This window comes from Lissotriton vulgaris, chromosome 1_1 (assembly GCF_964263255.1).
Source record: "Lissotriton vulgaris chromosome 1_1, aLisVul1.2, whole genome shotgun sequence".
NCBI classification, from domain to species: domain Eukaryota; kingdom Metazoa; phylum Chordata; class Amphibia; order Caudata; family Salamandridae; genus Lissotriton; species Lissotriton vulgaris.
In genome coordinates, this window is record NC_141685.1 from 984518022 (window position 1) to 984774020 (window position 255999).

General features: G+C 43.8%; 1 protein-coding gene and 1 pseudogene across 4 annotated transcripts; both read right to left on the reverse strand.

The window, feature by feature from the left end:
* Positions 1 to 13455: 13455 nt before the first annotated feature.
* LOC147748348 (uncharacterized) lies at positions 13456 to 218384 on the reverse strand. 4 transcript variants are annotated; one of them, XM_086960524.1, is made up of 7 exons: positions 218206 to 218384; positions 167102 to 167182; positions 114358 to 114474; positions 113355 to 113432; positions 62688 to 62768; positions 24966 to 25009; positions 13456 to 14390 (listed from the first exon to the last, which is right to left on the reverse strand). In XM_086960524.1, exons 1-7 carry the CDS (start codon positions 218288 to 218290, stop codon positions 14373 to 14375), a joined length of 504 nt encoding a protein of 167 aa, XP_086816650.1. In that variant the 5' UTR covers positions 218291 to 218384; the 3' UTR covers positions 13456 to 14372. The 4 variants fall into 4 exon arrangements, with proteins under 4 accessions (XP_086816650.1, XP_086816666.1, XP_086816675.1 ...); XM_086960540.1 differs by lacking the exon at positions 167102 to 167182 and having other exon boundaries at positions 218206 to 218343; XM_086960549.1 differs by lacking the exon at positions 62688 to 62768 and having other exon boundaries at positions 13503 to 14390; positions 218206 to 218343.
* LOC147748349 (mini-chromosome maintenance complex-binding protein pseudogene) lies at positions 132936 to 134416 on the reverse strand (annotated as a pseudogene).
* Positions 218385 to 255999: the final 37615 nt, after the last annotated feature.

The window sequence follows — 255999 nt, forward strand, 5'->3', positions numbered from 1 at the left end:
ACCTGAGCCTGTTTTGTTAGTTACTTACAAAATTCTTATCCTTCCGAAATGTGCTGCAGCAGAGCCCATAGTGCTCGACTTTTTTTACGTACATATGACGTTGTAATATGTAACTGCTGTATTTTACTATGCAATCTTCAATAAACACATTAAAAAAAAAAAGTTTGCTAGGTAGTCTGGACAAGAGCTCTCAACTATTTTGTATGATTCTCCACAATTTGTAAAGACACCTATTATTAGCTCTGAGCCATCTATTTTCGTGATGAAAGGGGATGGAGGATATCTTGTATAAAGTTGGAGAAGGAGTACAAAGGGTGGCCCACGAGCAAGCAGATGTAGTAATTTAGTTTACTAAGCATTTGGGGGCTTATTTATGAGCCCTTGCGCCACTTTTGCGCTGCCGGTGCGTCACTTTTTGAGATGCACTAGCGGCGTAAAAAAATCACCATGCTGCGTCACATTTACAAAGTGACGCATCAAGGTAGATGTGTCACTTTGTAAACCCCTGCGGCACATTATACCTGCGCCGGGTATAATGTATGCAGGGTGGGCGTTCCGATGTAAGTAAGCCTTGTAGAAGTGACACAGTGAAATCTGTGAGATTTCACTGCGCCACTTCTAGGATGCAAATGCGTCAATATCTTACACCTGCCTCACAGCAGGTGTAAGTCTGACGCAGGCACATTTGAAATGGGACTTGCCCACGTGAAATGACCCATTTCTGAAGTTTTGTCACTTTTGTCACACACTCCAGCAATACGTCATTTTCGCACCTACTGATAGGTAAGAAATACTGACTTATCGGTAACTCCTTGCGACATGATGCGTCATACTCTAAATATGACGCATCCAGCATGTCGCAAGGAGGGTGCAATGAAAAGTGACGCATCGCTGTTTTCCCTCAGCGATGGGTCACTTTTCATAAATGAGGCCCTTGATACATTAATTAGCACCTTTGTGGTGTGGAATCGTAGAGAAAGGCCTATTTTTCACCGAAGTTATTTCCTTTAACTGTTTACACAGCCCAATTCTTGAAAATCACATAAATCTACACCAAAAGGTTCACTTGGAGTAAATTTGCACATTTGTTAAAATGGTTAGTGTCATAAAAATATTAGTTATTGCCATTAAATGAAAACAAACCCTGAAAAGTGTTATCCATTTGTTGATACTTTTATTTCTTGAACATTTTACGAATATGGTACAAAGAGTGGACATTTATGATATTATGTAGTGCGAAATTTGTAAATTTCCTATGAACAGCCTCTTAAAAATTTTTTGGGGTATTTCCAAAATAAGAAATCAGACTTGAATCAGAAATGATTCCTTTTTAATCAACCTAACACATTAGAAATTGAGAGCTTGAGCTCTGATTGGTTGGATCATATAAACAGTGTAGCATTTGCATTTTCTGAATGTATCAGAAGTATTGTTTGAATCACACAAACAGTTTTGTTTTAGCATTATTTAAATTTTTTCAGTAGCATTGGTGGGAGCACGTACATGGTTTTGTGTGAGTGGGTTTTGAAACTATTGTTGATAAAAGCTCTCAGAGGTATTTAAATATGTTGGGCAAACTGATATATAGTGAAATATTATTGAGAACAGCAAAACACAATATGATTCTTTAACTAAGCACTGCACAATTTGCTATTGACATGCAAAGGCTGTGTACTGATTCTCCCACCAACAAATTCAAATACTGAAGAAACACATCTGCTTACATTATCCAACACGATGCTTTTCGAAAGCATTTTGTGTGCAAAATAATATCAATCGCACCAACCATCAGATTCCATAGCTATACTGTACAACCCATTTTTTGACAAAACCTTGCAATTGTTTTAATATCTGGTTATCTACTCATCTATTCTTTGTATAATAAAAAAAGGTGTCATCCTAGTGAGTGACAAAAGAGGTGCCTTACCAATCACGTTTCATACCAACATAACAATTAGGACCCATGAAGCCTAATTCCCAAAGTTTTTCTTGTGAGCAGTGGTGTAACAAAACTTGAGGGGGCCCCCCTGCAAACTACATGGAGGGGGCCCCCCTCCCATCCTCCGTGCCAGTCTAGAGCTCTCAGGCCAGCGACCCGCCATACTGCCGGGGATGCGGGGCTATTGTTACACCAATGTAACTAATCCAGCCGTTATAAGTAAGACTGGATGGTGGAGTCAAAGGTTGGGCTTAGTCTGCCAGCAGGCTATCATAGGTGGTGGTTGATTCATTACAGGGTTCCTGCCATCAGTACGCCAGGGAAGTTTGCCCAATTCCAGGTGGGTTTCCTGATGCAGACTCCTGTCATGATATACAACATCGGGCACACATCGTTCAGTTTAGAAAAAAGTGCATCCACTACTCCTTTTTATTTCCGTTTTAAAACATTAGACAATGCGACAATGCAGTATTTCAAAAGCAGATGTAACTACAAAGACCAAATTTTGATAATACATTTTTATTAGTAGACAATAGCAATCTTAAGAGGCATTGCATAGCTTCATACACACTGTGACCCCAATTCCATCACAGTCTCTCTCTCAGTGAGTCAGTCTCTCTCTCTCTCTCAGTCAGTCAGTCTCTCTCTCTCTCTCTCTCTCTCTCTCTCTCTGTCATTCAGTCTCTCAGTCAGTCAGTCTGTCAGTCAGTCAGTCTGCCAGTCTCTCTCTCTTTCTGTCAGTCTGTCAGTCAGTCAGTCTCTCTCTCTCTTTCTGTCAGTCAGTCTCTCTCTCTCTCTGTCAATTTCTCAGCCAGTCAGTCTCTCAGTCAGTCAGTCTTCAGTCTCTGAGTCAGTCAGTCTCCACTCTCTCTCCACTCTCTCTCTCCATTCTCTCTCTCAACTCTGTCAACTCTATCTCTACTCTCTCTCTCCACTGTCTCTCCACTGTCTCTCTACTGTCTCTCTCTCAACTTTCTCTCTCTCTATTCTCTCTCCACTCTCTCACTCTCCCTCTCTCTCTATCCACTCTCTCTCCACTGTCTCCCTCCACTCTCTCTCCACTCTGTATTCTCTCTCTCTACTGTCTCCCTCCACTCTATCTCTCCACTCTCTCTCCACTCTCTATTCACTCTCTCTCCCTCCACTCTCTCTCTCCACTGTCTCTCTCTACTCTCTCCACACTCTCTCCCTCCACTCTCTCCCTCCACTCTCTCACCACTCTCTCTCTCTCCCCACTGTCTCTTTCAATACTTTCTCTCTACCCTCTCTTTCCACTCTCTCCCTCACCACTCTCTCCACTCTCTCTCCACTGTCTCCCTACACTCTCTCTCTCCACTCTCTCTCCACTGTCTCTATCTCCACTGTCTCTCTCCACCCTCTTTCTCTACTCTCTCTCTCTCTCCACTGTCTCTCTCCACTCTCTCTACACGCTATCTCTCTCCACTCTCTCTCTCTCCACTCTCTCTCAACTCTCTCTCTCACTCCACTCTCTCTCCCACTCAGTAGTGTGTTTTGCCATGGGCGTACGCAGAGATAGTTCCGAGGGGGGGGGGGGGGCACATTTTTAACTTCATCACCATCCCCCTTGCACCCTTCTCCCCTCTGCCTTGCACCCTTCTCCCCTTCCCCTTGCACCCTTCTCCCCCTCCGCCTTAAACCCTTTTCTACCTTGCACGATTCGCCCCTCTGCCTTGCACCATTCTCCCCTCTGCCATGCACCCTTCTCCCCTCTGCCTTGTACCCTTCTCCCCTCCCCTTGCATTCTTCTCCCCTCCCCTTGCACTCTTCTCCACTCTGCCTTGCACCCTTCTCCTCTCTACCTTGCACCCTTCTCCCATCTGCCTTGCACCCTTCTCCCATCTGCCTTGCACCCTTCTCCCATCTGCCTTGCACCCTTCTCCCCTCTACCTTGCACCCTTCTCTCCTTTGCCTTGCACCCTTCTCCCCTCCACCTTGTGCCCTTCTCCCCTCTGCCTTGCACCCTTCACCCCTCTGCCTTGCACCCTGCTCCCCTCTGCCTTGCATCCTGCTCCCCTCTGCCTTGCAGCCTGCTCCCCTTCTCCCCTCCGCTTTGCACTCTTCTCCTCTCTGCCTTACACCCTTCTCCCCTCTACCTTGCACCCATCTTCTCTCTACCTTGCACCCATCTCCCCTCTGCCTTGCACCGTTCTCCCCTCTGCCTTGCACCCTTCTCCCCTCTACCTTGCACCCTTCTCCTCTCTGCCTTGCACCCTTCTCCCCCCTGTCTTGCACCCTTCTCCCCTCCCCCTTGCACCCTTCTCCCCTCCGCTTTGCACCCTTCTCTCTGCCTTGCACCCTTCTCCCCTCTCTGCCTTGCACCCATCTCCCCTCTACCTTGCACCCATCTCCCCTCTGCCTTGCACCCTTCTACCCTCTGCCTTGCACCCTTCTCCCCTCCACATTGTACCCTTTTCCTCTCTGCCTTGCACCCTTCTCCCCTCTGCCTTGCACCCTTCTCCCCTCCGCCTTGCACCCTTCTCCCCTCTGCCTTGAACTCTTCTCCCCTCCCCCTTGCACTCTTCACCCCTCTGCCTTGCACCCTTCTCCTCTCTACCTTGCACCCTTCTCCCCTCTGCCTTGCACCATCTCCTCTCCACCTTGCACCCATCTCCTCTCTGCCTTGCACTCTTCTACCCTCTGCCTTGCACCCTTCTCCTCTCTACCTTGCACCCTTTTCCCCTTTGCCTTGCACCCATCTCCTGTTCGCAGTGCACCCTTCTCTCCTCCGCCTTGCACCCTTCTCCCCTCCACCTTACACCCTTCTCCCCTCCACCTTGCAACCTTCTCCCCTCCGCCTTGCACCCTTCTCCCCTCCGCTTTGCACCCTTCTCCCCTCCGCCTTGCACCCTTCTCCCCTCCCCCTTGCACCCTTCTCACAAGACCTGGAACCCATCTCCTCTCTGCCTTGCACTCATCTCCTCTCTACCGTGCACCCTTCTCTGCCCCCCCCCCCCCCTTATAAACCCCCCTGCGGACGCCCACATGGCGCGTTCTAACAAGAGTGCTTACCTGAGGGCACCATTTTTCTGCCTCATCCCTTCTCATATGAGCTTTGCCCTTGAGAATGCTGACAGTCTGACTCTGAGGGCCCCCACTCCCAAAGGGGATACCGACTCAAGACATACTCCACCTTTCTCACAGTTTAAATTCAGAGAAACAATATACTGATGTTATAGAGGCAAATTCACTAAAGAATACAAACTTTCCACACCACCCTCACCAGAAAGCTCGAAAATATCCAACCCAAAGATTTCCTATAGGAATCAAGCTATTGTTTAAAATACTTCACAGCGGGGGGCTACAGCTAAAGGTGCGGTGTTACATGACAACCAAAGTTGTGAAATAGTACTACAATATTTGACAACATTGAGAAGATAGGATCTTGAAAACATTAATTCAAAACATAGTCTTGCAAGTGTTTGGGACAGTGTGTTACCCGTCTGCCCATTCTTCCTTAGGAAATGGCAACCAGTTCATGAATAACATTCATATTTGCATCCATACTCTTGTCATGAGTGTTTTATGTCAACTAGGTAGACCTGACCTCATGACTTGTTCTCCATCCTAATTGCTCTGTGCTGCCTCCTGCTCGGGCCCCCACCCACCCCATCCTCCTTCCGGGCCTTGCTAGCTCTGACTGAAGAGAAACATTGCAACTTGTTACTTTGTTTCTCTTCAGTCAGAGGGAGGGGGCGAGGGGCTCGGAGCAGGCTGCAGACAGCCTGCACCTGCTTTAGAGGGAGAGAGGCTTGCTTCAGCACAAGCCTCTCTCACAGCTCTCTGAAGTGCTGAGGGTTCGGGCCCCCTTCATTTACTGAAGAGAGTGGGGCCCCCCCCGCACTGCGGGGGCTGCGGGGGTGTTTGTTACGCCCCTGCTTGTGAGTACTATTAATTTTGTACTACTCATTTTCATTATAACTTTATTTAGCAAGAGTAACAGAGAATTTTGATCAGAAATGTTGTACTTAGTAATGTGGAGACCAGTTCATTAGCAGCTGGGGCTCAGTTGTAGGAGAGAAATCTTCCAGTCGAAGCAGAGAAAGAGAAGTAATACGGTTAATGAAATGGTTGTTTCTCTGCTCATTCAGGCAGTATGAAGGATGAAACAAGGTGCCTCTCCACTGCTTAGTTGTATAGTTCCCGTTCGCTCCGGTGATTTACCGATTGGAATTTCCCTGCACTGTTTTTTGTGCCTCCCTTTTCCTCATGCTTTCCTTCCTTGAGATTCGTAATTCAATAGATATATTCCCACCTTCATCTGCTTTCCCACACAATTAGAAGCACCTACACCTCTTCAGGATTTCCTGGTGCTCCCGAGGCCCGGGAAGGTCTGGAGGTAATTACCCCCAGGTCCCTTATGTCCTCGTCCCATTCAGTAACAAAGTGAAGATAATCATCTCCAGTCAGGAAAAAAGACAAGAGGAATGCTGGGACCCTAATACTGCTCCTCCCACCGGGAGTACATAAGCAGTACTTACCCGGCATCCCGCCTGTTCTTTTTTAGGTCTCGTAGCGAAAACAGCGCGTAAGCGCTGTGTCTCGCCAGAGATCGTTTGTCACTGACTGTGCTTCCCAGGAGACAGCACCTGGCCGCGCGTATCTCGTAAAATGAGATTGGAGAAGGCCACACGCGCGCGAACGCGCTCGCCGTGTCTGTCTCCTGGGAAGCGCATACATACACAGGCACACTTCCCCCTGCACGCATGCGCACATACAGACACACACACGAGCGCACATACACGCACGCACACATACAGACACCCCCACCCTATGGTGTCGCACACATGCACACTCTCGCACACACACACACAAACGCACCGAGAGCCCCCCGCCCACTTACCGCCACTACGGACTTCTTCAGCCTCAGCGGGGCTCCCAGTCACCACCGCTCCTCTGGCCAGGCACTCCGTGGGCTCGGGCTTCAAAAGACGGAAGTCCCGCCCCACAATAGGTTTCGTTTTCTCTGATGTTGAAGTTCCGCCCCACGATAGGTTTCGAATGCTGAAAGGCTGTTAATATGCAGATGGTGCAGAGGTGAAGGGGCTGATTGTTTCTGGTAAGGCTCTCCCATATCTGGAGTTAAAATTCATCTTAAATTCACTGGCAATTGTGGAACTTAAAATGAAGTATGGCATGCGGGAACACGTGTGTAGGCTGTGAAAGTACACAAAAAGCAAAGAACTTCACAGCGTACGGTAGGTGTGTTGTGTTAAAGAGAATTATATTTCATTTGAGTTTATGGGCAACCCATTGCAGCTGGAGGACTTCTCCCGGCATACACTTTGTGTTATACCGTAGAGTGCAGGTGCCGTAGGTGCAATGTGGAACCGCAGAAATACAATCAAAACAAGGTTTTTTATTTATTATGTGGGATCTCCCCCTCTTCAATCTCACTGTTACTTTTGGAGTCGAAGCTGCTTTCAAACGTTTCATCACTCACTTTTGTCAAACTTTTTATGGTTCGATTTCCTTCAGCAAGTTTACCAAGCACCTGCTGCACTTGAATATGCAGAGTAGTGAGTGCAGAGTAGTGAGTGCAGAGTAGTGAGTGCTGAGTAGTGAGTAGTGAGTGCAGAGTAGTGAGTGCAGAGTAGTGAGTGCAGGGTAGTGAGTGCAGAGTGCAGAGTAGTGAGTACAGAGTGCAGAGTAGTGAGTGCAGAGTAGTGAGTGCAGAGTAATGAGTGCAGAGTAGTGAGTGCAGAGTAGTGAGTGTGCAGAGTAGTGAGTGCAGAGTAGTGAGTAGTGAGTGCAGAGTAGTGAGTGTGCAGAGAAGTGAGTGCAGAGTAGTGAGTGCAGAGTAGTGAGTGTGCAGAGTAGTGAGTGCAGAGTAGTGAGTAGTGAGTGCAGAGTAGTGAGTGCAGAGTAGTGAGTGCAGAGTAGTGAGTGCAGAGTAGTGAGTGTGCAGAGTAGTGAGTGCAGAGTAGTGAGTAGTGAGTGCAGAGTAGTGAGTGTGCAGAGTAGTGAGTGCAGAGTAGTGAGCGCAGAGTAGTGAGTGCAGAGTAGTGAGTGTGCAGAGTAGTGAGTGCAGAGTAGTGAGTAGTGAGTGCAGAGTAGTGAGTGCAGAGTAGTGCGTGCAGAGTAGTGAGTAGTGAGTGCAGTAGTGAGTGCAGAGTAGTGAGTGCAGAGTAGTGAGTGCAGAGTAGTGAGTGTGCAGAGTAGTGAGTGCAGAGTAGTGAGTGTGCAGAGTAGTGAGTGCAGAGTAGTGAGTGCAGAGTAGTGAGTAGTGAGTGCAGTAATGAGTGCAGAGTAGTGAGTGCAGAGTAGTGAGTAGTGAGTGCAGTAGTGAGTGCAGAGTAGTGAGTAGTGAGTGCAGAGTAGTGAGTGCAGAGTAGTAAGTGCAGAGTAGTGAGTGCAGAGTAGTGAGTGTGCAGAGTAGTGAGTGTGCAGAGTAGTGAGTGTGCAGAGTAGTGAGTGTGCAGAGTAGTGAGTGTGCAGAGTGAGAGTGCAGAGTAGTGAGTGCAGAGTAGTGAGTGCAGAGTAGTGAGTGCAGAGTGAGAGTGCAGAGTAGTGAGTGCAGAGTAGTGAGTGCAGAGTAGTGAGTGTGCAGAGTAGTGAGTGCAGAGTAGTGAGTGCAGAGTAGTGAGTAGTGAGTGCAGTAATGAGTGCAGAGTAGTGAGTGCAGAGTAGTGAGTAGTGAGTGCAGTAGTGAGTGCAGAGTAGTGAGTAGTGAGTGCAGAGTAGTGAGTGCAGAGTAGTGAGTGCAGAGTAGTGAGTAGTGAGTGCTGAGTAGTGAGTAGTGAGTGCAGAGTAGTGAGTAGTGAGTGCAGAGTGCAGAGTAGTGAGTGCAGAGTAGTGAGTAGTGAGTGCAGAGTAGTGAGTGCAGAGTAGTGAGTAGTGAGTGCAGAGTACTGAGTGCAGAAGGCCAGTGTTGCACCTAATTTTCTCCCGGGCAGGATTTGGGCTCACTTCCCTTGCTGTTCCAGTGTTTGTGCTGGAGACTCTGTGATCGCACGCACCCTCGAAGTCACGTGCTGGACAGGGATGGGCCGTGCTTGTGTCGGGTTGTACAAAACTTGCTGCGTGGCCCCGGTACATCCGCCCCTGTCCCGCTGCGGGGCAGTCGTTCTTTCTATTTTTCCTGCCCTTGGGGTGTTCCGGGGAGTAGCGCTGCCTGGTGCGTTCCTTTGGGGGCGTGGTCCTGGTAGTTTGGGTTCGCTGGCCTCCCTGCTGCAGGGATTCGCGTGCCACCTCATTGTATGCGCCTAACGTCCTTTGGGTACTGTCTTTGTGCCTCTGTTTTTGGCGGTGGGGCCACAGCGCTGGTGGGCTACCTATGTGTCCCTGTGTGCTGCTTCTTGCCTCCCTCCCCATCCTCCTGGGTTCGGTTCCTGCGCTCTGCGCTGGGTTTTCCGGGGTGTGGTCCCCCTGGGTGGTATGGCTGGGTCCTTGGTCCTCTTGGCCCTGGCCAGTGCTCCTCACGCTTTGTCTTGTGTAGGAGTTGTTCTTCTGAAAAAATGGCTGTGCTTCTCCGCTGTGCAGGTGCTTGCCCTCTCCGGGGCTTCTATTGCTGCTTGGGTCTGCCCCGCTCTTTTAGGCTGGTCCGGCGCAGTCGTGCTCCTGGGGTTGTAAATGGTGCTGTTGCTGTGGTCTGGTCTTGGGTGGGCTGGGTCCAGGGTGAGGTGCGGTTCCTCTCCTGGTTCCTGTGTGCCGCGCCTGGTTCCTCTTGGAGCTTCCGGGCATCGGACCTGGGGCTCTGTGCTGCGATCTGGGCCCACTGCCTTCGGTCCAGTTTGGGACTCAGGACTGCAGTCGTCCCATTCTCGGGGCTGGCCTCCCTGTGTTTCTGGGGTTGGTGCTTCATCTTTCCCTGGTGCTGCCTCCTTTGTGGCTGTCCTGTTCTCCTTCCGCCGGTCTGGGGCTGCCGGTGTTGTCCTGGATCCTCCTGTGTGGTTGGTGGGTTTGCCATGCTTGTTGCTGTTGTCTCTGGTTGCTCCTGGCTCTGGGGCTCTCTTTCAGCTGTTCCTGGCTACTGGGGTTTCCTTGGGGTCCTCCTTGGGTTCCTCTGCTTCTGCTGCGTCCCTGCTGTTTTTTCCGGTGCTAGCCTGTAGGCTTGCTTCGGTGGGTCCTGGCTGCTCCTTCTCATTCTGCTCGGTCTGGTTGGGTTGTGTGGGATTCTGTGACTTGCTTTGTTTTTCTGACCTGGGGCATTCCCCTCACTGAGGTTGGGCTGGTGTGGCTGGGCTCCTGCTCTTCCTTTCCTTGCTTTCCCTCCCAGGGTTGTGCTCCGTGGGGCGGTTCGCATTTTTGGCCTTGGGGTTCTTGCTGCTGTTGCCGAGGTCTTGGCTCCTGTTTTCCCCTCTCTTTTGGAGGTCCATATGGGCTCTGGGTGTTGCTCCCTGTGGGGTCCTGGCCTTGTTTGTTCCCCATGGTGGGTGCCTGGCTGTGGGACGACTGGGGCTTTCCGGCTCCTGTGGTTTCTGCCCCTGTGGGTTACCTTCTTTCAGGCCTGTGGGCTTGCCTGCGCTCTTTTTGGGTGTTCTGGCTTGGGGCTCGGTTAGTCTTGGGCTGTGTCCTGCTGTGTCCTTCTGGACCTGCTCCTGCCGGCGTGTCTTCCTGGACCTGGTTGTTTGTCCATGTTCTGCATGGTCCTGGGGTTTCCATTGGGTCCTGGGTGCCTTCCTGGCGGTTCCGGGCTGGTCCTCCTTGTCCGGTGGTTTCCCTTGGCCATGTCCTTTGTGTTTTGACTCGGGTGCTCTGTCTCCAGTTTTTCTGGTTTGCGGCCTCCTTGTTGTGCCTCTGGCCTTTTGTTTTCTTGTTGGTTTCTGGTCCTTGTTTGTGTCCCTGCGGTCCTGATCTGGGGTGCTGGCCGGTTGCTTCCCGTGGTTCCCCCCCTTTCTGTGCTCCCTTGGGTTGCTGCGTTTGATGTGGTTCCTGGGTGCGCTTGTGAGTTTGTAAGGCCGGGTTTCTGCTTTGGTATTTTCCACTTCGCTACGGAATGGGATGAGGAAAAAAGGGAACTGGGGGTAATGCTCTATTATCTACCGGTAATCTTCATTACTCCGGGTCCCGTTGTCCTCGTCCCATTCATAAGCCCCTCCCTCTCTCCCGGTCGGCCGGCCTTCCTATGGGGGCTTGGTTGTACATGAGGGATGCTGGGTAAGTATTGCTTATGTATTCCCGGTGGGACGGGCAGTATTAGGGTCCCAGCATTTCTCTTGTCTTTTTTCTGTCGGAAGATGGTTATCTCCACTTTGTTACTGAATGGGACGAGGACATCAGGACCCGGAGTAATGAAGATTGCCGGTAAGTAATAGAGCATTTCCTGAGCTTGTTACCCATCTTGTCTAATAAGCATCAGGAAAGGATGAATTCGGATTGGATTTGTATTCTGTTAATTAGTACACAATTTTGAGAGTTCTCTTATTTATTCAGTCAGACTAGAAGAAAAAGCGGTGTGTGTGGGTTCCATTTTATGCTCCCTTAGGAAAGAATCTTAAGACAGAGATGTACTATTGACCTGCTGAGAGACATACCATCTGCTGCAGGGTATTTCTCTCTTCTCTCCCCTCTCCCCCATCAGGTGCCAATAGGGGCAAACTTGGTAGATTAGCATCCTAGGCACCTGTTCCCCCACAAAGCTCTCTGCAGTCATGAGAGTTTGTGAAGCTCAAAGATCCGGACTCTGATGCTATCCCCCTCCACGTAATGTCACAGGCTGTAACCCAGATTCAGAAGGATTTAAAGGTCGCTTGGCGATTGGGTAATTTCTTGTTCAATATTTCAGGAAGTATTAAGTAAGGCACGTCCTATCACTTCTGCTATATCTGAAGACTGTATTGGGTACAAAATGAATGCTGATTTCGTTAAATCATGTCCCAACGTAAATTGTACTTCTAAAATGGGCCATAGGCATTCCCAACAAATATGACTTAAGGTGGCGTTTTTACTATCCTACCTGACAAAAAACACTTACATTTAATCAATAGGAATATCCCCACAACCCAAAAATCAAACAGCAAGAGGAATACATTACTATGAACTGTGAGTATTGTAATAAGAAATGTTGTCTCAGACCGCCTACACAGTTGTAGGAGCCTTTAACCTATTTTTCAGTGCTAAGGGTCGGTGATGAAATGCCAATCCCATTAGCTTATCAGAATTTTAAGGATGTGTTTTGCAAAAAAACAGCCAATACTTTACACCACCTTATTGAGAAAATGATTGAACTATAGATATCCTCACAGGAACCAAGATACCACATGGAAGAATATATCCATAAATCACTAAATAAGATTCGCAGGTGAAATAGTAACTGGAAGAAAACTTGACTAGGTGTGGATCAGACACTCATTATCTTGTAATGTATCAAGGACCCCCTAATAAGGATAAAGTACCTGGGTCAGGGAAAAAGTTCAAATGCGAAGGTATCAACCCAGGCCAACTTTGACAGAAAAGAACACACTGGCTATGTTTAACAAGAACTATAACACAAACATTAGGATTTTTAATTATTTTGATAAAAAAAGATTTAAACACATATATCTTGTATACACGATAATTTATACAGTTAAAATTTTTTGCTGATAAACAAAAGTAAAACATTTGTTCTTAAAACAATCAAGGGACAGTATTGTTGTCCTGTATATTGTTGGTACGGCTGTAGTCAACGCGTTTCGACACGTTATAGTGTCTTCCTCAGGACCATTTATTTTTCAGCCAAATATTTCTAAAAAGAACAAGACATTTTTTAGTATTTGTCTATATTCGATAAAAAGTGTTATAGTACACATTTATATTCTATTAACTCGTCAAAGGAAGACTTTTACTTCGATTTTAAATCATTTTTCTCTTAAGAAACAACATTTCTTATAAGTTTTAGCCAGGTGTTTCATTTATACATTAAATACTCCACTGTCAATGTTAAAAAAAAAAGCGAGCAAGATCATGGTAGATTCTAGGAACATATTTCTTGGTGAATTTGTAGCATAGTAAAGGGGTATATTAGTTCTTCATCTGAATATTTTATCACATTTGATAAGGGTTATTGCACACATGTTTAAATAAATCATACATGATTACATTTTTATTGTACACCGTATCTTGGACTGTGTGATTGTGTTTTCAAAGTTTCTCATTTTGCTTAATTAGAAATAGATAAATACAGAAGGGAGAAAAGGAAAGCTTGAAAATATTCAAGGTGCAAAACCTTACTTGTTCTCCCTATTGTCTAGTGTAACTCGTAAAGGCTAAATATCTTTTTAAAATTGTCTTTTTCCTAGTATTTTATGTCCATTCAGTATTGTTCTACATTGAAGAGTTAAAAAGACAGCCTGTTTTATTTCCTCTAGCGACTCTTTATTTTTCAACAGGAACCAGGGTTGAAGGGGACTTACCAAACAAAGATGAACCCTCACTTTCCAGAATTCCTGTAGCTTCTAAGCTTGTAGGTGAAACCAGTCAGTATGAATTTTATCAAGCCTAGGAAAATCATAGAGAAAAAACCATGCTGTTGATTGATTTATATTTATTCTACATCATTCTTACTATCTTTTTTTCGACTTGTTAGATCCCTGATTATAAATTTTTCAAGCTTTCCTTTTTTCTGGAGTAAAAATCTTTGTGAATCTGAACCAGGATTTTTGCATTATGGTGACATGCACACTCAGGCTACATTTTCAACAACTACATGTACAAATGCATGCTCCAGATTCCTGACATCCTTCTAATCAATAATTGAGTTATAAAAGATGTGTAAGAGCCATCACTTTGTTTATTAGTGCAATTCCCCACCACACAAGGTTGCTTATTTTCTTGAATTAAGTTTCTGAAAATATTCAGTTAATGTCTCCCATTAATATGACAAGGCCAAGAAAAGCCAGGCATCTGTGGATCCTTCTGTAATATCAAAGTGCCCCCGGGGTGCACAATGTGGGCGCTAACACCTGTTGCGCTTCCAGTACACTGTTGATTAAGTTCTATTAAATTGCATATGTGCATATAACAAAAAGGTTACTTAAGCATGTATTATCATTTGCTTTGCTGAACCTATAATATATTCTTCCCTGGTTGCACATCTTGGGGGCTTTCCATAATTATGCATTAGGTTTTGGCAGTAAAGCAACATTGGTGAGGTATGAAGACCTGGTTGACGTAGAGAGGACTTACACAACATTGCATAAGGAATCATGCTAGTGGATACCCAAAACAATAACACAACAATAGTAAAGTAAGGGTTTTCCATCATAAATTCTGGAGATATAGAGACAAACTAATGCCAGTGAGAAACCACTTTGGAGAGGGAAGTGTCAATCACAAAACTGATACATTTGCAATATCAGGAGTACGCCAAGTTCCCAAAGGGTGGGGTTGCTCCCATGTAGGTCATGCGGAATGGCACAGCATACTTCAGTGGATGTGAGCCAGTCGTGCATCACGCGCCACAGTTACAGAGTGGGTAGAGGATATGTTGAATTCAGGGCTTTTGTAATATCTGTAAAAGAAAACATATTCTGTTAGCAGGATAACAATTGGAACCAGGGAAGCCAATCAATGAAGCACATGCATCAGATGGCCTCTCTTCAGACAGTCTGACTCTAAAGGGCAAGATCAGTTCTAGTGCACATTCAATCCTTTGATCCTTTTCCTAATATAATACTGATGGGAGCCTGCATCTTTTGTACGTGCCCCCAAATTAGCCAAGGAATTCCACAAGAAATGACCAATTAAAACGGGCGGAACATAAGGTGGAGACATTTTAGAGAGTGGAGCACTGTCATGACTTATGAAAAGATTCAGCGAGGAACTGGCAAGAAGAACGTTTAGAGACGTGAAAACTGTGGAAACAGGTTCATAAGCGGCTGGGGTTGAGATGCAGGATGCAGGTCTCTCTGGTCAAATAGCGGAAGACAACCAATCATATCAACAGAAGGACTGCTTCTCAGGTAATTTAGCAGCAAGAATGCCTAAACAGGTTTGCTTCGCAATGGCTTAGTTGTACGTTTCTGTTTACTAAATTCGTTCAAACCCTTGGCATCTTCCTGCACTGTTATTTTGATCCTCCCCTTTCCTCATGTTTCCCTGCCTTGAGTGTCACATATATATTGCTCACTGTTCCATGAAGCCGCCCTGAAGGGTCGGGGGCTCCTTGTGCTTGGAGATTGTGTTTGTGGATATATATATATAGCTATTCACTGAAAAAACTAAAGGTTGCAGGGACGATACAGTGAGGGTCAGATTTCACTCTTACAAAACCAGTGTAATTCAGGAGTTATAGTTTCCTGACCTAACTATAACTTACACCCCTGCAATGCACTGTTTATGACCTCACATATTACATCACTCATGACATGGTCAGTGACATCGCTGAATGACATCACTGATGACATCTCAATTGACTGGATTGCTGAGAGGTTGTCAGAGGCCACGCCACCTTTCTCCACCACTCTGCAAACGCACCTCTTGGCGCCCTGCTGCTTGGGGGATGAAGTCCACTTATGTCCTGAGGTGCTCAGGAGGCAAGGGGACCTAATTCCCCCACCAGCAAAGCACAGAGAGCAGCATTTGCAGAGTGGTGCAGAAAGGGGGTGTGGCCTTGGACCACCTCTCTGCTATCCCACAGTGTGCGGCTTACTGGAGGTAACAGGAGGTCTTGTTGGCCCCTAGGAACCCTCAGCATTCAAGGGCACTTCATTCGCCACCAGCAGTGTGCCAGAAGGCGCATATGCAGAGTGGTTTAAAAAGGGGGCGGGCCTCTGCAATTCATCTTTTTCTTTCTTTTTAATATTTTTTAGTAAGAGAGGCTGTGAGTGGAGGCCCATTGGTGTGCTTGAAACAGCTCAGACAGCGGCACATAACTGAAGCACACACTACAAGACCCACAAACCAAAGCAGACTCATTTGAGTTGCCCATTGGAGGGCTCATATTTTTAAGTGGGAGGTGTGGCCTCTATGCCAAAATGACTGTCGCGCCACTGAAGATTGCAATGAGCACGAAACACGTCCGGCGTGAATCGACAGGCATGCTGTAAACTGGATCCGCTCGCCGATCCGGCTTTTACCTCATGAAGGTTTCTGCAGTGGATGTCAGAGTGCGTCTCCAACTGGTGGGAACCTTGGAGCTTTGATTTATATGCGGACTCCCAGCCGCAGGAGATGCACTACCCGGAAATTTGGGGCCACGGAGCTCCGATTCACGGAGTCTCAATGTGGAGGCATCCATGGTGGATTGACAAGCTGGATGTGCGAGTGGAGGCCCATTGGTGGGCTTAAAACTGCTCAGACAGCGGCACATAACTGAAGCACACACTACAAGACCCACAAACCAACGCAGATTCATTTGAGTCGCGCCATTGGAGGGCTCAAATTTTTAAGTGGGAGGTGTGGCCTCTATGCCAAAATGACTGTTGCGCCGCTGAAGAGTACAATGAGCACAAAATGCGTCCGGCGTGAATCGACAGGCATGCTGTAAACTGGATCCGCTCACCGATCCGGCTTTTACCTCATGAAGTTTGCTGCAGTGGATGTCAGAGTGAGTCTCCAATTGGTGGGAACCTTGGAGCTTTTTAATTTATACGCGGCCTCCCAGCCACGGGAGATGCACCACCCGGAAATTTGGGGCCACGGAGCTCCGATTCACGGAGTCTCAATGTGGAGGCATCCATGGAGGATTGACAAGCCGGATGTCCGAGTGGAGGCCCATTGGTGGGTTTGAAACAGCTCAGACAGCGGCACATAACTGAAGCACACACTACAAGAGCCACAAACCAACGCAGACTCAATTGAGTCGCCCATTGGAGGGCTCATATTTTTAAGTGGGAGGTATGGCCTCTATGCCAAAATGACTGTCGCACCGCTGAAGAGTGCAATGAGCACAAAACGCGTCCGGCGTGAATCGACAGGCATGCTGTAAACTGGATCCGCTCGCCAATCCGGCTTTTACCTCATTAAGGTTGCTGCAGTGGATGTTAGAGTGCGTCTCCAACTGGTGGGAACCTTGGAGCTTTGGTTTATAAGCAGCCTCCTAACCGAGGGAGATGCACCAACCGGAAATTTGGGGCCACGGAGCTGCGATTCACGGAGCCTCAATGTGGAGGCATCCATGGAGGATTGACAAGCTGGATGTGCGAGTAGAGGCCCATTGGTGGGCTAGAAACAGCTCAGACAGTGGCACAAAACTGAAGCACACAATACAAGACCCACAACCAACGCAGACTCATTTGAGTCGCCCATTGGAGGGCTCATATTTTTAAGTGGGAGGTGTCGCCTCTATGCCAAAATGACTGTCGCGCCGCTAAAGAGTGCAATGAGCACGAAACGCATCTGGCGTGAATCGACAGGCATGCTGTAAACTGCATCCGCTCGCCGATCTGGCTTTTACCTCATGAAGGTTGCTGCAGTGGATGTCAGAGTGCGTCTCCAACTGATGGGAACCTTGGAGCTTTGATTTGTCCGCGGCCTCCCAACCGCGGGAGATGCACCACCCGGAAATTTGGGGCCACGGAGCTCCGATTCACGAAGTCTCAATGTGGAGGCATCCATGGAGGATTGGCAAGCCGGATGTGCAAGTGGAGGCCCATTGGTGGGCTTGAAACAGCTCAGACAGCGGCACATAACTGAAGCACACACTACAAGACCCACAAACCAACGCAGACTCATTTGAGTCACCCATTGGAGGGCTCATATTTTTAATTGGGAGGTGTGGCCTCTATGCCAAAATGACTGTCACGCCGCTGAAGAGTGCAATGAGTACGAAACGCTTATGGCGTGAATCGACAGGCATGCTGTAAACTGGATCCGCTCGCCGATCCGGCTTTTACTTCATAAAGGTTGCTGCAGTGGATGTCAGAGTGCGTCTCCAACTGGTGGGAACCTTGGAGCTTTGATTTATACGCGGTCTTCCAGCCACGGGAGATGCACCACCTGGAAATTTGGGGCCACGGAGCTCCGATTCACGGAGTCTCAATGTGGAGGCATCCATGGAGGATTGACAAGCCGGATGTGCGAGTGGAGGCCCATTGGTGGGATTGAAACAGCTCAGACAGCGGCACATAACTGAAGCACACACTACAAGACCCACAAACCAATGCAGACTCATTTGGGTCGCCCATTGGAGGGCTCATATTTTTAAGTGGGAGGTGTGGCCTCTATGCCAAAAGGACTGTCGCGCCGCTGAAGAGTGCAATGAGTGCGAAACGCGTCCGGCGTGAATCGACAGCCATGCTATAAACTGGATCCGCTTGCCGATCTGCTTTTACCTCATGAAGGTTGCTGCAGTGGATGTCAGAGTGCGTCTCCAACCAGTGGGAACCTTGGAGCTTTGATGTCTATACTACTATTATAAAGAGAGAACTTGCACCTTTTGGCCAGGTAAACTCGGGAACCACAGCGCCAATCTACACACCCAATACATCTATGAAAATGTCAGGGTGTGTAAATGGACATAGGCTATATAAATTAAAAAAAAAAGTAAGTAAAAAAAATTAAGTTTCTAAACAAAGTAGTCCCCTGAAAGTAGCGCCGGCCGGGACCTAGCGCTGGCCGTGACGCGACGTGCGTGTTGACGACGTGTTGGGGCGGTAGACATGGACCTGCGGTGAAGTGAGGAGCGCGGGTGCATCATGGCGAAGAGGAGCGGAGCGGCAGCTGAGGTAAGTAAACCTTAAAATCAGGGCGGGAGGGAGTCGGGCAGGAGGGGAGCGGGTGTGTACAGAGGGGCAGGCAGGAGGAGTGGGGGCGGGAGGGAGTGCGTACGTTTTATTCACATGGTGTGCACAGGCTTCAAAAAGGTAGCCGTCATCCAGAAGGCTGGGGTATGTAGTTGTCGGAGCGCTAGCAAATGGTTGCCTTGCATGTGTAGAGGAGCGGAGCGGCAGCTGGCGTAAGTAAACCTTCAAATCAGGGCGGGAGGGAGTCGGGGCGGGAGGGGAGCGGGTGTGTACAGAGGGGCAGGCGGGAGGAGTGGGGGCGGGAGGGGGGCGGGACGGGGTGGGAGCGGGTGTACTGCCCCCAGCCCCTTTCTGCCCCAGGCAATATATATATATATTCTCACATGGATCTGCATTCTCGCATATTTAGATGACCCTACCATTCTTGAGCTTCTCTACGTGCTCCTAAACTTAGGAAAGGTCTGTGGATACTTTCAGAGCTTGCTAACTGCGTTGTCTATAGAACTTCCGGTAATGAAGAAGGGGATTGTGATTGTTGTGTGGATAGTCACTATAATACACCCGCAGGAGGGAACCTTAAAATGGAAATATATCATTGACCCACTGAGAGACATACCATATGCTGCAGGTTTCCTACTGCTATACCAATTTTACAAGTCTGTAAGGGTGAGATCCTCTATTCCCCTCTATAGTTCTTCCAGGGTGTAGTTTAGTGGCTTAGCGTCTACAGCCTGTTCCTCCATACGGCTCCGTGCAGAGTTGTTTACAGTAAGTCAATAAAGTTTTGATTTTTTTCACACACCATTGCCACCAACAGAGAATATCTAAGGGTAGAGTTCAATCGTTTTGCCCATTCAATCACTGACTTCTCCAAAGAAGGAAGAGGAGAGGGGTTCAGTCTCTGTACCTGTTACATCCTTGGCCTGTGCCATAAGGATTGATTCTCTAGTGGTGGGAGAGGAGCGGAAGAGCTTACCATTTTGGTGTTAATATCATCCTTGGGTTTACTTTGAAGGACATTCTAAGGTCCAAAAAGTATATATTTAGAAGCTGTGCATTAAATGGGAAGGGAATTGGGCCCCCTCCCTCATCTCACAGGTAGGCTATTCTCTAACTTTGGTCAGATGAGACAAACTAGGCTGCTGGATAAGACATATACTAGTAGACTGCCTTAGTTCATGGCGATTCAGTACTTTCTGAGGGGGATTGGTTCTCCTTGGGGGTGCTATCCATAATTCTGAATTAACCTGTTTACAATGGGCCCAAAGACCAGAATCCAACAGTCTGGAAAGCTGGGGAAGAGGCAAAAACCCTGTATTTCCCGGCTCCAGTCCATTGAAATGTCTCATGGGTTAAAAAAGGGCTGGACTGGGAACAGAAACCAGCCATGGCAGATTGCTGCTCAACCGACCCTGGGAGCGGGGGGGATGCTAGCAAAAAGCACTGCTCCCACTTTTGGGACAGGGGGCCAGTGACAAAACCGACCCTACCCCATGGCACACCTGAGAATGGACGGTCCCGATACGGCCAATTTGGCCCTGGTTAAAGAGGCAATGTGAGGAGCGGAACCCCAGGCAGGCTTTTCTCTTTAGTCAGGGAATATCCCAGCAGTAGCAAAGGTAAAAAAGCTCTAAAGGCAAAGTGAAAAATGTTCCCGTAGGCTAATGCATCTGCATGACTGATAGTCAATCACATCAGGCGATCCTCACATGTGATTATCTCTCTTCCAACCCACACAACCTATCAGAAGCACTAACCAATTTGGAAAGATCACATCACTCATAGATGCCAGCCTGCCTTTAAAAGCTTTATATACTAATCTTTCTGATGTGTACATTGGTGCTTTTTTAATTTTATTTCTACCATGTAAGGAGAATTTGCATTTTAATTCACATTTAGTTTTAATTTTTGTCCTTAACTATCAGAAGTTTCTCGAACATTGTGATTTTTGCGGCAGGCATGCAGCTGAAGTTTCTTTCAAAGTCCAACTGTTCAGTGAGGTACACACCCCAGCATATTGCAAAACGTGAACCTACACACAAGGTCGAAGGTACCCCTTAGGAGATGCTTTATGTGGTCTGGGAGAAAGGTGAATCGAACAACAATAATATGGAAAAATACTCCCACTCATCCGTGTGGCTAAGAATAGCTCACACAGACTATCCCTTTGTATTGACGTTACTAAATACACATACAATGCATGACTTCAAAAGTGGTATGACTCATTTTATTTTAACTTTTTATCATTTAATTTTGCTGCTTGTAAACCATTTGTATTTTCTTTAAAATACAAGTCATGAACTTGTTGTATTACAATATAAAGTGCAAATCATACTAAATTCGACAAAAGACCAGTATAAATACAATATACACAAAAAAACATAATGACAACAATATTCAACATGCAGTTAATTGAAAAGTGTGTAAATTGTCTTACAAAAACACAGTTGTACAGCCTCACATACAGTCACCACATCACAATCATACTCATACACACATCCCATACATAGTGTTCCAGCTAGCAAGGCTTGCACTAAGTAACTCTTGGCGAGAATCCTTCATTTATGTTCCAAGGTTATGCAGCCAGCTGGAAAGTAGATCAGGCCAACGTGAACCTACTCCACACACCCACAAAAAGTTCATACGCTATTGACCAATAAAATGAATGTAAGAACATGCTGAACTGGTGAGCGCCCAGAACAGGTCCTTTGCATTTTTGAGTCACATCCTTTCTCTCAGTTGAACTGAGTACACACTTTTTGAGTACTGATTTTCACCATCTAAGCAAGTAAAGGGAACTACATGAAAACTAAACCCACAGAGAATGCTCAACAGAATCCTTTTTGTTCTTCCAATGTCATGTGTTCACAAACGTTTACATTGTCATTACATTTCACCCATTACATTTTAGTGCATAAAATGTATTAGATCAACCCAGAAATGGCAGTTCACTAGTATTTGAAATCCATCAAGTCTTGACCACCTATATCCTACGTTATTTTCCCTCTCTAACATTATAACCTAAATACAAAGGTATCATTAGTGAGGTCATCTAATAGTTAAATAGTCAAATGAAATTAATAAATTATTAACAATTCGTTCGCCTGTCACCTCTTTTTTCACTAATAACATTTTTAAAATGTTACAGATTTTTTTTTCTATGACTCACATCTGGATTGGCATTCATGAAGTAATTTAAGTGACATAATCCAACACTTTATACTAGCTAATATTGCTCTCAGATATCTCCTCATGTGATCTATATCCTAATTATTAAATATCTAGCAACTATCATCATGACAAAACAAAATCAGATCCCCTTATTAGTTATTTGAGTCAGTTGATCAAATAGCAAATATTTTACTTTGGATCTGTGACCAATGTCCACCTTATTTCAAGAGAAACGTTTCAGGAACAGATTGACTGCATTAAAACAACAATTTTGAGACAAAAAATATACATGTTTACATAATTAATGTAACTAATCAATGATAACTAAAAGAAACAACTTGACTGTATGCTTTTTGTGACAACATGAATTTGTATTCAGAACTTAGCTTGTGAATCTTTTGAAAGTTAATTGTAACATGTGCCCTTAGGTAGTTCATCTTTCTTTAGCTAATAGCTGTACTTTGTTAGCTCTGTAATCAACTATCATCATCTCACTTTTTCTTTTATAGTTGAGTAGCTGGAATAATGACTGTCCATTGGTTTAATATCTTGTAGAATCTTAAAAACAGTATTTGGGGACACGCATTAAACAGTAATTCATATGCAGAGTGTGTGATATCGCATTTACAGCTTTTAAAATGAGACTGTATTATCTGCTGTCTTTTCTTGTCAGGTCTATCACTGGCTCTAAATATGGCCAAAGTGAAGCAGAATCAAAGAGTAGCCTTCTTGCTTTCCTGGGATCTCGAAACAATATGTAGCAGGGGTTTAGATCACCAATGTTGCTATTGCCCACAGATACCGTTATTTAATATGTGTGAATGAATTAATGGTATTTAGCATACTACCTGTTAAAAGCGTGTTGGATTTTACACCAATGCCAATTGCTTTTGTCAATTTCTCTACAAGTTAACGGACACCGCAATTCAGTGTGTGCAAGTGTCAGCTTTCTCCTACCAACTTATTAATCAGTATTGAAATGTGGTTAATCAGTATGTGGAGAACTGTCGATGTTTGAATGTTTTTAAGGTGGTTAATACAAGCCTTATGGCAACTGTGGGAGCGAACAGATTTTTTTTTTGCATCTTTGTATACTATTTTGATAAACTGGGAGTGAGATCTTTCTCAATTTCTCTGTGTTTAATACTATGTTCAACATGGCCAATTGATACAATCAGTAATATTATTTTTTATGTTTTCAGCTGAAATATATCTATTTTGGAAATAAAGTAGCTCGGAAAAAATCTCTTCAGGCCTTTTTGTCCATCATTCAATATATTATAAAAGGCTCTTTGATTTCTTTCATTTAGTCTTACTCTCACCCATCTTCTTTATTAATATTTGATTTCCTTGTGGCCTTTAGCCCATCTGGTTTTCCAGGCTCTAACTAATGTGGTTGATTTTTATATTTTTTATTTGTATCTTTCTACCAGTATTTCTTTCCCACAAACTCACAGTATGTCTACTTCTAAGGGCCTTCTTTAGATATTGGCAGTACTACCGTCATCCCGCCATGGCAGCGGTTCCTAGTACTTTGTCGAACTGACGCTGGTCGGCCTGCCGTCTTTAGATGTTGCGGCAAAAGACAGGGCCCCCATGGCGGTGGTCTTCTCAGCTAGCTAGCATTACTCTGTCGACATCGGGCCGGCGGGTTTGTGCTCAGCCGATTTAGATGATCCAGTTGTGCTGGCGGTGTCCTGGCAGCAGATTCCTGATGGACTGAGGCCATGGTGGTGAGGAGATAGGTAAGTACTACTCATTATTATCTTGCTACACATATATGTTGTGAATCTGTCAATATGTATATGCAGGTAACGTGTAATGCCATTTTTGATACATATTGTATTGCACACCAACAACATACACACACTAATTTATGTACACCCGCAGACACCACAAGCACAACACCCACATCCCCACCACTAAAAAATTATTTTTAATGTGTCAAGACATGTGTGTTCATTTTACCATGAAAAGATGCAAGATGAACACTTATGCATGACACATAAGAAAATCGCATGTGAGAACAATGTTAAAATACATGCGACTAAAGCAAATGTTAACACATTATTGATAGTGAGACAAGTGATACAGAAGCCTTCCTTAGATTCTGGCGACAACAGGGTTGTTGAGTGTTGTAGTGAGGTAGTAGCAGCACAGAAATGACCTGGACAATGAGGTTTAATACGGAATCCAAAGTGCGAACACGAAAAAAAGGTACGTTTTCACCTCCTTTTCTTAGATTCCGCTGTATTCTCGCCACAGCTGCCTCAATGGAAAGGCACATCGTAATCAGATCAGTAGTATTCTTGGTGGAACTCCCTCTGACTTTTGTCTATAATGCCGTCAACACGGGCAAACATTCCTGGCGGAGTCGGTGGGACTTGGCGGTCCGTCATCCATAGACCGAACAAAATCTAAATACGGTGAGCGGACCACAGTTTCAGCTGGCAGGAAGACCATTGAAAAACGATGGCAAGACCCAATCTTATATCTTACTCATTCATTTTTCATTTGAGTAAGGTGAATCTGCCTTATAAAACAACTTTAACCCTGTTACAAAGAGCTAGTTCGGATGGGCGTTCTTCTTTTCATTTAAAAAAAAAAATCATAAATTTTCATTGCAATATGAGTTTTAAATTCTTAACCCTTTAAGATCTCCTGTTTAACCTTTCTATTTTCTGAAGTCAAAAGGATATTTAAAATGTAGTCAGGCACGCATACATATGTAGTTTGATGGTAGTAACCACCCTGCCTACAACTGATTAAAATTTGCTGACTTCATGGATTCTTATCATATAATAGGCAGACAAAATAAAGAAAATACCCTATTGGGTATAGTTGGGTCCTTAAAGCACAGTAGTTAGTCTCCTGTCTGACATCCTAAGCACCCTTGGTGGAAAGTGCAATCTAGTTGTCGCCAAGGTCATTTTTGAAGAAAGTATGTTATAAAAGACTAGGAACAATATGTCTGCCATTCCTTGGCTCACCATTGCAAGTGGTTCTCATTATGCTTCCCTTTGTCATCGGTTTTCGAGTTTCACTCTGAATTTTGCATGTCATCTGCAGAGCATTCTGCATCAAGCCCCAGTGTGTTGTGTTTATGTTGTATGTGTTGTGTTAAGGAGCTCTTCTAAAATGCTCAAGCACTATAATTGTTTTAGTAACTATGGGTCTGTTAATTTCTATAATGTAAGGCAACATAATTAATGATACTTATTCTCACTCACCTCCATGCTACAGGCGTTATCCATACACCGTGGCCTCAGTTTTCCTAAAAGCATAAAAGATACTCATAAATTATCTTAGGAGTGTGCTTCTTCCCACCAGCTGCACAGAACAGCCCATTTCCCATTCTTTAGTATTCCCTTCAAACGATATGTGGTAGGAACAAGTTATGCAGCAGTGAGATTCGAAGCGGCAAGAGCACAGAATAGAGTTAAAGAGGAGGCACTCCAGACGATGCAAACCAACAAGGTCAATGAGGGCCACCCTTGAAAGTGACTGGCAACTTCCATTTATGTTTAGACTTTCAATCTATGAAATTCCCTAAGTTCAGTGTGTGCTTGCCCTCTGTACATTAGAATTACCCTTGGGGACTTACATCACTGCATTACCTACTTTGTGCACATGATGCACATGGATCCCTGGATGTTACTCAGCATGTCTGTTTAGGTGGCTGCCTTCTGTTTACACCTCCAATATGCCTTCTTAACCCCTTAACTGCCGGGCCTTTTCCCCCTAGTGCTGAGCCCTTTTTGGGTATTTGAGGTCATTAGCACTTAGGACCCGATAACTTTTGTTCCACGGAAGGTATCCACTCCAAGTTTGCATCCTTTTTTCCAACATCCTGGGGATTCTAAAAGTACCCAGGGTTTGTGGATTGTCCTGGAGAATGCAGAGAAAATAGGCAAAATATAGTTGCATTTTGAGTGTTGGGGTAAAAATAGGTAAAAGTGCTCTGGATAAATGTGTCGGTTTTTTTCCTCCTAAGAATGGCATTAGTAAATTGTTTTCATTGCCTAAGTCACCATCTTCCCAACTTCCAGGAACATGCAGAGCTGAATAAAAAAACTAATTTTGTACCAGCTTTGGCATTTTGCAAAGAGGCAGCTAATTGTTCCCATTTGTTTGTGCTTTCAACCTACTTCCAGTTTGTGGTGGAAACTAGTATAAAAACAATAGGTGATCCACGAGAGTTATTCATTTCTGAAATATAGACAAAATTCCAAATTCAGCAAGTGGTCATATGCGTAGAACCTTCAAGGTTTTCCCAAAGAAACTAGCTGTTAAAATAAAAAATGAGTTGGAAAAAACAGCCATTTGTGACGTTTTCTAGAGTAACTTTTTGTCATGAAGTTTACAAAAGCAATATACCATTATGTCCGCTAGAGACCCCATTGATTACGGGGATATATAGGGTGTGTAGGTTCTCCAATAACCCAAGGCGCCCAGAGCCAACAGCTGAGCTGCTCCAAATTATGGTTTTTCATTGTATATGGAGTATAGACTAATTCATATGGTAAAATATGTAGAGTGAAAAATGGGTGGCAACACAAGGTGAATGGGAGCCCTTGCGAGGTGACTTGGTTTAATCGGTTCTTGTCACGGGCACTATGCTTAACCACACAAGTGGCACAGCACTTTGTAGCAAGATCACGGATTACAACAACCAATATGCCAGTCTAGTTTCCAAACTACAAGAACATGGCTACCCTCAGAAAATCATCCAGAAAACGAGCCGAAACCAAAACCGCGAAGCACTGTTAGAAAATACAACATGAGAAGCATCCTGTCCACCAATGACCTGCGTCACGACCTACAATGCAGCCTCCAACAAAGTGTCCAATATCATCGGGAAAAACTGGCGCATTATAAACTCAGGAACCAGAAATTGGGAACTACCCCTTTTTGCCTACAAAACTAGGCAGTAGCCTGAAGGACCGAATGCCCACAAATCCACTACCAAAACACTTTTGACCACATGGGTTTTCCCTAAAATAACTGGACATTACCCATGCAATGACTGCAGTGTGTGCCCCCTCACACGTCCATCTAAAACTCTTGAACTGGAACCAGGAAAAACCTGGAAACAGTTACAGCACACTAACTGCAACTCATCCAACGCTGTATACTTAATCCAGTGCCCTTGTGGCCTGCGCTACATAGGCATGACAATTCAAAAAGTCAGGACACGAATCGTCAAACACAGAAGCACAATACAGTGCAAACAAAACATCAGTCGCCTCGCAGACCACTACCTGCAACATGGACATACTCCAAACAACATGTCATAGACAGTAATTGAGCAATTTGACTACACCAACCAGAACAATGAAAGGTTCTTGCTTGCCAAGAAACAATGATGGATCTACCGCTTGTCCACCCAGCAGCAGGGGTTAAACAATTCCACCCCATGGCACAGCATCAACACATACAAAGATTACCATAATCTGACCTACAATAATCTTGCCTGTTCGCCAGGCCTGACCACTATCCTAGGGTATGACTGTCACCAGCACGACCTTTAGAGGCATGCTACTTTCACTCTTTGCGATGACCCACCCTATGGGGACTGAATCGTCATCATAGCATTGTAACTACACATGCCCTATATTGGACTGAATCATCTTCAGAGCATTATAATTGCTCTATTAGTCTTTATTTGATTATAAACAATCATAAAAGACACATTTACAAAAAAGCATTAAAACAATTTCCTCTTAATAAAACGTATAAAAATATCGAATAAAACTCATTATTAAAATCCATTTACATATCAAGGTACAATTACATATAAAAGAACTTGTGTATTCAAAAATAGATAAGATCGTGCTATACAATGAAACCTCAGTTAATTATAACAAAATTAGACACAAGAATGTAGGCATTTAAATAACATATTTGAGTTGGAGGAACACTAGAGCTCGTAACCACCTATAATAAGATGGCGAAAAAGGTATCAAAATACATAAAAGGTTACATAATGCCCTGCATCCTGATCCTTCTTATGGCCCAAGTCCAATTCCAGAATTTTGCCTTAGCTACAACTATGACTTCACTGGTGTCAGACGTTAAGATGCGCAAAGCCAGTTGAAAGGATCTTATTCCCATTTCTGCACAAACAGGTTTAAGCCATTTCCTGCGAGGTGCCTTATAAGCAGGACAGACAAAAAGGATGTTCAGCAAGGTCTCTTCCACCCAGGGGCAAGTATGGCAATATAGATCTAAGACAGTCCCCCAGTTTTTGGTGAACGATTTTATGGGGAGGCTTCCCACTCTAAATTCGTGGTAGAGTTTCCTATCCTCAAAACTGGTGATGGTGTCCCAATACGCCTCCAATCTATATTCCACTTTATGATTCATAAAGTGGCCTGTTAAGGAGTCTCCATTCACCTGGAAAAATTACTTATGCCAAACCAACTCTCTGTATAGGGCCTTAATCTCCAGTTTTGAGGGGAAAGGATTCCCTTCAGGGTCCAGCCATAGGTTGTTAAGGCCCATGTCCGCTAGAGTGACCTGAATCTTATGTAATTATAATTATAATTACACTCTCCTTTTCTGGCGCACAGTCATACCCATTGTCAATAGAGGCCGCCACATCTCTGGGCCTTAATGTAAACAGACCTTGACTTTTTATGAGGGCACATAGTTGGTTTCCAGAACGACTGACGTAACCCAGCCCAACGTCATCCTCACGGGCACACCCAGATCGGTGCCCATACAGACACACGCGCCCCTATCAGAATCAACTGCCCAGCATAACATTCGCACACAGTGTTAGCTTTCTTTCTTATTTTTTCTTTTTACTGCAATAACAACTCATGTGCCAATACATAAGGCATCTCTGCCCATAGTCTCCATGACGACCGATTACCTAAACGTCATCAGTACAGGCCCCTCCTGTAGCCCGTAGTCTTTTGTCTATGTTTTTTCTCCAGACAGACGCTACTCGCAGAAACCTGATCATGGGAGACAGCTGAGCAACCACGAAGGTATTTAAACTGCCACACCTCCCGGGTCCATTATCCACGGAGATCCCATTTGGCAACATAGACGTTCACGAAGGTCCTGAGCATTCACGTAGTAAGTAGACCCGAGGCCCAGCTCTCCCACTACGAACATGGTAAGACCTTTCTTTTTCAGGCTTTACATAGGGTGACCACGCCCCCTTTCTTCTTTTTTCTCCCCGCCATAGTGCCAGAACCACTGCTGGAATCTCATGGGCATTTGTAGCTAATCGCTAGTGTGAGAATATCCTCCCTCCTTCTGATTATTCTCACTCATTATGTGCTTTACCACCCACAATGGCGCATATTCCGGTAATCATCACTCAATATTCCCACGACGTTTCCACTGTGCCGCTATTTTCTCGTTTCTACCACAGACACTACGGCTATTACTTATTGATGTGATTTTGCCAATCATGCCTTAAACAACCAATCTGTGTGTTTGTTTGTCAATCTATGTTTGTGTGTACAGGAATGCTTTGAGCCTTCTCACACATAGGGGACCTTAGCGTGTGCCATACATTTTTTGATCTACACACAATAGAGAGTATAGATCGCACTTGTCACATTTTTAGGTCCTGAGGAAAGCCAGTTAATACTAAAGGCCTGGCTGAAACATGTGGACCACCCACTGGATGCAGGAGTCTCCTAAATACCACTCCACCTGTCGTGTTTATATCTAGGACCCTAATTCGATATTCCCAATTTATGCCCTTGTGAGGTTATAATCAATAATACCCTGATAAAGGCATAAGAATCAGATCCATATTCAGTAATAGCCCATGCAGTCCAAAGCACAGAAAGGCTACTCTCATCGACTCCTAGAAAGCACAACGCGTTCTTTAAACAAACCAAGCCTCCAGCATCCTGGGAAAATCCCCCCTTTGAACAAGAACTCCTGAAATCCAGAAAGAACTGTTAGTTCTTAGTGACGTCTTATGTCCAACCTTACGTCAAACCCGGCACCTTCCAGGTATAAAATACCAACAGTTGCCTTAAGCAAACACACGGTGGTTTGGAGCAGAGCAGCCATCTACTTGCCCGAGAGCCCAGATGATGCGAGAGCCCACGGAAGCCTCCCCTCCCGTTTGACGCACTGAGAGAGACGCTGTCTTTTTCTCCAGCCGAGAAAATCCAGCTCCGGTGTTTCCAGCCTATCCTTGCGGGTTTCTGGCATATTGAGTCCTGAGGAAAGAGATACCAGACCTCCCACATTCTATTACCAAGGTACGGAGCTGACTAAACCCTTAAGAGAATTCTTGATGCAAATTCTTGGCAAAATAATCTTAATCAATTTAACTTAAACTGCTACTTACTCATCCCTTCCCAAGTATTAGGCTTAGGTCAGGTACACCGGGGTAGGCTTAGTTAGAAGCACCAGCTGAGTACATTAGTCAATGTATTTATGTATGTATATATTTTATCCATTTTAAAGTGTCATATGGCTAAGAAACCATATCAATGCTTTTACAGTATTATTTCCTAAAACTGCTTTTACTGTACGCACTTTACTTTACTTTAAGTATTGCAATTGTGGCAATTCATTTCTCTTACATGAGAAAGAAGACTGCTCAATAAATAACACCTTTTATTGAAAACGCCCGTCTCTCTATTTCTCTGCATTCTGGTGAAACTAAGTATGCACTGCTGACTGAGTGAAATAGCTGTCTATTGTTTTCACACGACTCTGGAGATACACTCTTATTCTGAGGGAGCAAAGTTGTCTTGTTTATGTGGTTGAATCCCTTCTTGTCTGAGCCAGGGAAGCTTATCCTTCCCTATTCATTCGAGAAAGTTTCCAGTGACCTCTGAGCTAGCTGGCCAAACCTAAATTAAGTTTAACATAGTCAGTAGAGACCTAGAAGACCTCAGTCCTACGACTACACTGCTGTTCATGTTATTCCAATGCGCAGAGCCTATTGGAAAAATAGGAACTACACTACATGGCGCCCAACGTTTGGTAAGGCGATAATCTAACGCAAGACACTAGAGTAACACAGTCGTGCTTTTTCACCCAGACCCTTTTTCCCGTAAAAACTCCAATAGACGTCTGGAGTGGGTGAAAGGTTAATATCCGCCGGAACTTAGTAGGATGAGAATCCTATGTATTCGTTTTTGGTTTGATCAACGTTGAAGGATACAGTGTTCCAAAATATTGTGCACCTAATCTTTGTTTCCCTGGAAACCTACTCTGCAAACTTTCATTAAACAAAATGTCGACTAACGGCGACAGCAACGAAACCGGTGGAGCTGCAGTAGATGCGAATCAACCGGGTTTCAATGTTACAGGGCCTAATGAAAACGAACCGGTGAAATTATCATCCCGGACAATATAAGAACTATAACTCTTAAACATATAGAAAACGGACTGACAGCACAAGGTGGTACAGTCATATTCGTGGTAGAGGCACATGAATATCGGCAGACAGAGGTATTCTATTCATGGATACATTTTCCAGCGGCACACGCTGTGACAAAAGATTTCCACTATAACAAAATAGAGGAACCTCCGGATGAATACACTCCTTTCGAGGACGTTGAAATCCCACTAAATTACCAAGAGCACCTGCTCTGGTTTAATGGCGCCCTAAAACATAATAATCACATCACCAGGCTCGGTCCACTAGGTAGACCAGGAGCAACGTGGCCGGTTCTAGCCAGCTACACACCACATCCAGACATTGATAAAATGTCCGTTCCTGAACTTTTAGCTCAGCTAAAACTCTTAATTAAAATACATAGACAATTGGTCCAATATGTCATGCGGACTTCAATAGTCCAACCGACAATTAATATTCCACAGCAGACCCCTCACCAGGGGAACACAAACAAAATCACACCACAGAACATACAATCATGTCTTGGTAAAGTACCCATAAAACGGGAACAAATTCCATTCTGGTTAGCACACAAAATTACTCAAATAGAGGCAGTCTTTTCCAGATACTACTCCTAGTGAGAAACACAGAATTCTGACTATCTGCCTCCCAATGGGGATCGCACCACATGTGGAGGACTGTCACACTTGGGGCACAGTCTTTGCTTCCATCTACACAAAAACACATGGTGTCCCGTCTATGTCGGTCATACCAGATGTACTAAGACAGATTCGAAATGAATACGGTCCAGAACCTGCTTTAACTCTGGGTATGAAATTACTGAAAGACTTCAAGCTGGTCTCGGCTATATTATTAGCCAACATAAAAGGTGAAGCAGCATCTGGGTGATCCGCCAGAAATTGAAGGAGACAGATATAGCAGAAAAACCATTTGAACTTGCCAGAATCATAGAAAAATCCTATGAAGAACTAGGGAGAGATAGTGTGGGTGGGAAACCGATAAAACCTCAACTAACTGAAAATCCTGAAAGAACATTTATTAAAAATAAGTTAAAAACTCCGAAAAAGAGTTGGGATGGTGATAGACAATCCATTCCCAGGGAAAAACATTTCCAGTCCAGAAAAAGGTCTCCTCAGCGTAGAGAGAGATCTCCAGGCCGAGAAGACAAGTCTCCCTAAAGGGAGCCCTTTGAAAAAAGATACAACCTTAGAGATAGGGATAAAATAAGAAAAACAGACAGATATCAAGATGTTGATACACGTCCCTCTTGATCCTTCTCACACAATCTTTCTCGATCTTCCTCACATAAATCGGAAAGAAGAGGACGGTCAGAACACAGAGAAGAGCACGTCAAGTCCAAAGACAAGGAACCTGCTCATCAAAGTAAAACATTACAATTTCCCAGACAGAAGGTAGCAAGTATTAAGATTAAACATGCCGAGAATTCTGAGGACACAACTGAAAAACGGAGAGTGGGCCCAGACAATGCTAGACAGCCGAGCAGAAGTGACCATAGCTCACAAGATCCTGATGAATAATCTGGAGACAGTGGACACGAATGAGTACATTCAGGTGGTAACTGCAGACACACGAGTTAGTGTGCCCCATAAACTATATGAAATAAAGTTACGTATAGAGGGAGATAAAACTAGGAAAATAAAAGGTCTCTTTTGGGAAAAACTTTCAAAAGGCTATGACATTCTGTAGGCTGAGAAAGACTGGCAACCAGAGTTTGTCAGGGAGAGCCCTCATGGCAAAGAAATGATTATGTCTGCCTTCTCGAATCATATAACTAAAACAAAATTACAAACTTGCGAAAATATATGCAATCTTGTAATCGGAGTCATCCCAGGAAGATGCAAATTCACATACCTGACCTCTAATGAGGGAGAAACGGTACCTATAGCTTACAAATCTCATTTGTACACTGAAGCTGAAATGAAATTCAGCACTAGAGAAAAAATTCTAACTGCGGTTCAAACTGGTGTAGCAAAAGAAAGAGCCCTGGCCCAAGGCAGAAGGATAACTGTTTTTACACTTTCTTAAAATGTATTTTTAAGCATAGGCTAAACCTTGAAAATAACAACCTCTAAAATCATTTGATAAGTCAATGATGATCCCTTACCAAACTGAATTTTTAACGTGTATTTGCAAAAAATGTTTTAAATGTTTGTACATTTTTATGGTTCTCTTTGTAAAAATGAAACCGAATAAAGATTTTACTACTACTACATCAGAACCAGCCCTTGAGGCATTAACAAGTCCACGTAATCTGATGAAAGTGGCCTTAGATCCAAAATGGATAGAATGGGAAAATTCCTTTGCTACAGAAGACGTGAAATACTATTTTGACCCAAAACTGAAAAAACTAGATGGTCTAGTATATGAACGAGAATATCCTCTGCCAGCTGAAATTCTGCCTCTAGAACAATATACCTGCGTAATCTGTATGGACAGATTCGCACAACACTACGATGTAGAAAATAAATCCTACGATGCAGTGTGCGCGATTGTTAAAGGTCGCTGGCGCTCTGGTAAATTCAAACCAATGATTACAAAAACTGAATCACTCAGGAAATGTTCAGCTCAGCGAGCTGAAATAAGAACTTTAAAGATGGCGCTTGAAAATGCCGATCGCGAATTCCCCACACTAATAGTGTGCGATTCGTATTTCTGCGTCATATCATACAACAGTGACATGCAGACATGGATCAAAAACGGTTACAAAGATGACACAGGTGCTACAATAAAGCATAAATTGCTTTGGAACAAGTAGTTCTTTTAAAGAAAGAACTACAGAGGACTCACGTGATACACGCACTGAGTCATCAACGTGATGGCGTTCACGATGCAGGGAATTCATTGGCCAACACAGCCACAGCGGAAGCGGTTCAACTGGCCTCCGTAGCCACTGAAAAGCATTCAGAAAAATACATAGATGGGGAAACCATGCTGGCAGTAAAAGCCTCATCAAAAGGCGATTATGCAGCATTACCTCTCAACTACCCACTCAGTAATACATACATAATTGATGCAAACTCCGTTCCGTTTGCTCGAATCCCTGGAGTGGGGGATAGAGTAATTCCAAACACGAACTGGAGAGTTTTCTTGATTGAAGACGCACACATGGGATGGGGTCTGAGGCACCAAGAAAGCCTGAAATCTCTGATGGAACTACAATCAGAGTACTGGTGGCCGGGAATGAGCGTAGATATCTACAAATTTGCAAACAATTGTGAAAGCTGCAACAGAGATCGCAGTTGTGAACCGGACCAGCCTGTAGCCCAGATACCACTACCACTATCCAGTCGAGAGAAATGCGTCCCATAATTAATAAAGACTTAATTCACTTAAAGATGTGGCCCCAGCATTTGGCTGACGCCAGAACTGTTATAAAAGATTTGCGAGTCTATATCGGCACATACACAATTGGATTGCTACATTCTGATCAGGGTCCTGCGTTTAGCTCTTGAGCTTACAAAGAGGCCATGAACAGCATGGGCATCGCATTGCGGTACTCTTCTCCCTTCTATCCTGAGGGAAATGCGGTTGTGGAAAGAAAAAACCGGGACATAAAACAATCTATAACGGCAAGGGTATAAGATTCGGGTGATGGGTGGGTCAAACATTTAATAAGTGTCCAACGTAGTCTTAATAATCTGCCAAGAAATTCTCTAAAAGGTCTCACTCCATACGAACTATTGTTCGGAACTAAAATGCTTATTCAGGATCTTGATAGTCACACTTCAGTGGTAGAAAAAAAATCCTTTGATATCAAAGATCGTTTGGCTGTTTTACAGGACTTAAATGAAACAAGAAAAAACCTGAGTAACATAAAGTTGAAACAACAGCCGACAGCCACTGAAAAAAAAAACACCTGTCCCAGCAAGACCTATCTGGATTCCAAAGATTGGGAATCTAGTCAGAGAAAAGATCGCGGTAAAGAAGGAATTTGGGCCTTCTTACAGAAAAGCAGTACCTGTCTTAGCTATCAGCGGAACAAGATCAGTTGTACTACCGCCCCTTGCTGGTAAAAGGGAGAACAGAGTTGTATCCATCGACCTGGTAAAACCAAAATCATGTGGCCAATAATAAGTAGTAGGCCCAGTGGACTCCCAAGAAATAGCAGAATACCGAAGTTTGCTACAATCCAAGAGGCTCATGCTGAGAGACTAATCAAATTTGATAAATCTGCAGCGAATAAAAAAGGACTATGCAATAATGCCATGGAACTTGTGCCTCTTGGAACCCAAATAGTAACAGTTCGTCAAGAAACACCAATCTACAATGATGTAGCCTCTGACTATTCTAATGAAACAAAGAAAAATGCAAAAGCAAATGAAAATCCGGAGAAAAATCCCAACAATTGACAGAACTGCATCTGGCTACTTCATCAACTTCGACGACTTCTCGGAAGATCCAAGTGAGCATGAAGAAACGCCTGTAACAAAAACTTTCAAAGACAAAGTAATTGAACTTTTCCACCAACTAAAAGAAACATATCTGATTTTGTCATGGATTGAATTTTGGATTGTGTTAGGTGTACTTACTCTCCTGCTTTGGCTCATCATGGTTCTCTGTTTGGGAAAATTCATTAATGGAAAATATAGTACAATGGACACAGCAAGTCAGAACATCAATGTGGTCCTAAAGCCTCACACATCCTCCCAAGTCGAGAAAAGAGAATCTTTTATCTGTGAACATCTCAGCCAATCCAATACCCGGTGGGGTAGCATGGGACAAAACTGATTATAACATATTTGGCCCGGTTGAGCTCTTGAAATATCCACATCAGTTCAAGGTTTCATTAAGTGACTTTGTTACACCAAGTACATTCTCAGATGATTGGGACTTTGAAAACATTAATAATATAATGTCAGATTTAGTAATGTCAGCAAAATTTACAGAACATGATTACCTACAGGGTTCATCGAATTATGAAGAGTTATACTGTTACAACCATTATGGTGATCACTATTTGCATAAAACTGCTCAGCCTAGAAATGTTTTATCTTATAACCAGTGGGAACACTGTCCAACTCCACCAAAAGGCAGTTTGAAAACATTTTATGAGAAATTCCAATACTTCTCAGGGTTTAATACAGTGATCCAGAAATGTTTTATTTTAAAATGTTAAGTAGGACAGGAATGAAAACAATGTTGACAAATACTAAACTGATTTATTCTGAAAAATTTTATGACAAAATGTCTACATTTGGTTTCGAATTTTGGAAAAATACCATTGAAACAAAAACGATCTGGGGTTCCAAAGAATGGCAAGTACAAGGCCTAGAAGCATTATTTAGGACCTGCATGATCCCAGAACAAATTATATTCTTGAATGACACAATTCAATAAACTACTTGTCTTGGCCTAGCTAAGATAAAAGATCTAAATACGCCGTCTATTCCGAAACCCATAACTAATAGTGACAGCACTACAGATGTGGAGATAGATGTATCCCATATTTTACACCAAAACAGAACACATCCTGATTGGAAAAAGTGGTTGATCTGGCCAACAGACACGAATAACTGTCAAGATAGATTCCTGAATAAAACACAGGGGTTCAAAATGAACAGACCAGACCCTAGATACTCCCAGAGACAACATCCAGGGATAGTTACAACATACGGTGTAGGGAAACTATGCCTTGAGTAGCTAGAGAAATCCACACTGACTGAAATTAAGCAACACTTGACTTTACTTAAAGAAGGTGTTGACTTGCGTGAATTCATAATGGGACCACGCAAACAGCGTCAAAAACGTTTCATAGCGGCCGGTATATACGCTGCGTACAACGACGCATGGAAAGTAATGCAAATTGAGACAGCAGAAAAAATACGAGAAATTGATCGTATACATTTGGAAAAATCACTTTCTGTTGTGGACAATGGGTTAACGACTCTGTCCTCCAGAATATATTCACTGGGCAGCATTGTATCATCTGCTTTTGATATAATAGAGCAGGACTTACTAATGTTACAACATGGTCAGTCTCAATTACGTTCTATTGTACAGCTTGGTTGGACGTTGCAAAATCTGCGTTCAGGGTACGTACCATGGCGTTTAATCAACACAACGTCATTATTCGGTATCTTTAACCTTACTGATAAACAAATCAGTTTGGCACAAAAAGGAGCAGACTATACGAATCTGAGCATTGAAAAACTCGAGAGATTACCATTGACAATGTCAGAGAGACCTGTCATTGAATGGATAATACATGGAACGCTTACAATTCCGATAACAACTTTCCAGTTTAAATACTGTCAAGAGTATATACCTGTAGGCCAGTATGGAAGGTTGGGTAAAGAATACATCAAACCAACCTGGGATTTACCTGATACACACAGATGTTATAGTAAAGGGAACAAGGAGGTATTTCTTAGTGGTAAAAATTGAAAAAAATCACTAAGCGGTACACTTCTGTGTCAAGGTATTAATTTGCATGGAGCCTGCGAAGGGTCTTCGAATAACCTTTCATGTCACCTGCATGGCACGCCTGCAAAAGGGATAGAGCCAATTTGTAGACCACTTTCTAACGACAGTTACATTTTAATAAGTGACCACAGCTGTTGTGGCATGCTGCCAGGAAAAGCCTATCTGACAACTGTAACTTCCAGGGTTGTTTGCTGTATGCAAGTATTGTATCCACACAGCAATCGAGATATGGGGGCTGCTTTATGGTCTCGGTTGAATATCTCTTCTATTCGAATTGATACTTTAAGAAGAATGAAGTCTATTCTTTTACAGACAACTGTGCCTTTAACGTCATCAAAAGAAATGTATGATCTGCAAGTGGCAAGGACATCAGCAGAGATACATTCCCTTTTATCGACAAATTGCCCTGTGCATTTCGTAGAAATACTAAGCCAAATCTTAAACAAGTCTGATACCAGTGGCATCGCACATGTATTTAAGACAATTTTTTCGTGACTTTTAGCACCCTTTGAAACAGTTCTGGGCATCTTCCCGAATTTTGTCCATTCTGTCTTTGGCGGCCTACCCTTAATCTTGGGACTCGTGGCAGGAATTTTATTTTTGCTCCTTCTGCACCGATATGGCAAGTCAATCCACAGACAAGACTCTAGCAATGATGGAAGAAACGATCCTAGCAATACGATACCGAGACCGTATCACTAAGGTCCTCGGATTGGCCCGGCTAAGAGATCTGAGTACAACCTGGTTTCTTTCATTCAGACCGATCTGGCAAGATTGCATCATACTTGTGCTTCGATGTCTGCTATGCAGAGAAGAATGCGTGTTGGACATCTGTCTTACACTACAATCAGCAGTACCAATGGATATCGATACTTTGCTAGGTCCTGTAACGACTCATGCATCGTGTTGTCCCCAGCGGCTACCGATTCTGATGACGGCATTCGTTGAGACTTCACCACTACGAATAGGTGGCGGTGAAGTACGAGAGGAAAGCAGCACCAAACAGGTACAGCCTTCTGTGAGCATTGCTGATCCAACCATCAATGATAGCAATCACGCAGAGAACTGCACAGTTGCAGTATTTTCGAACTTGGTCGAACTTTCATCTGATGTGGTAGACCAATTTTTTGCGGGTCTGTCTGAAATAATGTTCTCTCCAATCAACGAGAATAACTCTTAATAAAAACAATGAGCACACAGCGTTCTCTGAACTCTGAATTTGGCCTTCAGTTTTTTATAAACAAAGCTACAAAAAATATTTGGAACTCATTTTCCCCTGAAAGCGAAATTATTTTTGCCCATTTTTCAAAATATTTACCTTTTTTTTTGGCACATGGTACTCTGCTTAAAGTAGAACTATTCTTAGAGAACAGAGCTTCTATTTTAGGATACTAGAGACAATATTTTACCTCAGCCTCTAGCACATATACAGCAATTTGTATAAATATGTGATGAAATGGTCTCGACCTTCTTTTCTGTATTTAGAGCCATTTCATGTGTAATTTTCGCAATTCATTCAGCTGATATATATATATGCATTTATCTGAATGACGAAACTGCTTGAAAAGCGTACAGTATCGACACTAATTTTCGTGTATTTACCTTATACCATTTCAAACGCGAAATATGTATTTTGGGGTGGGTCGGAAAACACACATGCATCGTTGAATGTTTACTATTGCTTAGTTTTTTAGTAATGATGGACATCAATCCGTGGAGTAGGTGTCGTGCTTATATCTAGGACCCTAATTCGATATTCCAGATTTATGCCCTTGTGAGGTTATAATCAATAATCTATACTACTATTATAAAGGAAGAACTTTGAACCTTTGAGGCGGGTAAACTCAGGAACCACAGGGCCAATCCACACACCCGATACATCGTTGAAATTGTCAGGGTGTGCAGATGGACATAGGCTATATAAATTAGTTATTTTAAAAAATTCTGAGAAAAAAAAAGTAGTCCCATGGAAGTAGCGCCGGCCGCGACGTGCGTGCTGACATCAGGAGCGCGGGGAGGAGCGGCGTCAAGGAGCGCGAGGAGGAGCGGCGGACATGAGCGCGGGGATGAGCGGCGGACAGGCGGAGAGGAGCGGAAAGAAGAGGAGCGGCGGACAGGCGGGGAGGAGCGGTGAGGAGTGGCAGGCCGGTGAACTCAGGAGCACAGGGAGGTGCGGCGGATGAGGTAAGGCACCGGGGGACCCATGGACAATGTCTGGGCGGGCGGGGGCCCGGAAGACAAGGTCGGGACGGGCGGCTACTCCGGGGGACCCACGCACAATGTCGGGGCGGGCGGGGGCCCTGAAGCCAAGGTCGGGACGGGCTTGCTACTCCGGGGGACCCACGGAAAATGTCAGGGCAGGCGGGGGCCGGGGCAGGTGGGGGCCCTGAAACCTGATTGCTCCCGGACAAGGTCGGGACGGGCTGCTAGTACCCTGATAAAGGCATAAGAATCAGATCCATATTCAGTAATAGCCCATGCAGTCCAAAGCACAGCACGGCTACTCCCATCGACTCCTAGAAAGTACAACGCGTTCTTTAAACAAACCAAGCCTCCAGCAGCCTGGGAAAATCCCCCCTGCTTTTGTTTTGATTTGAACAAGAACTCCTGAAGTCCAGAAAGAACTGTTAGTTCTTAGTGACGTCTTATGTCCAACCTTACGTCAAACCCGGCACCTTCCAGGTATAAAATACCAACAGTTGCCTTAAGCAAACACACAGTGGTTTGGAGCAGAGCAGCCATCTACTTGCCTGAGAGCCCAGCTGATGCGAGAGCCCACGGAAGCTGCCCCTCCCAATTGACGCACTGAGAGAGACGCTGTCTTTTTCTCCAGCCGAGAAAATCCAGCTCCGGTGTTTCCAGCCTACCCTTGCGGGTTGCTGGGATATTGAGTCCTGAGGAAAGAGATGCCAGACCTCCCACATTCTATTACCAAGGTACGGAGATGACTAAACCTGTAAGAGAATTCTTGATGCAGATTCTTGGCAAAATAATCTTAACCAACTTAACTTAAACTGCTACTTACTCATCCCTTCCCAAGTATTAGGCTTAGGTCAGGTACATCGGGGTAGGCTTAGTTAGAAGCACCAGTTGAGTAGGTTAGTCAATGTATTTATGTATGTATATATTTTATCCATTTTATTTTATTTATTTATTTATTTTCGGTTCTTGTATAGCGCAGGAATTCGATCTCCAAGGAGATATCTCCGCGCTTAATTGTTCCGAAAGTAGGCAAAGACAGAAAATCTGTGTGACATAGCTAGGATTACTGGGTGGGAAATAAATACGTCTTCAGACATTTCCTAAAGGTAGAGAGGTTGGAGTTTAATCTCAGAATGGAGGGTAGTGAGTTCCAGAGAGTGGGGCCTCTGAATGAAAGGGCTCGACCTCCCTGTCTTTCTCTTTTGATCCTAGGGATCTGTAGTAGAGCTTGGTTTTCAGATCTTAGAGTTCTTCCAGGTTGGTAGGGTTGAAAGATTTCGGTCAGATACCTAGGGCCAATTCCATACAAGCATTTGTGAATGGTACAACATATCTTAAATTGTACTCTCTGGCGTATGGGAAGCCAGTGTAGCTTGTTAAGTAGGAGATGGGAGGAAGATCTAGCAGGGGCATTGAGGATCAGCCTAGCGGCTGTGTTTTGGACAACCTGTAGCCTCCTCAACTGTTCTTCATTGGCAGATATAAGCAGACCATTGCAGTAATCAATCCTGCTGATTACTAGAGTCTGCACAATTGTTCTCCGGTGATGATCTACTAAATAGGGGAAAACCCTTCTAAGTAGGCCAATCACTCTCATGCAGGTTCCCGTAACCTGAATGGCATGGTCTTTGAGCACCAGTGATTGGTCCAACTTGACACCCAGATTTTTCACACTTTCCTTTGGGCATAGAGTTGTGCCTAGTTCTGGAGGCCACCACTCAGGTGACCAGAGGAGTGGGGCGTTTCCAAAGAGCATGACCTCCGTCTTACCCACATTGCATTGTAGGCAGTTGGAGGTCATCCATCCAGCTATTGCTCTCATTCCAGCAGCAAAGGAATTCTTTACCGCAGAAGTCATATTTTGGAATGGGAACAGCAGTTGGGTGTCGTCTGCATAGGATATTGGTGTGAACCCATATTTCATTACCACATTCGCCAAGGGGGCCACATACACATTAAATAATGTGGGGCTTAAGCATGAGCCCTGTGGAACCCCCTTAGTGAGCTCCCTAGAGGTGGAATAGTGGGAGCCCAGGCGCACATTTTGGGAATGGTTGGAGATGAAGCTTTTTAACCATGATAGAGCAGTTCCCTCCACTCCTATTCCCTCCAGACGACTGATCGGGGTGTGATGAGATACAGTGTCGAAGGCAGCGGATAAATCTAATAGCACCAGAATCATAGAGCCTCCTCTATCCTGTGCCATTCGGATGGTATTGGTCACGGAGAGGAGAGCTGATTCTGTGCTATGATTTGGTCTGAACCCAGATTGAGAAGGGTCCAGACCGTCCGCTGCCTCGATAAATTTAGAGAGGTGAGAATTGACGTGTCTCTCCGTCATCTTACTAAGGTGGGGTAGGAGGGATATAGGACGTAGGTTATTATTATTATTATTATTATTATTATTATTTAAAACACTTGTAAAGCGCGACTGTCACCTGACAGGTATCCTGGTTCTGAAGCTCACTCCTTAGGATGGACCATTGTAACGCGGTGTTTTTGCGAATTGGGTTCACTACTGCCTTTTTCCAATCTTTGGAAATCATTCCTTCTTTGAGGGAAAGGTTGATCAATGCTTTCAGGCTTGGTGCCAAAATGCTACCCAGAGGAGCAATCATCTTGGCAGGTAATAGATCGGTCGATGAACCTGATTTAATTAGGTTAAGTAGCTTATGTACTTCAGTGAGGCTAATCTCAGGGATCGTAGTCCGAGTAGGTCTACTTGTTCCACTATTGGAAGACTCAAAATAGGAATATTGATGGTATCTCTATTATTTGGTGTTTTAGTAATTTTTCATAGATTAAGTCTATTTTTTTCTCGAAGAACATAGAGACCTCATCACATAAGTTTTGATTAAAATCGTCTGGGCTTTCACAGGCTGTGGGTTTAACGAAGGATTGTAAGACTTTAAAAAGTTCCCTAGTGGAATTTCCTGCCTCTGTGATTTGTGAGTCAAGTTTATGCCTCCGAGCTTTTTTTATGTTTTTGAAATAGTTGGATTAAAGTGTCATATGGCTAAGAAACCATATCAATGCTTTTACAGCATTATTTCCTAATACTATTTTTACTGTACGCACTTTACTTTACTTTAAGTATTGTAATTGTGGCAATTCATTTCTCTTGCATGAGAAAGAAGACTGCTCAATAAATAACACCTTTTATTGAAAACGCCCGTCTCTCTATTTCTCTGCATTCGGGTGAAACTAAGTATGCACTGCTGACTGAGTGAAGTAGCTTATATCAAAAATAGGAGGGAAGAGGATTAGAAGTCCATTCATTTCCCCTAGGTAAACGTTCAATAATCAAAAATAGAATGGACACTTGTTTCTACAAAACCATTGGTTTGTATTCGAAAAACCTCATAGACATCCTGGTATTATCGTTTGCGGTGTATCTTTTCTCCGCCCCATCAGGAGTCATGGCGTATTCATCGGGTGATCGATTGACGTGCTGGGTGCCTGCCTCACCTGAGGCTACCTCTGGTATAAGTAAAAGTGTCCAGAGATCAAAAGAATATATGTGAAGGAATAGACTAAAAATAGTGTCTAATCAAAAAAAGTTATTTATTCTGGATAGTTTAGGCACTATGGTTAAAAAGGAATTGTGATATGTCGGTGGTCAAGTTACTGGACTACCATATCTCTTGAAAGACGTGTCGACATGCTTCAGCTCACTTGGCCCGGTCGGGTCTATGGAGCTTTCGTCAGGACAAAAAACGTATATACAGACAAAACATACGAGAAAAGTTAAGAAATGAGCTTCACACAATTAGTGCGGGATTTAAGTAATGGGAAATTCCCATGCTGTGGAGACAAAAACCAACACAGACTATTATGTAGGTTGGTACTCTTTTCAGGTGAGTAGGCAGTCATGCAGGATTCTATGGGGAGTGCTATTGTTTTACTCCAAATATAGAATGCGCGCCAACATTGTGGCATTTACACAGTGAGTAGGGAGGAAAGGAAAACAAACTAGGTCTGAGAGAAGGGAAGTGTGGTAGTTACGATTCATAGATTCTGGTAGCCAAGGCGGCATGTATTTACAAAACACACAGGTATATCACATGCACAGTAGACCAAATGTTATTAAGTCTGAATGCTGTTCTATTTTGCTCGGGGGGTTGGTAATCTAAGGGCCCCGCAATCATCTGTTAAGTGAAAAGTAGTGCATGGTCGGTGGTGGTAGTTATTTGATGAGTCATTTTTTTTTTTTTTAAAGGAGACGTGAATAGTGACTTGTGTAACTCTTTTTGATGAAGCACTTCAACAGGGGAACCAGAGTTGCATACGGTTATTTACTGTCAAGGTAAAGATGGGCCCATTGATTAGTACAGTTATTAGTCTTACCCGTTTTGCTGGAAAGCGGTGTGCTACCATTCTTACCCATGAGGTACAGCTTGGTGTCCCTTGTGCTGACTCTTCCCCTGGCTATGGGCGGGGCTAAAGATCACAGTCTTTTATATGGGTCCTGAACACAAAAGAGGGACAACTCTATGTGTGAGTAGGTACTAGTAAGATGGAAGACACTCAAGACGTTGTAGTTTTTCAGTAGAACTGATGCCAAGGAATATGATTGTTCATCCCCAGTGTGTCTGTTTTGAGGCGGTCTACCCATCTTTGCTCTTTTTCGAAAAGAGTTTGCTCTGCATTTTGGTTTTTGAATTGAAGCATTTCAATAACTGTCCATCTGAGTTCATTGCAGGCGTGACCTGCCTCTACAAAGTGAGTACATAGTTTAGTGTTGTTTTTCTTGAGTCTGATGTTGCTCCGATGTTTTCCTATGCGGAGTTTGACTTTGCGACAAGTCATGCCTACGTATTGGCGTTGGCAGGGACAGGTGATTAGGTAGATTACATGAGTTGAGTTGCAATTAGTGTGGCTTCTTTGAGTCCACAGTATGTTGTCAGTTAACTGTAGTGTCTTGGTGGTATTCGTGAACTTGCAAACTCCACATGTGCCACAGGGGTAGTGGCCAGTGATTGGGGTCATGTTTGTATATCTGATGGTGGACTTGAGTGGTTTATTCCTTGGCCTAGTGTGCACAAGGACGTCTTTGATGTTTTTCGTCATTCTGTTCGCAAATCTGGGTTTGGGCCAGTTGAATTTGCCTGAAGTTAGTATTTGCCAGTTTTTTCTTATGAGTTTCTGAACATCATAGGTTGCCGGGCAGAAGGTGGTGACACAGGTGACAAGATCTTTTATAGGTTCTTTGTTGGTGTTCTGTAAAAGGCATTCTCGGGGCTGATGTTTAGCACGTTTCTTGCATTTGGAGATTACTGCTGGAGTATAATCTCTGTTTCGTAGCTTACGGCTCAGTTCCTGTGCTTGTTGTGTATAGTCTTCCTTTTTACTGCAGTTGCGTTTGTGCCTCAAAAATTGACTGTAGGGAAGGTTATCTCGCAGGGGGCGGGGTGGTAGCTGTGATATGAAAGAAGGCTATTTTTAGCTGTAGGTTTAGTGAAAGTTTTTGTCTCCAATCTTCCATTCTCAGCAAAAATAGTTAGGTCCAGGAAATCAATTTTTTGATTGTTCGCAGTGAAGGTAAATTTTAGCCACTGGTCTCTTTCATTGAGCCATCCCATGAAGGTAGTGAGATCTAGTTTGGTGTCCCAAATGAGTAAAACATCATTGATGTAACGTTTCCAGTATATTATACTGGAAACATATGGGTTGGTGTTATGGAGGACACATTCTTGTTCGAGGCGGCTCACATAGAGTCCCGCTACTGAAGGCGCAAAAGCGCTGTCCATGGATGTTCCATGGCATTGCAAGAAAAATTGGCCATTATATTCAAAGTAATTTTCTTGTAGGGCCAGTCTACAGCATTCAAGAATGAAATGTCGGGGAGTTTTGTGTGTCCAGTCTTGCAAAAAGAGAAGATCTTCTAGCATTTTTAAGGTATCCTCCTGGGGTAAGCTAGTGTAGAGAGACTCCACATCCAATCCCACCAGTAACATTGTATCTGGGTTGAATTCCCGATCTGCAATCTGAGTCAGGAGGTCTCTGGTATCTTTTAAGTAGGTAGGGGTGCTCTGGACTAAAGGTTTTAAATATTCATCCGCAAACTTAGACAAGGGTTCTAACAGAGAACCTATACCCGATACTATCGGGCGTCCCGGTGGTGGGGACTTGTTTTTGTGCGTTTTAGGCAGGGAATAGAAAAATGGTACCTTTGGTCCTTTTGGTGTTAGAAAGTCAGCCTCTTTTTTGGAGATCCATCCATTTGTCTCTGCCTCATGTACCATGATAGCAATGGTGTTAGTTAGTCTTTAAGTAGGATCAGTGTCCAGTTTTTTTATAGAAGTTCTCATCTGACAGTAAAGACTGGCACTGTTGGTTGTATCCATCTTTTGTCAAGATCACCACCCCACCACCCTTGTCTGCGGGTTTTATTATGATGTTCTCATTGTCTCTCAGTTCAGTTAAGGCTTGTTTTTCTTTATTGCTCATACTCAACTCATATAATCTACCTAATCACCTGTCCCTGCCAACGCCAATACGTAGGCATGACTTGTAGCAAAGTCAAACTCCGCATAGGAGAACATCGGAGCAACATCAGACTCAAGAAAAACAACACTAAACGATGTACTCACTTTGTAGAGGCAGGTCACACCTGCGATGAACTCAGATGGACAGTTATTGAAATGCTTAAATTCAAAAACTAAAATGCAGAGCAAACTCTTTTCGAAAAAGAGCAAAGATGGGTAGACCGCCTCAAAACAGACACACTGGGGATGAACGATCATATTCCTTGGCATCAGTTCTACTGAAAAAACTACAACGTCTTGAGTGTCTTCCATCTTACTAGTACCTACTCACACATAGAGTTGTCCCTCTTTTGTGTTTAGGACCCATATAAAAGACTGTGATCTTTAGTCCCGCCATAGCCAGGGGAAGAGTCAGCACAAGGGACACCAAGCTGTACCTCATGGGTAAGAATGGTAGCACACCGCTTTCCAGCAAAACGGGTAAGACTAATAACTGTACTAATCAATGGGCCCATCTTTACCTTGACAGTAAATAACCGTATGCGACTCTGGTTCCCCTGTTGAAGTGCTCACTTTGCGCAAAACAGGTATTTACAATTTTATTCATCAAAAAGAGTTACACAAGTCACTATTCACGTCTCCTTTAAAAAAAAAAAAATGACTCATCAAATAACTACCACCACCGACCATGCACTACTTTTCACTTAACAGATGATTGCGGGGCCCTTAGATTACCAACCCCCCCGAGCAAAATAGAACAGCGTTCAGACCTAATAACATTTGGTCTACTGTGCATGTGATATACCTGTGTGTTTTGTAAATACATGCCGCCTTGGCTACCACAATCTATGAATCGTAACTACCACACTTCCCTTCTCTCAGACCTAGTTTGTTTTCCTTTCCTCCCTACTCACTGTGTAAATGCCACAATGTTGGCGCGCATTCTATATTTGGAGTAAAACAATAGCACTCCCCATAGAATCCTGCATGACTGCCTACTCACCTGAAAAGAGTACCAACCTCCATAATAGTCTGTGTTGGTTTTTGTCTCCACAGCATGGGAATTTCCCATTACTTAAATCCTGCACTAATTGTGTGAAGCTCATTTCTTAACTTTTCTCGTATGTTTTGTCTGTATATACGTTTTTTGTCCTGACGAAAGCTCCATAGACCCGACCGGGCCAAGTGAGCTGAAACATGTCGACACGTCTTTCAAGAGATATGGTAGTCCAGTATCTTGACCACCGACATATCACAATTCCTTTTTAACCATAGTGCCTAAACTACCCAGAATAAATAACTTTTTTTGATTAGACACTATTTTTAGTCTATTCCTTCACATATATTCTTTTGATCTCTGGACACTTCTACTTATACCAGAGGTAGCCTCAGGTGAGGCAGGCACCCAGCACGTCAATCGATCACCCTATGAATACGCCATGACTCCTGATGGGGCGGAGAAAAGATACACCGCAAACGATAATACCAGGATGATTATGAGGGTTTTCGAATACAAACCAATGGTTTTGTAGAAACAAGTGTCCATTCTATGAGTGAAATAGCTGTCTATTGTTTTCACACGACTCTAGAGATACACTCTTATTCTGAGGGAGCAAAGTTGTCATGTTTATGCAGTTGTCGGAAACTGAATCCCTTCTTGTGTGAGCCAGGGAAGCTTATCCTTCCCTATTCATTCGAGAAAGTTTCCAGTGACCTCTGAGCTTGCTGGCGCAAACCTAAATTAAGTTTAACATAGTCAGTAGAGACCTAGAAGACCTCAGTCCTACGTCTACACTGCTGTTTATGTTATTCCAATGCGCAGAGCCTATTGGGAAAATAGGAACTACACTACACACCTACATCCGCTGCCTTGTTTTTACTACTGCCAGAGGCCAAAATATTAAAGTTAATCCCTTTGGATAATGGGACCAATGGACAGTTTATAAATTTCACTTTCACGTCACCTTCACTGCACACTCAGCCAACATACACTCTCCGCTGTAATTCAGCCACTGTAGCTCACTAGGGACACACTCTGTGTCACCAGGTGGGCCCGATGATGATGCATGCCACCAACTAGGTTGGTGGGTGAGGGCTTCATTAAAAAGAAAGAAGACTTTACTTTCTTTTTTTCACTAACAACACATGGTTTTGAGTCTTATATCACATCTTGACAGACTAGTTCTCATTGGTTTACAAAATTACCTAGGGGATATCAACACAAGTGGGACTATGCTTAGTGGTAGTTTTTAGTGGATCCTGCAGATTCTGGAAGTTTCCATCACAGAAATGTAAGGAAAATATGTGACTTCAGGCAAAGTTTAAGGTTTGTATGGCATTGTGGGTAAGAAAACCCTATGGGATCCATGCAAGGCACACCACCATGGGACTCTCAGGTTGTATAGCTTTCAAAAATATCTGTGGTTGGTAAGTTTCCATGGATGGTGGCTGAGCACGACCCAAACCCCGCAGCTATCCCTATTGCTGATCTCTCCACGTAGAGCTTTAAGGCCTTTTGTGTCATGGTCTCTTGGCCCAACCACACAATTGGAGAACCGTTCTTTTTAGGAGACGTGTGGGAACTCAGAGTGGCAGGAAATGTGTGGCTTACCACATATTCCAGATGTTTTCCACATAGAAATGTGAGGAAAATGTCTGTTTTTAGACAAAGTTTGAGGTTTGTAGGGCATTGTAGGTAAGAATATTTTGTGGGATCCACTCTAAGCACACCACCCTGGACTCCCTCTGGTGTCTAGTTTTCAGAACTGTTGGGGTTTGGTAGGTTTTTCCAGGTGGCAGCCTATGCAGGCCCAAAAAGTGAAGCCATTCACCTTTGCAAGTGGGACGATACTGGGATTTCACCACACTCTCTTGTACAATATGTAAACACAACACCCAAAATAATCAAATGTCCTCTCACTTTCCATTGAGATGAGATTCTTTAGTCCACAGAGGAGCAGAAAGACTGATGCTTTAGGGGTTATTTTAGGATGGGCCTGACCCACCCCAATATTTTATTTTTAAAAATGTATTCCTGCCATACAGTAGGCTTTTTGCCCCCCTCCCCAGGGCACATAAGAGGCAAACCATCTTTCTGCCCTGGGTGGTGGGCAGCAGGAAGACTGGTTTTTACTTTTTGAGATGGGGGTGTGGCTAATGCAGACACCTGCACCACTTTATTCTGCCAAAAATCGAAGGTGTCCGATGTATTTACTACCTCCCGGGGGAAGATTTGGGGCAACCTCCCCAGTTGGGACAAACTTATCTGCCCTCTCCTACAGTTTGTTTTGATGCTGTTTTGACATCCCTGGTGTTCAGTGAGCGTTTTGCCCCCGCCAGGTGGTGGGGCAGATTGGGGGTGAAGGCCCTTATCTAACCCTCAGGGGAGCACAAAATATATAGGACCGAGGAGTGGCAGAGAGCACTGGTCCAAGCCCAGGGGGGCTATTCCCACCCCAACCAAATAATGCATAAATGCAGTCCAAGGTGTCTAGTTGTATTTCTTCCCCTCTGTCAGGCAGATTGGGGTTCATCCCCCTCCACCACCCAGGGGAAGCAGAAGGACTGTCAGCACATTTTCTGGGGTGGAGGCATGGTCATGCCCATGGTGGGCCGCCTCCACTTTTAAATATTTTTTATTTATATGTCCCTGGTGTCTAGTGGGCTTCCTACCCTGGGGGCCTATTGGGGGTAATTACTCCCACCTGCCCCCCGGGGGGCAGAAAGATTGCTAGCATGTTTTTTGGGATGGTGCAGCATGTACAATCCCATAATAGGCAGCTCCCACCCTTTTTTTTATGTTCCTGGTGTCTATTGACTTTCTGGTCCCTGGGGGGCGCCGATGGGGGTAATCACCCCATCTGCAACCCAGGGGGGGCAGAAAGACTGCCTGCATATTTTGGTGAGGGTGGGGGCTTGTACTTGCCCTTGATGGGCAGCCCCCACCCCTATATATTTTTTTTTTATTTAAACCCTGGTTTCTAGTAGGCTCTCTGCCTCCCTGGTGAGGACAGGTGTTCTGCATTCTGTCCATCAATTGTTCTTTTTGCACTTATCACCCCGAGTGGGACGGGTATGCCCAGACGTGGCTCCAGTGCTCTCCAGGCCACTGGAGTCAAGCTATCCTGGCTGATGATGGCTGAAAGCCCAAAACCAGTCCTAGGATGCTTTTAACCAAAACACAAGGGTAGTAGTGATTCCTCAACAGGGAATGTCCGCACATTCAGTAACACATTATAGTCATAGATACATTTAGCGTGAAACAATCAAAGAATTCTATTAGAACTGTACAAGCGGTGCATGCTTTGCCCAAAACACGTACCACCTAAAGGCGTTATTCAGCACACAGCAGTGTGCAACAACATATATACCAAAAATTGAGACTCCAGTAGCACTCCTTTAAGTCACATACAAATCATAAACCGTTAAGACATTGGGACCTATAATACATATCCCTATACTCAAGAGTGGACATGACCCAACGTCATTAATCCAAATCAGGCATCCAGACAAGACAATATTCTTGCTGTTCAGTAGTCTTTATTCAAGCTGTATAAAAGCTGTATAAAACGTTTCTTTAAAATGTTCCCAGCACACGGTAGCTGACACGTGTTTCGTCTTATACTAATACTTTTTCAAGGCATGAACATCCAAGTTAATCCAGCCATAGCTGAAAAACTGTGCATATAGGATCCCGTACACCAACCCCGCTCAAAATGTTAAGAAACCGTCGTCACCAGGATCCCAATTACCGGAAGTGGTTATGGCAGGTTAAAAAAAATGAATCCTACGACTGCACAAGGTAGCTTGCAGGCCCAGATTTTTGAAACACAGTCATCCTCAGAATCCCCTCGTACAGGCGAAATCTGGCGGGTTAAGAGATGTTGCTAAAAGCTGCAAATATATAAGTCATGGGCCACAAGAATTAATTCACAGCAGTGTCACACAAAATAAGACAACACAGCGGATAGCGGTAGCGGGCAAACAATGTTCTACTTCAATCTGTCCTTCCTAGTCTTGTAACGTGTAGCATAACATCTATATGTTGTGGAACTTCCATGTACGTTCTATCACACACAGTTTATCACACTCTCTTCCCAGCGCTTCATGTATCGTGTTCCCATTGGGCGCAGGGACAAGACTGATTTGCATACGGCTGGGTCCAAACTGGAATGGCATGGTGAGCAAAAAACAATGAATTTAGGCCCAGATCTCTGTACTGGGGTGAATGTATGACATTGTTCTGCATTCTGTCCATCAATGGTTCTTTTTGCAATTGTCACCCCGAGTGGGACGAGTATGCCCAGACGTGGGTCCAGTGCTCTCCATGCCACTGGAGTAAACCTATCCTGGCTGATGAGGGTTGAAAGCCCGAAACCGGTCCTAGGATGCTTGTTTTCAGTGCAGGGAGGACCTGGCTTGGCAGTTCGGGCAGGACTGTTCCCATTGGGCTCAGGGTCAAAACTGATTTGCATATGGCTGGGTCCAGACTGGAATGGTTAGCAAACAAACGATGGATTTAAGCCCAGATCTCTGTACTGGGGTGAATGTATGACATTGTTCTGCATTCTGTCCATCAATTGTTCTTTTTGTATTTGTCTCCCTGGTGGGGGGTAGATTGGGGGTAATTACCCCTTCAAATCCCCAGGGGGTGCAGAAAGACTGATGCATGGTTGGAATTGGGAGCACAAGCACTTGCCCAAGGGGCCACTTCCCCAACATCCCTGGTGTCTAATTGGTTAATCCCTGCTTGGGAATTACTTTACTGTGGCGATCCCCAAGTGGGGGTCCACTGGGCAGAGATATCATTTGAAAGGGGAGATTCTCTCCTTTCCAATGATACCTCTCCCAACCCAGTGCTCGGGGCTGAGATATCTCCCAGGGAAAGTAAAATGAACCCATCGGCTCATTTACCTTCACTTTATTGTAATGATATGAGCTCGCCCTGAGTGCTGATCGTCATTACACTAAAGGTTAAAAAACACTCAGGATGCTCAGAAAGCTTTTCCTGAGCACCCTGAGCTTATAAAGCAGTAAAGGACTCCCTCTGGTGAAGCACACCAGAGCGCCCTTTATTTACCTTCTCGGTGTTGGCCAATGGCCAACAGAAGCACTTGGGGAGGTAGTGTGGGTGTCGGCCATTGACCAACACACGCACTTAAGAGGTTAGAGAAGAAGAACATTGGTTATTGGCATCTCACTGAGTTTTCATGTAACTCAGCGGAATTCTGCAGAACAAAACTCTGCCAGTTCTGCCCACCCCTACAATAGACCTGTTCTATGAAGTGCAGAGAGGTGTATGCCCTTAGTTTTGGAGAATGTGTGAGGATCAGTGTAAGGAAACAGGATTTTGCAGGTTTCACCCCACTTTTTGCCCCCATTTGGACTACTAGCTGCTGGCTTTTCAACTTAGGGAGTGCGATGAGGCTTGCTGTCCAAGCCTCAGTACCAGTGTTCTGACCCATTACAAAAGGTATGTCGACTTGGATAGCCCCAGTTGGCAAATACTGACTTACTATAAGTCCCTAGTATATGGTACCCAGGGCATCAAGGGCATGTAAATCAGAATGTCCACCCAGGCCAGCAGCACTTTTTGTGCCACCCTGTGTCTGACAAAGTGCAATATCACTCTAAGACTGACCCGCCAGACTGTAAAGGCAGTGTTTGCATTTCAGGTTTGACATGGATGTTACCATTAATGGCAAATCCACCCCTTCCCTTAACAGTATATGTAAGTCTCCCCTAAGGAAGGCCTATAGAGCCATATGGCAGGGAACTGTATAGTGTTAAGATAGGCATATAGGTTTACATATGCCTTAGCATCAAAACCCCTAAAGTTGTCGTTTTGCTAAGAAAAGTTAGTAGACCCATTGGCTAACACAGGGTTATTAGGCGGGCATCCCAGCCTGGCTTACTTCTGAGTGGGACTACCTAACTAAGTACTATAATGTATCAAAATAATCATGCCATTAAATCCAATGTGATGACCAAGCCGAGATTTATGTTGCTTTCAAAGTTAAGCAACTTGTAAAAATGTGCCAATCTGTGCCCCTCTGGGCCGCCTGTGACGACACACCAATCAGGATGCCTTCTGTTCCTGTAAACAGGGAGAGAGAGGGATAACCCATCCCCAAACCGGTTTTCCCATGGGCGTGTAGCTCTTAGGTAACCACACCTCTGGGGTGCGATAACAAGCTCCTCACAGTCGAGGAAGAGTTCAGACATCTTGAGAGTGGAAAGATTATTGCACTCTGGGATTGCCACATCCCAGATGCCACACATCGCCAGAAATTTGTCACCAAAGAGGAGGGGACCTACTAGCCCATTGGCTAGTGACCGTTTTGTCCCCTAGGGGTACTTTCTTGGTATATAATGAGCCCCCCTTGTACCCTGAACTTCAGTACACCATGGATTTGGAGCGAGGACCAAGAGAGGAGTGTCCTGCTGACTTTGAAACTGCATGAAAAGAGGCTGCACCGTCAGCAGGACTGCACCTGCTGCTCTTTGGGCTAGTGAGATTGGACTGCGCCTGTGACTCCTGGCTAAGGGAAATGTTGATTTTCGGCCCCAGATCTAAGCAGTGACTCCAAGGGTCAGTTGGCTGGACACCTGGTACAGCACCAGGGACATGAAACCTGAGGAATCCCCAACTGGCAAAGCAGTAGCCACTCCTAAGGGATTGCCGTTGGCCGCCGCTGGGCACACCACAAAACAAATTTGGGATAGCGCAAAGTTGAACCCATGTCAGCTGGGCCCGGGAGTGCATTGAGATAAATAATTCATTGCCAAAGATGAACATTAGCCCCTACCAAGGATATTCACTGTGACCACTCTGTCTAAAGAACGGAAGCCCCACCACCGCTGGCCTTCTACTGTCAAAGAGCGGACGTCATGGGACAACAAATGCCATGGTCAAAGTCACCTCAGCCCACTCGTGGATCGAGGGATCAACTGCACTTCACCACATTGACTGTACAGCTCCAGGACCATCTTTGAGCATCTTTTCTGCCTGCGTCCCCAGCATCAGGATCACTCCGTTGTCGTCTATGGTAGTCATTTCCTAAAGGCTGGAACTGGCCTGGAAAAGGCTCTGGTGGCCAGGTAACTGTACAATATAACCTTATTGGACTCCTAGACCTCCGCCCTGTCAGATTTGTTAGCTCAAAATGGGCTGGAGTCACCAAACTAGCTATTTCATCCTAATCAGAAGTTTGCAAAGGTTTCTATGGACCAATGATTGCTTATAGTTCAATATAAACATATTTATTTCTTCTAAAATCTGCATCTACTGAACCCAACGTTGGATTTTTATGATCAAGTTCTCTAAAAGTTCATTAAAACATATTCTATTTTCATAAATTGTTGTGTCTCTTTCTTGTGTGACTTTCGTTTTCTGTTGCTTTGTGCTTTCAAATGCTGTACACTCATTTCCTTTGTTTAGCCTCAACGCACAAAGCCACAGCTACTCAGGGTTGAGCTTCAAGTTTCCAAATTAGCCTGGCAGGACCCAAGGCAGGTTTTGCAAGTGTATTCCATAAAAGACCCTACACCCATATCATGTGAAACACTCAGATCTTCACAATCAGGTTGCAAGTAAAAGTACAATTTCAACGTTTACTCTGAAGGCTGGAAAGTTCTCATCCTTGACTATGGTTTGAAGTTTCACTACCTTCTTGCGCAGACACCTTGGTTCCACTAAGCATAAAATAGCCTTCCTTCAAACTCCTTGTCTCTTGGGTCATGGCAACCTTTGAATAATGTAAATATCTTTGGTCAACTTATTTAATAGGTAGACCAGATGTTTTGTGGCATTCGCCACTGTGTTATCACCTACAAAGATGTTTGTATGATATTCTTCCCATACCTCTCTTCTTTCATTGTCTATCATCTCCTAGTATCTCCTGCCTCTCCTCCCTCCTTATTGCATTCTCTAGGGTCTATAGCCTTTTTATATATTCCTTGCTGATGCTTATAATGTCAGCTCCAGATAATTTTCTGGTGAAGGTGAATTTCCTCTAGGACATTCCAATGTAACTACTGAAGGTTCATGCAACAGTGGTGGAATGACAGGTTCATTATTTTAGCTACAGCTGTCCTTTTTAGAGTGTAGTCTGAGTCACATATCTGAAGTACTCTGAAAATATTGGACTCTCCCACTAACAAGCTCTTCTGCGACCTGTTTGACAACTGGTAAAAACCACACTCTAGGATATTTAATCTTTATGTTTCTGTGTGAATCATGGTCCAGAGAAAACATGGAGCAAGAGATCCTACATTGGGGGACTGGAGCATGATCCCTAAACTTGATGAACCATGGGGCATCCTTCTCACATTAAGCAGATGCCTCCACATCAACAACTGTGAAAGAAACAGCAATGCCATGAAACATAAGGTTCACTGAGGAGTCAAGTCAAGTCAAAAGTAAGTTTATTATGACCATAGTCTTTAAACAGGTACAAGGGACAGTATCACAAGTTTAAAATATTCACATAAAAACGATAAAACATTATAAAATTGATCCGATATTAGTTTAGACTCTTACATACCCTTATGGTTGTACCAACGCCAATAAAATTCCATTTAAAATAAAACTTGGCATTTACAATTAAAACCCAATTGTTTCCTTTATTTAAGAATAATTTAATTAAATTAAGATTCATACAATCCTATAGATTATTCCTGGTTTCTTAAGTCACTCAGTGCCACTTTTATGTATTTCCCAAGGGCAATTGCAATATCAATAATGGGAATTTCAGTTAATAGGTCAGCTGCCTGCGACCTAGTTCTTATATCATATTTTAGGAACACAGGGCGCAGCCACCGTTTCCGCTGTCCCAGTAGTGTCAAGCAGTTGAGTAGGATATGTAACAGGTCTCCTTTGCGTCCCAGGTTACACCTGCAGCACCCTTTCTGATCTAACATTTTCGCTTTCAGGTCTTTATTTGTTAACTGTGGGTTGATTCCAATTCGCAGCCTTAAAATCTCCTGCCTAAAGCCACGGTTGGGCAGGATGTCTAGGTAAGGAAACCAATTTTCATTTGCCCAAGAGCTCATCATGTGTGTTACTGATTTCTTTTTTGCTAAGTAACCCATATCAATCATTCCAGATGTTTCCTTCCCCTTTAGTTTCAGCTCACTCCTAGTACAAAGTAATTGTTGCGTTTCCTGGATCACCTCTACCTTTAGTCTTTTACAAATTTCGGTCAATCTTTCCGTACATGCTTTTGCCCATTTTAGGTCACTCTTTTGGATTTCATTCCTGCACCATTGTGCTACTTTTTGCCCATCTGGATCTTCAAAACGTTTCCAAAGTCTGATTATTGCCATTTGTGTTTGTATCTCCCAGGACTTTGTGCCTATTTCTCTTCTTATAGCTTGTACCATAGATGATTGAGGGAGCGAAAGGAGCCCTTTAAGGTATTTCCCCTCCACCAAGTCTCCATACAGGACTTGGAGAGGGGATCATTGCCTCAAAGGCTCTTAGCATTGGACGGTGTGACATCTCTCCATAGTCCCTATTAAACATTTTTAGGCCACATATGGAAGTGTGTGCTTTTGCTTTTTGTGTTTCCAGGTGTGTGTACCAGTTTAGTCTCTTGTCAAACCAAATACCTAGGTAGCGATATTCATTAACCGTCTCCAGTTTAAGCTCACCTAGGTACCATTTAAGTCTGCTTATTTTTTTCCCAAAACATAGGATTTTTGTTTTGTCTAGGTTGACAGTTAGAAATTTGCTGGCACAGTATGCGTTGAAGGCGTTAAGCTTTCTTTGGAGGCCTCTCTCGGTCTGGTCTACTATTACCAGATCGTCAGCATATAGTAGGCAGGGCACCTTGTTTCCATCCATTCTGGGGCTTGCACTACCCTCAACCTCTAAAAAGGCCGGGAGGTCTGATAGGAATATTGAGAATAGCTGTGGGGCTAGAACACAGCCCTGTCTTAAACCATTGTCTATGGGTACTTTTTGTGTGCGTAAAAAATCTTGCCCACCACTTTACTTCTGACTTCAATATTATTGCAGGAAGGTTGTCGGGCCCTGCCGCACGGGTTAGCTTCAGTTCTCTTATTGTTTGTTCTACTTGCATTGCATTACATTTAGATTTAAGATCTTCTGATATTTCTTGCCATTTTTGGGTCTCTACATGGACTCTAGGGACTCTTACCCCATACAGTTCCCTTATATACTTCTCCCATGCTGCCACACTAACTACACATTTTAGTTCGCCATCTGTTGGACCAATTGCTGCCTTTACCAATTTCCAGAATTGTCTAAGGTTTTTCTCTTCAATTGCTTCCAACAGATTTGACCAACATTTCTCTTTAAATGACCTTTTAGCGTCATTTACCTTTTTTTATAGTCTTTTTTTAGCTTACTTATGTGATCCTGTCTCTCATGGGTGAAGTTCTTTTTTGGTCTTCTTTGTGCTGCCTGTATCTCCCTTTTTTTAGATTGGCACTCGACAGAGAACCATTTTACTCGGCTGGGTGGTTTCCCACTAGTATTTTTATCCCTTTTTAGTTCTATTCTTAAACACCGGACTACTTCCTCTAGCTTTTCTATGAACCATTTCAGGTTTTTGTTCTCTAGATTTTCCGGCTCAATTTTAATTTGCATAGCTGTCAGTTTTGCCTGATATTCCTCCGTGAGTCGTGTCGTCACACGTTTGGGGTACTCGACCTCCTGGGGGATCACTTTATCTCTGGGCCTATTTCTTCCCCCGAGTATTGTTAGGTGCAGTAGGTTATGGTCACTGATCTCTTTTTGTTCTAACTTAAAATCCTGTACTAGGGGGAAATTCCAGGCTTGTATAAACATGTAGTCGATTGGGCAATTCTGTGAGCCTATTTTAAAGGTCTTCCCTGCTGGGCAATCTGTCTTCATTCTACCATTCAAGCAGTTCTGATTCCTGTTTCGATATCTCCCCTGCCGGAAAGCTAGCGGGGTTTATTCCATACACCTCTAACAGTTCTCTATTCCAGAGGTCAGCCTTTTTTGGGTTTAACTTATGATTAAAATCCCCCATTATTATCACAATATCCGATGCATATTTTTTTAGTATAATGTCGACATCCTCTTTAAAAAATCTCATCTCATTCTCATACTCTACACCATTATCCCACTGCATGTATACATTCATCACAGTCAACATTTTATATTTCTTTTCCACTGTCAATAGTTCTAATCTGCTGGATTGGACCCATTTACAATTCATTCTTAACGATGTTACATCTCTAAGCACTTTTGTTGAAACCAGTGTCATTAGGCCTCCCGACGGGGCCGCAGCTTTTCTTCGTAGCCGGGCGACTTAATTGAAGATATCCCTCGATGATTGGGGTTTCGTCGCATGTCCAGGTCTCTGGTAGGCAGGCAATGTCCACTTTATTTACTATGTCCTTTAAACTTTCTTGCTTTCGCTCGTTGCCTAGCCCATTCACATTCCATGTTATGAGACCTAGACTTTGCGGCACCCCTTCATCCTATTCTACCTCACTCATGCCACCCTCTTCTACCTCTGCCTCCGTATAACTCTCATTTGGATCCCCCCTCGGGCTATTACATTGAGACCAGTTATCCCATGAGGCTTTGTTTCCTGTGTTATCTATAACTATGTTCAGGCAGCTCTGGTTTCCTTCCTCATCTCTATATAGGTTCACTTGTCTCCTCCCCAGACCTGCGTGGTATTTTAGGAAGGTATTATCTATGGGGGCTTTTACTTCCCTCTCCGGGATTATCCTTATTCCCAGGTGATTTATCTCACTAGTGGCTTTCATGATTGCCATTTTTACCAGGTCTGAGTGAAGAGACACTTTTGTTATTTCTTTACCATTTCTATTCTTTACAAAACCAATTTGCCGAAGGTCATTTGTGCTGATCCCACACAGGCTACTACATTTGGCGAAGGCGGTCAGAATCTGTGCCCTATTTAGGGGGTTCATTTTTCTAATCGTATTTCCCCTTTTCCCCACCAGCATGTGATCCAAGTATACCCATTTATTGTTCTCCCTCTCTTGTACTTTCTTTGGAGTTTCCTATTTTTGCTGTCTGCCCTTTGCTCTCTCTATCTGCGACCCTTTACTTCCTGTTCCGGATATTACCTGGGCCTGTGGGCTTTCAACTCTATGACCTCTATTTGGTTGACCTGTAGCTATCCTTACTTTATGCTTAACAGTACGAGATGTTATTGGTTTCTCTTTTACGACCTTGGTACTCCAGTTTTTTCTTTGGTCTATCGGGGTCTTAGTTATATTAAGCTCCGATTGCATTGGTCTATTTGGTATATAGATCGGGGCTGATGCGTTTAGGCCTGACTGCTCCTCCCTCTCTAGTTTCTTCCCTTTTCTCTTTGCTATTGGATTTAGGGCTCGCTTCCTTCCAACCCTATTCTTGGAGGGGGACACTGTATACACCCCACGCCTTTTTATCAACATTGGGCGTCTGGAGATATATACGTTATCTAGTACCTCAACAGATTCATTTGTTATACTTTGATCTATGGGTTGTGGAGACCCTGCTGGGTTTCCCACAGCTGCCTCTTCCGGTTCATTCTCTACACTTTCATTAACGGGTGATGCAGTAACTATTTGACTTTAACATCTTTGGCATTTGGATCTTTATCCCCGCTAATTCCTCTCCGATCTTTTTTAGGTGCAGTTTCTGAGCTTTCATAACTCCATTATTTGAAAGTGTTACTTCTAGGATTCCTTGTAGTGTCTTCTGTAACATCAATATTAAGTCCACCAATGATGAAGTAGGCGTTACAGAGAGCTCCGAATCCTATGTGTGGTTTCTGTCTGGGTTTGTATGGTGGCCAGTTCTTATGGAGTCTTGCTGCGGTAGGGATTTTTGGGCGGTTTGGTGTTGTGGGGTTTGGTCTGGCACGCCTCCCCAGATGATGCTCTGGCTCTGTCTTTCATTACCCCTTAGCCCTTCATTTCCTTACAATTGTAACGAGAACATTTTAGGAGATGATGAGAGACGAGGCGCTGATATGTGGAGATTTTGGCTCAGGAGCGTCAGGTTTATTGATAAGGGATCCTCCCTTCCTGCCTCTATATCCGGAGGTTCCTCTTCGGGGTATTCTTCAGTTTCTTTCCTTTTCTGATTCACAGCTGCTGCCCCTGCCTTTTCTCCTCCCTCCGCGCGGTATTCCTCCACGTCTTCCTCGTGGTCCTGGCATATTACTGGCTCTATAGATTTGTAGTGTTTCCCTACAAAGTCCTTTATAGATTTGGATGCTGCCATGTTATCTTTCTGTTTGGACGATGTTTGAATACAGTCCCTTTTAGCCTGCTGGGCGTTTTTAGTTGCCCTTTTAACTTTTCTTTTCTTACGTCGCCCCTTGTTATTGTCCGTAATTGAGGCCTGGCTTTCCTGGCTCTCTACCAGTGATATTGAGCCCTCCATTGTTTTACTCTTCTCTGGGCTATCTTCTTTACGCTGATTTTGCCCTCTTTTTGGTGCCATTTCTTAATTTATGTTGCTTAAACTGTAGTACTGCTGTTGTTCTTTTCTCAATTGTAATTAAAAAATAGTAACTTTTTATTTTTAAAAAGTACGTAAATTCTTACACTTACCTCTGTTGTGCCTGTACCCACCAGCCTGCCTTTGCCGCACTTGTTGTCCTCTCTTCAATGTCTTCAGGGTTTTTCCTAAGCTTGTTCTCCTTATACTACGCAGGAAAATGTGGCCGTAATACTAAAGATACACCTTCAGTTCTTGGCTCCTTCCTCGTTCTGGTGTCTCAGGTGTTAACTTATTTTAGTCTGGTTTCCCCTTCTGTGGAGAGATATAGGTTCCTCTGGGCCCCTCCCCTACTGCACCTCGGTGTGCCTCTGCTGATTTCTGGCAGTGCCGATTTCAGTGCGGGCACCCCCTCTTAATGTGTTACCGTGGGGGTGGAGGATTGGGGAGCAGCAAGGTGATGTCTACTTCAAGCCTTCAGGCCGACGAACGCGCGCGCCGAGTTCTGCGCGTTTTACACGGCTGGGGGGTGACTCGGGGCGGTACGCGGGTACAGGATCCCGAGAGCCAGCTTGTGCCCTGCGTCCTATGGCGTACTGCTGACCGGCTGCCCTGCACCGCCCCTCACACCGCACTTCACGTCCCGAATGCCGGGTGCCGGTATCTTCACTTTCCGGTTTTATGCTGGCTTTATGCAGCGTCCTGCGGCGTTCTGCCGATCTGCAGTCCTGCACCGCCCCACTCTCCTCGCTTCTTGAACCGCGTGGTTGGAGGGGTGCGGAGAGCCTCGGGGGGGTCTCTCAGGGTCTCACCGTTGTTTGCTGGTGTGAGTTACCCACTGTCGGTGTCCTCGGCGTCCTCAGCAATCCGGCATTCTCTCCCTCCGATCTGCAATCTGCGCTCGACTGTTCAGTCTGGCAAGTCTGGCAGGCTAGGCTAGGCGACAACAGAGGATAGTTCACTGAGGAACTTTTGTGTGAGTAGTTTTTCTTTCCCATGCTCAGGTGCTCCAAAGCATGTACTTTACTCATAACCGATATATGAGTTTTCGCCCCTTTACATTCTTTCTTTTTTTCAACCTCTCTAAGGTGCAGAAAGCCTCTTATGCCTTATCACCCTTATACGCCCTTCTTTACAGAGTTGATAGGTGATCAGTGCCCAAGGGTACTCACTACCCCTCCTACTAAATCACTTGTCTGTCTGCCATAGTGACCCATAACAGGAAACTCCGGTATCCCGCTTAATGGGAGTTGACAGATTGGGGAATCTCTTGTATCAGATTTAATAAGGACTTCAGTCGGTGACTCCACATGCATTCCATGGTGGGGGTGGTAGAAGCAAAGCAATTTTTGGCAACAAAGGCAGACAGGCAGACAAGCAGACAGGAGCTGGATGAATAATGGAGGCCCCATACTGCAATCAGAAGCAACAGACAGATATGGGGCTGTAATCTGAACATTACAGGCTTTAGAGCTGAAGCAATCAGGGTGAAAGCTAAACAGGCACTCTGACATATTGAAGAACACCCTTGAAAAAGTTGATCAGGAACCCTTTTGGTGGTGGAAATAAAATACACATGGTGATCCCTGCTGGCCATACATGAGAGGCATGGCCAGCAAGTTGCATGTGAGAAACAACAGATCTGTGGGCCATATTATCAAGAAAGGGCGATACATTGTTGCCGCTTTTATTGGCAGATACTGCCGCTAAAGGGGCGATAATGGGCTTGATAATATGCCCTTGTGAATTCCCATAGAAGCCCAGGTTAACACAAGAACCTGGACTTCTATTAGAATTCACAAGGACATATCATCACGCCCATTATCGCCGCTTTAGCGGCAGTTTCCTGCCGATAAAAGCGGCGATAATGTATCACCCTTTCTTGATAATGTGGCCCTATATTCCTTAAATCAATCATCTTTGTTCTCCTGGACTTTATCAATTGTTTTGGTCATTATGATCTCCCCATACCTCTAGACAAATACACACAATGAGTGTCCCTTCTTACCACATTTGCATAGTGCTTTCAAAACCTCCTTCAGATCCGTCTCCTCCTTACTCACAATCCCACTGGGCATTGCTACGGGCACTAGAGAAAAAACAGAGAGGCTATCATTGTGTACAGCTACAGTCAATGCAACGAGAACAGAGTGATTATGCATTGGCTTTGTTCACACAACTGATGTACCTTTTACACCCTTCGCTGAAGATAAGAGTGAGTAAGTGAGTCAGTAAGTGACTGACTAAGTGAGTGAGAGAGTGAATGAGTGAGTGAAAGTGAGTGAGTGAGTTTGTGTGGGCAAGAGGGTAGGTGAGGCAATGACAACAACTAGGCAGGAGGAGGTTATATTAGTTTAATAGACGAATAAACAAAGGATGCATTTTTGGGAAACAACCTTTATAACGCATTCATTATTCGCACTACACTTACATTGTAGTCATTACATCGCAACATCCTTTACAACGCATGTCACTACAACGCAGGCATTACAATGCATACCATTACAACGCATGACACTACATCGCATGTCACTACAACGCAGGCATTACACCGCATACCATTACAACGCATATCATTACAACACATAGTACCCCTACACTATCCAACACTTACCCTTCTGTTGCACCCCGTGGAGTTAGAATAATAATTTTAACCCTTATACTATCCAACACTTACTCTACTGTTGCACCCCCTGGAGTTAGAATAGTAATTTTTACCCCTACACTATCCAACACTTACCCTACTGTTGCAACACCTGGAGTTAGAATAGTAATTTTTACCCCTATACTATCCAATACTTACCTTAAATGCAATGTAATGGTATGCGGTGTAATGGTACGCGTTGTAAAGGTAGCATGCGATGTAATGAAATGCGTTGTAAATGTAGTTTTTTAATATGCGATGTAGTGTCATGCGATGTAATGGAATGCGTTGTAGTGGATGTTGCGATGTAAAAACTGCGCTGTAAGTGCATGTGTTGTAAATGTATGCGTTGTAACGCCATACATTCTTAATTTTTAGGGTACATATTGGAGATCGAATTGTTTCTATCCATTTTAGAGAGAGAGAGAGTGCTGAGAGAACAAGAGTCATGGTGAGTGAAATAGTGAAAAAAGAGACATAGAGACAGAGAAAGAAAGGTGAATTCAGGACACATAGAAAGAGGAAGTAACAAGCAGAAATAAAGATATTTCTCCCAGGTCTATCACGTTTGGCAGATGTGAGAATTCATCAAAACCCAAGGGAGTTGCAATGGAACACCCACGTAATACCCACTGAACATTTTCCCGGGGCAGAGTAACGCAATGCAGCGATTTGTGCTGCGCTACATTGCTTCAGATTTATGGAGCCACTCAGGGCCATGCATAAATCGCATTTTGGGCTTGCGTCGGGCTTGCACCACATTGTGTGGTACAAGGGCGATGCAATGCCTCTCATAAATATGCTTCTGGATATTTAATAGCGGGGTGCACGGATAAAGGAAATGAGCTGACTTTGGTTAACTTGAAACAAGTAAACGGGTTCATTCCAAGATGTCCACAGCATAAAACATATTGGTCCACTAGGCACTCTTAATTTAAAGTCCATGTTTATCAAGGTTGTGGGCATGGCCAACATATTTAGTTATGTGAATAATTCACTCTTTGGAAAACACAAATTTAATTTAGCCCATCTTGGTCTTTACTCAGTCCACCTGGGTGGTGGACAAGCCATATTTTGAGATCACCTCCACCGGCAGTGATCTCTGTGAGTTCACAGTAGCTGCCACCATGGCAGTTGCTGTGAAGGAACCGAAAGTTTGGTGTGCAGCTTCCATCTTTTAGGCAGTTGCGCACCAAACGTTTTGGAATTTCAGAAACAAACGCCCAAAACAGGAATTTGTTTGTGAAAAGGAATGACCTGATACCATAGTTGACTGATCGGTGACTGCCAGGTTTTACCTGGTGGTGATGGGCAGAAAAAAAGAGAACATCAAACTGTCAGTTCTAAGGAGAGCAGTCAGTCTGAGGCCCTTACTCCAATGGCCCCTAATTCATCAGACTGTCAATACGTTTTCCGACGGCAGAGCCAGAAGAACAATGCCACCTGGAAAGTTGCCAGCTGCCTGACTCAAAACAAAGTGGGTGGCTCAAGGGTTTCACGGACAAGGTGCCTTGTCCACCAAACTCTAAATCAGGCCTCAAACTTGTTCTCTCTTTATCAATACAGGAAAACTGATAGCTTGACTATGTAGGAGATGAGTGGGTTGCTTCTTGTATGCGATACGGAATCTCGAGAGACTTGTGGGGGAAACTGAAACAGACATAGCACAGGAGTTCATCTCATACTGTGGTCCTTTATATACATTCAAGGGCATATAGGACCATGATGGCCTTCAGAACGGGGCTTGATCTTCCTTCTCTGAGCCAGGATGAAACTGAGGAACTAAACACACCAATGACAGAAAAGGAAATGGGTTCTAGTTAAGATGGGATTTTGCTCAAACGTCCAATTATAACTCCAACTCTTGCATAGAACCCATTAGACACATTTAAATTATGTGGAATGCTGGCCCTGTGCTCTCACTTGCACTGGAGGACGATCTTTGCCCTGACATCGGAGACAACTGTGCGACAGAACAGAAAGAACATCTTAGTGACTGTGGCGGCTGCTACTTAACGGGGGTGGTGGGCGGGGCAGGGGAGAGGAGGGTAGGGGTAAATGAAAAAATAATTATTTAAACAAAGGACTTACCTGCAGGTCGGCCGCCACCTATCAATCCTCTTCGGCTCCTCGGTCGACTCTAGGAGCGGGTACCTTGAAGCACACAGACTCCCAGACTCACTTTGTCAATCACAACGCTGGCTTACAGGCAGCCTTGTGGTTCGTCTGAGTGCCATAGTTCGGCACTCAGAGTGGGGCAGGAAGGCTGTGCATGTTCTCCACCAAGGCTGTGCAATACAGCGGGTAGAGAACATACAAAGTGTGCATGATGGTTTGGCCAAGAACACTTAAAGTTTGCTTACCACTTCTGCTCCTGGCCCCTGCTCTGGCCAGCCCAGCCCCGCCCCGCCCTACCCACACCTAAGCAGGAACAGAAAAATAAAATGACAATAACATTGCGTTATCATTTTATTTTTCCTTTTTAATCTGCTCGCAGAGCAGTGAGACGACGCTCCTCCGCCTTACCGGAGGAGCCGTCGCAGCTTAGTGAGTGGTATCAAGTGCACCAGCGAATTGGATGATTGTATATTCCTGTTTACTGATGATTTGCTTTGATATGTAGCTATTCACAATATCTCTATTAATATGTTATTAGTTACAATTAAGATACTTGGGACATGTTCTGGATTCCAGATACTTGGTTATGTTGGCAATTTTCCAGTGATGGAGTGGAAACCTAGCACATTTGTTTAAAGTCCGTTCCTGATGCAATTGGAGAGGTTTAGGGGGATAGGCATCCTTAGAAATAAATTCAGCTTCATGGAAAATAATTTAGGGAGAATCCTTCGAGATTTCCTGGAATATGTATTCCCTGATACAGACTCCACCTTTCATTGCTTGGTAAAGACACCCTTTATCAAATAATTTCATTGCCCCATCTTCTATTACCTCATATTGCCTTGTGTATTCTTTTGTGTTGGAATACACTACCGCCCATCACCTGATTGTTTAGGGCACAGAGATCTGCAAGCCTTTCACCATTCGCATTCATTGAACCAAGGCCATGGTTGCCCATGACTTCTTCGTACCCTGTGTTGTCGCTTCCAAACTTGGCACTGAGGTCCTCCATCAGTATTGTGATGTCTCTCTTAAGGAAATTCTCTTCCTAGTGTCCAGAATACAGAAGCATTCCTCCTGGAGCCAGTCTTTTCTGTCCAGACTGTGTCCATATGGTCTCACTGATGCGAAGCAGGGCAAGGTTGTATTTTGTCATCTCTGCTATCACTTGGATCTTACCTGTCTCATACATAGACTGCAAGTTCCATGTCCCGATGGTGATATTCTTGGTCTAAAACAGGTGGATCAGATTTGTGGCTTACAGGGATCTCTAGCTTTCACCACAAGGTGGCATAGCGCTCTGTGAAAAAGATTCCTCTCTCCCCAAGGCTGCAATGTCTTTTGGTTGACGTTTATGTAGCTAGGATTTTTTTACATGGTGGGGTAGCTAGGCCACGCATAATCCCCTCCTTTCGCAGTTGGGCTTGGGACTGGCCATGGCAGAGTTTGCATTGCCAAGACCTTTTGGAGGTCCCTGCAGGACGTGAGAGCGATGAGAGGAGCAGACCATCACCATCACCTTGTCATTGCCAAGGCTAAAGTTAAAGCTGAAGAAAGCATTAATGGAACCAACAAACTAACACCAGCAATATATTACACCACCCTCCTAATAAATTCACATACATGGAGTGAATACTCACTCACCCTCAGTAACATGTTTCAAGTCCTGCAAAGACTAGAGGATGACAGAGACCCAGTAGAAAGCCAGTGGGAGAAGATCACAGAAACAGTGACATCAACCTGCCAGGAGCTACTGGGTCCCAAGAAACACGAACATAAAGAATGGATCTCCACTGACTCTCTGAAAATCCAAGCAAGAAAGGAAAAGAGAGCTGCAGTCAACACCAGCTGAACAAGAGCAGAAAAAGTGAAAGATCAAGGTGAATACACCAAAACCAACAAGGAAGCAAAGAGAAGTTTAAGAGCAGACAAGCGAAGATTCATCGATGGTCTTGCCACAGAAGCCCAAGAAGCAGAAAGTCATGGAAACTTGAAAGAACTCTATGACATAACAAGGAAACCCTTTGGCAGATATAGCAAGCAAGAAACACCTGTTAAAGATAAAGCTAGGAAGACAATCATGGGTAACGAAGGCCAACAACGAAGATAGGTGGAGCACTATGAAGAACTGCTAAATCAGCCTGTACTACAGTCCCCACCAGACATACAGCCAGCTGACAAGGACTTGCCAATCGACTGCAGCAGACAAACCAAGGAAGAAATACGGCAAGCCATCAAACACATGAGAAAAATGGAAGACAGCAGGACCTGACAACGTTCCTGCATTGGCACTGTAGGCAGACATTGATACATCAGTAGACATGCTCTACCCCATGTTTGGAAGGATCTGGGAAGGGAAAAAGGCGCCATCAGACTGTAAGGAGGGATATCTAATCAAGATCCCCAAGACAGTTGGCCTGAATAACTGTGCAAACTACAGAGGGATAAATCTCCAATCAACCTCTCTGTGGCACTGTGCAGAAGTCCATGCTGTCTCCCTGGAAGATAGCATGCACCAGCTGTAGTGCCCCATGACTTCACTTAGAGAATTGCTCCTGAGCAGCTTCACCCATTCGGATAGAGTCATTCTTCCTGGGTGATCACCCACCCCACTGATGTCAGATCTCCGGTTTTGCCTGGTTGCCCCCAAACACTTTGGCGGTATTCACCCTTAGGAACCCCTGGGATAGCATACTATGACTCTGAACTTTGGTGACTGCTCATGATGAGGTGGTTTTAGTGCTGCCTGGCCTGCCTCTGCACATTCACTCTTCCCCCAACTACATCTTGGCCTGATCGTCTCTCACTATTACCCTTTCCTCACACAAAATGGAGAAAATCCTTACTTGGCTTTTATTTGTTTGGTGAGTTTGTGACTGCAAAAAGTGAAAGAGGACACTTATTTACTTGCTTACTTACACTGGAAGGAGGTCTACCTTTTAACCCCAATTACAATGATGCCCAGAAACTAGAGACATAGGACTCTATCCCACCCAAAACCTTAAACAGAAGTCAGACTCCGCTCCGCCTGAGAGCTTTCGTCTGGAAACTACTAGTGAGGCTCCATCTTAGAAGGGAGCCTTGATTTATTTTCACCTCTATCAGAAACATGGCCATCTCGTTATTAGTTCCTTAATAAACGTCACCCTCCCGCAGACAATGCTTTTTCACTGACGACTTACTAATGGCAGTTGCGCAGTATTGGGCTTTTGCTGCACCGGTTGCTCCTTTTTCACATAATCTGTCAGTTTCATCAACCCAAATGTCTTGGCTCTCTTTTCGGTGAGACTCGCAATTTCAGAATTGTGCTTGTGTCTATGCTATGTGCCTGAATGTGCTTATTTGTTTTGTGCATAGGTTGTTCATGGTGTAGTGGTGCTTTTCTCAACCCCATGAATCTGTCACCCTACTAGTCTCACAATCATGATGTTTGATCAATGAACATCGGTTGTGCAAAGTGCTTTAGAATATATCCTTTGAATTCAACTTACTGCAATCTTTGATGTGGTCTTGTAACTGATATTATGTTGTTATGCTCCATTTCTGACTATATTGTAAGCTGATGCGTGACCCACTTCTCCCCTCTTCCTCTATATGACTTACCCCCGCCAGTTTTTATCCCCACCAAGAGGATAATTTCATCTACTTCTACACTGATCCTGCAATATTCTTACAGTTTATTTCATAACCTCACCCCTTATACAAGCATGTAGTAGGAACTTTATTGGTCAGAGTGCAAACCGACCGAGTTGGTCACAAGGTCTCCGACATGTTCTAGGTGAAGTCGACCGTTGGTCGGAGGCTCTCCGCCCGGCATCATAATCGGCCCCCATGTGAGGTCGCATCGTAATAGGGTGTACAGAACCGCTGACCAATGGTCGGTCAGTTCTCACACTGAGAAATGTGTCAGGTGGACTCGCATCCGCCTGATATCGTATTGGGCTTCTTAGTGTTTATGTTTTTAATATATTTGTTACATTTTTAGCAGTCATTACATTTAATTTAATTACTTTTTGTGTATTTAGTTCCATAACGGGTTGTAATTTAATTATAATAAATTAATGATTATTTTGTATTTAATATTATGTATTTAATTGATAAATAAATATGTGAATTATGCTATTAATTTTGGTAATATAAATTTCATGTGCGGGTTTTGAGGTTTATAGAGGTAAAGGGTGGGAAGTAATTTATTTTTAATTAATTAATAATTCGTTGTTAATTAATATGAATTAATTAATTAATAATTAATTAGGTTAATTGTTTAATTGCATTTTTTTAGGTGCAGCTTGTGAGGTCTATAGGGGTTAAAGATGTGGTGTACATTGATTTTAATTTTTTAATAATTAGTTGTTAAATACAATTAATTATTTAATTGACAATTCATTATTTTAATTGTGTAATCATTTTTTTTATGTTACATTTTAGGTTTGAGTTGTGGGGTGTATAGGGGTGAAGGGTGGGAAGTTCATTAGTTTTAACGACATAATATTTAGTTTTGAATTAATAACATTTGTTTAATTGCTAATTAATTATCTTAATTGTGCAATTACTTTTTTTTATATGTTTGATGTGGGATGGGGGTTTTGTAAGGGATATGGGGAGCGAAGTAAATACAATTTAGTCAATTAATATTTTTTTTAATTAATACGTATTAATTTGATAATTAATTAGGTTAATTATGTAAAGAATGTTCTGTTAAATTTTATGTGTGTTTGTGGGGGTATATTGTGGAAAGTCAATTTTTTATAATTAATTAATAATTAATATTTAATTGATAATAGGTTTGTTGATAAATACTTATATTAATAGTGTAAATAATGTTGTTAAAGTTAAGTTTTAGGTGCAGGTTGTGAGTTTAGTTGGGGTATAGGTTGAGAAGTAACTAAATTAAATGTATGCAATAATTTTTTTTGTTAATAAATACATTCTAAATAAAAATATTTATTTGTATGAACATTATTTCTGTATTTTATTTATAATAATATGTGTAGGTATTTCTGATATGTATTTAACATTGTAATATGTTTTCAATTTTTTTAGTATTAAATATATTTGTGTTTTACTTTTCAATATTTTTATATGTTTTTTTATTTAATATATTTTTTAAATAATTTTATTTTGTTTCTTTTTAATATTGCACTGACTGAGTGGGAACAATCAATTTTACCCCTCCACAATCCAACACTTTCCCTACTGTTGTACTGACTGGAGTGGGAATAGTAAATTTTACCTCTCCATTGACCAACATTTTTTCCGTACTGGTGCACTTGTTGGAGTAAGAATAGTACATTTTACCCCTCAGCAATCCAAAACGTTCCCTACTGTTGCACTGATAGGAGTGGGAATAGTAAATGTTAGCCCTCCGCACTCCAACAGTTTCCCTACAGTTCTAGTGGCTGGAATGGGTAGAGCAAACATTACCTATCCGAAATCCAACACTTTTACTGCTGTTGCTTTTATTGGAAAGAGCTTTGTAAAATTTACCCAGGTTTATTTTTTTTGCATTGCGTGAGGTGAGAGTAGTACATTTTTCATATATTTACTATAATAGTTTATGTAGTTTTGTATGGGACTAGTTTATGTACTAAATGTAATATTTAATAATTTATTTTATATTGGTATAATGTATACTATTATGTTTAGTTTTTTAAAATTATAATATGATGTAAATGATTACTTTCAAGCGCATATATATTAATTATTATATGTGTGTGTTTAACTTTTCTAAATTAAGTTTATTTGTTACAATTTATAAAATACATATTAAATATGTTTTTGTTATTTGTTATTTTTTATATATACCTAATATTTCTAATTTTAGTTGATAAGTATTTAAAAAATTGAATTTAATACAGCAATATTAATGACATCGATTTTTTTTCTCCAATATTTTTGTACTTACCATTATATGTATGGGATGACGATATTTTTTAGATCGATATTTTGGTCACATTATTTTAGTATAGCGATAGTTTGAGGGTTGATATTTTGTCAGTGAACCCTATTTTTGTATACAGTGTATTTTTATATATTGTATCTATATTTCTTCCTGTTCTATCCCATATTTTTGCACACTTCTGTAATGCGCTCTGTCACCCGAAGGGGTCCTGGTTGCACTATATAAAACCTCAAATAAATAAATGAAGGAACAAGTAGAGGCTCAGTTTCCAGACCAGCATGCTAGCTTCTGCAATGATAGATCCAGCACAGACCAGATTGCAACACTGCCCTGTATCATTGAGTAGTCGATTGAATAGAACTCCTCCCTCTATGCGAACTTCATTGACTATGAGAAGGCATTTGACCGAGTGGACAAGACTGCATTTTGGAAACTCCTCTGCCACTATGGTGTGCCAGGTAAACTCGTAAGAATCATCAGCAACTCTTACAAGGGAATGACCTGCGAGATAGTCCATAGAGGACAACTCACAGAAGCCTTTGAAGTGAGGACCATAATTCGCCAGGGCTGCTGGCTCTTGCCTTTTCTCTTCCTGCTGGCCATAGACTGATCACGAAGACATTCGCAACAAGGAGAAGGAATGGGATATAGTGGACACCTTGGCTGCAGCTCGATGATCTGGACTCTGCAAACAACCTGGTCCTACTCTCCCATACCCATCTGCAGATGAAAGAGAATCAATCAATCAATCAGAGTACTTGTAAAGCACGCTACTTACCCGTGAGTGTCCCAAGGCGCTGAGGGGAGGGGGGGTGCTGCTACTGCTCGAAGAGTCAGGTCTTGAGGAGTCTTCTGAAGGCGAGCAGGTCTTGGGTCTGCCGTATGTGGGTAGGGAGGGTGTTCCAGGTCTTGGCGGCGAGGTAGGAGAAGAATCTGCCACCGGAGGTCATTCGTTGGATGCGGAGGACAGCGATGAGGGCGAGGCTGGCGGAGTGGAGCTGGCGGGTGGGGGTGTGGAGGCTGAGTCTGCTGTTCAGGTAGGCTGGTCCGGTGTTGTGGAGTGCTTTGTGTGCGTGGGTGAGAAGCTTGAAGGTGATCCACTTGTCGACGGGGAGCCAGTGTAGGTCTTTCAGGTGGGGGGTGATGTGGCTGCGGTGGGGAACGTTGACGATCAGTCAGGCGGAGGCGTTTTAGATGAGTTGTAGTCGTTGTAGGTGTTTGACTGGGATTCCTGCGTAGAGTGTGTTGCCGTAGTCCAGTCTGCTGCTGACGAGGGCCTGTGTCACCGTTCTTGTTTCGGTCGGGATCCACTTGTAGATCCTGCGGAGCATGCGGAGGGTGTTGTAGCAGGAGGAGGAGACGGCGTTGACCTGCTTAGACATGGAGAGAGAGGAGTCGAGGATGAATCCTAGATTGCGTGCATGGTCGGTGGGTGTCGGTGCTGTTCCCAGTGTGGTCGGCCACCAGGAGTCGTCCCAGGTTGAGGGGGTGGGTCCGAGGATGAGGACCTCCGTCTTTTTCGAGTTCAGCTTCAGACGGCTGCTCCTCATCCAATCGGCGACGGCCTTCATTCCCTCATGGAGGTTGGTTTTGGCAGTGTGTGGGTCCTTGGTGAGGGAGAGGATGAGCTGGGTGTCGTCAGTGTAGGAGATGATGTTGAGGTTGTGATGGCGGGCCACTTGTGCGAGAGGGGCCATGTAGACGTTGAACAGCGTTGGGCTGAGGGATGAGCCCTGGGGGTCCCCTCAGATGATGTCGGTGGCTTTGGATCGGAAGGGTTGGAGGCAGACGCTTTGGGTTCTGCCGAAGAGGAAGGACGTGGTCCAGTCAAGGGCCTTCTCTTGGATTCCGGCTTCTAGGAGGCGTGCCTTTAGAGCGCGATGGCAGACCGAGAAAGAGAAGACCGACAAAGTGGCAGCCACATCAGCACAACCTTTTTCTTAACATCTACAGGGCAAAACCAAGATCCTGAAGACTAACACGGCCAGCACAACTGTAGTCACTCTTGCAGGCGATGCACTGGAAGAGGTTGAAGTGTTCACCTACCTGGGCAGTGTCATAGACAAGCTGAGCCGCACACATGCTGACATCAAGGCAAGAATCGGAAGAGCAAGGGCTGCCTTCATTCAGCTAAAAAGATTTGGGGCTCCAAGGACCTAACACTACAAATAAAGATAAGGTTTTTTAACACCAACGTCAAATCCGTATGGAGCAGAAACTTGGATGACAACAGTGACCACCACCAACTAAGCCTAGACCTTCAACACCTGTCTGAGGAATATCTTTCAAATCCAGTGGCCAGAAACCATCAGCAACACCAACCTATGGCAGCAGACTTTCCAATTCCCTGCTCATGAATAAATCATGAAAGAAGCTGGGGCTGGAAAAGTCACACCCTCCACAAGCCTGTATCAAACACCACCAGGCAACCCCTAACATGGAACCCTCAAGGGAAAAGAAAAAGAGGAAGGCCAAGAGACACCTGGCATTGAGGCCTCCGGCTCACTGCAAGTAGATGGGTTACACCTGAGTCAGATTCAAAGAAAAGCCTAGGACAGAGATGACTGGCGGTACCTGGTTGATGGCCTATACCCCAGGAGGGGTTGTAGGAATAAGTAAGTAAGTAACCTTTTATTAGGACCAGGTGAAATGTAAATTACAAAGCATAACTTGTGTAATTTCCAGAATTTGAGCTATTTTTATTATTTCAAATTCCCAACATGATGCTATTACACCACATCATGTAATTATGCACCATCCACAGCAATATTTTACAGTGAGCTTTTGGGAATAACACATATGGCCAGAACGAGAGCAGCTGCTGCCTGCTCCACCTGTGTTTTTCATTTAAGGTTTTACTACAAAATGTGTCTTCCTGTCAAAAATGTACGTGTAGTTGCATTTTGCACTAAAATATAGCGCTAAATGAAGGATTTGCATTTCACATACATATGCATAATTTCATGTCATTTTACTGAAATTTCACGTAATTATGCAGAAGTAAATTATGCACATTCCACATACCTTTAATTCACACTTCAAAATAAGCCACATTCGATAGAGGACTTTCTTTCCGACAAATAGAACCTACAATGCCTATTAAATGGTGGGTCTGCATATATGGCACTATCAACTCTGCAGAAAGGAGTCTATGATAGGGAATAGTCCTATCAAATATCTGGAGATACTACTGGGAATCCCAACTGGTTGTGGTTAACGAGTGAGTCAGCACCCCTCCCTAAACCCCTCCTCCAGAGCTATACCTAAATAAAGAATGACACACTATTGAACAAAGGGATATGTACTGGCTTTCTATGATGAAGGTTTCTGGTATACTGATCTACCTATGCTGACAAGGACTGTAATAAAAGTATGGATATTCACTAATAGATATCTGATTCTACTATCAATGCTCCTATTGTACCATATGTTTCATATTGAGAAATGGCAACAAAAAATAATTACTCTACTATGGTCTAGTCAACTTCTAACCACCCTCTGTTTCTGCAGGCTTCGCTTGCTAGGACATATTTAGAACTACACCTAAGTAGCTGCTTGGTGTCAAACTGGCTTGCTGACGTTCACCCAGACGAGATCGGAGTTTGATCAGTTTGAAACTAGGGGCCATATTTATGACTCAGTTTGCCTCACTCTTGCACCATAGAAAGGGGTGCAATAGCAAGGCAAACCTTAAGTCATATTTTTGAAGCTTTGCAAAGACACTTTACATGGCTTTGGGTGGCCCGAAAAACATGAAGGTTGCGGTACTCTGTCTTAGATAGATGTTCCATGGGCATTATGTGGGTGTACCCACGCAACTCCCATGGTTTTTGATACAGTCCCAGATTTAAAAGTTCTTGTAAACCTGGGAATGCACCAAAAAGATACGCCTCCCATTTTTTCCTCTATCTCAGGATGTTTTTTGTGCAGGAAGGTGCAATTTCCTGCACAAAAACTATCCTGCCTACAACACAGGAATTGGCACTAGGCCGCCAAAACGGCTCCAAAGCAAGGGAAATGGACAGGAATGTGCCATATTGGATAAATATAGTGCATTACTGCCCTTTCCCTGTGATGCAGGGCAGCCCAGCAAGGAGACTTGCTGCCCTTTCCTGCACCAATAAAGTCATAAATATGGCCCTAATTGTTTCCGGCACTAGCAACTTAAACATGCCTTGACACACATGTAGATGTTGCCAAAAATAAGCAGGTCCTTTAACTACAAGACTCTAAAGCGCCCATTGAAGTCCAAAGTGGTATCACTCACAGAGAAGTAGCTAGACTCTCAGAATGCTGGGAGGTATTGGAAGTGGGACTATGATATGTAAATATGTATTAGTATTTGTCAATGGAAAGATCGATTTTCACAGCCAGAGGCTACTGCAGGACATTAAAAAAATATAGAAACAATGAATTTCACGTTATGGGCTAGAATCGTATGGAGATGATGGGCATGAATTGGGCCTTAGTGATCACAGTGGGTGTCCTCTTTCGATTGCAACCCAGCTAGCTATTGCTTCCCCATTGCCTGGTCTTGGGCAGCGCCCTGGCCTTTAAGGACGTCATGCAACTATCCCCGGTCGTCTTCAGCAGTCTTGAGGAACTGCTCCATTAATTTTCCCAGCTGCTCCTCCGCTAGTTTCTTTACTGCATATTTAACAACAAGGGGTGGTGATGGACAGAGTTTCTGAATTAAGCAGAATACTCTCACCCAGTCAAGAGATCAGGGCTAGATCCAACACCGTTTTTTAGCTCACTGCACCATCCCAGTTCAGAACCTGGCTATATGCAAATTAGTCTGTTCCTGTCCCAGTGCATTATGGGAACAGGGCAAACCAAACTACCAAGCCAATTCTTACACTGGGAAGGAAACAAGCTTCCGGGGACTGGTTTCTGGCATTTCCGCCGTCGTCGGCCCGGCTTGCTTGAATCCTGATGGTGCAATGAGCAAGGGACTCACATCTGAGTATACCCTTCCACGCTTAGGGTGGACAAAATATTTAACAACAAGGGGTGGTGATGGACAGAGTTTCTGAATTAAGCAGAATACTCTTACCCAGTCAAGAGATCAGGGCTAGATCCAACACCGTTTTTTAGCTCACTGCACCATCCCAGTTCAGAACCTGGCTATATGCAAATTAGTCTGTTCCTGTCCCAGTGCTTGATGGGAACAGGGCAAACCAAACTACCAAGCCAATTCTTACACTGGGAAGGAAACAAGCTTCCGGGGACCGGTTTCTGGCATTTCAGCCGCCGTCGGCCCGGCTTGCTTGAATCCTGATGGTGCCATGAGCAAGGGACTCACATCTGAGTATACCCTTCCACGCTTAGGGTGGACAAAATATTTAACAACAAGGGGTGGTGATGGACAGAGTTTCTGAATTAAGCATAATACTCTCACCCAGTCAAGAGATCAGGGCTAGATCCAACACCGTTTTTTAGCTCACTGCACCATCCCAGTTCAGAACCTGGCTATATGCAAATTAGTCTGTTCCTGTACCAGTGCATGATTTTTTTCCTAAACTCTTTATACCTTATGGTAGAGAGCTTGATTTTTGCCAAAAGCACGATCTGGTGCCATCTTACTAGAAATCATTTCCAAATATCAGAACTGTCTGATGGAATATTTAGGAATGTAAATGAGGTTTCAAGAGATTGAGAAGGCTATTATTTCTATCACTAAATCTGTGTTTAGATAAGCTCACAAAAATTGGACAGCTGATGTCCTAGAGAAGGACAATATAAGAGGAGTAGAAGGAGTTAGCTGAACAGCTTTAGCAAAAAGGAAAGAAATAGTTGTGCATAGTGCTTAATGTATATAAAGCGTAAGTGCCAGAGCTCTTTTCAGGAGTTCTCTGCAGCGTTGCCAAGAACAGTACCTTCAGATCTCCTAACCAGCACACTGCAACAAGTGTGACAATCGAGCCTATTCCAAGCCCCCAAAGCTATAAAAATAGCCTCGGCAGCACGTATTAGTTTTTAATACATACTGATTTAATAAACAATTGCTGTTCTGCTCATCTCTAATTGATATAAAATGGAGCCAATATGTGGCAGGTCTCATAAATGCCAGTGTTGACATTTAAGTGCTGGTGCCAACAATTAAGTTCCGGTGCCGAGCACCGCAAACCACTGGCTCAAATTAAGCACTCTTGTGCCAGTCCTCAACTGCATTGTCAAAAAAAACTATTTGAGGTCCTTGTGTATTGCAAAATATGTTGCAAGCGTCACAATGCTACACCAGCCATTTATTTTATTTACTCAGTTTGGACAGTTCCAGTATACAGGAGCAAGCAACACCAAGCATATGTACATATGCACCATAATGCTGCAGAAGAGATCTTTTCTTTTTCTTGTAATTTGACGTTTCAAAATGGACGATGAGTATCTCGAAGGGTTAAATTTAAAAACGTATATAAAGTGCCCCACTAAAGAATGGATCATTGAAGTAAACAAAAAAGTGCTGGACGGACTGGTTAAATTAATCTAAGCCACTTGTAATTACCCGGGGAAATATCCCAGCTTATCATTATTTTGCACATGATGCCATCTCAGTTTCAACCCAGCCTTATGCAAATCAGCCTTGACTCTGCTTCTATAGGAAAAATCCAACCACAACTGCCAGAAAAGGTCCTCCCTGAACCAGAACACAAGCAACCCAAGACTGTTTTCAGTCAGGTGTAGCTTGGTTCTAGTCACCCAGTGAGAATGGGGCCCACATCTGGGAAAATCCATCGCACAATGAAGTGTAGAAAAAGTGATGGATGGAATGCTTGATTTAATCTCAGCCACTGGTAATACTCAAGGTTGCATCCCCGTAAACTGTTATTTTGCACACCATGACACCTCATTAAGACCCAGTTGAATGGATATCCGACTTTGAATCTGCTCCAATATGAACGGTTTAGCCTAAACTGCCAGGCCAGGTCCTCCCTGAACCGGAACACAAGCAACCCAATACTGATCTCACCCCAATTGGGGCTCGACAATCTAATGTGGCTCGTTCCTGTGGCATAGTGAGCAATGGACCAACGCCAGGGCATGCCCATCATACTCAGGGTGTCACACCGAAGTATACAACAAAGTGATGGATGGAATGCTTGAAATAATCCTAGCCACTCACAATTATTTGGGAGCACTTCCTAGTCCAGTGCTATTTTGCACACCATGACACCTCAGTTTAGACCCAGCCATATGCATATCAGACTTGACTCTGCTCCAATACCAACAGTTCAGCCCCAACTGCCAGGCCAGGTCCTCCCTCAACTAGAACATAAGTATCCCAGGACCGGTTTCACTCTGATTGGGGCCCATCTGTCGTGTGTGGCTTGGTTCCAGTGTTCCAGTGAGCATGTAATCCTTGTCTGTGCATACCCATCGCACTTATGACCTCGCACTGTAGTATACAAAAAGTATGGATTGAATGCTTGAATTATCTAAGCCACTGATAATTACTCTGGGCCATATCCCAGACCATCATTATTTTGCACCCCATGCCACCTAAGTTTGGACTCATCCATAATCAGAACTAACTAGGGTTTCCCAGTCAGGTATAGCTTGGTTCCAGGGGCACTGTAAGCACAAGACCCAAGTCTGGGCCTACCCGTTGTACATAGGGCAGTGCACTAAAGTATTAAAACAAGGGATGGACGGAAGGCTTGAAATAATGTCAGCCAGTAGTAACTACGCAGTGTAGCGCCCCAGTGCATCATAATTTTGCACACTGACACCTCAATTTGGACCCAGCCTGGGAGGATTTGGGTGCATTATATGATATTACTGTGGGGCCTTATCATTAAATACACTGTCTTGGGTCCAGTCAGGCTTATTTGTAAACCTTAGGTGCAATGCTGGGTAGCTGTAGCTTTAAACTGCAAGGCATTGCAAAGGAACAATGTGTAAAGCATTTAACAGCACTACACAATGAAATAAGAAAGTCACACAACAAGAAAGAGACACAACAACTGTTGGACCTAGAGTTGCCAGGTCACATAGGGTAGCCTGGCCTAGGGCAAGACAATCAGTTATTAGAGGCACTTGTGTAAAGGTTGCACACCACCCAGCAGTAACTTAATGCATTTCCACACAAAAAGGACACTACACCACAATATTGTAGGAAAATATGTGATACTTTATAAAAATAATACTTTGTTCTCTTGTCTACTGTTTATCCTTAGTCAGTACAGAAGAAAAATGCATTTAAACAGTGACTCTGTCAATTACTAAAAGTCTGCGAAGTGATCTCACAGTTCAATTTTTCAGCATGAAAGTACAATACATAGGTTCTCAGAGAGCAGTGTTTGGACACCTTACAAGCTCAGGAAGACTTTGGTTCTCCAAGAAAGATTAATACCATTTACCCCCCACCTGCAGCACCAAGGAAGGATGGCTAGTAACCCCCACTCTGCTTATTCTGTGTAAGCTCTCCTCTAAAGCTGTCTCAAGGAGGTTTATTTACCAGTACAATTCAGTCAGCATTCAACAACAGTTCTATGGCGTCTCTTGTGGAAGTCTTGAAAGCTTTTGACTAGTTTAGTTCTTAGTGTGGCCAACCGATAGGTACTGCTCCTCTGCCCTTTTATCTGAAGATCTACAGCCTTCAATGTCCCCCTCTCATACACTCCTTACTTCTCAGTGCTCGGCCCACTGGGCCAGAGTCTCCGATCGCTGGGGGAGGGAAGACCACACCGGGGCACTCGGCGTGGGCCTGTCTGCCGCTCGACCCTCCTCACCCGCTAGAACAGCTCCTCTTTGTTGGAGCTAGAGCGGGGAAAAGGGGGCACACAAGCGGAAGGGAGCCGATGCTCGCCTCACGCCCGATTTCTCCACAGGCGCTGACTCCGCCTTCCTTGAGGGAAGTGGCCTGACCGGGCATGCGCGGGGGATTAGCGGCTCAAAGACAGAGCCTGCTCAGCTCCGGTGGACCTCCTCCTTTGGTTCCGCCCTCGCTCCAGGACCCGTGTACACTCGGCGGGGCCTGCGCAGTTCGGGGATGAGATTCCTCAGCCCGAGCCTAAAACCACAGTCACCAGTCAAAGAGAGATGGGGGCAGCCTTCGCTACACGGCCAGTTCACTCGGCGTTTCTGCCCCAGGCACTCGGTTCTAGCCTTCGACCAGGATGAACCCACTACCCCTAACGTGGCGATGCGTTACCACAGGTACCAAGGGGGGTTCTGTTGAAATGCCAGATAAAGCCTCCTTTTCTCTCAGTTCTTGTGGCGTCTGACAAGGGCACACAGGATTCCCTCTCCTTAAGTCTACACCAGGACCCTTTCTTTACTGGGCAGTGGTTGAAGCTACACTCCAGTCCAACCTCCCTCACCCACTCTTTCTTCTGGGGGCTGGATGAGGACAGGTGCCCAGGGTCTCCAGGATTTCCTCTGGCAGGGTCAGGTCAATTACTATGAGGAGAGAAGGGTGGTGAAACAGTAAGGAAGCGTCCCTAAACTGGGAGATCAACCCTCTGATTATCCTACCCCCACCTTATGCTACAGCCTTTACTCCAGCTAGCCTACTCTGAAAAGACAAAATGGCTGCACTGCAGCTGACCTTTTATAGGGTGGCCTCAGAAGGTCCAGAAGGGACCAGAAGGTTCTGGAAGGCCCCTATTCTAGTCTATGGGTCCTTCTCAGGGATGACCGTTATGGCAGTTGATGGCGACCATTTTGTGGGTCCCGTACTTTCCAGTCACAAAAGGCACCTAGGCCTTAGGTGAAAAACTATGAGGGCAAAAGAGCATCTAACCCCTAGGCCAACACCGTAAAAATAGTCCAGTGGACACAAAAAGGAAAAAAGTTATGAGGGGCAAAAAGGGGACAAAATAAATAATGAATTGGAGGGACTTCCCAAAGGCAGACAGGTCTAACACGCGTCCCCCCCAGCTGAAAGTGGGGAGAGCTACCCAACCCCTTGGGAGTCCTCTTCACTAAGGCGGAAATACCTAGAGAGACCGTCTGCATTGGCGTGGTCCACTCCAGGCCGATGTTCCACCTGGAAGTCCATTCCCTGTAGGGAGATGGACCACCTCAACAACTTGGGGTTTTCCCCCTTCATTTGCATCAGCCAACAAAGGGGTCGGTGGTCAGTCTGAACCAGGAAGTGCGAGCCAAACAAATATGACCGCAACTTTTACAGAGCCCACACCACCGCAAAAGCTTCCCTCTCAATTGCACTCCACTTCTGTTCCCGGGGAAGCAGTCTCCTGGATAGGAAAACTACAGGCTGATGCAGACCCTCTTCATTAAGTTGCGATAACACTGCCCCAATGCCATGTTCTGATGCATCTGTCTGGACAATGAACTCCTTGGAGAAGTCTGGGGCCCTCAGGACCGGTGCTGCACACATTGCCTGCTTCAATTTTTCAAAGGCTTGCTGACAAGCCTCTGTCCAGACTACCCGTCAAGGTTGTTTCTTTGAGGTGAGCTCTGTGAGGGGCGCTACAATAGTGCCATACCCCTTCACAAAGTGACGGTAGTAACCTGTGAGGCCCAGTAAAGCTCGGACCTCGGTCTGGGTCTTGGGGGGTTCCCAGGCCATGATTGCCTCAATCTTTGCCTGGAGGAGCTGCACTGTTCCCCTACCCACCAAGTGGCCTAGGTACACAACCGACCCCTGCCCAATCTGACATTTGCTGGCCTTGATTGTCAAGCCAGCTTGTTTCAGGGCCTGGAGAACTGCTTGCAAATGTTGCAGATGGTCCTCCCAACTGCTACTGAAGACAGCAATGTCATCCAGGTAAGCAGCGGAGAAACCCTCCATTCCGGAGAGGACCTTATTCACCAGCCGCTGAAAAGTGGCAGGGGCATTCTTGAGCCCAAAGGGCATCACACAAAATTGGAAGTGTCCCTCAGGCGTGGAGAAGGCTGACCTTTCCTTTGCTCCATCTGTCAGGGAGATCTGCCAGTACCCTGAAGTGAGGTCAAAGGTACTCAAGTTTTGGGCAGCTCCCAGCTGGTCAATTTATTCATCCGCCCTAGGGATTGGATGAGCATCAGTTTTGGTAACTGAGTTCAGTCCCCGGTAATCCACACAGAGCCTCAGTTCTGGAGTGGTGCCTGGTGGAGCTGCTTTTGGCACTAGAACCACCGGACTGGACCAGGGGCTACTGGAAGGTTCTATAACTCCTAGCTCCAGCATCTTGGTAACCTCACCATGGATGCTAGCCTTCACCTTGTCGGACAGCCGGTAGGTCTTTGACTTCACTGGTGGGCTGTCCCCTGTGTCCACATCATGGGTACACAGGTGAGTCCTTCCCGGGACAAGTGAGAACAACGTAGAGTACTGTTCCAGTATCTGGCGGCAGTCCTCCCGCTGTTCAGGAGTTAGGGATGGGGAGAGAATCACTCCCTCCACCGACCCATCTTTTTCCTGAGACGAGAACAAGTCTGGGAAAGGTTCGCTTTCCGCTTCCTCTCCCCCATCAGTCACCATCATCAAGATGACCTCGGGCCTCTCATGGTGGGGTTTGAGGCGGTTAGCATGTAGCACCCGTAGGGGCTGTCGAGGGTTCTTAAGGTCCACCAGGTATGTGGCCTTACCCTTCTTTTCTAACACCTCAAAGGGGCCTGTTCAGCGATCCTGGAGGGCACTTAGCTCTCCAGGCTCCATCACCCACACTTTCTGGCCAGGCTCCAACTCCACCGGGTGAGCGTTGTGGTCATACCACTCCTTCATTACTGCCTGGCTGGCCTCCAAGTTGTCAGAAGCTTGCTTCCACAACTTCGCCATTTGGCTCCTGAAGGCCAGCATGTAGCTCACCACATCCTGGGGGGTTTCCTGGGAGACTTTTCCCATCCATCCTTCACCAGGCTGAGAGGACCGCGTACAGGGTGCCCATACAGAAGCTCAAAGGGGCTGAAGCCCACTCCCTTCTGTGGCACTTCCCTGTAGGAGAATAGCAAACAGGGTAGGAGGGCGTCCCATTTCCTCCGCAGGCTTTCAGGCAGACTTCGGATCATGCCCTTCAAGGTCTTGTTGAACCTTTCTACCAGTCCATTTGACTGGGGATGATAAGGAGTGGTGAACCGGTAGGTCACTCCACACTCCTTCCACATTGCCCGAATGTATGCTGACATGAAGTTGGTCCCCCTGTCGGACACAACTTCTTTGGGGAAACCCACTCGGGTAAAGATCCCCATCAGGGCCCTAGCCACCACAAGTGCAGTGACAGTCCTCAGAGGAATTGCCTCTGGGTACCGTGTGGCATGATCCACCAGAACCAGGATAAACCTGTGACCAGCTGTTGTTGGTGGATCCAATGGCCCCACAATGCCGATGCCCACCCTTTCAAAGGGGGTGCTAACGACAGGAAGTGGTTCCAGGGGAGCTTTCAGCTTCACACCTGTTTTCCCACTGGCTTGGCAGGATACACATGTCCGACAGTAGGTGTCAGACGCCACTTTCATCTGAGGCCAGTAAAAGTGGGGGACAAGCCGAGCAAAGGTCTTGTCCTGACCTAAGTGTCCTGCCAAGGGTATTTCATGAGCCAATTCCAGCAGAAAGGCTCGGTACAGTTGCGGGACTACCAAGGCCCTTGATGAACCAGGTATGGGTACCCTGGGTTCACTGTAGAGGAGTCCGTCCTCCCAGTAAATGTGGTAGTTTCCCGCAACGTTCCCTGCTGCCTGGGCTTCGGCCTGTCGCCTCAGTCCCTCAAGGGTAGGGCACTCCTTCTGGCCCTTACAGAACTCCTCCCTGGTAGGCCCTCCCTCCACATGCCACTCAGCCGGGATGGGTAGGTCCTCCAGAGAGACTACTTCCCCCTCCACGGACTCCTGGTCCACCTCCGCAGGTGGCCGATCTGTCACATGGGGTGTGGAAGCCGAAGCAGGCTTCTCCTGTCTTCGGTCTGTCCCTTTTTGGCAGCGGGTTGGGCCATTGTTCCAGGCTCCAACCCGGGCGAACTCCCTCTTCGGGCAGTCGCAGACGTTGTGCTTACACAGGCCCAGTCAGGTGTACCCAGCATCTCTGAATGCGTCCAGTATTCCACCTCTCTCCAAGCATTGTGCTCCATGTCATTCCCCAGCAGACAATCAACTGGCACGGCAGGGCTTATGGCAACTCGAAGTGAACCTGCAACCCCTTCCCACTCAAAGGGAACCTCGGCCACAGGGTAGTGGCCCATTCTGCCGTCAGCCATCGCGGCGGGGTGGAGTACATTGGGAATCACCTGCTCTGGAGACACCTGTTGACTTCTCACCATAGTCATACTGGCTCCTGTATCTCTCAGAGCCTCCCCTCTCTGGCCATTGATGGTGATCCATTGCCCATACTTGGTAGTATTTGGGGGCATCTGGATCTTAGTAACCACCTCTCGATCTCCCAGGGACACTAAGGTGACACCCGCCCACTCACCCCCCTTATCTAAGGGCAACTCCTCCCCAAGCACTACACTAGCGACCCCCGGGGCTTTTCCTCCGGTGGGAGGGGGTGGTCTCTTTGGGCATTTGACATCTCCTTTATAATGTCCCACACCACCACACTCGAAGCAGTGGACAACCCTTGGCTGCTGGCTCTGGCCAGGATGAGGGTTTCTGGGCGGGTTAGCCTTAGGGGTGAAACCTGTTCCCTTTCCCTGGAAATTGTTTTGGGGACCTTTAGAGAACTCCCGCTTTTTATCTCCCCCCTCCTTCTTCTGAGGGGCGCCCTGTCCGGCCCTTTGGGAATCCCCACCAGTCCCCTTTGAGGACACCCGGGTACTTGCCCAGATGTCCGCCTCCTCTGCAAGCTTCCGGGGGTTGGTCAGCTTGCTGTCCACCAGGTGTTGGCGCAGCTCGGGAAAACATTTCTCGAGTAGATGCTCTTTAAGAAAAAGGTCATACAACCCCTCATAGTCCTTCACCTCGCTGCCCTGTACCCAGCCCTCCAATGCCTTCCTCGCATAGTCCAGGAAATCCACCCAGTTCTGGGTGCTTAACTTGTGGCTCCCCCTGAACTTTTGGCGATACTTTTCCGGGGTTAGCCCAAACTTTCTGATTAATGCTAACTTCATGGTGGGGTAGTTGGTCTGCTCCTCTGGTTCTAAGGCTAACAAGGTGTCCCGACCAGTAGGAGGCATATATTTGTACAACCCACCCCCCAGTGTTTCTCCTGGATCCCATGGGCTCTTAAGGAGACCTCATAGGCAGCCAGCCATTTGGCTATATCGTCCCCCTGACTATAGCTGGCAACTATGTCCTTAGGCAGGTAGGGTCTGGACTCCCTGGTTGGTTCTCTGGTTTCGCTGCCACGATTTGGAGTAGGAGAGAGTCCTAATTGTAGGGCCTGGAGTTCTAGCTCTTTTAGTTCAAACTCATGAGCCATCCTCCGTTCTTCCCTCTCCTGTTCTAGCCTGGCCAACTCGCACTTCAGTTGCCTTTTTTCCCTCCTGTCTGTGAGTTCCGCTTCGGTCAAGCTTCCTCCGGAGACACTACTGCCCCTCCTAGAGAAGGTCATTGATCCTGGGAGTAGGTTTCCCACCTCAGGATGGAACAATCCCTCTACCTCTATGACCGTGTCCCGGTCTGTCCCCTCATCCTCCTCCTTCCCTTCTCTGTGTGCTTCCACCCAAGCCCTCAAACTGGTCTGGAGTTCCCCCTTCTTGGCACCACGCTTAAAGAACACTCCCATTTGTTGACAAAAATCCTTAAGCTGGGCCACAGAATAAGTGTCCAGTTCTTCCAATGCAAATTCCATTTTGCTAAAGGCAATTTAGGGACAAGCACACAAAAAGAGTAGTTTTACAAGGGGGCAATCTGAAGATACCTCCACCCCACCACCAGGAATGAATTTGGAAAAAGCAAAAGTAAAAATTAGGAAGTCCGCCAGGAGAAAACTCCTGGTGTAGGTCAGTGGATTACACTTAGTCACTGCAGAGTAGTCGCAACCACAGTTCTCATCCCACCGCTAGACACCAATATGTTGGACCTAGAGTTGCCAGGTCACATAGGGTAGCCCGGCCTAGGGCAAGACAATCAGTTATTAGAGGCACATGTGTAAAGGTTGCACACCACCCAGCAGTAACTTAATGCATTTCCACACAAAAAGGACACTACACCACAATATTGTAGGAAAATACGTGATACTTTATAAAAATAATACTTTGTTCTCTTGTCTACTGTTTATCCTTAGTAAGTACAGAAGAAAAATGCATTTATGTTATGTTATGTTATGTTATGTTATGTTATGTTATGTTATGTTATGTTATGTTATGTTAAATTAACTTTTTGAGCGCAACTAACACCATTAGGTTTCTTGGCGCTTTGCTGAGGGAGCCGGAAGTGGATACAGAAAAAAAAAAAACAACTAATTGTAAAACTCAGTGAAAAGAAAGGTTTTAAGGGAGGATCTAAACTTGGTGTAGGGGGAAGACAACCTAAGAGGGAGGGGTAGGGAGTTCCAAAAAGACGGGGCTAAAAAAGAGAACCTAAACAGTGACTCTGTCAATTACTAAAAGTCTGCGAAGTGATCTCACAGTTCAATTTTTCAGCATGAAAGTACAATACATAGGTTCTCAGAGAGCAGTGTTTGGACACCTTACAAGCTCAGGAAGACTTTGGTTCTCCAAGAAAGATTAATACCATTTACCCCCCACCTGCAGCACCAAGGAAGGATGGCTAGTAACCCCCACTCTTCTTATTCTGTGTAAGCTCTCCTCTAAAGCTGTCTCAAGGAGGTTTATTTACCAGTACAATTCAGTCAGCATTCAACAACAGTTCTATGGCGTCTCTTGTGGAAGTCTTGAAAGCTTTTGACTAGTTTAGTTCTTAGTGTGGCCAACCGATAGGTACTGCTCCTCTGCCCTTTTATCTGAAGATCTACAGCCTTCAATTTCCCCCTCTCATACACTCCTTACTTCTCAGTGCTGGGCCCACTGGGCCAGAGTCTCCGATCGCCGGGGGAGGGAAGACCACACCGGGGCACTCGGCGTGGGCCTGTCTGCCGCTCGACCCTCCTCACCCGCTAGAACAGCTCCTCTTTGTTGGAGCTAGAGCGGGGAAAAGGGGGCACACAAGCGGAAGGGAGCCGATGCTCGCCTCACGCCCGATTTCTCCACAGGCGCTGACTCCGCCTTCCTTGAGGGAAGCGGACTGACCGAGCATGCGCGGGGGATTAGCGGCTCAAAGACAGAGCCTGCTCAGATTTGGTGGACCTTTTCCTTTAATTCCGCCCTCGCTCCAGGGCCCGTGTACACTCGGCGGGGCCTGCGCAGTTCGGGGATGAGATTCCTCAGCGCAAGCCTAAAACCACAGTCACCAGTCAAAGAGAGATGGGGGCAGCCTTCGCTACACAGCCAGTTCACTCGGCGTTTCTGCCCCAGGCACTCGTGTAGTGTAGTTCCTAGTTTCCCACTAGGCCCTGCGCATTGGAATAACATAAACAGTAGTATCGACGTGGAACTGATTATATTCCAGGCCTCCACTGACTATGCTAAACTTAATTGGGTTGTGTTACCAACTAGCTCAGAGGTCACTGGAAACTTTCTTCTCTGCATAGGAAGTGATCAGCTTCCTTGGCACAGACAAGAAGGGATTCAGTTTTCCAACAACCGTGCAACATGACAACTTTGCTCCTCAGATCAAGAGTCGATCTCTAGGGTCGTGTGAAACAATAGACATAGATTTCACTCAGTCAGTCTAGTGCAGTTTACTTTCACAGTATGTAGAGAATAGAGAGACGGGCGTTTATCAATAAAGGGTTAACATTTATTGAACAGTCTTTCTTCTCGTACAAGAGAAATGTATTGCCACAATTGCAATAACTGTTATTATAAAAAGTACGTACAGTAAGATAAGTATTGCGAAATAGAACTGTAAAAGCATTGATATGGTTTCTTAGCCATACAATGGTTTAAAAGTAATAAAACATATATACAGTCATATATACATTAGGCTAACATACTCAACTGGTGCTTCTAACTAAGCCTACCCCAGTGTGCCTGACCTAAGCCTAACACGTGAAAGGGGAGTAAGTAAGTAGCTGTAAGTTAAGTTGGTTTTGCCAAGGTTTGTTTCAAGAATTCTCGTCTAAGGGTTTAGTCAACACCATACCTCTGAATAGAATGATGGAGGATTGGTATCTCCTTCAGGGGTCTCTCTCGATATCCCAGTCACCTGCGAGGGTAAACTGGAAGCGCCGGGACTGGATTTCTCTGCACGAGAAAGGCAGCGGCTTCTCTCAGCGCGTCGAGGAAGGAGGGGTGACAGCGTCCGCGGGCAGCTGGGCTGGATGTCTTCGCAGAGGACGGCTGCACGGCTCCTCAAGCGTACTGCACCATAGGTCGCGCTGTAGCGGCGATAATGGTAATCAGCAGCTTCACCACCACAGGATAGCAGGCTGCAGCGACAGAGTGCTAGTTTTTACCAACACGGGGTCATGCAGGCAGCTGGCATCAGCAACATGTTCGCTCATTGCTTAAGGCAACGTTGGTAATATTTATACCTGACAGGTGCCGGGTTTGACGCAAGTTTGCTGGACATAAGACGTCAATTAAAGATGTCACTAGGAAGTGGCAGTTATCAGTTGCTCATTAGAGTTCTATTACTAATCAAAACATAGCAAGCGGGGATTTCCAGGTTTGCTAAGTTTTTATCTTGTTGAAGAACTCGGAGTGTTATCTAGGAATATCAGATAGTGACTGCTGCTCTGTCATTGCACTAATTGGTCGCAAAGGAAGTAGCAGAGAGTCATGCTGGAATGTGGCTCTGTTCGTGTGAGGCCAGAGATGACTTTACAGAAAATCGTACTTGAACGGTTATGCCAATATAGGGAATAAATGGATTTATAGCCGAATAGGGGCATAAGGTCACAGTATCGATCAGGAACCTAGATAAGCACGCAACACCCACTCCACGTATACATGTCCATCAAAATTACTAAAACTAAGCAATTAGGTGTATGTGTAACATTGCCCACCCCAAAATACATAAATGCATTCGAAATAGGCGTACTTGTAATACATGGAATTTAGGTACTGTACGTTTTTTAAAGTATAGTAATCATTCAAAAGGTATTGCATATGAAATCAATGAACGATTATGCAAAAGGAATTACACATGAAGTATCTCTGACAGAAGAAATGCGAGATAAATCATCACATAAAAATGCATTGTAATAACATGTGTGCTAGAGGCTGGTGTTACGTTGTTATGTCTCTAGATGTGTTTAGAAATAGAAGTGTGAAGCTTCTGTTCTCTAAGAATAGTTCTTACGTTAAGCAAAGAATTGTTCGTGCCAAAAAGAGAGGGTCAATATTTTCTAAAAAAAATTGTCCAATTCAAAGAAAAATATATTTCCAAAGCACTTGGCAGTTTTTGTTGATCAAAACTGAAGGCCGAATTCAGAGTTCATGGGAACGCTGTGTGTCGGAAAGCTTCTCAAAAAGTTATTGTTTCTCTATGGGTGAGAACATCGTATCAGACAGGCTCGCAAAGAATTGGTCTACAAAATCAGGTGATAGTTCAACCAAATTAGATAGCGCTGTAACTTGGCAGGTGTGAGAATGATTGCTGTCATCGAAGGCAGGACCAGCAATGCTCACAGAACGTTGTACCTGGATGATGTTGCTTTTGTCACTCGCTCCACTGTTACCACATGGCTGTAGTACAGGAGTCTCCACGAATGCCGTCATCAGGATTGGTAGCCGCTGGGGACAACACAATGCGTGAGCCGTTATTGGACTGAGCAAAGTATCGACGTCCATTGGTACTGCTGATGGAAGTGAAAGACAGATGTCCAACACGCATTCATCGCCGCAAAGCATACACCGTAGCACAGGTAAAATGCAATTTTGCCATATCGGTCTGAATGAAAGGAACCAGGTCATGTTTAGATCTCTCAGCCTGGCCAATCCGAGGACGTTAGTTATCCTGTCCCTGTAGCGCATTGCTAGGATTGTCTCTTCCATTCCCATGGGAGCTATGTCTGAGCCGAGGCTTGCCATAACGTAGCAGGATGGTCAAAAATAGAATCCCTGCGATGAGTCCCAAAAATAGTGGAATACCACCAAAGATGGAGTGCACAAAATTAGGAAAGATTCCCAAAATTGCCTGGAAGGGTGTTAGCAGTCCTGTAAAGACTGTCTTAAATATGCCTGGGATGCTTGTAGCACTAGACATGTTAAGGAGTTGGCTAAACATTTCTACGAAATGCACGGGGCAATTTGTTGATAAAAGGTCATGGACCTCAGTAACCGTCCTTGCGACTAGAAGATCATACGTCTCTTTAGATGACGTTATAGGCACTGTTGTCTGTAAAAGCACAGATTTCATTTTGCTTAATGTATCAATTCGTATAGAATAGAGATTCAGACGAGGCCAGAGGGGAGTCACTATGTCTGGAGGCCCGCTCGGAAACAATGCTTGCATACAACATTTGACCATGGACGTTACTTGTACTAGATAACTTTTTCCGGGCGTGAGGCCACAGCACCTGTGATCCGTTCTAAGAATGTAACTCCCGTTTGCGAGTTGCATAAAGAAGGGCTCTATCTGAGTTGCAGGTGTGACTAGCTGGTGGCATGAGAGGTTGTTTGAATTTCCATCACATGCTCCGTGTAAATTAATACCCTGACACAAAAGTATACCGCTTAGTGAGTGTTTACAGTTGTCACCACTAAGAAATACATTTTTGTCGCTGTCACTATAGCAAGAATGAGTGTATGGTAATTTCCATTCGGATTTTACATATCCCTTACCCAATTGTTCATATTGGCCAGCAGGTATGTACTCAAGGCATTTATGAAATCGGAAAGTTGTTATCGGAATTGTGATAATTCCGTGTATTATCCATTCAATGACAGGACTCTCTGACATTGTCAATGGTAATCTCTCGAGTTTCTCGATGCTCAAGATTGTATAGTCTGCTCCTTTCTGTGCCAAACTGATCTGTTTATCAGTAAGGTTAAAAATGGAAAATAATGACGTTGTGTTGATTAAACGCCAAGGCACATAGCCTGAACGAAGATTTTGCACCGTCCAGCCTAATTCTATAATAGAGCGTAATTGAGACTGGCCATGTTGTAACATTAGCAAATCTCTGTCTATCACATCAAAGGCAGAGGATACAATATTGTCCAAAGAATATATTCTGGAAGACAGAGTCATTAACCCATTGTCTACTACAGAAAGTGATTTCTCCAAATTAATACGATCAATTTCTCGTATTTTTTCAGCAGTTTCAATTTGCTTCACTTTCCAAGCCTCGTTGTAAGCAGCATAGATACTGGTCGCTATGAAACGCTTTTGACGCTGTTTGCGTGGTCCAAGAATGAAATCGCGCAAATCAGCACCATCTTTTAATAAAGACAAGTGTTGCTTAATTTCAGCCAGTGTGGATGTAGTTAGCCATTCTAGGCAGAGTTTCCCTACACTGTATGTTGTTATAATCCCTGGATGTTGTCTCTGGGAGTATCTAGAGTCTAATCTGGTCATTTTTAAACCCTGTGTTTTGTTCAGGAATCTATCTTGACAGCTATTTGTGTCTGTAGGCCAGATTAACCACTTTTTCCAATCAGGATGAGTTCTGTTGAAATTTAAAATGTGTGACACGTCTAATTCAATATCAGCTGTTGCATTTTCAGGTATTGGCTTTGGTATAGACGGTGTTTTAAGGTCTTTGTTCTTAGCTAGGCCAAGACAGGATGTTTGGTGTACAGTGTCATTTAAAAATAACATTTGTTCAGGTATCATGCAGGTTCTAAATAGTGCTTCTATGCCTTGCACCTGCCAATCTTTTGTACCCCAAATTGTTTTCGTTTCAATATTATTTTTCCAATAATCAAAACCAAATGTCATCATTTTGTCATAAAATGCTTCTGAATATATCAATTTAGAATTTGTCAGCATTGTTTTCATGCCTGTTTTATCTAACAGTTTATAATAAAACGTTTCTGCATCACTGGTGTTAAAACCTGAAAAATATTTGAATTTCTCAAAAAATGCTTTAGAACTGCTTTTAGGTGGTGTAGCACAATGTTCCCATTGATTATACATAAAAACATTTCTAGGCTGTGCAGATTTATGCAAATAATGATCCCCATAGTGGGTATAACAGAATAACTGCTCATAACTAGATGAACCTTTTAAATAATCATGATCTGTGAATCTAGCTGACATTACTAAATCAGACATCATGTTATTAATACTGTTAAAGTCCCAATCATCAGAGAATGTACTTGGTGTCACAAAGTCACTTAAGGAAACCTTTAGTTGATGAGGATACTTCAGGATTTCGACCGGACCATAGATCTCATAGTCTGTTTTCTCCCATACTACCCCACCAGGTATTGGAATTGCTGTGACATTTACTGTTGACAGTTCTCTTTTCTTCACGTGGGATGATCTGTGTGGTTTCAGGACTAGGTTGATGTTCTGACTTGCTGTGTCCATTGTAATATATTTTCCTTCAATGAATTTTCCCAAACACAGTACCATGATGAGCCAAAGCAGGAGGAAAAATACACCTAGACCAAACCAGAACTCTAGCCGAGGGGAAATGAGGTAGATTTCCTTCAGTTGATGAAAGAGTTCCGTTGCTTTCTCTTTAAAAGACTTTTTTGTTTCTGGCATCACTTCGGGGTTGTTTAAATCTTCAGAGAAGTTGTCGAAGTTGATGAAATAACCAGAGGCAGTTCTGTCAATTGATGGGATTGTTCTTTCAATCTGTCTCTCGGTAGCACTTTCTGATGCCACATCATTGTAGACTGGTGCTGTTTCTTGACGAACTGTTTCAATCTGTGTTTCAAGAGGCACGAGTTCCATGGCATTATTGCATAGTCCTTCATTGTGCACTGCAGGCTGATCGAATGTGATGAGTCTTTCAGTTTGAACCTCTTGGATTGTTGCAAGTTTGGGTATTCTGTTGTTTCTTGGGAGTCCACTGGGCCTACTGTTGATTATAGGCCACATGCTTGTGGTTTTACCAGGTCGATGGACACGACTCTGTTCTCCTTTTTACCAGCAAGGGGCGGTAGCACAACTGATCTTGTTCCGGTGACTGCCAAGACAGGTACTGCTTTTCTGTAAGAAGGCCCAAATTCCTTCTTCACCGCGATCTTTTCTCTGACTAGATCCCCAATCTTTGGAATCCAGACAGGCCTTGCTGGGGCTGTTGCGGGTGGTGCCTCGTCAGTGGTACTTGGCTGTTGCTTTAACTTTATGTTGCTTAATGATTTTCTTGTTTCATTTAGTTCCTGTAAAACAGCCAAACGGTCTTTTACTTCAAACTGCGTTTTTTCTTCTTGTACCACTGACATCTGACTATCGAGGTCCTGAACGTTCATTCTAATTCCGAACAATAGTTCGTATGAGCTGAAACCTTTTAGAGAATTTCTTGGCATGTTGTTAAGACTAGTCTGGACACTTATTAAATGTTTGACCCACCCAGCGCCTGAACCTAATACCTTCGCTGTTATAGATTGCTTTATGTCCCGGTTTTTTCTTTCTACCACACTTGTGCGACGGACAAGAATACCGCAACCCAATTCCCATGCTAGCCATGGCCTCCTTATAGGCTCGAGAGCTGAAAGCAGGACCCTGGTCAGAATGGAACGTGGTAATTGCGTATGTACCGATATTGACTCGCAAATCTTTTATAACCGTTCTAGCGTCAGCCGAGCGCTGGGGGCCTCATTTTTTTAAGTGCTTTTCGTCTTAAACGTTGTACACTGGGACGCGCTTCTCTTCTTTGATTGCGCAGATAGACCGCCTTATGCTGTCTAGAAGGGATCCTGAAACTACACTGGCCTGTTCATTACTGCGATCTCTATTGCAGTCTTCACAATTTTGAGCAAAACATTGGATATCTATACTCATTCCTGGCCACCAGTACTCTGATTGCAATTCTTTCAGAGAGGCTTTGATTGTTTGGTGTCTCAGACCCAACCCCATGTGTGCTTCCAGTAGGAGGAAGCCCCTCCTGCTCCTGTTTGGAATTACTCTATCCCCCACTCCAGGGATTCGAGCAAAAGGAACGGAGTTTGCATCGATTATGTATGCATAATTGAGTGGATAGTTTACGGGTAGTGCTGCACAGTCGCCTTTTACGGTCGTTTTTACTGCTAGCATGGTTTCCCCGTCTATGTACTTATCTGTACGCTTTTTTGTGGCTACGGAAGCCGGTTTAGTTACTTCCGCGGTGGCTGTATTAGCCAATGAATTCCCTGCAACGTGAACGCCATCACGTTGAAGACTCTGTGCGTGAATCACGTGAGTCTTTTGTAGTTCTTTACTTAAAAGAGCTACCTCGTTCCAGAGCAATTTATGCTTTATTGTGGCACCTGTGTCATCTTTGTAGTCGTTTTCGATCCAACTCTGCAGTTTGTTGTTGTAAGAATTGACGCAAAAATGAGAATCGCACACGATAAGTGTGGGGAATTCGCGTTCTGCATTTTCGAGCGCCATCTTTAAAGATCTGATTTCAGTTCTCTGAACCGAACAGTTTCTTACAGATTCAGTTTTTGTTACTTTCGGTCTGAATTTACCGCACAGCCAACGACCTTTAATGATCGCACATGCTGCATCGTAGGATTTTCTCTCTACGTTGAAATGCTGTACAAAGCTATCTGTATAGATTATACAGGCGTATTGTGGGAGAGGCAAAATTTCGATTGGCAGAGGATATTCTTCTTCATATTCTAAATCATTCAGTTCTTTGTATTGCGGGGCGAAATAGTATTTCACGTCTTCCGCTCCTAGAGAATCTATGCACTGTATCCCTTTCGGATCCAGTGACACTGTAGGCAGGTTTACTGGGCTGAATAGCGCCTCGAAGGCGGATTCCGCTGTAAGGATATTAATCCGTTTGCCGTGTGCTAGTTCTCGTTCATTTGCTAATGCGATTTGCACTGCGTTCACAATTTTTTCTGTGCGACAGAATGTTTTTTCTGCTTTTGTGTATAAGTGAGATTTAATTGAAATTGGTACCTTTTCTCCCTCATTAGAGGTTAGGTATGTGAATCCGCATCTTCCTGGGATGACTCGGATTACTAGATCGATCGTGTTGTCACGTGTATCTAATTTTGTTTTTGCTAACATGTCTGTTTGCAGTGATCTCAAAATTTCTGTGTGTTTTTGAGTCCAATTGATTTGTTTTAAATCAGGTTTTATTAGTTCGTAGAGAGGTTTAACCCTCTCTGCGTAATTTAGAATGTAAGTTCTTCCGAAATTCAGAAAACCTAGTATTGATTGTAAATTCTTCAGCGTTTTTGGAGCTTGGAGTACAGCGCACTTCTCTAAGAAGTTGTCCGCTAGGCTTTTCCCCTCACTTGATAATTCGTACCCTAAAAACAGTACTGTCAGATGGGCAATTCGAGACTTTTTAAAGTTGAATTTGTAACCCTCTGCTGCGAACCCAAGTATGATGGTGTTCACTCTTTTCAAGTGAGTATCCAAGTCGTCATCTGTGAGATAAATATCATCTACGTAAGACAATGCTTCATCATCATAGATTTGTAGTAACTCTGTTACCCTAGCTGAGAATAGTCCTGGGCTGTTCTTGAACCCCTGTGGGAGTCGACAGAATTTTTTCTGTGACCCAAATGCGGAGAAAGCGGTCAAGTATCTGCTTTCTGGTGCAATGTTTTGACAAAAGAAACCATTTGAAATGTCTAATGTCGTTTTGTATTTTTTCCTAACTATGTTATTCATTAGGGCTGCACTATGCGAGTTTTGTACTGCAAAGGTTTTGCAACATGTATTAAGATGTCTGTAGTCCGAAACTAGACGATATGAATTGTCTGGCTTGGAGACAGGAAACAAAGGATTGTTCATTTGAGAGGTGCATGTTTCAATCACCCCCTGGTACTCAAGTTGATCTAAGATCTCCCTGACTTGTTTTTTAGCTTCTTGCTTTATGGGATACTGCCGTTGGGCAGTTGGTTCACTTTTTAGTTGGATTTTGTGAGGCGGTGAATCCTCATCCCATCCTACATGATTTTTATATAATGCAGGTGCCTGGGCTACTGCCCATTTCCTTGCATATGTATATTTTTTGTGAATCGGTATGTGATTCGAGAAGGCAGGCATAATCACTTCTTCGCCACGAGGGCACTCCCTGACAAACTCCGGGGGCCAATCTTTTTCAGCTAACAGAATATCATAGCCTTTTGAGAGCTTATCCCAAAATAGACCCTTAATTTTCCTAGTCTTATCACCCTCTATACGCAATGTTATTTCGTATATTTTATGGGGCTCGCTAAGTCTGGCGTCGGCAGTTTCAACCTGAATGTATTCATTCGTGTCCACTGTCTCCAGATGACTCATCAAGATCTTGCGCGCTATACTGATTTCTGCTGCACTGTCCAACATTGTCAATGCCCACTCCCCGTTTTTCAACTGTGTCCTCAGTATTCTCGGCATGGTTGATTACTCTAATACTGGCTACCTTCTTTTTCTGAAATTGAGATTTCTTATTTTGAGCAGGTTCCTTGTCTTTGGACTTGGTGTGCTCTCCTGGGTCTGACCGTCCTCTTCTTTCCGAATTCTGTGGAAAAGATCGAGAGGGACGTGTATCAATACTTTGATATCTATCAGTTTTTTTTAAATTATCCCTATTTCTAAGGTTATATCTTTTCTCAGAGGGCTCCCGTTGGGGAGACTGGCGTTCTCGAGTCGGAGTTCTTTCCCTCCGTCGAGGAGACCTTCCTCTGGACTGGAAAACTTTTTCCTTGGGAGTGGATTGTTTATTTCCATCCCAGCTCTTTTTAGGAGTATTTAAATTATTTTTAATAAATAATTTTTCTGGATTTTCGAGCAGTTGGGGCTTAACTGGTTTTCCACCCAAGCTGTCTCTACCTAATTCTTCATAGCATTTTTCTATGATTTTTGCAAGTTCAACAGGATCTTTTATATCTGTTTCCCTCAACTTCTGGCGGATCGCCACAGATGCTGCTTCTCCCTTTATGTTGGCTAATAATATAGCCGTGACCTGCTTGAAGTCTTTCGGTAATTTCATACCTAGATTTAAAGCGGGCTCTGGACCGAATTCATTTTGAATCTGTTTTAGCACTTCTGGTATTACCGCCATAGACGGAACACCGTGTGTTTTTGTGTAAATGGAAGCAAAGACTGTACCCCAAGTGTCACAGTCCTCCACGTGTGGTGCGATTCCCATAGGAAGGCAGATGGCCAAGATTCTGTGTTTCTCAATAGGGGTAGTATCAGGAAATACTGCCTCTATTTGAGTGATTTTCTGGGCTAACCAGAAAGGAATTTGTTCCCGTTTTACGGGTGTTTTACCAAGACATGACTGTATGTTCTGTGGTGTAATTTTATTTGTGTTCCCCTGATGAGGGGTCAGCTGTGGTGTATTAACAGCTGGCTGGACTGTTGCAGTCCGTATTACATATTGGACTAATTGCCTATGTATTTTTATTAATGTGTTTAGCTGTGCTAACAGCTCTTCTCTAGACATTCTTGCAATGTCAGGATGTGGTGTGTAGCTGGCTAGAACCGGCCACGTGGCTCCTGGTCTACCTAGTGGACCGAGCCTGGTAATGTGATCATTATGTTTTAGGGCGCCATTAAACCAGAGCAGGTGCTCTTGAAATTTAAGTGGAATTTCAACCTCCTCGAAAGGGGCGTACTCATCCGGAGGTTCCTCTATTTTGTAATAGTGAAACTCTTGTGTTATAGCGTTTACCGCTGGAAAGTTTATCCATGAATAGAATACCTCTGTCTGCCGATACTCGTGAGCCTCTATCACGAAAATTACTGTACCACCTTGAGGTGTCAGTCCGTTTTCTATAAGTTTTAAAGTTATAGATCTTCTTAACTGGACCGGGATGATAATAGCATCCGGGTCTGCCTGTAGGAGACTTGAGTCCTCCTCTATTAGTATGGAAGCTAGTCTAACTGCTTCCCTTTCTTCTTCACTGTCTGTCATTTTAAAAATGCAGGCTTTGCAGAGTAGGTCTCCAAGGAGACAAAGATTAGATGCACAATATTTTGGAACACTGTATCCTTCAACGTTGAATAAACCAGAGCTTTACATAGGAATCTCTTCCTACTAAGGTCGGGCGGATTTTAACCTTTCACCCACTCCAGACGTCTATTGGAGTATTTACGGGAGAAAGGGGTGTGAAATATGCACGACTGAGTTACTCTACAAGTCTTGCGTTAGTTTATCGCCTTACCAAACGTTTGGGCGCCATGTAGTGTAGTTCCTAGTTTCCCACTAGGCCCTGCGCATTGGAATAACATAAACAGTAGTATCGACGTGGAACTGATTATATTCCAGGCCTCCACTGACTATGCTAAACTTAATTGGGTTGTGTTACCAACTAGCTCAGAGGTCACTGGAAACTTTCTTCTCTGCATAGGAAGTGATCAGCTTCCTTGGCACAGACAAGAAGGGATTCAGTTTTCCAACAACCGTACAACATGACAACTTTGCTCCTCAGATCAAGAGTCGATCTCTAGGGTCGTGTGAAACAATAGACATAGATTTCACTCAGTCAGTCTAGTGCAGTTTACTTTCACAGTATGTAGAGAATAGAGAGACGGGCGTTTATCAATAAAGGGTTAACATTTATTGAACAGTCTTTCTTCTCGTACAAGAGAAATGTATTGCCACAATTGCAATAACTGTTATTATAAAAAGTACGTACAGTAAGATAAGTATTGCGAAATAGAACTGTAAAAGCATTGATATGGTTTCTTAGCCATACAATGGTTTAAAAGTAATAAAACATATATACAGTCATATATACATTAGGCTAACATACTCAACTGGTGCTTCTAACTAAGCCTACCCCAGTGTGCCTGACCTAAGCCTAACACGTGAAAGGGGAGTAAGTAAGTAGCTGTAAGTTAAGTTGGTTTTGCCAAGGTTTGTTTCAAGAATTCTCGTCTAAGGGTTTAGTCAACACCATACCTCTGAATAGAATGATGGAGGATTGGTATCTCCTTCAGGGGTCTCTCTCGATATCCCAGTCACCTGCGAGGGTAAACTGGAAGCGCCGGGACTGGATTTCTCTGCACGAGAAAGGCAGCGGCTTCTCTCAGCGCCTCGAGGAAGGAGGGGTGACAGCGTCCGCGGGCAGCTGGGCTGGATGTCTTCGCAGAGGACGGCTGCACGGCTCCTCAAGCGTACTGCACCATAGGTCGCGCTGTAGCGGCGATAATGGTAATCAGCAGCTTCACCACCACAGGATAGCAGGCTGCAGCGACAGAGTGCTAGTTTTTACCAACACGGGGTCATGCAGGCAGCTGGCATCAGCAACATGTTCGCTCATTGCTTAAGGCAACGTTGGTAATATTTATACCTGACAGGTGCCGGGTTTGACGCAAGTTTGCTGGACATAAGACGTCAATTAAAGATGTCACTAGGAAGTGGCAGTTATCAGTTGCTCATTAGAGTTCTATTACTAATCAAAACATAGCAAGCGGGGATTTCCAGGTTTGCTAAGTTTTTATCTTGTTGAAGAACTCGGAGTGTTATCTAGGAATATCAGATAGTGACTGCTGCTCTGTCATTGCACTAATTGGTCGCAAAGGAAGTAGCAGAGAGTCATGCTGGAATGTGGCTCTGTTCGTGTGAGGCCAGAGATGACTTTACAGAAAATCGTACTTGAACGGTTATGCCAATATAGGGAATAAATGGATTTATAGCCGAATAGGGGCATAAGGTCACAGTATCGATCAGGAACCTAGATAAGCACGCAACACTCGGTTCTAGCCTTCGACCAGGATGAACCCACTACCCCTAACGTGGCGATGCGTTACCACAGGTACCAAGGGGGGGGTTCTGTTGAAATGCCAGATGAAGCCTCCTTTTCTCTCAGTTCTTGTGGCGTCTGACAAGGGCACACAGGATTCCCTCTCCTTAAGTCTACACCAGGACCCTTTCTTTACTGGGCAGTGGTTGAAGCTACACTCCAGTCCAACCTCCCTCACCCACTCTTTCTTCTGGGGGCTGGATGAGGACAGGTGCCCAGGGTCTCCAGGATTTCCTCTGGCAGGGTCAGGTCAATAACTATGAGGAGAGAAGGGTGGTGAAACAGTAAGGAAGCGTCCCTAAACTGGGAGATCAACCCTCTGATTATCCTACCCCCACCTTATGCTACAGCCTTTACTCCAGCTAGCCTACTCTGAAAAGACAAAATGGCTGCACTGCAGCTGACCTTTTATAGGGTGGCCTCAGAAGGTCCAGAAGGGACCAGAAGGTTCTGGAAGGCCCCTATTCTAGTCTATGGGTCCTTCCCAGGGATGACCGTTATGGCAGTTGATGGCGACCATTTTGTCGGTCCCATACTTTCCAGTCACAAAAGGCACCTAGGCCTTAGGTGAAAAACTATGAGGGCAAAAGAGCATCTAACCCCTAGGCCAACACCGTAAAAATAGTCGAGTGGACACAAAAAGAAAAAAAAGTTATGAGGGGCAAAAAGGGGACAAAATAAATAATGAATTGGAGGGACTTCCCAAAGGCAGACAGGTCTAACAACAACAATCTATAATAATAAAGCGTATTTGTATGCACTTTTAGAGACCTTGTTGAGCAAACTCTACCAGAGGGTTCCAGAGATACAGATTTTGAAAGCTTTGAATACTTTTAAATGCAACCGGAAACAAGCATTTGTCAACAAAAAGTATGTAAACTTTTGAAAAGTTTGAAAGAGTTAGGTTGACTACTCCTACTCGGGTTGGGCGTCCAATTCTCGCAAGACAGAGGTCTAGGGGGTCTGAAAGGACACCTTGCACAGTCACCTGGCCACTAGAGCATTTTTTAAGTTTCAAATGTTACAATGGAGTGATTCTGATGCTAAGGATACAGGCAAAAGTTGTTCAAAGGATGCTCTGGTTTAGGTGTGGTCGATGGGGGTGTCTTTGTGGTTGTCCCTTGGTCCTTGGGTGCCAAAAGGCGACACTGGCCACAGTGATCGAAGTCCCTCGAAGTCTTCTACATTGCAGTGACTGGACAGCCGATGCTGGGCTACTGGTCTCGTTGCACTGCGGTTGGAGTCACATCCTTAAGTGGGGGCTGGTGTCTCTTGGGTATAACGAATTTGGACTCTGATAGCACCCCTGGGTCTGGCAGACATGTGTGCATACTTTGGTTATCTCGGATTTGCCTTTGCGACTGGTAGCTGCAAGATTTCTGCTGTGGCTCCAACTTGTCAGTTTGGGCACTTTCAGCTGTTGTGTCCCTGGAGCTGGTTCCAGGGGATCAGCTGACTGATCCTTAGAGTCACTAAAGTGAGAGGAAACAACTTTTCCCTGGATCAGGAGCTGCAGGCATAGTCCAAACTTTACTAGCCCCTAGTGCAGCAGGTGCAGAGCATCCAACAGTGTAGCATCTCTCCATGCAGATTCAAGGGCAGCAGGGCAGTCCTTCTTTGGTCCTTTCTTCAAGCCAGGTGTGTTCTGGCGAGCAGAGTGCCAGGGGTGCCATATTTATCCCATGAAAGTGCCCTGAGGGGAGAACATGGTCACGAGCCAATGGGCTACTGGGTCCCCTCTCACCTAGTGATGTGTTTCCTGCAACGTGTGGCTTCTGGCTATCCCAGAGTGCAATATTATATCCACATTCAAAATGTCTAGGTTACACGTCCACTGGAATACCTGTTTGGGGTCAAGTCAAGTCAAGTCAGAATTTATATAGCGCACTACATACCCAGAGGGTCTCAAGGCGCTTGAGGAAGGGGGGGAGGTTTACTTATCGAATATCCAGGTTTTTAGTTGTTTTCTGAAGGCTAGGTGGTTTTGAGTAAGGCGGAGGTGGATGGTAAGGGAATTCCAGGTTTTGGCCGCTAAGTAGGAGAAGGATCTTCCCCCCATGGTGGCTTTGTGGATGCGCGGAACAGCGGCGAGGGCTTGGTTGGACGAGCGCAGCTGGCGGGTGGGGGGGTAAAAGAAAAGGCGCGTGTTGAGACAATCAGGTCCAAGTTCGTATAGGGCTTTGGGTGCGTGGGTGAGGAGACTGAACGTTATCCTCTTGTTGACGGGGAGCCAGTGAAGGTCTTTCAGGTGAACGGTAATGTGGTCTGTGCGGGGGATGTTTAGTATGAGTCTGGCTGAAGCATTTTGGATGCGTTGGAGTTTTTTCTGCAATTTTGCGGTGGTACCGGCGTAAAGGGTGTTTCCGTAGTCCAGACGGCTTGTAACCAGTGCGTGGGTGACCGTTTTTCTTGTTTCGGTGGGGATCCAGCGAAATGTTTTTTTGAGCATGCGTAGGATGTTGAAGCATGATGATGAGACGGCGTTGACTTGTCTGGTCATCGAGAGTGAGGAGTCAAGGATGATGCCCAGGTTCCGTGCGTGGTCCGTCAGTATGGGGGCTTTTCCTAGGGCCGTTGGCCACCAAGAGTCGTCTCAGGCGGAAGGGGATGCACCTAAGATGAGGACTTCCGTTTTGTCCGAGTTCAGTTTCAGACAACTGTGCTTCATCGACTCGGCTACTTCTTTCATCCCTTCATGTAGGTTGGTTTTGGCGGTGATTGGGTCTTTGGTGAGTGAGAGGATCAGCTGAGTGTCATCAGCGTAGGAGATGATGTTGAGGTTGTGTTGACATGCGATGGTTGCGAGGGGGCTCATGTAGACATTGAAGAGGGTGGGGCTGAGTGATGATCCTTGCGGGACGCCACAGATGACTTCGGTGGCCTCTGACTTAAAAGGGGGGAGGTGGACTCTCTGAGTTCTTCCAGCGAGGAACGAGATGATCCAGTCCAATGCTTTTCCTTGAATTCCGATGTTTCTGAGGCTTTGTATCAGGGTGCTATGGCAGACTGTGTCGAAGGCTGCAGAGAGGTCAAGGAGCATGAGGGCGACTGTGTCTCCATTGTCCAGTAGTGTTCGAATGTCGTCTGTTGCTGCGATGAGGGCGGTCTCGGTGCTGTGTTTGGCTCGGAAGCCAGACTGTGAGGAGTCGAGTGATTTGTTGGTTTCAAGGAAGGCGGCAAGCTGATTGTTGATGGCTTTCTCAATGACTTTGGCAGGGAATGGGAGGAGCGAGATGGGGCGGTAGTTTTTTAGTTCGGTGGGGTCAGCTGTGGGTTTCTTCAGAAGGGCGCTGAGTTCGGCGTGTTTCCAGCTTTCTGGGAATGTGGCGGAGTTGAGGGAGCAGTTGATGACGTCTCGGAGATAGGGTGCGATAATGGAGTCTGCTTTGTTGAAGATGTGATGGGGGCATGGGTCTGTAGGGGATCCTGAGTGGATGGAATTCATCAGGCGAATGGTGTCTTCTGTGGTGATTGGGTTTCAGTCGAAAAGGTTATTCGGAGGAGGTACAGGTTCGGAGGTGAGTGGGGTGGACTGGTTTACTGGTTGGTTGTCAAAGCTGTTATGAATGTCGGCGATTTTGTCATGGAAGAATGAGGTGAGGGAGTCGCAGAGGACTTGAGAGGGGGTGATGTTGTTTGAGCTGGCGGTGGGGTTGGTGAATTCTTTGATGATGTTGAAAAGTTCCTTGCTGTTGTCGGCGTTGTTGTCTAGTCGGTCTTTGAGTGCTGATTTCTTGGCTGTCCGGATTAGTTGGTGGTGTTTGCGGGTGGCGTTTTTGAAGGCGGCTTGGGTGATAGTGTTTGGGTCTTTTTTCCAAGTTTTCTCAAGGGAACGACAGAGCTTCTTGGATTTCTTAAGGTCATCGTTGAACGAGGGGGCGTTCTTGCTTCCTTGCTTGATTTGATGTTTTTTCAAGGGTGCTAGTTTGTCGGCGGTTTGGGTTAACCATTGTGTGAGGTTGATGGCGGCTTGGTTAGGGTTCGTTGAATAGGCAGGGGGTTTTTGAAGAAGCGATGTGGAGATCTGGTCGATGGTGATTTTGTTCCAATTTCTTCGCAGAGTTGGTTGAGGTTGGTTGTGGATCGTGGTCTCATTGTAAATGAAGTGGATGCAACTGTGGTCCGTCCAGTGGAGGGGTGTGGTGTGCGTGAAGGAGATATGCTTGCTGGAAGTGAAGATAGGGTCGAGTGTGTGTCCTGCATAGTGTGTGGGGGTGTTAACAAGTTGTTTGAGTCCGAGATTGGCGAGATTGTCCAGAAGGGTGGTAGTGTTACTGTCGTTGCTCTTTTCCAGATGGAAATTGAGGTCTCCCAGTAGAATGTATTCTTCCGAGGGGAGGGCGTTTGGGGTGATGAAGTCAGTGATGTCTTCGCTGAATTTTGTAAGGGGTCCTGGTGGCCTATAGAGGAGGGTGCCTCTGAGTGTGGTCTTGGGGTCGGTGTGGATCTGGAAGTGAAGGTGTTCGGCGATAGCGAGGTCGTCTTCTGAGCTGGTTGAGACGCGGATGGTGTTCTTGTGGACGATGGCGATGCCTCCTCCTGTTTGGATGGTGCGGTCCTTACGGATGATCTTGTAGCCGTCCGGGATGGCTATGGTGATGTCTGGAGCTGAAGAGGCATTCATCCAGGTTTCTGTTAGGAAGGCGATGTCCGGAGAAATGGTGTCGAGTAGATTCCAAAGGTCCATGGCGTGTTTGTGAACCGAGCGGGTGTTGAGAAGGATGTATTTAAGGTGGTTGGTGTTGGATCTCTGTTTGGTGTTTGTGGGTTTGGTGTGGGTCTTGATGCAGGTGAATTTGCAGGAGTGGCAGGTGAAGGGTCCATGGGTGTGTCCTGGTGCTGCTTGGGCGCAGTTAGGGAGTCGGCCGGTGTTAAGTGCTAAGAGGGTGGAGGCGTCGTATGTAATGCGGGAGGGGTGGGTGATGCGGGGACCAGGGGGTCTGGCGCTGGGCGCGGTCCAGGCGCGGACGGGCGTAGACGGGCTTACCTTTGGCAGCAACAAAAACAACAACAAACACGACGATATTGGGGGTAAATAATGTCAAATACTGCCGTGGGCACAGTCAGGCAGCCTCAGGGGGGCAATGCAGGCAATGCGAGCGGTGGAGCGCCAGGAGCACACACAGGCACAGACAATTAGTACAGTAATGCGAGGCGCAGGTAAGCACAAATTAAATCCAGGCACAGATTAAAGGCACAGGCAGCGCTACGATACCACGAGATGCGAGGACAGGCACAGGCACAGATTCGTTATGGCAGCAGTGAGGGGAGAGCAGCGCTACGATGCCAGAGGAAGCCAGAAGCCAGGGGGGAGCGACTGCTTCTGCCGTGTCATTGTCTCCAGCTTGTCTGCAGGAACAAAAGTATGGTTGTTGCAGGCATTCCTTCAAAGGTGACTTCCCCTTTGAAGCTCGCACTTTGGGCTAACATCTTCAGTAACCATCCTTGGTGAGGAGGTAACACCTCACTCTGCGCAACTGACTTTGTTCCTTAGCTTGAGAGTCATTCATACGTCTCCTCAGGCGGGCAGAAACTTTCTGTGTGCTAAGGCCTTTGTGAGACCACTGGACTAGCTGGACACAGAAATGGCAACTTTCCAAAAGTGACATAAATGTTGAATTGGAAATCAAGTCAGATTTAATACCATGGTTAATTTGATGCCTTACAGTACCAAATTAGCCAATGGGGCTACTAACGTTTCCCCAGCAAAATGACAATTTCAATGTGTTGCTGTTCGGAAACATAACAGTTATGTTTTACTTACTAATATTCAGCTCCCTTCCATAGGACTTTATAGGCCTTCCTTAAGGGAGTCCTACATATAATGTTAAGGGAGTGGTGGCTTTGCCATTGGTTTTAATGGCAAAGTCGAACTTGCAGTGTTCACACTGCCCTTCCAGTCTGCAGTAGCAGGCTGGGAGCCAGTTTGTCATTTGTCGCACAAACAGTGCTGCAGCCCTATGTGAACACTCTGCCTTACATGCCCCAGGTACCCTGAGTATCATATACTAAGGACTTATAAGTAAGTCAGTACTTGCCAATTGGGTATAGCAAATTTGACATATCATTTGTCAGAGGTCAGAAAACAGGCACTGAGGTCTGGTTAGCAGGCCTCAGTGCACTTTCTGAGTCCAAAAACCACTAGCATCAGTCCAAAAGTGTGGGGTTGAACATGCAAAAAGAGGCATTTTTCTTTACACAGCCATATGCAAATCAGTCTTGACCCTGCTCCTAAAGGATCAGTACAGCCTGAACTGCCATACAGGGCCTCCCTGAACCAGAACACAATCAACTCAAACCAATTTTCCCTTGATTTGAGTATATTGGGGTAGCTTAGTTCCAATGGCACAGTGAGCATGGAACTCATGTCTGGACAATTCGTCACAATTATGGTGTTGCAATTAAGCATAGAAAAAAGAACACCACTGCACTGTACACTACTCCACTATACGCTATTACACTTTACACCACTCCACTGTGCGCTACTACACTAGGGGGCACATGCATCAAGCGATTTTGGAATCGCAAACGGTGCGAATAGCAAAATTTGTTCATTTGCGATTCCAAAATCAGTTTTTGGGATGCATCATTTATTTTTCATTTATCGCAATTTAAGAAATCGCAATTTTTTGCGATTTCTCAAATTGCGATAGCATTTAAGAAATCGCAAATTTTGCGATTTCTTAACTGCTATGGATGATTAATTTTAAATTGCGAATTCGCAATTAGGAAGGGGAAAATTACCATGAAGTAAACCTTCATGGTAATTTGCGAAAAGTTTCAAAAATGCAAAAAAATGCATTTCTGAAACGTACATTTTACACACACACACACATGCCCTTGGGACATGTGTGTTAGTAAAATTTACTTACATGACAATCCAGGGGTGCAGGGGGGTTCCTTTGGACCCCCCCCTGCACCCTTGAAATTGCATTCTCATTTTGCGATTCCTTAATTGCGAATTCGCAAAATGAGAATGCCTTCCCATTGATTCCTATGGGCCTCTAGGCCCATAGGAATCAATGTAAAGTGATTTCTTATTTGCGATTCGCAATTAAGGAATCGCAAATAAGGAAAATTAGGAAATCGCAAAAACCTTTGCAATTTTTTGATGCATAGGAATTTGCGATTCCTAAATTGCGATTCCTTAATTTTCGCAATTTAGGAATCGCAAATTCCTACAATGATGCATGTGCCCCTATATCCTATTATACTCTACCCCGCTCCACTTTATTCTGCTCCAGTCTACGCTACTCCACTCTGCACTATTTCTCTTTGTCACACCACTGTACGCTACTCCACTCTATGTCACTTTAGTGTACTCTCCTCTATATAACTCCACTCCACAAAACTTTACTACACTCTATGCCACTCTACACTCCACTGTCCAAATTTGCACACAACTCTATGCCTGTACACTCTATTGTCCAACACTCTACTCCACTCTACGACAGTTTCCAACTTTGCATGACACATCACTCCACTCTACTGTATGAGACAACATTCCAATTTATAACAGTTTCCTCGACTCTATGCTCGGCCACTTCAATGAATGCCTCCTCACTCTATCCTAATCCACTGTACCCTAGTTCACTCTATGCCACTCCACTGTACACCACTCCACTCTACGCTATTCCACTCTATGCCACTCCACTCTTTTACACTCCACTGTACAGTATTCCACTGTACATTACTCCACATTAAGGTAATCCACTCTATGCCACTACAGTGTACACCACTCCGCTGTATGACACTCTCCTCCACTCAATATAACTGTACTCTATAAAAGTCTACTACACTCCATGGACATTCTACTCCACTCTATCCCCATAAACTGTCCAACTCTGTGCTCCACACTCCAATATACAACACTCGATTTCCCTATATGACATTATATATATATATATATATATATATATATATATATATATATATATATATATAATATATATATATATATATATATATACATATATATACATACATATATATACATACATATATATACATATATATGCATACACACACATATATACATATATATGATATCATATAAATATATATGCTGTTTATAGTAGTAAAGAAAAAAAGATGTTATCTATTTAAATATTTAGGATTTACTATTTTAAACTATACATCTACTAAAAAAAACAATATTTGTGTATTTTTTTAACAATATTAGTGTGAAAAGCTATGTTTTTTCAATATGTTTGTAATTACCATTATAAGTATTTGGAAACAATATTTTTTAAATAGTTTTTTACACAATATTTCCATATCACAGTATTGTTGTTTTCGATATTATGTCAGTGATCATACCCACACTACATAGATCCAAAGTGCTTCACATAACATACACCTACAAACTACAGAACGCACATTCAAACTTGTGCTTATTAACTCTGTAATTCTCTAAGCTCACTCTGCAGTACTCCACAGTCTAGACATCACAGACCTCATCACCTATCACAAGCTTGATGCTTGCTTCATCACAGAAACATGATTCACCCTCACAATCGTAACAAATCTTAGCTGTCCTTCTTTCCACAAGCTATAGCATCCATTGTGTCGACCATGCACATATTGAGGAAGGAGGCCTCTCTGTCCTCTGAACGTCCTCCGGGTCCTGCACTCTTGGGAAGCAGGTAACACTCAACCCCATGGAGCTGCTGAAATGGCATTTTGGAATCTCTGCAACTCAGACCACAACCTTTCATCTCATCCACAGGCCTCTCAGACAGGACACTGACATGCCTTACCTCCCTCTAGGGTGACTTCAACCTCCCAGACAACATATGCTAAAATACAAGCAATACTCCCCTCACCCTCATCAACACACTCAACCTGATTCAGCATGTCACAAAACCAACACACTCCACAGGCAACATCCTCAACCTTGTCTTTTACCAACAATCTAGTGCAAATTACCGATACCCTTTGACTGAACAGACCACTTTTCCATTCCTATATACCTGCTTAGTATCCTACCAACAGCAGATAAGAAATTAACAAAGCTTCATATGCTTCAAAGGCTTAGCCATTAATAACCTAATGCTTGAACCCATCTCTCATCCTACCAACTCCACATCAAACACCAACACCCTTCTAAACAACTTCAACAATTTTTTGGAAGACTGTGTGAACCTCCACACACCGATTAAAGCACACAAATGCAAGTCAAAGCCTCCAGCACTCTGGTACTCTAAAGACCTTGCAGACAGGGTATAAAATGGAAGGAAATCAAAACTCTTGATGACCTTGTAATGCTGAAGTACTTCAGTGCACTATGCAGAGAGCACATCACATCAGCCCAAAGCAAAGTGCTATACCAACACCATCAATGAAGTCACCTACAGAGGTAGAACAAGACAACCAAGCACTACATCAACTCCCTGTCTGACTTGCCTATTCCTCTCTACGCAGAAAATGGCAATGTCATCAGCCTCTTCTTCAGTTGAAATATATAGATGTTCAAAAAGCACTATCAACAACATCCAACCTGCTTAAACTCTTACACCCACCCATGCGCATAGAACCATACAAAGATCATCCTTTAAAGGTATGTCTCCTGCAGATCTCGCCAATATGCTCATATCCCTCAAAGACACCTGTTATGAAAATAATGTCTTAACCTAATCTTTCATCAAAACTCTTTCTGTGGACTCTCTCTCACCCCTATTCACCACTATCATTGCATCCCTCACTCAAGGCATCTTTCCAAAATCTTTCAAGATTGGCTAGATCCTTCTGCTCTACACATTGTACACAATGTCTTCTGATCACAGAGGAAGATGACCCTGCCTCCTGATATTGCTGAACCTCTCAGCTGAATTTCACAAATTCACCCATCCCACCCTCATATGCACCATGGAGTCCCAAATAGGATTTACTGCAAATGGTCTTTACTAGTTTGCCTCACACCTTTCCCTGGTTCGCCTCCCACCTTTCCAACCAACCCCAGCTTGCTCACTTGGCAACATCTGGATCCAAACAATACCTGCCACCTACGCAGTCCCTCAGGGTTACATTCTGTCCCCAGACATCTTCTCCCACTACATGGAGCATCTAGGTGCTTTGCTCACATCAAGATTAATTTGCAGATGATACCCAAGTGTACTTGAAAGATTCATCTGCTTCAGGAATCCAATGCCTCACACATTTCCTGCACGTCATCTAGACCTAAAAATCCAACTCCTACCTGAAGCTTAACCCAAACAAGACAGAATTCCTATTATTTGCCAAGAACAAGAAACAGTACCAACCTGGGTAAATGACACAAACCTTGACAGCTTTGAACTCCAACTTTCACTGAATGCTAAGTTTCATAGATTCACCCTGGACCCCAACCTTATACTAAAGGAACACATCGGCTGGTACCAGCTCTCTCTTCTAAAGTAAGTGAAAACGTATCCTCCAAAAAGTAACTTCAGAACAGCTATTCAATCCCTTGTACGCTTGGTGGGAACACCCTACCCCATGGCCTCACAGGCTTCACACTAGCATCCCTTAAAGGCATCATACACACTACAGCAGATCTCATCCAGGGCCTCAAGAAATATGATCACATCACCCCCATCAAGATGGAGCTCTATTTGCTTCTCTTGCCAGCTCACACCACCCTCAAAACCAGCTGCACTATTTACAAAGCCATCACAACTGGCACCCCTGCTTATCTTGTGGACAAACTCACCCTCTCTAGCGGTTCGTAGCACACCTCAGCACAATCAGATACCGTTGGGTGAACTTGCGCTTTACAAATGCACATGTTATGTTATATGTTACCACAGGGAGGACACCATCAGACTGCAAACTGAGCAGTATAAAAATAAGGAAAAAAAGAAGCAGGCCTTTTCCATCTATGTACCCAGGACCTGGACAACATCACCATATCCATCAGGACCGCCCCAACGCTGCTGCAATTTTACAAAGAGTTTAAAGCACACCCTTTTAAAGAGCACTGTATCTCATTGCATTAAATGTCCACCAACCAGCTGCCTCTTTTATAATTCATTGACTTTATGCTTACAATAGAAATCCCAAATCAAATAAAGAAAAAAGGGTAAAAATGAATAAACAAAATGACATAAAATTGACAAAAAAATGATGTAAACCAGAGATCTGAATTTCTAAAGTTTTCGAAGGACTAGCACCTAGAAGCATAAAGTGTCAATGATAGTTTAAATGGTTGTGGGACATAGGCACTGACCATGATGGAGTGAAGGTTGGATACACCATCTAGGTCCATCCCAGTCAAAGATTTTGCCTTCTGACTTTAGTCAATTTCAGTTCCATTCCACCACAGGAGTATACTTCTAAAGCACCCCAGGACCTCAATAGAAGCACTCAGAGACTCACAGGGTGTCAGACAGAGACCAACAGCAGGGCCCTACCCAGGTCCAGTTACCACTATTCAGGTGGGCAGTTATAGGAAAAGACTGTTGCAGCTTGCTGTATGTCTGTAGCTTGAAATGGAGGTCAGCCTTATGACCTTTGTAATCCAATTCTTTGTTCTGGGAACAAGAGGGAGCAGGCTCGGTCATTCTGGGTTCTTCTCAGGTCACAGAGAGCAGGTCCAGTCCTCTTCTGTTCTTCCTCAGGTCCAGGAGTATTTTGAAATGAGCACCTGAAAATCCCACATTTATTACTGGCACACGCTAATGGGTTGGAATGACTTCTGGGCACGCCCTAACCAATGGGGTAAAAGTTCCCAGTGCCGAACTTACCCACTTTGGGCATTTTCAAGATGGCGAAAGTCTTCAATCACACTTAACTTGGGCTCTGAGGGTATGTATGGGGAGTGTAATATGGTAATCCTAGTGTTCTAACACCTGATTCCAGTTTAAGGCAGCCACTGTATGCCCAATAAATCCAGAGACAGACATCTGGAAAGAAGCCAAGTAGGCTTTTCCAGCAACTAGATAGTGGATACACAAGAATTGTTTTGGCATCTGTTATCCCTGGTTTTCAAGTGAGCCCCCAGCGCTATAAGTAAAAAGTAAAACACAGTGTTTTACTTAAGGCTCATAGAGACCTAAATCTGATGGGCATATCCTAGAAAGATATGGGTGTCCCTTGTCCTTGAGGAGCCAGGTCCCAAGAGCATTGACTGATAACACATCACCATTTTTGATTTGAAGTTGTGGGAGATACCAAGTCTTTCTTCCTGGAGAAGGTGGTCGGATCATTTTAACCTACCGAAACGCATCCCGCTGCTGCTACAAAAGCAATAAATCAACTTTATCTTTGCCAAAAAAGAAAATGTACAGAATAGTGATTTGACCTATGAATTTCTGTTTGATTAGTGCTAAAGAATGACATAATATTAATGTCTATTATACTCTCCCATGTTCATTTGTTGTGATTTTTAATTATGTGTAGGACCTTTTGAGGTGATTCTCTACTCTGGAAGTCACTCTGTCTTGCAACAATTCATGTGTTTTTATCCTCTGTACTTTTTATATGACGTTTTAACTGAATTTCACTAAATAAAACATTTGTATATTGGTTCTTGGTGAACGGTTGATATTCTCTGGTGATATTGGTATGCTTGGATGAATGTAGTATGAGTCACTAGCAGTGTGTGCAAATATATACAAAAAGGGAATTGTTGTGTTTTTGGTTACTGAAAGTATACCTGTGTTCAAGTTCAAACATGATTGCATAGCAATACTTTATTAATAATCTAATAGTTAACATGTGTTACTTCTAAAAAAAACACTCAACATTAATATTTGGATACAACTTTGATTTTAGGTGAAGTCTGTATTTATAGTCTAAGGACTTAAATTCTCTTTCAGGAGGAATTAAAATTATATTAGGTGGGTTACTCTATAAAATCCTTGCTTGTATTTCCAATGTATGATTGTAGCAGGAATGTATATAATAATTGTTGATTGCTATACTTCACTGTCAAGGACTAACAATTCATTCTACAATATTTCTAATAGTGAGCGCAAATTCTGAATGATTCTACATTATGTAATATGTATGTTCACTATAAAGAGTGTTTGATGGAAGAATCCAATGTCAACAGCGTAAAATGAAGTTCCTATTCCCCAGTACATTCTCTTGCATAATTGGTCAAATAATTTGGATTAACACACCCTCCCGTTGCTGAAGATGACACCGCCCGTCCTTCAATGAAAATAAAATAGGTGGTCAACGGATATCAACAGGTGCGCAGGATAAAATGTCTAATCATCTGTTGCAAGTTATCAGTCAACATAAGAAGATATTGATGCTTTGCTGAGGTCACCATATTGCTTGTTTTAAAATTCTGATTGTATTGACTATGTTAAGGAAAATGAATTGACTTACTACTTGCATTCTGTAGGGCTGTCCAAAGCCTCTTCTGCTCTGCTGAGGTTTCTCGCTGTTGGCTCACTATATGTGTATCTGAGAAAGGAAAATCAGGAACAATAATGAAATTGGTGTGTGGATTTGAGACAACTCTGCGTCAATAGCTAGATCACATAGATTTAGCTTGGAAAACGTTATTTTTAAGGCATGGCCTATGAGATGGTTTTAGCCTGATTGATGTATTGAAAAGTTGTAGAGCTATAGCAGTAGTAGGTTTCTACTTTTGATAGTGGTGAGCACTTGTTTTGACTGAAAGACGCAGGAGAATTTGCTGAAGTTTGTAAGATACAACACAGAGAAATGACAGAACAGAACAAAAAAACAACATAAACCAACAACACATTAAAAACATAACAAAAGCGCAAAAATATAAAACAAAAGAGCTAAAAACAAGCACAACAGAAGACAACTCAAGAGTGTAATGAAAACCTGGACAAAATACAATATAATAAGTCAACAACATCACATTTCAATACTACTCAGTACAATATCAACACAACGGCAGCACAATAGCACAACATATCAAGAGAACATTGATAGTTCATCCGCTCAAAGTAGGCAGTATGTTGGGTGAAATTACGGCCCAAATGGGGACTATCGTGTGGCAGTCGGCATGGGCAGTCTGATTCCTACAAGCTATTTTCCATTTCTCATGGGGCAGTGTTGTAATTGTCCACTATTCCTGCAACCCAGAACTAGAAGTACTTTTTTATTGGAAATTTTGGGATTTGTGACCACCAATTAAGCATTTCTGCATCTCTTACAATGGAGATCCTTAGAGGGAAATGTTACAACTTTGAACAATCATAGAAACTCCTTGCCCAGCCTTCCAGGTCATCAGGGTGTTCTGAAATCCCTCTGTTTCCTTGTAGGCCAGGCTGACCCTACCGTCGAAGTTCTACCCAGCGCATGGCAGGTTGTTTCAGTGGACAAGGGGTTAGTAAACAACACACATACTTACAAGCAAAGTAGGCCAGGATCGCAAGAGCCGCCCACAGCATGAAGGAAACCCACAGCAAGCCGCACAGGATGGGGATGGACTTCCCCTTTCTAACCGGAACTCTGCGCTTGGGAACCTCTGAAAAGTTAACAGATCCTCAATGTCAACTTGCAGACCCTCAGCAGTACTACAGACATAATGCCACACCCAACATGTTAACTTGACATACATACATGCTCAGGATCCCAACAAAGATTATTAGCATAGCACACGTTCTAAACTTTTGCTCCCTACAGGGCCTTGAAAAAGCAAATGTTCATGGCAGTGGGAAAAGTATGAAAGATTAAGATGGACAAGAAACTGAAGGCTCAATGAGCTGTTTGGCCCGTTGGTCAGTTCCATACAAACTGTCCCTGCAAATGGCTGCTCAGCGCCTCTTTCTGGTCCATTTGGATTATCGCACGCAGTTCAAGTCAGAGGAGGCTGTGGCTTCGGTCCCCAAGCAGGAGACCGCCCTTAATGGCTAAATGATCCACGTTAACCTTCAGTGTAGTCACTGGTGTGGTGGTTGCACTGAAGGCACTGAAGCTTTGCTGAATGGGTACCATGTTTGATGCAACCACAAGATCAAGTTTTTTGTTTTTCAATGACAAGCTTCCAAAGCAGGAGTTTGTTATTGAAAAACAAAAATCAATTACCCTGATGCAACAGGCATTTCATCCCATTGAGTGGGAGTCATTTAATCTCTTAGTACATTCAAAAGAAAATGTAGACCTGCAGTCATAAATCCAGTACGTTTCTGACAAACTCACTATGATGAACTTTGATCCTGCTCCATCATTATGTTTAAAACCGTTTGGTAATGACTATAGTTTATGGCAACTTTCACACCCCCATATGGCTTGCTCCGCCAATGGATCCATCTATTACTCATCGACTAACGTCATATGGGTATGTTTGTTTGTTTGTTTGTATAAGCTTTATTCGAGACAATTCTCATAAAAGCGCATAAAATCAAAACAGTTACGCAAATACATAATCACAGACTAAAAAATTCATTAAACACAGTGCAGCTCATACTACATTTACACATAGGGCAATTTATACCAATAATATTACATAAAAATTTGTTAAAAAGGGAATACCTGGTTACCTACTACCCCCCAAGGACCGTCGTCTTATTGCCCAAGCCCAGCCCATGTATTTGGCTACCCCTATGACTATCGAATCCTGGGTTGTTGTGCATAGGATTCTTAAGGCCACTGTCTCGTGTCCCCAGGTTTTTGCATACCGGCGAGAGCCATTTTTTCCTCGGATTTACATAGGCTTGACATGCGAAGAGAAAATGGCCTATACTCTCCTCGGCATTTTCGCAAGCAGGACATAAGTTGTTAGTGGGTCTGTGCCAGCCAGATGTCAATTTCTTAAGGGGGATAGATCCTGACCTTAACTGAAAGACAAGTTTCCTGTCCATAGGTACCGTGATGTTATCCCAGTAATTTTCTAGGACAGGCAAAACTTTAGTCTCCAGGAAACGACCTGACATAGAGTCTGCCCTGGTGTCATTCAGCATCTTACCTCCCACCCAATCCCAATATTGCTCTTTGAGGGCTTCTTTACTTGGGAAGATTTCTCCCTCGGGGTTGTTCCAAAGATTCGAAAACCCTAGATTTACCAACATGGTCTTCAGGTGTTTTAACCATTTTATCTTATGGAAGATATCTTCCTTGATTATCCACAGAAGGCCCTCTGCGTATTGTCTTATTTCTGGAGTCGTCCAGAGACGTCTCCAGTAAAGAACTGGGCGCAATCGAGCTCTGTCAACAATCGTACGTCTGCCTAGCTCCAAGAACAGTGGGATTAGGGGGGTGCTCTGTGGAAGTCCTGTGATCCCTTGCATGAACTTGTTCTCGGAAGTCTGAAGAGCCACCAGACTATCCCAAGCCCATAGTTCCGCGCCATATAGAGTGGCACCCAAAACCTTCGCATCATACACTGCCATTGCGGGTTTTATAGGTTTTGTTTTTGATTTACGGTGTTCCCCCCTTAGAACACCTGAAAGCTGCTGGTGCTTTAGGACTACTTTGTTCACATGGTGCGTCCAGCCAGTCCCCCCCGCGATCTGCACTCCCAAATACGTGAATTCATTAACTATATCAAGCATGCTGTTATTTAGGGTTATCTTGGGATGACTCCTGCGTCCTGCAGAGAAGGCCATTCGTTTAGTTTTTCCTACGTTTACCTCTAGGCCGTGCTCCATGCAAAAAGCGTCAAAAATGCTTAATGCACGTTGCAGCCCCATGGGGGTCTTAGACAGAATAAGTGTGTCATCAGCGAACATCAGGATCGGAACCCTGGTGTCCGCTAACGATGGGGCATCTACACTAGCCTTCAACATTCTCTCGACTATCCCGTTAATGAATAACGAGAAAAGTAGAGGGGCCATGGAACAGCCTTGCCGAACACCCCTTTCCACAGGGAAATCCAATGTTGTCTCCCTACTTCCACCCCACTGGACTCTAGCGGAATTGGATTCATGCAGTCGCATGATTAATGTTAGCAGATCTGCAGGAATCCCCAGCTTTTGGAGAACCGACCATAGCTTGTACCGGGGAACTAGATCAAACGCCGCCCGCAGGTCGACAAACGCGACGTACAGGCAGCCCCTTCCCAGTTCGATGGTCTTCCACCGCAATATAGTGAAGCGGAAGACCTGGTCAATGGTACTAGTCGCTCGCCTAAATCCCGCTTGGTATGGGGAGAGGGCGCTATTATCTTCTACCCAGTCCATTAGCTGGTTGGTTACCATTCTCCCAACAATTTTCTGAATAGTGGCTATTAAACTTATGGGCCTATAATTAGCAGGCAATGAGCGATCGCCCTTCTTGTGGATGGGGATAATGGTTGCACCCTTCCAAATGTCTGGGACCACTGCCCCCTTTGCTAGGGCGTTTGCTACAAGGAGGGTGTATCTCGCCCATCTAGTCACATCGTGTTTGAAAATATCAGGGGGGATACCATCTGGACCTGGCGCCCTCCCACATTTCGCGGAGCAGATGGCAATTTCCGCTTCTCTAAGGGAGAATAAATCTTCGGTTGCATAAACCGGTATTACATTATCGACTGCCACGGGTTTGTTACTTTCCGCGTACTGTGGTCCGAAGTAATCGACCCAGGCTTCCACTGGTACATTGTTGTCAGGTTTTGCTGGGCCCGCACCACTACCCCACTTGATAATTTTCCAGAATAACATTGAGTCTTTGTTATCAGAGGCTTCTTTTAATTGGGCCCAATGGTCTTCGTCCCATTTCTTTTTGGCACGATAGATGGCTAATTTGTACAGTTTCCTATTCTTTATCACTGCAGCATAGTCCCTGTTCCTTATAGCATGCCCCAGGTCTAGTCGAGCTGTTCTACAGTGGTTATCAAACCACCTACCCACTTCCTTAGTTTTCTTCCCTTTTCTTTTCTTGATGAAAAAACATGGTCTTAAAAGGGAGAATAACTTATTGTGGATTTCAGTGATGCCGTTGTCCCCTGGGACCACAGGGACTGCTGCTTCAATCGCGGAAATTGCACGATCAACCTCATTATTAATATATGCCATAGTGGCCTCATTTGCTAGTACCTTGGGCCATTTTAGCCTTCGCTCGTCATTACTTAAAAGAGGGGTTTCATCGTGTGTCTCAATAGGGTTTCCTGAACCGGTATTCCACCACCTATGGGACACACATAGGGGGTTGTGGTCACTTTCAACCCGGGGCCTAACAGCCATGTCAACAACCCCATTCCACAGCTGAAGACTACACAATATATAATCAATTCGGCTCCTATTAATACCATTGTCAAAAGTGTAGCAGCCCTCCTTGTCACCAAGTGTCCTGCCGTTAAGAGCTCTTAGACCATGTTCCAAACAGATTCCATTTAGCAATAAAATCTCTTTTGTCCATCGCTTCACAGGTTTTAGGTTTAGAGGTGGTACTCCCCAGAGATTGTCCTCTTTACTCACCATAAGGTCATTTGTACAGTCCAAGGGTTCAAAAGTCCTGTTTAGATCCCCAACAATTATCTTTACATTTTCCTGGGAATTGGCCTCCATGGCATCAGACAACAACTCAATAGTGGATTGATTTGTTACTTTGTCTCCTCTCACATAAACATTATATAAATCTATTGGTTGGCCCTTAGCGACGGAGATTCTTAATGCTAGCAGGTCAATGTTTCCTGCGTCCAGGATTTTTATGTTGATGTGCAGATCCTGCCTAACCCAAACAGTTAGACCTCCCTTAGGCCGCCCTCTTCCCCCTTTTAAGGCTGGTATACAATAATTCAAGTAACCTAGGCAAAAGAGTGGATCACAAGCCCAGGTCTCTTGAAAACAACATATGTCAAAACCACTTATAAAATCCACCCAGGATTGGGAATCCAACTTGCTAGCCAACCCGGTGACATTCCAAGATAAAAGTTTACCAATGTCTACATTTTTCCCGTCCCTAGCTTTGACAAGTGAAAATACTTGGGTTGACATTGGACTTTCCATAGGACTAGTCAGCCTTTCTAAGTCATCTGTTGGGTTCACAGTTAGATCATCTATTACTGGGTATAAGACATTTGTGTTTAGTATTCCCTGTCTTAGGCCACCTTCTTCAGCCACACACCCCGCCTCAGTATTGTTCACCAATAGATTTGTGGCAATGGTATTATCACAAGCATCACGTAACCCTTCTACTTCTTTTAAAATCCCACCTAAGCTATCAATACCAGTATGTCAATACCCCCAGCCCGAATCCTGCCAACCTACATAGGGATTGTAGTATGTATGTAAGGTATGATTATAACCAGCAGGTGGAGGTGGTAAAGGATTAACTGGCCATGATACAGTAGGGGGGATTAGGGGCTCGTTGAGTAAACTTGTGGTTACACTTGAGGGTCGGGGGTAAAAAAAGGTAAGGTCCACAATACCAATACCACCCTTATTTGTTCCCCATCCCTGCCTTGTTATCCATCCCACCACCCTAGGGTCTTGGAAATTAACCACAATACAATCCCCCCCCAGGGTTTTTGGTGTGTAACCCATCCAGTCAATTCTCCTTGCCCCTATTATTAGCCCGTCAACATCACCCGGCAGAGGACGGTTTTCCTTTAACCAGTGCATGGTCTTGTTTTTAAGCATCTGGAAATTTTCTCTCTGTCCTGGGGGTAAGGGTGGTACATTGATAAGAACTGCCACATAGGGGAAGGAGTCTGGAGTAAGATTAATTGGGGGTTTTCTTTGGGGTGGCTTTGGCAAGGACGGTGGGGTAGGTTTGGGAACTTGGGGAACGAGTTGGAGGGCAGGCTTCTGCACCTGTAGTTTATTATTTGCTTGGGACGAAGCTAAAGATTTACCTGCCGGCTGGCATACATTAGCCCTGTTTCCTCCCCCCGGGATGTTAGGAGCTATGCGTGTGTTATTGGTTACGTTTACAGATGTTGGTACTGTGCCCACTTGTTGACACAATATAGCCTCAACATTCGCAGCGGCCGGTGGATTTTGTGTCTGAGGTATTATGGGCTGTGTAGGATGTATTGAAGTCGACTGCGATGGTTCAGAACCAGCAGTCACTTTCTCGGCCCTATCTGAAGTTTTTACAGTGGCTTTAGCTGGAGGTTTGTTTTGTTTGGGGGGTAAAGGAGAGCCATTTCGGGGATTTCTACCCTTGTCCTGTACATGAGGGTTATTTACGACCTGGGGGTTTGTGTTTGCTTCCGCCCTATTTGCTTTTATCAGGGATTTTGTAGAATAGAATTTGTCTAATGTTGTCTGCTCGAAGTGGTTTAACCTATCTGCGAGCTTAGCAATTCTATCCTCAATAGGGGTAAGTAGTAGTCTAAACATTTTTTCCAATTCAGGGAGCACATTTGCAAATAATACAGCATTTTCTTTACTTGTTACATTGGGAACAGTACAAGAATTGTCCGCTATGTCTTGACTATCCTGGGATACAAAAATAGTTGATATTGCACTTCCTGTACTTTGAACTTGTTCATTAACTACCTTCCCAGTGTTCACAAGTTTATGTAGCTTCCTGAGTTTTTGTGGAGGTCTGACCACCTTTTTGCATTTTTTTGCGGACGCTGGTCGTTTCCTTTTGAACCCGATTTTGGGATTGGCCAATGTAACCTGAAGACCTAAATCAGGGTGCGATGTTGATTGAGATTTGCTACCACATGGATTATTTGAATCAGCCAAGACACTCTTGTTTGTTTTATCGGCCTGAACCTCAGAGTGTTCGTATGTAACCGGGAGGTTCACTGATGATAAGGGGGTTACCAAAGTGGGGTATGCAGAATTTGGAAACTTGTCCGTGGAGTTCTTAAGTATTTCGATAGATAACCTACGCTCTGCACGCTTCTCAGCCAAAGTTAACTCTTTATCTATTGTCAATGAGCGATTAAAAAAGAATTTGTCTAAGGGACCGATAGCCAGTGGACCAGACTCCGTTGGAAGAGACATCAAGTGGCTATTTGCAGGGCTTGTATTTGTAGGCATTGCCATAATGATTACAAGATGATGCAGGAGTGTCTATGTCACTTACTGAAATAGATGATGAATTGTGCTGGCAAGGGGGATGGCCCAGCCCGGCCTCCTTCAGCCCCGGACGGCCACAGACGGTCCCGCCCTTGTCCCGGGCTTCTCCCGGCGCCCTCCCGCGCGCTCCCGCGCAGCGGGATCGTAGTACGCTGATAAGGGGAAAGGGTGGGGCAGGGGGCGTGGCGATCAGGGAGAGCGACCCAGGTGTTGAGGGTTGACCGCCCGCAGGGGCTCCTGGTAGTTGGAGTCCCTGCCGGTCCGCTCGCAGCCCTGTGCCTGCCTGTTCTTACTTGCCCAGTCCGAAATGCACCTCCTGTGGCACAGCGCCCCTTTGACTCACAGCGCCTCGCACCACGCGGCGAAGCGGGACCCGCGGAGCGGGTCCGGCGAGGAGCTGCTTCAGCAGGGAAGGGTCCAGGTACAAAGAGAAAGACCACGGCAACGGTCAGTCAAACAGAGAGTCCCACAACGATCCAGGCGAACGCTGCTTTCACCGCTGCTGGGGCAGGGGGCGTGGCGATCAGGGAGAGCGACCCATGTGTTGAGGGTTGACCGCCCGCAGGGGCTCCTGGTAGTTGGAGTCCCTGCCGGTCCGCTCGCAGCCCTGTGCCTGCCTGTTCTTACTTGCCCAGTCCGAAATGCACCTCCTGTGGCACAGCGCCCCTTTGACTCACAGCGCCTCGCACCACGCGGCGAAGCGGGACCCGCGGAGCGGGTCCGGCGAGGAGCTGCTTCAGCAGGGAAGGGTCCAGGTACAAAGAGAAAGACCACGGCAACGGTCAGTCAAACAGAGAGTCCCACGACGATCCAGGCGAACGCTGCTTTCACCGCTGCTGGGGCAGGGGGCGTGGCGATCAGGGAGAGCGACCCAGGTGTTGAGGGTTGACCGCCCGCAGGGGCTCCTGGTAGTTGGAGTCCCTGCCGGTCCGCTCGCAGCCCTGTGCCTGCCTGTTCTTACTTGCCCAGTCCGAAATGCACCTCCTGTGGCACAGCGCCCCTTTGACTCACAGCGCCTCGCACCACGCGGCGAAGCGGGACCCGCGGAGCGGGTCCGGCGAGGAGCTGCTTCAGCAGGGAAGGGTCCAGGTACAAAGAGAAAGACCACGGCAACGGTCAGTCAAACAGAGAGTCCCACGACGATCCAGGCGAACGCTGCTTTCACCGCTGCTGGGGCAGGGGGCGTGGCGATCAGGGAGAGCGACCCAGGTGTTGAGGGTTGAACGCCCGCAGGGGCTCCTGGTAGTTGGAGTCCCTGCCGGTCCGCTCGCAGCCCTGTGCCTGCCTGTTCTTACTTGCCCAGTCCGAAATGCACCTCCTGTGGCACAGCGCCCCTTTGACTCACAGCGCCTCGCACCACGCGGCGAAGCGGGACCCGCGGAGCGGGTCCGGCGAGGAGCTGCTTCAGCAGGGAAGGGTCCAGGTACAAAGAGAAAGACCACGGCAACGGTCAGTCAAACAGAGAGTCCCACGTTAACCTTCAGTGTAGTCACTGGTGTGGTGGTTGCACTGAAGGCACTGAAGCTTTGCTGAATGGGTACCATGTTTGATGCAACCACAAGATCAAGTTTTTTGTTTTTCAATGACAAGCTTCCAAAGCAGGAGTTTGTTATTGAAAAACAAAAATCAATTACCCTGATGCAACAGGCATTTTATCCCATTGAGTGGGAGTCATTTAATCTCTTAGTACATTCAAAAGAAAATGTAGACCTGCAGTCATAAATCCAGTACGTTTCTGACAAACTCACTATGATGAACTTTGATCCTGCTCCATCATTATGTTTAAAACCGTTTGGTAATGACTATAGTTTATGGCAACTTTCACACCCCCATATGGCTTGCTCCGCCAATGGATCCATCTATTACTCATCGACTAACGTCATATGGGTATGCTGTGAATTGATCCTGATCATTGCGCTCACATTTACCTCACTATGGTACATAACAACAAGTGATATTAGCTAATCGTATGTTTAACACCGTTGACACTGGTCCTAATTGTAAGATAACCATAGTGAATATGCTTTATTTTGTTAAAGACAAGGGGCCGGATTAGATCAAAAGTCTAAGTTTAGAACTAAAGTCTAACTTTACTGCTACCAAAGTTAGACTTTTGGTCTGAGTTTAGACCAAAAATCTAACTTAGACCAAAAGTCTAACTTTACTACTACTAAAGTTAGACGTTTGGTCTAAGTTAGACTTTGGTTTAAACTTGGACCAAAAGTCTAACTTTACTACTACTAAAGTTAGACTTTTAGTCTAAGTTAGACTTTTGGTCTAAACGTGGACCAAAAGTCTAACTTTACTACTACTGAAGTGAGACTTTTGGTCTAAATTAGACTTTAGGTCTAAACGTAGACAGTACCTTTGTGAATCAGGCCCCATACACTGGCCATAATCCTTTCATCATGGTACCTATTGTTTTCACCCGATTTTCACATGCATTAACAGATAAAGCCACACAAAAAGGAACCCATAAACTAACCTACAGCAAATCTTTCTTTGAAGAAACTGAGGGCCCAATTCATAAAGGTAAGCTTAGACCTGAAGTGTAAATTTAGACCTGAAGTCTAACTTTAGACTGGAAGTGTATGTTTAGACCTGAAGTCGGAGTTTAGACCTGAAGTCTAACTTAGGCCTGAAGTTGAAGTCTAAGTTTAGACTTTAGGTCTAAACTTGGACTTTGGGTCTAAACTTACACTTCAAGTCTAAAGTTAAACTTGAGGTCTAAACTTAGACTTCAGGTCTAACATTACCATTGTGAATTTGGACTACAGACGTTAGTAATTGTCTAGACCAAATCTTGGTGACTGATAAGATTTTTCCATACTATGGGCATGATAACAATGCAGCCGTAAACTGCTTCGACCCTCTGGCTGAACCTTTACGGCTTCATCGCAATGGGCCGGTCGGATTCCTTTCCAACCACTTCATTAGGATGTAGGTAGTCATTAAGGAATCCAACCGGTGGACGTGGCCACGGTGGCGTTCGGAATGGCCGCCTTTTCGTGAAGCTCCTCCATGTGGGCTCCCAGCGGCGATGAGTGAGATGTGATCCGCTGCTCCTGGTCCCCACATCCCTACAGATCCGCATGCTGATGCCACCCGACCATCCGGGTGACTCGGGAGACCGGTGGAGCGTCCTTCAGTGGTGTGCACGGCGGAGGGGAATCGAGGGCTCCGGACCTCTGCGCCATCTTCTCTCTCTGCGCCGGATCACTGGGTGAGTGCTGCGTGGTGCTCGGCTGCCGGGCCTTTCCCCTTTTGCACGTCGCCTGCGGGCTCTCTCGCGCGTTGCCCGTCCTTCGTGGGCTCCCGGGTAGGGGCACCTGGTTCCTAGGCACGACCGCGGCCTGTTGGCCTGGGGGCGTGCTGGGACCGGGGCCTCGATTTGTGGGCCTGCGTCGGATCTTGGGCGGTGGGCGGGAGCGCTCGTTAGGAGGTGGTGGGGGTGGGGGTTTATTTCGGTTGGGAAGCCAGGGGGCGCTCCCTAGTGATCAGTGGCGGCCCCGCCTCAGACCCACTCGGGGAGACCTTTGACTCCCTTCCTCCCTCCTGCTCTGGACAACAGGAGAGGGTCGCTCCCCACTCTACGGCCCAAAGCGAGTGTCACTCCATTAACAGACGATGGCCCACACAGTTATCTAGACCTTGGCCACCTATGCTACCTGATGCCATTGACGTTTATATGCGAGGATGGACATACTCATACTCACCTCATTTTGCCCGGTCTTGCGACGAACGCTGAGGCCTGCCTGGTCGTGGGGATGACTAGCGCCTCGCATTGCCCTGCCACATTCCCCCCTAGCTGTTTAGCGCCACGTACTATTACACGGTGACAGCATCCTCCATACAGCCTCGGCGATGGGGAAGAGGGACCCGAATCAGAGGAAGCTAAGCTTTTATAAGACTCCCCTCCTCACTACGGACCCTCCACCTGGTTCGTCTACCGGGGCTGCCAGTTCTGCAGACATGGGGGACGCCGCGGCCATGGTCGCCGCCATGATGGGTGAAATGCGCGCTGGCTTTAAGGCGCTTGACACCCGCTTCGACAGCCTCAAACAAAAACTTGCTGACATGGGCACTAAGGTGCAGGCCCATGACCGACGGCTCGACCTGGCGGAATCCAGGATATCGGATGTGGAGGATGGTGCCACTAAAACTCTGAAACGTCTGGAGCGTGTCGAGAAAATCCTTAAAGACGTGGCCATAAAAAATGAGGACTTAGAAGCGCGTAGCCGGTGCAATAACATTTGTATCCTTGGTGTAGCGGAGACGACAGCCACGGGCCGTTTTGACACCTTTGTTGAACACCTTCTCATTGAACTATTCGGCAAGGACACCTTCACTGCTGGCTTTGTGGTCGAACGAGCGCACAGGTCACTGGGACCTAAACCTCGCCCTGGGCAGCCACCACAGCCTATAATCGCCAGGATCATGAACTTCCGCGACCGAGACGCCGCGCTTCGCGCTGCACGGGAGGACGGTGAAGTGTGGTGGCAGGGCAGCATTTTGTCCTTCTTCCCAGATTTCACGCTAATGGTTCAATAGGCACGTCGCAAGTATAATGGAGTCAAAGCCACCCTCCGCAATCTAGGTTTAAAGTACGGTATGTTGTATCCGGCCAGATTGAAGGTCGATGTGAACGGCAGATTCCGCATTTTTGACTCACCCGCGGAAGCACAGGACTTTTGTCTAGGTTATAAGAAACAGGGCTCACCATCTGCTTCAGGATCCGCGGCACGATCTCCTCCTCCCAACAACACACAGTCCAGTGCTGACCTTTTTGCTGAAACCGGCCAGGGCTGAACGTTCGGTGTTACCTACTCTTTGGGCCCTACTCGTTGTGTTGCTTATTGGATGTGGACTTTCCAGCGTTTGTTGAATGGCCATCACTTCAGGAGTCGCTTGTTGGGACGCCCTCATGGCGTGGTGTTGCTACCCCCTATGGCGAATGCCTTCTTGTCTATCTTCTCTGGGGTTTTATCATTTTTTTTGCAGCAACACCGTTTCATTGAATGGCTATTATTTTCTGTATTTTGCACTGTTGGTCGGAGCTTGTTCGGGGATTGCCTCTCTGGGGATGCTGGGAGGCTGGGTGGTGGGTGGGGGTCGGGACGCGTTTTGTTTGTGTGGCCATTTATGTTTGTGAGTGATTGCGAGACTCATGAGAGTGGATGGCCTTTCCACTCTTCCACGCACGCTGTCAGACCACTCTCCCATCATGTTAACTTTAGTGATCCCTAGGTTGGGTGGCTACGAGAGACAGTGGCGTTTCCCTGGTAAGGCCCTGCTGGATCAGGTTTTTAAAGAAGAGATCCGCACTGCCATCGACGACTATTTTGATATTAATACCGGCTCTGTAGCTTCCTGGGCCACGTTATGGGAAGGTTTCAAGGCCACCATCCGCGGGGTTTGTATTGCCAAACATGTATGTGCCCTGCGTGAGATTCGCTCCACCTTGACCCGCATTGAAGGGGATATCTCTACGGTAGAGAGGGAAATGCTTGAGGATCCCTCGGCTGCACGAGAAGCCAAACGCTTTGAGTTACTCTTGGGATTTCGGGACGCTGCAGACAGGGAATTGTGGTTCATGGGCAAGCACTATACGGCGCGTCAGTATGGAGAAGGTGACAGGCCGTGCAAGATACTGGTGCAAGTGCTCCGTCCGCCGTACCAGGCAGCTTACATTTCTGACGTAGTTGACTCGCAGGGCACACGACATCACTCCACTTCCGATATATGTAACACCTTTCTGTCATACTACAAAACTCTTTACACTTCCACGCTTTCAGGGGAGCATCGCGACCCGGGCCTTATTTGAATGAGATTGCCATGGTATACCTAGAGAAAAACATGCAGGAATTTCTGGCCATGCCCATAACGCCGGATTTTATAATTGAGGCCATTGATTCATTGAAGAGCTCCTCGGCGCCGGGCCTTGATGGTTTCTCGGCCGATTTTTATAAAGAATACAAGGAAGAACTTGTACCTAGGCTAGTCGAGGTTTATGCGGAGGCACTGGAGTCGGGCATTCTCCCGCCCACGCTCCGGGAAGCGGTAATTGTTTTACTACCCAAAACAGGTCATGACCCCTCCTTATGTAGCTCTTATAGGCCCTTATCCCTCTTGAACTTGGACTACAAAATTTTGGCCAAAGTTCTTGCAATCCGCTTGGCGCTACTCGTGGAAACCATCATTTCGCCGGCCCAGTCCGGATTTGTACCACATAGATCCACCTCCCTCAATCTTCGGACATTGTTCTCTGTTTTGCACAGAATTGACCCCTCCACCCCGGCTGCAGCAGTGTTTTTGGAAGCGGAGAAAGCGTTCGACACCCTGGAGTGGCCCTTCTTTTTATCGATCATGAGGCGAATGGGCATGCCAGCAATGTTTGTGGCGACAGTGGAGTTACTGTACTCGGCGCCCACCGCCCGGATACGTTTAAATGGCACCATTTCTGAAAGCTTTACACTTTCTTGAGGCACCCGTCAGGGATGACCCTTATCCCCGCTCCTGTTCATCCTTGCGATGGATCCCTTGGTGCGTCATTTTCAAGAGAAACACCTCCATAGAGGGCTTCAGTTTCGCACCGGGCCACTCCTCATCTCTCTGTACGCAGACGACATGGTCTTGTATGTTCGGACTCCTCAGACCAATTTGGAGCCACTGTTATTGGAGATAGCCCGCTATGGCGAATATTCCGGCCTCAGAATAAATTGGCATAAATCGGTCATTTTTCCGCTTACCCCCTCCACCTCGCAGTGGACTTGTGCTTTTCCTCTAGAATGGAGCACAGACTCCGTGAAATATCTGGGAATCCATATCCACCTTGACGCGGTGTCCATTATCCGTTTGAACTACGGACATGCCCTAGATTTCTTGGAATCAATCAATCAGTGACACTTATAAAGCGCGCTACATACCCGTAGGGTCTCAAGGCGCTACCATACGGAGCGCTGGCTCCGTATCCCCTTGTCCATGGCTGGCCGGATTTCCATTATCAAAATGATAGTCCTCCCTCGGTTTTTGTATTTATTCAACAATATTCCGATCCCTCTCACCAAGATTTTTTTTTCGCAACTTCGCTCCTTATTATTGCGCTTGGTGTGGGGTGGTAAAAACCCGCGAGTGGCCTGGTGCACATTGACGCTTCCTTCCGAACAGGGAGGATTCGGAGTACCAGACATTTTTCTTTATTATTTAGTGGCACAATGTTCGTATGTGCATCCCTTGTTTCACCCAGACGCCAGAATTCCTCATCTGAGGCCTGAGGCCGACATGGCGCTTCCGGTGCCCCTTAATTCCATCCTTCCTAGAGGGCTCCCCCGGGACCCACAGGACATAGAGCCAGTGTCCACTAAATGCTGGGCTTGGGATAAACTGCGACGATTATTTTGCATTGAGAAATTCTACTCTACAACACTGCCGTTGCCTAACCCTCATTGGCTCCCCATCACAGGCGAATCAGTGGTACAGCGCACATTATCCAAATACCAACTGCATACAGTCGGGGATCTCTTCCCGGACGTTCATGTTTTCTCCCTGACGGAAGATCACCGCTTCACTGACCGAACATTTATGGACTCTTTCACACTGACTAGACTCAGATCCATGCTCGGTACTGAATTCCCCACATTCCCGCTCCCTCCTGAGGATGCCCCCGCACACACATTTATAGTACAGAACCAGACGGGGTCGCACGTTGTCTCTAAGCTCTACAAGCTATGTCTGGTCTCAATTCCTTCCTCAGACGCAGCGGTGCACGCCGCATGGGAGGGCGACCTGGGCATCCAGATTACAGACGACCAATGGGCAGCGTGCTGTGCAACCACTAGGGACGTGTCCATAAACAGCAGACATACTCTTATACACTTTAAGTTCCTGAGGAGGATGTATCACACTCCCGCACTTGCTCATAGAATTGACTCTAGCAGGCCACACTGCTGCCCTAAGTGCAGAGCCCCGCAGGCGGATTTTGCCCATCTTTCCTGGACGTGCCCGCTTTTGCATGAATACCGGCTAAAGGTGCACGTGTTTTGGGGGACATATTGGGCATGGAGTTGCTACCCACCCCTGAAATTGCATTGCTTAGCTATGTTGCAAATTTCCCACGCTCTCTCCGCAAACTGACATCCATTGGCTTTCTTTTGGCAAAAAGGGAGATAGCGCTGCTCTGGTGCACTAAGCGCGCTCCAACCGTCCACGCTTGGCTCCGTAGTATGGCCTACTGCAATGTTAACAGTGTAGAATATTCAGAACAGATTCCGGTTGCTTTCCGATCAGTAGACATATGGGGGCCATATCGGAAGTATGTTGCGAAACTCACTCAGGAGACACAATCCCAATCGATTAATTCCATTGTACCGGAGGGGGTGGGCTAGGATGGGCTCCATGGCGGCTTTGTGGCTGACTCCACCACTATTTCAGTGTAAGTTACACGAGATCTACGCAGCAAACTATAGCTGTTTGGCGTACTGGTTCTTGGCAAGGGGGTTCCATGGGCTGCCTTGTGCTGTACCTGTGTCACTGTTGAACTCTATTCCTACTCAAATGGTGTTAAACGAAAACTGGCCAGTAACAGGATGTATTGTTGTTTACATTTCTCGACACGCCATACTAAGATTGAGACTGTTATTGTGCTGATTGATCTGCTCTACCGTTCTCGCAAACTTACAGATATGATTTGTTTTCTGTATGTTGTTTATTTTTTTCTGTTCCTATATGATTATTGTAATTATGGTTTCATCAAAAACAAAATTGTACAACTGCAATGTGTCATGCAAGAAGTCCGAAATCCCTCTGTGCGAATATCTGATTACTGGATAATGCTCCACTTGGTGCTTCTTGTCCGTTCACCTGATTCTTCTGTATGTAAGAGTGAATTGCTTATTTGTGCAATAAAAAGATTTAAAAAAAAAAAAGGAATCCAACCGGTTGTCCGGCTTGCTTCCGGTGGGCTCAGAGAGCCCCTCTACCAGTCGGAATGCCGCAAGTAATCTCAAGGGTGGGCCTTTCCGCCCATGAGATTACAATGACGGTTTCCAACAAGGTTTCCATGCTGGTCTGTCCAACATGGAAACCATGCTGGAAATCATCTTTGGGGACCCCAGCAGGGTCCCCTGTGGTGTACAGCCTCCGGCTGGAGACTGAGGGGGCACCTATGGTGTCCCCCTGTTGATTCCTGCACCTTTTGGCAGGCATCTTGAGTTGCCTGCCACGGGGTGCAGGGATGAACAGCACCTCCCATTTTAATATGGGAGCATGCATTCCGGACGGTTTATGGACAGAATGCATGCTCCCATATAAAATATAGGAAATCGACCAAACAGTGTTCGGGCACATCCTAATGGGGCTGTCAGGACTGCGGACCGGGTGTCGGTCAGTCCCATGACCGATGCGGTCTCTTGCAGAAGTGATCCACCCGACATTGTAATACCCCCCCTAGGTGGGAGAGGATAGAACATGAGCATAGAGAGGCAGAGGAGGAGAGGGAACAGAGAGGCAAGTAGATGATGGGTGGGCAAAGAAAAGGAGGTGGGCGATGGACGGGGGAACAAGAAGAAAGGAAGAAGGGCAAAGAGGGGATGAAGGGGAAGAGAAGAGAAGGGAGGAGAAGAGAAGAGAAGAGAAGAGAAGAGAAGAGAAGAGAAGAGAAAAGAAGAGAAGAGAAGAGAAGAGAAGAGAAGAGAAGAGAAGAGAAGAGAAGAGAAGAGAAGAGAAGAGAAGAGAAGAGAAGAGAAGAGAAGAGAAGAGAAGAGAAGAGAAGAGAAGAGAAGAGAAGAGAAGAGAAGGGAAGGGAAGGGAAGAGAAGGGAAGAGAAGAAAAGGGAAGGGAAGAGAAGAGAAGAGAAGAGAAGAGAAGAGAAGAGAAGAGAAGAGAAGAGAAGAGAAGAGAAGAGAAGAGAAGAGAAGAGAAGAGAAGAGAAGAGAAGAGAAGAGAAGAGAAGATTTGGACTAGTGTTCATAACCAAACATTGCAGGAGATCTTTAACAGAGAAGTTTAGTGCATGATCAGTTTATGTAGAAGTTAAAGAGGAAGGATTTTAATTGTTTGTGGAACATGAGCAGGTCATCTTGGCAGCACATCTCAGTGAGAAGTGAGTTTTAGGAGTGCTGCTCCTGCACAAAACTGGGAATTGGCTGACTTGGTTTTGCAGATCTTTAGATTCAAGTCTGAGGATGTCTCTACATCTAAGTTGTTTCATGCCTCCAGATATTTTTTATGACAGAACATAGGTAGTATTGTTCTAAAGGTAATGCAGGCTATTTTAAATTGTAATCATGCCTCAATAGGGAGCCCATGTAGGCCTTTTAGTATTGTAGTGAAGTGATCAAATTTGTGATGCAGGAAATTAAATGTGTCATGAAGTAGAGGACGACCTTAATGGGTGCAAGAGAGTATTTAGAAATGCCAGTGAGAGTTGTGTTGCCATAGTCAATGCTGGTGATAACTATGGATAGGATTACCAGATGGAAGTTAGTTGATTTGAGGAACGGTTTGAGGTGTTTTAGGCAGAGTAGAGGTAGCCTGGCTGGTTCATGAATGTGGGTGATATGGAAGAAACAGAAAGTGAATGGTCAATCCAAAGGCCCAGTGATTTTACTTCTCTGGAGAGTTGTGAATTGAAGTCAAAGGCTTCAAGTTTATTAAGCTACTTGGTTTTGAATTTGAGGTGGTGCTGGTTATGCATGAGGATGAGTTACACTTTGTCCATATTAAGTTTGAGGAAGTGAGTGGCTACCTTGGCTAAGGGGTCTTTTAGACTAAGGGGTCTTTTAGAAGGGAGGTGTAAATCTCGGTGTAGGCGGCATGTTAGTGGATCTTGCCACTGGTGCGCTATATTAGGAGTTTCAGTGGTCCATTGAGATTTAAATAGTATAGAAACGAAGAAGGAATCCTCAACCATTTGAGGACTTTTACTCAGAAGCACTGGTGGGTCTCCATGATTCTTTGTTTGTCAATAGCATCAAAGGCATAGAAAGGTTGAGGAGCTCAATCAGAGCTGCACTTCTTTTCCAAATATTCTATGGATGCTGTCAACTATCTTTAAAGTGGCTTTTTCAGTGCAGTAACCTTGGCGGAAACCATGTAGATAGGGATCAAGGTGGAAAATGTGAAAGCTCCATTTGGTAGCTCTCAAAATAGTACTAGTGCTCACTAATAGCTTCAGCTGTGTATTTCAAGTGAAACAAGAGTCAGTAACACTCCAAGTGCCTTCTGGTCAATGCGGTCCATATTTTTCAAAGTTGCAGTTCATCCAGTGAAGCAAAGCTTGATAATTATTCATTTATTCTAATATTTCATTTTCTGAGCTTGATAACTATTAATTTCTTCCAATCTTCTGTTTTTTTAGCTCCCGACATGTGCTTTGTTCTTCATGAGAATGTATGCGGAACACAGCAGATATTAAGTACCAAACTTATTTGCAGCTTTACATTTAAAGACCAGTTCCTTCTTAACTGTTCATCAAACAGTATGTTTACTGCAAGGATAATCTCCCTCTGGTGCATAGTGATTGGCCAGAGTAATCATTTTATACAAAAAACAGAAACCTCAATTTGCCAGCAATCAAAACAGGACTGGCACTCAACAATAGCCTTCAACTGTGAGTTTCAAGGGAAACACGACTCAGAAGCCCTCCTGGTGCATTTGGTCAATGTGATCCATCTTTCACACTTTGCAATTTACTGAGTGAAGCATTAAACTTTTAATATCCAATAAGGACATTTCGCAGGAGAAAATTACAAAAAGGCACCAAAAGGTTTAATAAAATCATCAGGTTTTTTAGAGTTCAGTGATCCAACCTCATACGTGTCAAAGTTTTTGAAAAGTTGGAAATTTGATGCAGATAACTTTCGAAACCAAAGAGGTTTCCTGAGAAAGCCTCTGTAAAAAAAGGCATGTTACTATAAAGGGCTCTAGAAAACCAGGCAATATGAATCTTGCGGTTTCCCAAAGTCTTTAGGATGCCCCAGCAGTACAGTCTCTTTAGGGAGAGAATGATGTGACAAAGTCCGCTTCTTCCTCATGGCTCGTTCCCATTGACACTTCTCTGCTGGTCCAGCCAGCCTTTCCGTAGCATCTCCATCATCTTGGCCCAGAGCCACCTCTCTCGTGACAGCGTGGTCTGGCCAGCACTCAGGGATAGCACCCTGGCATCAACCAGCATTCTGTGGAGGTCATCAGCTGTGATACACTGGGGGTTGTACTTTCGCATTTCTACAAAATCATCCTCCACAGCCTTAGTCACCTCATCCGATATGTTGTAATCCATCACCTGCAATAAGCTGACACACATGCGGAATGTATTCAGCGTGGACGGCAGCACAGCAGCCATAAGACTGACATGTACTCTTCCATGTTGGGTGGGATAATCTGTGCCTGGAGATGTATCTGGCAGTCAGACATCAGAAGAGATTTGCCCTCAGACGTGATCAGCACATTCACGTTACTCTGGAATTCCAACCAGTGGAAGATGAAGTTATAATCCACCTTTTGCCACGTGAAGAGCTGCTGCAGTACCTGGTACATAAGCTCTGTAAAGGCACTATTCTGGAACAGCCGCTCAGGCTCAAAGGTACACCTCCCTAATGCCAGAACATCCTTGCATGAGTACAGAGTGGATATTAGGTTGAGGATGAGGTACTCTACTGCCAGGCCGTCCCCCAGAAGGTAATGAGTCAAGAAACCCAGGAGTTCTGCTCTCACTGAAGAGAGCTCAGACATGAAATTGGAAAACAAGGGTTTACTCTCCTGATCATGAATTCTGTTTGGCAACAGAGTATTGAAGTGCTGCACTCTGTGCACCTAGATGGCGTGGATCCAGGGAACGAGCGAAGCAGGGGGGCTGTGTACGTGCTGCTCCTCAGCAGTATCCATGCACTCTGCAGGATTCAAAAGGGTGGAGGTGCTATCTCTATCTTCACTGAGCCCACTCAAGAGAGGATCCACTGAAAGAATGCCAAACACCTCCAGTACATCATTCAGCTTTAAGCCATCCCAGTTATCATACACCTTTACCAGGCAGGCTGGCCCCTTCTTGCCAGGAAGGGGGAAATTGAGGTTGAGTGGAGCAGAACAGTTTGGGGTGACTTGTGGCTGTTGCTGTGTGGGAGCCTCCTTTTCCAGCCGCTTTGACTCTCCATATCCATGGTTTTCATTAAGGATTCCTGTTGGATGGTCTTTCTGTTTAGTAGGATGCAGTTCCATGTCCTCATCATCTTTGTAACTTCTCTTCTGGCGAATGGGAGTACATGAGGTTGAAGGGCAGACTCTGGCTTGGCTGGAACATGCATAGATTTCCTTCACCCACAGTGATTCTCCCAGTACCGTAACACAGTAGAAGGTCTGTCTCTCCAACGTGACAGTCCGTTTACAGTTCACATCCACTTCCTGATGAGGCCCACAATCTGCCACATCTCTGTATTTACCAAAATGCAGAACCTTGGCCTGTGTGAGAGAGTCCAGCGTCTCATAGATACCCATATAAAACTCTGGATCAAACATGTTGTGGTATTCCTATTGATATTCTCTATTATCAGAATTGTATGTGTGCTTAAGTTCCATCCTAGCATAGTATGGAATGTTCTGATGTCATTAGGGATTTGAAGGATGCTGCTCAGTTGAAGCTTACTCTGGCAGGTGTTAGATGGGATCCTTTGTACCTGAATAAACTTCTGATGAAGTCTACAACGTTTCCTCATTTTTATGGAAATTCTACACTAGTGTAGTCGGCAGCTTCACCAAAGGATCTCAACTCAGGAACTCTCTTCTATATGATTTTATTACAATTTCATATTTGCATTTAAGGTGAGAATTTTAAAGTTCACCTTTCATTTGACTTTGTGGTTACTTATTTTCAAAGGATATTAAGCTACTTGCGTCTAGTGGGATTCGAACTTCGCAACATATTGCTTTATATGGGATGTATGATTTTCAGCATATCAATGTGGGCTCATCCTAGAACTCATAGGGCCCGATGTAGGAGCCCTAATACCGGTCGGAAACGGCCGATTTCGGCCGTTTCCGACCGGTATTAGGGTTTTCTAATGTAGGAGCATGCTTTACAGAATCGGTATTTTACCGAATCTGTATTTACAGATTCGGTAAAATTACCGAATCGATAAATACAGACTCAGTAAAAATACCGATTCTGTAAAAGCACATGTAGGTAGCACATCTTTGAGTGCCGCAAGCCTTTCAGATTCGGTATTTTACCACCCAATCCAATTGGGTGGTAAAATACCGAATCCAGGTGTGCATGCACATCTGTGCATGCACACCTGTGCAATGTGACACACAGACATGCCCTTAGGGCATGTCTGTGTGCCACATGGCACACAAGTCCGGAATTGGGGTGCCAGAGGGTGTCAAAGTGACACCCCCTGCACCCTTGCAAAAATCGGAATTTACCGAATCGGTAAATACCGATTCGGTATTTACCATTGATTCCTATGGGCTTCAAGGTCCATAGGAATCAATGGGGGATACCGATTCTGTATTTACCGAATCGGTAAATACCGAATCTTACAGATTCGGTATTTACCGATTTTGAAATACCTACATGTGCCCCCTTCTATTTTACCACTTCTTAAATACGAATCGGTAAAATTCGGTATTTTAGAAGTGGTAAAATAGAATTACCTACATCTAGCCCATAATCCTTTGATTAAATGATAACAGTAGCTGCATGATTTTCCTTTATTCTCTGAGCTATAATTTCCATTCAAATTTCTCAGAATGGTTGCTCGAGATTTGGTACTTTTGTGGAAATAAGAAGAATTCAAGGAAAACTACTTGCTGTGAGTTTTAGCATTGGAAAGTGATTTGCTGAATGCCTTTATTTTGTCAGAAAGTGGCTTGCTGTGGGCTTTTATTGGCATGATTCAGCTTTAATACTGTACGTGTTGTGACTCCAACTTTTCAAGGAAAACGTTTAACTTTGCATCAAATACCATTTGCTGGATGCATAGATTTGCTGATTTGTTGGAAATTTATACATTTGAAGACTTTGTATTCACTCGGCACTGGTAAAGTCAAAGATAAACTCCTTCCTACTTATCAGGGACCATTTCCCCAATTTAAGTCCTGACTATGGCAGCGTTTTGCATATTTTTCACAAGATAATGGTACAGTGTGCTAATATTTATTTTGTGATTTCAGCAGGATACACTCTGTGGCAAATCATTTTTAAAAAGATATCGACAGCAATTTGCACACTCACATCAATATTTTATTTCATCTACGGTGACTGTGATTTGCATGCTTATCAGAAGATAAAGGTACTGTGGGGCTAATATTACATTTTGTGGTCATAGTGATTTGGTGTCTCTTAGTAAGTACACTCTGTGGCAAATCATTTTTCTACTAAAACATCTCAACAGCGATTTGTACGCTTATTATTGATAGACTGTGAATTGCATATTTTATGAAAAGCACATCATTTTCATCAACGATTCGCACGCTTACATTACTTGAGCATTCAGCTTTATTGAATTGTAGCCTATATCATTAAACGATGCAGAATGTAACGGCGGCACCTTTCTTCTTGGAGTCACCGGGTGATCCTCCAATTAGATGGAAGAAATGGAAGTGTGTTTTCGAGAGATATGCCAAAGTTTGTGGGACATTAATAAGTGCTGAAAGAAAGACTTCACTTCTTTTACATTGTTTGGTTTCAGAAGAACAGGAAGTGTTCGATCATTTACCAGAATTACCATTTTCTGAGGCTAATGGGTTGAATGAATATGAAATTTGCATTTGTAAATTGGATAAACATTATTTACCTAAGATAAGCACGATACTTGAAAGGTATCATTTTGGGAAACGCACGCAAAAAGATGGGGAAACTGTTGAAACATACATAACAGACTTAAGAAAGTTAGCTTCATCCTTTAAATATGACAATCTAACTGATGATCACATACGTGAGCAATATATGTTAGGCTGCAACATGGAAAAGGTGAGAGAGGAGTTGTGGCTTCGAGATGAGCCTACTCTAGAGGAGGTTCTTGGAGATGCGAAGAGAATAGAACACTCGTTGAAGTGTGTTGATGTTCTTAAGAATGGTGATGTAGAAGAGGAAAAGGTTCATTCAGTTAAAAGTAAATTTCACAAATCTAATCCAGCTGTGGAAGATAAAACGGATAGAGAAGTTAAAAATGAAAGATTTAAAAATAAGGAGAAGTTCACCACATTGAAATGTTTTAGATATGATAAGGTAGGGCATGTAGCTAATGATAGTAGATGTCCTGCGCTAAATCATATATGCTCCAAATGCAAGAAAAAAGGTCACTTCTCTAAAACATGTAGGACGAAAATATCTCCCAGGGTGAAGAAAGTAGAGGTGTACGAAAGTAACTCAGAGTCTTCTCAGGATGACTTTGAGTGTGGGCAGATAGTTGTCCAGATTCAAGATATGTCCAAGAAGAGAAATTGCCCTTTTGACAACATACTCATTGAAGGTGAATCAACGAGAGTCCTTTTTGACTCTGGGGCAAAGACAACTATATTTTCTAATGAATTCTATAACGTAAAGCTTAAGAATAAAATCAAACTTGTAAAACCTGATATTATTCCATTAGCTTATGGAGGTGATTCAATTAAGCTTCATGGATACTTCATGGGTGTGATTGAGTACAAGGACAGAATGATTGCAGGGAAGATTTATATATCTAAGAAAGGAGATAGTTTAATAAGTTGGTTACATCAAGGAGATCTAGGTGCGTTTCTGGATCCCCAGGCGGATCCTCCTATACAAATCCGAGAAAATGTTTCGGTAATTCAGAAATCTAGTTCTAGTTCTAGTTCAACACTTGAAAGTGATAGCAGGAAGGTTCTAGATTTGAAGCATGAACATACTTCCACACATGTCTGTATCAAGGGTAAGGAAAATGAATTTGTGTTATCCCTCATTGAAAACTTTCCTAATGTATTCAAACATGAGTTGGGATGCTTGAAAGGGTATCAACATAAAATCAAGCTAAAGAACGGATCAATTCCCGTATGTTGCAAAGTGAGGAATGTTCCTTTGTCTGTAAAAGATGATATGCAAAAAAAAATTAAAGAAATTGATGGATGGTGGAATTATTGAGGAGGTTGGGGGAAAGGAATGGTTGGCTCGGGTGGTGGCCGCAAGAAAACCCAATGGCGATCTTCGTCTATGCATCGATTTGCGCCAACTAAACAAAAATGCGGTTTTTGATAAATATCCTTTACATAATATTAATGAACTGTTAGTGTTATTGGGTGGTGTTAAAGTATTTAGCACCATTAATTTAACATCTGCGTATCAACAGATAGAGTTGGAGCAAAACAGCAGAGACTTAACAGCCTTTATTATGCCTTTTGGCACTTTTAGATTTAAAAGGATGCCATTTGGTCTAGTCTCGGCCTCATCAATATTTCAGAGAGTAATGGAGAGAGTGTTGAAGGGTTTACCTGGTGTGTGTGTTTATCAGGATGACAGTTTGGTATTTGCTAACAATATGGTCGAGCATAATAGTAGATTAAGGGCAGTGTTACGCAATCTGAATGAATGTAATCTCACGGTGAAAAAGGAAAAGTGTACATTTCGTGCGGACTCCATAAATTATTTGGGTCATAGGTTAGATGCAAACGGGGTTAGACCAAAAGAAGTCATGGTTGATGTTATTCAGAAAATGAGTCCTCCCAAGAATAAGGAAGAACTTATGAAGTTCTTAGGCATGGTGGAATTCTATGCTAAGTTTTTTAAAAACCTTTGCTGAGGTGACTGTCAATATGAGATGTTTATTAAGAAAAGGTGTCAATTATTGTTGGTTTCCTGAATGTAATGCAGAATTTGCTGGTGTCAAGAAATGTTTAAAAAATGCTCCATCCTTACAAAGTTTTGATACCTCTCTCAAAGCTATTCTCACGACGGATGCTAGTGAGAGGGGTTTAGGTGCTGTATTGCAGCAATGCGGTCCATCTGGTACTAAAACCATAATGTTTTTGTCTCAAAGTCTCAGGGATCCTGAGACTAGATATTCAGTTGAAGAAGGAGAGTCTTTAGTAGTTTTTTGGGCTGTGAGGAAGTTGAAAAAGTTTATATGGGGAACAGAATTTGATGTTAGGACTGACCACAAACCCTTGGTGGAAATCTTTGAGAAAAAGGGCCTGGATTTGATTTCTGGCCAAATTACCAAATGGATAATGAGGCTGCAAGAATATTCTTTTCGCATTAGATATATTCCTGGGGTGGAGAATAAAATAGCGGCTGTTCTTTCTCGCCTTGTTCCTGAGGTTGAAGTACCGGGTTTTTAGGAACCCGGTGGTGCCAGGGGGAACACCCAGAGACCTCTTGAGTTCTTCCTGTTCTGGACCACAGAAACACAGAGTCTTCTAGGTGATGTCAAGGATCGAGTTTTATTGGCTGCAACCAAGTAACAAGCGTCCTAGAAGTACAACAGCACGGTGTGTATATTCTCAGGAGACTGTTCGTTTTTACAGAACCAGCCTTCTCCTTTTATACACAATATTACACTTCAGGCAAAAATTCTTTGGTTTACAGTACGGTCATATACATATTTTCACAACAATGAAAAAGCAAAAGTCATGATGGCCAGCCTACAGTTTCGTATGTCCAGTTGGTGATAGATTGCCCAGCCAGGCCCAGAACTTCCATCAGATATCGATGAAACCCCAATAAAATCGGGCACCTCCTCCTTGTAAAACTGGCCATAAAGAAGAAACGGAGACAGGTGTGTGTATGATAAAGCGTGGTTTGTATGCAGTGAATGGTTTATGACATGTTGTGCCTTGATGCTAATCTCGCTCGGCCAGTGGGTTTGGGGACTGCCCAAACAGGTTTGGCTGGAGGCAGTGGAGGCAGCTCGCCCAGGTCAGAGAGGAGTCAGGAAAGGTGGACGTGTCCTTTCAGATCAAATTCGGCCTGGATCAATTGACTATGTAAGGGCAACCACAAGATGGATGCCGCTCACAAAATGGAACCCGAGGGTTCAATACAGAAACTACTATTTAAGGGTGTTTTCGTCACTCAATCGTGACGCAAATGCACAGGCATAATGTCCTGATCATTACCGGTCTGCCAATACCAAAATCGTCATGGTATGATGATATTTTGTGACACGAGTGTTGGGCTTCGGTACCACATTATAGCAGGGTCCATAATTTTCAGAACCACAAGGTCGGTGTTGAAGATTCAGACGTAGATGAAGAGTTTGAGGGTGTTTACAATGAGTTTGAAGAGGAATGGGTTTGTGCTTTGGATTTGGCAAGTATAACTGAAGAGAGATGTGTTAATGAAGTTGGTTCAGATGAAACGTTGAGTGAAGTTTTGTCTTTATTAAGTGGTAACTGGGTCAGTGCTAAGGCAGTGACTTTGTCTACAAGTCCGTATTGGTACGTGAGGCATGAATTGTCGGTCAATAGAGGTATACAGTTTTGAGGCACGAGATTAGTTCCCCCGGCCAGTCTTAGGAAGGAGTTGCTGGACATGGCTCATATTTCACATTCCGGTATTACTAAAACTAAAGAGAGGTTACGGTGCACGTATTGGTGGCCCGGTATGGACAAGTTCATAGAGAGAGAGATTCGGGAATGTGTTCCTTGTGGATTATGTGATCAATACAAATTTCATAGAACTCAACCCATGGTAGTAAGAAGAGGTCCTACGTGTCCATGGGAAGACATTGCATTGGACATTTTAGGACCCATTCATAGTGGTCGTTCCCAAACCTTTCTTTTGGTCATCATGGACATGTTTTCTAGGTGACCTACGGTTTTATTTGTTCCCAAACCTTTCTTTTGGTCATCATGGACATGTTTTCTAGGTGACCTACGGTTTTATTTTTATCCAGTGTGGAGACACAAAGTGTGATAAGGTGTTTGAGAGAATTATTTCCGAGAGAGGGTAATCCAAGATCTATTCTGTCAGACAATGGCGTGCAGCTGATATCCAAAGAAATTGAGGATTTTCTGATGAAAAATAATATTGTGCATAAAACTTGTCCGTTATATCATCCTGAGGGTAATGGAATGACTGAGAGGTATAACACAGTGTTAAAGGAAACTATTACTCTTGCAAAATCTATGCATCTAGACTGGAAGTGTGAAGTACATAAAAAAGTCAAAGAGTATAGATTAACCCCTCATTCTACAACGGGAAAATCTCCTTTCTTTCTTTTTCGGGGAAGGTTTGCAAATACTTGTTTGGAACATTTTGGGTTAATGATTATTGTAGAATTAAAGGAAGAGTTGAAAATGTGGATGGTCAAGATTTGAATGATATAGAGGAACATAAGGCTTAGCAAAGGAAAAGGAATTTTGATGCAAAAAAATCTGTGAAAAGAATGGTTGTTAAGGTGGGAGATTGGGTAGCTATTAGGTGACCTTGTTTATTTAGTGGTGGGAACTCCAAATATCTCAAACCAATGTTAGTCATAAAGGCTTTCAATAATGCTGTGAAAACTCAGGATCACAGGATATGGAATCTTAATAGAGTGGTCATTGTAAGATTTAAATCAAATGGAAATGATGGTTGTGGTGATGGTTCTGGAAAAAAAAGGATGCTCACTCTGGGGAGAGTGAATGTGCTTCTACCAGTGGTAGCCAAGGTGAACATTCTTATAATAACAGAGATGAGCACAATTATCTTCGTCATTCCTTTAGGACTTCAAAACGTCCATCATATCTAAAGAATTAGGTATAATGTTTTGAAAATGTAGGAATCTGTATATAGTTATTATAGGAGGGAGATGTGTGGTATTCCTATTGCTATTCTCTATTATCAGAATTGTATGTGTGCTTAAGTTCCATTCTAGCATTGTATGGAATGTTCTGATGTCATTAGGGGATGCGTCACGTTGTAAATACCCTGCAGCATGGCGGTGGCTTTGCGATGTCGCTGCGTCACAAAAGTGACACAACGGTTGTGTAAAAGAGACCCAAGGGGCTTGTAAATCTGCCCCAGAATACCCCGCAGCATGGCGCTGGCTTTGCGCCGCCGCTGCGTCTCAAAAGGGACGCAACGACAGCGTAAAAGAGGCGCATGGGGCTGGTAAATCAGCCCCAGAAAGGTTAAGTAGAAAGTATGTCAAAGAGGACAAAATAGAAGCGGAAGGGTGGTTCGAAACTGTGTGCAATAAAAGTAGGCAAAGGGACTGAGGAAAGCAGTAGGAAAAAGGTCCAATAATAGTGCTAACTTGTCTTAAGACACAAAAGCAGCTTACACTTGTGAGTGACTTACATCCGCTTTAGCAGAGATATCTTTGGGTTCTGTCTAATTCTAGTGAACATGAGTAGGCTGGTTTAACTGGTATTTATTTGCTTTAGTCGTGTACACTCGAGTTGTCTTCCAAATGTTTCTGTTAAAAAATAAAGCAAGAGTGTATTGTGCTATAGTACTCATATTTGACCACTAGATAGCAGCAAGGCCCCACGTGTGTAGTGTGAAGACAGAAAGAGCAATGGAATCTTTTGGAAATATAACAATGCAATGAAACAGTCAAAACGGTATCTGTCGCAGTAGTAATGGATTCTAGCACCTATTGGAGTGATTACTGCGTGGTGATGTAATCAGAAGTAAGTCGTTTCTCTTATGAGCCCCTTCTGTATGGAAGCGCTTGCAAGAGCACAGAGAACAACACCACTGTTGGATACTTTCTTTGTAAACCACCTTCATTTTACACTCCTCCTGAATGACTGATCTGACGCATTAATTGCATGTATACTTTTGAGCGAACCTATTTGTTACCTGCGCCACCTTCAATTACGAACATACACGCCACTTAATGTAGCGTAAACTCACGAGCTCACGGACCAGACCAGAGTCAAACAAGTGTTGGCTGAACTAGAGATATCTAATATGGGGTGATAGGAAAGGTGATAAGCCCATGGCATAAACTGGCATCTATTGTTTGAAATAGCTGAGTTCGAGAATCACTGATTTCTTCATATCCCCTTGCTCTCTTAGAAGGGGTTGATGTGTTGCGTAGATTTAGAATGCGAGCTATCTCCAGGGATGTGATATATTGAAATTGTGTATTGCTGGACTGTTTGCAATGAAAATTGTTCCTGTCGTGCCTCAATAAAAAAAATGTAAGCCCACAGAGGTTTTACTTCTGAATGGTTGTAAGCACCTTTATGTTAGTCAAATAAAACACCTCGGCTGAATGGCGAATTATTTAGGAGATTTGTGCAGTGTGCATGCTCACTTGGTTACAAAACTCTGGGATTAGGGGCCAGATTGCGTTGCAACACAAGTCCTTTGGTGAGATTTACTATGCCATGCAGAGCCGCCTTTCACAGTGGCGTAACAAAACTTGAAGCCTTCCACCCGCAAAGTACATGGAGGGTGCCCCTTTCGGACTTACTCAGGAGCTGCAAGGGTACTGCACTCAGGGGTCCCCCTTTGGAGCCCCCCCCCCCTCCCCTGGATTTGGGGTGGATCCTTTAGGGTGACTTCATGGGTTCTGCTATCTGAGCTGGCTGGCCCACGGTGGGCTTGTTCCATGTTCCTGTTTTCTTCCCATTGTTTTGTTTGCCCTTCGTTTGGGGGCTTTACTGCCTTCGATGTCTCAGTTACCCTTGAATCTCTCTTGAAGGTCATTGCCCTTTTATGTGGTAACCTTCTCATGTCGTGTGGCCCGAAGACAGCTGTTCTGGTTTCAGAGCTGTGTGATGATCTATGCTTCTTGCAGAACTGTGTGATGATCTGACTTTTGGGTCTGTCCCGGTCCTCTGCTTTTTTTGTCCTGTATCAGATACAGATGCTTCCTTCTTCATTGTTCTTTCTGGGTAGTACGACGACTGTATAATATTTTGCTTCCTTACACAGACCCTGCATCTGTGAGTCTCTTCTCTCCTTACAGTTAAGGCTTAGGGTTCACTCTCTATTGTCACTGTGGGCCTGACTTGGGGGAGATTTACTAATATTGTGCTGTGTTTGTGTCACAAAAGTGATGCAAATCAGCGTAAAATCTTTTTTTCACAGTTTACTTTCCATCACTAAATGTGTTTAGCGCTGGAAATAATGGAAAAGTAATGCGCTTTGCATTCCTTTGTGCCTTGGGCGCGTACCAATGGTGGTGCGTGGGTGATCCCATGCAACCACCAAGGTTTTTCACGCTAAACCCAATTTAATAAATAAAGTAGATTGGGTTTTGAGAGAAACTGGCCTGGTATATGCTGACCACTAATTATAGTGGGTACATTGCAACGGAACCCCTTGTGAAGACGTGTGGAGTACTCTCCTTGATCTGAACTACATATTACCATATATGAAGAACTCAGATATACATAATGGAATGAGTTCCACTTTATTATTGAGGAACATTTGCCTTCTGGAATTGGTCTTTACTATTTGTTGTTTGGATTGATCTTTTTGCCCTGAAGAAGTCATTTGGGTGACTGTACCCTCTGACGAAACACGTGTTGGCTACCTTCTGTTTGAACTAGATGAAGACTGTGAAGAGATTTGATGTTTGAAGAGAAAAGAAATGGAAATTAAAGGAATTTGATCTGATGAACTTTGAAAGGACATTCATTTGATTGTGGTCATCTTTTCTCTTGGAATAATATAAGAATTGGCATATATGTGCTCGGGGACAACTTACCTTTTGTTACTGAATTCTCTGTTTTCAGAGGACTCCTTTGGGGACGCAAGTGGCCGCTTTCCCCTGTTCCCTTGAGCCTTCGTATAAGGAGAATATTAATTTAGTTGTAGTTGCGCAAGAGTTACCCAGCCACTATCTGTTCTGCTTGTTTTATCAGACCTCCTGAATGACCAAATGAAAGGAGAACCACACAAGGAATATATAAAATATGTGTATTTATTACTAAACACTCCCTACTAACATCTTTATGAGATTAGGGAACAAAGCACACAATATTAAATCACTAGAACAACCTTAAATAGCACAATACACCGTGGGCTCCAGGGGGAGACCAAACCATATACCAAACAAGCATTTGCAAAGCAATAGGTCTCGCATTAGGAAAGTTTGAGCTATTGCCATTGTAAATGACAATTTTTTTTATTTATGTGTTGGTTTTGAAAATAGATACATTAATAGCATTGTCATTTAAAATGCCAATAGCTTAAACTTTCGGAAATGTGACACCTATTGTATTTGTAATGCAATATGTGTTGAGAGTGAGTGAGTGAGTCAGTGAGTGAGAATGAGTGGGAGAGTCAGTCAGTGAGTGGGAGAGTCAGTTAGTGAGTGAGAGAGAGTGGGTGAGTCGGTCAGTGAGAGTCTGGACAGTGAGTGAGTGAGTCAGTGAGTGGGAGAGTCAGTCAGTGAGTGAGAGAGAATGGGCGAGTCGGTCAGTGAGAGTCTGTTAGTGACAGTGAGTGAGTGAGAGTGTGAGAGTCAGTTAGTGAGAGAGTTATGCTATGCTATGTTTTGTTGTATTTTGTTATGCTATGCTATGTTTTGTTGTGTGTTGCTATGTTTTGTTGTGCTATGTTTTATTGTGTTTTGTTACGCTATGCTTTGTTTTGTTATGTTATGCTATGTTTTGTTGTGTTTTGTTATGCTATGCTATGTTTTGTTATGCTATGCTATGTTTTGTTATGCTATGCTATGCTAAGCTTTGTTGTGTTTTGCTATGCAATGCTATGTTTTGTTATGCTGTGCTATGCTTTGTTATGCTGTTCTGTTTGTTGTGTTTTGTTATGCTATGCTTAGTTGTGTTTTGTTATGCTATGCTATGTGTTGTTATGCTATGCTAGGATGTGTTTTTTGTGTTTTGTTATGCTATGCTATGTTGTGTTGTGTTTTGCTATGTTATGCTATGTTTTGTTATACTATGCTATATTTTGTTATGCTATGTTTTGTTTTATTATGCTATGCAATGTTTTGTTACGCTATGCTATGCTATGTTTTATTTTGTTATGCTATGTTTTGTTGTATTTTGGTATGCTATACTGTGTATTATGTTATGCTATGTTTTGTTTTGTTATGCTGTACTTTGTTATGCTATGCCATGTTTTGTTTTGCTATGCTATGTTTTGTTATGCTATGTTTTGTTGTGTTTTGTTATATTTTGTTATGCTATGCTATGTTTTGTTGTGTTTTGTTATGATATGCCATGCTATGCTTTGTTGTGTTATGTCAGGTTTTGTTTTGTTATGCTATGTTTTGTTGTGTTTTGTTATGCTATGCTATGTTTTGTTATGCTATACTATGTTTTGCTATGCTATGTTGTGCTATGCTATGTTGGGTTGTGCTATGTTTTGTTGTGCTATACTATGCTCTGTTTTGTTGCGATATGCTATGCTTTGTTATGTTATGCTATGTTTTTTTATGCTATGTTTTGTTGTGTTTTGTTATGCTATGCTATGTTTTGTTATGCTATGCTAAGCTTTGTTGTGTTTTGTTATGCTATGCTATGTTTTGTTATACTTCGCTATGTTTTGATATGCAATGCTTTGTTTTGTGATACTATGCTATGTTTTGTTGTGTTTTGTTATGCTATGATATGCTTCGATTTGTTATGCTATGTTTTGTCATGCTATGCTATGTTTTGTTGTGTTTTGTTATGCTATGTTTTGTTGTGTTTTGTTATGCTATGTTTTGTTGTGTTTTGTTATGCTATTCTATGTTTTGCTATGCTATGCTATGTTTTGTTTTGCTGTGCTATGTTTTGCTATCCTGGTGTGTGGTTGTGTGTGTGTGTGTAGTTGTGTGTGTGTGTGGTTGTGTGTGTGGGTGTGTGTGTGGGGGGGTTGTGTGGGGGGGGTTGTGTGTGTGGGGGGTTGTGTGTGTGGGGGTTGTGTGTGTTTGTGTGTGTGTGGGTGTGTGTTTGGGTGTGTGGGCATGGGTATGTGTGTGTGGTTGTGTGTGGGGGGGTTGTGTGTGGTATGTGTGTGGGGTTGGGTGTGTGTGGGGTTGTGTGTTTGTTGGGGTTTGCGTGCGTATGTGTGGTTGTGTGTTTGTGTGGGTTGTTTGTGTGGGGGTGTGGGGGTTGTGTGTGGGGTTGTGTGTGGGAGTTGTGGTTGTGTGTGGGGGGTTTGTGTGGTGTGGGGTTGTGTGTGTGTGTGTGGGGGGGGGGGGGTTGTGTGTAGGGGGAGTTGTGTGGTGTGTGGTTGTGTGTGGGGGTGTGTGTGTATGTGGTTGTGTGTGGGGGGTTGTGTGTGTGTGGTTGTGTGTGTGTGGCTGTGGGTGTGTGTTTGTAGGTATGTGTGTGTGGGTGGGTATGTGTGTGGGGGTTGTGTGGGTGTGTGTGGGGTTGTGTGTGTGTGGTTGTGTGTGCGTGGGGTTGTGTATGTGGGGTTGTGTGTGTGTGTGGTTGTGTGTGTGTGGTTGTGGGTGTGTGGGTGTGGGTATGTGTGTGTGGTTGTGTGTGTGGGTATGTGTGTGTGGTTGTGTATGTGTGGGGTTGTGTGTGGTTGTGTGTTTGTGGTTTTGTGTGTGTAGGGTTATGTGTGTGTGTGGGGTTGTGTGTGGGGGGTTGCGCGTGTGTCATTGTGTGTTTGTGTGTGTGTTTGGGGGGTCGTGTGGGGGTTGTGTGTGTGTGTGGGGTTGTGTGTTGGGGGTTGTGGTTGTGTGTGGGGGGTTGTGTGGTGTGGGGTTGTGTGTGTGTGGGGTTGTGGTTGTGTGTGTGGGGGGTTGTGTGTGTGGCGTTGTGTGTGTGTGAGTTGTGGTTGTGTGTGTGGGGGGGTTGTGTGTGTGGGGTTGTGTGTGTTGGGGGTTGTGGGGTCGTGTGTGGGGGGTTGTGGGGTTGTGTGTGGGGGGTTGTGTGGTTGTGGGGTTCTGTGTGGGGGGGTTGTAGAAGTGCTCCCCGTTTTAAATTGAACTATTAATAAATGCAGAGTACTATATATACATATTTCTAGGTGGAAGGGAAATTAGGTCTGTTGTGACATAATTTTTCTAAATTACGCTCAAGGCGAACACTTAAAAAGCAATATTTGTGCTGTTGTATGCAATACTGTTATTCTGTCTCTTTGTTGAATGTTGATCTCGTGATGTACTTATTATTACAATAAACAATGGATGACGTGATCAGAATTTAAGACAATATTGGCCATGTTAGAGCCAGTCAGATGTTCCCCAGTATACCCGCTGAAGCACATCTTGAGAATACTTTTGTGGTTTATATAAAACAGTAGGTGTTATTTACAACAGTGCAGTGCTGCCTGGGTTAGGCTTAATTTGCACCAGTAGATGTAAAGTGGCAAGGGGCAAGACTGATATAAGGCAAGGTAAAGTGAAGGACATAGGGAAAAAGCACATTGTAACTGGCGCTCGTGAAAAGCTCTCTCAAAGAAAAGAAGATCTCGGCATTGCGTGGCGGGGTACCTCTGTTTCAGTATTTGTAGGGCTAATCAAAATGTTATTCATTATACATTAATAATAAAATAGATGACATTGTTTTTATAGTAATATGTGTCAAAAAATCAATTGGTCTGCCTATCTCATTATTAGTTTAATTTTACAAAAAAACACATCTCTCTTGGCCATGTGGAATGTGATAAGGCAGTATGCACCATTGCTTCCCATGGTTACCTGATTCTGATATCCAGTCGCATGCCGGCTTTAAGGCGGTGTGATCGGTGCAGCTGCACCTGGCGCTGATCTTGGGTGGCGCTGTGTTTAGAGATCATTTATAGATTTGAAAGCAACAGAAGCAGAGCTCCTTGAGTGTCCAGCAGTTTTCAGTCAACAATAAAAGTGTCAAGATAACTCTGAGAATTAATGTTTCTGCTGGAGAGAGATTGGAGTTTGTTTAATACATTTTTGACTCATACTAAACTAGCACCGAGGGTTAATACGCCTGCTGCAAAAAATGTATACCATGGAGATCACAGAACTGTATTCTATGTGGCTAGCTCAGTGGGTTACTGCTTTTGTCACAGAGATCCTTTTGTTATTTGCAGGTCATAAGTTGGAATCCTAATATAGCACAGTGGCCTGTGAACTGTCATCAAAACGCTGCATGTAAACTGCATGGTACAGGTTACAAAGTTAATTTTTTCCACAGTCTTTTATTGTCCTCTTGTTACAAAAAAAGCTAATTTGGGTGGAAATACATTCTCATTGTCCCATATGAGATCACTTTCAAATATGTGAGTTCAGAACACCAGTTGAACAAAACTATCACTTTTTATTACCGTCTTCTCAGTGCACTGCTATAATGTACCCTCTTAATGTCAAAGCTTCTCCGATTTGAATAAACGCACTTTGTTTATCTTTGAAGAGACTTTATCATGTCTTAGTGATGATTGTCGTATGATTTACATAGGAAATATTTTCAGGGCTCGGCTTGTGCACAGACTTTAAGACCGAGCCAGATCCCTGGCTCAGCTCTCCCTGTTAGATCATTGGCTCCCCCCCTCCCTTCGCGCGGTGGCCCGCGCAGCATGTGGTTAGTACCAGTAAACCAGTTTAGGGGGTCGAAACGCTCTGGGCGCCAGCCGATCACAGCCCAACGGGTTTGTAGTTTGTACTAATGTCACACGCGTTGCTGTTATTAAAGCACCAAGATGCAGTGCAGTTCGTGCTATATCTATTCTGCTCTTACAGTCACTTTTTCATTTAATACTATCCTTTGATCATTTGTGTATTTCTCTTGAACCGAAGATACTAATACTATGTACTATATCAGCAATAAAACACGGCAGGGGTAAAGGAGAGCTTCGCATTTTGTTGTTGCAGCGGTTGTGCAATGCAGGCGCCTTAATTGACAGCGCCCTGAATCTGTAACCATGGTACCAAAGCATCACTGAAAAGGATTCATTAGCATCCATGTGTTAATGACCATCCGTTTAGGGAAGGGAAATGAGCCAGGGGAAGGTCGCTGCTGCCCCCCGGGGGTCTTCTCTCCCAGGTGTTTGGTGTATGGCCCACGAGCACAGAGACTTTACACTCCCTTTTAGCTTTTTGTCACGATTAGCCAACAGGCACGCCTTTCTCGCCATGTTCCATTTCATTTAGGGAACTATTTAAAGTGCTATGTCGCTTGGAAATTAAAAGTTTATTTTGCAGGGACGGTGTTTGTTTCTGTACTGTTAGTCTTAAACTGTGTTTGGTTTCTATTCTTGCACGATCCGTGCATGTTTTCTGTAACAGCCTTTTGTTTTCATTGCTCTTCTTTCTGGAATTGTCTTCGTTTGCAGTAGAGCGCCCCGCAGCCTGTGGCTTTGCAGGAAGACGTCAGCAGGAAGACGTCAGAACGCATGCAAAGACCAATCAAAATGGAGCTTGAAATGTACATGCACGAACTGTGTGGAATTTCAAGGTCCATTTTTGAAACCCTAGTAAAAGGGCTTTTCGCTCGCTTCGCTTGTGAGCCCTAAAAAGTGGTATAACAACCCCAACTTGACTAGACACAGTGCCTAGAGAACGTAGAATCGCTGGGACCCCAAGGAACCACCCAAGGTAGTGACACAGGGGATCCACGGAGGACGGGTGCAGTGTGAGAACACAAGCGTGAGCCTCGTACAGATCTATGGGAAAGTCGCAGTTGGAATTTTAAAGATTAACAACACTTCGGTGAGGACTTTGAGCAAACCCTTTCAAACATAGAAGTTTCTAAGGCCAGCATCCATGTGAGTACCGGAGTACTCATATAACCTAACCCAGGGAAGCCTGGTGGATAGGTGTCAAGTGATGTTGGGAATCTTTCTGATTTTCAATGGCGTGATGCTGAAAAGTGCTGCTGCCGGGAAGATGAAAAGTGTCCGGTGGAATCCAAGCCTGGATTCGAGGTGAGAAGAACCTGAAAGCAGAGGGGACAGAGTCTGGGTCACTTCAGGGTGACCAGGGGCTCGGTAGACGAATGCCTACTGATGTCGAGTGCCTCTGGTGAGTTGACACGATGCTTGACTCTGCAGCCACGGGGACCATGAGATGTTGGAGACAACCAAAGTCTGGAGGTGAGCTATCCCATGACGGATTTCGAGTGCTGGGTGGACAGTGTCCGGATGGAACACCAACAAACCTTGGCAACTGCAACCCATGCAGTCAGAGGAAATCAGCTCCGGTGAGGACCAGCAAGGTCCTGGGGACTCTCCAAGCAATGGAAATTCAGGGCAGGTCTGGACAATCGGTAAAAACCACAGAAAGTTAAAGTTACCTTCACAGGCACCCACACGCCAACGGACCAGGGATTGCGAAGGGACCTCGAGATGAATCACAAAATACCAGCCCATGGAACACTTTTGGAGTGTAGACCGGAAATCTTCGGTGGAAACACTGCTCGGGGTCAGGAATACAAAGCACAGCCTCAGTGATTGCCGAAAAGCATATGCTGCTGCAAAAGTACACGGTGCACAAGGGTTTGTGTTCCACAGTCCCCACGAGGGATAAGGACCTCAGAATTGCAGAGAGCGCAGATCAACCTCAGAGACCTCGGGAATCCACCTTCTGTCTTGCAGAAATCTTCAGAGTCCTCAAGAGCTTGGGAGATGCAAACCGGTCAGATGCGTTTAGGTGCCTGCTTTGCAGGGGAGTAACTCCTTTACTCCAAGGGAGATTCTTCAGTCGTCCAGCATCGTGCAGATCATCGAAGTACTTTGTTTCTGTAGTAGAGTTTAGTCCAAGCAAAATTTAAAGTCCTGTAGTCAGGGGTTCCTACTTTATACCCAAGGAAGGGGTGAGACAAACTCTGGGGACCCACCTATCAGAGGGTCAGAACAGAGGGGTGGCTACACCCATGTCCTTTGTCCAGTTTCACGCCAGAGCAGGAGCCAATGGCTCCTGCAACCAGTTTGAACCGGACTATGCACAGGGACACCAAATGTGCCCCCAGTGCAGACATCAAAGCACTCTCAGAGTGCACCCACCCAGCCCCAATATACTAAAGCCTGTCTGGGAGGTGGTTACACCTCCCTGTAACAGGAAGCTTATTGTCAAGCCTTCCCCTGCTCAAGCTTGTCTTAGCAGCAGGAGGGCAGACTCATGTCTGTGGCTGGCAGCATCCATTTTGTGATGCTCAGGTCAAGAAAGCTGGTACCGGGTGTACCGGTGTGGCACATATGTCCTTTTAGGAGGGTGGAATCATACCTACCCCCGCCAGTTACTGGTGGGGAGGTATGATTCCAAGGTGTTTGACACCAAACAAGACATGTTTCAAAGCAGCCGTTTTAAAGTTAGCATTTACCGGAAGGTTATAATGCGCTTAAAAGTATATGGTTGGCTGCATCACAAACAGCCCTGGAGAATAGGTTACGAAGGCGGCAGAGGGGCTCTTCTCACGCACGGGCTCCCTCTCACATAAAACCCAGCGCCCTGCCTTCAGGATTGATAAGGCCTGCCATAGGGGTGTCTAATAGGTTTATATGTGCAGTGATATAAGGTAGATATAGTGAACCTATATCTAAGTAAGGGATGCATGCACCACCTTACACAGGCTGCAGTAGCAGACCTGTGGTGTCAGTTTGAGTGGTCTCTCAGGGGTGGCACAATACATGCTGCAGACCCTGGGACGCCTCTGGGGTACCTATGCCCGGGTCCATAGTATACCATATACTAGGGACTTATAGGGTACCCCAGAATCCAATATGGAGTGTACCTAAAGTACATGCAAACAATTTAGAGGAGAAATCAGCTAGGCTGGGGTCCTGGATAGCAGGATCCCATCCAGTCTAAGTCGAAAACAGTGAAACATCAGCAAAAAGTGAGGGTAACTATAAGAAGCAAATCCTACTCACCTATAGATTTAGGGTGACAAAACTGCAGCATTTTCAAGCAGGCGCAAGGAAGGAGAAATGAAAGCTCAAGAAAGAAAAAATGCTTTTATTTCTCCTTCCTTTTCTGACTTTGCATGTGTGCTACACTGTACAGCACACATTCAAAGTGGGAAAATGGTTAAATTGTGTCTGTGCATAGAATTTTGTTCTGGAAGGGCTCCATACAGTACAAAACCTATGCTAGACTCACAGTGACACCCTTGCACCATGGTGCAAAGGTGTCCCTTTGAGGCACGGCAGCTGATTTCAGCACCGGCTCTAGTGAGAGGGGAGGTGTATGCCTTATTTTAGTCAATAGGGCACTCTCCTCTCTCCTTTTCACATAGCAAAACGTGGCATTTGAGGCTGCTGCAGTGCGCTACATGAAAAAATAGTAAATCTGCCCCAAGGTGTCACAGTGTACTTGCTTCGATTTTTGGTCTGATTCCAAGCTTCTCTATTTATTTTGATTGGTGGTCCTCAGTCAATGGGCCAGGAGAGTTCCTCAAGAGTACTCTCCCCTGGTGTTTGATCCTTTCAGATTTCAGACATCTTTATGGGGTTCGTTTGAGTCTTTTCAATGTTTTTCTTTTCAGGAGTGTGTACACAATCCCCAACATCTCTGGGGTATTTGCTTTTTCTATGGTATTTTCCATTTGCATATGATCGTTACGTATTCACCAATTTGTTAATGGGGCCCTGTATTCTGTTTCTGGCCTCCTTCATTCTTCTAGATTTGCACACATGCAGTGCTTTATATGTAGTCTAGGAGGGTTCTTGAGGCAGGGACCACGGATTTTTTCTATCAGCCTGGTTCTCCCCTATAAAGTGACAGGGGAGGGGTATAATCACATCCTACTTCCTTCTACGTTCCGGAACCCAGTCATCAGTCTGTCCAGTCACTTTTCCTTTGCTTTCTCTTTCACATTCATGGTTTATCAGGCCTGTGATAAGCTTTCTTTATGACTGTCACGTCAGTGGTGCAGTTCTAGTTCTGCTCTAAAATTCCTCTTCTTGGATGGAAGTGGGTTTTTTATGTTCATCTGTGTAGCTTCCTTTGCTGCTTAAAGGGGGGGAGGACTTTTATTGTCCAGTGTGGCCTTTGAGTAGAGCTCTGTTAAATGATTCTTGATGTCACCATAGAACTCTGGTGAGCTGTCCTGATAGGACTGGCGATTGGGGGCTAGTGAGCTACCCTGGACACTTGCCTTCTCTGTCACAGCTGCGCCTCGATAAAATGCTACCTACGTGGATGCTGGGTTTCAGACTGGTCAGACCATTTCTTATGCACAGAGCTGAGCAATCAGTTATATGCAATGTTTTATACGGCTACTTCAATTAAAGGTGGAATGGCCCCTGCATAATCAGTAGACTTGTTCAAGTTTTGAACAGGACAAACCCTTTCTGAGCTGGCTGCAATCAGTTCAGATGAAGATCTAGATTTGATCAGATTCAAGACCATATTCTAAATCCTCTGTCAGGAAGCAAGAGGGGCAGAACTGAAAATACTCTTATCAGGGAAATTTCAGGCAAACTACAAAGGGGACAGTTTACTTACCCACTCACAGGACACTGTAACCCTCTACAGTAAGGCAATAGTACTGATAGAAGCGAAGAAAGGAAAGGCACTGGTAGAGGTAAAGGGAGGCAAAAGTGCAGTCCTCCAGGTCAACAGAGACCTGGCCAGCTTTGCTCAAAGCCTTACTCCATTTTGTGTTACCATACACACAACTCCATCCGCCCCTGGACAGGGCCCAGTGCCAGGAACCCAGACCCTTCAGTCACCCACGAATACTACTCTGAAGAAGTCAGACCTCTTGACTCTGGATACCAAAACAACTGCTGCCTTGCATCTCCTAGATCAATGGCAGGACCGTTCACCTGCGACTGCTGTCTCTTCACCTACAGCTCAGGACCTCCAACCGTCAGAGAAACTAATCCCACTCCCACTTCGCCAACTGGGACTGCCCCAGAACCACTCCAATGCCTCCTGCTCAATGCCCGATCTCTCTGCAAACCTGTCACGGAAGCCGCGGACGAGGGAGGATGCGAGGACTTCTCAACAAGTAATGGAAGTTACATTTACCCCTCTTCCAGATCGGCTCATGGGGCATTGACTCCTACTTATTCCAGCTCACGATTCAGAAATACTGATAGGGCTGTAACTATAATTTAATCCCATACCACATAGGTATTTTTCACTTGTATAACAAAAGGGGGTGGTGATGGACGGAGCATCTGAGTCAATCAAACACTCACACCCAGTCAAAAGATCTGGGTTTAATTCAGATGCTCCGTCCATCACCACCCCCTTTTGTACCGCTTTTGGCCGCCATAGGTGTGGCAGGGTATGCTCAGACGTGAGTCCCTTGCTCACTTTGCCACTGGATTCAAGCAAGCCGGGCTGAAGACGGCTGGAATGCCAGAAACCGGTCCTCGGAAGCTTGTTTCTGGTCCCGGGAAGACATGGCTTGGCAGTTCGGGCTGGACTGTTCCCATGAGGCACAGGGTCAGACTGATTTGCATATAGCCTTGTCTGAACTAGGGTGGCAGAGTGGGCTAAAGAACGGTGATGGATTAAACCCAGATCTTTTGACTGGGTGTGAGTATTTGATTGATTCAGATGCTCCGTCCATCACCACCCCCTTTTGTACCGCTTTTGGCCGCCATAGGTGTGGCAGGGTATGCTCAGGCGTGAGTCCCTTGCTCACTTTGCCACTGGATTCAAGCAAGCCGGGCTGAAGACGGCTGGAATGCCAGAAACCGGTCCTCGGAAGCTTGTTTCCGGTCCAGGAAAGACATGGCTTGGCAGTTCGGGCTGGACTGTTCCCATGAGGCACAGGGTCAGACTGATTTGCATATACCCATGTCTGAACTGGGGTGGCAGAGTGGGCTAAAGAACGGGTATGGATTAAACCCAGATCTTTTGACTGGGTGTGAGTGTTTGATTGATTCAGATGCTCCGTCCATCACCACCCCCTTTTGTACCGTTTTTCACTTGTATATACACATTGCACATATTGATGGCAACCTTAGTGAGTGACAGGGGGATCTGACCCCATCCGGACGAAGAGGCAGGCACCCTCGAAACATGTTGACATCACCAGGAGAACTGGCTCATTGTTAGCTTTTGGTTCCTCCGCCGCACGAATTTAAACGATACCAGCCTATGACCAATAAAGAATTTTTGTTTTCATAAGGCCAGGTATATTTTTAATCTCACTTTTTCCATTCACTCCTGACCCTACTTACACTCACTCAAATACACCTCACATAGCGCTTACAATATCTAAGTGCTCCAGCGTATTCGCTAGTCGTAGCACGCCCCGTCCCGCAGCGGGGCGGGAAGACCCCGATGATGAAGCATGACACCAAGGGCCTTTTTGGTGTGTGAGGGGTATTTTAACAAATACTGTGTATGCCTGTCATACCTTGGCTCACAGGAAACCTCTTAGAGGTGGAGCTTGTTGTTTATATATACCAGGACTGAAAATACTCTATCAGGGAAATTGCAGGCAAACTACTAAGGGGGCAGTTTACTCACCCACTCACAGGACACTGTAACCCTCTACAGTAAGACATTGATACTGGTAGAAGTGAAGAAAGGACGGCTCTAGTAGAGGTAAAGGAATAAAACAGTACAGTCCTTCAGATCAACAGAGACCTGGCCAGCCTTGCTCAAAGTCTTATTCCATTGTGTATTGCCATACACACACCTCCGTCTACACCTTGACAGCATCCAGTGCCAGGCACCCTAGCCCTCCGTTCACCCACAGATACTCCTCTGCAGAAATCTGAGCCCTTGACCCGGATGCCACAACAACTGCTGCGTCGCATCTCTGTGATCAACGGCAGGGCCGATCACCTGCCACCACGGTCTCTTCACATTGCAACTTAGGACCTCCCGCCCTCACAGAAACCTGCACCACTCTCACTTCGCCGACTGCCCTGGAACCACTCAGATGATCGCTGCTTAATGCACCATTTCTCTGCAAACATGGTACTAAAGTCTGGGACACCATCTCCACCCATACCACAACATGATCTTAAACACAGAGAACTGACTCAACCCCTCCTCCACACCTGACATCGCCACTGCAATGCCCAACGGCTACAAAATAACACACCGGGTCAGCACCGAGAAACATGGAGGAGGCATCGCCATCATTCCCAAAGAAACTATCTGCTGCACCACCACTGAAGATGACATCACACCAATCATGGAACACCTCAAACTCCTAATGACAGAACGGCCAACAGAGGCACCCCCACCTGCAGGATGACCTCACAGACACAAATTCCACCAACTTCCTGGAGCGCATTGCCAACATCGGCCCCACCCAGCTGGTCAAATAACCCCCACACAGAGCAGGACACAAGATGCACTCGATCTTCACCACCAGTGACAGAGTCAAATACAGCCATGCCACAGAACTCACCTGAACCAACCACTTCATCATTGCAAGATCACTGTGAACAGTCACCAGCACCCCAACACCTCCTTTCACAGGTGGAACTAAGTGACACAGAACCAATGAATAGAAGCCTTCAATACCACCCAGCCCAACCCGCAACTAACCTAGAGCAAGTAGTCCAAACCTTCACCACCTGGATCTCCAATGCCAAAAACCTAGTCACCCCCATCAAACCAGCCAAGAACCGCAGACCCACCAAGCAAGCCAGCTGGTACACACCAGAACTGGAGAAAAGATGATGCACAGCAGAGATGCCACAGACCAAGCCACCTTCAAGTCAGCCCTCAAAAATACCACTGACTCAAAGACGCAAACAAATACACCCTAGCAAACCACACAGAAACAACCACCAACCACACCAAATAACTCTTCAGCATTATCAGAGAGTTTTCCTGCCCAGCGTCCACTGAGAATACGTTCCCTCCTTCACAGGAGCTCAAAGATGCTCTAGCGAACCATTTCCACAATAAGATATCCATCATCTACAGGAACTTCAAGCCCCAACCTCCACAGCCTTCTCCCCCCAACGAAAACCACCCCTGACTAGCCACTCACTGCATGGGAACAGTTCACCACACATAACATCACAGCCATAAATCAATCAATCAGAGTACTTGTAAAGCGCGCTACTTACCCGTGAGGGTCCTAAGGTGCTGAGGGGAGGGGGGGTGCTGCTACTGCTCGAAGAACCAGATCTTGAGGAGTCTTCTGAAGGCGAGTAGGTCTTGGGTCTGCCGTATGTGGGTAGGAAGGGTGTTCCAGGTCTTGGCGGCGAGGTAGGAGAAGGATCTGCCGCTGGAGGTCGTTCGTTGGATGCGGGGGACAACGGCGAGGGCGAGGCTGGCGGAGCGGAGCTGGCGGATGGGGGTGTGGAAGCTGAGTCTGCTGTTCAGGTAGGCTGGTCCGGCGTTGTGGAGTGCTTTGTGTGCGTGGGTGAGGAGCTTGAAGGTGATCCTCTTGTAGATGGGGAGCCAGAGTAGGTCTCTCAGGTGGGGGTGATGTGGCTGCGGCGGGGAACATTGACGATCAGTCAGGCGGAGGCGTTTTGGATGCATTGTAGTCATCGTAGGTGTTTGACTGGGATTCCTGCATAGAGTGCGTTGCCGTAGTCCAGTCTGCTGCTGACGAGGGCCTGTGTCACCGTTCTTCTTGTTTCGGTCGGGATCCACTTGTAGATCCTGCGGAGCATGCGGAGGGTGTTGTAGCAGGAGTAGGAGACAGCGTTGACCTGCTTAGACATGTTGCCATCATGAACTCCATCTTCTCGGGAGCTCTCACGGGCCCCTACCCCCACTGCCTCTTCAAACTCGGAAGCAAGAATATCAGCCACCAACTCGTCACCATCCTCAACACATCCATCACCACAGCCACCTTTCTCAATGCATGGAAACATGAAGAAGTCAGACCCCTCCTCAAGAAACCCACAGCCGACCACAGTGAACTCTAGAACTACCACCCCATCTCGCTGCCCCCTTTACACCAAAGTCCTAAAGAAGGCCATCAATCAGCAGCTTACTGAACACCTGGAGATAAACAACCTGCTTGAAGTCTCCCAATCCGGTTTCCACCCCAAGCACAGCACCAAATCTGCCCCGATTGCTGCCACTGATGACATCCGCACCCTCCTCGACAGGGAAGAATAGGTGGCCCTGATCCTCCTCAACCTCTCTGCAGCATTCAACACTGTATCCCACCAAACACTCATCAGGAGACTACGCCACATCAAGATCCAGGGAGACGCCCTCAGATGAATTGCATTGTTCCTAATGAGACAACCTCAGAGAATCCACATACCTCCCTTTGCCTTAGAACCCAAGAGCACCATCTACAACATCCCTCAAAGTTCATGCCTCAGACCCACCCTCTTCAACACCTACATCACACCTCTACCTGACGTCGTCAACACTCACGATCTCAACACCATATCCCATGCCGATGGCACCCAGCTCATCCTCTTGCTCTCAACAGACCCTACCACCATGAAGATGAATTTCCACAACTGCATGAAGGATGTCGCCGACTGGATGAAGGCCAACTGTCTGAAGTGCAACACTGGCAAGACTAAAGTGCTGATCTTTGGCAACAACTCCTCCCCTTGGAATGACACCTTGAAGCCAGCTGAACTCTGACCCTCCCCGCACCAGCAGACCATGCCCACAACCTCAGCATCATCCTGGACAGCAAACTCACCATGAAACGACAGCTCAATGCAGTCTGCGCTGCCTTCTTCCACACTCTCTGCATGCCCAGAAGAATCTTCAAATGGCTTTCCATAGGCACGAGAAAATCCATCACTCAAGCCCTAATCACCAACCAGATGGACTACGGCAACCACTGTCTGTAGGAACCACCACCAAACTCATAAGGAGACTCCAAACGATACAGAACTCAGCAGCCAGACTCATCTCCAGCCTGCCCAAATGGACCCACGTCACCCCACACCTTAAGACCTTTCACTGGCTCCACGTCAGAAAAGATGCCAATTCAAGATATTCACACGTCTACAAAGCCACCTAGGAGAAGCATACATCAACCACCGCCTGAGCTTCCACTATCCACCTAGAGACTTTCACTCCCCCTCCCTCGCCCTCGCACATACACCGCACATACACCAAAGCCACAGTGGAAGCCATTTCTTCACCTACCTCTTCCACCAAGTCCTGAAACGACCTTCGCCTCCACCTCCGGACATCACCCTCACTGACAGAATTCAGGAAGAGACTCAAGAGCTAGCTTTTCGACTGAGACCTGGCACCTGGATACCCTCATGGGTGATTAGCAACACTTTACAAATATTGATTATTGACTGATTGATTGATTGATTGATTGAGAGGGAATCCAAAATGGATTCTCTGTTGCATCCAGAAAATCATGCAAACAAGCTCCAAACTCAACCCGAGCCACATACCCAGAACACATATATTTTTCGCTCATTATACACACAGATGGAAATGAAAGACCCTCTGTAAAATAGGTTTGCAAAACCTTTTATACAGGGGAAGCAAGTAGGCATCTCACCATGAAGGAGAAAGGTAAAAAGGCATGTGTCTTTACTTACAAATCGTATTACACTACTGTCAGACTGCAAACCTCTTTAGAGACAGCAAGATCCACTCTCTCAAAGAGGCATATATTTTGACTGCCCTTTGGACCTCAGAGCCACGTTCTGGGATCACAAGCCATGTAACCTGTAGCCTTCATGATTCTCAGTATTACTGTGGAAAATCAAAATAAAACATCTACTGTTGTGTATTAGGGAACAACAACATAGGGAAGAGGTTCATACTCTCCAGAACATGCAGAGGACAACACTGGGATTTTTTCCCATTCTTTCTTTGTAAGCTGGAGTAGCTCATTATAGCTTTTTATTGTTCATCAATTTCAGTTATTTGCATTCCTCTCCTAATGCTTCAAGAAGAATCTTTTACATTTTATCCCTGCCGTTGCTATCAAACCAAAAGCAGGGTTTTATTTGTGGGACATTTTTGGTGGTGTATGGTTCTGTTAGACACGGCTCTACAACACCCACTACAGTCTCCTTTGAAAGTTTAAGGGTATTGCAATGTTTAGCCTGCTGAAGGGCAAGATCAAGTATTGGAAGCACCAACTCCAAGATCAGTGGTATGATTATTACAGAAAACTGTATTTCATACTTGATGCATCTACATTTGCTTCCAACAGTATTGTGCCATGGATGTTGTACAGCAGAATGTTCTTCATCGACTACAATGTAGTCATCTCAACTTTGGTGCTTTCCAGATCTGTATGCGGATTTAAGGATAAAGGGTCTTATTTAGAATTTTTTGATGGGATGCTCTGTTAAAATATGGCGGATATCCCATCCACCGTATCATAAGTGGCATAGGCACTTGTTATACGACAAACATGATATCCACCACATCTGTGACACAGTATTCCATCCACCAAACTCGACATAAGGCCCAGGGTTTGAGGGGTCTATCATTACATGTTCAAACACTGTAAGATAGCCTCAAAGATTAAAGCTGGTAGATGGTCTTGCGATATCTTTATGATTCTCGATACATAATATAACATAACCTACATCTTGTCTCTTTGTTCATGCAATTAATGTATATTTTTTATTAACTCAAATTGGATGTTAATATGACCAGCAAAGAGACCCATGGGGCAGATACACTCCTGTCCCTTATCTATTCCAGGTTTCAGTAACCTCCCCGGTACGTTTATAGTCCTGGGCACTGTGGTCCTCCTAGGTCCTCTCTCGTGAGCATTAATGAATATTAGTCTTTTCTGGGTGGAAATGCAAATTGTTTCTATAGAATATCATAAGACTGGGTTGGTACAGTTGAAAAAGATAATTTAATTAAGATGACAATTATTTAAAGTAACAGCTATATGTGCAAAGATTAACGTAAAACTTAAAAATGAGATGAAAATGGCACGCATTTTAAATATGGCTGCCATACTTATTAGTACAGACCAAAGAAATGCTTGAATACAAGTTTTCTTTTATCTAGAAGTAAATTTGATATTGCTGTAATATGCACATTGCAATTTAGAAACTTGACCGTAATATGACATGCTTAGAAATGTTTGTCATAACTGTAGAATGTTCTGGTTTAACAAATGTATTATTTTACTAAGCAACATATTATTTGTAATAACAACATTTCCTATGTTCTCACCATGTTTCACATAATGCTTGAATAGAATAGTTGTACATTTTAAAACAGAAATACGTGTTCATGTTGATGAAATACATTACAAAACAGTGATTTTGCAAGTTGATTTTTGCCTTCTTTAGCATAGTTCATTGTTTACGCAATGGAACATTTAACATTAGAAGGCTAAACTGTCTTTAATTCCTATGGGAACAGAGGCTTATGAATCAAAAGGCTACACATGTGAGAAATATGTAACAAACTTTGTGATAAAGCGTTGCAGGCAGCATGTTATTTTGTCAGAAACGGATAACTGAGCCTGATCTCAAACAAGTGCTGTTACTGGTTTGGATATGAAGAAGACACCTGATTCCATACCTACAATATATTTTTTGCCTTTTACACAGGTGCTTGTTCCTTTACACTTTACATTTTAGAAGCAGAGAAGCTGAGACCCAGACCCTTTTTGCCTAGGGGCTTATTTAGAAGACCCTTGCCCCACCGGTGCGTCACTTTTAATATGGAAAAAGTGACAAACCTGTGGCTTACAGGGCTTGTAAATAAGCCCCCTTGTCCCTTGCTGACAGCTGTGGGTACTGCTGCTTCTGTTCATCCCTTACTTTTCTTTTGATGATTGATTTTTACAGATTGCTACTGCAACTTTTGTTCATATTGCTCAGACTCGGCTGAGTTTCACAAACTACTATTCATAGGAAGTTCTGCTGCTTTATCTAGATTTTGAGCTTTATACTCTCCCATATCTCGCTCTTTTCCTTTGACCTTGAATTCTTCATGAGTTCTAGTAACTTTAAAATCCGATCTTGTTCTTTAGAATAGGGATTTCGGTCCCTATTTGCTCTAACCATTCTTTTTGATGAGCTTTTCGTAAAAGTACTTGATTTTATTAACTAAATTGAATAAAGAAAATAAAAGATACCTACTAATCTCTTAGGGCCATATGTATGAAGGTACCAATTTGCAATTCTGAAATCGTGATTTTTAAGAAATCGCTATTTCAGAATCGCCAATTGGTATTAATGTACAAATTCGCTTTTTTTTTGCGAATACTTAGTATTTCTTAATTGCGAATCGCAATTAAGGAATACTTTCCCATTCATTCCTATGGGCCAGGAGGCCCATATGAATGAATGGGAAGGTATTCTCAATTTTGCGATTTGCAATTTGAAAATCGCAAATTGAGAATAATTTCAAGGGTGCAGGGGTGTCCAAAGGACACCCTGTTGCACCCCTGAAATATGCATGGGCGCATATGTGGGCATGTATGTGCGTCACATCGCACTTTGAAAAATGCTGAAATGTGCATTTTTCAAGGAAATCGCAACTTACCACCAACTAGAAGTTGGTGGTAATTTGCGATTCCTTAAGGGCATTTTGGATTTTTTTTTGGCTTCATACATTACATTTAAGGAATCACAAAATTTGCAATTCCTTAAATGAAATTGCAAAATAAGGAATCGCAAATTTTGCAATTCCTTATTTTGGACCAGATTTTACTTCATACATATCATTTTGCTAATTCGCATTCGCAAAGGACGAAATTCTGCGAATTTTGGCCTTTGCGAATGTGAATTTGCTTCATACATATGGCCCTAAATGAGAAATTAACTTGCTAAAATATTTGAAACTCTCATTGACTAAACTTAAAACTGTTAATTCGCTTTGACTTGTTATAATAAATAGCTCCTGACTCACAATACGGCGGTAAAGATCTGTCACCTGTGGTGATTTATCCGAAGTCTGGTTGGACTAAAGCATTCACATACCAGGCATCTAGGTCAATGCCTGTAGGTTCGTTCCGAATTCAATTTTTTATGAACTGAAAACAAGTAAAAAACTGTTTATCTGAATGGACAAGGCAATGTGTTGGCGGTGAGGACGATGATGCCATGGTACATGGTGGCATTGTGACTGGTGACGCAGAATGTTTAATAACAGAAAGCTATTATGCCTGTGTGAGTCAACTGAAATGGAGAAAAGACATGGATGGTTGTAATCACTAACATATTGTGCAGGTGCTCATTTGGGACTAACCAACGCAAATCATTGCTCTGATTACTTACCATTAAAAAGGCCCGCCCGCAGGCACTGAAAAAATTGCACAGCACCACACAAGCTCCTATGCCAGAACATTTTTGTGACTTTTTTATGTTTGATATTTCTGACAATAAATTATTATGGACATTCTTCCACTGTCGAGTCCTATTAAGTGAGGGTGCAATTGCGCATTCGTGGGCCATGTACATTTATGATACGCAAGGCATATTTCTAATGTGGTAGACATTTTATATAGGGTGCTATGATTATTCCTTGTGAGCCAGGTATATTTTTGACGTTCCGTGTAGATTTCTAAATTGGCAGGTATCTTTATAATGTACCTGATATATTCCTAACATGCAAAATATATATTTTTGTGTGTCAAGCATATTTGTAATGTGCCCAGTAAAGTCATGTTTACTTCCATGTTGCCAGGTATATTTTCAATGTGCATAGTTTACTTCTGGTGTACCAGCTATATTTCAAAAGTATCATATATATTCTTGGTGTGCCAGGGTTATTTCCTGGGGCGTCGGATATATATGTAACAGTGTGTCGGGTATAGTGCTAGCGTGTTTGGTACATTTCCAATGTGCCTAGTGTATTTCTGGAGTGCCAAGTATGTTTCTGGTGTGCAAAGTATATTTTTTACTGTGTCAGGTAGATTTCCATTGGCCATGTATATTTATTCAGATTCAAGATAGCCTGGCTGATGAGGATTATGAATCCGAAACCGGTCCCAGGATGCTTGTTTCCGGTCCAGGGAAGACATGGCTTGGCAGTTCGGGCTGGACTGTTCCCATGAGGGTCAGACTGATTTGCATATGTCCATGTCTGAACTGTAGTGGTGGAGTGAGCTAAAGAATGATGATGGATTAAACCCAGATCAGTTGACTGGGGGTGAGTGTTTGATTTGCTCAAGCACTCTGTCCATCATCCCCTTTGGTATCGCTATGTATATTTCTTGGGCGCCAAGTATATTATAGATGTGCCTTGGGCATTTGTTGGCTGCCACATATATTTAACGTGACTCATGTTACAGATGTTCAGGTGTATTCCAGGCATGCCATAATTATGCCTAATGTTCCATGTATATTGCTGAAGTGCACTGTTAATAACTAATGTGAAAGTATATTTTTGGTGCCCTGGGTATACTAACGATGTTGTGGCAGATATATTCCTTGTGTGTTGTGTATTTTTGCATATTTTAGTGTACTAGGTATACTCCTGGTGTATTGTGTATATTTTGGGTGTCCTAGGTATGTTTGGGGTTTGCTAAAGGTATTTCTAAATATGCCACTTATATACCTTGGGGCCTATTATGAAGTTGGGCCGACTTGCATCTGCCCGATACCATCTCGGAAACGGGATGGACCGACTTCCCTTCGGAGGTCCCGATCACCTCATTGTGATGAAACCGGCCATAGCACATGCTCCCATAGAGAAATGTGAGGTGGTGTTAATGCTGGCACCCCTTAGCAGGCACCTCAAGGTGCCTGTCACGGGGTGCAGTGTCTAACGGGGGGCACCATATGTGCCCCCTCGGCCACCAACCGGTGGCCGCTAAGGAAAGGGGACCCTGCAAGGGGCCCCAAACACACTTTTCCGAAAGGGTTTCCATGTCAGAAAGGTCGCCATGGAAACTCTGCCGGAAACCGTGCATTGTAATCCGGACAGGGTAAACCGCCATCCGTTTGGATTATGGGCTGGTTCTGACTTGGAAGCCATACGAAATTACCGGCCAGTTTCAATTCTGAGCTTCTGAATCAACATCAGCCGGTTGCATTTGAACCCGACGGTGTCGGCTGAGGGCCTCTGACCTGAGGTCAGAGACCTTATGACCTACATTGTAATAGGCTCCTTAGTGTTCCACGTATCTTTCTGATGTGCCTAATAAATGTATAATGTACCAGCATATTTTGGTGTGCCAAACATACTTCTAATGAGCAGTGTATTTAATGTGTGCTAGGTGTATTTCTAATGTGCACAAATATGAAACATGCTAGGTATATTACTGCTGTGCCAGGCATATTTAGAACATGCTAGATATTTGTTTGTATGTCGGGTATACTCCTGGTGTTTTGTGTACATTTTGGGTGCCCCTGGTATGCTTGTGGTTTGCTAGATATATTTCTAAAGTGCCAATTATATTTCTGGTGTGCCAGATGTTTTTATGGTGAGCTAAGTATACTCTCGGACCGGTGTGTAAGATATGTTTCTGCATTCAGTTTTAGGTGTTGTCACCTAACAGCAATCTTTTTTGTTCGAAAATGGTTGGATATGGTAGATAAACAGTTCAATTATTAAATAGCCCAAGCATCAAAAAATAAAGTGAATAGTCATACCCCTTCCTTTAAAATTCCATTGGCTTGAAGCTTCAATTGTCTCAGGTGACATCTGTGCCCATAACATGAATGCCCTGGGCACTGGGAGAGGAAGACACTGGCACAGACATCATTACCAAAGCGCAAGGCCCACTGGTCACAGATTTGTGAGTTTGTTGAATGATCGCATCAACCAACCCCCTCTTGGAGTCCTCTACACTGAGTTAATTCGCAGCCACAAGACAGCTGCCTCCCTCCAGAGCGCCAAGAAGCCATGAAACAGAGATCACAGCACTATACGAAAAACGCATGGAAAAATCATAACATTTCTCATGGTGTATGCCACCATTGTATGACCCCTCCACCCCTAAACACTATGATTCCACCATCCTCCATTCCCATGATCCCTCACGCCACCCATCCTCTCTCCCCATGGTTACTGTTCTCTATGTCAATATCCAACCTGACGTCATGCTCCATTTGCTCATCTTGTGTACAGGACCCACTGTGCAGACACTTCCACCAACAACTGTCCTAGTAACGGCCCAGATTACAACAAATCTCTGAAAAGCAACAAATACCTGTGCAGGGCATCGAGCGGCCTATTAGCAAATGCTTTCACCTGGACTAGTTGCAGTATATGGGTTTCGGCATTCATTCGACTGTACTTGTCCAGCAGAAAACAAAGAATAGACATTCCACCGGATAAAAGCAGACACCACCTGAAAACAAAAGCTTCCATTTATAACCAATCAGTGCAAGAAGTAGCTGGCATCATTTGACATCATCTCCATGGTGGCGATTGTGACCTACAATATAACCCACGTGCCAGCACCAGGATACAGTAAACGTTATTTGTAGCTTCTCAGCTGGAATCTACGGCAGGGTGTGAGGCCAGCAGGGCTGGAGAGAGTAATTCGCAAGTCAGGCATCCGTGCAGGGAGAGTCGAGGTAGAGTTAGTTACAAGGCAAGAATGACAGAATAATCTGCACATTTTGCTACAAAAAGAGAAATGCAACCCTTGTATTTTTACCTGGGGGTTCATGGGCACGTTCCTGTTTGGCTGGGACGTCTCCATTCATGTTTTCGTAACTGGGGTTCCTTGACCGGTTCCCTGCGTACAAGGGGTTTAGAAAGTGATGAAGCGAACTTTTAAAATGTATTTAGTTTCTGTTCGCGGATTTGAACTCCCATAATTAATAATTTATTAACGAGTGTTGCATGTTTTTGTATTAATTCAACCTACAATAATGTGCACCTTCATAAAAACGTGGGATTAATAACATGTGCTCTTGTTGCATTGGTCACTACATTTGAATAATATATTAACTTTGTCTTTCTGTTTTGTCAACATTAACTGCGGCTGTTTTAAAATAATAGCATGTGCTTATTCTTAAATGTGCTCTTGTTTATGTCGTGTCTATCATGTGACAGTGTTTTGTTCGTTTCTTGTGCTTAAAGCTAGGTAATATAGACTAATGGGTTAACATTAGTGAAGGGGGTGGGTAACAGAATAATTATCATTACTCAAATTAATTGATGTCTTGTGTTTCCTTGCATACTAGAGTCTCGGTGAAAGAGGCATGTGGCCTATTCTAAAATGGATGTCCGAAGTCCTGTCGAGATGGGCCATGCACAGCAAAGAATGAAAGAAAGTATTTTGTTCGTAATCTTTGAGAAACAAATACGTTGAAGTTGAACTGTGCAAGATGTGCCTAGCATTGTATAACTTTCATTGCCAAGGACAGGACATTGCGGCGGAAAAGCTCGAGCTGAGGAAGCAACGAACTGTTACTTAACAAAATGTTGCGAGCTCCTTGGAAGAGCTTGTGACACACGTAGACAAAGGACAATGCCGCTTTTTAAGAATATGGTTTTTCAATGAGAAGGCGATGACTTCATGGACTGACACTTGATGACCAATTATTTTCCGAGTTGGTCTGTTATTTGTATTCTTTTAGCTAGTCTTAGATAGAGAAAAGGTATAAAACTTGGTCCCTTGGGAGGAGCATGGTTGGCTCGTTCCTGTTCTCGTGAGATGCTGTCGGACTTCTGACTCACGTAAGGCCACTTTTGAACTTTACATTTTTCCCTTTAGGTTTCTTAGTTAAAGTCAGAATAATAAGGTTAGGGAATGAGACTCAAATTGCTTAAACATTTCTCTTTCTGATTTGATTTAAACTGACAGTCTAATGTGCCTTACTAAATAAAATGATGCTAAATAAATGCAAATAGAGAATTATTTCTTTGAATAATGCACTTTGCTTGATAATAAAGTTAATAAAATAGATGTTGAAATGACAAGCTGGTCTTGATTATTTCATATTAAGTTACCATCAGTTAATCCATTGCCTAGGTTATGACTTAATTAAATGTTTATTTTAGTGATTTGATTAATTAGGTCACATGATTCAGTTGGTCAATTCATGTCTCAGTCATTTATGGGCCTAGTGATAAATTGTGAAAATGGTGAGTATTGTGGTGTAGAGTTGTGCTTATGAGACAGAATTTCCTTTGGCCCGCTGGATCAAAAGGATAGTTAGTGCTGTCATGTTAATTACAATTTGTTTAGTGCACAATCTGCCAATAGTATGGTAAAACTTAGCATAGCAAGTATAACGACTGAGTAGAAATCTTGCACAGGAGCTGAACAGACTGAAACCCATAGTAGAGAGGAGGGGGCCACTCATGCATGCCAACATACCCGATTTAGGAGGGAGACTAACTAATTTTCAAACCAAAACTGCTTAGATATATAGCTTTCTTCCTCCTAAAATTACCCTCATTTTAATTCAAGTCAATGAAGAAAATGAATCCCCCTGATTTATTTTTTGAATCCTCCCTCGTACCCACTGTTGAATGTCTGCCACTGTGTTATCTGTCTCAGGTAGTGGTCGAAGTGGGCGAGATCGGCAGGGCACAGGGTGCTCCAACTTCTTTAATTCCATAGATTCCATTACCGTTACCCTACTTTTTATTAAATTTGAACAAGCATCCCAGGACGGCAGAAATAGCCAAGGCCTATAGATAAGGCTCAGCGTTTGTGGCCGTTCGGGTACGGGCTGGGCAGGGCGGGCAGAGAAGGAAAATTACCCTTTCTTTTCTTCTTTCCCAGAGAATAAAACAGTGTCGACTTCTGCTATGCCACTTTAGCTCCCCCACTACACTTTTTATTTCTTCCTCTAATTCCCTTTCTTTCTGTCAAGCAGCTCCTCTCATTTACTGAAAACCGTGACCTCAAGGAACGGTTCTCACCCTCTCTTTCCTTCTTTTGTTTATTTATTCCCCTGTGGAATGGATCTAAAAAGAAAAACACTTTTGCTGGAAATTTAGGGATTCATTTATGAGCCCTTGCGTCACTTTTGCGCCGCTGGTTCGTCACTGTTTGTGACGCACCAGCAGCGTAAAAAATGCACCATGTTGCGTCATATTTACAGTGACAACAGATACGTCAGAAATACTGACACATCTGTCACTCCTTGCGACATGATGTGTCATACAGTAAATATGACGCATCATTGATTTCGCAAGGAGGGCGCAATGAAAAGTGACGCATCGCTGTTTTCACGCATCGATGCGTCACTTTTCATAAATGAGGCCCTTCGTCTTTTTCTGAAATTTCTCTTTTCCAAAGTGCAGCCTCGCGAATAAAAGGTTAAAAATATGAAAAATAAAAGAAATAAAGTCAGAGTGGTGGCAGAGTGGGCAGATCAATTTTATTCACACCCAAACAAAGTAGGGCTACTTTACAGAGTTTGCCAGTGAAGCGCTACTTTTGTTTTCTTGTCTTTCTTTGAACAGCTTCGTTTTCCCCTGGGCTCTGTATTCAGGGATGTGGTCTTTTTAACATACTACTTACGTTTTGTAAGAATATAAGCAATGGACATTGAAATGGGTACATTCCAGGCCCTGTAGTCATGTCCTTAAATTTTCAGGCAAAAGCACTCACTGATTTCTGAATAGTGAGGTTAAAAGCATTAAGGTAACCATGTTGTTCCTGCTTATATTTCACATGCTTTGCATTCCCTATGAGTGTTTGCTTTTTCCATGATGTTGTTACTTTTTTTTTTAGGAAGCATATTGCTCTTGTCTAGTGCGTATTTTAAAATGAGCTGCATCCAGGTGTTTATAGCGGGGCATTATTGGGTTGTAGTTGAAGGCAGTGCGAGTTTCTCTCAGTGGGGCAGTGTGAGGTTTCAGTGGGGGTGAGGATATGGCACTATGGTTAGAGCTGCCGAATTTGGAACTGGGGAACTAGGTTTAGCCTTCATGACCAGTCCCCCAGACCACTCTCCTGAGGGAGCACATTCCCATGCTAGACCTTAGAAGGCCCGCAAGACCTTAGAAGGCCTGGTGTCTTAGCACCAGCAAGTGGACCCTAGCGGTGGCGACTGTGGGTTAACCTTGAAGGCTAGTCCACCACAATCCATGCTGAAGTTCACCAATAGTCTTGCGGGTAGGCCTATGAAGGAGTACACCCTAGGGCAACAGTGACTCTGCCACTGAGGTCACAGGACCCATTAGAAGGGCCAGCTCTAGGATGGTGTAACCGGTGTGACTACACCAGCACTTACTTTGGGTGTGGGCATCGTGCTTGCAAGTATATTTTGGTTTTAAAAGCGCTTGCTGCCTCCATCCTCGACTCCAGCAATTTTCCCCAACATTAAAAATGTCATGATAACTCAGGTGAATAATGTTCTTCCTAGAGAGAGATCGGAGTTTTGTCTAGTGAAAGTTTTGACTCATGGAAAGGTGGCACAGATGATTAATGTGCCTGCTGCAAAGAGCATGTAACATGCAGATAACAAAGTGCGCATAATGTATATAGGTCAGTGGGCTACTGTTCTTATCGGAGAGATCCTTTTGTTACTTGCAGTTTATAAGTTAAAATCCTAACATAGAACAGTGAGCTATTAACTGTCATCTAAGCGCTGCATACGAACTGCAAGGTAAAAATTAGAGCGTTATGTTTTCCTCCCTGTGTTCTTTTGGATAGAGATCAATTCTGATTATTAAAGAGAACTCCCAACCATGGTATTAAAAATTAAATTATGAGTTTAGGTTTCTCCAGACCAAACACTATTAAACTAAGCAACCTACTAGTATGGTTGTGATATGACTCCTACACCTTGTAGTCCTTAGTCTTATGTAACATTTTCTATACAGTGATTTGCACACATATAATTGATTGTCTCTGTGTAATGAGTGTGTGATGTAAAGAGCTCGGACACCCTACACTGGTATTAGTGGTACTGTAAATCAAATTAAATGCATCTGAGAGAGTGTCGTTATGGAGACTTGAGGGGTACTGTTAAATGGTGGGAGTGAGGGAATTGAAGGCGTAGGTGGTCATTGGGGGTCACTAACAAATTTTGTTGCACAGGGCGCCACAAGCACTAAAGCCCGCCCTGCCTTTGAGGCCCGTCTGCCTCACCCATTGGTACCTCCATTGGCTTTGTTTCAGCAGTCATATTAGCAACTCACCAGGGATCATATTGCTGGATTTGCCCGCATACCAAACTAAGGTGCCCATTAGGATGTGTGGCGGATCGCCATGCAGGCGGTGGCGATCCGCAAGACATCCTTACCCGCCCGCCACCCATTTCCCCGCACCATATTACTATGGCGGGGGGGGCCACGGTGGACGGAAAGACCGTCCGCAACTTTTCCACCCTGGTCGCCTTGCGACCGGGGCGGAAAAGGTTTAATATGGTGGCGGTGTCTATCAGACACCGCCAGCCATATTTGCATGGCCAAAACAGATGTCTTTCCATGGCGGCAATGCCGCCACAGAAAGGCAGGAGGTCTTCACTTCGGGGGCCCCCTGCGGCCCCCCATGGTGAAGGCAAGGTGGGGGGTGTACATGGGGGTATATGTGGTACCCCCCTGCATTTGCATACGCTATGCGGCAGGCACCGCGCGGTGCCTGCCACTTTGTGTATGCAAATGCATACATGCATTTTTAGCATTGTGGCGGGCGGTGCAGAGAGCACCGCCCGCCACAATGTTAAAAATGCAGGATGCGCCCGCCACTGTGGCGGGTGCATCCTAATACCCCCCACGGAACTCCCGCCCTTATGGCTGGCGGTCCCATTATCCAATAGGATGGCGGACGGACTAAGTCCACCCGTCATCCCAATGACCCCCTAAGTTTGCAAACTTCATAATATCTCTGCTTCAGTCACAAGCACTTTTAGCACTTTTTTGTGCTGCCTGCTTTGAGGGCACTGGAATTATGCAGCGAAGGTGGACAAAATTATGCCCCAGTGTTGACTATATTATGCAGCAAAAAAAGGCTGCAGCGTAATGCAGTATGTTTTCAGATATGTTTTGTTTTGACATGTGTACACATGCTAACAGTCTCTGGAAAGATTGTGCCATATTAATACTAGTATAACATACAAATGCAGCAGTGAGAAAGGTGATCAGGCAACCTTTGCAAAGGGCCGTCCACTTCGCAGCAACACAAGTCCTATTTTCTAGTACCTTTTGATCCGTTTGAGCTACAAACAATTTGTTATTTAAAATTGTCAGATTATGCAGCAGATCTTGTATTTTGTGGCAAATATGGCAGAGCCATAATTATATAGACGATATTTGCAAACTAGGATATGTTGCCATTAATGTTTGAACTGCTATTGTGGTAAAAGGGGGGAGAAGTGCTGATGACAGAAACTCCATGGCTTGGAGACAAGTGACTTGTGCTTCCACTTTTAAGTGTATTTGGGACATTCTGTGATTGGAAACATATTATATTTAATGTCAATAACTCATGTTAAACCTTAAATCATCATGTGTATCCACTGGTTGAATTTAATAACATAACATAATAACATAAGCTTTAACTGGGCAGTGAAATGCCAAACAAATACTGAAAATTGGGATGTTGGGATGTTGACCTCTGACTCCGCCCACTGATCCAATGCTTGGGTTATTCCCTGCCTCTGACTCTCCGCCCACAGTTCACCTAATTATTTCCTCCCACTTCGACCATTTGTCTCAGGTGAATATGAAAATATACTGTAAGCTCTGCTCTTTACAAACCTACATAAGGGGAAGAGAATGGATCCTTTCAGGTGTGGGAGGGGCTTTTATTCTCGGCCTGGGGCAGAGGGCAAGAAGCGGGGTCGGTCCGCCGAGAGGAAAGAGCAGCTGTAGCTTCAACTGGAGGGAGTTTTACCTGCTCCCGCCACGCTCCTGAATGTAGGAGGATGGTGGCTGCACGCAGCCACTGCCAACGCGCAGCCACTGCCTGCGGCCATACATCTCCGCATAAGGCCCCTGGTGCTTTTCTGGAGCAGTGTTCGCGGATCCAATAATTCAGGGCTGAGAGACATCAGTTAACATTTTTTAATCCATCGTTCTACCCACAAATCTGTGGATTTAGGAACTGTACATTCGATTAGCAATTTCCACAGGAAAAAACCCCCAGAACTGTGATTCCATTTTTGAGTCAGTATCTGCCCCCTGAGACCTCCCCACCCCCAATTGTCGCAAGGGTTCCGAGCCTCCTTACATCCCCTCTGTCGATTTTTCAGGACTTTGGTGCCTGGCTTCCTGCAATGGCTACAGCAATAAAAAAATAAGTTGCTGCCAGCCAATCAGATTGATTTGTTTATGTTTCAAGTGTGTTATCATTGAGGAATTTGTTAATTCGGGTCCTTAAAGGATTCCCAAATTAACAGACAAAATGGGGCATATTATCAAGCACATGTGATAATTATCCCAAATCGTGCATAGCGCGATTTTCATTATCGCCGTCTATCGCTGGATTTCAGCGCCGGGTTAGCGACGTATTATTAACGCTTTTCACCCAGGCGATGTGAAATCCAGCTATAGAGGGTGATAACATGCATTAGTGTGAGAAAAGCAGCAAAAAATGACCTGCGATAATGTAAACCTTGATAATAGGCAGGTGTGGACTTAGCCCTGAGATCCACCTCCCATGTTACAGATGGCTAAGTCAAGGAGTTAAAATCATGCGATAAAGGGGCCTTAGCGCGACTTTGATCATCGATTCGCGGGTCTGGGGCATCCTTGTACATATTGCGATGCAGTTTTCGCTATGTTTACCCATGTTGTTGTGTGAGGAACGCCCACTTTGCATGTCATTAGCGATAATAATCGCTGACATGAAAGTGGGGAAAAGATGACTGCTAACTCAAGGAAACACACGTTAGCATGTCCTTGATAATAAAGCAATATTTAAATCTTCGCTTTTAAAGCTAAAGCGGCTAAAATGGGCTTGATAATATGCCCCAAAATATCTCTAAAAGTAACCAGTTAAAGCCTGCCTGATAACCTTTTTATAACCCTAAAATCTCAACTACTGAACGATTTTACACCAATTCAGCCAAAGCACACTTCTGAGTGAAGTTCAACTTTTGTGCGAAATGTGTAATTACATCACCTGTAGCAGACAGCAACATTTTCTACGGTCAGATAGAATTGAAATCGCTCATTTTTAATACCCTTTTTATTACCCCACTACCACAAGATGAATCTGCAAAACCTGGCATACCAAAATACACCATACCTAGTGCTATTTGACTGAAAATATTTTGTGCAGCTCCGTCAAAAAGTGTCAAAGTTTTAAGCAAAGCCAAAATAGACATTTTATTGAAAAGTTTTATCTAACATACACACACACACACCAACTATCAACAGTGTTTCATAAATGTAGAGAGATGAAACGAGAACAGGAGAGAAAGATACAGCAAGAAAGACAGCGAATGAGGAAGAAAGAGAGACGAGAAAGACAGTGAGAAGGTGTCTTACATAATAAAAAAGAGATAATGGGGAAATTGTGAGAGTGAAAGAGTGTTGGAGCAAGAAATGGAACAAGATACACAAAATTAAGATGTAAATAGAATGCAAGAGAAAACAGAGGGATTGGAAGGTCAGAGAGGGGCGACTGAAATGTTTGTGCCTGTAGGAGTAGCAGCCTTGGAAAAGTATTTTGTCCTCTCCTCAACAAATCTTGAAATGAATCTAGACGTCCATCAATGATGAACAAAATCTTCACAAATTCTACATTTGTTAAACGGTAATCACGGATCTGACCACCACACATACTCGCTTCAATCATTAACATATTACTATACCGCAAACTACTTAAAAGGACATGGTCTTATAGTTTATTGATTTCAAAACTATTTTTTATAAAGTCACAAAGAAATCCTGAGAGTGTTATATGATGCACACCCAGGCTGAGGGTATTGTGAAAATAAAAAAAATAAAAATGCAGGCTCCTCCAAAACAAGAGGGTTCACTGACAGAATATCAACCCTCAAAATATCGACATACAAAAATATTGCGACCAAAATATCGATCTAAAAAATATAGCCATCCAGGGTCGGACTGGCTACCGGGCAGTTTGGAATGATGCCGAGCTGGTGGCTGAGTTTCTTGCAGTGGGGGCTGATTTCATTCATGGAGACCTGCGTGTGCTTCGAAATATTGAAAGCAAAACTAATTTAATTTTGACACTAGCCGTTCACTAAGAGTTAACAATACCAACACTGGCATCTGCCTTCAGTGCATTAGATCTTTAATTACTGTACACACTAAACGCGGGTGGCATATTCAATGAGGGGGGGAGGGACAGTTCCTATTAATTTATTGAATACATCTTGCGTTCAGCATTTTGTGTTGCACTCATGTCTTGTTGGATGCTTTGTGTGCTAAGAGCATACGGCATTGCTCACTCAAGTTTTATTTACTAAACATAATAATGGCAAAAACGGCTCCTCCCATTCTGGACTGAAAGCCACCTCTATCATAAAATAAATATTTTTTTAAACATAACTGTTCAGAACTTCTTTCTAAGCCGTCAGTCCACTATGCAATAAAACTATGATAAAATACCAAGTTGCTGCCACCCATTGGCAGAGCCTGGAATGTGTTAATAGATGTAAGTATGACTGTCAACCATCCTGAAAAGCATGAACACAGTGAATTAGAATGAAGTAGTTTTTTTTATAACGCAATGTTGTATCGAGAACATTTCTCCGATCGACCTCCCCATTTGTATCAGTTTTTTGTAGAAGCACTCGTCTGTCAGATAAGTTGCAGAAATCCCTGTATGCCAGCTCCCCCTTGCCTCTGTTAGTGTTAACTCGGAAAACAAAACAAACACCTATGCTTAGCATTTGCCACCTATTCTCAGGCGGGTTCCAGTGAGGTGCTCAACAACAAGATGCAGGAGAAACTCATCCGTTCTCCTTCTTCGCACCTTCTCACCTCATCACAAGCAGAGGGGAGAAGTAGGCAGGCCCAGGCTCATCCATCACAAGGGCGCTCTCTGCGGAGGTAGCTGGTTACTTTGAAGCCACCAAATTACATGTATTGATAGCTCTTCATTGTGGGCCTGATTGCATGCCATGTTTCCAGAGTGCAAACCACAGGCATCGGTTCATTACATTACCGGACCCCATTTATTCACGTTGGGTCAGCTTGACAGGAGGCACTGCCCTTTTGTAAAGCATGTAACTTTCTGGTGTGCGTGCGAGGCATATGGTGGGCCGAACTCCACGGAATCTCACAGAGTTTTTATGTAACCCTGCGGAATTCCACGTGGTAAAACTCTGTGAGCTATGCCCACCCCTACTTTCAACAGTGAAGTATTGGAAAATTGGCTGAGGTGGAGCTGTCGTAGCACATAGCTTTGAATTGCTGTGCATAGATACATACCTTCTATGGGCCACTACTTCATTATGCAAGCAGTCGTACAAATTGTTTTCCTCTACTTGAGAAAATCATGGACTTGCTTATGGTCTGCTTGACACCTTTATCTGCCGTCAGAATGTGGTAGGTGTTCTGTTCACTGTTTGACACATGCATTACAGTGACCACAATGTGCATAACGGTGGATGGAACATAAGCCAATTTCTCATGGACTACCCTGTGTGGTAAAACGCAAACCCTTTAGTATTGTTTGAAGTGCTCTTTAGGGAACATAGGCAGTCTTCCCCAGCATGTTTGCCTTAGCTTCAAAGGTGGAAGTGCTCACTCAATTTGAGGAAATGGGCCTCGAAAGACAGTCTCGATACCCTCAACTTGCATCCACAAAGTGGAAGGAGTTTGATTTTTGCACAGTGAGTGCACTAAAGGCACATGAAAAGCATGTTTTCTTGGGTTTCAAGTAGTTAGTAAAGGAAGACGTTAGTAAAGGTTAGCTCGGCAAGCATACAGGATCAGACATGACTTTGAAGGAGACAGAGACATGAACAGGTAAGAAAAGCTTAGGCTTGGTGTGCTTTCACAGGAATATTGCATAATTAGAAGGCAGATAGACAAGGTAGTACAGATACACATGCCATCACTTCATCTTCACCAAAGGAGTCAACCCCATTGGCGCTGCACTCACCTGATACTCAGTTAGCCCCTAACTCAACTAAGTAGAGAACGCTGCAGCCAGTCTCCTCATCAACCTCCCACTGGTCACACACTCTGCACCTAAAAGAACTTCACCGTCCACAGCTCTCTTCAAACTCCTTACCCCCACATTTAAAGCAATACACAACACTGGCCCAGAATACCTCAAAACGGCCTCAGATTTCAAAAACCTTCCAGACACCTTCGCTCAGCGGCACTCATACTTGCATACATTGCTTACATGCATAGCACCAAAACAGGCAGTGGCAACTTCTTCTACCTTGGCCTGAAAGGCATGAATGACCTGCCCCTAAACATCTGCGCCACCTCTAAAAGTATTGCATTCTGCACAAAGCTGAAGACTCGGCTCTTCAATTAGGTGAATCCTTGGATAATCCCTCACTGCACCTACATCAGCAGCAGGCTATCCTTCTGGGCCATAGTGCACGTTACAAAAGATCGTAACATTACAGAGAACTCATTACAGAGAACTCTGCGACCAACGGTATGCTTATGGGTAAAATATTTGTCCTGCTTGCCATGTTCATCCTTCATCAGAACATAGTAGATGTTCACTTTGCCATATAACAAGTTTATTACAGTCACAGCACTTCATTTAACAGTTGACAGGACATATGTCACGTCCTACCATGTGAGTCAAAAACTAACATTCTTCGTAGTTTAGGATGTACTCTTCAGGGAACTTAGGATGGTTTTTCCCATCATGTTTACCTTAGATATGTTCACTCAGTTTGAGGAATGTAGGCTTTGAACGGCAGTCCTGGACAACCCCCAATTTGCATACACAAACTGGAAGGGGCTTGATTTAGCTCAGTGAGCACGCTAAAGGTGCATGAAGACATGTCTTCCTCATCCTAATGTGTTTTCATGGGAGTCATTAGTAATAGTTCACTGGGCACGCATTCTGTAATGCTCAGTAAGTCAACGGAGGTGCGTACTTGACAGGTAGCAAAATCATTGTTGTGACGGAGCGAGGTGGCAAACGCAAAATTTTGTGTACCCCTCTTGAAGTCAATGTCCCATAACAATAATGTTTACTAATTGCATGTTTTGTGAAAAAATTCACCCATAGAGTAAGATGCACACATTATTTTATTTTTACACACAGGAATACTAATTGTGCTTGCATGTTGCAATAAACCTAGCTAATATGTAATGTTATTGTGTTGTGAACTAATGTGCTGTTTAGTTATAAACAAAATGCTATTTAAATGTGCTTTTTGTACATGTATTGTGAAAAGAGAAGGTCGATTATGTAAGTATAAAACGCATTTGTGTGGCTTATTTGTTAGGTAACAACTAATGGGAAATGGGAAATATTAGTATGGTGGGAGGTAAACAGAATGGGTTTCAATTCAATAACTAACATGAATTTGTGTTTGTTTCTATGATAGTTCCAAAAAGTGGCCTCTAAGGCCTAAACAAAATGGACGTGTGGGTAAACTGTGAGCAAGAGCTGTATAGCGCACGCGCACCAAAATCTGCAAGTCAGAGTGAACTGCTTGTGTTCGAGAAAGTTCAAGGCTAACAAGGCCCGGAACCTAGGATGGGTGCCAAGCATGGACGATGTAATGCTCAAGAGCCTGGGAAAGATGGTTGATGTATCTACTCGAGGAAGCGCCTAGGCCACAAACTGACTTTAACAAAGACCCTTTATTTTTCTGCTGACACATTGTGAAAATGATGTTGTAATGGTGAGATGATGCTCATCCACCCTGAAACTGTCCAATGAGAAATTGAATGAGGACTGACAAGTTACTTTTAGATAGATTAAGTTAGGAGAATTAGGGTATAAAAACCCCTGGATTTGACTAGAAGGGGTGGCTTTTTTAATTTCTATTGGAGATACTGTCCGTTTGCTGACCGATTCCTGGATGTAAGACTCCAACTATTTTACCTTGTTTGCTTTGCAGGACTAAAGAATAAGATGAGGGTGTCAGACAGGGATGTTAGGAGAGAATAAAGTTGGAACTATCTGTTCTTTGCTAAACTTTAACTGAAATCTAAATTAACGCGATTTTTCTTGAGCTCTGAATAAAATGATAATTTTTGAAATAAAGTTTAAGATTTTACTAAATAAAGATTTGACTAATGCATAAATGTCAGACATAATAAAGTTTTGCTTTTAATAAGATTGGGAAATGGAATCTTAAAAGCTGGTCTTGTGATTTTCCTACGCCTAATTTTCTTTCTAGCAGATCCATTGCCGACATGGTGGTGTGTCTGAAAATCAAATGTTTAAATAAACTATGGTAAATCGTTTTTAAAAATTGCAGGTGTAAATAATAAATAGTTAAATAGGTTTGGACGCTCTACCAAATGTTACAGCATTTCTCCATTACGATTCACCAAAAGCCTTGAAGCCAAGTATAAGCTAAGTAAATGCGCAGTGTTATGGTGCATGTTTTGTGTGTTTAAAGGTTTCAGGGAAATGATGAGTGATAATTGAAATAATTTCTGGAGCCGCGCTGTAGCAGTTATATCTTGGCAGCAGAGTAGTGGTTGCTAAGCAAATTAGGTAGGGTTATGTATAAAGTACCATATACAATTTGATGCATAGATTTATGACTAACATCTGTTGAGTTTGTATTACATTATATGTAGTTTGAAAAGGCTTCCAAGTGCTGCGTGAAGCCAGTGCCTCTGTCTGCATATAGAGGAAGTGTGGCAAGTAAAGTCGCACAGTGCATTGGTCTGTTTCAAAAAAGTAGTATTGTCGTATACAGCGGTGGTATCTTTGTATATCACTGTTTAGAGACATTAGGTGTAATAGGATAAATGTATAGTGAGGACAGTCTATGAAATTTCAGCCTTTAAGCACAGGGAGCATTGCGTATCCTAATTAAAACTTACTGCTGGGAGAGTAGTAGGACTCAACTCGAGCTTGAAAGAAGGGTAAAGGAGCGGCGTCTACTTTACTAACGATAGAGGAATTCTGTGGTGGGTTAGATGGAAGCACTGCCTACTGGTAAAACAGAGTTCATGTATATATGAATAGGGTTTTCTGTATGAACGTTTATAAATGATATTGCAATGCGCGTTCAAGTGAAACTCTGGGATTGTCTCTAAGGAGTTGAAAAGGATCTCTGTATGTGCTTTCCCAGAGAAACAAGATCGTTATTGCCTGACAGAAGGGTAAAGCCAGTAGTGCTGCTTTATCGACAAGTCTAAAAATTCTGAGGAGATATGCGTTGTCTACTCCGGTTACAGAATACTTGTGTAGTTGTGAAATCTATCACTTTATTAGCGAAACAGATTAGTGGAATTGTTCTATGTAAGTTACTAACTGATTTTGAAAATATCTTGAAAATACGGCTTTCTGAAAAAACCCTGTAAAGGAGGGGTCAGTCGGCGCTGCAGAAGCAGGAGCGCTGGTGACGTCAAAGGTGTCGCGCTGGGATTGGTCCGCGTGACCAAGACAGAGTAGGAGCTGATTGGTTCATCACAGAAAGCAGCAAAAGCTATTGGGTAAGCACTATAGTGACACATCGTGTTCTTACTGGTGCATTAGTGCGAATCGCGCTGTGATAGGTTGGTGTTACGGAATCAGCAACAGAATAGTACGCAATCTTTTGAGAGAAGGGAAAGTTTACCGGAAATGTCATATTACTATTATGAAGATGACAAGAAGAAACCTTCATGGTTTAAAAGACTGAAAACGTGTTTGTAAAAGACAAGGAGGTAGTTACGAGAGAGGGAAAAATACTTTCTTCGCCGAAAACACCTGCTTCTTACATGTTGACGAAATATGGAAATCATACGTGTGTTTGGTTGGATAATTGGATAGAGTATACCAAGGATGATGGTGTGTTAGCCTTTCCAGAAGGAGGATCGCTTGATGTGGCAATTTTGAGAAATTTGAGAGACAAAATGATGAACCTTGAACCAAGACCTAGACCAATTCAGTTTGAAGCACTGGTTGATGGGAAGATGAAATGCATCAAATGGAAAGTGAGAGGTTGAGCAGGCATCTTAGACCAAGAGGTAGAGGTAGAGATTTGTGGGGAGAGACACATGAGACTAGAATGCGAAGATGGAGAAATAGTAGCATGTGCAATGGCATGTATCCGGTCAGATTGGTAGAAGAATATGAGGGACGAAAAAGTGCAGAGAAGAAGAAGAATATTGAATTAGGAAATCAAAGCTATGGTGAAAGTGAATCAGAGGATGCTGTGTTAGAAGAAATATTAAATAGAAGACCGCCACCATATCAACCAAGTTCTTTATGGACTACCCCGAATACCCCAACGACAGAAGAAAAAGTTAATGAAACATCAGGACAGCCATCAAATTTCAGAGATTTCCCTGAAAGAATAGAAACAAGATATGTCCTAGTACACCAATAGGAGAAGCTAGAATTACAGGTACTCCTGTACAAAGTAATGATTTACACAGGATTATATTAAGCACGGAAAGACGAAACAATGAGAAGCCAAGTATGTCTGAATATGAGCGTTCTGCACATGATTTGATTCAGAACCTTACTAAAAATATGGAAGCTGTTACTGTCCCAGTAACGATAGGACCTATAATACCAGTATTTGATGATCAAACAATAAGAGAGCCGAGATTATCAATTCCATCACAACAAAGCCTGCAGAGAGCAAGAGAAAGTACTTATCCAGATTTATCAGAAATAAGGCATAATACAAGTGTAAATCTACCAGAGTTAACTTTTAATAAAAATTTGACATGTGGATTCCAGACAGGAGCAGAATCTGACTCTGCAACTCCAGAGAGAAGTACAGACAAAATAGACTTAACGCAAACGCCTAGGGATCCATCAGATAGGGAATTGAGTGAATGGATTAAAACGCTAAAATTAAAAGAGCAGGAATCAAAAGTGCTGGATATGGCCATATTCAAAGTGGAAATGGAAGAATTAATAATTGGAACGATTGGGACAGATAGATTAAAAATTTACGAGGATGATGAGCTCATGTTTTTGTGTAAAAGCATAACATGGAGAGCAATGTATGATCAGTTGGAGGAAGAAGTGGCAAGTGAATATGGAATAGAGTTTGCAAAAATAAACTTATCGAGTGGATTTTGCAGAAAGGGACATTGAGAACATGAATACTGAATACTGCTGGAAGATTAATTCAGATAACAGATTTAATTGTGTTGTTGCGAAGATGGGGTGATGTAGGTAAATGGCGAGTCAAGTGGGCGAAGAAGAAAGAAGAGAATAGTGATAAATCAACATTAGCCTTTTCCGGTTAGAGAAAAAGAAACAGTGGTAACTGAATTCCCTATGAGAGAAGTTCCTGGAGTAGGATATGTGCATGTTCCTTGGAGCAGACAAGATATATTGTCATTTGCAAATGATTTCCCCAGATTAAGAGAAAAACCAGTAGAATGGTATCGACAAGTTGACAGATTTGTAAAGGTGTTGTGGATTGATTTGGAAGGATTATTTGACATAGTGGTGCCAGCAGATTTATGGACAGAATGTAAAATATCTGTGGATTGGCCAAGGGAAGAGTATCCCAGAGATGAGAAAACAGGAGCTCCATCACCGGATGTGATGAGAAAATATGAACAAGTGATAGTGTGGTTGAAAAACAAAATACCTCCAAAAGAAACTGATTGGGTAAAGATAGATAGGACCACCCAGGAGCCGAAAGAAACTGTGCATTCTTTTTATGAAAGTTTTCAAACAGTATAGTGGTTATGAGGAATAAAGTGAGAAAGACATTAGTCATTTTGTATATAGATTTATATATGGATTAAGACCAGAAATTTCAGATAGGATTAGGCATAGCATGATGGATTGGCAATCGAGCTCAGTAGATAAGGTATTGAGACAAGCAAAATATTGTAGTGAGGAAATTGATGCAAAACAAAAGAAATTAAAAGAGAAAGCCATGTGGGCACAAGTGAAAGTAGCAGAACAACAAGTAGCGCAGATGGAGAACAAGAATGTAGGGGATCAAAGTAGGTTTAAAGGCAAACCTAAAATGGTAGGGAACATTGATGAATTGAAAAAGAAAATGCCATGTTTCAATTGCATATAGTAAGAAGAAAGGCCAGCAAAGGGTTTTATTCAAAACCTATTGGTCAGCGTTATTAGGACCTGTTATAGAAATCAAGGTTCCTAGAATTGTTCTGAATCAATCGCTGTGATAAATCAATAACTTCAATCAAACAAGTTAAATTAGAATAATAAATAAATAAATACAGTGTTACCACACTAACACAGTAAATAAATACATAAAATACAAAAAAACAGGATTTATATTTGTCTGAAGATTATTATTTGTTTTCAAGACAAAGAAAGTTTATAAAAACGAAGCAAACATTTTCATAAAATAGGGTACATAAACAGATATTGGTTAGATAGTCAAGGTATGGGTTGTCTCATCCTTTGGTATATCTAAACAAAAAAGAATCCAAACTGCTAATATAAAATAACTCAATGATTTCAACTCAAAATCAGAAGAAAATCAAAGATGGTACAATGGATCACGTGCAGAATTGGACAGAGTCGTCGACGTTTTGGTCTTTTCAGGAATTTATCATAAGACCATCATCAGGACAATAGAAATTCTACATACAGTAGATGACCCTTTTTATTTAAGTAGAGATAGATCCACTTTTTACTCAAAAGAAAGACAGCAATTCCAGTAAATTGTGATGTTGGACGATAAAAGTAGTTTAATCCTTTTATACCAAGGTTACTCGTGTCTTTAGCTGAGCTGATTTCAAGTATTCAGCACAATATCCACAAAGGAGTTGATCAGTAACACGACCACCGTCAAGTTTTAGTGGCAGCGAAAGAGAAAGCATCCGTTTCAATTGCGGCAAGTTAGGGCATTGGAAACGAGTGTGTAAATGTCCGCCTAGAGTTAATGGGGAACATACATCATTAAATCCACAGGTGCAGTTTGAGGTAAATCAGCAGCAATCACAGCAACAGCAGAAAGCAAATCAGCAAAGTCAGGTGCCACAACCGCCACTGCCAAATAGTGGGAATCAGCAGAAATACAGTGCAGAGACAGGATTCAGCGGAGGTGAGCAGGTAAAAAGACCGCAAAGAGTAAATGCGTGTCCTCAATATTGGTTGCAAGAAGAGAATGGCAGTGAGCCGGATGAAAGTTTCTGACGGTGCCTGAGGGAGGAAGAAGAGTGTATGCTTGGAGCCACTCTTGAGGTAGATCAGTCAGGTCCATTTGAGAGTGGAAAAGCGAATGATGTGGAAATAACTTTCCTAGTGGACACTGGTGCTACCCGTTCTACTGTTAGATCAGTGGAAATTCAAAATCTTCCTCTCTCGGGTGAAACAATCCAGGTTGTAGGTGTAGCTAATAGGCAAATAAAAACTCCTTTGACAAAACCAGTTGAAATAGAGATAGGGACATACAAAGATATGCATCGGTTTGTGGTGTGCGACATTAGTCCTGTTAATTTACTAGGCAGGGATATATTGTGTAAGATCAACTGTGCCATATACTGGTCACCGGATGGCATAGATGAAGATAGTTGTATAAATTGACAATGCTCATGATTGAGGCTGAACAAGATAAACTGTTTACTGTTTTTGATAAAGAGAAAATTCCTGTTGGCCTGAAAGTCGCAGTGAAAGAAAGAGTGTGGGATTTCACTGGAAAAGATATAGGTTTAATTAAAGGGGTTGATCCTGTGAAAGTGACCATAAAAGAAGGTGTAAGTTACCCGAATATACCTCAATATAAAATGACTGCAGAAGTAATTGAAGGAATTACTCCATTAATTGACAAAATGATTGAGCAAGGAATTATAAGAGAAATTGAGAGCAGTCCTTGTAATTCACCGATTATGGGACTGAAAAAGCCAAACGGAACATTTAGAATTGTGCAGGACCTGAGAACAGTTTATAAGAATGTTGTCCCATGTTGTCCGATTGTTCTGAATCCAGTAGTGATTTTGTATCAGATACCTCATGATGCAGAATGGTATACTGTGATTGATCTATGCAATGCGTTCTTTACTGTTCCATTGCATCCAGAGAGCCAACCAATTTTTGCGTTCCGTTTCCAAAATCGTATTCTAGCATGGTGTAGAATTCCACAAGGGTGCACTGAAAGTCCATCGATTTTTAATCAGCTGCTAAAGAAATCACTAGAAACTTTTAGCATGCCTGGAGAGTCTGTGCTAGTGCAGTATATTGATGACCTATTGGTAGCATCAAAAACAAAGGAGGCCTGTGTAACTGATGCAGTGGCATTGTTGAACCATTTGGCTGAGGAGGGACATAAAGTGTCTCCATCAAAATTACAGTTCTGTCAGAAAGAAGTACAATATTGAGGTCACAAGATTGCTAAAGGAATCAGACCGGTCACAATTGAGAGAAATAAAATGATACAAGGAATGCAGCCACCTAAAACACAAAGACAGGTAAGAATGTTCCTGGGAATGGTAGGTTATTGCAGACAGTGGATAAGTGGATTCTCATTGATCGCGAAACCATTGCAGAGATTGACAAAGGCAGATATCAGAGACCATTCTGACCAAAACAGAGAAGGAAGCATTTGAACAGTTAAAAACTAAGTTGTGCGAAGCACCAGCTTTGGGAATGCCTGATTATGAAAAGGAATTTGAATTGTACTGCAGTGAGCGAGAAGGATATGCTTTATCAGTATTGATCCAAAGACATGGAAAAAAGAGAAAACCAATTGCGTATTTCTCAGCTGTTCTGGACCTTGTTGCAAAAGCTTTGCCAGGATGTCTGAAAGCAGTAGCAGCAACAAGTGTAAGTCTAGAACAAAGTGAAGGAATTGTGATGGGATTTCCTGTGAGGGTGTATGTACCTCATTCAGTGGAGATTCTCCTCACAAGAGCAAAAACACAGTACATGACTAACAGCAGATTGACCCATTATGAGAAAGTAATTCTGGGAGCTGAAAATGTGACAATTGCAAGATGTGTGAATGTCAACCCATCTACATTGTTACCTGAGACCGATGAAGCAGAAGTGAAAGGTGAGCTTGATCACAAATGTTTGGATGTTTTGGAGTACTGTACAAAACCTCGTCTGGACATCAAAGATGAGCCTTTGCTTGAATCAGATTTTGTAATGTTTGTGGACGGATCATGTCTAAGAACAGAGAGTGGTGTTCTAAGTGCTGCATATGCTGTATGTACAGTGGCAGAAGTGTTAGAAGCATCTTGTCTGAAAGGAATTCATTCTGCTCAGATAGCGGAGTTGATTGCTTTGATACAAGCATGTGAGTTGGGAAAAGAGGTGAAAGTAACCATAGTGACAGATAGTCAATATGGTTATGGAGTTGTTCATGATTATGAACAGCTTTGGTCCCAAAGAGGTTATTTGACCTCTGCAGGAACACCTATTCGGAATGCTGAGTTTGTGAAGACATTGATAGATGTGATACAGTTACCTGGAAAATTGGCTGTGGTAAAATGTTCTGCTCATGTGGATGCAATTGCCAAGCATTGTGCAAAGAATCAAATTTCAATCAATCGAGAGAAAACTGAAGAACATGTTCCAAGTCCTTTAATGCTAACCACTGTAGTTGAGACCTGGCAGGAAGTGAAGCAAATGCAGGAAGATGCAGGAACAGAGGAAAAAGATATCTGGTTAAAATCAGTCTGCAGGCAAAGGGAGGAAGATGAAATTTGGTTTACAAAGATGAAAGACCAGTAATGCCCGGTAGCATGATTTCAGATATGGACCGAATGTACCATGGTCAAGACCACATTGGAAGAGACGCTATGATTCATCTCTTTAGGCAGACTTGGTATAACCCTAAATTTAGAATGATTGCCGAAAGTCTGTGTCAATGATGCTTAGTCTGTCAGCAATTTAATCCAAACAGGAAAACTGTTGTAAGCTTGGGAACCATAGGACGGGAGGGTGGCCCATTCACAAGAGTTCAAATGGATTTTATTGAGCTACCTCCATGCAACAGACTTAGATATGTTCTTGTGATACTCTGCTTGTTCTCTCGATGGGTGGAAGCTTTCCCAAAGCGGAGGAATTATGGCTCAATGGCTCAATGATTAGAGCGGCAGACCCTGATGCAGAGGTCTAGCCCGGACCAGGGTTCAATTCCCCGCCTCGGCGGGTCTTGGGCTCAAAATTCCACTGACCTGATAATTCTCGCCTCAGTGCCTATTCCAATCATGGAGTCCCACTCTGCAACTCTGGGCAATAGCTTGCTTAATCTCCACAACGGCCCCCACAACGCTAAGGATGCCTGGCCTCCACCTTGGGGGTGCCCAGGAGTGGACGCCTCACAGGGAAAGCCAGGATGGGTTCCACAGCGGTATTCGTACAAGCGCCTTGAGACCCTTGCGGGTGAGTAGTGCGCTATACAAATATCCATTTTTTTACATTTAATAACTGTTGCTAAATTGTTCTTGTGTGAGATAATACCACCCTCCGGGTTTCCGGTGACAATTGAATCGGATAGAGGCCTGCATTTCCAAAATGAACTTCTGCAGATGATCTGCGAAGCTCTGGACATTCACCAGAAGCTGCACTGTGCATGTAGACCTGAGGCTTCAGGGGTAGTTGAGCAGGTAAATGGAACAGTTAAAAATAGAATTGCAAAAATGTGTTTGGCAACAGGAATGAAGTGGCCTGATGTTTTGCCACTTGTTTTGATGACACTGAGAAGCATACATGGCAGAAAAAACTGGATTAAGTCCACATGAGATTTTGATGGGCAGGGTGACAAGCTTATGTACCAGTTGACAAGTTATTAACCATTAATGATGACATCATACTGGATTACTGCAAAAATCTGTCTGATGTGGTAACTTCTGTGCTCCACCAGGTGGGAACTGAATCAAATTCCTAAGAGAAAAATCCAGCTCATGATCTAGTCCATGGGGACTGGGTAAGAGTGAAAGTTCATCGCAGAAGAATTGTTTGGTACCAAGGTGGCAAAGACCACGTCAAGTTATCTTGGTTAGTACTACTGCAGTTAAGTGTGCTGGATTGAAAAGGTGGGTTCATGCTAGTCACACCATCCGTGTGCCTGAACCTGAATACCCATACGACAGTGAAAGTACAACTAACTCTGATTCTGAAGGTGAACCAGATAAGGATCCAGATATTGAAGATCGACAAGAACGTCGACATCTGGAAGTATCAGAAGCCAGTTTGCGTCTGAAGGTGAAGGTGAAAGGGAGATTGTTGAAATACCAGATTCAGAAGATCAACTTGAAGATCGAGAATCGGTAGAAACGAGCACCAGTAAAGACGCAAAAGAAAGTGAAGGGAAAGCTGTTGGAAAGAAGAAAACTGAAACGCAAACTGAAGACTCTGAAAGCAGGAACGGAAATCCTGAAACTAGGGAAGAGGAAGTGACTCACGATAAGGATGAGATTCCAAGAACCAGTTATGAAGGTGTTCTAACAGTAGAGAAAACTAAATCTGATGAAGACAAAGATATTGTGAAGATAATAATCAATGAAGACTCTGAAAGTGAAACTGATGACAGTGCAGACAAGAATACATTAAGAAAAAGCACAAGAAAAAGAGCTTGGAGAGTGGAGCATAATACAATAGAGCCGAAGACCAAGAAAGTCTGCCATGGAGACAATTGGCCTAAAGGAGCTGGAGGATTAAAATTCAAAATAGTGAATAAAACAAAAGAACAAGAAGATCAAGTGAACGAGATTACCAGTCAAAAAGAAACACTGGGAAAGAAAATAGAGATGCTGGAGCAAGATGGCGGCCGTGAGGTACGGCTGAGCAGCAGCGCTAGCAGTGTGGACACGGCTGTGGTCAACCTCGAAACACTCGTCCTTTAATGCCGGAGTTTCCTGACGAATATGTTATGGGCTTACCGGGCGCTCAATGAAGAGACGTCTTGAGCGATTAAGGTGAAAGAATCATGGAGAAAGGCGAGTAACTGTTTGAAAACGCCTAGATTCAGCACAGCGGTTTGGATGTTTCTGGCCACTCCTTACCGCAAGGCACTCCCCCCCGGACTGCTGAGGGTTGCAGCTACATTACTCCTGAGGATCGGGTTGGCCGGCAGGCTTTCCTGCGGAGTTCGCGGAGCTAGGGGGCGGAGCAGTACAGGTCTGGCGGAGCCAAGCGGAGGCAGCAGCAATAGCAGAGCGGTATCCAGAGGCTGTGGAGGCTGTGGAGACAGGAAGCAGACTAGAGCGAAGCGGCAGCTCTCTTTACGGATGGCCCCGAAAACCAACACCGGAGGTAAGCCGTCGACCAAAAAGAAAAACGTAGCTGAAAATGCCGGCGCAGTGGACAATCCCATAGACAATCCTATAAACGCTGTGAGTGTTCCTGTAAACAGTATTGGGGCCGAGGCAGTATCACTTGAAGTAGAGCCTGGGGTTCGGACAAGGCAACAACCAACATCAGGGCAGGGCACCCCCAAAGAGATGAGGCCCCCATCTGTCAGAACCAGACAAGCCGCTGCTACAGCCACTGCCACTATAAGTGTAGTAGAATTGATGAATCGAAAGGATAAGGCAAAAAAGCTAAAAACAACGGAAACGGCCCCAGTAGCGGCAACTATATCATTACCTGCCACCGAAGAGGATGAGGAGCTTGAACATGAGTCAGAGATTGAGCCGGTGCTACAGTCAGATTCACAGCCACAGCCACAACTACAACTGCAGTCACAGCCACACCCGGAGATTGGAGGCGAGGACGATGTCTCTAATGGTGCTCGGGGCAAGACGGCCCTCTCGGCGCTGTCAACTTCAATGACTGTGAGGGCTGATAAGGGACCCGGTAATGAGGGTATAGCTTCTATATCGGTTAATGACATGATAACCACGTCTCCAGATGGTGTGGTAGTGCAGATTGCTGCACCCCTTGCCGCATTAAGTAACAGCGAAAACGATCAAGGTGGTCAACTGGGAGAGACCTCAGGAGGGTTTAAAGATCACTCTATTCTTCCAGCTACATGTGAACTATTGAAAGAGACTATCGCGATCACCGCGGCCCTGGGCGAACAAGGGCGACTAACAACAAACACTAATCAATGTGGCTCGATTCATGGGGAGAAGGAGAAGGAAAAAGAGAAGACCCCCAGTGAGTGCTTCTTCTCCTTAACAGAGGAGGCCGATTGGTCAGAGGATGAGGAGCTGCATAGTTCTGATATCGACTGCAGTAATCCAGAGTCAGAGAGCGACCTCGAGGTGGGGGTACCATCAACGACTATCAAAACTACGTTTCCTCAAAGAGATCAAGCAGAATTAACATGGGATCATTCTCCAACAACCTCGCAACAAGGAAACTCAAATCAGGGGATGAGTCATACACAGAATCAGGAGACCACACAACTTTCAATGATGTCAATGATGACAATGATGGAATCAATTCATCAAGGAATCACAGCGCACCGAGAAGAGACACGATCAGATAGTCTCAAGGCCCAAGCAGCAATGAGAAAAATGAAAGGAGTGGTCAGAAAGCTTTCAAAAGCCTGTGTGAATGTGGGCGATAGGGTCTCAAATCTGGAAGAGAGGATAGTCACCACTGAAGAGGAAGCGGCGGCCGCCACGAGCAGAGTGAAATCTCTCGGAGCACAAGCACAGGATGTCCAGTGGAAGCTGGAAGACCTAGAAAACAGGCTAAGGAGGAATAATCTTAGAGTCCTTGGGATCCTGGAAGGAAATGAAGGACAGGATGTCAAAGCCTTCATAGTTAAAATCTTCGAGAAAGCTTTTCCAGATGTTGCTGGGTGGAACTGGACCACTGAAATCCAGAGGGCGCATCGGACACCGTTTAAGTTGAGGCAGAATGCTAGAGCAGGTGATAAGCCCAGAACAATTCTGATCTACATAGGTAACTTTCTGTTGCGACAATCCATCGCAGAGAAGGCGAGGCCGGATGCCAAAAGAACCTTTGAGGGGGGCTCCTTCTTCGTAAGGCCCGACTTTTGCCACACCACCGTCGAACGGCGTTAGAGATTAAGACAATTAATCAAGCCTTTCCAGGACAAAAGAATACAGGTATATCTTATCAATCCAGCCCAGCTAAAGGTAATTCACCTGGGCACGACAATATATTTCTCCTCAGAAATTAAAGCTCGGGAGTATCTGGACTCAGTATAGTATCAGACTATGTTCAATATAGTTACCTGTAGTGTGCCCTCCTACTAGTTCTCAAATGATTTGTTTAACAAAAATGATAAAGTCTAAGGGGGGCAGAATATAGGTTATTGGGGGCAATGTATGACTTCTGAGTTCAGGTTTCATTGATTTTCTGGTGTTACGATTTGGTGGTTTATGGTTTGATCATGAGGTGGGGTTTAATAAGTCGTTTGCAGTGTGTCCACTGCTGTGCTGCATCCATCACACGCACAGACCTAGTCTGCGTGCTCCGCTAGGGTGGGGGTTGGATCTGGGGTCAGGGGGGGACGAGGTTTGGAGTGGGGTGGGGGGGTGGGGGCAAAAGAAAAGAAAGTTCATGCAATAAATGTGTATATTAATATAATTGAAATGTTTAAAGAAGAATTGTATATTCATGATATGTTCAGGAGGATATCCGATTGGTTAGTGCGATGGCTACGTTCCCTACAGGGCTATGTCTAGGATCAGGGTAGTAAGCCTAAATATAGGCGGTTTGAACAATTGGAAAAAGAGGGGCAGGTTCGAGGAGTATATCAAAATAATAAAGGCTGACATCATATGCCTACAAGAGACTCACCTACCTTGGAAAAAGAAACACTGGCTAAATTTAAGGGGGTATGAAATTCTGTCCTGTTCCTCGCAGACATCAACGGTAAAGGGGGTAGCAATCATGGGCAGGGTAGGGTTGGGGGGAGCAAAAAGATTTAAGGCCGATGTATTGGGAAGATGGGCAATATGCGAAATGAACCTAGGCATCACTCTATGCTCAATATACGGTTCTAACCTGGATGACCCGGGGGTGATGGATCACATAGAGAGGGAACTAACTAACTGGCCAGCACCCATAGTAATCTGCGGTGATTTTAATATCTCAGCAGATTTTGTAAGTGATACCCCATATACAGGCCGCAAGCCCCGGGTGTTCAGAGCAGTGTCCTCTATAATCCAATTCCATGGGCTGAGGGATGTGTGGGGAAGCATAAAGAAAGATGACCCCGGGTTCACATATTTCTCACATCCATTTAATAAGCACACAAAATTGGACTATTTCATGATATCGGCTACTTATCTTTCTAATGTGGAAATAGCAATGCTCCCTAGGTTAATATCAGATCACAATCCCCTTGTCTTAACAATGACCATTAACAAACAAAGGAAAAAGTCAGACCGTGGACTTTTGACAGAAAGCTTCTAGTGGACAGCAACTATATAGGGCACGTAAAGAACTGGTCCCAGTCATTTTTTGACGCAAAGAGATACAGTGCCTCCCGTGTCATTGTTTGGGATAGTTTTAAAGCAGGATTGAGGGGGGAGACAATCAGTTACACGGGCCGGAAGTGGAAAGGAGCTAAGGAAGAGAGAGAACGCCTGTTGGTAAAATTGGCAGAGGCAGAGGAACAGCATAGAAGGGATGTATGTCATGGGAATCAGGGTACTCTGAGTTTAGAACGGCTGAATAGCATGAAGGCAGAAATTCAGCGGCAATTGGCTAAAAAAGCTGCAGCAGAATATCAAACCCAGAGAGCCAGAATGTATGAAACAGGGGAAAAGGCAGGTAGGGCTTTAGCTCTATGGATAAGGCAGGCTACATCTAAAAATACTATTATTGAAATCAAAGAAGGGGACCGAACCTTCAACAAACCAGCTGAAATTCTTGAAGTTTTCAGGAGATTTTATCAGGATTTATATAAGGAAGAGTCGGGCATAGACGCCCCGGGTATAAACTGGCCGGAAATGGGCACAAAACTCACCTCTAGTGAGAGAGAAACCTTGGAGCAGAGTATTACTATGGACGAATTATCCGAGGCACTACAAGACTTAGCAGCAGGCAAGGCAGCAGGGCCCGATGCCATACCCCTGGAGGTTTATAAATGCCTGAAGGAAGAAACGATGTTCAAGGCAGGGGAAACCCAATAAACCCTTGTAGGCTTGGGCACAAAGTAGTTTCAGTCAAGGGGTGCTACAAGGGACTTATTTGGAAAAGATTTAAATTAAATCATGAGCTGTACATATGTAACACACTCTAGTGTATCCACAGGATAACCGTCTTATATCAACTGAATCAAATAGATTTCCAAAAAACTGATGAAGACACGCCCGTATGCTGTTTTAAATACTGCTTAGAAAAGTCCAGGATGTTAATCTTCGCGTGAAATTTGGCAAACATCCGTGGCCCATGCTTCTTAAATTTAAGTTGAAGCTTCGTGTTTGACTTTTTTGCCACACGCCATTGCTGTTTCCGTGCTTATAAGATATCCATTGAAAATTCAAGGGAGTTTTTCCTGCATAGAAAAACACCGTCCTGATGATGGTCTATCCGACGACTGCTACTTAGACCGAAACGTCGACATTCCATCATCTCCTGTTACGTTGCTTAGTCACCAATTCACAACCATTTTTTATTAATTAATTTAGGTTGTGTCTTTGAATATCTGGAGTTGATGTTCCTAGTTATGAACTGTAGTGAAAATTTGATTGACCTCTGTTCATGACTTTTTGCTTTACTTCATTTGTATTTGTCTCCCTACTTTTGTTGCAGTAAAAAATGTTTTGAACACTGAATACGATTCTTGCTCTATGTGTTCCTTCTTCCTTCCACTAATATATTTGATTCAGTTGATATAAGACGGTTATCCTGTGGATACACTAGAGTGTGTTACATATGTACAGCTCATGATTTAATTTAAATCTTTTCCAAATAAGTCCCTTGTAGCACCCCTTGACTGAAGGAAGAAACGGCACCTCTTCTCCTGGACCTATTCAATGGGGTTATGACTATCGGAGTTATAACGGAATCTTGGACCAAAACCAATATTGTGGTATTCCACAAAAAAGGTAAACCTAAGGAATGTCCCGGCTCTTACAGGCCAATATGGTTAATAAATAGCGACAATAAATTATATGCAAAAATCATGGCGACACGGCTGGTGAGGATTATTGGGACTCTGGTTTCTCCCTGGCAGCATGGTTTTGTCCTGGGCAGGGGTACGACTGACCATATAAGAAGAGCCATCACTTTGTTCGACATCCATGCTGCCGGGGAGGGGGGGTCGCAATGATCCTCCTCGACGCGGAAAAAGCTTTCGACCGCGTTAGGTGGAGCTTTCTGTGGAGAGTGATGGAAGATAGAGGATTTGGTCCCAGATTCCTGCAGGCAATCCAGGCTATGTACTTTAATCCAACCGCGAGCATTTAGCTTATGGGTGAGAGCTCTGGGCAGATCCATATAACGAGAGGCACGAGACAAGGGTGTCCGTGCTCACCCATCCTTTTCGCACTATATATAGACCCCCTAATAACTCTTATAAAGAATAGTATCAGTATTAAGCCAGTTGTTATTAACGGATTCCACACCAAAGTCCTTGCATATGCGGACGATTTAGCTATAACCACTACGGACCCCGACAGTGCCATGAGGGGAATAGTCAGTATCACCTCTGACTTTGGGAGGCTATCCAGATACCGCTTAAATGTGGAAAAGACGCAGGTATTATGTTCAAGAAATATAGTCAAACGGGATGATAGATATGTAGACTCAGTAGTATACCTAGGTATAACAATTAATGCTCAGTCAAGGGACATCATTAAAGACAACTTTGTGCCGCTATTGGAAAAGATGAAACAGGACCTAAAAAGAATAGATACTCTCCACTTGTCAATTATAGGTAGGGTTAATGTTATTAAAATGTCAATGTTCCCGAAGATCTTGTACAAATTCAGGTCTATTCCCTTTAAAATAGAAGATACACTGATCAAGGAAATGGAGGCTATTTTTATGAACTTTGTCTGGCAATATGGCAAGGTGAGGAGATCAAACAAATACATGTCTCTTCCCCAGGAAAAGGGTAGGCTAGGAATACCAAACCTTAGGTTTTACAATTGGTCTTGCCTTCTTACAGAAATGGCTATACTCTTTTTCCCAGAGGATACTGTGTACAGCCAGGGAGATATCCCTTCTATCTATCAGCTGGCCCTTGGGAGTGAAGCATACGGGGTATTACTGAGGAAATATGACAAACGTCTTTTTAAGGCATCAGGTTACAAAATATTGGAAGACATATGGGGGCTATGGTCCTCTGTACAGAAAAATCAGAGTATTCCAAGGTATAATCAACATACTCTACTTTGGAACTCAGGATTATTCCCGCATCTAAGCAGGGATGGCCCTTGGAGATATTGGGAAAGACAGGGAATCACTACACTAGGTCAAGTAATGATAAATGATGCATTTAGGCCCCTTGAACTTCTGAAGTCACGGTACTCATTACGAGGTTGTCAAGAGTTCAAATATATGCAGTTGGTTAACACAATAAAATCAAAAAGACCGTGTATAAATATATTGAAAGGATGTGCACTATTAGATTACATGAAGGAGGGTGGGTGCAGAATCAGGGAAATATATGGGCTATTCTTGGAAACGCTCCCCGATGACATGGCATGCTTGGCTGCTAAACTGGGAGGTCCAGATATTGACCTGGACAGAGCCATTCTAATGGATAAAAGGTTTTTATGTTCTTCAAATCTAAGAGCACAGCACTTTAAGACCCTTTTTAATTTATACTACACACCGGCGAAACTGTATGATTGGGGAAAGAGGGCGGAAACAACTGCCCTAGGTGTGGGAATGGGCCTGCTGACGCTGTGCACATGTTTTGTAGCTGTGAAAAATTAGGCCCCATTAAAAAGGAAATCGAAGAGTTTTTAGAGGGGCTGCTAGCTGTCAGAATAGACCTATCCCGACACTTTTAATAACTGGTTGTGATGCTAAACTGGGTCTAAGTACAGAGTTTGAGGCGCTTGTTTTTATATCTGCAGCTGTTTTTAGAATACTAATTGCTGCTGCTTGGAAGGATGTTGAGGCCCCAACTTTCCAAATGTGGATCTGCAGGATGCTAGGGATCCACAACATTGAGTCAGAATTGTATGCTTTAAAGGGAGTAAAATCTAAGGAAATGGGACTACGGATCTGGGCGCCTGTGGCTACATGGAGGCTGTTGAGGTGTGGGGTCTTATAATGTCTTCTAATTCCCTGACTCTGGTATGACTATCAACCTTTTAATCTCTGCTCTATTGTATATAATGCTTTATGCTACATCAGTTGCTCTCGTATTTACATCATGTATATTTATTTCTATATTAATATATATTGTTGTGTATAGTGTACATTATATTGCTATGAACTTTCAATAAAAAATAAATAAAATTAAAAAAAAGGGAAAGAAAATAGAGACTATTCAAAGGCCAAAGAGAGTGAGACGTCCAAATCAGAAGTACAAATCACCTGAATGGACATATATTGTTCTACCACCAATTGTTGAAGTAAATAGCAGCCAAGAAAATCTGTACGACCCAAAGCCAATTGGGAAAAGTGAGTAAAGAAGTTGATTAAGAAATGAAAAATTAGGTGCTCAAAGTACATGATATAAAAGTAAAAAGTCTGAAGTCCTGTGAGACGGTTTTTGTAAATAAAGAAGAATTCAGAGTTGACACAAGGTCGAAGAAAACTTGTTAGAAAACTTAAAACTAGCATAATTTAGAATAGAAATTGACACAAGGTCGAAGAAAAATTGTTAGAGTGCTGAGTGGTGTGAAATTTATAGGTGACATAAGGTCGAAGAAACAGTGTTAGGGAAAATGGCAATGAATAACCATAGAACGAAATGCTCTATCTTTAGAAAATGGTGTAGACGTTTTACTATTTGCATGGGATTAATAGTGGTATTATGGATAATTTTAGCTATTGTGATTCCTTTTCAAACTAATTTAACAAAATTAAAAACGAATATGAGTTCAAGTAAGCAAGTTGAGAAAGAAAAGGTACCTAAAACTCATGTATATAAGACAGAATTGCATCAAGGTAAGTCTATAAGTGATTTTACTAAGAACACTTTTTCGAAATTACTGCATGAGTACATTAAAGCAATGAATGTTGATGACTGCTATGTTTGTGTAAAATTGCCAGCATCAGTGTCAGAAGGGGTGACTTATCACCATCTTCCTCTTACATATGGAGTAACTTGTAGTGTAATTGCAAGTTTGTTTTATAAAACTGGGAAACTGGAATATCAATATTCCAATGTGGATGAAATATTTGCAAAATTGAAGATTGACAGTACATTGAATAAAGGAAAGCATGCAGAGGTAATGGGAGAATGTTTCCTAGAAGTAGATGAATTAACGCACGAATACGCTTTTACTCATAATTTAACATGTAAAATGAGAGTTGAGAAGAAAGCCTTTTTAAATATGGTTGAGGAAAGAAGAATTGCTTACAAACGAAAGGAGAAAATGAATCATGAAAAGTCAAAATATTACACATTTGATGATGAGAATATTTAGGATAAGAATGTGAATGTGGCAATAAATATAGATGCACCAATGATGGGAAAATTCTGTATTAGAAGAGACAGCACAATGTATGATAATTATTTTGTGGGTGTAAGTCAATGTGAAGTTACCTATAGAATCTTAGGGGGTTGGGGGTTTAAAGGAGGCGATGATCCTGTTTTTCCTGGAATTTATTTTATTTGTGGGAACAGAGCTTATTATAGATTACCGGACCATTGGTATTGAACATGTTATGTGGGATTGGTCTTTCCTAAAATTTTCCATGTAGATAGAGGTACGAATGGAAAGCATGAGTTAGGTAAAGTTCTAAGTCGAAAAAGAAGAGAAACTGTGTTAGAAATAATAGGTGATGTATTTGGAGCACTGATACCAGCAGTGGGAATTTCATTCAATGCAAATAGAATTAGAAAATTGTCCACAATTGTTGATCGATTATCAACAGACACAGCAGGAGGATTCCTGAAGATAAATACTGAAATGATTGCTATGAGAACTATGGGTATGCAAAATCGACTTGCCCTTGATATACTTTTAGCAAAAGAGGGAGGAGTCTGTGGGATTTGGGAGGTGCAACATTGTTGTACTTATATCCCAGATAAAAGTCAGAATATTGAAAAGTACATTATAAACATTACAGATTTGCATGGTGAAATTGAACCACTGGAGGTTGAGGGTGTCCTAGAAAAGCTGGGTAAAAGTTTCTCTGGAATTAAGCACTGGTTTCAAGAAATAGGTAGTTCAATTATAGGTGAAATACTAATTCCAATAACAATTCTAGTAATAGTAGTTTTCAAGATAAGATTAGGCTGTATATACAAAGGTAGAAGAGATTTTAGAAAATCAATAAGGAAAAGAAATGAAGTACAGCAGGCAAGAATGAGAGAAAAGAACGAAATAGAAATGGAAGAAGTCAAGGAAAAGTTTTTCAAAGATTCAAAAGAGAAAGAGACAAAAGTATAGATGACATTAACAGAGAGGAAAAATTGAAACATGTTCTACTAGTTTTTTCCAAAATTTTGAGAGATATTTGGTGATAAAATCACCAGATGAGGGAATTAATGGAGCGAGGTGGCAAACGCAAAATTTTGTGTACCCCTCTTGAAGTCAATGTCCCATAACAATAATGTTTACTAATTGCATGTTTTGTGAAAATAATCAACCATAGAGTAAGATGCACACATTATTTTATTTTTACACACGGGAATACTAATTGTGCTTGCATGTTGCAATAAACCTAGCTAATATGTAATGCTATTGTATTGTGAACTAATGTTCTGATTAGTTATAAACTAAACACTATTTAAATGTGCTTTTTGTACACGTATTGTGAAAAAAGAAGGTTGATTATGCAAGTATAAAATGCATTTGTGTGGCTTATTTGCTAGGTAACAACTAATGGGAAATATTAGTATGGTGGGAGGTAAACAGAATGGGTTTCAATTCAATATCTAATATGAACTTGTGTTTGTTTCTATGATAGTTCCAAAAAGTGGCCTCTGAAGCCTACACAAAATGGATGTGTGGGTAAACTGTGAGCAAGAGCTGAATAGTGCACGCTCGGCAAGTCAGAGTGAACTGCTTGTGTTCGAGAAAGTTCAAGGCTAACGTGGCCCGGAACCTAGGATGGGTGCCAAGCATGGACGATGTAATGCTCAAGAGCCTGGGAAAGATGGTCGATGTATCTACTTGAGGAAGCGCCTAGGCCACAAACTGACTTTAACAAAGACCCTTTATTTTTCTGCTGACACGTTGTGAAAATTATGTTGTAATGGTGAGATGATGCTCACCCACCCTGAAACTGTCCAATGAGAAATTAAATGAGGACTGACAAGTTACTTTTAGATAGATTAAGTTAGGAGAATTAGGGTATAAAAACCCCTGGACTTGACTAGAAGGGGTCGCTTTTTCAATTTCTATCGGAGATGCTGCCCGTTTGCTGACCGATTCCTGGATGTAAGACTCTAACTATTTTACCTTGTTTGCTTTGCAGGACTAAAGAATAAGATAAGGGTGTTAGACAGGGATGCTAGGAGAGAATGAAGTTGGAACTATCTGTTCTTTGCTAAACTTTAACTGAAATCTACACTAAAGCGATTTTTCTTGAGCTCTGAATAAAATGATCACTTTTGAAATAAAGTTTAAGATTTTACTAAATAAAGATTTGACTAATGCATAAATGTCAGACATAATAAAGTTTTGCTTTTAATAAGATTGGGAAATGGAATCTTAAAGGCTGGTCTTGTGATTTTCCTACGCCTAATTTGCTTTCTAGCAGATCCATTGCCGACATGGTGGTGTGTCTGAAAATCAAATGTTTAAATAAACTATGGTAAATCGTTTTTAAAAATTGCAGGTGTAAATAATAAATAGTTAAATAGATTTGGACGCTCCACCAAATGTTACAGCATTTCTCCATTACGATTCACCAAAAGCCTTGAAGTCAAGTATAAGTGAGCTGAGTAAATGCGCAGTGTTATGGGCCCCACTGGTGCATGTTTTGTGTGTTTAAAGGTTTCAGGGAAATGGTGAGTGATAATTAGAAATAATTTCTGGAGCCGCGCTGTAGCAGTTGCACTTTCTTTTCATTTGTGAACATTGTGTAGGCACCAACCGCCGACATGTCTGGACATATGTGTTTATGGAGCATTGCTTGTGATGTGTGTGAGAAGTTAGCCTGGCATATGATGCCCACTATTCTAGTGGGCACCTTGCACCAGTCTAAATGACCCTTATTGATGGTGGTTGTAAAGTCAACCTTATAGACAAGCTATCCTAGTGGTAGCATGGACCAGCAGTCAAAGGCTAGGACTTCAGAGAGCATGTGAAGCAAGCTGTTTTACCAATTATAATACATTGAGTACCAAATGAAAGGGCACCACACAAGGTATATATCAAATTTATATGTATTTATTTCTAACATAACCCCTCTGCACTCTTTATGAGGTCAGAGATCAAAGTATATCACAAGTTACTCAATTAGCATACGATAAGTTCTACAAATACAGTTATGCCCTAGGGGCCTCACAAACCATATACTAAGTAAGTGGTATAAGAACCATGACAGAAACAGTGAGTAGGCCTAGGGCCTAGGGAATCGCTGGGGCTACACTAAACAACCAAAGGTTAGGAAATTGGAGGCCCACGGGAGACGTGTGCAGTGTCTAAACACAGTCGCGAGTTACCATTGACTTATAATGGAGAACAAAGAAGGTACAAAGTTACTGTTTAAGGGCACTTCCGGATGGACTACTACAAAACCCCTTTAGACTAGGACACTTCGAGAGTCAAGACCCAGGGGAGCACCGGAGTACTGGTGTTACCTCACCCAAGGTGTTGGGTTTCGTCGATGCTTTCAATGGAGATCTGCAAAGAAGTGCTGCAGGCGGCCAGAGGAAGAGTGTCCGCGTGGATCAAAGGGTGGATCGAAGATGTGAAGAACCTGAAAGCAGAGGGAACAGAGTCTGGGTCACTAGCCAGTGACCAGGAAGGAACCAGGCGATGTCGCGATGATCTCAGGTGAAGAGGTGAAGCTTGTCTCTGAAGCCACGTGGACCAGGAGGTGTCGACGACAACCAGGAGCTGGATTCAAGCTGTCGGTATCCGGACTGGACCCAACAAGCCTTGGCAAACGCAATCCACGCAGGAAGTGAAGATGGGCTTCGGGTCAGACCAGCGGGGTCTGAGGAGCTTCTCCTTTGCAGAAAAGCTGAAGCAAGCCTGGAGCAACCAGAGAAGCAGTTTGGTCTTAAAGGTTTGTCTTCAGAAGGCTCACTAGCCAACGGGCTAGCAACCGGGAAGACGCATCAAGCTGAAATGCAAGAGGGGGCCCTACGCGGCACTCGTGGAGTGTGGAGGGCTGAGCTTCGGTGCAAATGGCGCTCGGGCCTGGGGCTTCTCGTACCCCAATGCACAACTACGAGGGTACCTCAGAAGTTAAGCTGTTAGCAAACAGCAGGATGTCCAGGGTGTCCGGTCCCACGTCTCTCGTGTCAGCCAAGGCTCTCAGCTTTGCTTGGATGTGGGTCAGAGTCAGAGAGCCAGAATTGGCGGGGGTAGTATTCCAAAGTGTTTGACACCTTACATGACATGTTTTGATAAAGCCAAACCAAAGTTAGCATTAGCCGCAAGGATTATAATGCACTTAAAGAGTATATGGTATGGCTATATCATAGAACAGCTATAAGGAGATGGTTCCAAAAGCTGCAGAGGGGCTCAGCTTATGCTAGGGCACCCTCTCACATATAACCAAGCACTCTGCCGCCAGGATTGTCGAGGCCTACCATAGTAGTGACTTATAGGTGCATATGTGTCTATATATATGGGTAGATATAGGGATACTATATCTAAGTAAGGGGTGATTACACCACCTTACACAAGCTGAGTGATCAGCCAGTGGTGTCAGTTTGGATGGCCAGCCAGGGGTGGCATAATACATGCTGCAGCCCCTGGTAGGCCTTAGATGCACCTATGCCCTGGGTACCTATGGTACACTATACAGGGGCTCACAAATGTGACCCAATACCCAATCAAGTATGTACCTAAAGTACATGGTATCAATTTAGAGAGAGAACAGCTGCATTGTGGGTCTGATAAGCAGGCCCACAGCCACACTAAAGTCGAAAAACCAGAAAATCACAGCAAAAAGTGGGGGTGACCATAGGAAGCAGACCCTACTCTCCTACAGTGTGCTTGTATGCAAGCTGGTTGATGACTGGGTGAGAGGTTGCTTTGATTACAGATTCCGATCAGTGGCGGATGAATGTGATTTGCCCTTAAAAGGTGGAGGTATGTTGAAGTGAGTGCACTGATGTATTGGACTGGGCTCAGGGCTGGCAGCATGAAATTATTTTGTGTAGACTTGAATGGCGTGCAAATGGACCATAAAGCAGTCGGTGCCTAGACGTGGCTTAATGGCTCACATTTAGTAGCCTTGGTTTCAATATTCAGATACTGTGATTAGTATTTTTCTTTGATGCTAGAATTTCTGGAGGTGCCAAAACCAGCCAGTATGAGTGGTGGATTAACTCCAAAAACTTTGCGCCAGATTAAAATCTGTGGTGGTAGGGATACTCCATCGCAACAGTGACAGAGTATTCTTACTGCCAAGAAAATGGTCCTCCTGCTCGATTTTCATGGGGCAATATATCATTTTGAATAAAGTATTTGTAGTGTTTATCCTCATAGAGAAGGGCAGCTGGATTATGATGATCTGAACATCATAATCCAGCTGCCCTTCTCTATGAGGATAAACGCTACAAATACTTTATTCAAAATGGTTCCCTAACAAAAAAGATCGACCACTATTGTTTAGATATATTGTAAGTACCTAAATCTGGTGAATTCTGCATGGTTATCCAGAGTAGTATCCTTTGCTCTAAGTAAATAATATTCAGCAAAAGGAATAAGTAATGGCTGCTTAGTTATATCTTGACTTGCATTACCTTCACAGACTGAGTAGTCTTCGGTAAGCACTAACCATATCCATATCAATCTTGTGATATTCCAAAGTCCTTCAGTATCAGGTATTTAGCAGGAAGCCATTGATATTTAACTTCAGCATATGCCGACTTTTGTAAGCTAATATGGGATAGATATAATTATTATTTTCTATCTTTGTATCCTCTTGCCATATGCAATTACAGATATCATAGAAACTGTGTGACGCCTTCTGTAACGAAGAAATATCAACTACTTCCGGTCCTAATTACAGACCACGATTCTGTTCTAAGAATATAGGTATATAACGTGAGGTCATCATTTAGTTTACGACTAACAATCTAATGGGGATATAAATGGTTATCAAGAATTGTAAGATATCTATTACACAACAGATCTGTCTCTTATCGATTTCCTGAAAATACTAGTAGTCTTTAGGGCAAGCTTTACTCTTTTTGCACTATTTCTTGGACACGGGTGATTTAAATTAACTTTTTATCTTTTTCCTCAAGTAGTTATAAAGGTGTACGCACGCACTCCCTTGTTCTTTCTTCCCTTCTTTTCCCTACATATAATCTTAGGGTGTTAGCTTCAGAGTATAAACAAGATGTGCTCTTATATGTAACTTTGTTATGAATCTACCAAAAAGAATACATAAAGGCACAGATATTAAAGTGATAGAAGCATTCAGTGCTCATTTGTATATCAGTATCGAATGATCAGATCTCTAGTGCATTTTAACTTCTTATTTTGTTTATTCTGTACTTTATTATAGAGAAAGTTGAGATGGTTCTCCCTGTCGAAGGCTTAAGCACCGAAACTTGCATCGTGTTTTTTCATCGACCGCCAGCCTTTGAATTGTTTGACAACATAACAACTCCTTCTCTTGGTTTTAAAATCGAAAAACAAATATATTTGTTTTTATGTATAGCACTGTCATGTTTTGTCTGTGAAAAATCATTTGTGTATTTTATACATATGTGTTTGTATTTATAAAATACAGTATTCTATTATTTGTGTATAAAAATAATTATCAATTTTTTTAAAGATATATATAAATTGAAAAAAACATGAACTGAAAAATATTGACTTAGAAAAATAAAGAAATACAATTTTGTATAAAAAAGGAATTGTTTCTAGTCATATGTGCATTGTTATTTGATGTGTGTTGTTTTCACATAGATCCAGGCCTGGTACTCTTTAATAATTAGTTAATATATATCTTGTGGATAGCTCTCTGCCTTACCCCTTATGATATTTTTCCCTACAGCTAGCAAGATCCATTGTTTTCAGTAGGGGACCCGTTTTTTCAAAATTGGGAAACAAGGGGGAGCCAGGACAAATCGAATGGGTCAAGGTTCCCATCTGGCTTCCCTCTAGCAACGGTAATAATGTGGCACCAGGTGCTGCCACAAGTGGGTGTGTCAGCACTACAACAGGAGCTCACACCAGACACTTTAGACACCCTACAGACAAAGACATACTCAACAGACACTAACACAAGAATTAATTAAAGCTGCAGCTTCACACGCATTCAGTTAACTCAAAGGGCTGTAGATCACAGACCAAAAGAGGCAAAAGAGAATTCTGGTGTGTAGGAGTGCGGGAGAGTAGTGCAGCTGAGGTATTGTGAGCAAATTTGAAAAACCAAAACACTGGGACAGTTCTCAAACATAGAAGTAAGACTACAATTTCACATTGACCAAGGGGCACAGAATGACTTAAAAGACTGCATGCATACCAGAGGAAACAAATCCCTGGAATGAGATTTGGACCTGAGGAATTACCAGTGGCTGAGATTACATCAAACATTCTATCCATCCCTTTTTTGTATACTTGAGTGGGATGCCCTAATTGTCATGGGTATACCCAGATGTAGGTCCCATGCTCCCTGTGCTACTGGAACAAAGATGTACCTGACTGACTGACGAGACCCAACTAGGGCAAAACTGGTCTTGTGTTTCTTGTGTTCTGGCTCAGGGAGGACTTGGCAAGAGAGTTCAGTCTGGACTCTTCTTATTGGAGCAGGGTCAAGACTGATTCGTATATGACTGGGGTCAATCTGAGGTGGCATGGTGTGCAAAATAACGATGGACAAGGATGTGGCCCTGAGGAATAACCAGTGACTCAGATTAATTCAAGCATTCATGCATCACTTTGTTGTGCACTCCAATTCAGGGAAGAGATGAAGACTGACCTCTCTACAGCGTGATGCAGTAACAGTCCACAAACCACCTTCCTATCACATGATCACTATGTATTTGCCTTTGACCCTGTACTGCACTATCCTACCTTTCAGCTAGGTTTACGCTTTTATAAGTAACACATAAATAGTTTTAGAGAGAACTGGGCCAAACTTTTCTACCCATTGTGACTAACCTAACAAATTTGCACTTGATAGAGCATTAAAATATATATATACCTATTTTATTAGGGTTAATATTTATGGGCCCTATTCACATAGGTAAATTTATGTTTGTAGATTTACTCACATGTAAATTTACTCTTACACTTTGTATTAACTCTATTACTTTTGACTAATATTTATTTTTGTTTATTCACCATTAAACAATACTAAAAATTAACTATCTAATTCATTTTAATTCATTTAATTTGCTTACAAAAAATAAAGGACATTTATTGTTTAATTATAAAAAAAGTTTATTAAAGCAATTGTAATTAAATATTTTTAATTATTTATATATATCTTTTAAAAGTCGAAATAAGTTATTTTATTTTAAGATTATTCACTACACGATTTTACTTTAAGTCCCTGCCTCCATTATTTCTATTAAAGGGTGTTGCATTTCCAGTGGTAGAACCTGTGTGGTTCTGGGCTTATTCTGGGTCTGAGCTAAAATACATTTACGATGCTTCCGGCTATAGTAACTAAAGAAGTGCATTTTGTGACTAACAGTGTGCTTAGTTGTTTGTAGGTGGGTGATTGTCGCTCCTTAAACCTCTCCCTAACACTCCTGCAACCACTCCTACTCCTCTGTATACCACTCCCATTTCGTAATGAGTATTCCCATTTTTCAGCCGCTGCCCTGTCCCTCCCACATTCACAACAAAAAACATAGGCTTGTGTGGGCAGAGAAAAGATAGGAGAGAAGGAGGTCTCAGCATATAGGTTTGTGAATAGCTTTTTGCAGTACAGGAGTAGTACTACTAAACGTACTACGAAGTTCAGTTTGTGAAAAGCTCCTATGATTTGATTTTCTTGCTAATATCAGCACCATGAAAGTTGTTTCCGGCAAAGTCACTTCAACAAAGTCAGAAGATTAATGGTCAATAGAAGTTGCTTCCTGTGATGTCATTATCTATTATGTCACATCATATGCAAATTAGAGGACCTCTAATGTTCCACTTCTACTCGAGCCTCATAATTCCTGGAACTTGCCATGAGCACTAACAGAGGGTGCCCTTCACCGTACAGGCTTTCTTATGGGTCTCCAGCATTGACATCTTCCATCCATATGGGCATTCTTGATAAACAATTAATGCAGCTCTCCTCTAAGCCTGGCATGGTAGCCTGCCCCTAAAGGCATTCCTAGTAATTGCAGGTTTCTTCCCCCTAATCGTCCACGAACTTCTCTAAAATGCAGGACAGGTCCCTTTCCCTGCATATTCTCTACCTTCCGTCTTCAACAGGCACAGCTTTCCTCCTTTGCTGAGTCGTCTCTAGTTTCTACTGTGTCTGTCCCCTTTTTCTCATAATTTCTTGTTCTCCCGGCTACTGATTATCTTCTTCCGAGCAGGTACTCTCTCCCTGCTTTTTAGGTCGAGCCTAAAGCCAACACACATGCGCTGCTCTGCAAGACTTATTGTAGAGGAGTAGGAAATAGAAGCCCCGCCCACTCATTGCCCATATTTGCCATTGGCTTGTGTCATTGTCCGTCCTAAATGCTGCCTTCTAATTCGTCAATAGGCTTGTTAGCCCCTCCTTAGTACCCGCTCCTCTTCATTTGTCACATCCCATGGCGACTGGCTCCATTACGTCCGTTGTAACATGGTACGTGTTATTTAGACTGAGCACTATGTTCTTTAATGAGGTTTTCCTACTACAGGCACAACATGCTTTGGAGCCTTCTTTACTCCCCCACCTTCTGTTGTCATGCCTTCTTTACCCCCCGCCCTCCCTCCCGTTGTCAATACCTTCTACCCCCGCCTGCTGGCCCACCCGTTGCTCATGCCTTCTCCCCCGTCCGCCCTCCCGTTGTCTGTGCCTTCTCCTTCCCGCCTGCCCGCCTTCCCATTGTCCGTGCCTTCTCCCTGCCCACCCGTCCTCCCGTTGTCTGTGCCTTCAAGCCCCCCGCCCGCCCTCCCCTTGTCCGTTCATTCTCCCTGCCCTCCCTTCCCTTATCCATAATGCCTACCATTTGCAATGTAATAGGTCTCGCGTAAATGCCAGTTCTATTGCATTGCAAATGCTTGTTTCTCTAGCCCCTCCTCTCTCTCCAGTAGTTCCTGCATTCCCTGCATTTTCTTTTGTCTGCTCCATTTCCTCAGCAGTTCCTTCTCCTTTGTTTGGGCCTGCTTTTGCTGCTTTTGCTATTCATGCTTTCCCTCTTTCCCTCCTGAGCTTGCATCTCTTTACCTAGGTCATATTGTTCTCCCTGCTTCTCTCGTATCTGTCTCTCTTTCATAAGCAGCTCACTTTCTCCCAGCTACTTATCACATGCTTCTCTTTCCTCAACGGCCTCTCCTTCATTGTGTTCTTGTGTTCTTGTGTTCCTTCAGCAGCTCATCTTCTCTTCACTTCTCCTGTGTTTTCTTCATTTTCCTTTCAATCTCTGCTCTCCCCTTTTTAGGTCTCGGACTATCGTCGTACTGCGTAAGCAGTGGGCGAAGTCCGAGATTTTTTGTTTGCAGTATGGGGGCTTGAACTCGCCCCTCTTCTCCATTGGCTGGCTTCCTAAACAGAGGCCAGCCATTGGAGGAGAGGGGCGTCACTCAGTTCAAGCCCTGTCTTTTTGCGATTCAGGGGCGTGTTTTTTGCAGTTTTTAAGCTGTGACATCATCCGTCACTCAACTGCTAAATACACACCACTGAATCGCAAAAATGGCGGCGCTTTTGTTCTGGCATTTCCTCCCGACCACCGCCGCAAGAAGTCGCCGAGTCCTCCGCCACAGAGCAGGACCCGTGTGGCTTTCTGTTTACATATATGCCTTAGTTTTGTCAATTAATTTATGTTCACTTTTCTTCCATTATGATTTTGCTTGTTACTTTCCCGATAATGAATTTGACCAGCGGCGTACAAAGATCGCATCCCCCGGCATTGGTCATTACCTCAAAATAGGGATTTGCTTGATTGAACATAGTTTTACGGGGCAAGTCACGATTATAAATCTACAGCAGTGATTGTTCCAGCGGAGCCGAGTGGGGGTGGGAACCTTGCTGCACGCTTGTTCTGATTGCTCAGCTTGTTTCTTTGAACTGTGAACACTTCCTATAACGATCTTCCGGCGCCAGCGATCAACACCAGAGAGGCCCTACCCGGGAGAGCGGCCCTCCTAGGCGCTGCAGGTGAGCGAACGGCGGGGCACAGGTGTCAATAACACGACCCAAATCCGATTCTCTGTGCCCTGTGGAGGACCCGTACGTGCAGGAGGCTGGGGAGCACAGGAGCCCCCAGGAATCTCACCGCCGGCAGCGATGTGGATCTGTCCCAGAGGGCAGCGGCGGCTGCGGGGAGTACTGTGGCCCGGCCTGCACCTCTGGGTGTTGGCGGTGCTGCTGTGCGGAGCACGCGGTCGTGCCTGCCCGGCTTCGTGCCGCTGCTTCGGGGACCTGGTGGAATGTAGTCGGAGGAGGTTAGCCCAAGTACCCGACGGACTGCCTGGGTGGACCGTGCAGCTGTGAGTATCTTGTGGGCTGCAGGGCAGCTGTCATTGCGAAGCTGCACTGTCTTTCAGTATTTCTAGAATGACCCGGGACTGCTGAACCCAGTGGTGGGGGTAACTGGGAGTACAACAGCAACAGTAAGCACCTGATCGGGTAGCTGGCAGCTGTGAGTATGTCGGGTCCATTGGCGTGAGGTGTGTGGCTTATGGGGGGAGGGTGGCTGTTGTCAAGGTCCGGGAATGTTAGTTTTGAGTATCAAAGGTAGGTGGACTAGACAGGTACCTCTTATCAATGGCAGTTGCATGAAAGAGGCAGCTTACGGCCTTGTGAGTATCCGAGGTGAGACTTAGGCTGTTGGAAGTATGTGACGACCAGATGCGAGTGTCTTCTCGAGAGGGTACGTCTGGGGGTAGTTGAGGGAGCTGCGAGGCGGCATAGTTTGGGAAAGTCCAGGGGTTCGGACGCGCCTTAGGGAAGGCCTTCTTGGAGTCTTGAGTATGCCTGTGGGTTTATGTGTGGAACATGGGCTAAAAAGTGAGGGGATACCACCCACCTGTATCTGATGTATGGGTGGCATAACCAGAGTGTCAGACGTGTGTTGCATACTTCAACTGCCCTCTCAGGTCAGTTGACACACATCTCCGTGTGTTAACGCCATAACCCCCTTGTCATTTGTGTGTCTAGAAGTGACATGGTACTGCGGCTCATACCATTCTCCAAGTAGCCATTCATGGGGTGGTGGAGGGGCACATTAGAGTTTGGAGCTGAAAGTGGCTGAGCATTCAGTTTTTCTATTTTAGTTTGTTTCTGACCTTATTTGACACTATTGTGATTATTTGCACCTTTTATTGCTTGCAGCTACATTTTATTTGGTGGCTTGGTTGGAAGGAACTCTGCAGCTTGCTATTAAGGAGTATGTGTGTGGGGCTCTGTGTTTGTGTGGGGGGTTGTGTGTGTGGGGCTCTGTCTGTGTGGGGCTGTGTGTGTGTGTGGGGCTGTGTGTGGGGCTCTCTGTGTGTGTGGGGGGGCTCTGTGTGTGTGTGTGTGTGTGGCTCTGTGTGTGTGTGTGTGGCTGTGTGTGTGTGTGGCTCTGTGTGTGTGTGGCTCAGTGTGTGTGGCTCTGTGTGTTTGGCTCTGTGTGTGTGTGTGGCTCTGTGTGTGTGTGTGTGTGGCTCTGTGTCCGCTAATACTCTCTACTACTCTCTAATGCTCACCTATTGCCATTGTAAATGGCAATACCATTTATTTATGTTTTTAAAAAAACAAAAAATGAAAAAAACGCCATTTGCAATGCCAATAGCTCTAACTTTAATAAAGCCGAGACCATTGCATTGTAAATGCTTGTTTCTCTTTGTCTGCTTTTCTTCCTTCACAGGTCCATGTTGTCCTGCTCCCCTGTCTCTGATTCTCTTTTTATGTATTCTCGCCCCACCACCTTGTCTGCTCTTCCTCAACAATGTGTCTTCTCTCTGCTTCTCCTCTATCTGGCACTATCTATTGTTGATGTTCCTGCTCCAAAAAACAAGAGAGGTACTCAAAGTCTATGAAGTGAAGAACTGATAGGACCAGATTGTGTCCAATGTGAGTGTTCAGATCGAACCGTTGATCTTGAGCACATGACACTATTATGTCATAGAGGTGAGGAAAAGAAGATACAGGGTCTAGAAAGTTAGAACAAAGTACCCATCCGCCCACTCATCAGTGGAATTTCGTCATCTGGGTTGGTGAAAAGAAAGGTGTCCTTTAGGCTCCTCCTCAGGGAGAGTCTGAGGTAGCCTAATATTGGACCCTCAAGAAAAACATCCAACCAACAGAAGATAGTGTGTGAGTGGAAGGGGCAAAAAAGTTTGCAGTGCTCAGAAAAGAAAAGAAAAGGAAACTAATCCTAGTGATTAAAAATACCTACTTTGATGACATAAGAAAACTTTATTCGGTGTGACCATCAAAGTGGTATCGTTAAAAACAGTATGCTGATAGCATGCAAGGAATTGCTATCTATCAAGTGTGTTAATTGGTCGACATGTTTCAGCCTATACCGGCTTTCTTCAGGACCTATGATATGCTACTGCAACACATACTTATCGTGAGTTGGAACTTGATTATGACCAATCTCCAACAAATGAAGGTGTATCTTCTCCCCAATTGTAGGGAGAAAAAACCTCACCTCGCCTGGCAACAGCTCAGGTTGGAAGGAGGCCACGCACTAAAAGATAAGTGCAAGAATTGGGATTAATAGCGCAGTAACTGTTTAAGTCCTGCATTTTGTTTTAGACTTTACAAGCAGTGACACCAAGAGGCATAAGGAAGCGGCTGGATTAAGAGGCTGATGAAAACTTTATCTAGGAGATTTGCATCAAACCCACTAGTATGTCCAGGTTGTGCTTCCAAAAGAATAATAAGAGTGAGGGCCAAAAAACGCCGCGCTAAATTGTTAGCGTTAAGGTAAATCAATGGGGGGTTGGAATCCTCCTGTCTAGAGCCCTCCCAGGAAAAAGCGCAAAGTGGAGCGCTGAAGAACTCACCTCTCCGTCGTTACCTCGGGTAGAATCCTGAGCCGAGGGGGAGGTGACTCGCTCAATGACAATAGCTGTTTATAACAACCGGTGGCGGACCTGAGAGAAAACTCTCAGTGTGCGCGCTGCTATAGGTTAGATGAAGTCAGCCAATGGAGGTGCATCATTTTGAGACCCAACGTGTACTGAATAACACCAATCCACATCTTCATCATTTGAAGATGTGGAAACGGTACATTGATGACATCATAGTGGTCTGGCAAGGAGATACACAATCCCTTTTGCTTTTTCAAGACTGGTTGAACGGACAAAACCCTTACCTTCGGTTTACATCAGAGCACAGTAAAACTGAACTCCCTTTTCTTGACTTGACAATCTTCCCACAAGAAGGACATCTGGCTAGTTCTCTATATCGAAAACCTATGGCACGGAACTCACTGCTCAGATTCGATAGCCATCATCCCCGTTCCCTGAGGGAGAACCTTCCTTTTGGCCAGTTCCTCAGGGTCCGGAGGAACTGCTCTGACACTGCAGACTTCCGTGCAAAAGCGAAGGATCTCTCGAGCAAACTGAAAATGCGGCGATATCCTCAAACTCTGGTTCGCAAGTCTTTCAAACGTGCTGCCAATAATCATCGTGAGGCCCTACTTGAACCCCCAGTTGCAAAACCACCCCTTGACAGAATAGTGTGTGTCACCACATACAACACCTCTTCGTCTAAAATGCAGAAAATAATTAGACAGAAATGGCGTATTTTAAATAGCTCTGGTGAACACATTCCTCTACCACTGTTCTCTTTCAAGAGAGGGGCAAATCTTAGAGACGCTCTTGTACATACAAGACCTCGTGATGAAGTTGCAGAATCCACTTCTAACCTGTGGAATCTTCCTCCAGTGCAGGGCCATTATCCTTGTGGCAACTGCTCAGTGTGTGCCCAAACCAGTAAAACCCTGGAAGTTGATATTGGCACCACTAGACCCTGGAAACTCAAACGTCATACAAACTGTAACAGTGATAGAGTCATCTACCAAATCACCTGTCCTTGTGGCTTAAGGTACATAGGGATGACAGCAAGAAAAATCAAATTGCGCATCCAAGAGCACAAAAGTACTATCAGACGCACCAAACAGGCTACCCGCCTGACCTCACATTTCCTAGAGAAAAAACGCCATCCTGATGAACTGAGGTGGTTAATCTTGGAACAACCACACATACCCAGTCACATCACAGACATTTCACTGTTTCTTCTGAGGAAAGAGCAGAGGTGGGTCTATAAACTGCGAAGCTACACACAAGGGCTAAACGATGACATACCCTGGATGCAACTGTGAGCATCCATTTAAACACCATCATGTCTATAGATCACCTTGGTTTTCGATATTTGGTCACTTTGGGCGAACATTTCAGACATGCGTGCACACCATCATCATCTGATTGGTCCCATATAGGATTTTCCACTTTTCTGGGGAGGTTGCCTGTATTTAGGTCCGTTCTCTTTAGCCCGCAGAGTTGACACCGACTCCCACGGCTTCTGATTAGAATAGGCACCATATAAAAACACAACCTCACCGGCCATTTGAAAAACCTGAAAACCTGATAAACATTACTGTTACACGCAGCCGCAGTCTGGGGGTCGCGCACACAACTGGACAAACCTGCAACATACTGCCTTCCCTTTGTTACACACGACTCGGTGGTAACATGCTGTGTCGATCTGTTCATTTATTTATACTCGGATACGGCCTGCTACATACTACCTTTTCTTTTGTTACACACGACTCGGTGTAAGCACGTTGTGTCGATCGGTATTGATTTTTTGTTTATTTTTGTGCAACCGCGGAGGAATATTTGACAGCGGACCTGACCTGTATCATGCTACACTTGCACAACAAAAAGTAAACAAAACAAACTGTTTCTTTCTATCAATTAGTGCGTGATTGGCTGCAAGCTTACCAACCACGCACCCTGTGTTATAGCCCATTCAGGCAACTTCCTGACACACTTACAGCTATTGGGCGGCACACGTTCTCAATGCGAATACTCTGTCTGTAGTCCTCTAATGAGGTCCTCCTCTTGAACAGACTTTTAATTGCTATGAATGACTTGTATAAGGTTTGCGGTACATACTTTGCACAGTTCCGCACGAAAGCCTCCACCGCTGACATTGGTTTAAATATCCAACCAATGAGAACGCGCCAGGAGGTCCTCGTTTTTGCAGGCTTAGCTTGCACCGCCACCATTGGCTGACTTCATCTAACCTATAGCAGCGCGCACACTGAGAGTTTTCTCTCAGGTCCGCCACCGGTTGTTATAAACAGCTATTGTCATTGAGCGAGTCACCTCCCCCTCGGCTCAGGATTCTACCCGAGGTAACGACGGAGAGGTGAGTTCTTCAGCGCTCCACTTTGCGCTTTTTCCTGGGAGGGCTCTAGACAGGAGGATTCCAACCCCCCATTGATTTACCTTAACGCTAACAATTTAGCGCGGCGTTTTTTGGCCCTCACTCTTATTATTCTTTTGGAAGCACAACCTGGACATACTAGTGGGTTTGATGCAAATCTCCTAGATAAAGTTTTCATCAGCCTCTTAATCCAGCCGCTTCCTTATGCCTCTTGGTGTCACTGCTTGTAAAGTCTAAAACAAAATGCAGGACTTAAACAGTTACTGCGCTATTAATCCCAATTCTTGCACTTATCTTTTAGTGCGTGGCCTCCTTCCAACCTGAGCTGTTGCCAGGCGAGGTGAGGTTTTTTCTCCCTACAATTGGGGAGAAGATACACCTTCATTTGTTGGAGATTGGTCATAATCAAGTTCCAACTCACGATAAGTATGTGTTGCAGTAGCATATCATAGGTCCTGAAGAAAGCCGGTATAGGCTGAAACATGTCGACCAATTAACACACTTGATAGATAGCAATTCCTTGCATGCTATCAGCATACTGTTTTTAACGATACCACTTTGATGGTCACACCGAATAAAGTTTTCTTATGTCATCAAAGTAGGTATTTTTAATCACTAGGATTAGTTTCCTTTTCTTTTCTTTTCTGAGCACTGCAAACTTTTTTGCCCCTTCCACTCACACACTATCTTCTGTTGGTTGGATGTTTTTCTTGAGGGTCCAATATTAGGCTACCTCAGACTCTCCCTGAGGAGGAGCCTAAAGGACACCTTTCTTTTCACCAACCCAGATGACGAAATTCCACTGATGAGTGGGCGGATGGGTACTTTGTTCTAACTTTCTAGACCCTGTATCTTCTTTTCCTCACCTCTATGACATAATAGTGTCATGTGCTCAAGATCAACGGTTCGATCTGAACACTCACATTGGACACAATCTGGTCCTATCAGTTTTTCACTTCATAGACTTTGAGTACCTCTCTTGTTTTTTGTAGCAGTAGTTGGGGGACAAGGTACTTTCTCTGTCTATAAACTAACTCCCCTAGGACCCCCCAATACTCTGTTGTATTTTTGATGTTCCTGCTCCTACAGCACAGTGTGGTCCAGATTTACTATGATTTTGCATCAGTATTGTGTGATTTTTGTGGCCCAGCCCGACACAAAAACATTCTTGGCATTTACTAAGCCGCACAAAGCCACTTTGCGGGGTTTCGTTAATACAAAGCAACCTTGAGCTATTTTACATCGGCTAGACATTACATGGGTGGAGCACAGGCGTTCTGATGCATCCACTCATGTATTTTGACACAAAACCAGATTTATATAGACTTGTAGACTTTTAACCTAGCTCTGCGCCAGAATGGTACTCCTTCCCGATAGAGGCGTAACAACATAGATATCTTCCATTCTGCTTGTTACTTCCTCTTTCCATATGTGTTGCATTCTGCAGATCACACGAAAAAAAGATTATGCCTCTAAGGATGGATTCTGTGCTGGATGGTGTTCCGTCTTGCGTAAAAAAAATCCCGCCTATACCACAGGCATTCTTGCACTATGGTGCAAGAGTTCCTGCATTGGTGCTAGGAGGCACACAGTACACCAGCGCAAGCAGAGAACAGAAATGTGTGTAAATATAGTGCCTTTCTACTCTCTCCTTTTCATGCAGCACAGCAAGATACCCTGCTGCACCACGTTGCGTGAAATAATAACAAATATGCCACAGTGTGTCTAAGGGGATGATTGTCAAACATTTTGCTCTCGGCTAGCATCACAAAAGTGATGCTAATCAGCACTAAATGTTTTTTTCCTGATTCACGTTTCAGTTCAAAACTTTTTTTGCACTGGAAAATACTCAAAAGTAAGGCAAAGCAGCGCAGGACTTTGCGTCAAGGCGGCGTTACATGGGTGCTACATAGGCGTTCCCATGCACCCACCCATGCTTTTTGACGTTAAACCTATATACTAACATTAATAGATAGGGTTTAGCACCAAAAAATCGCTCCGCTGAAAAGCAGGCGTTAAAAGGAGAAATGTTTTCATCCCTCCTTTCTTTTCTGACTTTACATGTGTGCTGCACTGAACAGCACACTTACAAAACAGGAAAAGCTTTTTCACTTGTCTAGTCATGAGTCTGTCTGATTCTATGGCAGACTCAGGCTCACACCTAGCATTACGGTGTTTAGGTGCGCACCTGGCGCACAGCAGCTGAAATCAGCGTCAGCACGGGGGCAGGAGAAGAGAGAGCCATATCTCTGTGAATATGGCGCTCTTCTGCTCGCTTCCTGTCATGCAACGCATCACAACATTTTTGGCTGCTGCACTGGGTTCTGTGACACCTTTGGGAATCTTGGCCTACATCTCTTACTCACCAGCCCCCCCATCTCTCTCACCTTTTTCATCTGTCCCTCTCTTCTCTCACCGCACACTGCTCTCCATTTGCGTTCCTTTATCGAGGCCTTAGTTAATGGAGCCCTTCTCCTCCATGTGTAAGCATGCAAATAGGGGCACTGTTGTGTGTTGTAAGAACTTGAACTTTATATAGTGTTTTTGTGACTGCGTCTGCTCACTCTGCTGCCTGCTTGAGCTGCTTTTCTGCGACAAAGGGGCACCGTTTACTTGTTGTAACTTAATTTTAGTATTTTTTGTCACTGTGTCACAGTGCGTCTGCTGCCTGCTTAGGCAGCTTTGCTGCGATAATTACTAATACTGACTGACGTCACGCCAGGCTGGGGGGGGTGAGTGACTTTGTTTCCTTGCAGTAGTTGTTGGGGGCCCTCTGTCAGAACAGAAGTCAGACCGCAGCGGAACCAGCAGCACTGCATGGTGGGGGTGACTGACTTCCGGTACACGGGCATAAGGGAGCATTGATCGTTTTGTGGAGGATTGTTGTAATGAGAAACTGAAGGGCTGGTGCAGGGACTTTGCCACCCTAGATAAAGTAAGTTTGGTCTGTATGATGCAACAAGCTGGTAGTCCCAACTGTTAGTACCACAGACCAACATTGGGCTCAGAAGGGCAAATCCATGCTATGTTTTCAGGTTATCCACTTGGGATAAATGTATATACATGAGATGGGGATTATTTAGAGATAATCTTGAAAACCTGAATGGTCCAGTCCTCATGTACTTTGTTGGACCCACCTTGGGCCATAATAGATTCATATTTCAGGAGCATTGTCTTGAGCAGCACCCAGGCACACCCTCAATTGTGAACGCTTGGTGAAGACCGAGATAGTAGTATGCTCAACTGTGGTAAAAAGATGTGCTCTACTTTGCATAGTAGTAAACTCTGACAGGTCACCCTTGCGCTACGGGAAAGCACATCAATTAAAGACAGAGCCATTGTATGAAATGTGAGCTAAATCTTATACTGCTAGTGGACCTGGCCACATTTTCATGAGGGGGCAAGGAGAAGTCTGTGCAGTGTCCACATTCAGGATTTTCAGTAAATATGTGGTGTAAAAAGCCACCATTTGAATCCATTTTGTGCAAAATTTTCTTGTGGGGAAAAACCTCTGCGCCCTCCTTTTTCAGTTCAGGCTTGCTCGCTTCGATTGCTCGCTCGTTGTACTACAATACCAATTTTCCGCTCACCACTTTCAAAATCCACCAGCCGCCACTGGCACTGTCCCTCACTTTCTTCGGCAGTTCATGTTCTCCCACCTCCCCTTATGTCTGCTAGTCTTCCCCCAGCAGCTAGTGATCTCCCTTCATTTCCTGTTGTCTCTACCTTCCCTCTACGTTCCTACAGTCCACATTTCTTTGTCTACTCCCCCTTCGTACTTCATCATTCTCTCTCCTTCTTCATCAGCCCAACCTTTCCCTCAACATTCTCTGCTCTCCTTTCTTTTCACTGTCCACCCTATACCCCTCAGCGTTCACTGTACCTCCAGCCCCACCTGTGTCTGCCCCTCCCTAAAATTAGCCGCCCTTCTTCCCCTGAGGCTCCTCCTTTTCTGGCAGTGGTCCCTGCTCCCTCCCTGTTACTCGCTCCCCTCTGTCATCAGCAGCAGCCCTTCCCCGCCTTGCATTGACTCTGGCTGCGTGTCTCTCTCGAGGTTGTATTCTGCTGAGGACAGAGCAATGATGACGCCATCGCGCACTTTCTACCACATTCGGAGGGACGGGCTTGTATGGGCTCACCTGGCTTCCGGCGAGGTTTTTTCGGCTTCTTGGGCCTCGTTAACTCGAACCCGTGGCAGTTGATGTAAAGCTTCACGGGCTCCATGGTCGTTAGACAGCCTCTTCCAGACCCGAGCTCTCTCAGCAGACACCGCGCCGTTCACGGAACACGGAATATAAAGTTTCACTCTTCTGCTTTCTCCGAGTTTAACCTCATCTTCTTTGTAAGCTGCGGGGGTTTCGCAAAAATTAACCACAGTCCGGGGTTGGAATTGCTGCGCGGGATTTTAGTTCATATGGTTTTCTGAAGCATATGTTACTATTACTAAAATTCGTTTCCAAAACATCTTTTAATATAACTTCATTTTTCTATTTAATCTATTACCGTTCATCTTTTGTTTTAATTTTCAGTTAATTCGATATTATTGTTTTATACCTTGCATTATGGTTAGGTATCATTTAATTCAATTTTATTGTAGTATGTCTTGGTTATATATATATATATATATATATATATATATATATATATATATATATATATATATATATATATATATTCACTGAAAAAAACAAAAGTTAAAGTGACATTATAGGTAGGTGAAAAAGTCAGTTGCAACAAACATTTGAACCTAAAAAAACACAGAATTTTCGGCAGTGACAGGTAATTTTTAACAGTAACTTGCACTGTCACTTTGAACAGTGTTGTCATCAATGATGTAATATCAGATGTCGTCAGTGAAATTATCAATTATGTCTTAGACTTTGTAATGAGTGAAGTAATATGCGAGGGAATATGTTGTGCATGGTGAGGACGTTGCAGTTTCTTGAAATAATTATAACTGGTGAATTTCAGTGTTTTTTTGTAGTTTCAAACGTTATCTTGTAACTGACATTTTCACGTAACTATAACATCACTTTAATCTTTGATTTTTTTTCCAGTGAATGTCTAAGCTTTTTAATGTAAAGTGAGATAATATTACCATTGCTAACTATAACTTCACTTTCAAACATTGTTTTTTTCAGTAAAGTTAAATTCCGCCCATCAGTCCGAACACTGAAGTACACTTGTTGTAGGCAAATGTGTGTGTGATCTGGCAAAATGCTATTACTCACAATACAAGTTAATCAATGATTAAAGTGGGCTGGTCCATTGCACCATGTTGTAAGTTGTGGTGGGCAGAAGGAAATGTGAATGATGGTTGAACAGAGAAACGGATAAACAGACAGACTGCAGCTGAGGTACATCAGGAGCAAATCTTCAACACACACCTCTTTACAACAGCACAACACCACAATAGCACACATCAATACAAGATTAGCACAGGTCAAGGAAACTAAACATCCCACCATAATAAAAAAAAAAGCACAGCATACCAGCAAAACTAAGCTATAACCCACAAAATCTACAATTCAACAATAAAACAACACAATGCCAATTTGAGAACACAAAAAATGACTTATTACAACACAACAAATAACAGAGTATTGCCATAACATTACAACAAAACCATTATTTCTATTTTTTGTTTTATTGTGTTAGCTTGTGGTGTTATATTTTTGTTTTATATTTCAGTTTGGGTTGTGATCCCATGGATACTTCGTTGGGGCTTTAACAATGTGTTGGATACTACGTTGGACATGTCCTTTCCTCCTCTTCCACTGGCTACAACTGCGCTCAACGGCAATAAACTATCTAGTTGGCTGCATCAGTGGTCCTTGGAAGATGTAGAGCAAACTTGCCACAGGGGTATAAGAGTATACTCAGTTTACTCCCCCGTACAGTCTACATACCCGCCTGGATAGAATTTTTTGCGCTGATTCTATAGGCTCCATTTCTACTCACACCAAGTACTGGGACAGGGCCATCTCCAATCATAATCCCCCGGTCGCACAACTTTGGTCGGGCACACCACGTCCCCAAATTCCCTCATGGGGGTTTCAACCCTCCCTGCTGGAGGATTAGATGCTCCGCACAATGGTCCACAACACCATAACCAATTATTTTCAACAGAATACTAACACAGCCTACATCTGAGCAATTGAGTTGGATGCATTTAAAGTCACAATTAGAGGGCAGTGTGTCTCAGTGGTTGTGGGAGTTCAGGGGAGCTGGAATTGGAGCTACGCATGACTGAAGGGTCCCTGATAGGGGTTGTAAAATAGAGCAGTTCAGCAGGCAAACCAGCAACAGCATCTTTTGGCAGCTTGCGCAAAACACGCTAATATGTCTGACAGACTGTGTACTTTAATTTTGCTGCACCCTCAGTAAAAAGGCACAATGAGGTGGACAACCTGGGGCCCTCCTTGCATGGATAATAAGTAGGAAATACCTTGTGATCTCATTTAATCAATCTGACTTCCTCAAGATAGATACGTGCACACTCAGGTTGAAATTCAAAATGTGTTTGCCAAACACTACTCTGTCCTATATGCCTCAAAGCAACCCCCACTGGTTCTAAAGGACGTCAGCTTTCTTGTCTAATAACCTCCTGATCGATTTAGCTGGGAAAAGAACTGCAATCTAGGTCTTCCTATTACCACTACAAAAATAATAGAAGCTATTCGGTCATTGGCAATCAAAAAAACTCCAGGTCCTGATGGGTTCCTACTGTAGTTCTATAGTACCTTCTCAGCACTTTTTGTCCATTTGTTGATACAAGTAAAGGAGCCAGCGCTGGAGGGGGTAGCCTCCCTCCATCTCTGTGTGAGGCTTTGCTCATTTCAATCCCAAAGTTAGGCAGAGACAACTGTGGTCTCTCCTCATACTGACCCTTGACTATCCTGAACACAGACTATGAGATCCTTAGTAAGATCTTGGTAGAAGGTTTGCTGCCACTTATTCTGCAACTAGTGCATTCAGACCAAAATGTATTTGTGCCTGGCAAGAGCACATCACTTAGCATAAGAAGGCTCTTGTAGATCATGGAGGCTAGCGCAGGGCCATGGCTGTTAGCAGCCTGCAGGATCCTCGGTCTTGAAAAGGCCTTGTATTCCCTGAGCTGGACCTACCTGTTTCGACTGTTGGAGCGCTATGGTCTGAACAAGTGATTTATCAACATGGTGAGTCTTCTATACACAGACTGTTGATGCAAGTTCTCACTGGCAAATTAGTATCGGACGGCGTTAGGAGTACACAGGGGTACTTATCAGGGCTACCCAGTGCTCCTCTTCCTAGTTCCCTCGGTGATGGAGCCACTAGCTATTAACCTACAGCAAGATGACTCTTGTTGGGGCATACCACGAGGCGACAGGATTCATGCCATCTCTCTATACACAGGCGACATCTTGCTTTACATCTGAGGTGTATCGGTGGAGCATCAATCAATCCGGGAATTGTGAAGCGCGCTAGTCGCCCATGAGGGCCTCCAGTCGTGGGGGTGCAGGTCCGGGTCAGCCTGACAGCATTACGGAGGTTCTCAGTACCTTTGTTGAAAACATCGGGCATTAGAGCCAAATGGCGTAAATCTAGCCTTTTCCCCCTTAGGCAAGATGCAGAGGAAGCCAAGATTGATATGTGGGGCAGCAAGCTTTAATGGCAATACAATGCATATATCCTTGTGAGAATGACATGCTGGATCAGAACAGTGGCACTAGACTGCATTCTGGAAAACACTTCCCCTCGCTGTTAGAGGCAGAATAGCCTTTGCGTGGTGCTCCCATGTTTATTCTAATAATTGTTAAAACCTACCTGTGAAGCGCACTGTTACTTTCGTCCATGAATTACAGTACTTGTTGGGATATCCGATCTGGGGAAATGGCAGACGCAAGGTGGCGCTATCCAACCAAATGGCGCTTGCCTATGGATAAGGGTGTGCTGAGAGTTCCTAATTTCAATCATTACTACCATATAGATGCAGCTGCAGTTGGTTAGCCACTGGTTCATGATCGCCATTTTGAAGACATTGCTTCAGTGGAGCCCCCATTTAGCCTGGAACATCTCCTGCTTTTCTTTCACCCCTTGAGCACCCTGCCCTGCCCATCTCTTCACCTTCTTGAAGTCAGTGGTGTAGCAATCGCCCCCTCAGCCCCTGCGGTGCGGGGGCTGTGGTCCCTGACTTCCAGAGAGCCCCCTCAGTAAATGTAGCTGCCTAGTGCCAATGCAGGCATCCTTACCCCATAGTGCAAGGTTGTCTGCGTTGCAGGGGAAGATTGTTTATGTGCAGGAAGGTGTTCCTTCCTGCACATAAACAATCTTTGAATGGTGTTTTGTAACTTCTATGTGTGCTGCTTAATGCAGCACACATAGACGTATCAAAACGTAGTTTTGTAGGAAGGGGACATCTTCCTCCACATAAACAATCAATGGTGTTTTGCTGTTTCCTTGTGTGCTGCACAATGCAGCACATATGGAAACAGCAAATTAGTCAATTAAATCAAGTATGTTTACAGAGAGCTCATCAAAAAGAATGGTTAGAACAAATACTGTTTTAAGCACGTTCCATTAAGGACCAAAATCCCTATTCTATCCCCATCAGAATTTAAAGTTAGTAGTACTCTTGAAGAGTTCAAGTTGAAATGAAAAGGAGTGAGGTATGAGCATAAAGCTAAAAATCTGATTAAAGCAACAGAACGTCCCACGAAGAGTAGTTTATGAAACTCAGCCAATGTCAGCAATACGAACAAACAGTTGCAGGAGTAATGTGTAAAAAGCAAGCACCAAAAGTAAAGTAAGGAATATACAGAAGCAGCAGTAGCCACAACTGTCAGCAAGGGTCGAGGGGAAATGGGTCTGGATCTCGGCTTCTAAAGTGAAGAGTGTAAAAGCGTGAACAAGCTAAGAACATGCACTAGTATAAAATGGTAAAAAAAAAAAAATATGTTGTAGACTTTGTAGCAGGCTTCTCCTTCTTTGTATTAAATTCCGTTGACATCACTCACCTAAGAACAGGTTCAGGACTTTACTTCCCATGAAATAACAGGCAGCTTGCAAAGTATTATCACAAAGTTTGTTACAGACATCTAGTGTGTAGCTTCTTGATTTATAAGCCTCCAGTCTGATAGTCTTCGAACACAGTTTAACCGTCTAATGTTAAATGTTTCATTGCATAAACAACTATGATAAAGAAGAGAAACATCAACTTGCAAAATCTCTGTTCAGTAATTTACTTCATCAACAGGAACAAGTATTACTGTTTTAAAATGTACAACAATTCTATTCAAGCATTATGTGAACCATGGTGAGAAAATAGGAAGTGACAGGAAGTGAAAACAGGAAGTGAAATAATGTGTTGCTTAGTAAAATAATACATTTGTTTAAACTGAACATTCTGCAGTTATGACGAACATTTCTAAGCATGTCACATTAAATTCAAGTTTCTAAATTGTAGTGTGCATATTTCAGCAATATCAAGTTCTCTTCTAGTTAAAAAACCTTGGGGCAAATTTACAAGCCCATAGCGACAACTTTAGACCGCAGTTGTGTCACTTCTGTGATGCAGCAGCATCGTAAACAATGCGCCACGATGCGACATCTATACAACGTGACGCATCTAGGGGGACGTGTCACGTTGTAAAGCCTTGCGCTACATTATACCTGCGTGAGGTATAATGTATGCAGGGTGGGTGTTCTGTCGCAAGGGAGCCTCGTAAAAGTGACACAGTGAAATCTACAAGATTTCACGGAGTTACTTTTACGACGCTACTTCGTCAAAATCTTGCGCCTGCTGGAAGCAAGCATAAGGAGTGATGCAGCATGATGGGAATAGGCATTCCTGACCATTGCTGGAGTTGTGTCATGCTTACAACCAGACTCCAGCAATGCGCTGCCTTTCCGCCAAAAGATGCGTCACGCATCTGTCTGTCCTTGCGCCACAGTGCACCGCATTGTAAATGCGACGCATCCATGGTGGCACAAGACTTTTTTTCCATCACACAATTTAGCTGATGCATCTCTGCTAATATGCAGATATGCACCAGATCTTTTAAATCTGCCCCCTTGTATTTAAGCATTTCTGCAGCCTATACTAACAACTATGGCTGCCTGCCTAGTGCAGCTTGCACATTTAAAATGTGTGTCATTTTCATCTCACTTTTAAGTTCTAAGTTACTCATTTCACATTTTAGGAGTCATTTTAAATAATTGTCATCTTAATTTAATTATCCTTTTGACCATCCTCTACTGGTAGGGTAATACAATGCGGTTCCCCCTATTACTACCATCTTGTATGATTTCGTATATCTAACTCCTTTGTACGCACCAGTGCCTGGAATATCACTGATACGCTTCTATACACTACGATGTGGAAATGTACTTGTATCTGCATCTGGACCCCATGGTAATTTTGTTGTGTAACCTGCTTTTCATGTTCTAAGATAGTTGCTAAATTCTCACAATTGTATTATCGTTCTTGCTTTTCCACTGATCAAAACAACGGATCTGTGGTACTTAGCCGACACACTTGTCTGATGACTTATTTGAAAAATCATTGTTTCTGTAAATTGGCAATGATGCAATCACACTGTCACTAGCCAAATGTAGGCGGTATGCTATACATTGGATGGAAACTTGTCGAAAACCAAATAAAGAAATGTTTAAAAAAAAAAGTACATCATATCTTTTTGCCTTTTTTGGCGCTAACTATATATAAAATCATTCCCAAACCTGAGTAGATTTTGGGACCAACCCTAGAGCTATTCATACTGTCAATTGCAAAAACTCATCCCTGTCCACAGCAGTCTTGATAGTGTCCGTTAGTGTTCCTCATCACTATCATCATTGTAGCGAATCTTGCCCCCAACCTTCTCCCAGCTCCCCCGCCAGGAGAGAAATTGAACCACGGTATCTGGATATTCTTGGAAACCAATAAGCGACTCAAGGTTTTTTCTTTAGTCCTACTGTGATAGGCCAGAAATGTTCTTAAGTAAACCTTTGTAGTTCTGCTACTAACTCTTTCTCATTGACTTATTCAAGACTGAGCTCCTCAACAATTTAATCACAAAAGCTTTTTGTATCCAACCCCTCTACTGCGTCCGGGGCACAATCAAGATGCAGATTATTGCATCTTGCCTGGGTTCCCTTGGTGAATGATAGTCTCTGCCAATGATAACAAATTAGCTTGGAGTTTTGTAGTGCCATTTTCAGTTCTCGGAATCAAGTGTTCAAACTTCTTATCTAGGGCAATGTGTGCGGTATGAATTTATTTTATGTATTCAGGCCTATCAATCCATAATCCCCATTCTCATCTCCTTTAATGCCCTCTCCAAAGTGGTCATTCCTCTCTTTTCTCACAGTCCTGCCCCTCATCTGCTTCCAAGCTTGCAAGCTTTTTCCCACCTGCGCCCCACCTCATCCTCAACCCCTAGCTCAGTCAATCCCTTTGTTGACTGACAATCCTGAAGCTCTAAAGGAGGTAGAGGCTGGATTTAAAAATTTGGTACTAGGCCATATAGCCAACTCAATCCTCCTTGCATCACCCTCACTTTATTTTGGATTACTCCATTATCTTCATTTGAGGATATTATTATTTATATGGTATGGGTAACTCAGTGCAGTGTATTCATCCTGTAGATGTGCCCCTGGGCCTAATTCAAACATTACTTCTCTATATGTCCCCTTCCCCAGGCTAGAAGGTGCCCTCCCATTTATTTCTTCTGCTTCTACTTATCCCCACAGTGCAAAGTCCATTTCCTCAATTCCTACCTGCTACTGGAGTCCACATGGCAGGTCCAGTTGGCTTCCCTAATTCCTGCTAAACTGGCAGCAGATGCTGTCGCTATCTTAGTCTTGCTGTGCATTTGAGCGAGTGAACACACTACAGATCAGACCCCTAGAATTACAAACACTCTGCTGAAGCTGTCAAAGTTGGCAGGCAGACTCTTTCAGAATAATTCTTTGGCAGACAGTCTATCCTAATGCCCAGCGGAATGTCAAGTAGTGTAACACAGAGTACTGTAGCCCAGTAGCACAAGGGAGCCCCGCCCTTCAGAGAGCACCGTAGTCAGATGAAGGTCAATAAATATCTCCACGATACGGGAGTCTCAGGGCCCCCTCAATGCATTTTGTGTTTGGTCACTGGGAATGTCGCTACGCCTTCGCAGCTGAAGTGCCAGCCACAAATTACTCTACCATGCTCTAGACTTTGGTGAGCCAATCTTGGCAGCCAGAAAACCCATGATGGCCACGGTGGAAAGATATATCAGAAATAAGAATAAGGGAGGGACCTATATCAAGCCTAGGGATGGTTGGGCTGAGCTCATTGATGCTCTGATAAGTTAGACACCCAGGGAAGGGCCACCAGGTGGGTAAGAGGAATAGTAATCATTGAGGAATCACACTGTTCAAAGAGACCACCACCACAATTCTTGCTACCAGCCCTCAAGTTATTCCCTAGAGAAACAACGGAGGGACCACAGTTTGATGAAAACAGCTGTCAGGGACGATATGGGCAAATTCATTGCGCAGCTGGACCTACATTTAGAATCCTTTACCTTCTTTTCCCAAACCATTTACAGAAAGGAGTTAAAGCCAGAGATGGTTGTTGTGGAAGGGTGGTTGAAAGAGCGAGAACTCCCAACTTTAACAGTGATTGATCAGGTGCACTGGAGCAGCACATCACCAACCAAGAAAATTAATTAAAGGCTGAAGATAGCTAAATCTATGTGCTGGGGTGGGTTGCCGCAAAGATATATAAATTGATATTTGATCTTGGAGCATCACATTTAGCTGCTTTGCTATACTTTATCTGGAGGTACCATATCTTCCCTAGATCCCGATAGGAGGCAATTCTATATTTGATGTAGACGCTCATGGAAAATGCAATAAAGTGCTAAATCTATAAGCATGTTTCACCCCATAGCTCTGACCATGAGATTGTTTATGAGAGTGTTGGCTGTTAATTTAAGTGAGTTACATCTTATGCTTGTCCACGTAGATCTGAAGGCTTTTAGCCTCCAATGACGCCTAACTGCCTTGTCCTTGATAGCCACAATAGTTAGTGCCAATAATGTTGACTTAGCAATATATATGGACAATGTAGCAGAACCATTCCATCGGGTCAATTTAACCATCCCATGCTCGTGACGGAACCGTTCCGTCACGAGCCTCGGGTGGGCTATGCTGGTGACGGAACGGTTCCGTCACGGCCCTCTCGCCGCGCCTGCGCTAACGTTCTGTAACGCGGGCGGGGCCGTGACGGAACCGTTCCGTCACAAGCACAGCTCACCCGCGTGCCGTGATGGGGCGGTTCCGTCACGAGCACGGGACCGCCGCGCGGCCCCCCCACCCCCTTAGCACTGCGGCGGAATAGCCGCCGCAGTGAAGGGGTTAATCGACCTTTTGTAAACTGGTTCAGAAATTCACTTTGGGGCTAACTTTATAATGGGGATACCAACCTGCTAATCCAATCCAAAAGGAATAGTACAAGTAAATCTGAATCTTTCACAAGAGATCTATATTGAGTAGGGAAGAGGGATACACATTGTCTCCTCTGCTTTTCAGTATATTTGGAAGCACTAGCACCAAAAGTAAAAAGACATGCAAGGGATTGAACCTTTTGAATAAAGAGGATACATCAGGAAGATCGCCCTGTATGTGTATGACTTGCTAGTTTTCAGGTCATGACCAGAGAAAAGAATCTTCGTTTTGGAACAGATCATCTGTAAATTGGCTGAGACATCTGGTAGAAATTAAACAAAGAAAAATCTGAGACAACGCTCAGGAACATAGTATAACAATCGCCTATGATCAAAACTAAGATCATGCTTCTTGGCCGGATGAAGGTACCTGAAATACATAAGTTGGCTCAAGAGATTATAAGCAAAGTAGTGTAGAGGTCAAGTCTTTTGTAAAGAAATGGGAAGGCCTTCCTCTGACTCAAATTGGCTGTATCAATGTAGTGAAAATGGCCATCCTCCAAAATATATTTTTTTCAATAGTATACCATTGCAGTCTATGATCAATGGCCTGTGTGGGGTGGGAAGGGGCACAGACTAACTTGGAAGAAACTCACTAGATCAAGGATGAAGAGAAGCTGGGCTTTCCCTAACTTTCAAATATATTTTTGGGCAGCTCAGATGAAGAAGATCAAGTCACTCTTAGCTTAAAGGGGCAAAGTTAAGCTAGACCATTGGCTCTAAGGAATGGTGACCACTGGTTAATGGAGGAGATAGGTCTATAAATGTTAATTCATACAAATTTATTTGGATTTCTCAATACTGTTTGAGTCCATCAAGGTGGCATTCACCTACCTTGATGAGGAAAGGACAGCAATGATGAGGCATTCTACGGAAACGTTTGGGTGAGGTGTCCTCTTCCAATACCTTTTGATTCCTCAGATAGGTGACGAGACATCCAATCAAGGTCTCTGTTACTTTTGATTTTAGGGAGGCTGTGCATAGGTTTGATTCTTCTCTCTCTCTCTTTCGTGCGAAAGAGCAGATATATTAACTCACACACTATTATAATAAAACACATCAGCCATAAAAACCTTGTTCACAACTCCCCTGCTTAATAGCTGTACCTAATGATACTGGGTCCCTAGTGATGGCAAAGAAACTCCATCTGACTTGTGGTACACAGCAGGTACTGATCAAGTGCTGAGAGCTCGAACCCCAGTACCCTATGGCAATAGTCCTAGACCATCCTGTGGTCCACCATGGAACTATTATGGAGCAGGAGACACCCATAAGTATGAGGGCGGGCTGGATCAAGTCGATGTGATGGGGATAAATGAGATTTTCACCATCACTAGCTCTGCGGAAGTGCATGAGCCTTTGAACAGAGTCCTAGCCCCATAAACACACGTGGTTGGATCCTTGACTGACTCCAGCCTTGTAGAGTGTACCAAGTCCACCTTTGCACTTAGGGCTTGATCTATAAAGATCAGTCAACACGATCCTAGCCCTGTTAAAATCTATAGAACACATTCTGGTCCTGCAAAGGTTGCACTATGGTCACTGAAGTACATTCAATAACAAGAGCAGCCTGGGGATTAGACCATTCACTATGTATTTATTTATGGTGTTTACAGAATTCAAGATAATGATTTCAAGGATCTGGTTCCAAACTCTGGGAGATAAACAAGAGAATGTCTGGATCTCCGGAAGACAGGCTTTGCCTCTTGTAGTTTATCCTTCCAGTAGGGAGGAAGTCTGGGGTGCAGAGTCTTGTGTGCTGTACCGGCTAATTTGAAGTTGTGTGTTTCCAGCAGTAATTAGTGACATTATTTTAGATTTGGGGTTATGGGAATAGATTTTTTACATTGGAAACTAGCTGTGCTGTGATGTGCAGGGTGGCTTCAAGTAGCACAGCTGTGCTTGATGCCAGATCCTAAAGCGTTTACACCATTGAGTTGGGAAAGCACCAAGGCTTGGACTGCTGACATTAAGTCTGTACAAGGGTTGGTGGGCTTTATTTTCTTAAAAAGGTTCCGCTGAGGTGATGTGTTTTCACCATTACCTGGACAAACTCATTCAGGTTGAGGTTTGGATCAATAGTGAAGGAAAGACATTTACCATAAGGAGTGGAGGACAGAGACATGCCAAGTGGTGAGAGGATCTTGAGGCATTTTTGCACTTTTGGGGGAAATATGAGTAAATAGGGAAAAGTTCTGTCTTGTTGGAGTTCAGTTTCAGAGCGAAGACAGAAATCTACTCAATTGTCTAAACAACAACAATTTGAACCACAGCTCCATTAAGCAGTCTCCCCTAAGGTATTCACCGGACCACTGTCCCACAAAGCCCAGTGGATCCTACACTAACTGTGCAAAGACCTGTGGAAGACATTGAGGCCCCGTACAAGCCACTCTGCTAACTTGAGGGATGCATCCCCAAGTCAGTAATGTTCATTTTAAGGGGTCCAGAAAGAAGAACTAACACACACTTTTTTACTTGCAAAAGCTGTGTGCTGCAGATTTCAAATTCCCAAAAATGTTCCCAATCAAAAAAATAGGTAAAAACAAAAGGAAAGTAGTTTCTAAGTTGTGCATGATACTTTTCATGCGTTGTCGCTTTCAAGACATTTGGTCAGCTTACAGGGCTTAGAGTCCTTCCGGTGGTTACCATTGGTTAGCTTCATCATCATTCATTTCCCTGCTTCTCATTGGTCTATATGTGCCAGCTTAGCTTCCTCTTTCTGGGTTTGTCCCTCCCCTGCAGCTTGGCCGATGTACTTCTTCCTTGTTCAATGGTGTGTCCTTCTTTGGTTGCCATTTTGGAGGTACTTTTTAAAAATAAAATACGTTGCTTGTCCCGTCATGCTAATGTGCCCCATTGTCATTGCGTACCCCCTGTTATTGCTTTCCCTGCCCTACTTCCATATAGTTGCTGTTGCCCAGTCCTTCACACGCCTCCCAAGCATTGTATTGCTTCTCCCATCTCTCCCACCCTATGATGCTTCTCCCCTCCCTCGGTCTGTGGCGTTGCTTGCTCCCTCCTGCCCTCCTCCAACTTCCCTTTGTGTTGCTTGCCCCTCTATCTCACCACTTGCTGTCCTCTCTCTCACCTCTTGCTGTCTGTCACCTTGATGCCCCATCGCCCTGAGGTCCATCTTCCTAGACCCCTTCTGAAATTTCTCGTGTTGCTTGCCTTCTCCAGCTCTTCATCTGCTATCTCTGTTGCGCCAGTCGTGCAATAGAACCTTTTTTCATAACTTTATTTGATTCTTTTCCATTTTATTTAACCAGAGGCACCCTGCCGTGTAATGTTTGTACCCTACTGCCCCAAGGTGCTTGTCCCGCCTGTCAAAAAACATTGACAAAGCCAAATAGCTCCACTTATGTGAGAGCTGTTTGACTCTGTCCAAGTTTTTGTAGCCTTGTTGTACAGCAGCATGGCTGGTGTGATGCATGATTGAAAGTAAAAAAAATATAGCTATGACATGGCCAGCACAGACTACTTTTAACTTTCAGCCATGCTGCATAAAAGCCAATAGATCTGGCAAAGGCACGACGTTTTGGCCATGCCAATGCTTGTTAGATTTGTACCCACACTCTATAACAGATTGTTATGCCCAGAGTTGACATGTTATAATGAAGGAGAAGGTAAAAAAAAAACTTTTCCCCACAAGGATAAAATTCAGTTCTGGCCCAGTACTCAACTTGAGTGCAAGGACAAGCCATGTTATTTCTACAATTTATAAGATGTCTGAATGAAACATGAGTGGGGCCAATGAGCTTAGCTGAGCCACTCAAACCTTTGAGTGTGTATAACTCCTTTAAGCATCAGCCAGCGAAACAGACAAAGCAAAAACAAGGTACCCACACCTGGTCAGGAGAGAGAGAGAAGCAGGAGCTGATGTTTAGAGAAAGGAACAGGAAGAGGATAACAAAGCTTAATGTGTGCCAGTGATTGTTGGTGGTGGTGAGCACCAGCACTAATATTTGGGGCCCAGGACATTAAACTTTGACCCAAAGCAAGAGAGAGAGAGAAAGGAAGGGAAATTAGAAGGAAGTGAAAGGTAGGAAATTAGTGACAAATGGAGAAAGCAGAGATGAAATTGGATCTGCAATCAGTAGATAAAAAACAGGAAGAGCAGGGTGGAAGAGGAAAGGATCATTAGGTGGAATCAAGACTAAGGGCCTCATTTACAAAAAATTTGTGTAGGGTAGCGCACAAGTCAATTTGCTGCGCTGCCCCACAGCAATTCGAAAGGGTATGAATGCACCGTATTAACAAGATATGGTGCATTCCTGTCCTGTCAGCCGGCGCACAATTTGCAGGCGAGCGCCAACGCAGGCCCCCTTTCATCATGGTGCAAAGGTCTCTGTGTTGTTGGAATGATTGTTTTTGGGCAGGAAGGTCTACCTTCCAGCACAAAAACAATCACAAGAGGCGTTTTCCTCGTTCTGTGTGTGCTGCAGCATGCATTTCTCCTCGTTACGCCTGCTCTGGGGAGGCGTACATTTTTGGCGCTGCCCCAGGTTTATGTGATGTAAATCTGGGGCAGTGTCAAATTTCATGGGTGTGGAGTGGGAACACCCATGAAGCGCCTCCTTGACTTAGAGTAAGGCAAGGCATAGCTTTACGCTGCCTTGCCTTACTCCATTAGTATGAGGCCATGCAAAGCCATGCAGGGTATCTTTGCATCGCTTCATAGACATGATTGCGACGCCTGCGCCACCGATAAGTCATGGAAAGTGACGCTCCGGTGGCGCAGGCCTCTTGTAAAGAAGGCCCTAGGTATTCTACAACTCCAGCATTCGCAATGTTGAATGCAGGCTCTTAGAAAAAGCTTTGGGTCTCTGTATTTATGTTTTTACCGATTAGGCACTAGGAAAGAAGGGGAGCTATCTTAGATTATTTAGTAGTAGCCCCAAAAAAAACAGCCAAGGAGATAAGAATCTGCTGAGAAAATAAAGGGGCAAGGACAGAAGCAAACACTGCGAGGAAACAGTCAGTTGGAAATCTTAGCAGTGCCGTACTGGCCTTTTTTCCCCAGCAGGCATTTCTCCATTGGGGGAGAGTATTGGCTGGTTTGGAGGAGGAGTAGTGATGGAGGTGTTTTGAAGTTATTGGAGGCTGGTTTTTAAAAGTCACTACCTCAGGTTTCCAACCCCCCAGGGCTTTTATCAGTAGACGCTTTGGGGGTAAAGAGGGAGCAAGAGAATGAATAGATAGATAATGAATGGAAAGGAGGAGGAAGGGAGTGGTGATGGTTTGAACATTTTTAGGTCTCGCCTACGGAATGCAGCGCATGCGCTGCTTCGCCTTGGCGAGACTTTATTGTTATAGCTCTTGGTAGCGAAGGGAGACAAACCATGTGCGCGCACGGACATCCGATGTGCACGCGCATGGCGTCTCCTCTCCGGGCTCACACGCTCTCCCCACGCGCTTGTTCTGCTGAGGCAGCACATTCAGCACAATATGTGCCTGCCGGGACAGGACATGTGCATGCGCGTCCTCTTTGGCCGTGCTGGTTATAAACATGCATTAAGATAATTCACTATAGCATCTGTCTGTAGTTAAAATATCGTGAACATTCTACGTGTCTTCAAGCAGCAAGTCTCTACATTTCGTTTGGTCATTCCAAATCGTAACGCTTGTTGGAAATCTCTGACCACACCTGCTTTCAGCTCTCATAGATGAAACCTGTCCTTCACCACTGCGAGTGATGTCAAAACCTTTCACCGTGCTTGTACGGTAAATATAGGGCTATAGGCCATAATCCCTAATTTATAATCAAATAAGTGATTTGATATAGTATGCACGATTTAACACAGATCCAGCATAAAAGCACACACACCAATTACCCATATTTCCCAGTTAGGCGACTATCATGTTAGATTGAAAATGCCAGTGAGGAATATTGGTAGTACACCGCTGATTTCATGAGGCGAGTGAATGCTGGAGGTGGCCAAAATACAAAATCGTGCGTTGCATGTATTGTAATAATAGCATTAAAACCAATTTATGTACACATTGTTACATATAAGTAGTATTTACTTAAAGTGCCAATGTTGATTAATTGGTGTTGGGGGGGATGTGTGTATGTTGTCAGAAAACAATTAAGATGGATGTGCTGCACCTTCCTGAAGTAGTACTTATTTATATATTCAAAGATTGCCTTTTACATACGTCTGCATGCTTCACCCAAGTTAATAACTGGCCTTTCGTCAGGACATTAGTGAAATACAACAAAGAACTGGTGCCTAAACGCCATTCCTTTTTCAATGCATAAACAGATGATGGCTCTGAGGAAAATACAAGAGGTCTATGGATATATAATTTGTAAGAGTGGTGCCACACCCCAGGTAATTTGTTTCTCTCATGTCTCTTGGTAATTCCCATGAGTATTAACAAGTGTCACCTTGGCTTGAATCCAGTGTATTTCTCAGATGGAGGGCTTACTCAGGCCTACTAATAGATTTTGCGCTTGTACTGTCCAATAAGTTCACAGCTAATGTCTGCTACATAAGAACTATAAAAGGTCCTTATGCCACCTTACATGTAATATCCTCCCAGGTTGCCACAAGCAATGCAACCTTGTTCCCCACTCTGCATTGGTGCCTGCCACTCTGCATGGATTCCTGCAACTGGTTGTGTACCCCATCCAATAGTTTTTCAGCATGTTTCTCAAGGAAAAGGAGCTCTCCAGATTTAACGTGCTCTCCAAAGAGGACGCGTTTCAGCTTCACTGAAGCTTTTCTAAAGAGGAGTGTGCCCAGCATCATTAGAAATTAAATGAAATCAAATCGTAAGCAATGAAAACCGACTACCCATGGCGTGAGTAGTATTGTTAGTATCAAATTCCCGATGAGCATAATTACATAATTCATAACTCCGTAAGTAAAATACATTTGCACATTCAAAATGGTTAACAATATCCCAAAGTCACCCGCTCATAAACATGGAAAAAAGATTGACAAAAACTGCTGATGTACGTCAAAAAGTAATATTGATACAGATGTATTAACGCTAATAGTTTAACTGTATGAGAACACTAAAATAGAAATCAGAATCCTTTCAGTGCCATTTCAAAGTAGTCATACAGTTCATTGTGTTACAAACTGCAATTCGTGAACCCAGTGAGATCCCTGGATATGATGTTAAGTAAATCTTCCATAATGCCGTTTTGGTAGAACAAGTACCTGTAAAACCTGTGTGGCAAATTCCAAGAATGCCATTTATTAGTTGTTGAGGGAGGGGTGGGGCAAGTCGTTATCCTATTGGCTATTAAAATCTATATTCATATTGTATGTGTATTTTTGGTCCTCACCAGGACACCTCTTTTCATTTAAAGTCTCTTGCACAAAAATCCTCTTGGAATATCAAGGCAAAATAATGATGGGTTGTTCTCATTATAACCCAATCATCCCCTGATGAAAACAAATTTGGTCATTGCATTTTGGTAGCCTGTATATTCTAGGTTTGCTTCTGCAGTTTTCCATCAACAATTTTGATATCGGCATATCTTTTTTTGTATCTTATTAAATTCATCTTGTTCAATCACACTGGGCTGTTTTTTATAAGCTATTTCTTCCCAGCTGTCCCATGATAAAATGGACGAGTTCTAACTTCTTTAGTGTCTGTTGTGAGGAATCCAGCAGAAGCAGTCCTAGAGCTATGATTATTTTGCTGGATCTGTATGCCAAGACCGTAAGTTGTTGAGGGTGATCCATGTAGCTGAAAAGGCTGGGACACCCGTTCAGAGATCCCAGCATGCACTTCATCATGCAACTTAAGCATAGCAATGTAGAAAAAAGAATTGGCTTTCCTTTATCATTACGTGACTTAATAAAAAGAGTTTTTTCTGGAAGACTGAAATAAATAGTCAGTCTTTTAACATTAATGTCTGGTCTTTGTAAATCGCAGGAGTCCAGGCTTCTGTGAGCTAATCAAAAAAGCTAAGGATTGCAGGATAGAGACCCCCTGCCCCCCCCCCACCCGCTTCTTCTTGTCTTTTAGATTTTGATTTTGGTTTAGGGTGCTCAACCATTTTTACCTTGGTTGTTTTAAATGTGTACATATGTGTTTTAAAAGACAGAGTAGAGTGATTCCAGGAGACTTTTTTAGAAGCCAAATGAACAAGCATTTGCAATGCAATAGGTCTTGCATTTGCGAGAGTTTGAGCTATTGGCATTGTAAATGACAATGCCTTTTATTTATGCGTTTGAAAACCTGCAAGCTGTGCGTAAACAAGCAATTTGTACTTATAGTCCTTGCTTATGAGAAGCAAAGCTGGCAGTCTTTTACTGACAGCCTTGCTTCTCGTAAACAAGGACTATACGTACAAAGTGCGTGTTTATGCACCGCTTGTAGGTTTTCAAAACAAATGAATGAAAGGCATTGTCATTTATAATGCTAATAGCTGTAACTCTTGCAAATGCGAGACCTATTGCATTGCAAATGCTTGTTGCAAGGCATGTCCTTGACTCCAAAACCAGCCCCTGAATCTGTGTAAGAACAGTTCCTGGGAGATATTCCTTGTGCCATCTCCCCTGTGACACTTCTCCTGTCCAGCTTGCCCACAGACCACTACCCTCTGCTGCCTGTCTATCTGCTGCCCTCTGTTAGTGCCTCCTCTGTTAGTTCCTTGCTCAGTTTTGCCTTTTCTGCTTGCTTTTGTGCCCTCTGTTTTGCCCTATTCTGCTCTGTTTTGCTTATTTTTCTGCCATCTGTTTTGCCTTTTCTGCTCATTTTCTGCCCTCTGTCTGACCTTTCTGCTCATTTTTCTCCCCTGTTTTACCCTCTTCTTCTATTTTGCCTTTCTGCGTGTTTTCTGCCTTCTGTTTTGCCTTTTCTTCAATTTTTTCGGCCCTCTGTTTGACCTTTTCAGCTCGCTTATTTTTCCGCCCTATGTTTTGCCTTTTTCAGCTCGTTACTTCCCTTTTCCCGCTGTTTCCTCAAGACCTGGCTTTTCAATGGAGACCTCATACCCCAGCGCCCAGATACGCCCAGGGGTGACAGTACCATGCAGTACAAATTGTAAACTGGGTAATGTCCGTTGGTCAGGCTTGCATTTTGAGTCTTGTCTAAAATTAGCCTTCAGAGTACTTTTAAAATGTAGAATGTGTGCATGCATTGCAGTACACGCACTCAATAGAAGGTGGAATGATGCACAAAACAGCCAATAGCAGTAGAGGGAAAAAGTCTTCTGGATGGAGTCAAATCCCACTCTAAGTATATTTTAAAGTATTGGTAACAATAAGCCTATCTATATTTTAAAGCAATGGTAACAATAAGGCATCCTACAAATGTAATTTGAAGCCAGACCTAAAAAGAAAAAAAAACGAGGGGAATGAATTGCTGAAGGGGTCAATAGGGCACAGAAATTGGCAAAGGAGGGAGCTGATGCAAAAAAAAAAGAAAAATAGGATTTCAAAGTATTTGGCAGACTGATAAAAATAGTCATACCCTTGGCAGGAAAAGACAGGAAGTTAAGTATGCAGATAAATCTAAACTGAGTCCTCGCACTCACTCAAAGGAGAACTGCTATTGTATTTTTGAGTCAGCATGATAGAGCATCCTTGACAACCACAGAAAGATTGCAACATCCCAAATGCTACCACCTCCTCCACCTCCCCCAGAGACAGAAGGTTCTGTTTTTAGATTCTGGGACCTTGGTTGGTCTTGACATTATACTTTTGCACTTCTTCAAAACATGGAAATATTTTAAATAAACCTGTGAAATAAAGAGCTACAATTGCACGAGGTAAGATGTTCTGCCTATTCATGAAAGCATTTTGAAGTACGCAAAATTGTACTACTGCTATGGTACTCTTTGACGTACTCTTACAGCTAGATGCATCAAACAAAAATCCGCTTGCAAAGGGGCAAATTCTCAGAAACCGGGATTTTTGCATTTGGGATGCATCATCCCAAATGCAAAAATCGCAAATTGCGAAATCGCTAAATTGTGATTATTTGCATTTAAGGAATCTCAAATTGAGATTCCTCAAATGCAATGCATGAAAGTTTTAAAAATAACGAATTCGCTAACAGGGCACGCAAACTACCATGAAGTACAACTTCATGGTAATTTGCAAAAACTTTGAAAAATGCACTAAAGTGCATTTTTCAAAGTTTCATGTTGAGCACACACACATGCTCTAAGGTCATGTGTGTGCGCAACATTATGTGCACAGATCAATTTCAGGGGTGTAACAAGGTGTCCTTTGGACACCCCTGCACCCTTGAAATCGCAATCTCAATATGCGAATCACTAATTGCGATTCGCAAATTGAGATTGTCTTCCCATTCATTCCTATGGGCCTCTAGGCCCATAGGAATGATTGGGGAGGTATTCCTTAATTGCGACTCGCAATTTACGAGTCTCAATTAAGGAATTCTAAGAAATTACTATTTTTTAAGTGATTTCTCGATGCATTCCATTTTGCTATTCCTTAATAGCGAATCGGTTTTTTTCGCTATTTAGGAATCGCAAAATGGGTTGTTGATGCATCTGGGGGTTAGATCCCTTCGGGAATAGGTCCCAAAACCTTTAAAATGGGCATATTCAGGAAATTATAATTTACAATCAATAAAAATAGGAAGCACTCTGCCCTTTTTGGCTTTTTTCTAGTAGGTAGTTGGAAATGTGTAGGCAGTCAGAAAGACATGTAAAAACACTTAAAAGGGTTCTCCTGTAGTACGACTTCCCGTACTCCTAAATTCTTTTGTGAGCCAGCCCCGTGGTGTATGTTGGCTGGTAAGAGTGGAGAATGTTGTGTGTGCATGAGTAAAATCAGGTGTGGATTTTTCTTAGTATGGGATGATTAATCAAAAGTCTTTTAATTCAAAATAGGTGTGTGTTAAGGGCACAGGGACAAATGGATAAGCAAAGTCAGACCAGGAAATGTTTAAACCCCACATTGCAGAAACTTGCAACTAGAATGGGGCCATGTTGGCTTTCACTGTCTGTTTATGGTAGCCCATCCTACTCTGAAAGCAGTTCGACAGAACTCTTAAAAGCATATTTTTTTCCACGAAACCTACACTCAGACTTTTCGCCTACATCCTGTTTTTTGCGTGAAATTCCTAGAGAAGTGGCTAAAACACATTCAGTTGGTGAGAAAAAACATTCAAGCTCTCACAACATAAATATCACAGATCACGATGCCAGATACAGTAACAATAGCTAAATTAAAACTGATTAATGATTATAGATTATATGCATGCACACCAATGTGTACTTTATATGACTGCAAGCGACTTGGTCGTGAGTCAATATAATCGTTAAAAAGTCAAAGCAATAACTTGGACCTTGGTAGTACACTTTTGCCAAAGGTAGTGGAATCAAGGGATCAGTGTGTGTGTATGCATTGATTACTCAATGTACCAGTGTATGTGTCGAGAAGTTAAGATGTATATGTTGATGTGTGTATGCCCGTTTAGGGTTAAACTCAACTGGGGTGGCTATTCACCAGCAACAACTAATCACAGAAATCAAGATTCACAAAAAAATGATTTTACAGGTGTAGACAGCGGCTCTATCCTTACTATCAAAGTTCGATGCCTGTATTCTACCCGCACCTCTATTAGGGATTTGTGTATTATTACTTTTTTAGCAACAATGAGAGGACTGCTTTCCAGATGCTGCATGGAACACCTTCACGGCATATTATCTGAGTGTTTCTATCGCTCATTCTATTCGGGAAATAAAAGCTCAAGAAGGGTAAGTACTAAACACATGTCCAAAACTTTAGGCATTGGTCAAGGTTTTTAACCAGGAATCTGTCAGAGAATAGGATGAGAGAGTTAAATAGATTATAAGTACCGTATTTTCCGGCGTATAAGACGACCCCCTACTTTTCTTGATGAAATGTAGGTTTCGTCCTATACTCGCCGTATAAGACTACCCCCACTTCCAACACTTCCAAACATTATGTTCCGGTACTGTATTGCCGGCTGGAACCTTCTGCAGTCCACTTTCAATTTCCATGAACTGAGGAGATGACGTACGGTAGTGACGCTCCTCTCCTTCCGATGAACGTGAGGATTATGGCGCCAGATCAGCGCATATACCGCTGTGTCTCTAGGCTGAACACGCAGTAAGAAAATACCGAAATGCCCCGTGAGACCCTCTCCCATCGGCACTACAGCACTACGGGACTGTAAGTAACTGTGCACCATTTTCGAATCATGTGCAATTTTTGATTAATGTACCGGTAAACGTGTATTTGTTCTTCATGTATCATTACCGGTCCTATTGTGAAGCGGGCAGACACCTTCGGGTAAAGTCTAAACGTGTATTTGTTCTTCATGTAACATTTAGCGGTCCTATTGTGAAGCGGGCAGACACCTTCGGGTAAAGTCTAAACGTGTATTTGTTCTTCATGTCACATTACCGGTCCTATTGTGAAGCGGGCAGACACCTTCGGGTAAAGTCCTGCTACGGCACAGGGAGTGTGAACGCGCGAGTAAGAGCCCAGAGGTCATATTGGAGGGTTTGTGGGTGCAAATTCAAAGTCGGTGGAGCGTTGCTTCCACTCATAAAAATTTGGTGTCCGGCGTATAAGACGACCCCCGACTTTTGAAAACATTTTAAGGGGTTAAAAAGTCGTCTTATACGCCGGAAAATACGGTAATATTTAGTTTACCATGATTGCACAAGGAAACAGTGAATAAAAAATTGTCAAGTTGTTGCCATTGAAAACCAAAAATAGAAATTCACAGAACCAGATTAATAATATACTCAACATAGAGACAGGGATAGTGATAGAAGAATAATTCAAGATAAACACAGCATTTTTTCAATGTTATCAAAAACAGTATACTGAAACATTAACCGCCCCAAACCCCAAAATGTTTAGCCTGTTATTAGCAGCAAGTAAGCTTAAAAAATTATCAGAAGATTATCAATTATCTTTAGCTGCAGCTATCACCGAAGAGGAAGTCAGGAGAGTTATTTCACAGCAGCCCAGCTCCAGGATTCCCTTACTCAATGGTATCCCTTCTGAAGTTTATAGGTTCTTTAAAGATTAACTAGATGTGAAGGTGACCAATTTGTATAACCATATTTTATAGTCCGGTAACCCGCCCAAAACTTTCCAGTCATAGAGCCCTGTCTTGCCCGCAAACCAGATAAGTATTCAGAACTTTGTGGTTCAAACCACTTAATGACACTATTAAATATGGATTACAAAATTCTAATCAAAGTCTGCCCTTTAAGATTGGCTGACGTTATCCCTGATCCTAGACACCGCTAACCTTCCAGGGATAAAGCCTGTCTGATTGGGATGTATAACACAAACTACCTTATGGAAATTATAGATTACTACAATGCTGATTCTGTTCTACTACTATCCTAATCCGTGCTGAAAATGTGTTCCAAATTGTGAACTGGGAATTCCTAAGAACTTTCTCGGAGAAAAATAAACAGCTCACCAGGTTTATAATGTTTTTTGAGGGAGCAACCACCAGAATGTAGGTTATTGGAAATAGAATGGGAAGAGTGATGCCAAGGATGTCTCATGTCACCTCTTATTTACTATCTTTTTTGAACCATTAGACTCCAAAGTACCGGCCCAAGAGAATATTCATGCAAGTCTCAATGTTTTAGTCCAACTATGATATGTTTATATGAGGTTAATATTGCACCCGTTATCAATAACAGATACATTCCTGAGTCTCTGAGGTTACTGTTTAAACAAGAAGACTGAAACAATTATGAAATATGAGAATGCATTTCTTCAATGGAACAGTAAAGTTTATCACGTTTGAAAATAAGAGTATGTAAAAAAATTCATCAAGCTCAAACCTTGAAAGATCTGAGCCAGATGTGACTCTCACTTGTAAGAAGACATCTTATTACGAATAGGAACAAATTAACCAACTAATACACACCGCTAGTTCCAACTTATGCAGGGTTCTATATATCTCTGTGTAACAAATAGATGATGTACCCACATGACTGCATACATTTTCAAGCAAATACTAAAATGGTAGAAGTTGCCGCTGTATTACAGAGTTAGGGAATTAGGGACATATATGTTCCTGTTATGGAGATCTATTATATTAAAAAATTGCTTAGTGTGGCTGGAGTATTCAACCTAACCCTTGCATCTCTATGCTTGGTCAGTAACTAAGAGCGTTCTTCCTAGACCAATAAAAAAATGTCTTATAGCTCGCTCTTTGATCACACAGAACTAGTGGTCTATGGAAACTTAATCACTAACTGCCAGGCATAACAAATTTAAATAATAAATACCATGAGGAAAGAGTTGCTATTTCACAAGCGCAGAAGACAACGTTGACGTAGCTTTGAGGATTATTAGACCTTAACATATCAGAATAAAGTTTAATGGATAAACAATTTATTGTTAATAGACCTGTAAAATGAGAATGCAACTGATGTATGACTTGTTGAAACAAAATGATTAGCTACTTTAGCACACTGTCATCTTTGTACTGTTCTTAAATAGCGTATGTTATTAATATCTCAATAAAAATTAAAAACAATCATAGACCCAGACTGAGCAAGGCAAATTGAACAATATTTTCTCAGAACGAACCACAGAAAAATACTTTTTTTCTGTGTAGGCAGAGTAAGCTTCTCTAAATTTTGGTGCACCGTGCACAATACATTTTAAAACTGTACACAATATTCTGTTTGCCAGCAAAAGTTTAGGCATGTGTAGCCACCCTTCCCCTATTTGTTGCAATAGTTACAGCTCCCAGCAGCAGATTTCCAAGATGGTGCCTTCTCCCCCATTAACTCTTATCTCATCATTTCAGCTTTCTTGATTTTGGAGCTCATACATGCAGATTTCCCCGGTCAGTTAGGATCCAACAGAGATGCTACTTGTGCACGCACTTCACCCTAAAGAGTGTGCCCTTGTTTGTTGCAGTTGTTCGAACCCCCAGTCATGGATTTCCAAGGAGGCACCCTCCCTCTCACAAGTGCGCTTCTGGTTATTTCTGTGTCCCAGATGTTTGAGCTCATAACCATGGATTTCTGCAATCGGTTATAACCCGAATGAGATGCCACTTGTGCGAGTGCTACACACCCAATACACATCAATTATTGACAATTCACAGATATGCTTGCATTCATGTCCCTCTTTAACTAATATGGGTTATCTTCAATTCCTTATGGCCCACCTGGAGAATTGGTTTACTGTTGGCTACTGGCCTGGGTTGTAATCTGTCACTTCAGGACCCGCTCTATTTTTGTACATTTGATCCATCTATGCACCATACCTTGTCATTATTATAAGGATTTCTTTTGGTATTTATAAAGTCCACTTTTCTATTTATTTTACCTCAGCATGCAGGTCATTATTTAGTTGCAAAAAACACAGTTGATGGACAGAATGTAGAACAATGTCATACATTCACCCTAGTACAAGGATCTGGGCCTAAATCCATCGTTTTTTTGCACTCCACACCACCCTGGGTCAGACACTGGCTATATGCAATTCAGCTCTGACCCTGTGCCTCATGGGAACAGTCCAGTCCAAACTACCAAGCCATGTCTTTCCCAGACCGGAATCAAGCATCCAAGGACCGGTTTCTGGCTATCAGCCTTCATCAGCCTGGATAGCTTAACTCCAGTGGTGTGGAGAGCCTGGGACTCACGTCTGAGTATACCCAGCACACTCGGGGTGAAAATTGCAAAAAACACAGTTGATGGACAGAATGTCGAACAATGTCATACATTCACCCCAGTACAAGGATCTGGGCCTAAATCCATCGTTTATTTGCACTCCACACCACCCTGGGTTAGACACTGGCTATATACAATTCAGCTCTGACCCTGTGCCTCATTGGAACAGTCCAGTCCGAACTACCAAGCCATGTCTTTCCCAGACCGGAATCAAGCATCCAAGGACCGGTTTCTGGCTATCAGCCTTCATCAGCCTGGATAGCTTGACTCCAGTGGTGTGGAGAGCCTGGGACTCACGTCTGAGTATACCCACCCCAATACAAGGATCTGGGCCTAAATCCATCGTTTTTTTGCACTCCACACCACCCTGGGTTAGACACTGGCTATATGCAAATCAGCTCTGACCCTGTGCCTCATCGGAACACTCCAGTCCGAACTACCAAGCCATGTCTTTCCCAGACCGGTATCAAGCATCCAAGGACCGGTTTCTGGCTATCAGCCTTCATCAGCCTGGATAGCTTGACTCCAGTGGTTGCATATAGCCAGTGTCTAACCCAGGGTGGTGTGGAGTGCAAAAAAACGATGCATTTAGGCCCAGATCCTTGTACTGGGGTGAATGTATGACATTGTTCTACATTCTGTCCATCAACTGTGTTTTTTGGTCATTATTTAGTGGCATACGCATTGAACATTGCGCATTTCGTTTGATTCTTGTATGACTTCGATTAGGTTCTCTTAAAGCCGACGTTTCCATGGCTTTGATGCCCATTGTGAATGTTATGTTTCAGACTCTTGTCCATTTGATAGCAGCTGTTCTCCTGGGCTGCATCTTTAAATTATCATTAATAATGATCCACTAAGAACATAGATATCTAAGATTACTAGATTACATCATTTAAGGTAAACTACTACTGGAAGATACTTGGCACCCGATTGGTAACTCAGATTTGATTTGTTATACAATCTTGATGCAGGAGTGTGTTCTGCTTTTGTAGATGACTATAGTGTTGCTTTTTTCTGTTTGGTTTCATGGTCATGTCAGTTCCAGATTAAATATGGTCCCCGATGACAAGCATTTCCTTCGTGCAATTAGGACTAGCATCAAGGTAATGGCTGAAACAAAGGAATTAAAGTAGAAATCCCAAGAAATAAAGAACTGCTTTTTAGGTTTCGCCTGGCGTCCGCTGCGCAGCAGCGTTCGCTCAGACGAAATCTAATGTTAGAACAGTATGGGGGACTTGAACCCGCCCCTTCTTCCATTGGCTAGCTCCATAAATGGAGGCTAGCCATTGGAAGAGATTGGCTGTCAATCACTCTTTCCCTGTCGGAACGCGATTCGGGGCGTTTCTCTGTCTTTTTTTAAGTCTCGCCCCTTGTTGCCGTGTGTCCCAGGCCGCACTGTGATGGGACTTGAATCTGCCCCTTCTTCCATTGGCTAGCTTCGTAAATGGAGGCTAGCCATTGGAAGAGATTGGCTGTCAATCACTCTTTCCCCGTCGGAACGCGATTCAGGGGCGTTTCTCGGTCTTTTTTTAAGTCCCGCCCCTTGTTGCCGTGTGTCCCGGGCCGCGCTGTGATTGGCTGCCGGCCCGGGACACCCCCGTGACGTCATTCCCCGGGCCACGCTGTGATTGGCTGCCGGCCTGGGACACCGCCGTGACGTCATTCCCCGGGCCGCGCTGTGATTGGATGCCGGCCCGGGACCGGACTTGTGAGAGGTAAACTCAACATACGCTCTCAACTTCCAGTGCCTTAGCACAGACCATCAATACCAACTTGCCAATACTCCCATGCAGTTAATTCACTGCAACAAAATGTTGGTTCTTAAACGTTCTCCCGATGACTACATTGTCCACATAAGCACCCACTCGCCCTGCCCCTCCTTACTCACTCTATCCGTCTCACACGTCGTAAACCTTGATTTGGGCGGGAACCTAAAGAGCGCACCTGGCATAGAAGAGTAGGGTTATTGGGCATTGTGAACATGAAAGATTTGGAATTACTCAAAGGTCTCTCTTCGAGATCGAAAAGAAAAAAAGTCCTCTTCGGCTTGTACAATTAAGGCTCTCACAATGAACATTCCAGCTTTACTATGTGCGTTTTTTTAAGTGGGTTAGCTACTAGCTGGTGCACTAAGTATGCCGAACCGACGTATACTTCGTCAATTTCATTTGCTCGTGAAGTTCACATAATTATCCATGCAACCATCCCGCCGTCTTTTATTCTGATAGCCTGTAGCAACACCGAAAACCTGTTTTCGCTGCAATAAAGGCCCCAAAGCTCCCAAACTAATATGGCGCTAAAGACCACAGTAGAATTCATCCTAAAGTAGCTCTCCATACCGCTCTACTGGATTCTGCTGCGGCCACACGCTCGATGACTTTTACGTGCACATAAGTTTTCGTTGATACCTCTGTCAGCAGAGTCGTAATATATCATTACATCTGTGAACTCTCCTTCAACACATTTTTTTCTCCGTTAACAGAAAGGCGGGGCGCCGCAGCAATTGGTCCTTCTTTTGTGTTCACAGCTGATGCAACCAGGCACGCCAGACAGCTCCTGCAGACACCAGTAAGTATACAATGTCCCCGTTTATCGTGGTATGTAGGCTACGGTTAATTGGCGTTATATTCCAGTATTAGTGATGTTGTTTAATGACGTTATTTGTATTCAGTTGAATGTTGGTACTTGGCTTGTTTTTCTTTTTATGTTTTCAGACGTTCTGAAATTGAATTAGTGGGCTCAGATTCTGGTAGTGGCAGGTTTGTCAGTTGCTCACTGGACCGGAGAATTGCCGGAACTGACTTGGCCGTGGATACATTTGTTGATATTAAAGTCATTAATACCACAATTTGGCGATTAGCATATCCAGTAAAAGTGCCTAGACCTGGATTTGCGGACGTGTCTGCTTGGTTGATTCTTCACGGATCGCATCGGAAGAGAAAGGAAGTAATGCAAAGCATTGCCGCCGTTTCCAGAACTTTCTGTGACTCTTTGACCTGGAGAGTGCTAAAACGTTAATTCTAGGAGTGCCTGTTTTAAACCGTTGACGCAAGACTTTACAGAGCTCGACGTATTCCTATCCGAGTCTCTTGAGTGCTGAGACATAGGTTGTCGGCTGCAATTTGTTTGACAACGAAGTGGATTGACTATCGTGATCGCATGTGAAGGCGAATAGTGTGTCCCTTTGTTGTGTTGGCAGTTTTTTGGAACATATTTATTTGCAAAGTTGTAGTATGGTTGAATGGAAAACACCAATACAAGGATGATATATTGCAGTAAGTCAAGTTCACTCAGAATACGTTTTTCATATGTCTCGTATTCTTCTTCCAAATTTACCCACGGCATGTGGCGAGACTCTGGCATGAAAGTCCAACCGCAGCTGACACTAAGTACTTCCATATACTACATCTCCACCCCCCATTTGTTTTAATGAAAAATAAGAAAAATGCAATAACTCCTCAGAGGGGGTATCTGTCTGTACATGGCATCGCCCTACGGGAGATCTGCACAGTGAAAGTAAGGGAGGGCCGTGTTATATCAGGAGCTGCATATTGGTGGGGGAGGTGGGAGTGCCACAAGCTATGGCTCTACGGAAGATCTGTGACATGCATCACGTGGCTGTAAGAGCAGCGTTATATAGGGGACGGGTGGTTTGGTCGCATTACACGGCCCTGTGGAGATAGCACTGTGGAACGAAGGGCAGCATTATATCAGAGGGCGCTAGATGGGAGGGAGGTGAAGTCTGCAGACTCTATAGTCCGCCGGAATAGCACAGTGAATGCAAAGGCAGCGTTATACAGGAGGGGGAGGGGGGGGGGTTGACTGCAAAATGCATAGCCCTGCGGAAGATCAGCTCTGTAGTAGTAAGGGTGAGTGATGAGCTGTACATTAGGTGGCCCTGCCGAGATCAGCACTGGGGTGTGGGATATGGGCCATGTTCTATTGGGCGAATAATAGCGGAATGGTGAGGTCTGCACACTGTGTGGGCGGCAGGAGACTAGCACTTTGGGGGTAAGGTCAGGGTTATAGCAGAGAGGTGTTATTATATATTTTGGGATCAGGTCCAAAGTTGCATAGTCGAGCAGCAGACCGACCGACATGCAAAGGTAAACGAGCAGGCAGGCTTACATCAAAGGGAGCGTAATATGCTGGAAGGGTCTGCACATTGGGTCGCCCGCAGGACATCGGCTTTTTGCCCTGGGGGTGGGGGGGTATTTTAATATGAGGGGGTTGGATATTGAGCGGTTCAGCGATACCTATTACTTAGGTAACTTGCTGTCCGACCAGCTTTATATCAGGTATGTTGCTCCGCCAGGTGTACACCCCCACCTCTGTGGGATAATACAACATTATATCAAGAGCCTTGGGAAGAGGGGATGAACATGGTACTACCCGAGCCTGCGTTATTGCCTTTTGTCAGTGATGATTGGAACAATCTTGTGAAAATATCTTGGCTAATTTGACTTTTGTTGGGGATTCGCCACTGAGACATGTCAAATAAAAGAGCCATCATGCAGCCCTGGCTTTCCACCCATCTGAAATTATACTGTTTCCTTCCAATGCGACAGCGTTCCCATTCCTCCGTTTATTATGCAAATAATACGGTGTTTATTCAGAGAAACAAAGGTATTTTCAGCGTTTCATTTCATTTAACGGTTACGCACGTACCAATCCCCTTTGGGAGCCCGCTGACGTTTTCTGTTCTGAGTCGTTGTTTCTGCATAACTCAAGTATCTAACTTAAGGCAGCGGATCTAGCTGGTGCGATATGTCTCTGCTGTAGCACTGTCGAGCGGTGACCTCTGACCTATCGACAGGATTATCGCTCGCATTCAGATATTTCCATCAATGGCAAATTATAGCGATCAGCGGTATGCAACTAAAGCGAAAATTCTATCAATCTCAGTGAAGAGAGCCAAAGGAGGAAGGAGACTGAACCATTGCCCCCTGCTGCATAAGGTGGTGAATGGAAGGAAAAGGAACATAGTTCCCGCCTATATAATGCAAGTGTCAATCTGTTGCTTTAGCTAATGTTTGCCTGTAAAGTATTGTGAGTGCACAGTGTGATGCACAAGAGTCTTTGAGTGTGAGTGTATGTGACTGCTCCAGAGTGAGTGTGTGTGTGTGTGTGTGTGTGTGTGTGACTGCGACTGCTCCAGTGTGTGTGTGTGTATGTGACTGCTCCAGTGTGTGACTGCTCCAGTGGGTGTGTGTATGTTACTGCTCTGTATGTGTGTGTGGCTCTGGGTGTGTGTGTGGCTCTGGGTGTGGCTGGCTCTGGGTGTGGCTCGCTCTGGGTGTGTGTGGCTGGCTCTGGGTGTGTGTGGCTGGCTCTGGGTGTGTGTGTGTGGCTCTGGGTGGGTGTGTGTGTGTGGTAGTAATTGCGGTCTGCTGAGCTCGTCCGTAGGGTACAATAGGTCTCACATTTGCGAGAGATTAAGCTATTGGCAATGTAAATGACAATGCCATTTATTTATCTGTTTTCAAAACCAACACATAAATACAAATTTTGTCATTTACAATGCCAATAGCTCTAACTTTTCCAAAGGCGAAACCGTTGCATTGTAAATACTTGTTAAACAGGCTATTGGATAGAATAAAAGAAACATAAAAATGTTAGTAAAATGCACGATTAAATATTTAGGCCAATGCATTGGGCTCTTCACAAGCAGCAAGCCGAATTAATCTGCATGGAACTTCTGATACCAGGTCTAGGCTTAACGTGCTGACCGGCAAATATTGTGTATATTTATCAATTGGTATCAAAGTTATTAAATGGAAACTCTTCCTCCCTCACCCCCAATAGATCGTCACAAAACTTTATGTATTGCCGATCTGTAAAATGCTGCAACATTTATAAGAACATTTAAAAAAAGTTTCTAATAAAAATTACGATTTAACAACATCTATATATTTACAAAGATGCTTTAAATTCACAGGCATCATGTTTGGGCTGCTGGCCTCACTATTGTCTTGAACAATCTTCATATTGCATCATCTATTTCCTATCTTTATTTCTTCCAGGAAAAAAAATGTAAATTTCATTGTGGTGGTAAAAATGCAGGTTTTTCTCCAACTAATCACATCTCTCCAAAAATTCAAATTTGATTGATCAAATTAATGTTGTAAGAGTAGATAGTTCTATAATTTATTATTTTGAAGATCACACATCTTTTGCAATGCTACTATTGTAAAAGATACTGAAGTATCTTATACCAGTCGACACATCTTGTCTAGTCTAAGTAAGGTTCTAGTTTCAGGAGAGGTTTGTTATGGGAGCTAGGATGGAAAACACATATTTTTTGACTCGCTGTTTAGCTCCCCTGGATGTATCTGCAAGAAACCTAATATGTCAAAACCGTGGCGAAGTGCGTTTTGTGTGTACCAAATTTCATTCAGATCTGTCAAATGATGCCAAAGCGAGAAGTAAAGCCAAAAAAGTATTTTTAACACAAAGTGAAACTAAATTATAATCACATTAAAAAAAATCAGTCAAAAGTGTGTTATGGTTATAATTTACAACTGAAATTCAAAAGTTATGTAAGCAATGCAATCATAAGTCATGCACTACTCAGGAGGGTCTTCACAAATGCCACTTTGGCTACAATGATTCTGGGAGCATGTGCCAGATTGGAGCATCAGAGCCAGATCAGAGTGTGGATGCAGTTACATTATTTATTTATTTTGTAGTCCGTCCCTGGTTCCACACCCCCACTCCGTCACTTTGTGCATATACACGCTGCCACTGACTGTCACAGTTCTGAAGAACTACAGGTGGGTGGGTATGTTAAGAAGATTGTGGTCCACTATCAAGACACTTTAGAAAACGTAAGCTGTGTCCCTCTTTAGACATGATGAAACCTGGATAATTGTTTTATCTTATTCTCATACTCGGATACCAAAATATTGTAGCTGGAGTAGATTTGGGGCTATTATTTTATAAACAAACGTGGTGGGACTGGTCATAGACTGTCATTAGCTCTGATCAATTTTTTTACACATCAGCAGGCATAGTCTTACTTCTTTTAGTTGTTCTAGAATGGATGTAATAAAAGAGGCGCTCTTGTGATTTGGCACCCTATGATGACCCCTGACTACCATCATTTTAAGTGACTTTAGTGTGTTATTTTACCCTAGCCTTAATGTAGGATGGTCCTGCATATGTCTGCTTCTCTTCTGTCTTATAATCTTGCTGTCTTTTAGTGAGAACTGTCATGGAGTAGAACAGTGCATTTATATTATAAGTGCTTACTATTGGCTTTGACATGGTCTCATGTCTGACTTTGCCTTGCTCCTGCCTACACAGCAGTGCTTGTGATTCATATTCAAGGTCATTTCTGCTCCTCACTTGTTTTTCGCACCTCACTAACCAGAGTGAATTGGATATTATCCGTGGAATGTACAAACTCTGTCTCAGAGTCAAAATACAGAGGCTTGGCCAGCCACTGTTTTGGCCTTGACTGGTACAGCCTGCTCGTTTTTTTTCCAATGAGAAAGGGGCAGGGTTTTCTAGAAACTTTGCCTCATGTTGAATAATGATACTTAAGCTAAAAGCTTTCGTAGGTCAGGTGGAAGTTCACCACAGAATAGACGTATTGCTGTGGATTGGTGATAGAATTTGAGTCCTGACTGATACTCCTTCCTGGGCTGTGAAAGGGCTTCCCCAGCTAAGGGCAGGCAAGGATGTTTCAGAATCAGCCAGTGAGGTGTTCCTGACCACTCTCTCTTATATATATATATATATATATTCACTAAAAAAAACATATGAATGATGTAATATGTGACATCATCAGCAGTGGATTGCGGGTGCGCGATATATAGTTATTGCAACTAACTATATATGGAATTTCATTGGGTTTTATGTCAATAAAATGTCCAGCTAACTATATAGGAGGAATTTCAATGGTTTTTTATATGTTAATTCCTAACTATATAAGGCCTAAAACCTATGGTTTTTTTAGTGAATTTCATTGGTTTTTTAAAGGCTAATTCCTAACTATATATAGTGTATAACCTATGGTTTTTTCAGTGAATTTCATTGGTTTTTTAAATGCTAATATATAGATATGTAAGGGCAGAAACCTATGGTTTTTTCAGTGAATTTGCAAGGTTTTGAAAATGCTAATTCTATTAGCGGATAACGTTTAAATATGTTACTATCCTTGTGGGACCACCTGAGCAGCCCTAGGGATCCGATTTTTGATGCATGAACGATGGTTGGATGCATGATGGATGAATGATTGTTGGGTGGATGCATGGATGGATGCATGCATGATAGATGGGTGAATGGATGCATGAATGATGGATGGATGCAGGATGGATGGGTGGGTGGGTGGATGGATGTGGTGCATGAATGGTTGGGTGTTGGATGGATGCATGCAAGAGCTCATAAACATGAGACTCGCCTGCAACATCATTCACACTACAAAAGTTGTGGAGATGCAGCAATATCAACACAAAAATAAGATGCATCAGCCAACATGCATGGAGTATCAAACGACAACATACACCACTCATTGCCAAATCATAGCACGAATCATCTACAACGGGTCAGAATGGTACTAAAATGTGTCATCATATGAATTTAAAATTTGCAATGCAGATGTTTGAATGTAAAAATGAACACTTGGCATAGTACAGCCGATTCCATATGCAGCTGTAATTATAATTAACTTTTACGATCGGCTCAATAAACTGATCGTTGAGGAATGAATATACATCACAACTTGCCATGGGGTAACTATGCTTCCAACCCCTCGCTGTGAGGTATGAAGAACGAAACTGCAGACACTGAGAAATGCAGTAAGCAATATAGAAAGATACATGGAAATGGTTCATGTATTGCACACATCTACATAGGCACCAACTGAAGTTATGACTAGTGACATGAAGTATATCATTCTTAAACAAGAAAAGGGCTAGATATGTTAAAAGTAAACAATCTCCAAAGTGAAGTAGACTTCTCAATAGTTTAATCAAAGCTGTGGTCAGATTAGGAGACAGAGGCACAGTGGGCGCACGATTCACCCAAGATCGCATACTTTGGTAAAGTAGGAAACCCGAAATAGCAATGATGCACTTGCATGTTCCAAAGGCTATAACTTTGCCCTCATAATACACTGCCAGGAATAAGCTGGAAAACTGGGCTCTGCTGAAAGGTACCAGCTCACAAAAAAATATAATAAATACAATAACGAGATGGATAGAATTCTTTAATCTCAACCACTAGTAATTACTCTGGTTGCATTCCAGTCCATCATTTTTGGCTCAATGCGAGACTACCAACAGTAGCCAACTAAATGCAAATCCACCCAAGTCAACTCCAACAGAAAGTCTAGTCGGACCGCTAAACCTCCTATTCTGGAGATTATAGCTTACAGGCAACATTCAGTTGGAAAGAACTCCAAGTTAAAGCTATTAATCCAGGTGAAGGGCTTGGGTGCGGAAAGAATGGTCACCACAGGTGAGCGACACTTGTCTGGCATATCCTGGCTGGGGAGGAGGGTACTTAGTAGCCGAGAGGCAGAAGACTCATCGGATGAGAGACAGTGAAGAAGAAATCGTGGGTAAGTGATGGTACGTAAACAAACCACACGTGCTTCGCAAGTGCTGAGGAGCAAGGTGAATGGGAGGGTACCCATTGATGCGTAGGGAGGGCACCATGAACCAGTGAAGATACGATAATCTAGGCGAGTGACAAGAAGCCACCGCGGGTGAAAAGCTGTTGATGTGGAAGACGCCACAAGTAGAGAAGCGGAGACCAACAAGAGATTGGCAGGTGACGGCTCGGAGGCCAGTTCCGATTGGCTATCAGGTGCTTGAGGGGCACAACATCGATATGGGTGAGGGTTCAACCTTGGCTAGGAACAACTGCTCTGTCACTTTTCGTCCTGCTGTAACAGTTTGTGCTGCCCTATGCTATGCATGGAGACGAGCGGCGCATCTCTAAGTACACACCGCAGACTGAGAAAGCAGCTACAGAGGGAGATATATAGATTGTACACGCGGTCTGGTTGAGACAGCGTGGGGAGTAGAGGGAGGCTGAAGGGGGGCTGTTTTCCCACGCAGCCGGGTTAGGTGCTGTCAGATGGAGGGAGCTCTGCAGCGCCTTCTTGTTCCATGCCCTCCAAGCCAGCCCTACAGCTGCAAACACCGCTATCCGAAAGCGACCAGTCTTTTAAAGGATCAAGGTTGCCGCGAGAACGGTCCCTTCTGTCTCCCACAACAGGAACTTACCCGTCATTTGAACACCTTGGTAGCAACTAAACCAGAGCCAGCAGGAAGAGCGAATCAGCCGCGCGCGCTCCGTTTCCGGACGCCACCTGACGTACTTCCGGCGGTGTTGGGATAAACAAACGCCTCCTAAAGCTCAGCATCAGAATGAGAGTGCAGGAAAGAGGCGAGAGAGCCGAGCCTGCTAGGCGCGATTGCACGTTTTGGAAAGAACATATGACTTTTGCGCGCTTTGGCATAGATCGTTTACAAAGGAGTTAACCTCCGAACGATGGGCCAATCCCAGCGCGGCCCTGAGGCGAGCCCCCTGATGACGTCAGAGCTCCTTGACCAATCGGAGCGCGGCTCCTTCGCCGGCCCCGCCCACAACCAGGCGGCGGCCATCTTAAGGCAGCTCGGGCGGCGGCGGTAATCTCGGGGGCCAAAACGAGGGGTGGGCACCCTCGAAATTAAAATAAAAACATTAAAATGAAAGAGAGAAACCCCCCAAGCCCCCCCAACCCCCCCCCCCCCAAAAAAATCGCGAAAAATCGCGGGGTGCGCGCAAGCGTTCGCGCTTATAGATATATAATTGATTTCTCTTCTAATTTTCTCAGGAACCACTGGAGGGATTTACACAATTTTACCAAAAGCGTGATCTGCATACCAGACACTACCATTTTGACAAGTTTGGTGTAATTCCCTTCAGCGGTTCAAGCTGTAGCTGAGTCTAAAGGTCCTATGGAAATTAACATGGGGAAAACACGTTTTGGGACCCCCCTTTTTTCTCAGCCCCACTTGATGAATCCCCCCCAAACTTTCAGGGAAGGAGCGGAGCGGAGCGAGCCATCTTCTTTGAGAAATTTGCGAAGATTCATCAACCAGGGCCAAAGTTATTCCCAATAGAATGTTGGGGATTTCCTATGGGAAACCGTCCTAACTATATATACCTACTGGCTATCGCCAGTAGGTAATATATATATATATATATATTCTACTCTCTGCTACCTGTACAAATTGCATTTTATTCTAATTGCTTATTGTAGGTAATTGGCATTTGAGAATATGCATATACAGATATATTTGGCTTACCGTTTTGAACCTTGCATTAACCACATGCGCGCTAGTGGAATTCTCCTTCTATGCTGATATTTTTAAAAACCCATGTTACATGACGAGCTGGGCTCGTCATCAGCGTGCGAGGAGGCTACATCATGACGAGCCCAGCTCGTCATGAGCCTGGAAGGGGTTAATAAACTTACGTGTGTTATATTCCATACATTTGGATTGGTTTATTTACCTTGCCTTAAGTGAGTGTTGTCTTACCTCTGTCTTAAGGGAGTGTTGGGGTTTGGGGTGTGGCTTGATGGTGAGCAGCCACATTCATTACAATGGATTATGGGTAATTAAATGAGTCGGTGGCAGAATAAATTGAGGAATAAGAGAATATAAGGAAAAATTGTTCCACTTGAAAATTCCAAATGAATAAAATACCAAGTCAACTGTTTTATAGTATTTAAACGCTGTAGGTGAACAGTGACCAAAGTTCAGCTGAGATTGCTCTATAATGACATGCAAGTAATCATATGGGAGAAACTGGTCTTTTTTTTTTTTACAGTTGCCTGCTTAATCAGGGCTGTAGGAGTTGCAGAAAAGATTGGGAAATTGGCTAAATAATAAGAATTACAGAAATATTGATATTTTAGATAATGATCTAATATGGAATTGCAGAAAGATGTATATTTTAGATAATGATCTAATATTTCCTATTGTGATGTCATAATGGCACCTAGCACACAGAGGATAGGCTAACATGTACCTTTTAGGTGTACCAAAATCAACAGAGCACTTTATATCATAGCTTTTGGCCACTTTTAAACTAGCTTCAGTAGGAAAAGTCTGAAGCATTTTATGACATTTCTAAGAGTATGCCTATTGCCCCATCTGATTTAGTTTCCTGTTCACATATGTAAAACAGGGATTACAAGCTAATAAATGACTAGGTGAAAGGAATTCTTTTCATGTTTAATGTGTTAATAGTATTTAATATTATGAATCTATAATTCATATTCTGCAACTTTCCATGTTGTATGCTATGTATTGTGAGGGTGAGCAGTGGCTCAAATGCAATTGAGAATTGCATTATTAAATTAATCTTAAAACGTCTTGCATCTAGGAATAGAACTTGAATGATAGTGTGACTTGAGGGCAAAGATATTTTTGATTTCGATTAGTGTTTTCTTCTTCTATTCATCTCAGTTTTAATCTGAATAGCTCTTTGAGGTCTGTAAATAAATATTGATTTCTCAATAATCTCCAGTAGATCTAATCTGCTTGGGAGCTTTGGTACGCTAGATTTTCAGCTATGCCAACACAAGGAGATGATGGACAGAGAGCTGAAACTTTTCAAACACTCACCCCCCAGTCACAGATCTCAGTTCAATCCATCATCGTTCTTTCGCTCACTTCGCAACCCCAGGTCAAACCCAGCCATATACAAATCTGTCTTGACCCTGTTCCTCATGGGAACAGTCCAGCCATACCTGCCAAGCCAAGTCTTCCCTGGACGGGAAACAAGCATCTTGGGACCCGTTTAAGGGTAACACCCCTCATCAGTCA

Excerpts from the sequence above, each read along its gene's own strand:
- LOC147748348 (XM_086960524.1), bottom strand. The coding sequence starts at position 218,290 with ATGGAGCCCGTGAAGCTTTACATCAACTGCCACGGGTTCGAGTTAACG. Across the intron at positions 113,433-114,357 it reads GATCCTGGCCTACTTTGCTT|ATACACATATAGTGAGCCAA; the intron begins GTAAGTATGTGT and ends TTCCTTTCTCAG. Across the intron at positions 25,010-62,687 it reads GAAAGCACTATGCAAATGTG|GAAAACTGAGGCCACGGTGT; the intron begins GTAAGAAGGGAC and ends TTATGCTTTTAG.